The sequence below is a fragment of the Canis lupus genome, chromosome 3 (genome assembly GCF_048164855.1).
Source record: "Canis lupus baileyi chromosome 3, mCanLup2.hap1, whole genome shotgun sequence".
NCBI lineage: Eukaryota > Metazoa > Chordata > Mammalia > Carnivora > Canidae > Canis > Canis lupus.
The window spans coordinates 14,951,685-15,240,042 of NC_132840.1; the positions used below are offsets into that span (position 1 = coordinate 14,951,685).

Genomic DNA, 288,358 nt, shown 5'->3' on the forward strand with positions numbered 1-288,358 from the left:
ATTTTTTTCTCCTTTCCCCTTTATTCCCTTTCACTATTTTTTATATTCCCCAAATGAATGAGACCATATAATGTTTTTCCTTCTCCAATTGACTTATTTCACTCAGCATAATACCCTCCAGTTCCATCCACGTCGAAGCAAATGGTGGGTATTTGTCATTTCTAATGGCTGAGGAATATTCCATTGTATATATATACCACATCTTGTTTATCCATTCATCTTTCGATGGACACTGAGGCTCCTTCCACAGTTTGGCTATTGTGGACATTGCTGCTAGAAACATCGGGGTGCAGGTGTCCCGGCATTTCACTGCATCTGTATCTTTGGAGTAAATCCCCAAGCAGTGCAATTGCTGGGTCATAGGGCAGATCTATTTCTAACTCTTTGAGGAACCTCCACACAGTTTTCCAGAGTGGCTGCACCAGTTCACATTCCCACCAACAGTGCAAGAGGGTTCCCCTTTCTCCACATCCTCTCCACCAATTTACTCTTGAGAGTATAAAGTATTGCAACCAATTTGGAAAATGTTCAATGATTTATTAAGTTAATGATACAATTATCATATGATAAACAGATTACAACCTAAGTATTTATATAAAAAATGAAAACATAAGCCAAGCCATCTATTAAAAACCAAGAGACTTGTCATAAATGTATGTAATAGCCTTATAGATAATGGCCAAGATCCTGGAAAATAAACATTTTCCACCAGTAATTGAACAAATTTTGGTTTATTCATACAATGTAATAGCCACCAAGAAAGAAAATGAATTACCAGTATAGGCAACATGGATGAATTTTATAAGCTTTGTCCCGAGAGGAAGAAACCATTTATCAAAGAGATTACACTAAAGTATTCTGTTTACATTGAATTTGAGAATATGCAAAATTAATCTATAGTTACAGATATTAAGTCAATATTTGTCTGAATCTAGCCTAAGAGAATGATTAGGTCCAAAGGGATTTGAGAGATTTGGAGTATTTTTCTGTATCTTGATTGAGGTCTTGTTACATAGTGTGTTTATTCATAAAAATTCTTTAGAACATGTGATTGAAATGTGCAAGGTGCATTGTGTATCCATTTGCCTTATAAATTTGATTAAATTGATAACCATTTTATTACTTCTTGTGATTCCCAGGTTTGGCTAGGTGAAGCTTCCTCTCCATGTGACACTATCTGGGGGCTACAGTTAACTGCTTATGGAAATAGACTGGAACATCCATTTGCCACTGCCCATGAGTTCATATATTATTATAAGCTGGATTGTGTACCCAAAATTCATATGTTGAAGTCCTAGTCCTAGTACTTCAGAATGTTACTGTAGTTAGAAAGAGGGTATTTATTTAAAAAAAATTTTTTTAAATTTTAAGTAGGCTCCATGCCCATCGTGGGGCTCAAACTCATGACCCTGGAATCAAGAGTCAGACACACTACCACTGAGCCAGACAGAGAGACGGTCTTTAAAGGAATAATTAAGGTAAAATGAGGCCACAGGGGTGGGCCTTAATCCAATATTGCTGGCATCCTTATAAAAAGAGATTAGGACACTGACACACACAGAAGAAAGACCATGAGAAGACACAGCTTGTAGACAGCCATCTACAAGCCAAAAAGACAAGTCTCAGAAGAAACTCAGAAGAATGATTCCCAGCTTGATCTTGAACTTTTAGCCTCCATAGTTGTGAAAAAGTAAATTTCTGTTGTTTAAACCACCCAGTCTGTGGTATTTTGTTACAGTAGTCCTAGAAAACTAATACAGGTATCTTTTAACTTCAGGTCATTTCTTTTTCCACAGAAACAATATGACTAGGAGCATGTTCTTATACTCTCTTTATTAGGAGAATTTTTCCTTCCCTTCTTTTTTTTCAAAATCACCCTTGACTTGGCATATCATATAGTAGCCATCCATTTCCACCTTATTTCAACATATCAAGCCAAACCATCTATTAATCTATATTTGTCTTTGTCCATCAGGGAGTCAAGAGTTGTGTGTAAAGAAAAAGGCTTGATGTGGGTAGTGCTGATAGGGAGAAGGGAAGATGAAGAAGCTCACCAAATAGAAAGGGCAAAAACAAAGACAAGGGACAAAGGAAAGACAACAAGGATTGAGAAAAGGAGAAGAAAAAATGAAGAGGGAGAGGGAGCAATAGCTCCTTGCTGAAAGAACAGCTGGTGGGTCACTCATGATAGAATTACCTTCTGCCTTGTAGATATCAAGATCCCTTCTTTCTCCTTCTAGCTGTACATTCCCATATTCCACATTACATCTATTCAATTTTAACTTGTTATTCAAAGACAGGGTAAAGACAGTAACAAAGATAACTGTGCTCACAAAGACAGAAGTCAAACTTGGAGGGTCTGCACACTGTGTTCCCTCTGTAGTTTGAGTGAATCCAGTCCTAGGGCTTCAGTATACCCCGGGCAAGAAAGCAAATCAGCCATAGATGGGCAGTCATGGGAGCACAAAGAGAAACAATAACTATGTTTCTGGTCTATTGGCCAAAAGCAAGGGTTCCATGCAAGGGGTCAAAGAAGACAACTCACCCTAGATGAGGTATTTTTGGCTGGAAAATATCCACTCATGAAATGTGACCATGGTATTTTTTCCTCATCAGATGTGTAGGTAAATTGAAATGCCTCCTCAGAGGAGACTTGATCATCTGCAGAGAAAAGAGGAAAAATGGTATGGCACTCAGGAATGTGTGTGGGTGCTACAGTGTTGATGTTTGACTGGGACCTGTCAGACACAGACACATTCAGTCAGAGTAGGATGGAGAATCTTCTGCTCTCATGGGGTGATACGTATGAAGAGGAGTTGGTAGTGTTAACCTGGTAATGTGATTTTATAGACCTGCATTCTCCTGATGAAATGCCCAGGCCCTAGAATAAAGCAGTATTGTTTGGGAGATTGAAAAATTGTGCATGTTTAGGTATTCAAGATTTCACTTGTGTGTCTCCAGCCAAGTCTTAAAGACAAAAAGTGCAGCCCCACTGCACCCATGTCCATGATCCCCCACTCAACCACCATATCAAGAATTCTCACCCCTTATGACCAAATGGTGAAATTCCATAGCAAGGGACTCTTCATTCTTAACAGACTCACCAAGTTCTAAGAAAAGAATCCAGTGGTATAATAGTGCATAAGCGCAGACTTGCCAGCATGGCCAAGATAGCCAGAAGGATACAGAAACCACCAGGAAGGTGGGAGCCAGGTGGGAGCCTGAAGGATTTAGGACAAGACTTTCATACAGTTCTTCTGTCTTTACTGAGGTAGCATTATAATATTACAGAATGTGGATAAATAATATTAGAGCCTTGTAATAGGTATTCCTTTAATCATCATGAGAAACATAAAGGTTAACTTAATGGTACCTAGACTCAAGGTACTTGGGTTAAAATCCAAATTGCATTAATTTCTGGCTGTAGGACTTCAGAGCAGCTCATCTCCTCAGACTCCTCAACTGTGAAATGTGATAATTACAGAACTTCTCTTATAGGACCACTGCCAAGATTAAATATTTAAGACATGGAATATGCTTGAAGTATTACCTGATACCAAGTAAGCACTCAATAAATTTCAACTTGTATACTCTATGGTTAGTAGTTATTATTACTAACATTAGCAATAATGACCACTACTTTAATAAATAAGGATCTACCTCTTTTAAACCTCACCATACTCATAAAAATATAGATTTATTCCCTGAGTTTTGAGCTATTTCCTCATTCCCAATTGTAGTAGTAAATTCAATTCTACTATAAAGGCAAAAAGTAATGATGTATCACAGCTGTCCCAGTTTCATATAGATTAAAAAGGAACAACAAAAGATTCACCAGGCTAGTATTAATCATGGTTATAGTATTATGTTAATTCAGATTAACAACGTACTGAAATCATCCACACTTCCTAAAGGGAAACTAGTATTTTCAAGGAGAAAGCCAACATACTTACCATTACTTCTTTGACCCTGGAAAGGTCCTGAGATATGAAAGAATTCTATAGGATGTCACAAAATTTCTCAGAGATTAGTTCCTATAATCATTTCCCCCATTATCCTTCAAAGTTGGCCATAAATTTTCTTGTACATAGCCATGCCCCTGCATCCTCATCCACACTGACCACTCAACAGGGAGGCCATGACCATTAGGCCATGACCTAATCTCTTCCTCTCCTCTGCAAATTCCCAAGTCCAGGAAGATATGTAACTAGATCTTACTTGTACATCGGAGGCCTACAGCCATGCCTCTGATATACAACATGCAGTCTTTTTCAGGCTATGATTTTAACCAATACCTAGGCTTTTGCTTCAGGAGAAAGTCACAAATAGGTCAAGGATCGGTTGCTTTTCTCCATGCCCTATTAGGGCCTCTTAAGTGTCATCCATGAATTCATCCAAAACCTTGCATAAGCAAGGGGGGGAAAGGCTACATTGTATCCTGTGATGAGGCTTAGTCAGAGATATGAATACAGTATGAATTCACATCTATTTTAATATATATTCAGATACACAGATGCATAAATTATTATAGATACGGTTATATACAAAGATTAGCATATATAGTATATATATACATATATAGATACATATTTATATTATTTATAAAATTTGTTTGTTTCCTGACTGTCTCCTGAGCAGACCTAGAAGCGCTGACATCCTGATAGCAATGAGAACACCTAATGCCCAGATCTTGGTTTCTAAACACCATTATCCAATACAAGAACTCAGGGCCCTTTGGAAAAGGGCTGAATACAGGGCTGGGGCAGTTAAAACACAAGATGATCCCATGTGTGTTAAAAGGACACATGGATCAATATGAAAGAACTCTCAATGGCCATGGCCGAAACAATTTTCCAAGCAAAATATACAATTTCTAGGAAATTTTTCCTAGAAAAATAAATATATAGAATTAAATTATAGCTCAAAAAATAAAATTAATATCCATAATTCTATACCAATATTAATAAAATATTTAATAAATAAATAGGGAGTAGGAGCAAATCTTCCTTATAGAAGAATTCCAAATAGCATTGTAGATTTCTGCCTTCTAGGAGGTGGGAAATTAATTTCCTTTCTCTTAAGTATGAGAAGGACTTACCATATCCCAGATAATAGAATATGGAAAAGAGAAACTAGTGATTTTATAATAGATAAACACTGAAGAATTCATCTTAACCAAGTGATCAAGGCTAATATCAGCACAGATCATTTAGAGTAGCATCATATACCCCCTGATATGATGCAATAAAAAACATACTCCACCCCTGAGTATATTTAAAAATATTATTCCCTTTTAAAAGTGAAATTTACTTAAATATGTAACATACTGCATTGTATTTAAGTCATAATTCCTTTCTAAACATCTGTTATACTAAATTTGTATCAAGGAACCTATAACCACTAACTTTAAAATAATGCAACAAAATTAAATACTGACCATACAGTATTGTCCTCATTTTTTTTTGTTGGATTTTGTCACCTAGGACCCACTAATACAATGCAAACAATCTCAAAATGGGACTACTGGCATATAGGGCTCTTGCTTTCTGGTCTTCCAGGATATTTGCTGAGAATGTGACTCAGATTGGCTACTTCCCTATGCGATAACGAATTCATGTTGCTGATGATGGAAGATGGAGATATTCTAGCCTTTAAGATGTTTAGCACATATATGTTGAAAAATAGTATACTTGATGATCTCCAGATCTTGTTTGTTTCAAACTTCTCTCTTTCACATATACTGAGTTCAGTTTTTGGTTTTGCAAGCTGAGCAGAATTTGGGAGTCTCTGCAACATTTGGTGGATACCACCATAGCTTATCAGGGAAGTGAGTTGGCAAACAAATGATTGGGATCAGACAGTTTGCACTAATTTAAGTAAGTGATCTGTGTGTTACTTAACTCATGCTCTTGACACCAAATTTTTGTGCAGACATAACTATCCCTTGTTTCCACGTGTGGTTCTGTATTTAGGTTTTAGAAATGCCTAATATTAAAGTTGAAATTTTTTAGTGAATTTTCTCCTGAAGTTCAGCAGTTTGTTTTTATAAGAATTACTTCATGATCTTGACCCTAAATATTTCATCTAAGGGAAAACAGAAAATAACAAGATTAACATCCCTAAGCCTATGAATGTGTTTATGTTGCAACACCGAATAATACCAATCCCAGCACCAGATATGGAGGCTACTTTGAAGGGTTATGAAGGGTGACCTTCTAGGGCTCTGGTGATTAGTTAGATGCTCTCCTTTAAAGATCTTTACAAATAAAATAATCATCCATTAAGGAAATGATTAAATCAGGACTGAGGGACCTTCAGAGCCTGTTGTAGGTTGAGACGTAACAAGCCAGTACATTAGATTATAAGTGATAGAAAACTAGCTCAAAGTCACTTACACATAAGAGGTGGGATTTATGAGCTCTCATAATTGGGAAATACAGAACTGCCCCCCCCTGGCTTCAGGTCTGGCTTGATGCAAAGACTCAGAACCTTTATGACTCTTGGTCTATCTCTCTACCTCACAGCTCTGCTTGTCTCTTCTGGCATCCTTCCTCAGACAGGCTCCCATCTGCCAGCTCAGCAACCTCACCAAAAATAACCAGCTTTTTAATCTTCTCCGGCATCAAAATTTCCAAGAATTCTCACTGAGTCATGTGCCCTTCACTGACCAATCTGTATGGCCTGGGCTGGTGTACTCTGACTGGACTGGCTTGGCTCAAGCTTTCCACTCTTGTGACCAGGGAAGGATGGTGATGACTAAAAGAGCCATGTGGGTGAGGGAGAAGTTCCTGAGAGAGAAAGAGGAGCAACACTTCCTTAACTCCCTTTTAAATGAGCGCCTTAGCATTGGTTTCTCTTACATTCAACCCAGAATCCTAACTACCAAAGCGAGTTGTAGGAAATGGGATGATGAGTAGGGAGACTGTTTTCTAGGCACAGGACTATGACACTGTACACCATGTCTCTGACAACAGCCCCAGGGGTGCTGGTACAGAGCTGTTGCTCACCATCCTGAGTGTCCAGCTATACTGCCAGAGAAACACAATCACATTGAAAAATTGAGTGATGTTTTGCCTGCAGGGGGCGAAGAAGATGGTCTTGAACTGGTCCCTGGCAGCAGCTGGGATGTGTAATCTAAACACTCCACTCCCCTAAAGAGAGTCATGCAACCAGGAGCCAGTGGGACAGTCCTAGCTGAAAATATTCTGCTAGCATCAGCCTAGGTATTGTCACAATGCCACCCTCCTGAAGAATTGATTAATGGTCATACTTACCCAAGGTAGAACAGCTAAAACTGTTTGCCAGATCCAATAATGAGAAGATTCCAACACATGTTGCAGCAAGAGAACAGTAACTTCATTTGATTCCACAAAGCTCCAACAATGCTAACGCCATATTGTTCACTACATGCAGTATGAATATATGGAAAGATATAATCCTGAGCATTTTTCTGATTGTAGGAACCTGAACACATTACTTGAATTTTCTGGGCATCAGTGTACTTCTTAGTAACAAAATGTTTCATATCCATCACTTAGTAGAGTTAATATGAAGACTCTCATTTGCCCATGAAAAGTGGTTAGTACAGTGCCTAGCACATAGTATATTCTAACAAATATCAGCTCTTATTATTACTTCCAAAAGTATAAGGCTGCCTCCACCAACCTAATTTAAGAGGCAGATGGACTCTTTCCTTATCCAAAAATGTTATATACACCACTCTGGCTATTACAGATTAATCACTTTGGATTAACAAATAATCTCTATGGTAATGCAGAAAATTCTAGTAGGAAACATAAAATATCACATGCAAGACTTTCATAAATAGTTTTCAATGTATTTATTTCCTCCCAATGGGTTTTAGTGAAGAAAAGGGTGAGAGGAAGCACAAGACCCTTAAGATAGGTACAGATTTGGATTAGTGACATAGAAGTGGGACGGGCTATTAGAGGTGGCCTGAAGTGGGCTGAGAAGAAAAGGTTTTGATGGGGAATTTTCTGATATCACAATGATCACAGATGAGCTGGTCTCAAAAACTCTCTTCAAGTTCCATGATCTTTGGAGCAGATATCAAAAACATGGATTTTTCTGCCATCTACTGGTCATTTTTGAGAAGGACAACAATCTTTATGTGAACAAAGATGGGGTCTTTGAGGGCCTCTCTTCTTTGTTGATCTACCTGAGGACTTACCCATAAATCTCCCTGGAATTGTGGGTTGTGGAACTGGGTTTGTGAAATAGGTGATGAGGCTTTTGAGATTAATGGTGGTGTATGGAGACATTGATAGGCATGCGTGGGGTCAGTGATTAGTGTCTGTGGGCTCAGTAGCAAATTTCTCTAGGTCTGTGAGTGGGACTGAGGGCTGAATCATTAAAAGGTTTTGGAATCAGAAATGGATTTTTTCTGGAGTTAGCCATGGGGTCTCTAGAAATAATGTCTAGAATTGGAGATTGAAATATCTGAGATGTGGAATCTATTTTGTCTATGGTAGAGTCTGCAGGATAAATGAAGTTTAGACAGAGCGGTCTATGATGTAGAATCTGGAGGCCCAAGAATGTGGAACCTTGTTAGTTGAATGATAAAAAAAAAAAATGTCTGAAAGTTGAGTATATATTAGGTAAGCTTGATGAATTGATGTAAATTTCTTGGCTATGTATAAAAATATCCTAGTTCTTAGGAGATGCAGGTATTCAGAGGTGAAATATCTTGATGTCTGCAATTTACCTTCAAAGTGGTTTAGCAATAAAATGTGCATGTAATTTTCAAAAATATTAAAAACCATCAATAAATAAGTTCCAAAGTATATATGAAATATAAACATTCTCAAAAGACATAAAATTAACTCGAATGAATGGAAAGACACATTGTGTCTAAGGTTCTCTAAAATCAGATGCCTCACTCCATCCAAAGCAAAACAAAGCCTACAGAATGGAATAGACCCAGAGAAGCCTAGGGTCACACTCCAGCCAACACACCTTGAAACTTCCCTACATGATTTGCTGAACCAAGAAATCATTAGATGAGAAAAGAGAGAAGAATCTCATTCCCCTAGCACAACACCTTTAACTTTTAAAACTAACACAAAAAAAGACTATCTTTTAGGACTGCAAGATACAAAATGTGAAGGCTATTATTAATCAATCTTACTACTTTAAAATAAAACATGTTTTCCAAAATAAAATCAAATACCATAAACTCTGTAAAATGAAAACTCTGCAAGATGCAGACCCAGGTTGAAATTGTAGAGAATTTACAGAATAAATGAGGTCTGAACAATGAATGTTTTTGGTGATTGAATTTCTCCCCTTAACATAATTCATCAACTTCAAACTTGTCCAGATTCCTTCCACAACAGTGTCTTCCCTATTTTTTATCCTACTCCATTTTTAAAGTTTAGAATAAATTTAGATCTGCAGAAAAGTTTCAAAGACGGTACCTAGAATTTTTTCCATACTCCTCACCTAACTCTTGCCCTTATGAGAACACCTTACATCACCAGGGGACATTGGTCAGAACTAAAAAGTCAACATGGGCACAATACTATTAACTCAGTGACAGTCTCTATACCCAGATTTCATTAATTTCTCCACTAAATCAAATGTTTTTCTGTGCCAGAATCTAATCTAGATCACCACAGCCCTCAATCACCACATCTTCAATCTCTGATCTATTTCTCAGTCCTTGGTTTTCCATTAACTTAGAAAACATGATGGAGTCCTCATCACCTATCTTATGCAATGTCTCTCGATTTTTGTTAGTCTCCTATATTCTCATTATTAAATTGAGATTATGGTTTTTATGGAGAAAGCTACCACAAAGAAGTGCCCTTCTCATCGAGTCATATCAGGGGTGCACTATATGTACATATCATCTCCAGTGATGTTACCCTTGATCACTTGGTTAAAGTGGCTACTACTAGGTCTCACCACTGTAAACCCACTTTTCATGTTCCACATCCATATCCTTTCATTGGGAAGTGAGTCACTAAATCCAGCCCACATTCCTGGGAGGGAAAGTAATTGGAATTAATTCAAATTGCTCTGTGAGGAGATTTATCCCTTTGCCCCATCTATTTATTGATTCAATTATTCACTGATATTATTATGGGCTCCTAGATATTTATTTTGTTTGGGGGGTTATAATCCAGTCCTAATATTATTTATGTATTTGCTCAAATTGTTCCAGCTTTGCCTATTGGGAGCAATTTCAGGTTGGCTTCTATACCCATTTACAAAGCCCATATTTTCTAAATCAGAGAATGGTCTTTAAAAACCAATAACTAGAGGAGTAATGTCATCAGAATGGCAGAGTAGGCAGCTCCAAGCTCTCATCCCCTCAGAGACACATCAAAAAAAACAAGCAGAAAATGTCAGAACCAATTTTATCAGAACACCACAAAACAATCAACCGCTGACAGCAACCAAGCTAATGCTGAATCAAGAAAAAAAACATGACTTCAAAACAGTAGAAGAGTTCCATGGTGATCTTGTTTGCCTTTATTTCACTCAACCCCAGCTATGCAGCGGCTTTAAAGCAATAGCAGCCCACATTCCCAGAGAGGTACCCTCCTCTTCCCTGAACCAAGAAGGATCAGAGTAGACCTTAATGGCAAATTAGTGTGCGTGTGTGTGTGTGTGTGTGTGTGTGTGTGTGTGTTCAGACCTGTCTTGGGATTTTCCTGAAGGACTGGCAGAGGTGGTTCATCTCTGTTTCATCTAACTTGGAAGTCAACACAAGACAGTAGGTCAGAAAAGGAATAGGCATGGCTCAAAACACTACCAGGTGCTAGAAAACTACTTGGTCTTCCACAATTTATCCACTCGAATGTGCCTACTCCTGCTGTCTGCCATAGCAATTCTGGTGCTTCTCCATCTAGCGCTTTCATGATTCCACATGAATCATGAAATCATCCCTAGGAGCCATCTTAGAAATGTGTTCACCCCACCTACTGCAATTCCTGCTGTAGTGTGAAGTCCTGTATCCAATTTTAATCTTCCATACTGTTTGGCCACCAATCACAGATTCTGGTCCCATGGCTACCCCCTGGCTCTTGTCAGTACATGACAGCTAGATACCACTATTCTATTAAGATATTGCCCCTGTTTTACTAGCAGGCTCATCACGTCCTTGGCTAGGATATAGTATGACTTTCTCCTAGTTATTGACTTCATGGAAACCCCTTGGGAGGCTTTCAGTTAGGAATATGGTAGGATATGATAAGAATGCACGACCCTGGAGAAACAGCTGATTCCAGAGCCGAAGAATGGAAAATACACAGGAACCCTGGAGCTCCATAAATCAAAGACCTATCTTTTCCAGTTCCATTAAGATACAACTGATAAAAATTATATACATTTAAGGTATATAATGTAACAATTTGACATATGTATACATTATGAAATGATTAGCAGAGTCAAGCTCAATTAACACATCTATCGCCTCACATAATGACTGTGTGTGTGGTAAGAACACCTAATATCTACTCTCTTAGCATAGTTTAAGTATACAATACAGTATTGTTAACCACAGTCACCATGTTGTACATTTGATCCCTGGAATTTGTCCATCTTATTGAAAGTTTGTGCCTTTTTAAAAAATTTTTTTTAAAGATTTTATTTATTTATTCATGAGGCACACACACACAGAGAGGCAAAAACACAGGCAGAGGGAGAAGCAGGCTCCATGCAGGGAGCCCCACATGGGACTCGATCCCAGGTCTCCAGGATCACACCCTGGGCTGAAGGCAGCGCTAAACCGCTGAGCCACTGGGGCTGCCTGAAAGTTTATACCTTTTGACCAATCTTTCCCATTTTCTCCAGCCCTGGTAACCATGGCCTAGAAGGTTGTACAGTTTTTAAATAAGTAAATAAAAGTTACAGTTATACCAAAAGGACACAAGAGTCCATCTAAAGGAGCTCACAATGGCTGAAACTAGAGCAATTTGCCCAAAATATATGTTGGTAGTATAGTCTCATACCCCCAAAAGAATAAAGTGAATATCTATGACCACATGGTTATAAGTGTAAGGTTGAATAAAGAAATAAATGAAAAGGCAAGTCTTTCTTACAAAATAATCCCGAATAAGATAAGCAGATAATTCTGCGAACTTCACATCCCTCTTCTTTGAGTGCAGGCTACATTTAGTGACTCAATCACTTCCAAATAAAGTATTAAAAGGTAAAAATAGTGACTTTATAGTGGAAATCTGGCAGACACCTTCTTAATCAGGGGAATATAAACAGGGATAATTCATATTGATATCATGTATCACCTGATGTGATGGAGTGAGAAGGGTAATCCATTTCTGTGGTATATTCTGCTCAAAAATCTGTAATCCAAACCTAACCAAGAGAAAACATACAAACCAACAATGAGAGACATTTTACAAAATACCTGACTGGTCCTCTTCAAAATTATCCAAATCATGAAAAACTAGGAGAGATTGAAAGTTATCACATATTGTAGAAGGCTAAAGGCACAAGAAGACTCCTGGATCTGATCAGAGAAGTGAAAAGGAATATGGGTTGGGTATCAGGATTACTTAAACAAGAATAAAGTTTATAGTTTAGCTCATAGTATTGCACCAGTGTTAATTTCATTGCTTTGACAAATGCACTGTGCTTATGTAAGATATTACCCCTGAAGAAACTGGATGAAAGCCATATAGGAAATATCCATACTGAATTTCCAGCTTTTCCATAAGTTTAAAATTATTCCAAACTAAAAGTTCATTTATTTTATTAAAAGATTTTATTATTAAGTAATCTCTACACCCAGCAGGGAGCTCAAACTTACAACCCCAAGATAAAGAGTAGCATGCTCTACCAACAAGCCAGCTAGGTGCCCCTAAAAGTCCATTTTAAAAAAGCCAGGCTTTAAAAACAACATTGTAAAAAAGAATAATAAAAAATAAAAATAAATAAAAACAACATTGTCAAAGTGCCTAAAAAGAATAAGCAAAATAAAATAAAGGAGTCCAAGGGCAGGTGGATGGAGTTGGTGACAAATACAGAGAAACCTTAGAAGAATTATTCCAGTTGACTTGTGAACCCATCATTAGCCTCTATTTCCCTCATGGTTATGCCACAAAAGATGAAAATGAAGTGCAGTTAACTGTACATCCTCCAAGAAGCTTGAGGGCCTTGCAGAAACTTGATGGAATGTCTCAGCCAAGACGGTCAAAGGGGAAATTCTTTATGAGTGACCTAGACCAGGTGCATCCAGTCTATAGATTCCAGGGGCAGATACCTTTGTGCTTAAGCCATTATGAATCTGTTGATCTTTTTAAATGTACACATTAATAATTTCCCTTAAATTTGAGGAACTTTCAGCCATTATATTTTTATGACTCTTCTCATTCTGGAATGAGCATTACATATTTAATGCAGTATGTTTAATGGTTTCCCAAGGGTATCTTAAGATTTGTTCATTTTTCTTCATTCTTTTATCTTTCTGTCCATCAACTGGACAGTATCTATTGCAACTCTTTGTTCTGCAGACTCTTCCTTCTGTTAGCTGAAATCTGCTGTGGAATCTCTCCAGTGAATTACCCATATCCTGATAATCTTATTGGTTCATATGTATAATCTCAACTTTTTTATTCATATTATCTATTTTATGAGCCATATAATTGTGTTTGCTTTAATTCTTCATATATACTTTCTTTTCATTTTAAATACATATTTATGATACCTGTTTTGAAGTCCTTTATTGCTAAGTCCAACATCTCAGCCCCCTCGGAGTATGTCTACTGACAAATTTTTTTTTCCTGTGAAGAAGATTTCCTATTTCTTTACATGCATTATTGAAAAATCAGCAATTTAGATAGTGCATTGTATCAACTTTGGATTCTGTTCTTGCCTTGTGAGTGGTGGTGGTTGCTAGATTTTTGTTTGTTTGTTTAGTGACTTGCCTAGACTAATTCTATAAAGTCTGTTTCCTCCACAGTGTACTCGTGACTGTTGTCATCTTGTTTCCTACAGCTTGGAATTCCATCCCTACATCCTTGTTACTTCCCCTCAATAATAAAATGGCACATATCCCAGCTAGAGAATATAGACATTGTTTATGGAAATGATGTAGCCAGAGAAGGGGATTCACTAAATTTGTATACAATATCCTGGCAAACTCCTAAGAGATGCATGTATGAAAATGACCAGACTGACAGCAAAATATCTGAGACATGAACTGTGGGATAGAATACTGAGCATGTTTCACAATTGGCCTCTGAGTAGCACATAAGTAAGAGAAACCAAATCTTACTGTAAAGACTTGGTAAGCTAAATTCATAGCTGAGCTACAGCCCATAGCAGTAGGCCAGAGTGGCATATTCCAAAACCAGACAGGGGAGCACTTACTAAAATGGAAGATTTCAAAAAGAACCATGTCAAATAATACTCAAAGTGTTCAAGATACGGTCTAAAATAGCATAGTTGCATTCTCTCTTGTAGATCTATGGTTTGCCTTGTTACTTCTCCCAACTAGAAATCTGAGTAATTCCTGCTGCTTGTCTTCTAATTTCTTATGATTTGGAAGGACTCGTGGGAACAGAAGTCATTGCCTGGAGGTGACCTCAGTGCATGCAGATATCCACAGAAAAGAACACACTGTGGTCCACAAATAGTCTATTCCAGAGGCTCAGGGGCCTGGGGCAGATGGAGAATGGGGCATGGTTCACCAGCCGCAGGAGTGCAGTGTCCTGGCTGCCTCATGAAGAATGATGTGACCTTTTGTCCTGGGAAGATGGGGGTCTCCACTTTTGAGGAACACATGCCAAGGGTTAGGGGTAAGAGTCTGGAGGCTAATCAATTAACCCTAGATGAGGAATTTCTCCCAAGGTGCCCACTTTTAAATGTAAACACTGTTATCCTTAGAAGTCATATAAATGAACTCAGCTACCTCTTCAGTTGCCTTGATCACTTGTAACAAAGGGTAGGAGTGTGGCATGGGTTTGAGGAGTATAGGAGTGTTTTGGTCAACTCAGACTTCTATGATAAAATAGCATAGACAAGGACACTTAAACAGCAGAAATTTTTTTCTCACGGTTCTGCAGGATGGGAAGTTCAAAATCAAGGTGGCAACAGACTTGGTATCTGGTGAGAACCCACTTCCTGGTTTGCAGACCACTACCTTCTTGCTTATCCTCACATGGTGGAGAGAGAAAGCAAGCTCTCTGGTCTCTTCTCAACAGGCCATTAATCCCATCATGAGAACCCTTTCTCATGACCCTCTAAACCTACTTACTTCCCAATAGCCCTGTATCCAAATAGCATCACACTGGGGGTTAGGGCTTCACCATATGAATTGTGGGGGCATAATTCAATGCATAGAAGGTAGGCAGAATAATGGCCCTCCCAAAAACATGCATGTCCTAGTCCTGAGAATTTGTGAATATGTTACCTTACATAGTAAAGGGGATTTTGCTGGTGTGGTTAAATTTAAGGACACTGAGATGGGGAAATTATTTTGGATTATCTGGTGTGCTCAATTTAGTTGCCTGAATCTTAAAAAGTAAAGAGCCTTTCCTGATTCTCAGAAAAGTAAACATGACCACAACAGAACAGTTAGAGACGCAGCATAGTTCCCGGGTCCTAGACCGGGCCAATCATATGCAACATTAATGGCCTCACTCCCATCCTAAGAATGTCCAATACCTGTCAGGCCTTCACTGGAAGGTCACACACAGGTCAGTGATCAATGATTATGGCTCTTATTCCAAACTACAGGATTGGCCATGCCCAAGTCATTAGCAAGGCCAGTCCATGCCTCTTCATGGGATGGACAGAGAAGCAGGCTTCCTTTTATCCAAGTCTTCAAGGCCTTAATCAGTTTAGCTGGCCTGCACTATAGCTTGTTGGTTTCCTAAAAATCTTATGTCCCCTTGACCACTGAAAACCCTTTGTGAGGAGGTCATAGGAGAGCACAAGTCAAGCAAGGAACTGTCCTTTGGAGTACTTAATGAGTGGGCAATTACAGGTCAGAAAGCAGTCACAATGCCTTCATAAATGCTAGATCCATATCAATCTGTAGCCAGATCTTCAGCTTTTTCCCTGTTCTAGGAAGTCCCAAAGATAAGCAGGTATGTGGCTCAAGGACATAGGCAGGTCAGACACCAATGGCCCTATTGCCCTCCAGGAACCTACACTTGGATTGTGACCCCAGCCCATAACCATTCCCCAAGGTCATAGGGAATGGTCCTTCTCTGCACACAGCAGGAGATCAAGCATATCAGAAATAAATCCATTTGATTAGGTGTACCGTTGGGCCTCTTAAAGTCCCCAGAGTATTTTGGAGGAGGTAGGTTTGGTTGTCTGGGCCTTGACTAGTTCACCTAGTCTGCCATGGTAACTCCTGAGCACCCAAGATATGTGCTTCCTGCCTCAAGCAGTATACTTCCTCCAAAGGCTCCCTGAGATCAGAAGACCAGGAAGAAGGATATTGGGCCTTTGAGATTCAGGGGAAAATCAAAACTAGACAAGAGGAAGTCACAAGCAACAAAGGCAGCTTTCTCTGTGCATCATGCCCCTTCCACAGGCCTGTCTACTACCTCATGAACCATAGCCCTGTTCCTGCCTTAGACTGGGAGGTAGGCTTAGGCTTATCAGAGTAAAAGGGTCAAGCTGTCAATGGCATCCATGAAGCATGGCTCTACTCCTTAAACTAAACTCACATCTAAAGCCTATCTCCTGTGTTTAACCAAGATCTTATAGGGATCAGGGATCAGACTTAGCACTCAACCCTCCAAATAGGCTAAGTGTCTTCCCTGACTCCCTACCCGAGATGATTCATGGCTTCCAGTATTTGAGGGAGCTTCACAAGAAGTTTCATAAGTTTTCTTACCCTAGAGCACTCTGGATCTGGCACCTTCTCTATCTCCAGGTTTATCCTTTCAATAGGACAAGGACACAAACTGTACCTGAGCTTGAAAAAAATGGAGTCAAGGGTGTGACTTGGGGAGGAAGGAGGACACAAAGTGCTAAGATGAAATGGAATGAAGAAGCAGAGAGGAAATTTGTCAATTTTTTTATTTATTACATTATATTATGCATAAACTGAATGACAAAATGTGTGAACATGGTGTGTGTACAGCTTTGTGAGTTGTAACAAAGTCTACACATCCGTCTCACTAGGATGCAGATCAAGAAGCAGAACAGAATAAGTGCCCAAGCACAGATCTGAAATCATGTACTTGGTGAGTATTAGGGTTTGGAGGGGGTTGAGGGAAAAAGAGAATAGAGTGTTTTGGATGACTGGGGCACCTGGTAGCCTTATGGTGTTTGGGAGCATGGATGGTCCTGGGGGGATGTTGAGCATAGGGATTAAGACAGCTCATCAGTTGGGTGGGATGAGTGAATTGCAAGAAGCTCTTGTTTATATAGATCTAGTCACAGTGACAGGGTGGCAGGGGGAGCAGGAGCTGGTCAAGGAAAAGAGAATGAACTCAGTATTTTCAGGCCGCTGTGCCCATGGACAGGACAGGACTCAGGAAAGCAGCCACTCCCATTAGTTTTGCAGTGGGTCTCCAGGGATCAGTGTCCAGCAGCATCAGTTCCCCTCTGCTCCGTTACCGTAGGCTACCCCAGTTAGAGAGAAGTGAATGGGGGCTTGTGAGAGAAAGAAATGGGCTATGGTGAAGCCACAGAGCAGAGATGGGGACAGGCTGAGGGAGGCAGAAAGCAAGCAGAGAAGGAGCAGAGGATGGAGGTGCCCAGCAGAGGGGTAATGGAATAGCAGAGTAAGAGGCCAGGGAACAAGGTGAAGGAGCTCACAACAGTAGGGGATTCTGGGAAGAGGAGAGAGTGCAGGGCCCAGGAGGGGATGCAGGGACCAAGGAGCGCAGGGAAGCAACAGGGGACAAGGAGAGAAGTCAGCCATAGTCCCCAGAGCTGCAGGCGCAGTTTAAGAAACTGCTCATGGTAAAGTTTAATCCTATCTCTAGGAAGCTTTGGTTTTGCCCAGAAAGGAGCACCTTCCAGGAACCCATGTGGCAAATATTAAAGTTCTCTGTTATTCAGATAACTTTGAGGGACTGCATGGAACATTAGAGCCTAAATAGTGCGTCTAGGTAGCCCCATGGAAGAGCACATCATGGTTCACAGGAGTCTGTCCCAGAGGCAGGTACAGGACCCACAAGGACTTCCTGTTCTTCTCCAGTGTTCTGGGAACAGCTCAGAGGCCAGAATGCCTGACATGAGGTATTCTGTGTTACCTGATATATGAATGAGCACTAACCCATGGAATTCGTTCAGGACAACATGATTGGCATGAGTTGATGATTCCACATGAGGAAACCTTTGAGGGGGATCCTAGCTTCATTGGTGGCCCCCACGCACAATCACTGACCTGTGTGTATCCATGAAAGTGTGTCATCAGCTGACCTTGCTGACATCACCATCACCACCGGCATGACATCAGTATGGATGAAACACAGATACTGGAGACTTGCTTCTTCTAGGGCAGAAACTACATAACAAAATATGTGCACATCATAAATGTTCGTGTCTACACATCTTGACAGAGGTTTCACAGCCCTCACTGAAGTACTTAGATTGAAAAACAATCCTTGACAAACATCCTGAAGAGGCAATAATTAAAACACTTGGAGTGGTTCATTGACTTAATGAGAGTCATGTTCTTCATGAGTCTCATGGTCTTCGGGTAGATATTTGGAAATGCAAGAGATGGCATGCCATGGGAGAGATAGAGGCATAGGTTAGATGGCCTCACTTATACATTTCCGTCTGCAGGCAAGAGGAGATACAGGGTGTAGGCACTGGTGCTGCAGACGTGTGACAGCTCCACGGAGCTGAGGCAAGATTGGTACCATCAGCACATGTGGAGTAAACATTGACAGATCTTTCATTCTCAGACTGTATCTGGAGAGAGGTCACAGCAACACTCATCACTTTCCCTCCCAGGACTCAGCTCCATCTCATTACCACAAGTGTGGCAGGGGCCGGAGAGCAGAAAGTAGACCAAAAGGCACAGAGACGGGGAAGTTTCAAGTTGTGGGAGCAAGTAGCAAAGACAAGAAGCAGATGATAACAAGAAATAATCAACAATTCCTGGGCTGCAGGAAGGGCTGAGAGGATTACTCACAGTGCAGTTACATCTGCCTCTTAGTATCCATGAAGGCATTGTTTCTGGTATTTGCTGACATTCTCCCAGGACATCATATCACCCTTTCTCACATTTAGTTGATTTTTTTTTTATTAATCAGAGGATCTGGGCAGCCCAGGTGGCTCAGCGGTTTAGCGCTGCCTTTGGCCCAGGGCATGATCCTGGAGACCTGGGATTGAGTCCCACATCAGGCTCCTTGCATGGAGCCTGCTTCTCTTTCTGCCTGTGTCTGTGTTTCTGTCTCTGTCTCTGCCTCTCTCTCTCTCTCTCTCTCTCTCTCTCTCAAATAAATAAATAAATAAATAAATAAATAAATAAATAAATAAAACCTTTTTAAAAATCAGAGGATCTGAAAGGAGCAGATCCTGTAACAAAAGGATCAGCACAGTATGTCCAGATGTCCATAGACAAGAATACATACATTTTGACCCATAGATTTCAGATTTAGAATTTCATGACACCCAAAGGAAGGTATAAACAGGACAGCCAGGTCAGAGGACAGAGTATCTTTTGGAACACTCTGTGAGGAGAGAGTCAGGAGTGGAAGTGACCATGTTGCCATCCTCACAAATGTGGCTCATGTCAAAGAGTCCATGCAGGGGAGGGAGATAAGTGGACATGGGTCTTGGGTTAGGTCACCTATATGAGAAACTCTTCATTGGGAAATATATTCATAGACATGTTATCACATGATGGCTTAGTCTATATTCAAAAATTTCAAAGGGCACAGTACCTTTGACCATCTGTAAGAAGAAAGTGGAAGAGTGTTAAAGGATAGAGAAGCTCTTATGAGACAGTGGGCCATGGTCTTGCTGCATCACCAGGACCTACTCACCTTCCTCACCTCCTCGCTGCAGTAAGGTCTAGGGGGTGGTGTGTCTGTGGGGAGATGAGTTTGGGGAGGAGCAGAATGATTCACCTAGGTGATGATGAAATCATGAAACAGCTGGCTTGTGAGTAATGTGGATGACTCTCCAGTCTTTACCAACAAAGAAGAAAATATTCAATAAAAACTCTACCCCTCCTCATGTTTAGAGATTCAAGTTTCTCTTCATTCACCTATATTCAAGCCTCCAAATGATAGAATTTATGGAAATCAGTGAGTTTCCCTGGCCAGCAACCTTTTGGAGGAGGAGATTTTTTTCAACCTTCAGTAACCTCTGGTGAGAATCCCCATGAGACTCATGGTGGTGGCCCTTCTTATGTTCACCAAGCACACCAATGTTTAAGTTGAAATAAATAGTTCGGGGTTTATGCTGGAAGCAATTATAATCAGATACAGCAAAGATGACAAACAGGGACAACACCACAGTAGAGGGAAGCAGGAGGGTATGTTTCATGGTGAGGGTCTAACAAAGCACAAGGGAGAGGTAAATTGCAACTGTCTCACAGCAAAACTTAATCTACCCACTCAAATCTGAAATAGGATGGATTCTGTAAAATATCTACCATCTTTGATCTCTGCGGCCCTGGGGGAAACAGAATGTCTCCCCAGGGACTAATGGCAGAGAACACATGGAGTTCCTACCTGCTTTTGCCAGTTTGGAAGGTCCTGCAGGAAGCCAGAGTTTAAGAGTAGATTGTCAATCTCAGGATAGCCTGTGAGTCACACCCCCCACCTTTTAATCTGAAGATCAAGCCTCTGGCCATCTACCAGAGTAGGAAATAGGAAATGGGTGAAAGTAGCTGGGACTCATCAGACTGAAATCATCTTCTTTTATTAGCTACCTCCAAAAGGATCACCTGGATCACTATTCATGTTTCCTATGGGCACCATTATCGGCATGGGCTCCCACACCATGCCTTGGGAAGTCTGGTTAGAAATAGGAAAATATCAAATCCCATGTCAGCCACTTGCAAAGCAAAGGAAAGGAAATTTGACGGGTTTAGTGATGACAGTAAACCCTAGCCATATCATGGATTAATATACAGCAAACACAGATATTCTGTGTCTTCCTTCAGGCAAAAAACTTGAGGCAGGTCGGGCAGGTAGGGAGCTGGAATCAAGCCTGAGGACAGAGGCAACCATCATTCATTTACTCAGGACCAGGGATTATGTTTCTTTCTAAACTTTTTCCTGTTTAATTTTACTTAAATTCTTAGCCTGTTTTATAGGAAAACCAGATGCAAATTGAAGATAACTGAATCTTCTATGAGCATTTGGTGTGCATGCCAGTCATCTTCAGCTTCTGCGTCTGGATCTACTTTGTGTGACCCTGCTGACATCAGCACCACCAGAGCATCAGTATAATATTGATAGAACATGGAAACACATAGTTGAGATTCCTCAAAAGTTTTCCTTTAATCATCCTGTGAAAAATAATGTTTAAATGAATCAAGCCAGCCTCAAACTATCCTAGGATCAAATCCAAGATGTATTTCATTTAGGTATGACATCTCAGAGCAGGATATTTTTCTGCTCCTCAAAATACAGTGTCAAAATCAACAGTAAAGCACATAGAGAAGTACGTGGCACACATTAACAACTCAATATTTATTGCTGGTTTTTTTTTTTTTAGAAATCTTCAAAATGATTCTGTATTAGCTCCTCTTACTGCTGTTAGATGGCACCACAACCTTTGCAGTTTAAAACAACATAAATATATTATCTTACAGTTCTGTAAGTCAGAAGTCCAAAACAGGTCTTACCAAGCTAAAACCAATGTGTCAACAGGGTTGCTTTCCCTCTGGAGATCCCGGGGAAGAATCTGTTTCCTTGTTTGGGGGGATTCTATAGGACACTGTCATTTCTTGGCTTTTGGACCACTTCATCTTCGAAGCAAGCAACAGAGCATCTCTCTCATGTCCTTCTTCCATTGATTCTTTTAGGAGTTATTTATTTATTTTAGAGAGAGAGAAAGAGATAACAAGCAGGAGGGGCAGAGAGAATCTCAAACAGACTCTGAGCTGAGCACAGAGCCCAACGTGGGGCCTGACCTCACTACCCTGAAATCAGGCCCTGAGCCAAAACCAAGAGTCAGAGGCCGAACTGACCGTGCCACCTAGGCACCCCTCCTTTTTCCATTAAACCTCCTTCTTCCATTAAACCTAATTTTGAGCACAGCCATGAAAGATTATTTTTTTAAAAAAACTCATATTTTATTTAGGATTGGATCAACCTGCGTAGTCCAGAAAAATTCCGTCTTCTAAAGATCCCCAAACTTAATCACATTGCAGAGTCCCTTCTGCCATGTAAGATAACACTGACAGGTTTCAGAAGTAAGAAGTAGGGATTATTGTTCTTCTTATTTCTACATATTTCTTTCATTATGATTTATTAGGAATAAAATTGCAACAGTAATGAACACTGCCTTCCAAATGAAATTCTTACTCATTTCTATTTATTTATTTTTTGTTTTTTTTTTAATTTCAACTTAGCTAACATATAGTATATTATTACTTTTAGAGGTAGAGTTCAGTTATTCATCAGTTGCATATAACACCTAGTGCTCATTACATCACATGCCCTCCTTAGTGCCCATCACCAAGTTACCCCATCTCCCAACCCCTCCCCTCCAGCAATCCTCAGTTTCTTCCTTAGAGTTAAGAGTTTCTTATGGTTTGCCTCTCTCTCTCTCTCTCTGTTTTTATCTTATTTTATTTTTCCTTCCCTTCTCCTGAGTTCATCTGTTTTGCTTCTTAAATTCCATACATGAGTGAAATCATATAGTATTTTTCCTTTTTGACTGACCCATTTTGCTTAGCATAATACACTCTAGTTCTATCCACATCATTGCAAATGGCAAGATATCATTCTTTTTGATGGCCAAGTAATATTCCATTGTGTGCGTGTATACACTATGTATTGTCTAATCCTAGTTTACAAGAACATCTATATTTTTAAAGCACATCTATATTTTTAATTGCAATTATATAAATAAAAAGAATGAGGTGGGAAGAGGAATTGAATGAAGGTATAGATACTATCTGTCAAAATGATGAGATTTTTACATTCTTTGTAGCTTATTAATATTTGAACTTCCTTGAGTTTGTTGATGCATAATCCAGATAAAGAGTTGTGTACGCATTTACACATTTCAACAAACCACCTCTCATTTATTGCAGCACTCAGACCAAGAGAAAGTCATGAAGAACACCCATACAGATAATATTTGAATGCTTCAGGTGGCTCATGGACTACGTGATTAAGTGCTCTCTGGGAGTGTCATAGTCTTAGACCATGCCATGAGATGGCATGACATGAAGGAACTGGAAGATACATTCAGGCCTGATACCAGAAGATGCAAGTGCTGCTCTCTTCCACGTGTGGGGAGGGGTACAGCAAGTCATCAGAGAGGACAAAGGTGCCCAGCACCATTACAGTATGATGCTGACCGAAGTCATGTAAGTGCTATAATAATCTGGGGAGGGGGGAAACCTCAGCAAACCTAACCCCCAACCCTCCTTCCCTGAGTCCTACTCCATTCAAAATAGAGAGATGGGATGAGTGCAAGAGCACAGAGCCAGGCAAGAGCAGAAAGAAGGAGCATTGTTCCAGGTAAGGGAGCAAAAAATAGAGGAAAGAAACAGAAGATAGGAAGTAAAACTAGCACCAGGACCTGGCTGCAGAAACTGGAGAGCCTACTCAACCTAGAGCTACTCAAACTAGAAGATGTAACTCTCTCTCTTCTCTCACAATCTTCTTTCTCATCTTTGTTGACCTCTCTGCAAGAAATCATATTATACTTGGTCAAAAATAATTTATTACTATCCAAATCGCCACACAGGAACAGATGCTATAGCAAAAGGGTCAGCACAGTGTGTACAGATGTCCACTGACAGGCACACACTGCTTGGAGGTCATAGGTGGTCAATCCTGGAGGCTCAGAAGCCCTGAAGCAGGTGCAGAAATAGCCAAGAGCTGCCAGATCTGTGAATACAGCTATCAGGGGGTGACTCAGTGGGCGGGATGCCTGGAGTGAGGGGCATTCTGGGTGACCTGGTGCATGCATGGGGTCCAAGATTCAGGAGTCCATTTTGTGAGATAATAAGACAAAGAAACCTGGCAGAGGTCAACATACCCCATGTGAGGAAATCTCTGTTGGAAAGGCAACCTCACTGTTCTTATAATACGGAATCACTGACCTAGCTAATTTGAAGATATCATTTGTCCCTCAGGCCTTTTGATCATCTGTAAGGAGAACGTGTGTGGAAAAGAAAGAAAGGAAAATCTTTGGTGAAGGAGGGAAAAAGAACCCTGCTGTTTCACTAGGACCTTTTGGGTGCCTGGAACACCCCGCCCCCCGCAGCACAGCTGCCACAGCAGCTGAAGAGCGGGGTTGTGCAGGGAATGAGGATGGAAAAGTGTCGATAGCATTATCTTCCTGTTGTTAAACTCCTGAAGCTGCATTTTTTCACCCATTTTCTGACATCAGTATTTATTGATCTATTGACACCAGCAGTGTATCAATATAATATGGACAAAATATAGATACTAGATACTTGTAGCAAGTTTCTGTTTAATCACCCTGGGAGAAACAGTGGAGACAAGAATGGAACCAGGCTTCAAACGACCCCAGGACTAAAATTAGGCTATGTTCTTCCTGGCTCTCTTTCCTCAGGACAGGACATTCATCCCCTCTGTCCCTCTTTAATGTGATATGAGAATAATTTTTCTTCCATGATCATTGTATTCTCAATGTATTCTCAAATAACTTGAAAAGCACATGGAACACAGAGAGCTGTGTCTGGTACATGTTAATCCCTCAGTGTATGTTGCTGTTATGACTGTTTTGTGCATTTCTTAATATTATTACGTATTAGCTCACTTATGTATATAACATAACACCACAGGCTTAGCCACGTATTTAATATCTTAATTCAGATTTGATCTCTTGCATTTCTGTATGTCAGAACTTCAACCAGACTATAATCAACATATTAGCAATACTATTTTCCCTTCTGGAGGGTCTACGGGAGTATCTGTGCCTTGCTTTGTGAAATTTCAGAAGCTGACAGCATTGGCCTCCTGTGTTCATATTCAAACCAACCATGTAGAATCTCTCTGACGCATTCCATTTTCATAACTATTTATGATTCAATTTGGGAAATGTTCTCTGTTTTTAAGGACTCATATCATAACACTGAGCCACTGGATAAGCCAGGATAAATCTCCTCAACTCAAGTACCTTAATCTAAGCACATCTGCAAAGCTCCATTTACCATATAGGCCATAGATTCACAGGTTAAGGGGTTTGAGATTGAGATGTAGGTATTTTTAGTGAGCCATTATTCTGAATACTAAACATTAGTATCAATTTTACCATATTTATTAGGAATAAAATTACAGTGATGGGGCACCTAGGTGGCTCAGTTGGTTAAGCATCCGACTCTTGATTTTGGCTCAGGTCATGATCTCAGGGTCCTGAGATTGATCCTGCGTCACACCGGTGGTAGAGTCTGCTTGAGATTCTCCCTCTCCCTCTCCCCTGTTCCCTACCCCCCTCTCTAAAATAAATACATCTTTTTTAGAAAGGAATAAAATTGCAGTGACAAATAACAAGGCTTTACAAATGAGGTTCTACCCCCATTTAAGCCAAAAGAAAGAAAGAAGAAGAGAAAGGGGGAAAAAAGAGAAGAGAAGAGATGGAGAAAGAACGAATGAACAAACTCTCCTCCAGAGTAGGAGAACAATCTCTGGAGAACAGTCTATGGACCCAAGCAGGCCCTCCTCTCAGGGCTGGGCAGACACTCAGTAGATGGTCTGCCCCAGGTTCTTCCCACACAGTACACATCCAGGACTAGTCATGAGACTGCAACAGATCAGTGATTGTGTCTATTCACCCCACCCAACCCCAGGATGGCCACACAGTGGCCTTACCCTGGGTTGAGCCATGACCTTTTATGGGAAAGGACTCTGAGTTTTGAAATTGTCTATGCAAGGGGGTTTGCTTTCTTCTGAGCTGTGTGCCCTGCACTATCAGTCTCTGCATTCTTTATCACAGATCAACCTCTTCACCCTACAACCAGGGTCAAACAGATTGAGGAATGTCACAGGCATGTTGGGGAAAAATATCACCACAGTTCTGATAGCGACACTTGGCCTGACCCTGGCCCTCAGGCTCCAGTCACTTGTCAGATCCAATTCTTCAGGGCTGTGTATCCTCTGTGGAGACAGAGCACTCAACCTAGGACCAGGCCCACCACAAATCCAGAGTCTTCTCCCTGGACCCACAGAGGTTTTGGCATTTGAAACCTAAATTACTGTAACACTGTATGCCAACCATACTTCATTCAAAAAAGAAAGAAAGAATGCCAAGCAATGTTCATGCCATGCCTGTTGTGGTCTTAGACTGTCTGTATCTCATACTCTCTTTACTCCCAGTGTCTGGTTGCTCCCAGTGGGAAGAGATGGCGTGCCTCCAAGCAAGAAGGAACGGACACAGGGATGTGGTTCTTAGATAAAAGAGAAACCAAAGATATCAACAAGGAATTGAATGAATTGAGGAATTTTATTAAGTTTACACTCCCTCCCACCAGCACCCAGAGCAAGAGATAGTCCAAATAGAGGACCTCAAAACTGACAGCACCTAATGGTGTTGGGAAGATGGCATGGTTTAGAAAGGCTGTTGACATCCATAATCTGGCAGGATTGTGGGGGCTGCTATACGGGCAGTTTTCTGTGCTGGGGAGAGTTGCTTGTTTGGAGAAATCAGTGGCTTTGAGAAATTGGACAGTTCATATTTTAGGGAAGTTTGAATGTGCTGATCTGAGGAAGAGAGAAGATTGAAAGTGATGGTGGGATTTCAATGGACTTAGAGATTTGGGCTTTATGGAGGATACGGGATTAGGGAAACAAGGATGGGTATTTGGAGACTTAAAGAAATTAGCCATTTGAGGTTTGAGAAATTCAGTGGATTGGTTTAGGGCTTGATACACTTGGAAGTTATGTGACTGGTGGCTTGGGGGAGCTGAGAAAGGGATTTGAACCTCATGGAAAAGGCAGGACTTGAAGAGCTTGGAAGGTTTGGAGATATTGATGCCTTGTGAGAGGATAGAGGTTTGAAGGGTTTGATGTGTTTGAATAAATGGGTATATTCAGGCAGTATGGTGTGTTTAGGAAGTTTGCAAGTTTGGAGAGGCTGAATAGCATAAGGATATGGTGGGTTTGATGGGCATGGGACATTGTTGGGGCAATTGATGGGCATGGACATCGGACATTGTTGGGCTTGAGGAGGTTGATGGGCATGAAATGTTGTTGACCTTGGGGAAGTTGAGGTTTTAGTGTATTTGGTATTGAAGACTAGCGTTTTCGGAAGGTTGCTGATTTGTGGAAATTGGCAGCTTTAGGGATGTGGGTAGATTAATGGATCATGGGGTGTGTGGAATGATTAGGTGCTTTGGACATTTTCCAAACTCTTCCATTTGAAGAGTGAGAGTTTTAGGAACACTGGTGAGTGTGGTAAAGATGGGGCTTGGGGTGAAGACAGCATTTGGGGATGTTTTGGGATTGGAGACATTGGATGTTTTATGGAGGTCGATGACTTAAGGAGTGTTTAAGGGCTTGGTTAAATTAGTAGGTTTGGGTATTTAGAAATTTGAAGAAATTGGTTGGCTTATGGAGGATAGTAAACTTGGAAATGGGGCTAGACGTCTGTCAGGTGAAATAGAGAAGGCTATGAATTTTTTTGTTCCATTTACATTGGTTAGTTACATAGGGTAGGCTAAACTTGTTCAATCTTCGCACTTGATGGATGCAGGGTAGGGGTGTTCCATTCAAAACTGTGTATTTAGGAAAGCACCCAACCCTTTCCTCATGGAAGAATGTGGTACATGTAGCTAAGATCATCATTCCTCTTCTCCCTAGTCCTTTTCCCAACCCAGTTTGAGGGCGATAATAAGATCAAGGGATCCAAAGCAAGGAGAGTGACAAGGTAGAGAAAGAAGAGGCAAAGAACTAGGGGAGGGAGCGAGGACCAAGGAAACACAGCAGGGAACAGTGAGTAGGAGCGGGGAGCAGTGATACCAATCGGAGAAGAGAGCTTGGAACAAAGTGAGAGGGGCAGAGAAAAGAGAGAATTAGCAAGGAACAGAAGAGGGACAGGTAGTAGTGAAATCGAGGTCACAGATGTTCCTGCACAGTGCATACAAGTGACAGCACAAGTACACGACAAGTTGCCTTGTTTCTTCTCACAGCTGTGTTCCTCCCACTCCAATGTCCACCCATATATTCAAGTTCAATTTCCTAGCTTTCAGGAAGTCTAGAGAGACAAGAACCCGTGGGCAGGAGGCGCATCACAACGTGTCCAGATGGGCACAGGCAGGTTCCTCGTGTGCTTTACGCATTGTCAGTTTCAGAGGCGCTGTGCATCCTGGGGGCAAGGAGAGAAGCAGGCACGGTTGTGCACACCTGGGGACAATGTTCTAGTGACCTCATGAAAAAAAAAAAAGAAAGTCCTTAGAAAGGACAGGCCTTCCTGGGCTTGTGGGTGGAGCCCAGTACGGAAGTGTTTGTGCGAAGAATGAGATGGCAAAGGGCATGAGATTGATCAACTCGACCCAAATGCAGAAGTCCCCACTGGAGACGCCCACTCTGGGATGTGAGCACACTTAGTCTCCTTAGCAGCCCTATAAACAAACCCAAATACCCTTCAGTTCCTTCGGGCCTCTGTAATGAGGATGGAAAAGTATTTGCGTGAGTCCAGGGTCTGGCTTCGTCCCGGGATTCACTGGACTCCAGAAGCTTAGTCCCGTGGGCAGAGCTGAGTTTTCGCGCCTCGCATCTCGCCGGGCACACGATGGGGGCGGAGTCGGTTCGTTCACCCGGTGACGTCGCCTCGGGCGCTTTCTGGGCTGGCGCGGGCCCTCCGTGGGCGCGGGGGCGGCGGCGGGGGCGGCGGGGGGGGCGTCGCGCTGCCCCTCGCCCGCCCAGGGTGCACGCCGAGGCTGGGGCGCATTTCCCCCGACACCAGGGCTCCTGGGCTTTTCGGAGCCCGCACCCCGGAACCGCATAGCTCCGCCCACAGAGCTGTTTCCTAAGTGAGGTCCGCGGGCCTTTGGCAGATCTGGGCAACCCGCGAGCAGCCCGCACGCTGCCTCGTGAGCCCGCCCCGCCCTCTCCACGAGCACGTCCACGGCCCGCGCTACCTTTTCCAGAGGCCGTCGAGCCCTTTGCCCGGACGACCCCAGAGAGACACACGAGCACTTCCTACTTCTGAGAAGCCCGCCTCTCGCTTCTGAGCAGCCGGGCCCCATAGGCTGGCCAGTCTGCGCACAGCCCTCCTATTGGAAGCGGCGGCTGTCCGTCAAGCACTTCCTCTCTGCACCGCCCACTCCACCTCGCCCGCTCGCCTTCTCCGCCTCAGTTCCGGGGGAGCACGCCTATTGGCCGCGCCCCGGAGTCCACCCCGACCGCGGCTGCGGAAGTCCCCGCGTGAGGAGAGAAATCGGCCCGAGCCTCCGATTGGGCGCGGGGGTTTGTCAGTCAAGATTGGGCGGGGGCAATCGCAGCGCAGCGCGCTGTATTGGTGGAGATCCGGCGCGGCCGGAGAGGGGGCGGAACCGGTGGGGCAGAGCAGGCTTCTTCTGATTGGGCCACAAAGGGAGGCGGTGCCGCCCTCCGGCTCCGGATTGGCTGAGCGTGAGCCGCGCCCCCGTCACGCCGCCAGCCGGCTGTAGGAGAGGCGGCCCCGCTCGCCTGAGAGCCGTGCGAGCCGGTGCGGCGGAAGGGCGCACAGGCGGCTCGTCGGGTCCCCGACCAGACGACGTAAACCCGGGAGAGGCACGCGTCGTCTCAACGGTGAGGGGACGCCAGTGGGCGGCGGGAGCCCGGGCTCCGGCGCGGCGCCGAGCGAATCCAGCTCCGCAACCGGAAGTGCCTCCGGCGCGGCGCGCCCCGGGAAGTGTGGCCGGACGGAGCCGCACCCGGAAGTGGGATGCTCGGCTGCTCGGGAAGGGATGGCACCCAGCCAGCTGGGATACGGGGTTAAAACAGGTGTTTCTCTCTCTTTGTCTGCTGGAGCTCATTGGAACCTCCCTTTTCGGGAAATGTTGGAGGGTGCAAGTATTTGGCCATGTTTTTGCTTGTCTCATCCTGTTGAAACCCGAGGGGAAACGAGCACTAGGGTTGTGTCCAAGGGCCGGGCTCAGCAGAGGCTTTTAAGAAGTTTCTTTTGCTGTCACCCTCAATTCCCTTACCCCACAGGGATGTGCAGATGGAGGCTGGAGGAGACACTGCTGCCCCGGCCCCTGGGGACGCGGAGGACCTGGAGGACACGCGGTTCCCCAGTGAGGAGGCTGGAGACGGTGGAGGGGTTCACGAGGACCCGCCGGATCCTGGAGACGGGGACCTGGAGAAAACAGGTATGCCCTCCCCTCACGAGGGTCTCGGAAGGAATACCGAGAGGGTGTCACTGTTGCGGGAGGAGTGGGGGGCCAGCGAGGAGCCTTCTGGACTCAGAAAAGTAGTCCAAACCATAGCGGGATCAGTAGGAGGCCACTGTGGACACAGAGTGTAATTTAAATCACCAAGCAATGAACAGGAAATCAGTGGGTGTCAGTGGATGTTCACTGGGGACTTGGTGTGAGTTCAGGTCTTTGAAGAATCAGAAAGGGATCAGCGGGGGTCAATGAGGGGCAATGGGGATTTAGGATGTTTAGGTCAATGAACGAATGACCGGAAGAAAGTTAATACAGCCGAAGGGAAACTATTCAGAAGTCAGTGTCTTTTGGGGGTAGGGTGTTGTTTAAGTCATTGAGGTGGGAAGGGGAATCAGGGGCAACCAATGCACACTCAGTGTTTATGAGGGCTCAGTGGTGGGTTGTTGGCGGCAATCTTTAAGGAACCAGAAATTAGCAGGTGTTAATGGTGATCATTGGTGAGGGGGCAGTGGACATCAGTGAGATTATTTGGAGAGTCGGAGGACCAGTAGGAGGGTTTTGAAGACCTAGGTGGTTGTGTAAAGGTATTTGGTGGAGACTCAATGGGAGTCATTGGGAATCAGTGCTCATTGACCACATCAGAATGAGTGGATGTTAGCAGCGGCGTCAGGAAGGATGAGTGGGCATCACTGAGGATAAGTGGGGGGAGGGGGGGGATCGTGGTCTTAGCGAATTTGGGAATTATTGGCAAGTAGTGGTAGGTACTGGGAGGCATAGGGATCATTGGGAACATGGGAATCAGTGAATGTCAATCAGAGAATGAGGAAATATGAGGTCATTGGGATTTTATGGGAAAATTGTTGATACAATGGTTGTCACTGGGAGATCGGTGGACATTGACTGGAAATGGGAAGAGTGTCAAGGGAAGTCGTGGGTTTCATTGCTGATTGTTAATGATGGCCATGAGGAAGGGTGGTGGAGATCATTATTATAGTCCTGTGTGTTAGTGTATCTTATGGTGGGTATTATAAGGAGGGGAGTGGATTATCAATCAGAATAAAAGGAGATCAGGGAAGTCAGAGGAGGTCACTGAAGTCCTGGATGTTAGTGGAGATTACCAGTAGTCATTGGGGAAGGAAGAATGAAATACAAGAGGGTCGGGGGAGGTCATCAAAGTCTTGGATGTTAGTAGAGGTTAATGGTAGTCATAGTGGGGATGGAATGCACACGGGGTAAAATAGATTGTGTGTCAGGGAAGTCACTGGAGGTCATTTAAGACCGGGTATTAGTGATGTTAATGCAGGGTCATTGGAATGTTAGTGAACAGCAGTGGGAGTAAATAGGGTGTTAGGGTGCTAGTAGATATTCATGGCTGTCATTGGGAGAATTAGTGGTTATCACCAAAAATATACATGGGTGACCAGAAGAGTCAATGAGGTCATTAGGGATCAGTGAACATCCATGAGAATAAATAAGGGATTAAGAAGGGGTGGGGCAGGGGAAAGGATTGGAATGAGAGAATGTAGAGATATTAGTGGATGTCATGGTGGCCAATGAGGTGAGTAGATACTAGGAGAATACATGAGGGGTCAGAGATGTTTATAGGGGATCACTGAAGATGAAGATATTAATAATGTTCATTCAGAAGCAATATGGTGCTTTGAAGACTTGGAAGTGGCAGTTCCTGAAAGGAGACTAAATAGTCTCTAGGGACATAGAGGGTTCAGTAATGACAGTGAGAGATTGGATTGTTGGGGCTTTAGGGGGACCATGTGGAGGTCATTGAAGGGTGGAGGACACACCTGGAGGTCTGTGTCAGCATCAGGGGTCTTTGGGGGGGACTAGTAGAGATTTGGTAGTCCTTGGGCACATGGGGTGAATGGGAGTCCACAGCCAGATGACCCACCAGGAGTTCCCTTTCAGAATCCGAGACGAAGGATCAGCCACCTGGCCTGCTGTCACCACTGCCCCAGTCAGAGGCCCCATCATGCACCTGTGGGCTTTGGGATCCTGCAGCCTCCGAGAATAGTCCCATGGGGGCCCCTGAGAGTGGCTCTGGGGGCCAGGGTGGGGACCCCAGTGATGAGGACTGGCGCAGCAAGCGAAAGCACGTGTTTGTGCTGAGCGAGGCAGGCAAGCCCATCTACTCAAGATACGGTAGTGTGGAGGCTCTGTCGACGACCATGGGTGTGATGACAGCCCTCGTGTCCTTCGTGCAGAGTGCAGGAGATGCCATCCGCGCCATCTATGCTGGTGAGCAAAGGAGGAGGAGATAGAGCAGGGGATGGTGACTGGGAAAATGACTGGCTGGCCGGTTGGCTGCCTGGGAGACTATCCAGGCAGCCAGGGGTGAGTCCCTGTATGTGGATGGCTGGCCAGGCAACTGTCTGTTGTCTGTCTGTTTGGCCTGCTTGGTTCTGAGTGATTAACTCACCTGGATTTGACTCACTGGCTGGGTACTTCCTTGTTTATCTGCAAGCGTGACTTTGAGGGCTCTGTGGCTGAGTTGGGTGCCTCTGGGTTCTGTGTCAGTCCTTGCTCTGTCTTCCCCTGATCCATGCTGTGTGTCTAAGCTGATTCCTTGACCATCCCATCATGTCTCTACAAACATCCAAACTCTGCCAAGTTGTCCTTATCCTAGTCCAAGTGTACCATAGAGTGACCATGTGAGCTTGGGCCAGGAGTGTGTGTGTTCAGGGAAAGAGGAGAAGAGCCCCGCCTGACCCCTCCAGTCACTGCTCACCCATCTCTACCCCTTCGCCTCCCTTACCTCCCCCAGAGGACCACAAGCTGGTGTTCCTGCAGCAGGGCCCACTGCTGCTGGTGGCCGTGTCAAGGACTCCTCAGTCAGCAGCCCAGCTGCGGGGGGAGCTGCTAGCTGTGCACGCACAGATCGTGAGCACGTTGACACGTGCGAGTGTGGCCCGCATCTTCGCACGCAAGCAGAACTACGACCTCCGCCGCCTGCTGGCCGGTTCAGAGCGCACACTAGACCGGCTTCTGGACAGTGTGGAACGGGACCCTGGTGCCCTGCTCCTGGGCGCCGTGCGTTGTGTGCCTCTGGCTCGCCCTCTGAGGGATGCACTGGGTGCACTGCTACGACGGTGCACAGCACCTGGCCTGGCACTGTCAGTGCTGGCGATTGGAGGTCGACTGGTGACGGCAGCCCAGGAGCGGACTGTGTTAGCCGAGTGCCGGCTGGACCCCGCTGACCTGCAGCTGCTGCTCGACTGGGTGGGTGCCCCGGCCTTTGCGGCAGGGGAGGCATGGGCACCTGTGTGCCTGCCCCGCTTCAACCCTGACGGTTTCTTCTACGCCTACGTGGCTCGCCTGGATGCCATGCCGGTCTGCCTGCTGCTACTCGGCACTGACCCTGAGGCCTTCCATGACATGGCCACCTGCCGGCGCCTGGTTGAAGAGGGCATGCACACCCTTGGTGCCATGCGTGCCCTTGGGGAGGCGGCCAGCTTCTCAAATTTCCCATCAACCAATGCTCCTGCCTACAGTGTGCAGGCTGTGGGGGCACCTGGCCTCCGACACTTCCTCTATAAGCCGCTGGATATCCCCGACCATCACCGCCAGCTGCCCCAGTTTACCAGGTAGGCCCTGACCCTGTGGGCAGTTGGCTAGGCAGGAAAGATTCAGCATCTCATAGACTTGAGGCAGGAGAGAGCCAGGCATTCTCTAGAAGGATGGAATAGAATGGGTGTCTGTCTGATGGGGGAGGCTCAACCACCAACCTCAAGGAATCATTTATTCTGGTGAAGAGGGCCCCAGTACTCCAGGAACCCCCTCGTTTGCTGGGGAAGCTGGGCCTCCAACCACTGAGAAACCTCAAGTCTAATGGGGGAGGCTCAGCTCCCTCCTTTAATTGAACTCCCTAGACTAAGGGGAGACAGGCCAGCCAAGAAAGCCTCCCACTGACCTTGGCCTCCCCTCCCTCCACCACTGCAGCCCCGAGCTGGAGGCCCCATACAGCAGGGAGGAGGAGCGGCAGCGCCTGTCGGACCTGTACCACCGTCTGCACGCACGCCTCCACAGCTCCTCCAGACCCTTGCGCCTCATTTACCATGTGGCCGAGAGGGAGACACTGCTGGCCTGGGTGAGTCCAAGAGGGGTCTGAAAGACTTTATTCCTGACTTCAAGCCTCCTTTTCCTCCACTCTGTCCCCTCTGACCATGACAGGCACCATGAGTCACAGTATGCCTTCGCTTGGGCTATGCCTTGGCCGGCAGCGCTGTTCCTATCATTACACGTGTGTCTTTGAAACACATGAGAATTGCACACTCTACAAGCCTCCTGTACCACTCTTCCTTTCATTGTTACCCCATTAGCAACCAGTACAGTGTCTTCGACTTTGAAGAGGTCCCATAAACCACCATCAGTGTGCCCACTGCTTTCCCATAAGCCCTGCCTGTGCATGAGCCCTACTATTTATTTAGTTATCCCTCTGGGAGTCCCAGCACTCGTGAACACTACAGGCTTGGTCCCAGGCTGTGCCTTCTACCTGTGTGTCCTCCCCTGAGGTCCTCAGGGCTCCTCTCCTCACTTCCCATGTTGAGGGTCAGCTATTCAGAGAGTTTGGCCAAGGTGACCCCATTGGAAACGGTACCTTCCCCAGGCTCTGCCATTTAGCACACATGTATTAAATCACTTATTGTATGCTTATTGGGTATCAGGCATTGTTCTAACTGCAGGATTTTATTATTTTTAAATTTTCATAACTTTCATTTTCAAGCAATTTTAGACTTGCAAAGATGCTGCAAAATGATACAAATAATTACTATAAGTAGGTCTTTCACCTAGTTTCTCCAGACACTAACCATGGGAGCTTATTAAAATCAGGAAATTCACATCAATACAACAACTAATCCACAGACTTAATTCAGATCTCACCAGTTGCCCCACTAATGTCCTTTCACTGGTCCAGAAGCCAGCCCAGGATCATAGGTTGGTTTATCTATTGTTATCTCCTTAGTCTTGTTTATTCTAGAATCCTCTCTCATCTCTTTTTTTTTTTTTTTTTTTTTTTTTTCTGGCATGTGCTTGGCACTTTTGAAAAGTACCAGCTAACTAGTTTGTACGATGTCCCTCAACTTAGGTTTTTCTAGTATTTTATCTTGACTGAATTAAGGTCATGCATTTTTTGGCAAGAATATCCGAGGAGTGAATGATGTGCTCTTCTCTGCATCTGATCAGGAGATCCACATTGTCAGTTTGTCCCATTGTTGATATAACCTAGATCACTTGGTTAAGGTGGGATCTTCCAGATTTCTCTAGTATAAAGTTAGTGTTTTCCCCCTTTATAATTAGTAAATATCTTGTGATTTTTGTTAGGTTTCTCTTTTACATCATACCTTCATGCACTCATTTTAATATCCATGATTCTTGTCTGCAATAGTTACTACTCTGGTGTTTGCCAGGTAGTGACTTTTGAACTCCATCATCCATTCTAGGCATATTGGTTGAGATTCTACTACTATACAGAAGAACTTTTCCTCCCTCTATTTGTTGAATTTTTAATTTTATATCAGTATAGCCTCATGGATTTTTCTTTAACTCATTTGTTCATATAAAAGCCTTTTCTGTCATTTACTTTGGTACATGACAAAAGTATCTCGAGTTAGCCAGCTGGCCCCTGTGTCTTTTTGATACATCTCCATCACTATATGAGCATTCCAATTTTCTGGCACAAGATATTCCAGGCTCATCAAGTGCTTTCTCTATGCTAGTCCTGGAATCAGCCATTTGTCCAAGGAGCCCTTGTAGTGAAGAATGGCATTTCAAAACCAAAATATGGTAGGCCTAGGATTTTAAATTGAGTTGTCAGGGGATGATTCCCTGAAGAGATGGTATCTAAGGGAGAGGTGGCAGGCCATGTGGGTGTCTAGAGCGAGAGTACACCTGGCAGAGGGAAAGGACTGAGCAGATGCTGTGAGGTGAGACAGAACCTGGCTATCTTTGAGGAATAGCAAGGAGAGGTTAGAGTGCTGGAGGAGAGTGAGCAAGGGGGAGAGCAATGACAAGTGATACAGAAAGGTATAGTGACCTGGTCAAGTTAGGTCTCTCTGGTTCGTATATTAAATTGAATTAATCCTCAGATTATGCCCAGGCTACAAAAAATGGTAACAGGTATGGGGAGCTTAAAACCTTATATACAACAACTGCTCAGTAAATGTTAACCATTGTTGTTATACCTGGTCCACAGAGGAGCAAACTGAGATCCAGGGAGTACACACACACACACACACACACACACAGCCAGCATTATCCAGTTGAAGTCACTAGATCCAGCAAATTCCTTGGCCTAGCTGAAAACCCCTAGCCCACCATGACAAAATATTAGTTTACCTATTAGACCAGTGACCAGGTAGCACAAGGTGGGAACCCTTGCCAGATGTGTTTTCCAAACCAGAGACAGGCATGGGGCTTGGGTGGGGTGGACAGGACTGGGCATGGCCAGCTCTGGCCCAACTGACTGACTCTTCTAAACCTGCAGGTGACTTCCAAATTTGAACTCTATACCTGCCTCAGCCCCCTGGTGACAAAGGCAGGTGCCATCTTGGTAGTGACCAAACTCCTGCGCTGGGTGAAGAAAGAAGAGGATCGACTCTTCATTCGTTACCCACCCAAGTACTCCACACCCCCACCAGCCCCAGCTGCTTCCACAGACCAGCCTTCCCATAATGGCTTATTCACTGGACCTTGAGAGGCAGAGTTCTCAGGTTGGGCAATGCTGAGAACTACTACCTTAGGCTTTTACCTTCTGTCTCCACCCTGGAAATGGGGCAGGAGGCACAGAGGACAGTCTGTTTCCACAGCTCCGTCATGCTCTACCACCTCTGGGACAGTCCTTAGTCCTTCCTCTGCCTTCCTCTCCCTCTGCCTCACCTCCTCCACTTGGATGATGTTCGCCTCTGTCAGGGGCTATCTCCTCCGGTCCTGGTACCACATCCCCTGTCCTGCATCAGGAGTCTGTCTCCTTGATGGGCTCTCAGCCCTGAGTGTCCAGGGCTGGCCAGGGTCCCGTTGAGTGGTCCACAGGGGCTCTGGAACTGGGAATGCATGGCCGGCCTGTGACTGGAACCAGCTTGGAGAGAGTTTCAGAAAGAAACAGTACATAAAAGACCTAAATTCAGTTCCTACAAGGACATTCCTTTGCCCTTCACATACTCCATCTTAACCCTGTCAGAAGTGGCCCCCATCAGTGTAACCTGCTGCTGACACCAGTGAGCACGTGGCCTCCAGGGCCTCCCTCCAGGACAGAGCACCTGACTTCACACGTGGCTGAGATCAGACTTTCTGTGGGGAAGGTGCACTCGGCTTTGAAGGCTCTTTGAACTCAACCGTGAAGTGCAGAAAACCTCGCAGTGGCGGTTATGCTAGGATTTGTGAACGAAAGGGGACTCGAACTCTGGGTACCACCGCAAAGCACATGTGCATTTGTCCCAGACTTCCACAACCTGCACCACACAGCACCCTAGAAAAAGGCCTCCCCAGAGTTTGTATGCGCGTGCGCAGCGCTCCCTCCTCGACCCATTTGTGCCCTGTTTTCCCTGCACTGGAGCTGGTGGGCCTGGGGGGTGTACGCATGCGCGCTGCCCCGGCTCAGGGCCGCGGGGCCGCTCGGCTGGAGCTGAAGCCTTGCTCCGGCGCTGGCCAACCGACCGGCGGGCGCGCAGTGCACGCATGCGCACCGCGCAGCCTGGGGGGGCGGGGGCTCGCACAGCGGGTTTGGTTGGTTGGTTGGGGTTTTTTTTTGTTTTGTTTTTTTAGCAGTAGTCATCCAAGGCGCACGCCAGCTCAGGCCCCGCGTTGGAAAATGGCGGGCAAGTTGGAGTCCTTGAGAATGGAGCCCCCCGAAGTCGTGGAGGAGGCTGAGGAGGCTGAAGGTAGTGAGGGCGAGCCGGCCTCTTCCCGGCCAGAGCAGGAGGGAGGGAGCCTGTGGCCCGTTACAGTTATGAGATGTAAAAGAGCAGTACTAAGAAATAAGAATTTAAGCTTTTTATTAAAAAAAAACAAAACAAAACTTCACCAAAGGGGAGGCAAATAACGTGCATATTCTCATCATTCAGATCAACTCCACTTTATCAGGCACATTGGTTTAAGTGTTTCGAAGAAACAACTAGACATTTCAGTATGCATTTCTTCAAACAAAAAGGGGGCGGGACGTTGTCACAAAAATCGCCCTGCTCCTGCCACACCGAGGAAACGCAGCAGTAATTCCCCCAGGATCACTTCACACCCAGCTCATATCACATTTTGCGTGGACTCTAAGTCCACGAGACTTAAGAATCGAGAATGGCCTCTCCCACGGACGGCTTCTTTTCTATGGGGCCCTTTGTCCAGAATGACATCCCACAGCCTATTGCCCTAAAGATGATTAGAGATTACTGCGTAGCTTGAAGAAGAAACCTTCCCAATTCGGTGATCCACTGCTATGCCACTAACTTTTTTTTAATTGTAGACATTTTTGGAATGTACCAAAGTACAGCATGGTGAAGGCCCATGTACCCATCACTCTTGTTTCAGCAGCTCTGGACTGTGCCCTCCTTTGATCTATCTTTGTACCCCCTTCCTGCACACTCTTTAAACTACTGTATTAATAATAATATTTGGACTGCATCTTTCCAGATCTACCTATGCAGACATCAACAATAATTATGATTGTTCACTTGTTTATTGTTACTTCCCCAGCACTTAAAACAATGCCTGCTTGGCATGTAGTAGGTGCTCAGTATTTTTTTTTTTTTTTTTTTGGTATGAATAATAAGTGTCACACAACAAGCTCTCTTAGGTTAGGGTTACCCATCAAGGGCCAGCTTCCAACGAAGGATAGGCAGGAAGAAGACAGATGCAAATAGATCTCATTTATTGAGCACTTCCTATAGCACTTAAGATAGTCGCAACTATGCTAAAAACCATTTTAGTGTCAAGCTTTCAAATTAGTCAAAATTGAAGTTATGATTAACTTCACCAGCAATGGAGAACATTGAAAAGTATATAAATTACCATTTCTAGCCCCTTGGAAATGGCTTTAAAAAGAGAGGGATAAATCTAGTATTGATTACTCTGTAGGGAAGCAGACTCTCTTGCCTCACTCAGAACTGACCAGTAAAGGCTTTGCTAGAAGCAGTTTGGCAGAATATTTTTAGTGTCTAAAACGCTATTCCATATCTTTAGTCACCATGCTTGGTAATCATAGGATATGCAGATGTGTGGACCATGAAGGATCACTGGAGTGTTGTTAGAAGCAAAACACAAGGAGCAATCGGAAATGTCTAGATTTAGATATACCCATGCCCACTGTGGAATGCCTGGTGGACACTTTTTTAAGCAGTTGGAAAAATATAAGATAAAAATTTTTTAAAGAGTAAGATCGTGGTTTATTGACAAAGAATGAGCTTCAAAAATGATCATACTTTTATGAGAGAAAAGCAAGTTGGGATTTAAAGTAAAAGAGGGGCAGTGTCAACTAGAGCCCCAGATATATTGCACAGAACAATGTCTAAAGGCCTAACCAATCACTCACCACAAGGGACTACTTATATTTTTAGGAGCGTGCAAAGGTGGAGGCATTTTTGTGATTTTTTAAAAGATTTTTTCTTTCAGGAAAATGTAGTGCTATATAATGTTTAATAGAGAAAGTGAAATTTTGAAAGGCATCTGAGGATCATATATTAATATTTATCGATATTAACATCCCAATTTTGATGGTTATACTGTGGTTACCTGGTAGGGCCCCCTTGTATATAAGAAATATACACTGGAATATTAAGGAATAATGGGCCATGATGTCTGCAATTTATGGTACAGAAATGCTCACAGATGAGAAATCCAATACGCAGGCAAATAGCACTGTGGCCTTTTTCTACCACTTTTATGTACATCTGGAATTATTTCAAAATAAAATGTTAAAAGGGATTCATGCTGTACAGGCTGTTTTGTAATATGGATTTCTCAAAAAAAATTTATCAAGATGTCAGTTGGGTTATTTAAGATTTACTGATCACTCATGATGACTAGGACTAGAAATGGAGAGGAAAAACACAGATAGATAGAGCTTTTGCAGAAATAGTTACAAAAGCTAGCTGTAAAAGCCGTGGGGACTCGAGATCACGATCCAAGCCGAAATCACATTGGGCACTGGATGATATTACATGATGATTGTTAATCTTGTCAGTGTGATTACAGGATTGGAGACATCTAAGAAAATGTCCTCAAGTAGTTGAGACTCTAAATGAGATAGTTGGGCATGAAATGACATAAAGCATAGGGCTTGCTTGAAAATAGCTCAGCACGGGCAAAACAGCTGAAGCAAATATGCGTGAATATTAATAGTCGTCAGATCTTAGCCATGCATAATCAAAGTTCATCATGGTGTCCTCTCTACTTTCATGTGTGTTTGAAAATTTTCATATGAAATATAAGAAAACAAATAATTACAAATACTTCCCCTTGTTAATAAAGTAGCTTTAATTGTTTTGTTTCATTTCCAAATATTATGAGTATTATAAAAATTAAAAAGTCTCAAGAAGTACAGAACCTATTATTAGTGATTTTATTGGAAAAAGGCAGTAAGATTTAGGGCCAAGGAGAGAAGGGGAAGTTTCATTTCTAACTTCACATATTTCTGTAGTGTTTGAATGTTTTTTGGGTAAGAAAGTAAAAACAGGAATACATGAAATACACTTTACTAAAAGGTCTGAGTATGTTCATCAAACTGTTGACAGTATTTACCTCTGGGGAGGGGAGCAGCTTATTGAAGAAGGGGCTGTTGCTGAGAAGAAGCTTTTACTTTTTAGTCCATGTTTTTCTACATTTGTTTATTCTGGAATTAAAAATTCAAATGAAAATCAAATTAATGCATACTAACTTACAGATGATTTCAAACAAGACATGTAAAGAAAGTAAATATAGCACCAAACATTTTAACAAAACTTAATAAGCTTAGGTTAAAAACCCCTGACCTACAACATGGTTTTTTTTTTAAGACGTATTTATTTACTTGAGAGAGAGTGAGAGCAGGTGTGGGAAGGAGAGGAAGATGGAGAGAAAGTCTCAAGGAGGCTCTGCGCCAAGTGTGGACCTGAGATCATGACCCAAGCCAAAACCAAGAGTCAGACACTTAACAAACTGCACCACCCAGGTGCCCCTATAACATGATTTTTAGTGGCTGCAAAAAAATTTCATTCTATAAATGTGCTGTAGTTACTAAAATATCTTTAGGTTGCTTCCTTTTTTAAGATTAGAAACAATGAACAACTTCCCCACCATTACTTATTTCCTTGAGATAGATTCCTAAATATGGAATTTATCATCTAGAGGATTTAAATAATTTTTTGATATTTATTACCAAAAAGCTTGAAATGTAATCATGATTTTGCCTATCAGATTGGCAAATGAGGGCGTTAGCATATGTGGCTGCTAAGGATACGAGGAAGGAATCTTTTGTGGGCCTCCTTGAAACAGGTGGAAAACAAGTTCATAAATCTAGTCAAATTTAGTAGTACACATGCTCTTTAATCCAGCTGGTGGCCTAGGAGAAGTTTGTGGGTTTTTTTTTTAGTTGTTATAATTTTAAAAGTAATGCAGGTTCATGTTAAATACATACGGAAGTATATATGGTGAAAAGTGTCTTTGAGTCAGGATCTGATAAGGTCTTCTCCTTACAGTTGAATGATAGATGTGTCAAGTCCTTTTGATTTACTAGTTTCCCCCTCCCTCTTTTTTTTTTTTTCTTTGCAATCTATTTATTGAAGAAACCAAATTGTCCTGTGGAGTTTCCCAGCATCTGCATCCCCATGGTATCATTTAACATGTTTCTTTTTCTCCCCCTTTTATTTCTTCTGAATTGGTATTTAGGTCAAGAAACCTGGTAAGATTCCTGGACTGTTTTGTTTTGTTTTGGTTTGATTTTTGGCAAGAATCCTTCATAAGTGGTATTGTCTTCTTCCATGAGGAGGCTCATAACATCTGGTTGTCTCTTTTTGATGCTAGCAACAACCATTTCCTACACCCATCAGTTCTTTAAGAATTTGCAAATTGTGGCCTGTCATGATTTTTTAAAAATTCATATGCAATCTTTCTGCCCTACCGCATCACTTAGAACTTCATATTGATTTTAAACAGCAGCAGCAGCAGCAAAAGTGCATCCCCTCCTTTCACCCTGAATTTCATTTCACTAAGGGGATGCCTGTGGTGTTCTCTGACTTCTTAGGAGAAGTTGACCCTTAGTTCTGACTCATCCAGCACACATCATAAACCTCAGGGGCAAGGGACGAGGTCTTACAGCAACCCTGCTCTGGCTGGAAACCTGGCCCCCCAGCCTGTCCTCAGTTCCAGCTCAGGGGCTCCCCAGAACTCACTGTGCCTTTTCTTCCTCCCTTCCCAGATAGGCCTGGACCTTTCCTCCATCCTATAATTCTGGTTTTCATCTCTGCAGGGCAGACCAAGTCTTTGAAGATGACTGAAGACTTGCTGGCAATGGTGAAAAAACTGCAGAAAGGTCATGCATCTCTTTGTGTCTGAGGCTCAGTGTGGGGCTTTGAGGCAGGCACATGTGGTTCAAACTGAGTCCCCTTAACTCACGACCTGAGAAATTATCCCATTGTGCATTCTCCCCCTTATACAGTTTAATTCTTTGAACCAAAAGTACAGCTTCAAAATTCAAGAAGTATTAAGGAGACAGAAAAGCCTACTGTCTTACACATACACTTGCCATCCGTGTCCTTGGCCCAAGGGATAGCAGCAACTATTTTTAAAGTCTTAGTTTTTTTTTTCCAGAGATTAGAACACATACATATTGTCCTCCCTTTTTATATACAAACAGCAAATGTCAATGCAAATGATTGCACTTGCTTCGCTTGTTGAGGGGGCCTAGGAGCCAGCCTACATCCGGGTGGGGGCAGAGTGCTGGCTAGGTTTGAGGTTTGGCCCCCAGCCCAGCCCATCTGCAACTTAAAATACTATGATCCATTGGTCTGTTTGATCTGTTCCAAATAAAAGAGAACCCTCTTCCTCCAGCCCTGCACACTCATGACTACCTGGAGGAGTGCATTGGGGCTACTGCCTAGGCTAAAATTAGGTAGAGAAATTACAGGACTGGAAATGCAGAGTGACCATGACATTCTCGAGTAAAATGAAGACCCTCAGGAGTGTAAGTCATAATCAGCACCTTGGAGAGCATTCACTCTCCTAGCAGTCTCAGGAGATAGAGTTGGTGGCCTCAGAAAATCAAGGGCTTGAGTTTATTAACTCCAGAACTCCAGTCAGAGTTGGTAGTGAGACCCAGCAAGGGTTGGGAAGCTTTTGCCCCAAATCTGTGCTGCTGACCTTGAAGCCAAAGAGAGATGAGGAGGAAGTCTTCTCCATAACAGAGCCCAAAAATTGGGACTGTAAGAAGCTAGAGATTGTTCCCTAAAGAGAGCATGATCTCTCTGTCACTGGAAAGCTTTAAAGTTGCCACCCACAAGATGAAAACAGCATTGTCCCCATTTCTCAAATGAGGCCAATACCAGAGTCAGATGGGCAGTGACTGCCAGGCTTTTAACAGGGTGGAGATCACTGTCTCCCACTTCACTCAAAATTACATCTAGAAGCCTCCACCATGTCATGTCCCAGGAGGCCCTTTGTGATCTGTCAACCCCACTTTCCCCTACCTTGCCTCCTGGTACTTTCACCTTACTCATTAAACTCACATCAGCCCTTCTCCCCCCACCACCAGCCCCTTAGCCATTACTTTGGGCATGTGCGTTACTCAGTCCCACTGCTGGGGCTTTGTACTTGTCCCTCTGCCTGGCAGGGTCTCCCTACTCCCCACGCGACAAAACTGCAGGTTTTCAGGTAGGGCCCTTCCATATCAAGCACCTCTATCCTTTCACCCTTGAACCCCTTGCTTCACTTTATTTCCATCTGCAGCAGTTATCGCCACCCACATTGATAGCAAATATCTTTGCTCAATGTCTATCCCACCAGTGCAAAATGGAAGCCCTTGCAAGGGCTCCTTACAGAGCCCAGCACACAGCAGGCACTCAATAAATGAGTTTTGATTGCTAGTATCAGAGACACTGTGCCAACACTCACCCATCTCTATCTGCCTTAGACAGCCAGGCATCTGTCTTCTCTGGCTCAATCTTTCTTTCATGCTGCAGAGGGAAGCCTGGAACCACAAATTGAAGACCTGATTAACCGGATTAATGAGCTTCAGCAAGGTAAACTCCAGGACCTACACTTCCTAGCTAGCCAGGAAGTACCTGGACTTTGAATGCCTCCACTGCCTCATCTATAAAGTCCAGGCACCTTCACATTGATGAAAGAGGAGTGTGCAGTGTCATAGTGTGCAAGAGAATAGCAAAGTTAGAAGCTGCACTCACACAAAGTCTTCTTCTCTGCTTTTGCCCAGCAAAGAAGAAATCCAGCGAGGAACTGGGAGAAGCCCAAGCTCTCTGGGAGACCCTGCATAGGGAATTGGACTCCTGTAAGTGGGACCAAAAAAGGGACCCACAGATCTTATGAGCACCGTCAGTGTTCTCTGTACACCTCAGAGCTTTGCATCGGCTCTTCCCTCCATCTGCAATGCTCTTATCTGTATGATACCGATTGTCTCTTTGCTATCGCAAGTCACATTTCAGCTCTTAGCCCAAACTTTATTCTAACAGATCTACCTTGACCACCCCATCTAAATATGGATTACCACCTTCCCTCTGTCACTCCCACTCCCCGGCGTGATTTGTTTCTTCAGAGCCTTTATTTCCACTTGACATAGTGTATTTATTTCTAGGCATCTCTCCCATTATAAACCCCTGTGCATTCTGCAAGGGCTTCACTCCTTTGTCATCTACAGAGAATGTGGACACGGAGATGTGCATCAAGATGGTCCCCAATGGGAGATGGTTGAGGGTGGCAAGAAAAAATACCTCCCCTGCCCTGGCACTGTACCATACGTTCTGTAACTTTGATATGCCTTTGCATGAAGTTGCAATGGGGGCACAGAATGTGACCTCTGGAGGCTCAAAGTGTCACTGTGTTTTCCAGTGAATGAAGAGAAAGTGCATCTAGAGGAGGTCTTGAACAAAAAGCAAGGTATTTATCAGCTGCTCTGTCTTCATTGTTCTACCCCCATTCTACCCACAAGAGACCACATTTCCCAGAACAGCTAGAGGAGTCCCACTGAAACCTGAGTCAGGGTGTTTCACTCTCTGCTCAGACCTCTCCCTTGGCTGCCACCTGACTCAAAGACACTAACGGCCCCCAAGTGCCCTCCAATGTGTGATACAATGTGGGGCCCATTACCTCCACCCAGTCTTGACTCCCCAAGAGTTCACACAGGCTACCTTGATTCCTCTTCCTACAGAGGCACTGAGTATCCTCCAGTTGTACTGCCAAAGGAAGGAAAGTGGAGCTCATAGGTAAGAGGTCCTGCTCAATTTTTCCTCAACCTGAAGGAGGAGGGAGCAAGAGCTAGGGAAAATATACCCTGGACACACACTTTTCATTTTTTCTTTCCATAAAATAGAGTAGCTAGACAAGAGACTTCTCTGCTCATCTTTGATATCAGATGATGGTGTTGAGGTTAAGTCACTCATTTGATCATTCATTGTTCATTTCTTTATTAAATAAATTTCACTCACTGGTATTATTCTAAATCATTTTCTGTTGATTATTCATCTTTTCTACCATCCATTCATTTGTTTATTTATCTACCCATTTAGGCCCCCAGTCATCCACTTACTCACCTGTCCACCCATTCACCCATTCATCCACACATCTATGTAATCATTTTCCAGACAGCCATTATGTCTCCAGCTTTCCAACCAATCTTCCATCCATCCAATCATCCACTCATCCTCTCTCCATCTTTCCAACCACCCATTCATCTAGCTGATCATTTTTTCACCCAGTCATCCATCCAGACATCTATCCATCCTTCCAGCAATTCATTTCTTTGTCCAGCCATCATCCCTCCACTCATCATTTCTCCAACCAGCCGTTGTCTCTTCAGCCAGTCATTCACCCATCAGTTATTGTCCATCCAACCACCTATCCATCCATCTCTCCATCCTTCGAACCTTTCCTTAACACGTACTTGTAACCAGAGGTCTCACACCCTGGTGTACCATGATTTTAACTATGTGGGAAAACCTGATGATAAAGTAGGTGTATGCTTAACTACACTACACCACACAGACTGTCTGATGAGCAGTTTATGTCCATTTTTCTACCTAATCCTCACATTAATTACAGGAGTTAAGGACTACTGTTACCCTCCCACCACTATCACCATTTTACATATGAGGAAACAGATCCAGACTTGCTAAGTAACTTGTCCAGGGTCAGAGTGGAATAGCAGATCTAGGACTCAAGCTGAGACTTCAGAATCTATTAAGCTAAACTACTATACCCCTCACAGAGGTTTCTCGGGAAGGCATAGTTTGATGAGGGACAGGATGGACAGGGTAATCATCTCAATAGAGGCCCATAAAGTTGCACATCCAGTCACAGGAGAAAGGACAATGATGAAAGTTGTGAACAGACCACTGCCATTTCCCAATCCTGCTGAAGGAAGTGAGGGCTTATTCAGAGATATGACTAAGAGTTGTCTTTCTCCTTCCAGGAAGAACATGTTGCAGGACTGCACAGAGCAAATTTCTATCCATAACTCTCAGGTCGCAGAGAATTGCAGACAGAGGAAGCTGGGGTAACTGCTGGGGTAACCCTGGTCTATGGCCCAGCGTGGTGCTGGTTGAACATGGGAGTGGGGCTTGCATCAGGGAGTCTGTTGGAAGAGGAGCTATTGGAACCAAGGCGTGGAGGAAGAAGCCCATAAAGGGGATCCTAGGAGAGGGAGCACAGGGCAAAGATCCAGAGGCCTCCCACAGGACTCCCCAGACTGGGCCAGGCTGGCTGTCAGTCCTACCATATATCCTCTCATTCCTCGGTATTTGCCTGTAGGTTGCATGTTGAAGAACAGCTGGAGAATTTGATGGGCCAGCACAAGGAACTCTGGGAATTCCACGTGAGCCATCCTCATTGCCTCCAACCACAGCCCTTCCTCTCCTGGTTTCAGTATCTCCACTGACTGACTTACTGTCCACCCACTGCTCACCACAACTCCATGGGATAGTCCTTGACTCCTCTTCCTCTTACCCACCTACTAAGCTTTTCAGGTTTTACCTTAAATCTAGCCACCTCTTACCATGTCCCGTTGCCATGCCTGGCATCTTTGCCCAGATTGTTGCTAAGCATCCTGCTTCCTTCCTACTCACCTCGAGTTTGCTCCCTTTGCAATGGCAAATGGGAACCTTGAAGGCCATGGTCTGATCATTCCTTCATTCAACTAATGAATAAAGGAAGAGACAGTGAGGAGATAAAGGGGTCAACTATTTGCTGTCCCCAGGATGGCTGGGGGCAGGGAAGGCATACTCAGACTCTAAACAAAAAGATAAGTGGATCATGTAATGTCAGGGGAAGGTCTCTGAGCAGGTGACATCTGAATGCAGACATAAAGGAGGAAAACATGCAGGTATCTTGGTGCAGATGTTCCTGTTAGAAGGAGAGGCCAATGCCAAGGCCTTGAGGCTGAAGCGTGCCCGGGTTATTTGTAGGAGAGCAAGGGGAAGCCGGTGGAGGATGAGGGAAATGAGAAGAGATTTGCGAGGCACCCTGGGACGTGGAGAGCTTCTGGAGAGGAAATGCGTCCCCATCACCACCAGGCCACAGCTGGAACTGCACATCGAGTTAATAGTTGAATGAATGAATGACATAATTCGGGTAAGGGGACAGACGGACGGACAGGTCTCCTCTCTCGCAGATGCTGAAGCAGCGACTGGCCTGGGAGATCCGTGCTCTGCAGAGCAGCAGGGAGCAGTTGCTCACCGAAGGTGGGACGCCGGGCCGGGGGTGGGGGGACCGGTGGGGGCCGGGGGGGGGGCGCCTAGCCCGCGGGAGCCGCCGGGGACCTGACGCCCCGGCCGCCCGCAGAGAGCCGGGCCCTGGCCAAGCTGGAGGACGTGGAGCGGCGGCTGAGCTCGGCGCCCGAGGCCGGGGGCGTCCAGGCGGTGGACGACGGGTGAGAGCGGCCGGGAGCCGGGGCCGAAGCAAGGAGCCAGGGGGCGGGGAATGGGCCGGCCCTGCCCCCCGCAAGGACCCGGCCCGGGACGGGGTCCGCGGGGCCTCTGGGGCGGCGCTGCTCGTCTGAGGTCCCCGGCGGGTCCTCCCCGCGCCGCCCCACCTGGTCCTCTTCTTCCTCCCCGCGCCCGCCGCTCTCCAGGCTGAAGGCGGAGCTCGAGGAATTCGGGGGGCAGGGTCCTGCCCAAGCCCACTGCGCCCCAAAGCACGGAGCCTGCGAAGGAGCGGTAGGGAGCCTGGCGATGGCGGCGAGGGGTGCCCCCGGAGCCCCCCGGGAGAGCGTCAGTGGGGAGCGGGGCGCCCCGCGGGGCACGGGGCACGGGGGAGGCAGCGGCCGCCGGCGCCCTGACTCGCGGCCCCCGCAGGCTGGCTCGGGCCCCGGCGCCCCCCGCGACGACCTGCAGCCGCGCCCAGAGCAGTAGGACCCGCCCGGAGCCCCGCGCCCCGCGCCCCGCGCCCGCCCGGCGGCCGAGAAATAAAGGCAAGGATTCGGGCTTCCTCCCCTCCCGCCTGAGTCTGTGCGCGGCGCGGGGCGGGGCGGGGCCTCGGCCGGCTCGGGAAGCTCGGGGCGCCGCCGCAGCACCCCGCCTCCGCCGCCCCGCTCCGCCTCCTGTCTGTCCGCCGACAGGCGCCAGAGGGAGCGGGGCAAGACCCCACGTAGGGTCCTGTCTGTGCCCCGTGGTCCGGAGGCCATCCCAGCCTCTCCGGAGCCGAGCGCCGGCTGCCCCCGACCCCCTCTGACCTCCCAGCCGTCCCCTGCTCCCCCCCACACTCCCACTGACCTCCCAGCCGTCCCCACCCCCGACCCCCTCTGACCTCCCAGCCGTCCCCTGCCCCCCTCCCACTGACCTCTCAGCCGTCCCGATCCCCGACTCCCACTGACCTCTCAGCTGCACCCTGCTCCCCCCCGACCCCCTCTGACCTCCCAGCCGTCCCCTGCTCCCCCCCACACTCCCACTGACCTCTCAGCCGTCCCCATCCCCGACTCCCACTGACCTCTCAGCCGTCCCCATCCCCGACTCCCACTGACCTCTCAGCTGCACCCTGCTCCCCCCCATTCCCACTGACCCCTCAGCCACCCCTGCCCCCCCATTCCCACTGACCCTCAGCCGCCCCTGCTCCCCCCATTCCCACTGACCCCTCAGCCACCCCTGCTCCCCCATTCCCACTGACCCTCAGCCGCCCCTGCTCCCCCCATTCCCACTGACCCCTCAGCCGCCCCTGCCCCCCCATTCCCACTGACCCTCAGCCGCCCCTGCTCCCCCCATTCCCACTGACCCCTCAGCCACCCCTGCTCCCCCATTCCCACTGACCCCTCAGCCGCCCCTGCTCCCCCATTCCCACTGACCCCTCAGCCGCCCCTGCTCCCCCATTCCCACTGACCCTCAGCCGCCCCTGCTCCCCCCATTCCCACTGACCCCTCAGCCGCCCCTGCCCCCCCATTCCCACTGACCCTCAGCCGCCCCTGCTCCCCCCATTCCCACTGACCCCTCAGCCACCCCTGCTCCCCCATTCCCACTGACCCTCAGCCGCCCCTGCTCCCCCATTCCCACTGACCCCTCAGCCGCCCCTGCTCCCCCCATTCCCACTGACCCCTCAGCCGCCCCTGCTCCCCCATTCCCACTGACCCCTCAGCCACCCCTGCTCCCCCCATTCCCACTGACCCCTCAGCCGCCCCTGCTCCCCCCATTCCCACTGACCCCTCAGCCGCCCCTGCTCCCCCCATTCCCACTGACCCCTCAGCCGCCCCTGCCCCCCCACCCCCACACACCGCACCTTCGCCTTTGGCACCCTGGCGGAGCACTGTTTCCTCTCCGAGCCTTTGCCCTGCCCTGTCCTCCTGTGGGGCCCCCTTCCCCTAGGCCTCTAACAACTGCAAGTCTGTGAAGTCTGTCGACTTCCTTGAAGGCTGGCCTGGGGGACCCTATTTCAAGAGGCACCTTGCGCCAGGGTGTTGGCCATTTACTGAACACTCTTCACAAAATGCCGGTGCTGATCGTCTGCTGCGTGCCAGGCAGCAGCATAACCTGTGAATTTAAATGGCGTGGTTAGCGTCTCACTGAGGGAGGCAGTGGTGCCAGAGCAGGGGGGTGAGGGGTGCAAGGGAGGAAGGGAGCCCTTCGGGCATCTGGGGAAAGGTGCCCCCGGCAGGGAGCATGGCTCGTGTAACGGCTGTGGGGTGGGATCGAGCTTTGTTCTGTTTGAGAAACATCTGGAGGGAGATAGTGTGCTGGAGCACAGTGAGGTAAAGGGTGTGTGGGGGGGGCGGTTAATACTGGAGAATTGCTGGGGACCCAGCCACGTCTGGCCCTGTCTGTCTAGTCTGTGTGCGGGGTTCTTGGAAGGGGCTGACACACAGCAAACCCTCAGTATATGCTAGTTATCACCCGGATCCGCAGGCCTGCTGTCCACCTGCCTTAGGCCAGCCTCCAGGCATCTTTAGGGGACCTTTGGTGTCTCTGTGTCACACAGATGGCACAGCCTGGATATTATGCCAATTTATTATTTTCCTCCTAGATTCAAATCCTGGCTTCCCTGCTCACTGGCAGAGGTTACTCACAGTAACCTCAGCAAATTGATTAATGTCTCCCAAACACAACTGCCAGATTTGCAAAATGGTGATACCAACCTCGCAGAAATTACTATAAACCTAGCTGACTCCTTGCTCCTCTAGTGCGATTGCCTCCTGTGGGTACAGGATAAGGAGATGGTCGATTGCCTCCCAGGCTGAACTCTGAAGAGTGGAGACTGACCAGCCCTACTGTGCCTCCCTGGGTTCCAGTAAAAGGCCTGAAAGCAACCCAGCCTGAAAACAGATGCCCCTTTCAGCCATCGCCTGGATATTTTTGTACATGCATGGAATCCACTGAACTTCCTTACATCTGAAGGCTACTGATGATTAATTTTTCATTGTTTCCATGTGCCCGTAGTTCTTATTCTTAACCATTTTTCTTCTCTCTCATATAAAATAAACACTGGCTTATTCCATATTCCTGGAGTTCCCCAAAAGTTCATACTTGGAGTGGTTGCTTCTTCACTCTCACACACTTCCCTTTGTCCTCTGCTTGTAGGTTAAGGGCAGTTGTCAAATTATTCCCCTCCACCCCCTCCCTGGGAAGGAAAGGATCAAACGGTGTTCCAGTCAGGGAATTCTTTTAGTCTTTTCATCTTTATTCTGTTGGGGTTGTGGGCTTGGAATGGGAGACTAAAAGGACAGGAGACCGATATTTGGGACTGTGGAACAGCAGTGTGAGAAGTGAGCCTTTAAAAGATGGAGTCGTAGATGGGAGCTGCACTGCCCAGCGTGACAGCTCCAGGCCGGCCATGTGGGGCTTCTGAGCACTTAGAGTGGCATTAGCTGGTCCAAACTGAGGCATGGCCCAAGTACAAAATGCCTGCCAAATTTCAAAATCCTGGAAGAAGGAAAAAAATTAAAATGCATCATTAACAATTCTTATGTTGATTACATATGTAAATGATACTATTTTGTGAGTAGGTGTAGTCATAATATTTAATGACCATACTGGCTTACATAAAATGTTAAGGTTAATTTCACCTTGTTTTTTCTTAATTTTTTTTAATGTGGCTAGAACATTCTAAATTACATGTTAAGTGACACCATATGATTGTCTTTCTCTAATTGACTTATTTCACTCAGCATAATACCCTCTAGTGTCATCCACATATATGTAAATGGTAAGTATTGGTCCTTTTTGATGGCTAATATCCCATTGTGTGTATATATATATATATATATATATATATATATATATATATACCACATCTTTATCTATTCATCTGTCAATGAACATCTTGACTCCCCGGTTTGGCCATGTGGAACATTGCTGCTATGAACATTGGGGTGCCCGTGCCCCTTCGCATCACTACCTTTGTATCTTTGGGGTAAATACCCAGTAGTGCAATTGCTGGGTCATAGGGTAGCTGTATCTTTAACTTCTTGCAGAACCTCCAAATTGTTGTCCAGAGTGGCTGCATCAGCCTGCATTCCCACCAACAGTGCAAGAGGGTCCCCTCTCTCCGCATCCTTGCCAACATTTGTTGTTTCCTGTTAATTTTAGCCATTCTGACCCGTGTGAGGTGGTATCTCACTATGGTTTTGATTTGTATTTACCTGATGCTAAGTGATGTGGAGCATTTTTTCATGTGTCTGTTGGCCATGTGTAGGTCTTCTTTGGAGAAATGTCTGTTCATGTCTTCTACCCATTTCTTGACTAGACTTGTTTATTTATTTATTTATTTATTTATTTATTTATTTATTTATTTATTTATTTTGAGTGTTGAGTTTGGTAAATTCTTTACTGATCTTGAATACTATCCCTTAATCTGATGTGTCATTTGCAAACATCTCCCATTCCATAGGATGCCTTTTAGTTTGGCCCGTTGGCTTTTGATTTGCTATTTGTTCTCTTGGCTCAGCTAACCTCCCTCTGCCCCCTGCTTACTGCCTCTGTCTGCAGGGCTTGTATTCATTTCCTGTCATTTTTTTCTCAGAACTTTGCTCCTTTGTCTTTCAAGTTCACATGTGAATGGCCCCGGGGCAGCTCAGCATTTGCAAAAGCTGAAGAGCATGCCTCAGGGAACCTGAGGTAGACTGGAGCCAACTGTGGGAAGCCGGCGAGGAGCCAGAGGGACTGGACGGGTTCCCACAGAGGGGTGGGTGAGGGAGAGTCCCAGCGACCTCAGTAGACATTCTGGGGTATTGCATCCTCTGCCCAGGCCATGGGGCAGGCTGGGCGACTGACCTGTGGGCTCCTGGGGCCAGACTGCTGGGCCATACACCTGCTCTGTGACTTCACCGGGTTGTTTAGCTTCTCTGAGCCCCAGGTTCCTCCCCTGTAAAGCACAGCGTTGTTGTGAGAGTTAAGGAAACAGATAATATAGAGAAAGTGCCTAAGACAAGACTTGGCACAGCAGGAGCACTCTGTTGGAGACAGCTACCATCATTACAAAGAATTTTCATATTTGCTTTGCGTCACCACTTGAGCAGTCCCCACAGCAATCCTAATCAACACCATAGGTTTCTGTCAGGAAAGGAAAACTGATGATCGCTTAACAACCAGGATAGAGGGGCACCAGGGTGGCTCAGTGACTGAGCTTCTCCCTTTGGCTCCCCATGATCCTGGGGTTCTGGGATCGAGTCCCACATTGGGCTCTCTGCATGGAGCCTGCTTCTCCTCCCTCTGCCTATGTTTCTGCCTCTCTCTCTGTCTCTCATGAATAAATAAAATCTTTAAAAAAACAACATAGAAAAACCAGGATAGAGCTACTATTCAAGCCCGGGGCTTCCTAAATGGAGTCTAGAATTCTTGTTCTGTATGCCACAGCATGCTGCATTCTTTCCTATTCCATCCAGGTTGGTCTGGCTTTTTTTTTTTTTTTTAATTCAATCAATCAACATAAAATGTATTATTGGTTTCAGAAGTAGAGGTCAGTGACTCATCTGTCTTATATAATACCCCCCCCCTTTTTTGCTTCACTTTTTAAGAAAACAATTCAACTGAATAAAATTTAAAGATCTTACTGGCTTTCTTCAATGATTCATTATTGAGGCAGCATCCAATCTGGCAGATAGAAAGTTGCCCTGAGGAGCTGTACAAAGTGAAAGACTTCTAGGTTAAAGGGGAGCAGGAACGAGGAAGTTAGACCAGGCTAAAAAGAGTTGGTTATTGCAAAGTCACTTTATTTTAGGAGACGGTAGGGGTCTCTCAAAAAATGACCTAACTAGCACTGCTTTGCAACTGTCTTTTTGGTAGGTGCATAAGTTTTTCTTTTTTTTTTTTTTATTTTATTTATTCATGATAGTCACAGAGAGAGAGAGAGAGAAAAAGGCAGGCAGAGACACAGGCAGAGGGAGAAGCAGGCTCCATGCAGGGAGCCCGATGTGGGATTCGATCCCTGGTCTCCAGGATCGCACCCTGGGCCAAAGGCAGGCGCTAAACCACTGCACCACCTAGGGATCCCCTGCATAAGCTTTTTTACCAAGTTACTACTTTAGTGATTTGTTGATTTTATTTTTTTTGTTTTTTGGACTTTTGATGCCAGCTTAGGCCAGTTTTCCCAGGATCCCATCTGCAGGCTCTGTAAGGAGTGGGGTGTCCCTGGGCTCTCATCCTTGAAAAATTGTAAAGGATGAAAAATAACTTTCCCTCTTCCCTTTATGGTGAGTGCTTGCCTGAGACCCCTTTTTCTCTAGGGCAGCTTCTAAATGGATAAGCTTATCTAGGTTAAAAGTTCTCCACTGAGGCCACCCTAATTCAGGATTCTCTTTGATATGTTTAACCTGCTTGTTCACCCTTAAAATTTCATTCACCTGAGGCCTCTGGCTGGCTCCACTCCAGCTTGAGTCAGACCCTGCTCTAGCCCGGTCCGGTTCCGGTTCTGATCCCTCTGAAGTGCTCGTAGGTCCCGCAGCCTCCTCACGACCCGAGAGGGCCCGCCCGGCTCCGTGGGCCTCAGAGCAGGAGCCCCTGGGGCCCCGCGGGTGCCGTGGCCGGTTGCTCTGGCTCCTGGGGGAGGCCGGGGCTCTCCTGGGCTACCGTCTCCGACCCAGAACCATCGAAGGATGAGCTGAGACACACTAACAGTCTTTAAGAGGTTATTTGTGCAAAAGTCCTTGGCGTCGCCCAGCATCCCAGTGGGGGACGGCAGGTGCTGGGCGTCGAGCTGGAAGGCTCTCAGCGCGGCCGGGCCTCCCTCGGGGCCTGCACGGGGCTGGCGCTCGCTGGCCCAGACGCAAAGCCCGGGAGGCATCGGACCCGTGGGATCCTCTCCCTTGCTGGCTTGGAGGCTCCAGGGCCCAGGTGACCAGCAAGGTGCGGCTTCTGTGAGCCCGGGGTCCGCCAGCTGTCAGCCAGCAGGGACGGCTTTCAGGCCCCTTGGCGTTGTGAGTACTTCCCATCAGCTCAGGAGCGTGTTGGGAAAGGGCCTGCGAGCTCGAGCGTAGGTCAGGTTTGCAGCCGCATCCAGTCACGGTCCCCGATTTTCTCTAATCCTTTCATATTTTAAAATGTAACAAGGGCGGGATCCTTGGGTGGCGCAGCGGTTTGGCGCCTGCCTTTGGCCCAGGGCGCGATCCTGGAGACCCGGGATCGAATCCCACGTCGGGCTCCCGGTGCATGGAGCCTGCTTCTCCCTCTGCCTGTGTCTCTGCCTCTCTCTCTCTCTCTCCTCTGTGACTATCATGAATAAATAAATAAAATCTTTAAAAAAAATAAAAATAAAAAAAAATAAAATGTAACAAGGGCTTAGATTAAGGACCGAAAAACAGGGGTGAACTTGTTGGCCAGCTGCTGGTCTAGAGAATCAACAAAACAATACAAGGAAGCTGAATTGCCAATGTCTGCCGTGTAAATCCACCCCCCGTGGCTGATCTCATGCCGCCAACGTGAAGTTTCTCCTCTCGGAGAACACGCAATAGCATATCCTGTGATAAGCGCGGGCGTGAACAATGGGAGTAAAAAACCAACTGTAAGAGCACAGACGATAGTAAAATACACGATTTGGAAGGTGCCCTTGTTTTTAATATAAATTGTGAGTTTCTGTGATTGAATTTTTAATAAAAGCTGTGTTTAACAACCAACTCACGTGACAGCTGGCCCTGGGCCCCCAAGGACAGCCCTGCCTGTGCCCTCCAGACAGAGGGGTGTGTTCCCTGCTAGGAGTCACTCCCTTCAGCTGACTCGGGGCTACCTCCCTCCTGCAGACCAGGGGCCCAGGGGAGAACAGTAAGAAAGGAGGAGCCTGAGTCCTTGGCCCTTAGAGCTGCCACACCAGGGCCACCTCTTAGGACCCTTGTCCAGGCAGAGGGGAAATCAGCTGCCGCCTTGCTCAGGCTCCCCCTGTTTGGGGTCTTGTTAGGACTCTTGGCTCTGTATTCTGATGCAGGCGGGGAACTCCTGGTTTGAGTGAGGAAGCCTAATTCCTCAGAGAGGTCACTTACCTTCCCAGCATCATGGGGCTTAGCACTTTAGACCACATCTGCCTCCAAGCGCCTTGTGATTTGTTACATCCTGTGGCAGCTCCAATCACTGTCCTTAATCAGCGCAGGCATCCAGCTCAGCTCAGGCATGTGTGGAGGCGCCAGACTGCTCGGCCTGGTGAGCGGTCTCCTCTCTGGCGGGTTAACGGGGAAGTGCATGATGTAGTCTGGGGAAGGTAAACCACGAAGGGTGGGAAGGGGCTCCCTGGGGGTCGGGGAGGAGGACGGGACTGGGACGGAAGGAACAGAGGTGACAGCAAGGCCTTCCTGTATCTGAAACCACGTTGAACACAAAGGAGCTCGTTGCTGTGCTACAAGCCATGGGAATTAGACACCTACAGAGGGAAAGTAATCTGATCGCCAAATATTTGCATATCCCACATGTATCAGCGTTAATGTCCTCCTATTAATATGCTTCAGGACCATTTTTGATGATCATAATCTTACAAGAGCACATGGGCTCCACGACCTAATTCATTCATAACTCAGAGACTGACCTGCAGACTCACTTGGTAATCCTTTTCCAATTGAGGTTCCCTAAGTTCTTGTAACACATGCATATTAATTAAAATATCAATAGTATTATTCAGTTAAACAGGTAAATACTGTGGCAGCTCATTTAGCATGACTTTTCCTTGAATGGATGCTCTTTCATTGTTGTATGTGTAGGAATATGTTTATATGTCAAAGGTGATAGCGTACTTTTCCCCCAAAATAACTACTTTCAAGCTTTGGAAATGTCTTGTGTTCTCTATGTTTTATCTTAGGCCTGGCCAGCCTAACCTCAGTCCTTAATCTGAGGGGGTAGATTGACTCAATTTTCACTGTTACTTCTCTGTACCGACACCAGCTGAGGACAAATGGTTTGGACGTTGCCATTATTAAATATTTTGATTTTATTCTGCTCGCTCTGTTGGGAGGACAGGTGGCTATATATTCCAGTAACATAAATTCTGGGGTACTGCAGCTTTCTATTTCTAGTTGTATAGAATGATTTTTTCAGGATGTTTTACTGTGCTGACACTTTGATTGTATCTCCTCATGTTAAATGTGTAAGGATCACATGTTTCTTGGTCTCGTTGTGTCTTGAGCTTTGACTACTTGTTTATGGAGTGAGTCTCTGCTTTGGCTGCCACCTCCAAATTGTGGCCTCTGAGACATCACCTACTAGTAGCATGGGCTCTCTTCAGCCCCCAAGGTGAGTGCTGGCATCTGGAAGGACTCCTATGTCACCACTGGATGAGAGACCCAGAAGCTACAGCAAGCAGTTCTGACTTGATGGATCCACCAAGGCTCTGTTTGCTCCCACTACTTCTGGGCAAGAAGGAAGTGGTGCCATATGGTACAGCAGAGTGTGCCTTATGGCTTTACCAGTAAACGTCTGAAATGCTCAGATGACAAGAGCTGGAAATGTTAACTCCTAGTAGGGAAAATTTTGACCAGTGAAAGATGGGACATGGAAGGAGCTGGAGATACTCGCTCAGCCTTTGTCCTCTGATGCCTTGGTCTGAGGTAGGGAGTTGCTGTACGCCGTCCAGCGATGTCCTGTGTGGCTGAGTGACCAGCTGTTTCTCTTTGCAATGCAGCAGCCTCCTGAGTAATTGAGTAATTTTGTTGGGAAATCACTTCTGAGTTTTCCATGTGAACATGACACACATGGAAAATAAGGATCTAATCCTTACATGATTATATTTCAATTCGTAGCATATTGGCATTTCTGATAGGTTGGAATCCACATAGATTAATAGAATTAAATTAGTAGCAATAAAATTAAGCAGCAAAGTAAATGAAATTAGTAGAAGTAAAAATGCAAGCAAGAATTAAGAGATAATCTAATAAAATGAATCCCATGTATTACATAACACAACCTGGGAGTCAAGTTGCCCTATGCCAGTATTTGTAAAGGTGGATAAGGAGTACAGCATATATGCTGAGACAGGGGACTAATTATTATATAGGCCCACGTTACTGAAAAGAATCAGCCCCCGAAACCAGGAATAGCAGGATTTGTGGTTCTGCGTAGGGAACAGTCACATCGCAATCTCTTCAAGTGCCAATCAAGCGGGAACGTTGCTTCTGGCTCCCCTGTGGAAATAAGTGCCAGCCACCTGGACGAGCACAGGCAGGAGCTACTTGCTCAGAGTTACTCCTCCAGGGAGTCCGCTACCCTCTCGCACGTTTGGCAGATTCTCCAAGGCAGACAGAGAAGAAAAGCTTCATGGTGCAAACAGCCCACGATGCCAGCGGCCCTGGCTGGAGGCTGTGGGCTCGGGGAGGCTGTGGTGGGGGCTGCCCTGAGGAGCCCCTGTGTGGGTGGGGAGGGCTGCTTTCTGCTGGTGCGTTGGCTACGCCTCTGTTGTGTGGGTCCTAAGTTGGAAGTGAGGGCCAAAACGAGGAAAACGGTCAGTTATTAATCAAGTCCCAGGAGTTTGGGGACGGTTGCCAGAGGCGCTGCTGTTCGGCTTCCCGGCCTGGCTGCCGAGGCCCGCGGGGGGGGGGCCGGTTGGCTTCCTGCAGGTGGCCCCTGGGGCAGGTGGACCTGTCCTCCCGTGCGCTGGCTGGGGTCTCTGGGCCCCAAGGACCATAAAGTAGACAGCCAAGGAAGAAGCGGTGTTGTGTTTAAGTGCTGGATGAAAGGACCGATTCTAAATGTTAAATTTGGGGCTGTAACTTATTCTTAACTGTTTTTCTCTGGAGAATTAGGTCCTAGATATTTGCTAACATGGGTTTAGGAAAAGGTCATCTTGATAGGATTGTAAATAAAAGGGAAGGGATGGGCATGGTTGGAGAAGCCGGGTGAAAAGAGGGGCAGGTCGCCAGGATAATCCACCTGATGTAGTATATCGGCTCCATGACCGACACGACGAAGGACAGACTCAGTCTAAGAAGGACAGATGGAGGACTCGGGCTCGTGTGGGCTGAGGGGCAGTTGTTCTGCCTTGAGATCCTGGAAATCTTCAAAGAAGGTACTGTTATCTTCTCTTTCTCAGCCTCCAGGAAAGTTTCTGTTCATGGAGGCGGTCTGTTGGGTTCAGAAGGTTAGAGACCGGTGGAACACTGGAACTTTCTCCAGGGGTTTGGTTCGATAAAAAGGCGGTGAGTGTATTCAGTGGTTCGGTCCAACAGGTAATCTGCTAAACGTGCATAAACCTGATTTTTGCCCTCCATGAGTTTGCAACTCAATTATTTTGAAAAAGGAAGAGCATTTAAATACAACTATTAAGAAAAATCAAGGTCAGGAGAGGAATTTAGAAAGAGAACCGGCCATAACATTAGCTATTCTGTTTGCAGTTGCGAATGGAAATAGGGAGTTAATCTAAACACTGTAAATGATTCTGATATCTCAAAGATTCCAGATTCAGCACAGAACAATTCACATTATTACATAGATCAAGAGACCCTAGAATCAATGGCCATTTGGCTTCATGAAGAAAATGGTTTTCGTTAGTAACTAAACATCCTTTTCTATAAGTGATGGTGCTCTAGCTTCCCAGGGCACTGTAACAAAATACCCCAAATGGGGTGGCTTAAAGCATCAGAAATGGATTCGTTCACAGTTTTGGGGACAAGAAGTCTGAAATCAAGGCATTGGCAGGGTCAGGTCTTCTGGGGGCTCTGAGGGAGAAGCTGCCCCACCCTTCCCTCCTTGCTTCTGGTGGTTGTAGCGAATCCTTGATGTGTGTTGGTTTGTGGGCAAAGCCTCCCATCTCCTCCTCCCATCTCTTTCACATGGCCTTCCTTCCTGTGCTCCTGGGCATACTTTTATACGTCTTCTGAGGACACTCTCACTGGATTTAGAACCCATCCTAATCCAGTATGGTCTTATTTTAATTCTTAACTAATTTTGCCAAGATCCTATATCTAAATAAAATCACACTGAGATATTCTGAGTAGACCTGAATTTGGAGCAACACTACTGAACCCACTACAGATGGACTCTCTAAATTAATTATCTTAGAAAAAGAGCCGACCAAGGCACAGTAAGGTTTATAGTTTGATATCTGGCCTGTTGCCTAATTGGAAATATGACCTTAATCAAACTTGGAAAATGCTATGTCTAGACTTATTCATCTGTAAAATGAATAATATTGATCTATCAAAAAGTGTAGCTCTGAGTGAACTACTAATTATAAAAGTTGGTAGCTTGGTTTCTTTGTTCTCACTTTTAAATTGGTTTGTAATTTTAGAGCACTTGATTTTTAAAGACTTAAGCCTATCTTCAAATCTGTAGGGCTTGTGTAAGCATTGCTGGGGATCATTGAAGTAGATGATAATTTATTTTTGTTAGAAATATTGTAAAGAAATAAGTATCAGCAAGTTTCTCAATTCATCAAATATCTTGGTGGCTTTAAGTCCGCATTCAAAAGCTTATTTAGGAATAGTGAAGTATTCTCATCCATCCTCCATAGAGGTAGTAAAACATACATACATTCTAGATATCCAAGTTTAATCCTAAATCATAATATTCTACTTTAGGATGATTCAGAGTTTATTACATCCCATACAAAATACCAGCAAGACATCAGGATGTCCACGATAGAAACAAACAAACTGGGTAGTCCGAGTGGCTCAGCGGTTTAGCACCACCTTTGGCCCAGGGACTGATCCTGGAGACCCAGGATGGAGTTCCAAGTCAGGCTCCCTGCTTGGAGCCCGCTTCTCCCTCTACCTGTGTCTCTGCCTCTCTCTCTCTCTATCTCCTCTCTCTCTCCTCTCTCCTCTCTCTGTGTGTGTCTCATGAATAAAATCTTAAAAAAAAAAAAAAAAAAACCAGGGAAAAGATTTCTGTAAAGTAAGGCAAACAGAAAAAATGTTAATTCCCAAAATGATAGCTTCTTGTATTTTACTTTATTTGAAGGAGAGAGAGCACACAAGGTCGGAGGGACAGAGCGAGAGGAAGAAGTAGGCTCCTTACTGAGCAGGGAGCCCAACACAGGGCTTGATCCCCTCGACCCTGAGGTCATGAACAGAGCTGAAGGGGGACTCTTAACCGACTGAGCCACTTAGGCACCCATTATTTCTTCCTTTTTTTTTTTTTTAAGATTATAAAGTTTATGTATGCATGTGTTTTAGTGCACAATAATGGCTGTGTGCATGCCCAGGTGAAGGGTCGTCACAAACAGGGCAGGGAAGACAAGGATAAGAAGAGTTTCATGCTGAGTACAGAATGAAGGAGATGGGAAAGCAAAAGGACAATGAGAGGACAGAAAAATGAGGCTACTAGGCTGGTCCAATCACTTTTGCTCTGTGACTTTGCGGTTGTTTATTGTCTTTTCTGTGTGGTTTAATAAAAATCTGAAACCTCTCCATTCTCTGCAGCACAGTTGGGACGGATGTTTAGCTGGCACCTTCACACTCTCATTTCTTTCAAAGAGACATTCTCTAAGTGTTCTTTCCATTTCAGTTTCTGGAAATTGCTTTATTTCAGACTGGTGGCTCTCTTCCATCCTAGACTCGGTGATGGCACGTTATTGCCCTGCATGTCCGCCCAAGGTCTCTGTGGTGTGTCCCATCCTGGAGATGGCTTTCACTTCATTTCCTAAAATGTACTTTAGATAGGCGGATCATTTGGGTGAATGATAACACAAAAACTCTGTAAAACTGAATTAAAATGTTTGCTCAGGAATGCAGGGTGAAATTTTATGAAGGATTAGTAGCAAAAGATGGTGTTTGATTGATGAGCTATTTGTTCATTTTTTTCTAAAGTATTCCTGAATTCCCTCCGTGCTCTAAGCACACCACATTATGCTTGGTTATAAGGCAGGGGGAGGAAGACCATTGCCCTGGGAACTCAAATCTCCCTCCTTATTGAGGGAGTCAATAAGTAAGTGAACAAGGAAAAATTTAAATTTTATATTATAATACAATTACATTTGAGTGCTATGATAGAGAATAACTTAGTTGGGCTTCTATTCAGAATTGTAGTTATGGAAAGTACCTCAAGGAATTCATATTTAAACCAAGACTCAGGGCAGCCTGGTTGGCTCAGCGGTTTAGCGCCGCCTTCAGCCCAGGGCCTGATCCTGGAGGCCCAGGATCGAGCCCCATGTCGGGCTCCCTGTGTTGAGCCTGCTTCTCCCTCTGCCTGTGTCTCTGCCTCTCTCTCTCTAGTCTCTTAAAAATAAACCAAGACTCAGTGATGACCAGTCTTCCATGTGAAAAATGAAAGGAAGTAATATGAGAAGATTGTCAATGGTCAAAGTTTTGAATATTTGAGAAATGGAAAGGGAGCCAGGGTGCTGAGAGGGAGGCAGAATTGAAGTTAGGGGAGATGTGGTTTAGATTATTTAGGGCTTTGTAAATCAAATAGAGGCCAAAATGGGTCAGGATGTAATGCCATTCCTTCTTTACTAACTGATATTACTTCTTTTATTCAATGTAAGTTACTGATTAAAATACTATTATCCTCTAAACATTAATAGGCACCTACTTTAATGATGAACACAAACCATCCCAGACCACCCAATGGAAAAGAACAGGCATTATGACAGGGTCAACATGCTGAAGGGAATGACAGTAACTTTGAAGTGACACAGACTGAGATGAAGTGGTAGAAGCAGATTCAGATCTCAGTTTATGTTTAATATTTAACATGATTCTGTTGAGTTTCAATGGATTGGAAAATAAATCCTGGGTTTGTTGATATGTTAGGATATAATATGGCCCAATATTCTATATGAGAAGATGGTATGTCAAGCAGGATTCAGGAATAGACCATGTGATGGAGATGGAATGGTTTTTCAGTCTGGATGTCTGTACTTTCAAAAGAAGATGGAAATGAGTAGAAACTTAAAATTTTGTGAAGTTCATGCGGTTTAACCCATGTAGATGTCAAGAAGGTTGCCAGTTAGTAGAGCATTTGCTTCACTAGAGAGTTTGGGGGAAAGGCATGCAGGCAATACAGTCAATGTGGTGGATAGAGCTGTCCTCAAAAAGATATTTCTGTAATTATTTGTCTTACCTTCAGCCTCAAAACGTATTTTTCCCTTTGCCTTCATGTCTTCCTGTTGCCTGGGCCCTTCCCTGTGTGTGAGTCCTTCCGACAGCTTGCTGTGTCAATATATCTCCCTTCACACAGTAATGCACTGTTTTCTGCAATCGGTGGAATACCTGCCATGCTGGACATAGAGGAAAGAAGACCCTGTCCTTCCTCACACAATGTTGAAACTAGATTAGTGGGAAGAAATGCTTAGATTAATAATTACAATGTAGGGGGAAGGTTATAGTTGGTGTAAGAGACATTTGAAACCTTATTCAGAAGAGAGTAACATTGGGTTAAGAGGGGATGTTGAACACCTTTATGGAGGCAGCGGCATTTGAAATAATACTTGAAGAATGGGCATTATCTCACAGGCTGGGAAAGAGGTCCAGAGGTGGAATATGGTGAGCAGAGGAGAGGCACGATGCTCTAATCTTGGGGAGAATGGAATGATGGCTACAGACTGAGTGTTTTGACACAAGCAGATATTACCCAGCTCCCGTGCATGCTCTTTATTCATCCTATTGGCACCAAGGACTCCTGGTTATCATCAGATATAAAGCCGACCTAGTAAGATAATGATACTTGTTCTGATATGGCTTGTTCATGTCTTACTGAGAGTACCAGGTTCCCAGTGACTCACACCTTTTTGCAGTTTACTCCCACTTGGGCCAGGGTTGGTGTCTGGGACCAGTCTAATACAGATGAGAGGATAGTGTGTCTCTTCTGAGATGAAGTTATAAATAACTGCTGCTTGGTTGTGTACTTGCTCTCTTGGATTGCTCACTCAAGGGAAAAGTCAGCTGCCACGTTATGAATAGCTCTAGGGAGGAGCATACATAGGAATTGAGGCCTCCAGCCAATAGTCACATGAATGGCCTTAGTAGGAGATCCTAAAAGCCCAGGGGAACCTTCTGATGACCAACGTCCTGGCTGCCATCTTGATGCCCATCCCATGGGAGACCCTGAGTCAGAACGCCCAGGGACACTGCTCTTGGATTCCTGATCTTCAGAAACTGTTAGTGTTTTCTTTTTCACCTCCTGAGTTTGGGGGTTATTTTGTTAAGTACCAATACCTAACTTATGAAATTTCCAACACCTAGAATAATGCCTGATATATTTAGATGATTCTCAGTAAAGGTTTAAAATACTTAAATGAATGAATGGACTGTTCACTAACTTTTTATACTACAGACTATTTACAAAAATTTTAGACCTAAATATATAAGCCTCTGTATAGAAATCAGAGGCTTCAATCAATTTGAAGATTTTTAAAAATAATAATTTGCAATCATTGAATGCAGTATTTACTTGTTTGCTCTCCAGGTTATCTGCTGACATTCAAATATCACCGTTGGCTATAGGCTAAGACTGAATTTTAAGCAGCTGCTCCATCCCAATATAAAAGGCTAGGATTCTATTTTTATCACATATGACTTTTATTTTACTCTCTAGAAGCAAATTAAGAAAAAAAATTGGTTCACGAGAGTATTAATTCTTAAATGCAAAGTTCCTAGATAAACATAGCGACATAATCAGGAACCTTAATTTAAAAATTCTCTGTTTTTCATTGTATTTAAAGCCCCTTATGAGGATCCCTGATTTAAGAGCTTGACATTGTAAAAAAAAAAAAAAAAAAAAAAAAAAGAACTTGACATTGTATAGGATCACTGGGAAATGGGGACAGGAAATATTATCCTACACATACCTCGCTCAGTCCTTTAGTGTTTTAAAAGAAACAGTATTTCTTTAGTTTTCTTTAGTGTTTTTATTTTTTAAAAGATTTTATTTATTCATGAGAGACACACACAGAGAAGTAGAGACACAGAGGAAGCAGGCTCCTCGCAGGGAGCCCGATGTGGAACTTGATCCTGGGACCCAGATCATGCCCTGAGCCAAAGGCAGATGCTCAACTGCTGAACGACCCAGGTGTCCCTTCAAAGAAATTATTTTAGAGAATGTGAAGTTTCATAGTAAAATTGAGGGGAAGGTATAGATATTTCCCATATACTCCCTACCCCACACATGCAGGGCTTCCCCCTTGTTGACATCCTCCTAGAATGGTACGTATGTTATAACTGATGGACCTATTCTGCATATTATAATTATTCAAGGTAGGAAGATGACATGAGGATTCATTCCTGATGTTGGCCATTCTGTGAATTTGGACAAAGGTATAATGACCTATATCCTTCATCATGATATCATACAGAGTATTTATCTCCCCTGAGAATCCTCTATGCTCCACTTAGTCTTCCCACCTCACCCTTGGCAACCACTGATCTGATTGTCTGCATAGTTTCAACTTCTCCAGAATGCCTTATACTTAGAGTCCTAGAGTATGCAACCTTTTCAGATGGGTTTATTTTACTTAGAAATACTCATTAATACAACCCCTGATGTTCCTCTCTGTCTCTACGTGGCTTGGTAGCTCATGTCTTTTTGGTGCTGAGTAATATGCCATGGTCTGGATGGACCATAGTTTGTTTATCTGCACCTGCTGAAGGACATCGTGGTTACTTACAAGATTAGGCAATTAGGGATAAAGCCACCACCACATCCATGTTTTCATATGGACATACATTTTCCACTTCTTTGGGGGAAATTCCAAGGAGCGGAATTGCTGGATCATATTCTCAGAGTAGGTTTAGTTTTGTTTTCCCAAGTGGCCGCCTTATTCTCCCTCCTGCACCCCCATCCTAGTGATGGCTGCCCCCTCCTGTTGCTCTACGACCTTGCCAGCATTTCCTGTTGTCCGTGTTCTGGATTGTTGCCATTCTAACAGCTGTGTGGTTATAGCTTGTAATTTTAATTTGCATTTCCCTGATGAAAAATCAAGGGAGTGTTTTCCAGATACTTACTTTACATCTGTATATATTCTTTGGTGAGGTGTCTCTTAAGGTCTTTGGTGCATTTTTTAATCACATTGAATTTTAAGAGTTCTATGTATGTTTTAGCAGACAGTCCTTTGTCAGCTGTGTCTTTGGTCAGTATTCCAGTTTGTGGCTCATCTTGTTGTTTGGGCATTGTCTCAGAGCAGAAGTTTTTAATTTTAATGAAATCTAGCTTATCAGTCATTTCTTTGAACCCTTTAATTTCAGGTGCTGAGATAGTGGATATAAATGTGTTTTAATAGGTTGTCCATTTAACTTGCAGCAGACAGACCCTAAAGTGATCCCCAGTCCCTGATGTTTCTGCCTTTGTGCAGGGCCCCCTCCTCGATTGTAGGCAGGGCCTGTGCTGGGCTTCTGAGAAGACATAGTGGGATGTCATTCCTGAGATTACATTAGCTTGTAGAAGACTCTGTTAGAGCCGACTGGAGCTAGAGCCTCCCCTCGTGAACCTGATGAAGTAAGTAGCCATGTGTGTGAGAAGCCCCTGAGGTGAGGAACTACAGGAGGTTTCTAGGACTGGTAGGCAGCCCCTAAGACCTCGAGGCCGCCTCCAGCCACCATCCCGCAGAGACCTGGGCAGTCAGGCAGCTGCAAGGTGTTGCATTCTAACCACAACCCGAATGAGCACAAAGCACATTCTTCCCAGTGAGGCCTCCAAATGAGAACGTAGGTCCACAGATGCCTTGTTTGCAGCTCTGTGAGACCGGGAGCAGAGGACCAGCTCAGCTGTGGCTGGACTTCTGACCCATGGAAACTGAGAGAAAATAAATATGTGCTGTTTTAAGCAGCTAAGTTGATGCTAATTTGGTACACAGCTAGAGAAAACGCAGATGCTTTGTGATTGAAGTTTGTTACTCATGTTCCTAATCTTATTAAACCCATTTGTGTCTTTGAAAATTACAAATAGAGGGGCACCTGGGTGGCCCAGTGGTTGAATGTCTGCCTTTGATTCAGGGCGTGATCTTGGGGCCCTGGGATTGAGTCCTGTATTGGGCTCCCTGCAGGGAACCTGCTTCTCCCTCTGCCTCTCTCTCTCTCTCTCTCTGTTGCCTCTCATGAATAAATAAACAAATTAAATCTTAAAAAAATAGATATTGACTAGATCAAAATAAATTAAAATTACTTACAAATAAATAATTACAATAGCAAATCTAACAAATATTTTACATCTGAGGAGCACATTTCCTCCTGGGTGTTTTTTATAACCCTCTGTGGGGAAGGGGTGTGTTGATGAATTTTTCCTTCCCTGACGCTAAATGGCAATCACCTGTATAACACATAGGCACCTGTTTGATTATTTTATATATGCAGGAAAACGATAGGAAAATGGGCAGGCAGGGCCATTTACTGTTGATCCTTCATGCATTTTATTGCTGACAGATGTGCTCCGTGCTGGCGATGTCACCCCTGTGTGGAGTGAGTGGGATCCATTTCAACCTGGTAGAGCCAGCTGGCTCCTGTGCTGTGGGAAGGGCTGACCGGCATCCGTAGATCAGTTTCCTCCTCCCTTAGCTGCTGTCTCCACGTGCGGGTGTACACAGAATGGCCGCACTTCACAGAATCAAGTCACTGTGATGGCCAGTATGCGACCCTCACCTTTTTCCTGTCCCCTACCATGTCATGCACAGACTTGCCATGGCAAAGGTAAACAAGAAACCACCTCAGATGTTAGAATCCACATGCTCTGCCTTTGTGAAATGTCCAACATACACTTATCTTGAATGGATAAACTTTGGGCAAGTTTGAAAATAAATAGAAATGAAGTCAGAATATGGGGAAAAGTCACTGAACATTTCTCTCCTTGAACGTCAACACCCTGGCCTTAATCTCCCCCTGCCTGAACCCAGCCCCGTCTCCACCCCAGATATGCTCATTTGCTTGAGTTGTTAAGATGACTAAAATAGCTGAGCTAAAAACACAGTTCCCAACTGATTAGATGAAATCCCCAAAGTTGCCCTCAGTCTTCTGGGTCGTTTCATTTTAGCTAGGTACATGCATGGTACCTGTGAGCCTTAAGTACCTGCAACTTGAGGGTAGGATCCATGAAGAATTTATATTTGCATTTATCAGGGTGTCCCATCCCCCCTCCCCCCCAGCACAGACCACTAAATGTAGCATGTTCTTGGTAAGTACCTGTGGACTAGTCGTGAGGTGGGGGTGGGGGAGGGGAACTGCACGGAAATAGATTGGTGGTTACTTCTTGATGAGAGAGGGAAGGAGAGTGTTGAGAGCCCAGTTGGGACCCGAACCCAAGACATCTGGGTTGTATACCTTTCATCCTATGGTCAGGAGCAGCCATCGGAAGTTTCCTTGAGCAGCAGACTGGTCGTGAGCAGAGTCCCTCTGAAAAATTAAATGGAGCAGGAGATTGAGGTTGGAAGGATGATGTTGGAGTCTAGTGTAATAGTTGAGGAGGCGGTGGCAGGGGCCTACCCCAGGCAGTAGGAAGAGGAAGAATGAGAGGATAATGTTCAGGTCTAAGGCGTAAGGGATATTGGTTCAATTCTAATTCCTTCTTTGAGCAGCTGTAAAGTATGAAAACCAAGTGAGTCATTTTGTTATTCTCCAAAAGGAACATCCCGTTACTTTCTTTTGGTGGCACCTGTGTTGAGTTGGGGTGTTTTGGTACAGACGTCATCCATGCTGTGTAGCCTCTCCCTGCGCCTGCTGGGGACTCCTGTTTGGGCAGAGAGCCGTGAACAGAGAGGGGTGCTCGCATGCTGGTCCGACGGCCCGGGCTCCAATCCATGCCTTCCCACCTGGGGGACCCTCCCTGATCTCCCTGCTTCAAGCCTCTGGGTGGTTCGTGGTGGTAGGAGCATAGCACAGCCACCGTGGGGATCGAGGACCCGACCCCCAGCAAGTGCCATGCTCGGTAACCTGAACACCTGAACTGTTGTTGCCAAGGCATGTGTTTGTGAAGTTCTGATCACCGCATTCAGTGAGCAAGCCAGCCAGCACGTTGCCTCCCTGATTATGGTCTACCTCTGTGCTTCATGTTCGAAAATATTGGCCTTGCGATGATCTGGACAATGGGGTCTATTAAACTTATTTTCTTAGCAGTAGATTGCCATGCGTTTCCTACTATTTTCAGTGAACAAACTAGAAGATTCACTTTCTTTCTTTTGAATAAGAGGAAAATTTCCATGCAATAAATTTAAGTGTAAGAATACCCTTGGGTATTTACAATAGCTAGCAGACTCTGTTCCTCATCTTCCTGGAGGTGTGAAATTATAGTTAATTGCTTTGTTCTCAATTTTAAAGAGCAAAGAGTTCATAAATAATAAGCTTGAGTGGCAGTCTGCAAAGGCTCTAAAATCCTTCAATCTGTTTTTCATTGCCAAAGATGTAATGCTTCTGAGTGTTGATTATTCCCATGAATTTTAAAGTATTTTAAAATACTCTACAGGGACTAAACAGAGGAAAATTATCTCTGAATTCCTTTAGAATAGAACTCGATGTATCACAAGAAGCATACAACCTTTGGTTTCCTGTGACACATGCATCCCGTATGTAGTTACAATATTTCTTAAAAATATAATGTAGGGTATGGAATGAAATATAAATAATGAAATTACTACTTCCTGACTACATAATAATAAGAGGATTTTTTGAGAATTTTTTTTAATTTGGGTTACCTGCTGTATGTGTGTGTGTGTAGACAGTCTATTTTTTTTTCATATCTGGCAGCTATTTGCCATTGAAAATATCAACCTTTAAGAGACTGTACTATCTACTCAATCCTAAATCCTGTGCTACAAATTTCACAAACATTTAAAAATACTTACAGTATTACAACTTAACTACCCTTAAAGATGCAATGAATATAGGTATGAAGATTTGTTATGCTAAAGTTACCAAGAATTCCATTTTCCTCTGGGTTCTTCAAATCCCATTGTCTCTCACACAATCATTTGGAAGTCAGGCTTGAAAGAAAGCACACCTCAGAGAGATCAATCAGTAAATTGCTAAATTTGTTTCTGAACTTTAATACAGTTTAATCTTATGTTCTGTCTTTGGAGAAATACACAGGGAAAATCTGTTTTAGGTGACATTAAACATTGCAGTATTTGTGTCACAAGAATCAGGATTTTGCGGTGGGAAGTGTCCAGTACTCAGGTTGGGAACATGGTGTTGGAGTTCCAACTTGGCCATGAAAAAATTTACCTTGAAGTGCTGCCCTGTTTTCATTAGGTTTCCTAGATGAGTCAAATGCTTGAGAAAATGGCCAGTAAACATAAAGATGAACCACTAGTTTTCCTTTTTCCCTAATTTCAGACTCTTCGAGGAGCTACCTTGTCAGTTCAACCCAAGTGTGATCCATGGTCATTTGAGGTTTAAACATCATGTCAGTACTGCAATTAATAATAGCACCATTGGTGTGGGTGTGAAACACGGCACTTCCGTCCAAGAGCACAAGTGTTTGAGTGCACAAGTGTGTGTCCCTATTTGGGGAGATTCTTTTTAGGAATCGGGCTTAGAAACTGCTGGTTTTCTGTTCCCTGTGATTCCGTGTCTGGTTTAGGCTGAGCGATCACTCAGAGGAGACCCTGTAGAGTATCGTGAGGCTCAAAAGATGGTTGTACTACGTGATCCCTAAAATCTCTGTGAAAGAAAGCCCTTGGTGACGGAGTATCTCCCACAGGGGGGTGGCGGCTCCAGAGTGACCAGCTGTTGTGACCGCATGACAATTAATTTTATAAACCAGAACCATGTTGTATCCTCTCTCTTCCTCCACTTGGATCATCTGACATTTCTGCCTCCAGAATAATTGTAAAGTTCGCCCCGTGTGCTTTCAGGGGATGGGTGGCTGGAATGGGAGCTGTGCTCCTTTTGTCAGATTCTCAGCCAAAAACCTTTACTTGACCCCGTTCTCTATCTGTAGTGCTCCCATCATCCGAAACAAAAATACCAACTACTTAAAGGAAGACTGCATCTTTTTTTTTTTTTTTTTTTTTTTTGGAAAACTTCATCTTTTAAAGCTTATTAGCCTTCCCCGCATCCACGACTATCCCATTTCCCCGGGGTACCCGAGCCTTCCCACAGGTGCGTGGCCGTCTAGGCCCTCGGAGGAGGAAGGCATCGTGGAGCCCACAGGCCCCCGCCTGACTTCCCAGAACCTAGAGGACGGTTGGCACAGTCGGGCTCGGTCCCGCGTCCCCTCCTCCCCGGGCCCTCCGGCCCAGGGCGGCGCTGGCGGCAGCAGGAGCCTGGAGCGGCTTCTCCCGAGGGCCCGGGGCTCGCCGGGGCTGGGCCTGCACTTGCACCAGGTGGGGCTGCGGGATCTCTTCCTGCCCTCGGCTGTCAGGCTCCTGTGGCACCACTGAGGACGCAGGGAGGTTAGAAGCTTTCAAATCAACTGGGGTTTAACACGTGTTTCATACATAGCTGTTCATTTATCCGTGTTTTATATAAAATCAGAGGAGAAGGAATTCTGTTTTAGTAGCTGGGCTTCCCCTGCGGGGATCATGTATTCATTCCCTCTCAAAGCAGTAGCGTCCTCTCTCTCTCTCTCTGTCTCCGTCTCTAGCTTGCTGGGGTTAAAAGCACACACGACATCTTGATCGGGTCGTCTCTAAGCTGCTGGACCAGTGGTTTAGCACCGCCTTCAGCCCAGGGCCTGATCCTGGAGACCCAGGATAGAGTCCTGCATGGAGCCTGCTTCTCCCTCTGCCCGGGTCTCTGCCTCTCTCTCTGTGTCTCTCATGAATAAATAAATAAAATCTTAAAAAAAAATAAGTTTAAGCTGCTGGACCAGATCCCAGCCTGCAGGGCACCAGCCCCGGCGCTGCTTCTCTGAGCTCCGCGCCCGAGGCTGTCTGGGCTTCCTTCTCAGTTAGGCCACTGTGGGCCCAGGTGGACCCCATCCTTACCGTGATGCCCGGTGCGCTGAGGGGCGTATTTTCCGACATCACGATCATTCACGGGAGTGGTTGGCTCGCAGCTGGGGTGGCCAGCCTCTCGCTGACCTCTTCAAAGACCTTGATGCCTTCTGTCTCTCTGCTCCGGCTCCTGCTTTTCAGCTCCCTTCATATGTCGCCTGCTGGCTGCAGAGATTCCAGGCATCGCGTAGTAAAGGTGGTGATGAGCCAAGAGGAAAGGAATAGCCTCCCTTGAATCTTTACAGTTAGGTTTAAATGACTTCTGCTCCCCCCCCCCCCATGGCAGGGGGCACCCTAGAGACACTTGCTTTGTCAGGGCATCTGCCATCCCTCACTGAGCAAAGCGCTTCCAGAATTTCCAACAGTTTTTACTGTCCACCGTGGCCGCCTCTGCCTGCCTGCCTGTCCGAATGCTAAGACTTAGGTCCACAGAAGGAAATGTGTTTTTGTTAGTTAGTAATCTGGCAACAAAGTCATATAGCTATGGGAAACCTATTTTTCCCATCATCACTGTTATTATTATTTTTAACTTCGGAGACAAGTTGCAAATATCATGGTTATAATAATTTTGAGAAATACTCTTTCTGTCGTAGGCAAGATTGACGGATGGATGTTGAAGTTAGGAGTGGTCTCTGATCCTGAGATGGTGTTTTTTAGTACAGTTTGCATGTTTTACATGGCTTATGAAGGCCTCTTAAATGTCTCCAGTTTCCCCTCTCCATTCCCTGAACATTCCAAATCTTGCAACACGTTTCTTTCACCCTTAGCTGCTCGACACTCTCCCTCCTTGGGGTACATTTTTGACTATGGATGGACCATGTTCTCCCCATCTCTTATGTCACCAACCTCTGTAGTTCTTCAGATCTCAGCTGAGAGGTCACTGCCTCCTGGATGCTTTCCCAGATTCCTCTAAGGTTATGTCCTCTTGCTCATAATGGAACAGTCACTTGCTCTACTCCCCTTACCTACTTCTCATACACAGTAACTTCCCTTCACCCCTATTATTTCTAAATAGTTTTAAATACATATATCAGAATTCTTAACCCTCAGAATCCTAAATTCCTAATGAAAACTGAGAAGTAAGCAATGCTGGTCTGTTACACTTGTATTCTGTGATTAGCAAATTTATAAATACATTTCACAATTTCCAGAAGCATATTCTTCCTCACGGTAGATTTGTCAAGGTGGTGCAAACATGTTTAGATCCCAATATATTTAGTGTCTGTGTAAAAAAAAAACGGGGAGGGGGGGAGGAAAAAATGGAAAACTCCATATTCAGCAATCAGTGTTTCAGTATTTTTCTTTATTTGGAAATGACCTAGGTAACCCGGAATGCCCATAATCTATCTCAGTATGACTTTAAGGTTTCTAGTTAACACAAAATTTGGAAAGTATTTATAAGTAGACTTACCCTAAAGCCTACTTATGGTAGAAAAGTTCATTTGCAAACTTTGGTTATGTCTATGTAACTCACTTATTCTTAACTATTATGTTTAGATAGGTTAGGAAGGTTCACAAGTCATTCAATAGCTACCCATCATCTTAAATGATCCTTGCTGACGGATTCTGTAACAGAGATATGAGCTTATTTGACTTTTAGTAAATGAGTAAAAGTACTGTATTTAATGCTGATAACTCTAAGAACATGCTAGTTTAAATTAAACCAACAAACTTAAACTAGCTTCTATTTACCAGAGGTTATCCAAAATCACATGAAATTTGGGTTAGTTTTGATTTCTGAGCATATACATGATTTATATAACACTTGTTTGTCCTTAATTAAAAAGAGCACTTTACAAATTAATTATGGCAATACCATTTGGAGTAGAAAAAAAATCACACTTTCATAATATACACACACAGACATACCTAAACATACAGACAAGTGTAAACAGATTTTCTAGCTCCTATTTGAAAACTTTAGCTATGAGACACAAATGATAATGCAAAACTCACTCATTTATAAAAGAAAGGTTGGATACAAATTGTGTTTCTGGCAGATGGGATGCTAAGGTTACCTACTGGATGGCTAAGGCTTGTTACTAATATTTGTGGAACAGAAACTTAAGAGTTTTTATTCATCTAATTTCCAAATAGCCCTCCCCTTTTTTTCCCTTTTGATAAAAAATTATCTCTTTGAAGTTTGCATTTGGAAGAGGTGGCCTGGATAAGAATTTTTGGAGAAGACCGTAGGACCTTTATATCTCAATAACACAGAGAAATAATGCAGCTTCCTCTAGGAAGGAACTTCTGTTTCTTAAAGCCATCATTTTTACAATATCTACAAACTTTTTGAGGCGATGGGGAGGTTTTGGGATTGATAAGAAGGATAGGTAGATTTTGGTTTGCTCTTAGAGCTGTATTTTTGTTCTTGTAAATAGTAAGACAAAGACAGTTTAATTTATCAAATAATCGGGTTGCCGTATGAATGATTTCAAAAGGGCTGATCTAGTGATCCAATTGCATTATGTTCAGTTGGCTTCTTTATATCAGAAGATATTCAAAATGAAAATGAAAAGATTCCTATGTTCTAGATTTTGAGCTTTGTCTTTGGAGTGTTTTTCTTTCTCTCTAGGTACATTTAGATTGGGGGAGAATGCCTCATAAAAAATTCAAATCAGGTTCTGCATACCAGCTTCCAGTTTGGCCAATTTTGAACTATAGAGCTTCTTAAATCCTTTCAAATATTTTATCGGGCTTCAGTTGGGACAGCCAGTAAAAATATTCCTGGGAGTATTGAACAACCCCACAGACCCAAGAGACATCCTCAAAAAGGAGTGCAAAAGAAACTCCCTCCTAAGATCCAGAGTCACACCCAGAGATAGTCACCCAAAAGACAGTTCCCCTGAAAGCTAGCAAATGGTAGGTTTCCAATCACAAATGGATTACAACTCATTTCTGTCCAGCCATTTTTGGGGGCCCTCCACCTTCGTGGTTGCCTGCCAAGGTATGTTCTTAGGACACAAAATGAGACCTACCAGAGAGCAGTAGCTGTCCCTGGGAAAAGAAGGACCAATAACCAACGGGAAGGGATGATGTGAAATTTTATGTTCCTCTCTCAACTGGATATCACAGACAGAGATCCAGAAGAAGTGACTTGTAAAAATTCTCACCCTTGGCCAGCTTCTGCAATATTCTGAGAATCCCTTGTTCAGGCTCCAGAACAACTGGGCTTTAGAGTGTAGTTCCAATATTTAGCAGAATTTGACAAGTTTTCCATTAATTTTAGTTTCCCCTTGGCTATTTAAGGGAATAACTGCTAACTGCTAATAGGAGAATCCTTTTGAGTTCCATCAACCCTTAGAGGTAAATATTGGGCCTGTAGGGGGGCCCTCCTTCCGGGGTAAATATCAGATCACCTGTATGGCTGCTGCTAATTTGGTGGATTTTTTTTTTTTTACCAGTCTTGTAATTTCTTCAAAGTGGAAAGGCAATTCAAATAGAGGATTAGTAGACTGAGTACACAGGTAAAGGGTAAGAAGGGGGGGTAGTAGGAATCCTGTCAGTCTTTTGTTTCAGGGACATTTTGTCTTTAATTTTTCATTGACCTTTTGCATTTAATTCTTCAATAAAGCCATTTCAGAATCTTTTTTTAAAAAGAATTCATTTATTTATTCATGAGAGACCAGCAGAGACACAGGCAGGAGAAGCAGGCTCCATGCAGGGAGCCTGACATGGGACTCAATCCCAGGTCTCCAGGTTTACACCCTGGGCTGAAGGCGGCGCTAAACTGCTTAGCGACCCAGGCTGCCTGCCATTTTGGGATATTGAAGACTTTTGGAGGCTTCTGCTTTTGAGTTTGGTATCCTATTCTGTTTGTTTAATTTCCAAGAGCCCTTGTTTTCAAGTGTACTTCTTAGATGAGCTTGTCAATTTGGAATGTTTGCCATAGTGGCCATCGTATTTTTAATAGTTTGGTGGCAATTATGGGATGTCTTAGTAAGTAAGATTGTCTTAGTAAGTAAGGCTGTCTTAGTAAGATTTTGCCATTTTTATAGATATCTATAGCTTCTGAGATCAGAGTTCTTGGATATAGAAATAGGTATGCCAGAAGGTGGAGCGCTCAACGCTTTGAAACTTGAGGATTCCATTTCTCTAAGTGTTAGCTTTTGGGAGTCAAATTAATATATAAGAGGGATAAGCCACTGGCTAGGAGATTATGTGGTGTTTTACAGTGTACTTCCTGCATGGAAATTTTGAGATCGATAGGTTACCAGGTGTCCCTCTAACTTTTTATGTAACCAATTTATCATTGTATAAGATTCTTACAATCAGATGGCAAATGCTCTAGCAGCTTTGAAGTGTTTAACCTGTGCCCATTAATTTGATGGCTGTGGATTCTGAGATTTCCATTTATAACAGATCTCTTGTTCCTTTATGCCATATGCATATTAATAGAGACCAAGAATAACCAAGATAATAGAACTGTGGATACCAGCAGTAAGCAAAGAGATAGTACCATGGACTGGCTAAGAGAAGGCTTTAGGTGTACAGGACCAGCAGCTCCTAAAATGGAACCAGAGATTGAACAGCAGATCTCAACAAATGGGGCTGTGGAATGAATCAAGGGCTATGGACTTGGGCTCCAGGGAGAAGCATCTGCTGGTTCAAGGTGACCCACTAAGCCCTGGACTGAGCAGGGGCTGAGAGCTGGAGCTCTGTGAGAGCCTCCTGCCAATCTAGACTAATCTGTTAACCCTAGACTAGAAAACCAATTCAAGTTGGAGCTTATCGCAAAGATGGCAGAGTTAGAATCAAGAACTTACTTACCCATGGCTTGGAAACAGTGAGGCAGACTCAAAAGGCTCATGGGTACCAACACCTGCATTTCTCATTGTCCCTGAAGTCATCAGAAGATCCTATCATTGCCACCAAACTATTAAAAAACACAATTTTCCAGGGGCGCCTGGGTGGCTTGGCAGTTGAGCATCTGCCTTTGGCTCAGGGTGTGATCCTGGAGTCCCGGATCGAGTCCCGCATCAGGCTCTCTGCATGAAGCCTGCTTCTCCTCCTTCTTCCTGTGTCTCTGCCTCTCTCTCTGTTTCTCTCATGAATAAATAAAATCTCTTTTAAAAAGCCCACAATTTACTGAATAAATGTGAAATCTCTTATTGGCTTTTATGCCATAATTCATGAATTGGGCAGCATCCAATCTAGCAGGTAGAAAGGAGCTCCAAGGCGCTGTATCAAGTGAAAGGCTTTTAGAGACAGAAGGAGGGGAATAAGGAAGTTATATGAGGCAAAAAAGCTGGTTAGTTATTGCAAGCTCACTTTCCTGTAGAGAATAGCAGGGGCCCATCAGGAAGATGAGCCAACTAGTGCTGTTTAAGTGATTCCTGATGGACTAATTTAAGATTCCAGCTTTGGGAGAACCAGAAATGTAAATGAAATTTCATTTTGATGACGTTAGCATACGCGACTCCATTTAGGTCCTGCTGGCTCTTTAACAGTTTTGTAGTGAGTAAAGGTCACAATCCATCTGACTTCATTTTTCCAAGTTCAGTGATTCAACTTGCATTTATTGACTATGCCATGTCCTTGGCGCTTTGAGAAAATAACAGAAAATGTATTAGTTATAAGTTCTGTTCTAGAGGAGCCGATCAACTGATCGCAGGGAGAAAAGACTTGCACCATACACGATAACAAACATGAAACACTGTGTTCATGTGAGAAAGGAAAAATAAACTTCCCTCAACCTTTCTAGGCTGAGACACCTCCACCTTGTAATAAAATGACAGATTAACAGGAGAAAACAGAAGTTTACTAAAATATATACCTCCTGTGTATGTGGAAGATACCCAGAAAAAAAAACTGAGTAATTCCTATTTAAGGCCACCACCTTAAATAGCATCTCTAGAGAAAGACAAAAGTAGGGGATAGGAGGGAGAGGCCAGTTAGGGGAAGTTACTGGGAGCACAGCAAACCAGAGCAAGGCTGTTATGTAAGTTTGTGGGTTTTTTTATTTTTATTTATTTTTTTATTCATGAGAGACCCAGAGACATAGGCAGAGGGAGAAGCAGGCTCCATGCAGGGAATTCATTGTGGGACTCATCCCAGGATCACACCCTGGGTCAAAGACAGACCCTCAACCACTGAGCCACCCAGGCATCCCTGTTATGTAAGCTTGAATCCCTGCCTTCATTCTTGGTAAGTTAGAGTCCTCCTCTTCCTGGTACAGAGAGACACCCTTCCCCAGAGAGATTTCCCTTATAAATGTAAATGTTACATTTACATCACAAAGGATAAGTTACCTTAGGTAACTTCTACTCATTTGTCTGAGTTTCTCCTGTGTGTGCCTTTTCTTCAAAACAAACCGAGCTCAAAATAATATGCCAAAGAGGCATATTTTATGGTGACATATTCTCGTCCCCTTCGGCCATAAATGGCAGTGGGGCCAATAGAAAGAGCAGCTGGCTAGGAATCAGGTGCTTCCTTTTCTGACTCAGCCCTGGTTCACTGTGCCATCTTGCTGGGAAAATGTAACTAAAAATCTGCAGCCAATCCAGAAAACCTCTCTGCACAAAGTAGAAGACAGTTTCGTTTTTGAACAAGCATTAAACGCGAATGTGATGCATATCCCAAGCAATCCACTAAAGAACAAAGAAAACCTGTCCTTTTGTATAGCCACGCGTATCCCACGAGTCGGATGCGGGACTCCATCCCAGGACTCTGGGGTCAGGCCTCCGAGCCAAAGGCAGATCCTTAACCACTGAGCCACCAGGTGCCTCCACATCCTAATGATGTTATTCTCCTTTCAAACATGTTCAAAATCGTTAAATATGCTTTTAAAAAGTTTTTGGTTTTGATATAAAATTCATCCCTGAAACTTCTGATGCCCCCCTCTCCTTTCAATAACACCTTTGGCCAGCAACTCTTTTTTTTTTTTTTTATAGAACTTAATGTGTTGAGCACTGGGTGTTATTCTGTATGTTGGCAAATTGAACACCAGTAAAAAATAAATTTATTATAAAAAAACTTAATGTATTTGTTAAGCTTTCCTTCTATTTTTGCATTTTCCTTCTAAAGACAGCTGGTGATATTTTCACATGATAATACCGAAAAGGTACTTTTAAATAAGTTTAAGTACAAAAAGAATCCGTTTATCTAAAGAAATATTTAAAATGAAATGAGTGGGTTCCACACAGTTCTGACCAGTGAGGACATGCACCAAAGGCAGTAAATACGTTTCCTATTTCAAGGATGGCAAACAGAAACCGAAGCCTTAAACCGTCCCCATCAGAGGGAGAGGAGGATGAGTATACGAGAGTGCTTGAACCCCTGCCATGGCACAAATGTGATTTCTATGTTGCTGAAGGACCAGCTCAACCGCTGAGCCACCCAGGCGTCCCATGTTTTTGCATCTTTATTTATTTATTTTTTGTTTTGGCATCTTTAAACACATTGATGCAACTCTAGTGCTGAGAGCAAGGAGATCATGGTTCTGTTGTTTTAGCTTTGCTCACAGCATTTCATGAAACTTGAGTAAACTCAGTTTGAGGTGGAATTAATACAATGAAGCACATCCAGTGGGGAGAGTATGATAAAGATTTTGAAATCTATGTCATGAGAGCTCAGACTGAAGAATCTAAGGATATTTTTTCCTGGGGCACCTGGATGGCTCAGTTGGTTAAGCATTCAACTCTTGGTTTTGGCTCAGGTCATGTTCTCCGGTCTGGAGATCAAGCCTGGAATTAGGATCCCTGCTCAGTGGGAAGTCTGCTTTTCCCTTTCCCTCTTCCCCTGCTTGTGCACGTGCACACACACGTATTCTCTCTCTCTCTGAAATCTTAAAATATATTTTTTTCTGATGAACTGAGAGCTGATACTGAAATCATTTGTTCATAGGAATATTTTCTCTGTAATAAAGAACCATCAAGACAAGGATTTGTAACAAATACCACTGTCCCAACAGTAGAGTCAGCAGCCACATCGGGTAGTGAGAGGTCTGTCAGCAGAGGTAATCAGACAGGTTGGGCAGCAGCTGACGACTGTGCAGTCACAGTTGTGTGCAGTGGTTGAGGCAGTAGGGTAAGAGGCCTGTTTGGGGTGTGGTGTGTTGGGGTGGGGGTTAGAAAGGAGTTCATATGTGAAAAGTACCTGCTAGGTTACAGTCTATTTACTAGTACTTTGGATCACCTGTTTCAGGGTATGAACAAATTGTAAAGCTTACTTTCTGATAAAGTCGCTTCATTCTCACCCCCAACAAAATCGTCCTATAACAACGATGTTGCAGAATTATTCCTCTTACAGAGAGTCTTCAAAGCCCAGGGGAAAAAACAAAAACAAAAACAAAAAAAAACTAAGCAGACACTGGTTTTCAAAGTGCCACAGCAGAGACTAGTGTAGGGGAGGATGGGTGCAGAGTATGTTTGGAAGTAATCGTGGGCTCTGCTGGCAGCCAGCTGGTTTTCCTTTATGTTTTCGTGCCTTCCCAAGGCGGAGTCTGGGGGTTCTGGTGAGAAAGGCCCCTTCCTGCTGACAGCAGTGAACAATCCGACACTTGCTACATGTGCGTCTGACCAGGAGATGGCGGCATGTGCTCAGAGATGTGTCAGCCACCCCGCCGGCTCCCAGCGCTGGGCATATATTTAAGGAACACAAGAGGGCTCCAAGAACCGGCTGGTTCAGAGGATCTCCTTTCCTAGTTTCCACCTTGCAACTACTCACCCATCCACACACACACACTCTCACTCCTATGCCTATTCACAGGAGGGCCCTTGTCTACACAGGTAATGGTTACACGCAGGCTCTCATGCACACATGATTCCTATGCTGAGACAGGGCCAATGAACTACCAAATCTCAAGGTGCCATTTCTCCTTTACCTACTGTTGTACATTTTGGCAATCACAAGAAATGTCCTGTGCTAAATACATGTTTCAGTGGCAGGACTTGTTGGTAGACTCCCAGGTCAACCAGGGTACCGGATGGACAGAGGTTGTATCCAGTAGGAAACAACAGCAAATGAACTAAGACCAAATGTGTGCATCTCTCTGCTCGGCTCGGGGATCAGGGATGTATCTATCAAATGAAATTGTATGCACATAATATATATTAATATATATGTATAAAGATATATATGGTTTAATTTTTCTTTTAAAGATTTTATTTATTTATTCATGAAAAACAGAGAGAGAGGCAGAGACACAGGCAGAGGGAGAAGCAGGCTCCATGCAGGGAGCCCGACGTGGGACTCGATCCTGGGGCTCCAGGATCACGTCCTGTGCTGAAGGTGGCACTAAACCGCTGAGCCACCCAGGCTTATATGGCTTAATTTTTTAAAAGATTTTATTTATTCATGAGAGACACAGAGAGGCAGAGACAGAGGGAGAAGCAGGCTCCATGCAGGGAGCCTGATGTGGGACTCGATCCTGGGGCTCCTGGATCACACCCTGGGCTGAAGCCAGATGCTCAACCGCTGAGCCACCCAGGTGTTCCTATATGGCTTAATTTTGCAAGAGAAGTAACTTCATCCCCCCTCTGTACATTTTACTGTCCCTTCTTAGTCACCTCTCTAACATCATAAACTACTGAGCAGTAGGAAAGAGATTCAATCCTGAATTTATCTGCTTCCAAACACTCTCTCCTTTGTATAGCCTCTAACTGCTTCTCCTACAACATGGGGATAACAAGGAATAATCAGTCCTCTGGAAGGAAGTTAGTGCCACTTGTAATTGTTTTTCCTTTTCCAAATAGAATACAGGTGAATTAAACAAAAACTTTTGCCAAGTGCTACATAGAAACTTTTCTACCAAAGGCAAGTTCTAAGTTAAATGGAATGTAGGATGGAATTCTGGCTCAGGGTGGATTTGCAGGAGCACTGCATAAAACACAATTTTCTCTAATCACGATAGCACCTGAAAAGCCCAGTGACCGTATCAATTTGAAAACAAGGCTAAGTGGAAATTGCTGTGCTTGTTCTCTAGAATGTTCTTAAATAAAATCAAGTGCATATTCTCAGGTCAAGGTGAGACTGGAACGAACATGGCCCAGATGCCTCTTTCACACGGGCTGCTGCTGGCAGCAAGGCCACCGGGACCTGGATCGTGCATCTCTCCAGTAAAGCTGTATGAGCATGATGTGGCATTAAGAACAGAATAAAGTTCTAAACAATGACCATGATCATTTTCCTCTACTCTGCTGTGGCCAGACCCCTCCTGGCGATGCCAAGTTCTTGCTGCAACATTTTGGCAAGAGAAAAACCTGTCGGGAGGAGAAAGACCAGAGGGGCAGGTACTAAGTGCCTCTGGCTAGACCTCCCCAGTGCCCTCCGCTGTTTCTTACACTGTGGACATATGTGATACTACGTGAGTCATCAAGATGCTTTGAAAGGTCTTCTTTTGTCCTCTGGAAATGCTGTGACCACCAGATAAAGAAGACTGTCTTTCCTACTGAAAGACATAAGATTACAAAGAGCCCTGTATGATCAAATCCTGCTGAAAAATCCCTGTATGATCAAATGCAGTTCAGCGAGAGAACATTTCCCTCAATGAGTTAGATGATGTGTTTTTTTTTTGAAAGATTGTTTATTCATGAGAGACAGAGAGAGAGAGGCAGAGACATAGGCAGAGGAGCCCGATGCAGGACTCAATCCTAGGACCCTGGGATCACACCCTTGGCCAAAGGCAGACACTCAACTACTGAGCCACCCAGGTGATGAGTTTTGTTTTTATATACCTGAAGTGTCATTCCACAGATGCTGCATAAAGTTGCCTTGGAATTATTTCATTCCTTGGATTTGGTCAAAACGCCAATTATTGGCACTTGTTGTGTCCCCCAGTTTGGTTATCTCTGAGAGTCCTACTTCCTTGCTTTGGTCATGTTACCTCACCAGGAGTAGGGGAGATGTACTGTTCTCCTAGCTGGCTGCCAAAGACCCACCTGGCTTCATTGTGGATGCTGACACCAGTGACTCTGAGGCCCATGAGGAAAGCATGTGGACTTTAGCTCTGAGGGCAGAAGCTGTCTAAGCCAACACGCATCTACTGCCACCTGGATTGCCACAGGAGATTTATTTTTTCTCCTGTGGATTTGTCTTCAGTTGGTAAGGAAAAGATGTTTTATTGCCGAATGGCTAGTGCGGGGAAGAAATGAACAGCAATCAACTTTTTGGCAAAGCCAGGAGAGAGGTGACTTAGATCAACGAAGGTCATATGATAGCCAAATGACCTAAGCCACTGGGGAAGGATAGCAAACATTTCCGCACATGTTTGGTTATTCTGTGGGCAGGAACAGAGCATGATTTAAAATTAAAATGCAAACTCTCTCCTTTGAGCAAATCCTTCTGTCATTTTGAGGCAGTCTGGCAACCACGTAGCCTTTAGTTCAGAAAGTCTTTTGAAAATCAAGTGGAGGCACATTCTCGAAGCAATAGCAAGTATAACAAGTGTCTTCCGCTTCCTAAGCATACCTCTTTGTTCCTTGAAAGCCAAGGAGCATCTGTAGAAATACAAACCAAGCATCCAACAATTCTTTATAGTTACCAGTTGGAATTTACGTTGTTCGGCCAACCTTAATGCTGGCAAAACTCCTCCTTTGTTTTGCTTTGGGGAGAAGCAGAGTCTCTTTAGAGGTGGCAGAAATAGAGACCTGTTGATTCCACGCATTTTGTGTTTGATTAGCTAGATTCTGTAAAATGACATGCCTCTGAATCTCAGGTTGCCTCTGTTTTGCTAAGATAGGAAGGATTCCCTCAGGGACAGACAGGCCTGGGGCTAATTATGCTGTAGGGTGAATTCATCACTAAATCTTTTTCACTAACAAAGACGAATTACCTCATACGTTTTACAAGGCCCTAAAAAATTAGGTGAGTGAATCTAACATCCAGCCAACACACGAACACAGAGTCAGCAAATGGCAGCCTGCCAGAGAGATGACTCCTTGTTCGTTTACATAGACGAAGGTGAGGCTAGGTGACCGTCACTGAGTGTATAGATTATGAGGTCTCTCAGGTACCATGATCTTCGCTGCAGTCGTTGAGAAGCAGGCATTATCATTACCTTAATTTGCAAATGAGGAAACTGTGTCCGGATACAATTAGAAGAGGTTGGGTTCTAGAGAAGCACAGCTCTTAGCTCCACTTACTTGCCATGGGACATTTGGCAGACTTTTAAATCTCTTTGACACTCCTGTCTCCTCTTTGTGATGGGCAGGATACTACTTATGTCATAGGCCTGTGACAGCAGAGGAGAATTCATTCGCTCTTACACAATATATGCACCTCCAGGTTGTTAAGCGGTTAACCACCTGTGTTCAGACTCTGCAACCTGACAAAGGTCATGAATTGAAGAACTAGTTTCACTTCTCTTTGCCACATTTCCTTATTTACAAAATGTGGACAATAATCAGAGTTGCCCCAGTGGTTTGTTGGGAAGCTTAAAGTTGATCGTGGAAGATAAAGCCAATAATAAGCACTTTGATGATGATGGTGATGATGACAGTAGGGAGTGTTATCTCTCCGGTGATTTGCCCAGGGTCAAACAGCATGTAAGGTCCTGAGCTAGGGCACAATCCCAGGCCCAACTTAAAGTTTTAAGGTTTTCCGTTGTGAGACAGGAACACAGAATTAAGGGCAGAGATGGGAAACAATCTGAAATCCCAAGAGATGGGATTTCTGTGATGGCACAAAAGCTTGAGTAACACAGAAGAGACCAATAGAAGTGTGGGCAGGCTGGGCTAATGCTTTCCTTCTGGCCGGAATGGGACATCTTAGGCTGTATGTCTTCTCTAGTCTGCACAAACTGTTGGTCATGGGACTGAGTCACAGACCTGTTGCACCTGGGGTTGATCTTCAGCTCTAGTTTGAGAACAGGATCTCTGCCATGGTCATAGGGAAACCATACTCCTTTATTATTCCTCCTATTTCTTTTTTAAAAAATATTTTATTTATTTACTCATGAGAGACACACACAGAGAGAGGTGGAGTTCTAGGCAGAGTGAGAAGCAGGCTGCCTAAGGAGACACTGATGTGGGACTCAATCCCAAGACTCCAGGATCAGGACCTGAGCCAAAGGCAGATGCTCAACCACTGAGTTACCCAGGCGTCCCTTCCTCCTTCTATTTCCATGGCTGTTGCTTTTCAGGGAAGTATCCAAGAGTAGTTTAAATCCATAGTAGTATCTTACCCTATATCATTTATCCAATCATTCATTTGTCTTCCATGTGCTACTACTTGCCCCAGGCCAACCAGCTGGTATGTTAAGTTTCCACATTCTTATCTGAAAAGCTAGTAATAAGAGTCCCTATCTCTTAGGATTTTAATCAAGATCATATACAATAATGTAGGTAAAATATTTTGCTATTTTTATTAGTCACTGCCAAACTACTTGCTGGTAACTCTCTTGGAAACACATTGGGGATAGAGCAACAAGAAAGGGATTTGGTCCTTTGGCTATTGTCTGAAGGTCTAGTTTTTTTTTTTTTTTTTTTTTTGAGTCCTGGTTCTGCCCACTGATGACTAGTGTGACCTAAGGAAAGTCATTTTTCTCTGACACTCTTTTTTCTCATCTGTAAAATTAGGATATGGGAAAGGTCAACACTTAAAGGTTATTCTCCAAGAAATATTAGTTTCATGAAATTGGCCTTAGAGTGAACAGGGCTTCAGTGGATATGTAAGTCTGGCAAAGTTTCTATCTTGCATTCCTCTTCTAGAACACCCTACTATACATACCCATAGTGAGGACTCTGCATAAAGAAGCCTTGTAGTAAGGAAACCTCTTTAATTTGGATTCATGTTTCCTAAACCGTTTGACCACAGGACTTTCCCCTCCATCATAAATCACCCTCCCATGGATTATTCTTTGAGACATTCTGGTCTAAGTGATCTCCTAGGAGCCTTCTCAACTTGGGCAATCTTTTCTGTCTACCACCATCACCTATATTCCACATTTGTTTCTATAATTTCAACATCAGGTACAAGGGGAGATGCTTTCCTGTTGTTGGCCCCATCTGTCCATCACAAACCATGTGGCACAGGCAACTGACAGATCTATATTTATACCGAGCCACATGGGTAAAATACACACTCATCAGTGCATGCACACAGAAGATAATAATATGCACAATCTAAAAATGCATTTCACAACATTCTCGTTGCTGCCAAAACTGGTTTTTAGATTTTTCCACTGTTCCCTGGGTAACTTTTTCTTTCGGAATTGTGTCCCATTTTTCTCACCCAAATGGAAAGAAAAACTTGGAACCAGAAGCCTTTCATTGTCTTCTGAGGAGCTAAGCCAAATGAGGGGTCTGGAAACCAGAAAGTTTGGATGGTAATTCTATGTGCCTTGACCTTGATTTGGAGCAAGTCACCTGTCCAATCAAATCCTGCATTTTCCCACCTAGAAGGTGAGGGAGTTGAGCTAGCCTAGTCTCGGTAGTCTTTCCTAGCATGAAATGTGGTTTCTTTTAGGTAAACGGCATCCAAAGGCTACTTTCAAGGCAGCAAAGGCATACGGCAGCTTCAATAGCAACAGCCTGATACTGTGTGGTTTCCATTAGCGTCTCTGCACCAACAAGCCATGGCAGGAGGGGTACAACTCAAGCCCATCTGGCTCTCTCAGAAGGGGCTGCAGTTCACACCCCACATGCTGATGCCCACGCCAATGTCACCCTCATTCTCTGAGAAGATGCTCTATTGAGACAGTGTGTGTCCACCAGACCAATGGCCTGGACTGCAGGGATTTGGGTGGTTTTCTTTCTTTTTTTATATTATAACAAAAGAAATATCAACACAAACCCTAATTTCAGTTATGTGAAGGATTTTGCTTAAATCCGCAAAAGCAATGAGAACCAGACCTGAGCTTACAAGTAGGGCCAGACACAATGGCTTAGATTAAGGCACAGGGATCAGCTTCAGTGTTGAGGTTAAAGATTGTTCTTTCTTTTGTGGCTCTGTCAGACCCTTAACATCACTTAAACATAATTGATTCAGGGGAACTAAATGCTGTGAATGTGTACATTGGCTTCTGTTTCCCCAAAGTCATGCTTTAAAGGAGCTCCAATTCCCTGGACTATTGAGCATGGTCTGCAGTGAAAGCCTCAAATATTGGTCCTGAGGTTAACTGCACCCTTCTCACTCTGTAGGCAATCTGCTGAGTAAGACCTGTTTCCAGATCACCTTGAGAACTGCCTGAAAGTTACCTATACTTACAGGTAGAGCAGCACCAGACACCTGGCTCTAGCTTGGGGGTGGGGGTGTTGGTGACTTTACAACTCTGTGACCTTGGGCCAGGCATTTAACCCATGTGGGCCCCAGCTGGCATCCTTTTCTGTACAGCAGGGCAGAGAATCTCTGCCCAAGCCCTTCATGGAGCAGCTTTGCTGGGGTGCCTCTGCCCTCTTCCCCAGTTTGCTCTATAATAGCTTTAGAACATCTTAACTTTGCTCTCTGGTGTGTCTCAGACACAGCAAGGGCTGCTGCCTCTTCTGGCAACAACCTGCCTCTTTTGCTGGGTGAACATGTACTCATTCTTGTAGACTCAAATCAAGTGTTTCCTCCCCAGGTGGTAGTTCTTGACATTCCAGGCTAGGTGCCCCTGCTCTGTGCTGCTCTCTGACATTTGTCCTAGCACTTAGGAAACCCATAGTCCCCAGCATCAAAGATGCTCACAGGCTTGTAACAGATGTGTCCCACTCTCCCACAGCTGTGTGTTTCCAGGATCCCATCCCCCTCGTGACAGTTAATGCTATTCTCGGCATATCACAGTTGGTGAATGAAAGCGAAGAATGTGTCTTCTTTTTACACACCAATGGTCCTACTGATGAGCTGAGTGAAGGGGGAAAAAAAGTCTTGGTGATGGTCTACTTATAAGCCAGGATACTGTATGTATTCCACCTCATTTAAGCTGTTCAAATTCTGATGGTGTAGGTGGTCGCAATAGGATTGGGAAGATAAAGAAGTTGGATCTCAGAGTTCAATAACTTAATCTGTTATATCATTTGGGGGTGACTCTCAGATGGGTTTAGGAGTCCAAATGGATCATTCTGTGGGAGGGGCCCCAGTGGGAGGTTGGAAGCTAAAAGAGGGAGGAGACAATGCTGGGGGGAAATCCTCATACTGTAGTGTGGATCTGGCACTTATCAAATAAACAGGGGTGGGGGTGGAGGTGGGAGAGGGACGTGGGATGTGGCATGGAGGGCTACAGACCATGACACAGATTTGATGCAGTATTGATCAATTCAGCCAGGACCTCCAGAGTAAAGATTGCCCATTAGAGATGTCCCACGTTGAGCAGAAATGGCTGTCCTCCAGTATCCCCGCTGTATGCCGAGCTGAGGTTTGAAAGGAAGGTGGTTCAGCTGGAAACTCTCAGCTAACTGGAAGCCTTGCCATTTCAACTTAGATGTTCCAACGGTGTCATGATTTGAAAGTGGGTCAGTCTGACCCTAAGGTCCATTTTCACTACACTACACTTTTGAAACTTAGGGGGGGTTCCTGTTACATATCTTGAAATAGCTTCAAAGACCAGCGGATGAACTATATCAGCATAATAACAATATGAATATGACATTCAAGGTTAAGCTCCTATGTAAAACAAGATACAAGGTGGCCTTCTTGTTCTCAGTCTTGCTTCCATTACTCTGTTTTCTCTCTCTTGAAACTGTGTTTTGGCAGGACCTACAGAGATCATAGAATATACTGAATGATTAAGTTATTAAAATCCCAGATGATTGAACCTACTGATTAAGCAACTGTGTGGACATCCAAATCACTTAACAGGGCTCTGATGGTCGCCAAGTGTTGTAACCCTGGGCTGGAAAGGCAAAGGATTTATACAAGCTGGACTGCTTCTCATGCTTCCTCTACCAGGGTTTGGTCTGAGCCAAGTCTTGATTAACCATTACCTCATCTACATCATAGATATCCTGGGACTGCAAACTTCAGACCACCGCCATCCATGGCCACTTGAGAGCCATCAGAGGGGGATGGCATGGGATCTAGTGCTACATCAACTCTCTGGAGTATTCAGAAAACCACACATCAATACAAAGCCTCTTCTTTCAATCCGATGCTTTAAAATAGCTGCAAAATAAGATGTCAAGTAGACAGATTGAGATGTAGTCATCTTTCTCTCAAGTGATTCTGTTACTTAATTTGGTAAGGCCAGGTCTAGAAATGGTAAGTGTAAAGTCTCTATTCCTCTACTTCTCAGACCCCAACCTAGAGTTTGTATCTCTGAGGTTATTACTTTATTACTAATCTATGTGAGCTTATCTCAAGAGGATGAGTAGGCTAGTGGCAGACACTAGAATCTTGAACCCTATCCAATCTGCCTGATCTTAAAAGTTCTAGTCCTAAGGCTACCAGTTCTTCAGTGGGAGAGACAAATCTAAAGCCCAGTCCAGTGGCCCATTAAAATTATAGGGAGCCAAACAGCTTTTCAAATCAGCATGTTGGGGACTGGCTCAACTGGTGGTGAGTTCCCCATCCCTAGAGATATTTAAGCAGAGAGAGCAAGGTCATCTGTCAAGTAGGCTCTGAATGAGAGGGAAGGAGGTAGGAATCTATAAATTCTCTTGCAACTCAAAATCATTCTTTAATAAAGGTAGACAAGTAATCCAGTGTAAAAAAAAACCCTATAATTTATGCTTAATATTATATCTGCTAACTCCTTCCTCAGCTCATGCTCTAGTGTCTAGGTGTGTATTTCCTAACTCACACATCCAATTGCATCACTTCCTTACTAAAATCAGCAAGAATCCACTTTAATACTTCTTTGTGGTCCACTCTATGAAACCTTTCCAATTTGATCTTCTTCCTTCCCTTTAGACCTCATCCCTTATTATTCCCTTTCTTACCTCAGAGCATGACATAAACTTGGATGCCACCTGTATCAGCAATCTATTGCAGCATAACAAATGATCCCCAAACACGGTGGCTTACAACAATAAGGACGTACTGTCTCCTAGGAATTCAGAAATGGTTAGGTCCGTGGTTCTGACTTGGGGTGTCTCATGAGGTTGCAGGAAAGATGTCAGATGGGTCTCCATTACCTGAACACTTGGCTGAGCTAGGGAATCTGCTTCTAGGATGGCTCTCACTTGGCTCTGGTTGCCCTTAGGAGACCTCAGTTCCTCTTCTGGGAGGTTCTCCATGGGCTGCTTGAGCATCATTACAACATGGAGACTGACCACCCCACAGTGTAAATCCAAGAGAGCACAATACCAAACAGTATTTTTATGGTCTTGCTTTGGAAACCACACACCGTTATTCTGGCAAAAAAAAAAAAAAAAAAAAAGTTGGCTTTTTTCAGTATTAGAGGGGACCATACAAGACTAAGCATGAATACCAGGAGGCAGATGTCACTGGGGACTTTCTTGCAGGCTTGCTGTTTCTTTTATCTCAGCTGCCCTTGCCTCTCTTCTATCTGGTTCAGATAGATCTGGTTCTATCTGGACAGGAGTGTCCATCCTTCTAGAATCTCCTCAAATGCCACTGCTTTTGTGGAGTGTTCTCTGAATCCATTAGACAGAATTATTAATTTTCTGCTTTTCCACAGCACGCTGTATGTAATTCTATGCTATCTCATAAAGAAGATGCATTTCATTGTACAATTTTATCTCTACAAAGTGACATATAAGAGAAAGGGCCATATCTGGCATTTCTAATATTGACTTAAAATTTGGCAAATAATGGATACTTAAAGAATAGATCAATGAACTATCTTTTCCTTTCTTTCCCTTCATCAACCCTAACCTACTTTTAGGGGCCAAAATCAATGCTAATGAAATAAAGTACAAAATAGCACCTGAGATAAAGTAGAAGGCAGCACGTGTTATTTTTTTTTTATTATTTAACACTAAATCTAAGTTCACTTTTTATAGGAAACAACTTTTTGTGGGAGAAGGCTGAGATAAAATAGAAATTGTAGCTATTAGGGCAGGAAAAAGCCTTAAAAGTTACATTGCCCAAATTATTCCTTTTGGAAATGGGGGGAAAATCCAAGTTCAATTTTAACACCCTTTTTTTTTTTTTAATGGAAGGAACTAGAAGAGAATTAGATCACTTGAGTAAATTTGGTTTTTATTCTTCTATACCTTTCATAATCCAAAATGTCTAATGTCATCCCCATAAATCTTGCTGGAAGAAAAGCCATATAGATTGAATTGATTGAATGAGTCAAAAGGGACAGAGAAAACAGATATTAACACCACAGCATTAAGAGGAGGTTCAGGCATCTGGTGCCAGACAGAGGTAGAGAAAAGCTCTTTAATAAAAGAGAAAACTTGGAGGAGACCCCATTCACCTCTGCTTTGGGTTCCGGCATTCTCTTCTTTTAATGCAGAGCCCTAACTTCCATAGTGAGGTGGTTTTTCTCTGGAAAAGGGAAAATAGATACAGTGGATCAGGCTCGCTAAGCAAGTACTGAAGATCAATATTCAACACTAAAAATTCCTTTTAGGAGTAGGAAATCAAGGCAGTTGGAAAGAGAGAAAACTAATTTTTGCAAATGTAAGCTTGAATTTAAGCTATTTTTCCCCTGGGCACATCAGGGCTCATTTATGCCCCTGTCCCATTTCCTTTGTGACTGTCACCATCCAAAAGGTACAAGTAGTTGCCACTCCAGAGTTAGACCAATATCAGTGTGAGTTTTCAGATGTTATTGGGGGGAAGAGAAGGAAAATCGTTTGTGAAACCAGAGAAGTCAAGCACCCCATTGTACCAAATCCATCAATATAGCATCATAGCAACAGTGATCTACATATAAAAAAGTTTTCATTTGAGTTTTCCAACAAGTTCCCCAAGGACCACTTCCCGCATCCTCATTGTGTCCCATGTCACTGCGGGAACTAACACTCGGCACAGATGTTTTTAATCTTTGCTTGTTGAACCCACCCAGGGCAGATAGATAAATTGCTTTAACAATTGTACTTTCAGGCAACTTACACAATAGGCTGAAGTCATTCTTAGATTTTCAGTGAGAATGGAAACCATCGTAAAATTATGGAAGATTCAAGGGCTTGGAAGAGCCCTGACATGACTCATCTACCATGTTGTTAGAATTAAATCACTGGTTCCCAGCCCTGCTGAATGTAAGAATAACGTGAGGGGACCGTATAGCTCTATCCCAAATCAATAGAATCAGGAACTCTGGAGGTGGGGCATGGGCACAAAATTGTTTACATTCTCTCCAGGTTATTACAATGTACATTTAGGGTTGAGAATCACAAGATCCAGTGATCTCCTGGGCTCAGGGAGGTTATGTGAAAAAATCAAGTTTATCCAGGGGATTAACGTAGAGCAAAGTCTAAAGCCCAGGTTTTCTGGTTTCCAACGTGGTCTTCTTTCCAATGTACTTAGTAAGTAATGCACTTAGTAATGTCTACTTAATCAATTCTGGGAAGAGAGACAGTAAATCTTAAGATCTCTTTCATTAAGTAATGAAACTCAGGCAGCCAGGATCCTTGGTCACCAGAATATTGGCTTCCATTAATTGTTGTTGAGAATTGGGCTGAATCTATTATTTTTAAGGGGCAGCAGAGCTTGTAGAAAGCATGTCCGGTAAAACTGGGCTCTGGTATCAGCTTTGCCATAGACTAGCCATGCGACTTAGATTGAGTACATTCAGTCTAGGGCTGTGATTCTTTGTCCTGGCTGCATGCCAGAAACACCTCCATGAGCATAAGAGATACAAAAGCTCTGAGTTACTCCCAAGTATTTTGTTACCTGAAACAGACCTGTATTCTAAACCCCGTAACATCAGGTTTTACCGTGTGACCTTAAATGAATTATTTCCTTTTACTGAACCTCGTTTCCTTATCCTTAAAGGGAGGAAATGATAACGAGGGATTTGATAGGAGAATTAAGGGGAGCGTGCACACGAAGTGCCCAGGACAGCACCTGGCACACCATCGGGGCTGAGTAAGTATCAGCTCCCTTCTCTCTGTGTAGCAGTAAACACTTTGGAAAGGAATGGAACGAGCTGCTGACTATTTGGCTAGTGCATTTGAAGGCAGTAAAACCAACATCTGAATTATCGGGGTTGATAAGATTATCTAGATCACTGCTAAATCTCCCTGCCACTTTGTCCTGGGGGATACTGAGACACCTAACTCCCAAACATAATCTTCCAAAAGCAGTCCTTTATAGGGTAACTCTGAAAGACTCTTTGTGTTAGCAAACAATACCCAGAGTGTGCCTTCCAGATAGACAATATGGTAAAGCAGCATGTTAATCTTCCCCCCAAATCCTATTTCATGTCTTCCGGACCTTGCAGAGGGGAGATGGGTGGAAACAATCAATCCATTGAGAATCACAGGCTGACCTCCAATTCAGACCTCTACCTGGGTGAGTAAATTTGGATGCGGAACAAGTGAGTTGGCCCCAGCAAAAGGTGGTTTCCTGCTCCCTGACTGAGGCTGGCTGCAGTTCAGTTATGAACTCGGCTAGTAAGACTGCCCCTGGAAAGAACGTTAAAAGTGCCCACCCAGTCAGGATTTAATTAATAGTCACACAGGAACCAACTTCCTCCCACTTGGGGAAAAGGAGTTTGGCAGCTGGCCGTTCCCAGGCTGCCAGCTCTCAATCCTTGGAGGACACCAGCCATGCACCTGTGCCAGGAGGCTGGCAGCTGGGGGTCAGCTGGTCCAGGGCCTTGAGAAATGTCAGCCCCAAATGAGCCTGCTTCTGAAGGCAGTTCCCGAAAAGCTGCAAAATCCTAAAACTCATCTTCTACCCTTCAAATCTCCTTTGCTGTCACAAGAGCATCTGCTGCCTTCTTCACCATTCTGGGTTCTTCTCTTGATTGTCATTTTTATAGTTACCATGTGTCGAGTATTGCCATGTGCCAGGCGCTCCCGTTGAGGGCACAATACCTTACTGAACATTCAGAAAATTCTAGTTACTATAGTTACTCCTGACTCGGGTGATCACTCGGGAATGAATGACATACTGGGCCAGTGTCTGCACAGGGTTGAGCGGGGGATTAAATTTCCAGGCACTTGTGCTTGCAGGCAAGGTGGGGGCTGGCAGTGAGAGCAGAACCTTGGTAAAGGATGCACAGGTACACAGACTGGTGTGCAAGAAAATGACTAAAGGTTCCAAGTGTGAATGGACTGAACGGTATACAGCTTCCAGTATGATCATATACCTTTTCTGCTTAACCCTTATCATGGTTGAAACTTTGTGTTTGTCTGAAATGACTGGATTAATGGTGCTCCATGGGCATGGATCATAAGCCCAATGTTGGTAGAACCCTGTTTCTCTCCAACCGTGTAACATCCAGCACAGTGGTGCTTTCGTTGAATGATTACAGTCATGTTCCTAGATGAAGAAATTAAGGCTTAAAGAGATGAAGCACCACTGCTTCTGACCGGGTGGATTCCTTGGGGGTACCTGGGAGATGGACTTGAAGATCATGTGGTTGCAGATTCTTGGTTCTTTACAGTGTGGGGTTTCTGTAATCTAATGCCATCATATAAAATGCATGTGAGCCTTGGTTCACATGCAAACTTAGGAGACATAATAATTTATTTCACATGTTGTTTTAAGAGTCAGAAAATTCAGACTAATACAGGGAAAATCCCTTGCACATAGCAGATGTGCATTGATATCAGCCATCATGACATCATTATCGCCTCTCCCTGCTCTTCCCATTCCTCTTGCTAGTCTTTGGGAATTCTAGTATCTTACTACATTGTTGTTACTGGTTTTCCAAGTAGGTCCTAGGAAAATTTTACAGAAATAAACAAAACATTTAAATTTCATTAGATGACTCTTAAAGCAGATTTTTAAAAATATATATCTTTCAGAGACTCCACCAGATGTTAAAGAACACTGTGTCCAAAACACCTTCCTCTAGGTGTGCCTCTTTTTCTCTTTTAATGTGTGGAGTAGAAAGAAGGGAGTAGTATAAGATTAGTTTTTCTTTCCCTCCGCCCTCTGCAGCCCCAACCTCATCGTAGATACTTTTTTCTCCTGGGAGGGAGGTGGTTACAAAGGCAGAAGGAGCAGCACCTGCTGTGCTCTTGAGCGTAGGCTGAATGAGTAAGGTATAGTGCCAGTGGTAGGGCCCGATCCTCCTGTTTTCTGCAACTAGAATTCAGAACCTCAGAAGTGTTTCCAGCAGAAACAGGCATGCTCCCGACAAGGTCCTTATCCCTCAGTGACGACATAATGAAAATGAAGAGTTTACTTCCAATTTGGTTTATTTCCCCTTACGATCCAGTCAGGGGCAGGAGGATTTAATTATCATAGTTTCAACTCTGTTATTGTCCTTTGTTTCTGAACAAACCTAGTAAATCAAACTACTCTTTTAACTGGGCATATATAGCTGGTTTTAAAGCATACGGATTCGTGACATCATTTGGGTCAAAAAACACGCTTACTATCTGCGGCCTAAACGTTAATACCGGGAATGCTTCTCCATTTGAAAAGAGTATAGGGAACCAATTTAGAAAACTTTTAAGACAAATGCTAAGGTTTAGATTGTCTTTTTCATCTCAATCATCAAATAGTCACAAGAAAGAACTTTAGAAACCGTCTCACATAGTGTTCTTTTTCCAGTCCCACAAAAATCCTCTTTCATAGAGGATTTCAATTGTTTTGAAAATGCTACTTAATTTTCTGAATCCCTTGCTAGGCTATAAATTTGAAGAGGCAGAGAGTATGTCTGTCTTGTTTCTCTGTGTATCATCCGTTCAAAAAATTCTAGGTAGTGATACCAAAAAATTCCCTGCCTTTATGGACCTTAAATTCTAATCGCATCTTCAGTACCAAGGACAATGGTTGAAAATGATCATTCTATGGTTATTTGTTCAGTGAAATAGCAAATGGGTGAATAAAGTTGCCCCTTCAGCAACAAACATTTTTTTTTTTTTGGAGTTCTATGTTGCCCCAAGTAAATATCTCCAGTGGTGTGGGAACAATACAGGAAAAATTGATGCTTCCCAGAAAAGCTCCTGTGTGACTCTAAGTGGAGCATAGATGGTCATCATTTTAAGCATATTATTTTTTTTATTGAAGTGTAGTTGACATATTAGTTTCAGGTGTACAACATGGTGATTCAACATTTATATAGATTATGAAGTGATCACCATGGTGAATCTAGCTACCGTCTGTCACCATACAAAATTGTTACACTACTGTTAACTATATTCCCTTTGCTGTGTATTACATCCCTGTGGTTTATTTATCTTATAACAGAAAGTTTGTAATTTTTAATCCTCTTCCCCTATTTCTCCCATCCCACAACCTCCCTCCCCTCTGGCAACCACCAGATTGTTCTCTGTATCTATGAGTCTGTTTCTGTTTTGTTTGGTTTGGTTGTTTTGGCTTTTAGATTCCACATTTAAGTAAAATCATATGGTATTTGTCTTCCTCTTACTTATTTTGCTTAGTATAATGCTCTTTAGGTCCATCCATTTTTGTCCCAAGTGGCAAGATTTCATTCTCTTTTTATAGTTGACTGATATTCCATTGTGTGTGTATATATATGCATAATACATGTACACATAACGTTATGCATATATGCACACACGCAATATACATATTATGCATATTTGTACAATATAATGCATTATACATATTATGTATAATATATTGTATGTATATATTATATAGTATGTATATATCATACATAGTGTACATGTATATGTAATATGTATATTATACACATGTATCATGTATATATTGTACACACATGCATAATGTATATTATATGCACAATACATATATATACATATAAATGTGTATATGTACATATGTGTATACATATGTAACATACACCGTACATATTATATTGTATATATATGCACACACATACTTCTTTATCCATGCAGGTTTCTACTGACACTTAGATTGCTGCCGTATTTTAGCTATTGTAAATAATGTTGCAATGAGCCTAGAGGTGGATATATCTTTTTATATTAGTGTTTTCATTTACTTTGGATAAATACCTGGAAGTGGAATTGCAACATCATGTGGTACTTTTAGATTTAATTTTTTTTTTTGAGGAGCCTCATACTGTTTTCCATAGAGGCTGCACCAATTTATATTCCCACCAATGGGTGCATGAGGGTTCCCTTCTCCATATCCTCGCCAACACTTGTTATTTCTTGTTTTTTTGATACTAGCCATTCTGATGGGTGTGAGATAATTTCTCATGGTGGTTTTAATCTGCACTTTCCCAATGATTAGTGATATTGAGCATCTTTTCATGTCTGTTTGCCATCGGTATGTCTTCTTTGGAGAAATGTCTATTTTACTCCTCTATTTTGTAATCAGAATATTTGTATTTTGTGGGCACCTCGCTCAGTGGTTGAGCGTCTGCCTTTGGCTCGGGTCATGGTCCTGGGGTCCTGGGATTGAGTCCTGCATCAGGCTCCCTGCGGGGAGCCTGTCTCTCTCTCTCTGCCTATGTCACTGCCCCCCTCTCTGTGTCTTTCATGAATAAATAACAAATTTTTTAAAAGAATATTTGTATTTTTTATATTGAGTTGTGTGAGTTTTTAATATATTTTGGACATCAGGCTCTTATCAATTATATCATTTACAAATATCCTCTCCCATTCATTGGATTGCCTTTTTGTTTTGTTGATGGTTTCCTTCACTGTGCAAAAAAATTTTTTTAGAAAGCCTGAGATTTAGTGATTTTTATTGAAGCTGAGAAACATGAAACAAACATTAAAAATCCTAAAATTCCATGCAAAAGCTTTCTAATTTGGCATAGGTCGTTTGTTAATTTTTGCTTCTGTTGCCTTTGACTGAGGAGACAGATCCAAAAAAATACTACTAAGACTAGCGTCAAATTACTTAATGCCAGTGCTCTCTTCTAGGAGTTTTATGGTTTCTGGCCTGATATTTAAGCCTTTAATCCATTTTGAGTTTATTTTTGTGAATGGTGTAAGATATTGGTCCGTTTTCATTCTTTGGCATATAGCCATTCAGTTTTCCCAACACTATTTGTTGGAGAGACTTTTCCCCCATTGTATGTTCTTGCCTGCTTTGTCAAGGAATAATCGAATATATAAGTGTGGGTGTATTTATGGGTATTTTTTCCTTCTTGATGAAATTATAAATGAGATTGCTTTCTTAATTTCTTTTTCTGATACTTCACTGTAGGGTATAAAAATACAACATATTTATGCATATGAATTTTGTATTCTTCAATTTTCTGAATTCATCTATTCAAATAGTGTTTTGGTGGAGTCTTCAGGGTTTTCTATATATAGTATCACATCAGTCGCAAATAGTGACAGTTTTACTTCTTTTCCAATTTGGATGCATTTTATTTCTTTCTTCTGTCTGATTGCTAGGGCTAGGATTTCTAATACAGTGTTGAATAAAAGTCGTGAGAGTGGACGTCCTTGTCTTCTCTCTGATCTTATCGGAAAAGCTTTCAGCTTTTACCATTGAGTGATGTTAGCTGTGGCCTTTGTTGTGTTGAGATATGTAATCTCTATACTCACTTTGTTGAGAGTTTTTTTTTTTTATCATAAGTGGATGTTGAATTTTATTAAATGCTTTTTCTATATCTTTTGAGATGATCATATGATTTTTGCCTCTTTTGTTGTTAATATGGTATATCATGTTGATTGATTTGTGGATATTGAAACATTCTTGTATCTCTGGAATAAATCTCACTTGGTCAGTATATGATTATTTTTATTGTTGAATTTGGTTTGCTAATATTTTGAGAAGTTTGCAACTATGTTCATCAAGAATATTGATCTTTAATGTTATTTTTTTGTGGTGTCTTTGGGTTTTGGCCCCATAGAATGAGTTTGTAAGTGTGCTTTTCAATTCTTTGGGCTAGTTTGAGAGGGATAGGCATTAACTTATCTTTAAATGTTTGGTAGAATTCACCTGTGAAGCTAACTGATCTTGGACTTTTGTTTGTTGAGAGGTTTTAAATTGCCAATTCAGTTTTATTACTAGTAAGTGGTATGTTCAGATTTTATTCCTTTCTGATTCAATCTTGGAAAATTGTGTTTCTATTAATTTACCCATTTCTTCTAGGGTGTCCTAATATGTTGGCATATAATTATTTTTCATAGTCGCTTGTGATCCTTTGTATTTCTGTGCTATCAGTTATAACTTTCATTTCTGATTTGATTTTCTTGAGCCTTCTTTTTTTCTTGAGGAACCTGGCTAAAGGTATATCCATTTTATATTTTCAAAGAAACAGTTCTTAGTTTCATTGATCTATTTTTTTTCAGGATTTTAAAAAAATTTTATTTATTTTTGAGAGAGAGAGGGAGAGCACTGAGGGAGAGGGAGCAGACTCCCCTGCTCTGTAGGGAGTCCCATATGGGACTTGATCCCCAGGACCCTGAGATTATGACCTTAGCCTAAGGCAGATGCTTAACCAACTGAACCACCAAGGCACCCCCTAATGGTTTAGTCTTTATTTATTTCCACTTGGATCTTTATTATTTCCTCCCTTATACTAACTTGGGGTTTTATTTGTTCTTCTTTTTCTATTTCCTTTAGGTTAGAGTGTTTGAAATTTTTCTTGTTCCTGAGGTAGACCTGTATCATTATATATTTCCCTCTTAGAACTGCTTTTGCTGCAGCTCATAGGTTATGGACTGTTGTGTTTCCTTTTTTATTTATCTGGAGGTATTTTTTGATTTCCTATTTGACTCTTTTCTACCCATTTGTTGTTTAGTAGCATGTTGTTTAGTTTCCATGTGTTTGTGTTTTTTTTTCCAGTTTTCTTATAATTGATTTGTAGTTTTATATCATTGTGGTTGGAAAAGATGCTTGGTATGATTTTAATCTTCTTAAATTTATTGAGACTTGTTTTGTGGCTTAACATATGATCTATCCTGGAGAATGTTCCATGTGTACTTGAAAAACAATGTATATTCTTCTGTTTTTGACAGAGCGCTCTGTATATATCTATTAAGTCCATCTGGTCTAATATGTCATTTTAGGCCAAGACCTTATTGATTTTTCTTATCCACTGATAAGTTGTGTGTTAAAGTCCCCTACTAATAATATATGGTCAATTTCTCCCTTCATTTATGTTAATTTTTGCTTTATGTATTTGAGTGCTCCATGTTGGATGTATCAATATTTACAAGTGTTATATCCTCTTATTGGATTGATTCCTTTATCATGACATAATTCCCTTGTTTCTTGTTATAGTTTTAGTTTTAAAGTCTGTTTCATCTAATAAAAGTATTGCTACCCCAGTTTTCATTTCCATTTGCGTAGAATATCTTTTTCCATTTCTTCACTTTGTCTGTATGTGTCTTTGGATCCAAAATTAGTTTCTTGTAGGCAGTACATGGGTGTTATCCATTCAACCACCCTATGTCTTTTGGTTTGAGCATTGGGTCCATTTAAATTGAAAATAATTATTGAAAAATATGTATTTATTGCCATTTCATTGATTTTTGTTTGTTTTGGTAGTTCTTCTCTGCCTCTTTCTTCTCTTGCTCTCTTCCATTGTGATTTGGTCATCTTCCTTAGTGTTTTTACTCCTTTCCCTCTATTTTTTGAATGCCTATTTTAGGTATTTGGTTTCTGGTTACCTTGAGGTTCATGTATAAACTCCTACATATATAATATCCTGTTTTAAGTTGATGGTTACTAAAGTTCAAATGCACTCTCAAAGCAATACATTTTTGCACACTCCCTATATTTTGTGTTTTTGTCTTCATATTTTACATCTTCTTATTTTGTGTATTCTTTGACTATTGTAGGTCTAAATGATTTTACTACTTTAGTCTTTTAGCCTTCATACTAGCTATATAGGTAGTTGATCCACTGCATTTATCATATGCTTACTTTACCATAAGTGAGATTTTTTTCTTTCTTAATTATTTCTAGTTATTGCCATTTATTTTCAGTTTAAAGAAGTTCCTTTAACAGTTCTTGTTAGGCCAGTTTGGTGGTGATGAACTCCTTTAACATTTGCTTGTCTGGGAAATTCCTTATCTCTTCAATTCTGAGTGATGACCTTGCTGGTCAAATATTATTGGTTGTAAGTTTTTTTTTTCTCCCTTTCAGCACTCAGAATATATCGTGGTACTCCCCTCTGGCTTGTAAATTTTCTGCTGAACAACCAGCTAATAGTCTTATAAGGGTTCCCTTGTATGGATCTAGTGTTTTCCTCCTGCTGCTTTTAAGATTCTCTATCTTTAACTGTTGACACTTTGGTTATAATGTGTCTCATTGTGAGTCTCTTTGAGTCCTCTTATTTGGAGACTCTCTGGTTCCTGGTCTTGGATGTCTGTTTCCTTTGCCAGGTTAAGGAAATTTTCAGCCATTATTTCTTTTTTTTTTTTTTAATTTTTTTTTAAATTTTTATTTATTTATGATAGTCATCAGAGAGAGAGAGAGAGGCAGAGACACAGGCAGAGGGAGAAGCAGGCTCCATGCACCGGGAGCCCGACGTGGGATTCGATCCCGGGTCTCCAGGATCGCGCCCTGGGCCAAAGGCAGGCGCCAAACCGCTGCGCCACCCAGGGATCCCAATTTCTTCAAATAAGTTTTCTGTCCCTTTCTCTCTGCTCATTCTGGAACCCCAATAATGCAAATATTCGCTTGCTTGATGTTGTCCAGAGCTCCTTAAACTATATCCCCATAAAAATTTCTCTTTATTGGGGCACCTGGGTGGCTCAGTGGTTGAGCATCTGCCTTTGGCTCAGGTCATGATCCTGGGTCCTGGGATCAAGTCCCACATCATGCTCCCTGTGGGGAACCTACTTCTCTCTCTGCCTGTGTCTCTGCCTCTCTCTCTGTGTCTCTCATGAATAAATAAATAAAAGCTTTTTAAAAATTCTCTTTCATTTTGCTCTTCTGATTGGCTGATATACAGTACCTTGTCCTCAGGGTCACCAATCCATTCTTCTTCATCATCTAATTTGCTGTTCATTCTATGTATTTTTCATGTCAGTTACAGTATTCTGCAGCTCTGATTGGTTGTTTTATACATTTTCCACCTCTGTGTTGAAGTTCTTGCTGTGTTCATCTATTCTTAAATTCAGTGAGCATCTTTATGACCATGACTTTGAACTCTTTATTTGGTAGATTGCTTATCTCCATTTCATGTAGTTCTTTTTCTGAGGTTCTGTCTTGTTCTTTCATTTGGAACATATTCCTCTGTCTCCTCATTTTGTCTAGTCTGTGTTTTCTCTATGTATTGGGTAGATCAGTTATGTCTCCCAGTCTTGAAGGAGTGGCTTTATCTAGAAGGTGTCCTGTGGGGCCCAGTAGCACAGTCTCCCTTGTCACTTGAGCCAAGTGTCCCCTGTGTGTGCTCATGTATCCTTCTATGGTGGTTGGCCCATGATTGATGCAGACTCCCTGGTGTGTGGGAGACGTGGCTATCTATGAGGCCTGGACTTGACTGAACAAGGTTGGCTCCTGGGGTGGAGGCTGCATGGTGGGGGAACATCAATGCTTGCTGAGGCTGCTCACTATGTGTGGCAGTGCAGGGGGACTGTTTGGGAGGGGCTTGGGGGTAGGTGAGGTTGCCTGCTGTGTATGGCATCATGGGAGCTGCCTGGGAGTGGCGCTATCCAGAGCAGGCCAGTTGGGTGGGGCAAGTACTGCTTTTGCAGTAGAAGTATCAGGAAAGTGTAAGAAATGGGCCCAGCTAGTAGAAGGGGAATGAACAAAAACTAGTGCCCACGATCACTTCTACCCCTGGTGAGCATTCCAATGGATCCCTCTGGCACATGCCCTCCAATTAGCCAGTTGTGCTCCTTCATGTGTAACCCAGGTGCTTTTCAAACTGATGCCTCTGCACTTGAACTAGGCAGGAGTAAGATGGTGGAGATGCTCTTGGAGAGAGAGCAGTGTGCCCTCTGGCTCTCCCTGACGTGAGCCCTGCTGGTTTTCAAAGCAGACATAATGGTGGCTCAACTTCCCTTTGCAGGTTCCCTGGGCTTGGGAGCCAGATGTGAGGCTCAGATTCCTTGTTCCTTACGGAGGGGCTCTGCAGTTGGGATATCCCTCCTGCTTGTGGGTTGCTGTGCCAGGGGCGTGTGCACTGACTATAGCGGGTCTCTGCCCTCCCTGCCTGTCTTTATATCTATGATCTGTTCGGCTGGTCTTCAGTTTGTTCTAAGAGACAGTTGTTCTATGTGTATAGTTTTGGTGTGTCTGTAAGAGGTGAGCTCAGGATCTTCCTAGTTCACCGTCTTGAGCCCACATTGCATACTTTTTAATTTAAACAGCTTTATTGAGATGTAAATTACATGCCATAAAATCTTCCCATGTTAAGTGTCCAGTGGTTTTTAGTATATCTATAGAGTTTGTGACCTTTGATTTCGCTCTTTTGAAAAAATTATTTATTTATTTATTCATGAAGACATGGGGCGGGGGGCAGGCTCCATGCCGGGAGCCCGACGTGGGACTCGATCCCCGGTCTCCAGGATCACGCCCTGGGCTGAAGGTGGTGCTAAACCGCTGAGCCACCAGGGCTGCCCAATATCGCTCTTAATTCCAGGCTCAAAGCAAAGCAATAGCTCGGTTCCTTGGGATACCAGACAATTGGAAAGGGAAGGGGTCAGAGGTTTTTAATAATTGGTACTTTCATGAGATCACCTTTGCCCTACATAGAGGAAATATGACAAAATTTGTTATGCTTCTTATGGTACCAGAGTATGTATTTCTTTTGAGGGCAGGGAATTTTAAGGTAGTAGCATAGATGGCACATGAAATCAGCAATGTTACTAGGTTTCTATTTGAAACTTACTACTCATTAAGATTGTCCTTAAATGTAATAAAAATGTTTGCCTGTCAAGTAAGAAAAATCAGTAAATATTTTATAATACAGTGAAAATATACTTGCATGAAAATTGTTACAACTGGCCTTATATCTAGACTTACCAGTGACTCATTATGTAATTTTAGGAAAGGCCTTCAAATATTTCTCTGTCTACATCTGTGATGGAGAGAGAGCGAAATAACAAAATCCTCTTCAATTTCTTAATTTCTATACAATGACTTGTAAGTGGGCCATTCTGCTTAATGCTGTAATTTTGTGACTTTACTAATTTTGAAGGGGAAAAGAAGTCTGCAGTCTGCATGATAGTGATTTGCAGATATGTGATCTCATCATATCCTATGTGACAGTAATACAAGCCTAAAAAACACATGATCAAATATATACTAGGGTGAATGTGACAGTGAGGAATTAAAAGGAAACCTCAGGACTATATGACCTTGGTCCATTGCTTGACTGGATGTGCATCCCATATTTTCATAACCTATTTTTTTTTAAAAGATTTTATTTATTTATTCATGATAGTCACAGAGAGAGAGAGAGGCAGAGACACAGGCAGAGGGAGAAGCATATTTTCAAATACCAATCCCCTTGGATCAGGAACAAGATCTGTTTCTGTGTTTGGACTTCACAGTGCAGTTGGTGCTCAATAAATGCTGGCTGCAAAGAACGAATGTATTTTGGTTAGCAAGAATGCAAAAAAAAAGTTAGTGTAGCAGAGCTCAAAAAAGGGTGAGCGTTACTCTGTCAGAGAGACTTTTAGCATGAAAGTAAATGCTAACCTCTAAGAAAATGTGAATTGTTTGCTCCCTTGGCAGACCTATCTGCAAGTAATAAAGGCCCTAGACAATGTGGGCATCCTCACAAAGGGGAGAAAATTGCTGAGTACAATAACAATTATGCCTTTATTGGTTTAGGACCATGCAGATACATAAATAGACAGACATGTTCACGTTAAGTATGTGGGGCCAATGTATTAAAAAAAAAAACAACCTGTAAATTAAGGAAATGAGCCACTGAATGAGAAAAATCAGAGTCCCAGAACAGCGCAATTGTAGGGAACATGACATTACCTTGTTTATACTTTAGTGCGGCCAAAAACATCATTCTAGCTGCTCTTCCCTATCTTTTCAAAGGCTTTGTTTCTTTTTCTTCTGTCATACAAAAGCTGAAGTTACAATTCTCATTGACTCGAGTCAGCCAATGCATTTCTGGCAATTTGTAAGCAAGTGACAGTTGGCCTGATTCATACGAGTGATTAATTCACCTCTTGGCACCCAGTGTCCTGGCAGGAAATAGGATGGAAGCCTTCATTCTGCCTTGACTCTGGATCTCAGGAACACAACTGTTTCTTTCAAGCGCTGGGGTGTCTCCACGCACACACAAGGACCTGGAGTAATTTGCCAAAAGCCACTTTCCAATGGGGATTTCATTGGCTTCTCTATTGTGTGTCCTTAAAAAGAACAAAACAAAGAAACAAAAAACAATACAGTGTACTAGTTCTTGCATGTGGGTGCTTGCCTGAGAGAAATGGCCAACTTCCCTCCATCCGGCTCTTCTACTGCCTGCCCATCCAACCCTGCTGTCGACTACCGACCTGTTTGGAAATAAGAAATCGAGACAAAGATGGCCAGGGAACTGGTCCTTGACTGTGAGTCTTTTTCTTGACCCACTATTTACAGCCCTGAGGGTCTCCCGGTGAAATCCACACAGAGGATGACAACAGGATGGCAAAGCCCCCTTCATTACTGGCCAGGTTTAGCTCAGACCCCTGCGGAGCTGTAGCAGAGGGCATGGTGCCAAGGGAACTCCTTTGCCTACACAAGGAAGACCGACTCGAGGTGCTTTCCTTTATCTATCCTAGACAAGTGATTCCAAAATGAGTTTTTCCTCAGAGAAACTTGCATGCCTTTTAAAATATAAATTCCCAGGCCCTACTCCCAGAATTAATTAATTGTTTCTGGAATGGGGCCCAGGAATATATAAAATATCCCTAAGTGATAGTTAGTGCAGCTAATTATTTAGAAACTGTTGTCCTGAGACTTACTCTAGATCCAACCTGGCTCTCAAAAAGGATGGGGCAGGGGAGAAAGAACCTTCTTTCCAAGGAAGGGGAGATATTCAGCCTCATGGTACATGACATGGGGCTGCCGAAACAGAGGAGCACACTAAGGAACAGTAGAGCTGGCTTGGCCTTCTGACAAGGAGGGGGGCGGGGGGCTGCTGGTCCTTCCTGTGCTCCAGCCACATAAAAGGAAAGAAAGGAGAGGGAGTCAGCGGGAGAGACATGTCTGGGCCTCGCCTCCAGCAGGAAGAGCCGCTGGCCCTGGTTCACCTTCAAAGACCATCTCTCAAGGGCTCTGTTAACTTTATACAGTGAAAGTGCCCCTCTGTACTGCACACTTGGTTTAGAAAGTCCATTAGCTGTCAGATGGAAGGTTGAGGAGTACCAAGTGTTCATCCCGTCTTTTCTAACGTGTGGGATGGGCATAGGGTGCAGCGCTAGGTAGCGTCAGGTGATGGCCTAACCTCTATGGGGCAGAGGCAGCCTGAATGGGGAGGCCAAGGCGATGCAGGGAAGAGGGGAAGAGGGGGTGGGAATAAACAGGAGTATTGGGGAGACATGGCCTAAGGGTTTCATTTTCCTAGCCATTAGTGCCTCTTTCTCATCCAAGTTAGGATGCTAGGAAAAATCTCTGAACCTCTTCGTTCATTAAATAATTAACAATTATATAACTTGCTTGTTATTAAATGACCTGATTATGAACTCAACTATGTCCCTTACTAAAAATAGCTTAGGAAAACAACTGTACCCAGCACGTATGTCTTCATAACATTCAAATAGGATGGTGGTGGTGTGCAGGGGTAAGGCAATTAGGCATGAGTTTACAGAAGCAAAGGAGGATACGTTCTGGATATGGCTCCTGCTGGCTTCTCTATACAGAGCAATTGGAACCAAAGTCACTTACATCATTATTCTCAATGTCTATCCAGAAAGGTACATTTAAATAGATCCCATTTTCCTTTCTATGCACAAATGTAACTTAGGATTAAAGATAAAACTCATCTTACAGAAAATTCCTTCTTTATCTTAAACTTAGTGATGTGAAACTGAATATTCCTGAGGAGCTCTGAACAGCTCCCCTATTCTCGCTGAGGAAATTCTTTTTATAGATAGGAATTTTGTAAACCAATTAGTGACTATTTTAACTAAAATGAACTGAAATGTTTATATTATTTATGGAGCTCACTTTTATGGCTACCTTGGATGAAATATGTGATATCTCTGGATCCCAGAGTCCTCATCTACAAAGGGGAAAAAGTAGTATCTTTCTAACTAGAGTCTTGTGAGGATTAAAAGAGGTAACATATACAAAGAGCTTGGCACACTCCCTGGCACCCATTAAACAATAAATATGTGGTTGCTTTCATTAATATTTTATCACCAAAAGTCACAAGGATATCTTCTCTTTTCTATTTTATGTGCCATCTATTGTTTTTCATTCTTAACCAGTTTTGTTTGCCAAATAGCAATAATTCATATAAAAATCTTAAATATATTTTAAAGATTTGCATGCATAAATGATACACATATACACACATACATTCACATATGTATGACATATTCATATTTATAGATAGATAGATATCACATAGAGAAGAATATTATATACTCAGGTCAACTGGACTGACTTTGCCCAGACTTTTTATTCTCCATTGGTCTGATGATTACAAATTTGGAAAACCTGAAATAATTGCTTTTTAATTTGTTTTTCCTTCCTCCTTCTCTATTTTTTGCAAGAGGATTTCACCAGAATGCTGTTCAAATGGAAAAAAATAAAGGAGAAAACCAACTACACTTAGGGTAGATTTATCTAACCTGGATGATTTCCATAAATGTTGACAAAGCATTACAGCAGGAAAAAATACTCTGTATCTCCATAAGATGCTAAATATGTCTTCCATTTCACCCCCAACTTTTGGTGGTTTCTAATTTTCTTAGACACAAGCAAGAAAAATCAATGAGTGCTTTATCTTCCCGATTTCTCATTGAGCAATTACTGAGTTTCCCAATCAGTATTTATACAGTTAAATGATCTTGGAAGTAGCTGACTTCTCGTTTATTCAAGAACTTAACAAATTTCAAAGGTAAGGAAACAGAACACTTTATTATAAAACTTATAAAATAATTAAATATTACACATATATTTCGACTTTTCTCTATAACCCATTGTTTTTTATTCAACAGTTTTCCTCAGAATTAATACCACTTACTCAGAGAAGCAAGTGAGAACACATAAGAATAGGCTATTAATAAATTAATTTTTCCATAAAATAATAAAATGATCATTATATAAAGAAACAAATAACTTGCAATTTTTCAGAGGGCAAGGGTGGTGTTATGGAACTGTGTGTTTCTGATGATAAAGTGGCCACAACCCTAGGCCAAGCCAAGTGGATTGAGAGACTATGCTAATCATTTTTTTTCTCTGAGATTCAAGAACGCATGATTTTAATTAGAACGGGAACAAAGGATGCTCTAAATTTAACAAACCACTGTCTAGTTGGTTGTGCTGAGCTGGCAAATCCCTGTTTGAATTGAGACTTTATAAAGCAGTAAAACTGGGTTACATTCATCAAAGAAATTGAGGAATAGAGTAGAATTATATAAATATGCCCTTTTTAACCACATCTCAAAAACTTACAGAAGGACTCAGCCTTGTAAGTTACTTTGGTTTTGGCAAAATAGTGTGGTATTTTCCAATTGAGAACAATTTTAAGCTCATTAGTGCCTATCAACAGCTGGCTTCTGGTGACTAAAAACATCATCTGAAAGATTATAAAATATTCTTATTCACTGAAGGATCTTGGCTTATTATGATTTATTAATGTTAACATAGCAAGAAGACAGATGGGGTTTTCTATTGCCACTCTTTTTTCTTGTTAACTAAATCTCAGGGAAAATTTAAACATGACAGTTGGTAGAAAAAAAACAAGTGGTCTTTAATTTTCCAAGCAGCTCTGATATTATGTAGGGAGCCTTATAAATGACGGTCTACTCTCCTTCAAAACACTGCTGTTTTGCTCTTTAGCTCCTCCTAGATTTTTACCAGAAATTAAAATCTCCCCAGTTCTGATTCCCAAAGAGCAGACTAGAGGCTTCCGTGTACTTGTTCCACTAGCACCAAAAGTTATGAGGTTGATATACTGCATAGGACATCAACATTTGCCTTTTATGTGAGTTTGTGGGCTTTTTGTTTTGTTTTTTTGAGTGTGAACTTCAATTAAATGGAGATCTTAAATAGTCCATGTTGCCCTGTTTTCAGAATATTCCTTGGAATACTTTTCAAGTTGTAAATTTTAGTCTTGGAGACTCTCTAAGCAGAATATCCTCTAAACAAAATTATAAAAACAACACACGCACACGAGATAAACGTAACATGAAGCTTGCTAGTCCAGCAGCAAGCACAGTTATGAGCACCATTTGGCTTCCTGTGTGACTCCGAGCTTGGGCTGTCCACAGTGCCAATCAAACTGTGAGCTCCAGGTAACAGTTAGGCAATGTGTTCCATCCAGACTTGATTGCTCCAAGCCTCAGTCTTTGACCTGAAGTCTTCAAGGACCTTTGCAAAACGGAGGTCTTGCCGTGGAACCCTCTGAAGTTCAAAGGGAGCAATCTCTCCCAGCATTGACCAGATTCTCACTTTGTCAGAATTAAAATGTGACGTAGCTCAGTGTGATCCATCACTTCTTTCGTGTAACAGTGCAAATCAAAGTTCTTTTGTCCTTTCTTTTGCAAGTCAGATTTGTCCTCGCTTCCCACGTTCAAGTGCTTCGGAGTACCATGTGCTTTGGGGAAGTGAATGGGGAGCCTGTCTGTTCTTGAGAGTCAGCTCCACAGATGCTGCAGCAGCAAACAGGTGGCCTGCAGTGACCAGCCTTCGATGTGAAACGTGGCCGGTCTCTCCAGAGGCGAGAGGTAAGATCTTGGCCCTCAGGTGTCAGGGAGGGCATGGAGATCAGCTCTTCCTCGTGCATGACTTGCAGCACTGTTGACCGTAAAATTTGTGGTTGCAGACGCCGTGCTGAGGAACTAGGTGACACCAGCTGAAGAAATCCACACAGGATGGATCCTCTGCAATGAGAAAAAGTATTTAACCCCTTAGGAGAAACCTTAGCCTTTTTCTTAAGGTGAGAGCCTACAGGTCAAAGACCTTGGATCTGCCAGCCTCATGCCTCTGAGTGGTTCTGCTCATTATACACTAGGACTTCGCTGGGAGGGTGGGGGAAGCAGTATTAAGACATCAGAAGGGACTAAATGTTGACAGGAGGGGGAAAGTGGATGTTAAAAATGTTCTATCCAGCCAGAGATTCATGTCTGACCCCAGTAGCCTGGAGCTACCATTCTGCATCCCTAGCACAGCACGTGAGGAATCCCCTGGGGATGTTGTTAAGCCACTGCTTCTGATTCAGAGGGTGTGGGGTGAGAGCTAAGGGGCTCTATATCTAATAAGCACCCAGGGCATGCTGCTGCTACTTGGTCCACAGACCTTACTTTGGGGAACAAGAGGCCTAATGTATCAGGAGTCATCACACCTGGGTTTGAGGCCCAGCTGCAGTACTCCACATCAATTTAAATCTCATAGCCAGTCTGCAACTAAGTGAATTTAAGTCAACACCGGTCCTAACTTCTTTTATTAACAGATGTGATTATGGACCGTGGAAGCAGGACATTGTACATCAGGGATTTTCACCCAGAAGGCCCTCCCTAGATACAGAATGCGTGTGAAGCTGTATGTAAGATTTTCTTTATATAAACCTCCGTGCACATTGGGTCTTAGCTGTTTTACTGGATACTCAAAGAATTTTCACTTCAGAAGTGCTTATGGAAAAAAAAAGAGTGCTTATGGCCTACCTTGTACATAAATAAATGTCCTCATTCACGGTTGGAAGGGTTTTCCCCTTCATCTACGCAAGGCTTAGAAGTCACTTTACCTTCACCTTGCCCAACACCCCCTACTATTCATAGGCATCCACCTACATCCCTTCCAAAATGATCCTTCAAGTGCCCCTCTCAGTATTATACTATATGTTGGCAAATCAAACTCCAATAAAAAAATACAAAAAATAAAAAATTTTAAATGGGAAAAATGGAAACAAGAGCAATAAAATTATGATAAAGGTCACATTAAATAAAACATCAAAATAGGAAATAGGCAAAATTACATATAACAAAAGATGTGCTAAAAAACATGTTGGTAATGAAGATAAGAAAATTATGTCATAAGTAGGCAAACATTTCAAGTTACATAAAATCCTTTTGCATGAAAAAAAATTATCCTTAAGTAGCTCTGCTCTGTGCCCTTGGACATGGCTGCAAGGCTCTCGGCTCTCCGGTTTCTTTTCCTGCTGCTCCCGATCTGTCTCCTGCTCTCTCTGATTCAGAACTGCCTGTAGTTCTTTCCCCATGCCTTTGTCTTTCTGCTAAAATACACCTCTCCCATCTCATAGTAGTCCTGCTGATCCTCTCAAGATAAGACAGTTCATGTCATGTCTCAGCCCCAAACTCTTCCTTTGGCCCCTCCATCCACCTAGAATGAAAGGGTTAGTCCTTACAACGGCTGACGTGGCCCAAGGATCTGGTTCCCCCACTACTGCTTGACTCATCTTCTTCCTCTTGTCCCCTCCCCGACATGGGCCACCTGCCTGATGCCATAACGTGCCAGGCATCCTGATCCAGGCATCCAGATCCTTTCTTTTCCCTTTAGTTTCTACTCAAAGGCCACTGACAGTAGGGCCTTCCCAGACTCCCCCATACAAGCAATGTGCTCCCTGGCCTCCCAGAAAGCACTCCCTCCTCCCTACCTTGCTTTATTTTTCTACCCTGGGTCTATCAGCCCTCATCCTATTATGTGTTGCCTTATTGTCTGGCTCCTTTCTGGAACGTAAAATCCTTGAGAGCAGAGTTCGCCGACTATTTTCATTACTTTATTCCCAATGCTTAGCGCCTGTCACAGAGTAGCTGCTCAAGAAAATGTTTGTTAAAAAAAAATAGCTTTCCTCTAACTATCATGGCTGAAACAACCAATGTGAAACCCACAAAGTCTCAACTTGGGTATAATGGTGAAGGAAGAGAATTTTTCTTCTTTTCGGGAAGTCCTGGATATGGCGTCTAGAGAATTTTCTGACAGGCTGGTAAAGATATAAGAGAAAAAAGGAGGAAAATAGGCTTTTTGTTCTGAGCATCTAGAAGAGGGAATACTGACCTGGACCATCACAGGGATTAGGGGTGGGGCCCCAGGAGAAGGGTGTGGGATCTGTATTCAATTATTTTTAATATATACTTGTACAGTATCTTCTATCCCAATCAACTAGCACATAGCCTAGTCCACCAGAATGTACATCTGAGTCAGTTTCTATTTAAATCATAGAGATTATCCTATTGAGGCAGTGGAAATACTGCATCAGGATAAAAACAGACCATTAAAATGATGGTCCTAACTGCACTGTTGTATCAACACCTCAGAGTTAAATCTGAAGTCCTTACAATGGCTGACCAGGCCTCCAGGACCAACTTCAGCTAATCACCTAACGCCTGCCTACTTTATACATCCTCCTCCAGGTGTCTGGCTGTTCCTTGATCATATTCACACATTCCCACCTCAGGGCCTTTGCATGTGCTGTTCCAACTGGCAGGAACACTCTCCTTCTACATATGCACATAGCTTGTGTTCCTTTAGGCGACCTAAAGGTGACCCTAAAGGAAGGTGAGCTATGTGTGTATCTAGAAGGATGTTGCCAGGCACCTGGGTGGCTGAGAGGTTGAGCATCTGCCTTTGGCTCAGGTCATGATCCCAGGGTCCTGGGATCGAGTTCCGTGTCAAGCTCCCTGCATGGAGCCTGCTTCTCCACTTCTGTCTCTGTGTTTCCCTCATGAATAAACAAATAAAATCTTTAAAAAAAGAAGAGGATGTTGCCTTGTTCTTTTATCCCTAGAAGAATGGTAGGGATATGTGGCAGGTGCTCTGTGACCTGGCTTTGAATGAAAATAGAGAACCTCACAGTACTTTACAAACAATCTTGCACTTCACACATGTTGAACACCTATGCTGTGACAGGCGTGGTGCTGGATGAACAAAATAACACCAATGGCCTCCCTCCCCATCTTGGATCTAACACGTGTCTTGGCTCTCCCCCCACCACGTACTCCCGCCCAGCAGCTTTCATGATTGGCCACTGTCCGTTAGCCTGTCTCAAAGTACCTAGGGGGCATCCACTGATTCTTGGCATGTGTGGGTTTGTCCGGGGTCATCTGACTAACAAGGGGAAAGGGAAGTCACCAATAGGGAAAAAAGGAGGAAAGAATTTACAAGTTCATGACCACTTGCTCAGAATGTGGGTTTCTTCCCCCATAAACTTTGTGCTGAGAAAGGCTGCAGGTTTGTAGAATTCTAGTATCACCTTGGACGTGGCGTGGCTCGGAGAAGCTGCTACATTACTAGTTTTCTGGTCTCATGCAAACCTCAGATAGGGAAGGAGAGAGGACAGAGGGGGGCAAATTGATGCCCTGGGCCTGGAACCAAGGCTCTAAGATGTAGATAAACAAGGATAACGATTTAGAAATGTGAAGTGAGAGGACAAGGGAGAGTGACAGTCCTGAATCTGATTCACCATCAATTGGGAAGCACGGGCTAAGAAATTTAGTCTTGGAAAAGCTGTCATTGGAAGAAAGGAAATTCAGCAGGTACATGGTGGAACGTAATTTAGCACAAGGAAATCGGATTAGGGGAAAGAGACCTTTCCTGGTGTGTTTGTCAGGTGACTTTAAAGAAAGTTGGGCGAGTGGAAAGCAGTATAGTTCACGCAGATGATTCAGTTGCCCATTTTCTCAGCAGCACGCACTGCGCTTCGTTGGAAGGACGGTAGCCACGCACACACGGAAGCTGTTGTCTGGGCTAACTCACGGCTCAAGTTCCCCCGAGGACGACTCCCACTCCCCCCTGTGTTCCTACTCGTGAGCGTAATCTCTGGTGCACGGTGGTTACTTTTTCACTTGCTTATTCAATTAAAACGGTGTTAAAAAAAAATGGGACTTGCAAGATTACCATTTCCCCCTTTCCAAGTAAGAATTAATGGCTAAAGAGTCGTATCATAGAACTAAGTGTTCCCTGCCCATGTGTGTGTACAAGATCATTCTGAGCAGGAGCTGCCCTGGATTTGTGCCCTGTACACCTGTGGGGAGCCTCGTTCACACTGACCGCACTGGGAGAGGCCCCTAGACTTGTGCCAGGAATAAACTGCACAACCAGATAGGATGGGTGAGACTAGTAAAGTTGACTCGGGTGTGGGGCCCTTTACCTCGCTTTTCAGGAGCTGGGCAGAAGTTTGTGTTACAGGCTCGTAGCACTGGAGGTTTCTGACGGAGCAGACAGCTTGAGGAAGGCCGGCCCTGCTGAGCACAGCGGACCAGGCGAGTCTGGACACCCCCTCCACAGGTCACCGTGCACTGCAGAAGAGGGGAAGAGGGAGGAGTCAGCGACACCCAGCTGGAAGGTGTCCCTTCAGAGGTCAGCAGTGTCAGAGAAGCCTCTGTGACATGACCAGGGTGCCTGCTGATGAAGCAGGGGTTGGCCGGAGCCCGGCACGCAGGCCCATGGCCACAGTTAATACACGGGAGCCTTGTGATCTGGTTAGAAGGGGATCTTAGGCAGATGCATCTATCTCAGCCCAGAGAGTGTGTCTCCAGTTAAGTGGCTCGTAAAGGAGAGAGCTTCCAGAAATACAGAAGCTGCCATAGAATGCAGAACAAATCCTCACAGTATTTAAAGAATTCCAGATAATCTCTGCGGATCCAATAGGGGGGTGGTTCAGCATTAGGACAGTGAATGAATAATACTTCGTCCGAGGCAGTGTTGGAATCCTGCCCTCTTTGCCCAGCCAAACTCTGAGTTGGCACAGTGGGTGTGGTGTTTCCTAGATAGAAGTCAAGGGTTTCCCCGTTCAATTAAAATAAAATAAAAAATAGATGACTAACAAGGACTATAAACTTTATTTTTTCCAGACACATAATAGAAAGATATTTTATAACTAAGGAATAAAGTATCAGGAAAAAAGCCCTTTGCATTGATTATTTTTTGTTTTGCTTTTTAAAAAATTTACTACATATTTTCTTATTTTCAGATTTCTTATTTGCAGATATGGTTAAGTGTTCATTTTGAACAAGCATCATTATATGGACCGGTATTTGGGAAAAAATAAGTGGGAGCAGAAAGCATAGGAGTTGTGGATTTAGCGCCAAGTTCACGTATAGCCCTATGAGTTGGGCTCATCATCTAAATCAGGAGTTGGCAAACTTTTTCGATAAAGGTCAAGATAGTAAATATTGTCAGCTTTGTGGGCCATGTTGTCTTTGTTGCAACCATTCAAGTCCGCCTTTGAAGCACAGAAACAGCCGGGGACAGACGATATGTAAACAAAAGAGCACGGCTGTGGTTTTTTGTTTTTTGTTTTTTATGGCTGAGTTCTAATAAAACTTTATTTACAAAAAAAAAATAGGCAGAGATTGGGGGCACAGATTTGGCCTGTTGGCAATTGTGTGCTGACATCTGATCTAAATAATCTTAAAATAATCAATTTCCAAATCTCTTAAATAAGATAGTGATAAAAAATTTGAAAAAGCCCACAGCCATCTAAATAGTGCCTAGCATGATGTCCAGCTGATTAGAGATACACAATCGCACTAGTTTCCTTTCCTTTTCTCTGTAGTTTAGTTCTCAGATCTTCCCCAATACACACAGGCTCTCACACACACACACGCACACTATATATACACGTATGGATGAAGGTGAACTTACATAGACACAACTTTATAGACCTCCATTTGTGCTCACACATCCCCCCACCTAGCCCCTGTGTTTAATGATGGGGTGGGCGGCCCCTCTCAAGCCGGCGAGTCCTTGAAAGAGCTGGGACATCTGTTGGTTGGGAAGTGTGAGGACCACCACGCGGCCCCTCTCCCAGACTCTGCTTCACACACCAATCCCAGCCAATCAGAACCGAACTACCTCAAGCAAAATTTCATCCGAGTCTTCTGAGAAAAAGGGTCCCTCTAACATCTGATGATTTTTAAGAGCTGGTGTCCTTGCCTGAGTTGACCAACTCTGAGCTTTTCTTGCCTCCTCTACAAAACAGGGACAAAAATACGCCTGAACAGGCTGTTACAACAAATGTCCGCTGTTACATAATTCAGAAACATGCCATAAAAACCAAAGGAGTCAAGATTATGAGCAAGGTTTCCAGAATACAGAAGACTCTAGTGGGGATTTTAAAAACAGCAGCAACCGTGACCTTTCAGCACCATGTGACCAGCCTGGTATAAGTGCTTTGTATTATCTTCGGCGCTCATGAAAAAAATCCGCTCTTCAGGACATTATCGTCTTGATTTTCTAGCTGTGGAAGCCGAAGCTTACGGATTGTGGAACCGGCCCAGGGCCACACGGGGTGGAGCTGGCCAAGATCTCCAGTTGTTCGGCCTCCAGAACTAGAGCTTCTCCTCTTTACATTTGGACGGGGGTGGGGAGGGGGGGTGGGGGGCTAACAGCAGCCTTTGCTGGGCCTCCTTCTGGGGAACGCAGCCGAAATCTGCACAAGCTCACCTGCTGCCACGGCGACGAGTACCACGCAGCCGCCACGCTGAACCCAGGATGGGCAGGACAAGCCCCTCTCTGGCAGGGTTCTTCCAAGTCGAGGTTTGGCTTCTTAATATTGCGGCACCTTCGCTCGGGGAAAGTTAGCAGCTTTCCCTGGAAGGGCTTCTCGCTGCATTTCATCTCCCTCTTCCTCACGCCCAAGCCACAGGTCCTCGAACACTAGGAGCCAAGAGAGGAGGCATTAGGGGTGCAAGGCTCCGCGGTCAGGTGAGCTGAGCAGAGCATCGTCCACGTGGACTTCTAGGAATGGGATCGCAGCGGGTCAACCACGTGTGCTCGAGGATCCTGAAGATGCGGCAGCCGCGTCCCTCATGCCGCTGCAAAGGAACCCAAGCCTAGGGAATTCGGAGGCCCCAGGTGGGCGCCGTCCAGCAGCCCCAAGAGGCCCGTGTGGGCGCGACACGGCCCCTGGACAGTCGGGCAGGCGGGGGATGGGCGCAGGGCATCGTGCAGCCTCACGTGGCCGATCACCTGTGGCCTCTGGCTCTGAGGAGCTGCGCGTGCAACGGGCGAGCGGGGCACGGGGGGGCCACGTGGGAAGGAGCCACCAAGTCACAACTTGTCCCCTACCCTGCGTCTCACTGGGCGGAGCCACCACCCAAAGCTGTGTGACAGCAGGAAAAAGGGCAGGCTGGAGGCTGAGGAAGTATGTGAGAACTTAAGTACTTTAAATGGCATCGCGGGGTGAGATGGGGAATGGGTAAGGCCCCGCGGCCTCCTAACTGCCCTGTAACCGAGCGGAGCCTGGTGCCCAGAGGGGAGCGCTGAGCTCACGGCAGCTCCCCGCGTGGGGAGGAAGCGGGGCTGCGGGGCAAGTGGGCAGCTCCAGGTCGCACAGGAGGGAGGAAAGGCTGCAGGGAAAAGGGGGCGTCTCATTTGCAGGTGCATTTAGCCCTGCGGCTAGAACCCCAAGGGAATGGGGTGCGGGGCACGCACTGCTGGGTATGGGGCTTCTTGTTCAGACTGAACAAAGGACACCAGCGGCCACTACCAGGGGCTGCGGGGCTGGAGGCCCTGCCTCTGCTGGCCGCCTGGTCCCCTCCGGAGCGGACACCTTGCCATCAGGACCGGGTGCAGCCCCCAGGCCTCCTCTGCTCAGGGCTCCTGCGTCTATATGCATGCACTGCAGTTTCCCACGCCACAAAGCCCAGGGACATCTTCACGGGCCCTGTCCCCGCCCCCCCCCCCCCACCACCACCACCTAGGCCGGAACGAGGCATGGCCTCCTCGGGGGCTCAAGAAGATCTCCACTCCTGAAACACCCTCTTTCTTCCCAGCCACGGCCACCTCCCCGAAGCGCCCTGCCCGCCTCCAGGCTGCGCTCTCCGTGCTCAGTGCCAAGTGGCCCCCACCCCGGCCCTGAGGAGGCCTCAGCTTGCACCACGCCCTCCTGCCACTGCTCCCGTTGGCTTCTCTCTCTGCGCCCTCGTATGGCGCACACCTTCCTTCTGGAAGGATCTTCCCTCAATCCCCCCCTTGCCCAGTTCTTGCTCATCCTTCAGACTCACACTCCCTGGAACATCTCTCCTGGCAAAGACTCTTCCTGGTGGCAGGGCTGGGGGACCCCAAGGTCTCCCGTGGCATTACAGACTCCCCAGTGCAGCAGCATTCTGCGTGCCCCAGCCGCGGCGCATTCCATGCACGGGGTGGAGACCTGCACCTCCACTGCCCACGCACGGGCCCGCTCAGTGCGATGGAGGCTTCGGCAGGGTCCCATGAAGAGGCAGGAGGAAGAATGGACGAGTAGTAGGCACCTGCTCCATGTGTGGAGCAGGAAGGAGGTGTGAGCATCTGGGTGCTGGTGAGCGAGCGGAGCATTCCAAGACACGACCCAGCGGTACAGACTCTCACTCCTACCTCACTCCAGGAGGAGACAACCCACTGCAGCCGGTTATTCTTGGGGCATCGTCCTAGCACGCAGCCCTCCTGTGACTCTGGCCTTGGGATGCTGGAGCACAGGGCCTCGGGGACCTCCTCTGCCGTTGGGGAGCTTTTGCACAGGACGTCGCGCTTCCTCACCCCTCGCCCGCACGTCTTGGAACACTGGAGATGGGGGGAAAAGGTCATTTGCATGCTGGGAACAAATTAATGAGGTATTCACAAAAGTAACATTAAGCTTTAGAACCAAATGCCCAATATAATCCCTGGCAGCCAGCAGGAGAAATCTTTCCTCCCTCCAGAGGCCTTAAATGCAGGTTGGCATTCACCTTCACCAGCGAATGCCCGGGGCCGAGGCTTTCTCTGCGCAACAAGCATGATTTACTGGGAGAACGGTACGTGGCCTGCTCCCGGCCCTAACTGTGGCTCGCTCCCTGGCACAGGGCAAAATTGGTCTGGGCACTTGGCTAAGGAGGATTATCGTGCTCCTGACAGGAAGTAGAACAGAAATACATGTACACATGTAGCAGCAACGGATCATGGCGTTGATAGAAATGGGTTGAGGGGTCCAATTCTTCTCCCTACCCACCTGCTGCCTCTGGGGTGGGCTCTGTGCTAACTCTAGGGGAAGAAATAAGTAAGCATCGGCGGATGTCCGTGAATGGGCCTGTCCCTCCTGCACCAGCACATTCTTGTCCTTTCCAAGGACTCTGTGAGAAAGTGGGGAGTAATCTCCTCACTTTCAGATGAACAGTTAAAAACTTGTCAGGGTCACTTAGGAGGTGTTGGCTCCAGGTCTGGGTCTGCCCTCAAGGGACATGTCCCATCCCTGGCCCTGTTTTCTGATCAGAAGGGCCGTATGAAATGTGCCCCTTGGGCCTTGGCTCTTTGTCAATATGCGAACATCTGGACATGATTCCAAGCCTCTTCAGAGGATCAACATGACTCCTGGCTCTTCACGTCCTTAAGGAAGAGGGGTGACGAGGACGATAGTATCATACTCTGCAAACCACAGCAGCAGAGAACGTTTATTTAATGCCTTCCATGTGATGATGCACGTTCACCTATTATCACACAACCTTCTACCAAGCCTCTGAGATACTGCTCTTGTCCCGTTCTCCAGAAGGGTCATCTGAGACTCAGAGCTTAGAGAACTTGACCAGGATCAAACAGCTGTCACGTGGCAGCGACAGGCAGACAGATTTGTGGGGCATCAGATGGGGAGATGTACCATTAAGCAAATCATCATTCATTCACTTTCAAAATTGCAAAATGGTTGATCCTTACTCAATAGAATTCTTATGTTTTCATTGTTTTTTTTTTATTTTTTTTATTTAAGAATGATGAGACAACTTAAAATTGCATCCCAGAGGAAGGATTTCAGAGACATGGTCTCCAGAGAACAGATTACAGTAACAAATTTTGAGGGACTTTCAAATTCATCATGAAGATGTTCTCAAAAGGACACATTTGGTCTTAGTAAATACCAACCAACCAACCAATTAAGGGCATAAAACACTCTCTCAAAATATTTCCATTTGGGGCAAACTCTGAACGAAAGCTTTTCATGATGTCTCATTTGGAACTGCTTGGTCCTCCATTTCTTTTCTCCATGCCTACCCACACACATTTAGCTAAAACAGCCCTCTGAATTCTCCTCTTGTAAAAAAAATGTGCCTCCTTACTTGCAGAGAAAGAGACCAGACACGACACCATACCCTTATTTAGATGGACCTTCTGCTATAAATGAATATATTCCTTCATTTTGAAGCATACCGATACATGTCAAAGATACTCTTTCCCCCTGCTGTCACCTTAATCCCCTAACAGAGTTTTAACATTAAAAAAAAAAAAGATCCCATGATCCATAATTGAAACAAAAGCCTTAATCTGAACTCTGTTGCTACAACTCTGGATGTAGCAGTACATGGCTATATTTAATCAGAAATCAGTGCTCTGGGATAATGTTCCCTAAAGGAAAGCATAGTAGAAATGTGATCATGGGCTTCTCCCTGGCTTCCCAGTTCAGGTGATGGAACCCTGCATCTTTCTGATTATTCCATAAAATTTGCCTGACATCCAGGCTACCACAGAGCAGAATTTTCACCGTCAGCACATCTGGGACCAGATCAATCTTTGTTTCAGGTGGCTGTCCTGACACTGGAGGATGTTTATCTCTACCACCTGGATGCCCAAGACATCTTACCCCCAAGTTGGGACAGTCAAAAATGCCTCTAGACACTGCGCCTGAGAGGACCTTTGACAAACTCGGGCCCCGCTAAGCACCTCCGAGCTGTGAATGGCAGGTAGGTCTATGACTATTATGACTTTATAGATTTCTACCTTTCCCTGAGAATTTGTGATGATGGGAAACTTTATGCCTGACTCCCCCTCTGTATTTCTCGAACCCCCATGGCTCTTTCCCCTGAAGTAAGAGTTCAATACCCTTCCTACAGCACCACCTTTGTATTTGTGTTTTCCATTTGCTTTGGAGAATTCAGGAGCCATTCCATCTGCCAATCACTGACACTCAAATCCCTTCTAGCTGTGCTCACTGGTCTAGCCTCAATGGCCCTCATACTCCACTTTCTAGACTTCTAAGGAAGACTCTCAGCTATTGTGCAGGGGTTCCCAAAGTTCAGGTTGCATAAAAATCACACACACAAAAAAAACCTGTGAATTAAAATGCCTTGTCACATTAACTCCATGTGATTCCTGGGAAAGCATTAAATGGGTGAGTGCCTCGTGGGGAGCAAAGACATCACCCCTATTTTTGCCACCTTTGTCCAGAAGAAACAAGACTCATGATTCCTAAGTCTTGCCCAGTTACCTGAGACCACGGCCCAAGGCTCCATTCCGGAGGGCAGGCATGGCTGTTGCAGACTTGAACCTGAGTGGGTGTGCTCACTGGGCAGAGAGAATGCAACACTGCTTCCTCCTTCTGGAAGGGCTTCTTCTGGACACACTGGATCTTTCTGCTCTGCTGGCCCCCCGCACATGACCTGCTGCACACACTCCATTCGCCTGGCTTCCAGCTTGCAGTGAAAAACAAAATTACTTCCAGTGAAGCTGAGGCTTTGGAGCATCCCTTCCAAAGCAGTTACTGCCTAAGCGTTAACCACCCGATGGAAGCCGTCGGTCAATTTTAGAACCAATAAGATATATACCTACATATTCACAGTCTCACACACACACACATACACACACACATTTACACATATGCTAGACCAGTGGTCCTCAAAGTGTGGTCCCCAAGCTATTAGCACAGCATCACTTGAGAACCTGGTAAAATTCAAATTTGCAGGCCCCACCCAAAACCTGCATAATCAGAAACTCTGGGGATGCAGCCCAGCAACCTGTGTTTAATGTTTGTGTGAATCATATACTAAAGTTCAAGAATCACTAGCTACACCATAACCTCCAGAGATTGGTTTAATTGGTCTGGAAATAGAGATGAGCACAGACATTTACCTGCCCCAGGAAAATGCAGCCAGAATTGAGAGTAACTGATCTATATCTGTTCCTTCCACTTACAACCAAGAACACTGAGTCTAGTGAGAATAAATGATATTTCCAAGTTTAAAAAAAAAAAAAGAACCAAATCCTAGTAATTATTCTTCTCTGGGCTTTGAAGCTTATGCTAATGTGATAGGATTATATTTAAGGGAGTGATAGGGAGTCATATTTAATCACCACACAGTTCTGGGCAAAAACACATTCCTGTTCTCTGCTAGGGAAGAAACGTGTGCCATTTGGAAACCTGAGCAATTCATTCATTCAGCCAAATCTACTGGGATCTTCGCTTTGTGCCAGGGACTCTCCTAGGCATCAGGGTTGGAAAAATGAACAGGGCAATGTTCTTTCCATTAAGGAGTCTACACCACAGTGATGAGGTGGATATGTGAATAAGGACAATACTATGGGATAATTGCTGTAATAGATGTTAATACAAAGTACAGTAATGAGACAGAGGGAAGAGTGATCCAAGGGGGGCAGGGGAGTAGCGGGGAGGGATGCCTGCAGGAGACAGAGGCGCATTCACCTGTGGTCTTATAGGAATTATTTCTAAGGAGACAGTTCCCCCAACTATCCTGGTTACTCTTAAACTTTATGGATGGGTTAGAGACACAACCTCATGTTCTTTATTGAAAGATTGCCAGACCACATTTTTCATGGTGATCTGAGGCTTGGAGTGTATCTGAATGAAAGGTGATGCCGTGAAACCTACTAATCCTTCCCAACAACTACAGTTGATTAATTGATAATCTAGGATTGGAAGGCCTAGCATAAACAAGATCCCCCAGAGGCGACCTTCTGCATTTCAGTCATAGGAGCGATGTCTAAAACTGACCTTGGCTTACCAGAGAAAAGAGACTTATTATTATGAGATTATTAGTTTCAACATTTTCCTATAAAGATGGCATTTCTGTCTACCCAATTCAAGTTTTTCCTTCATGTGATAAATATGAGGAGTCCGTGAAAGTAGGGAAAGAGCACAACACAGGCAGACTTTTTGCATGCCAGACATGGTCCTGCCCCCATGGGCTCCAGGCTCACTCCCCATCTAACCTCAGTTCCTACTGACCCCACCTCCGAGCCCAGCTCCTATACTGTCCATTTTCTCCTCCTTGCTCTTTTACACATGACCTCTTCCTAGCACATCTTTCACTGCCTCTCAATTATTTACTTACACACCCGTCTCTTCCCTTTGATTGTAAGCTCACTGGTGGCAGGAATACAAGTTCTCCAGACCCCCACTGTCAGCCCAAGGCTGGCACCAAGTAGGTGCATATGACATGGCTGTTGTATGGGAAGGTAACTGTTAGATCACATGAACTCCTTTGTTCCTGTAACTCGAATAGTCTAAGACCTTATTTCCAATATATATCTGGGGAACAACAGTCCCTGAAGGTCCCATTATTCCAACAGAAAATACCAACATATAAATGATACGTGGAGAAGAAAGGAAAGAAAGGGAAGGAAGGGATCCTGCCTGTTTTACCACACCAACCCTGCAGTCACTATACGAGCCTGTTCTGCTTTCAAATCGCCAGTAATGGGCAGCCCAGGTGGTTCAGCAGTTTAGCTCTGCCTTCAGCCCACTGTGTGATCCTGGGGACCTGGGATCAAGTCCCACGTCAGGCTCCCTGCATGGAGCCTACATCTCCCTCTGCCTCTGTCTGTGCCTCTCTCTCTCTCTGTGTTTCTCATGAATAAATAAATAAAAATCTTTTAAAAATCACCAGTAAGTGGTTACTGCAGAGCATCATTTCTACACATGGTCATCATGGAAGTTCTAAAAGTCAGGTACAAGCTAGGCCCTCTCTCTTTTCATGGATGGACATATGAGTAGGGTCCCGTTCTTTGCTTAGCAGAAATAACCAACAATAGGAAGGAGGCTTAAAATCACAAAATATCAGCTTGCCATTCAAGCAGACTCACAGGTCCTACACACACACACACACACACACACACACACACGTTTGTAAAGAAGATATTACTCTAAAAGTGTCAATAACACTGTCTGGTAACCATATCTTAGAGCCACTGGATATTTTCTTAGAACCAGATAATTCTTAGCAAAACGGGAAAATCTATGGAAGCTCACCAAATTTTTGTCTACTCTTTGTGTTCAGGACACAGCTGGTTCCACATTCTTGGAGAAAAACTAGGTGGACAACTGGGCACACAGGATTGGTGAATAGCTGAAGCCCCAAACAATTATGATAAATGTACTATTATAAGGAAAAAATATATGTATGTGTATAAAAATATTGTGCAATATAATTGCATCACCACAAAGTAAATACTGCTTATTAAGATGGTCTGAAACATTAGCGAACACAACACTGCTTTAGAAGAAACTGTCAATTCTATATAAATACATTTGGCAGATGATAAATCACACAAAAGACTCCATTCGGCTGGGAAGATTACTTAAAATTAGTGTTCAAACAATAGTGTGGCTAAAATCTATCCCAAAACAAACCCACCCAGCTCCCCAAAGAGTGCCATCATCAGAAGTGGATTACCACTTGGCCTCTACCTCTTTTTATTTTGTGTCCTGCTACTGTGTAATTTGCATTTGGGGTTTCATTGAAGGTCTGCATAGTATTATGATTTTTAGATTCTTGGATGACTATATGAAAGTTAAGCACACAACCACACGTAAATTTAACTAATATAAGATTTTGTGTTATTTAAATATCTGTGTGATTTAGTTCAGAGGAGGTTCTATATAAGATTAAAAAAAGAGAGAGAGAGAGAGACACCTTTAAATCCTGTGGTTAGGTTTGGACAGCTGGCATCAAATGAAAGTCTAAAGCAAATCTGTGTTTTTCTAGTTATATATTTTCACCTCAATTGTCTTCTTTTCTCTGTTGCTTTTTTTGGGCATTCTATCTCTCTCTGGGTCACTTTTGAGCAGACACACCGGCAGTGGGTTTTAATTTTCTCATATCAACAAGAAGAGCATACAAGTACAAATATAACCAGAAAGACATTTCCAGATGACTTACTAAGCAGGGCAGGAGAAAGCATTGCATATTTTGGGTTCAGTTGTTGGCTTGGTTCTCGCATTGCAGAACGAGGAACTGACTTGAGTGTTTTGATCTCGTAAGCAAATGGCCTTTATGCTTATGTAACCTAATAAGACATCAAGAGTTACAAAGTGAAAATTACAGATAACCAGATTCAACTTCGTTTCCAAGTGCAGCTTCTGACTTAGCAGGCCTCTGATGTTTTACTTAAGGTACCGAATCCAAATACTGTGTGGAGAACACCTCCTTTTGATAAAATCTGCAACTAATTTGAATCCCATTCCCCCCCTCCCCAAGATCATAGTTTTCATATTTTAATAGTTTTAATGTGTAGCTTCTTAGTTTTCAAGACCGCTGCAGATTCTTGAACCACGAAGTGACAAATACAACCTTCTGAAAACAGGGTGGCTGGAAAGGGGGAACTCCTCAAAAACTTTAACTCGCGCTGTATCCATCTATTGGGAAATGTTCTTCAAAGAAAAACTGTTGGTTAATTATGTGTGGAAACTCTACTATCCTGCTTTTTCCCTGAAGCATCTTCTACTTCCATAAGAAGTGGATAGAAACAAAAAGTTGAACTCTCTGAATATGTATTCAAACCTGTCAGCTATTCTTGTTTTGTTGTTTTGGTTCAGAGGCACCTATTGCCTGACTTGCAATGTTTGTCCCCGGACTTCTCATCAGAGGCACATATTTTTTGTGTGTGAATAATTTTGTCTGTCAGTTCCCCAAATAGGAATGCTGCTTCCTCTCTGAATTCTGATTGTTTATATTTTTCCTTAAAATGGAATCTGAGAAACAATGAAAAGTCACTCCTGTAATAATGATTAGGTCAAAGTAGGTCTGCTTGGAGGAGGCATTTACCGAACACTAGGATTCCCTTACGTTAATCGTTTACTTCCAGAGCATTAATTCATTTGGACTCTCCTTCTCACATGCCTCGGACACACTACAGTCTGTAAGTCATGTGGAGGGATTGCTAAATCAAGGCAAGGGAGAATCCCATAATGCACTTCTCCAGCATCCTCCCTCCGCTTGGACTTATTCCCCATAAATGGAAAATGGATGGACTCTCTCTCCTTCCCAAGGAACTGTGCTCTCCCGGAAATACCAGGAAGTTAGTGCAAATGATCTCAAAGAGCATTTGGCACATGAAAAACTGCTCATCGTTCAAGACCAAGTGCAAAAAAGCTGAGTATAATGTATCGATAGCATGGTTTCTGTGCAGTGAAAAAAGAATATGATCTGTGTGGTGTATGTCTGAGAACATCTAACACCCCTGTTTTTATACTTGCATAAGAAAACAATAGAGTAAAAAAAAAATAAAAAATAAAAAATAAAAAAAAGAAAACAATAGAGTGACACAGACAAAAGTATTAACATTGGCTTTTGCTGATTAAAGGATTAGGGAAAATTATTTTCTTCTGCCTAGCATGTTGCCTTTAAAACGTGTATTACTAAAAATGTATTACTTTTGGTCATTTTACATTTTCTTCTCTTCTCTAAGTATAACACACAGTGTTGTATTACTGTCAGGTGCACAACATACTGATTCAACAATGCTATGCATTGCTCATTGCCCATCATGATACATGGGCTCTGAATCCCCTTCATCTATTTCTATAAAAATGTATTACCTTTCAAGTATTTAATATATTTAAAAAGAAGTATTTCCTCGTATTTTATTAATTAGCACAAACACCCGAAGCAGCCTCATAGACTGAAGAACTTCTTCATTTTCTGTATTTCTGCTCTGTGTCGGGTTCAAGATGCCCCACTGTGCTTAGGGGGCGGACACGGTTGGGAGACCCACCATCACCAGATGCTCTGATAATGAGAGAATGAGTGACCAAACCTTCATGCTTCAGTTTTATGGGTCCATTTAGAGACTTTCATTCTTCTCAAAGGGGAAAGCATAGTGAAAAGACTGCCTTACACACAAAAATATGAGTGTTTTGGATCAAAATAAAAACGGTTGCCTTCTACTCACTGAGAGGATGGTTGTTGTTTCCCCTCCCTTAGGAGAGGGATTTCTCAGATTGAACACACTTCCCTCCCAATAGAGATTTTGCTGGCCTCATCCCAGAGGGGATGCAGTGATATGACACCCGTGTTTCAGACAGAGGCCTTATGTTTGCCTTGCCTGTGTTCTCTCTGGTTCTGACCCTACCTTCCACAAGCTTCAGTGGAGGTTCTTACTGACAGAAAAGTCAGTATAGGGAGAAACTAAACTGTTGGCTGAAAAGAAAAATATAAATAAAGGGGTCTTTTGTAGATTTCTCCCCCAAAATTCAGATATATAACTTTTGAGTCCTGCTTCTGAATGACTCGGATTTTGGGAGACTTGGTTCCTTCTCTGTAGGAATATCCTCAAAGAGTATAATAATATTTGCTTTTTATAGGGATGGTTTCCACAAAACACAGTTCTTTTGTTGCTTAGTTAAATCATACAATTTAAAGAGGTCTGAGATCAAAGAACCTGTTTTGAGAGGAGACTTGGAAGGTAGAATTGGGAAATCCACTACCTCCACCACAGGAGACGGAGCATTCGGACTGCACTGTACTCCAGGCGTGGCTGTGCCTTTTTGAGGCTGGCTGAGTTCCATTCGCGACCTTGGGAAGTGCATACTTCCAAGCTATCCCCGGATTTTTGCCTTGCATCAGGACCTGGACAGCATAAGATACAAACCAGAGATTGAGAGACAGGTCAGACCCTGGCATTCCAGAAATCTCACCAAACGTTTTAAAGATATTTGTACGACATTTTGACCTTCACGTTGGGTCACACCATTGTTCCCAAGTATGTTTTATGTTGATTTCAGGTTTTCCCTTGATACTTTAAAATGTGTATTTCCATGTCATCAAAGCTGTGATTTAGATAGATGCTCAATAGGGAAATATGGCTTGACATTTGCTATATGCCCACAACCTTCAACTCTATGAAGATCCATTAATAAAGCAAAAAAAAAACCTTTTTTTTTTTACAGTATATTGAAGGAAGTAAGGTTATATTATGAGGTCCAATCTTCCCATTTAACCTGAAAGCATGACACAGTACTAACACACAGCGGTGCCTCACAGATAATGGTGGAAACTGAAAAAAATATATTTATATTTATATATTTGTGTATTTATTCATATATTTATATACCCTGGGCCACAATTTAAAGTTTCCTGGGTGCCATGAGAAGCTGGACACAAGGGAGGTACTCCAAAAACTGCAGACTACCCCTATCATCCACTTGAGAATCCAAGCAGGCTTTAGTAGGATTTCCAAAGAGAATCTGTCCAAAGAAAACGTGTCTGTTGATTTTGTACCAGGATGAATGGATAAGACAAAAATAAATAGGATCAGAAGTAGGGGTTGGTAATGTATATACAGGAATGGATTTAATCTCTAATATCAAATGGACTTAGGATACAAGAAAAGATGCTCAACATCACTGATCACCAAGGAAGGACAAATGAAAACTACAATGAGATATCACCTCACACCAGCCAGAATGGCTAAAATCAACAACACAAGAAAGAGCAGGTGTTGGCAAGGATGCGGAGAAAGAGAGTTCCTCCTGCACTGCTGGTGGGAATGCCAACTGGAGCACTACTGTGGAAAACAGTATGGCGGTTCCTCAAAAAGCTAAAAATAGAACTACCCTATGATCCAGCAATTACATGAAGATTTACTCAAAGAATACAAAAATACAAATTCAAAGGGATACATGCACTCCAATGTTTATAGCAGCATCATCTACAATAGCCAAATTATGGAATAGCCCAAGCGTCCATTGGTTGATGGATAAAGAAGAGGTGGTATTATATACAATGGAGTATTACTCAGCTATAAAAAAATAACGAAATCTTGCTATTTGCAATGAAATGGTTGGAGCTAGAGAGTATGATGTTAAGTGAAATAAGTCAGAGAAAGGCAAATACCATATGAGCTCACTCATATGTAGAATTTAAGAAACAAATGAGCACAGGGGGCAGGGGAGAATGAGAGAGAGTGGCAGACCAAGAAGAAGAGCCTTTCTTTAAAAGATTTCATTTATTTATTTGGGAGAGAGAGAGCCCAAGCAGGGGGATCAGGAGAAGAAGAAGCAGGCTCCCCACTGAGCATGGAGCCCAGCAAGGGACTTGATCTCAGGACCCTGGGATCATGACCTGAGCTGAAGGCAGACGCCCAACTGACTGAGCCACCCACATGCCCAAGAAACAGAGTCTTAACTCTAGAGAACACACTGAAGGTTACCAGAGCGGGGTGGGGGGGGGGACGAAACAGGTGATGGGGATTAAGGAGTGCACTTGTCCTGATAAGCACCAGGTGATGTATGAAAGTGCTGAATCAATATATTATAAACCTGAAACTAAGATTGCATTGTATATTAACTAGAATTTGAATTTTAAAAAAAGGACAAGGATTTAGGATAAATCTGATCCTATAAGGTCTGGCCACTAAAATAAGAGCAATCATTGACTGGCAGATCCTACTTGTTAGGCCCTTTGCTGGGCATTTTCTATGCATTATCTCAAAACATTCCTATAATAGCTCTACAATATAGCTGCTTATTTTTTCATTGGAAAAAAAACTGACAAGAAAGAACTTGTACAGAATCACACAGATGACCAGTGAATAAACTTAAAATAGAATGGGACCACCAACAAAATGTGCCTAAATACTGAAATTTATCACCTTGCTTTTGGTGTAGGCAAACATTATTTGCCTCCCTTTCTGATGCTCTCTTTTCTTAAATATTGCTTTTCTTTTTTTTTTTTTCCTTCTTTTAATTTCCAACATGAGTATAAATAGCTGTTTCTCTCCCACCCCAGGAGTCTTGTGGAAAATACTTTACCACTAGGACTGGGCATTCATGCCCAAAGAGCAAAGCAGATTTCCAGCTAAAAATAGGAAGCCCTGGCTCTATCTCTGTCTGGTGGGATCCCACTTCAGTTAAAGCTGGGTGGGTGGCAGCTGCTCAAGGACCTTCATTATACCAGACCACTGCTCAGGATGCTACAAAGTGGTTTCCACTTTGCTATTAGTTTCAATGTCTCCAGGAATATTATGGCTTACTCTGAAGATTCCATGGTGTGAACATCATTTGTTGTACAACAAAATGAATCTTGGTGCCTTCCAGAAACAACCAACATGCTGACAGATGGGTCTTTGTTCCCGTCGCCCCCATCCAAACCCAAACCAACACACAGCAGGTAATAATACCATTAAAACAGACAAATGCCAAATTCTCATTAGTCACCAATGAAAACGTCAAAATCAAGGTCCTAGAAGTCTTATTTTTGAGGATCTTTCTAGTTTTTTTCTTCTTTTTATAGCTCTGTCATACAACTGTTCTTGATATTAAGTAACAACTTAGAGTTTTATTTGCAAACTAGAATTTTGAGAGAGGTTTTACATTCCGAAAATAATCTTGATGCTCATTGACATTTCAACTCAATTTCTCCTTCAATTAAAGTAGTATCTTGTATGTAACACTTTGGGTTTGTTTTCTCTGTGCCATATCTCTACGCAAAATCTCTTTGTACAGAGATCTCATAGGAGAGAGTAATACAGTGCACCTGCCCATGTGTAGCAGTAAAATGTAGGTGAAGCACATAGGAGATATAGTGAGCACTAAAGCCCATGGGGCAGGATGATTTTTACAATCCATGGAGTTGTATCACACACAGGCGTAGGGGAGACATGTTCATGTGTTAAGCATGACAGAGAAAAGAAATCCACTCACTTATCTCCACTTCCTAAGACCATCCCATTCTCTTCCATTCAAACTAGATTCTGACTTTGACTACTATAGGGCAAAAGGGTGCCCAATGGAAATGCGAGAAAAATTAAAAATATTAGTTCTTGCCTTTTGAGTTTAAAAGACTTACGTTGTGGTGATTTCAAAGGGGTTTAACACACTTTCAGTGGGCATTGAAAATATATTCTACTTTCATCTTTTAGACAGACTCTAGAACCTAAGCCATATGTGTCCTGTGGTTTCACTGTAAAACATTTTAAAATGTTGCTGTGAACAGTAGGATGTAGTTTAAGAAAAAAAATTACGCAGCAAGTGTCATTATTATTAAACAAAACCAATCAAGATGTTAAGTTTCTCTCAGCCTCCAGGAAAGCTACCCAGGAAAGAGAATTATCAATGCTACCAACAAGAAGAATTTACACCATCTCCCCTGTCAAACTTGTTTCTGCATCTGTACTCATACTCTAGCTCTCCTTCCTTAACCCAGGATGCCCTACTCTAGCTCCTGTTTGGTCCAGGTTCTCCACCACCCTCCAGATTCCATCTTCCCGCATCTATATAATGACACCACTACTATAGTTGCCCACTCCCCTTATCTTGAGATTTACTGAAATTTGCCTATTAGATCTTTTCCATCAGCATCAAGCATGCTATCATCTCTCTCATCTTAATAATACTCCACATAAGTGGGTGGGATAGATCTCTACTTAATCTCTCCAGCTCATGTCCCATTTCACTGATTCCCTTTACAGCAAAAATCCCTCAAAGAGTTGTCTTCACTCTCTGTCTCCATAGCTTTTCTCATTCACACATGATCCTTCTGGATCAAGCACCCCTCCCCCGCACATCACTGAAACTGTTCTTTCAAGGGCACCCTGCCATATCCAATAGTTGATGGGCCCCATCTTACTGGACACACTGATCACTTCCTCATTGCTTTGCTACCAGAAGCTCATTCTCTCAGTTCTTTTCCTGCCTCACAGAACTTCCTTCCTAGTTTCTTTGCTTGAATCCTCCTTATCTTCTAACTATTTATTATCAAAGTGACCTCCAACTTCTTTACCTCTCGTTTGTCTACATACGTTCCTTTTTTTAAATAGTAAATTTATTTTTTATTGGTGTTCAATTTGCCAACATACAGAATAACACCCAGTGCTCATCCCGTCAAGTGCCCCCCTCAGTGCCCGTCACCCATTCACCCCCACCCCCGCCCTCCTCCCCTTCCACCACCCCTAGTTCGTTTCCCAGAGTTAGGAGTCTTCATGTTCTGTCTCCCTTTCTACATACATTCCTGTAGGTGATTTCATGTGATTTCTGATTTTAAGTACAGTTCATATGCTGACTACTCCCAAATCACAACTCCCCACATTTTCCAAGAGAACATTCTACAGTGATGATAGGGTACTATAATCCCATGTTGCTTCACATGGTAGCCACAAGCCACATGTGGCCACTGAGCTCTGGCATACTACTATGACTAAATAAACTTTACATTTAATTTACATCTAAACTTAAATAACCGTATGTGGATAGAGGCTCCCCTGTTAGGCAGCAGAGCTGGAGATGAAACCCATCCTCTGAGGTTCAGATTCACACATTCAGCTGCCTAGGGAGTAGCTCTACTTGAATGTTAAAAAGGCCTATCATCATACAATATGGAACTCATGGCTCTCCTCTCTGTAACCTACTCTTCTCAATCCCATGTAATGGCAATTGTTCTTTCCAATTGTTCGGGCCAAAATTAAAAAGTTGGAAGCATCCTGATCTCCTTTTTCTCCCACTCTGCATCTGGTCAATCAGGACACGGTTGTTCCGTGTACCTCCAATCTGATCATGTCTCACTTTGTCTATCACTACTATTACTTCTCTGGTCTGAGCTACCATCATCACCTCTTCTGATTTCCATGGTGAAGGTGCTCTAGGGCTGAGGAGGAGCCATATTCTCCAAATAGAGGAGATAAGGCTGTACCATTCAGTATTATAAAAATTGCTTGCTGACAGTTACTTAAGGGATTACAAACAAAGGGCCTTAGAACCTGTGAAGGAACATCAAATGCTACTGTGAAATTTGGGGTGGGGGCAGGGGGGACGGATCACATGACTAACTGAAGAAGCTTTGTAAGCTGTCATTTCATTAATAAACTATCTTGGTGATGATTTCCACAAAGAAGCCACAAAACAACAGATAATTTTTTCTTTGAGGATTTCTATCCCCTTATGAGGGGCAAACCTTTATACTGAGTTTCCCATTTTTCTTGCCTCACAGTTTAAACAAAAATATCTAAGGATCCTCTGAAGGGTAAAACTTTAATTTTAAAAAATTATTTAAATTCTGGTTAGTTAACATACAGTATAATATTAGTTTGAGGTGTACAATATAGTGACTCCGCGCCTCCATACAGCACACAAGCGCACTCCTTCATCCCCATCACCTATTTCACCCCCCTCCGGCCACGCATCCATCTCTCTTCTGGTAACGCTCAGTTTGTTCTCTATTTAAGACTCCATTTCTTAGTTTGTTCCCTGCCCCTGACCCTCCTTGCTCATTTGTTTTGTATCTTAAATTACACTTATGAGTGAAATCATGTGGTATTTGTCTTTCTCAGACTGACTTATTTTGCTTAGCATAAGACTTTCTAGCTCCATCCATGTCATTGCAAATAGCGAGATTTCATTCTTTTTGATGGCTGAGTAATATTCCTTTGTATGTATATGCCACATTTTTACCAATTCACTTGGACACTTGGGCTGTTTTCATAATTTGGCTATTGTAGATAATGCTGCTACAAATATTAGGGTTCACATTTCCCTTTGAATTAGTATTTTTGTATTCTTTTGGTAAATGGTCCTGCAATTGCTGGATTGTAGGGTAGTTCTATTTTTAACTTTTTGAGAAACCTCCATACTGCTTTCCAGAGAGGCTGCACCAGTTTGTATTCCCACCAACAGTTGATTTTAGCCATTCTGACAGGTGTGAAGTGACATCTTATTGTAGTTTTGATCTGTATTTTCCTGATGATTGGTGACATTGTGCATCTTTTCATATGTCTATTGGCCATCTATATATTTTCTTTGGAGAAATGTCTGTTCATGTCTTCTGTTTTTTTTTTATGTTTTCTGTTTTTTAATTGGATTATTTGGTTTTAGGGAGTTGAGTTTTATGAGTTTTTAAAATATGTTTTAGATTCTAACTCTTAATTCAATATGTCATTTTCAAATAACATTTTCAAATATTTCCCATTCAGGAGGTCTTTTAGTTTTGTTGATAGTTTCCTTTGCTGTGCAGAAGTTTTATATTTTGATGTAGTCCCAATGGTTTATTTTTGTTTTTGTTTCTCTTGCTTCAGGAGACATATCTAGAAAGCAGTTGCTATGGCTAACATTAAAGAAGTTACTGCCTGTGTTCTCTTCTAGGATTTTTATGGTTTCAGGTCTTCTCACATTTAGGTCTTTAATCCATTTTGAATTGATTTTTGGGTATCGTATAAGGAAGCAGTACAGTTTCATTTTTTTGCATGTTGTATCCAGTTTTCCCAACACCGTTTGTTGAAGAGATGGTCTTTTTCCTCTTGGATATTCTTTCCGACTTCGCCAAAGATTAATTCACCATGTAATTGTGGATTCATTTCTGTTTTTTTTTTAATTTTATTGGAGTTCAATTTGCCAACATATAGCATAACACCCAGTGCTCAACCCATCAAGTGCCCCCCTCAGTGCCTGTCACCCAGTCACCCCAACCCCTCGCCCACCTCCCCTTCCACCACCCCTTGTTTGTTTCCCAGAGTTAGGAGTCTCTCATGCTCTGTCACCCTCACTGATATTTTCACTCATTTTCTCTCCTTTCCCCTTTATTCCCTTTCACTATTTTTTATATTCCCCAAATGAATGAGACCATATAACGTTTGCCCTTCTCCGATTGACTTACTTCATTCAGCATGATACCTATTCTGCTCCATTCATCTACATGTCTATTTCTGTGCCAGTACAGAATTTTGTTTGTTATAGTTTTATAATATAATTTGAAGTCCAGAATTGTGATGCTTCCAGCTTTGCTTTTTTCAAGATTGCTTTGGCTATTCGGGGTCTTTCCATACAAATTTGTACATTCCGTACACTTTTTAGGATTGTTTAATCAAGCTCTGTGAAAAATGCTGTTGGTATTTTAGCAAAGATTGCTTTAAATGTGTGGATTGCTTTGGGTAGTATAGACATTTAAACAATATTCTTCCAATCTACGAGCAGGGAATGTCTTTCCACTTCTTTCTGTCATCTTCAATTTCTTTCATCAGTGCTTTAATAGTTTTTGGAGTATAGTCCTCTTTGGTTAGGTTTATTTCTTATTATTTTTGGTACAATTATAAATGGAACTGATTGCTTAATTTCTCTTTCTACTGCTTCATTATTGGTATATAGAAATGCAACAGATTTCTGTATATTGGTTCCATATCTTGTGACTTTACTGAATTCATTTATCAGTTCCAGCAGTTTTTTTGGTGGATTCTTTAGGGTTTTCTATATAGAGTGTCATGTCACCTGCGAATAGTGAAAGTTTTACTTCTTTCTTGTTGGTGTAGGAGCCTTTTAATTCTTTTTGTTGTCTGATTGCTGTGGCTAGGACTTGCAGTACTATGCTGAATAACAGTGGTGAGAGTGGACATCCCTGTCTTGTCTAGACCATAGAGGAAAAGCTCTGTTCTTCCCTCACTGAGGATATTAGCTGTGGGTTTTTCAAATATGGCTAATTAGTATGTTGAGTCATGTTCCCTCTAAACCTACTTTGTTGAAGGTTTTTACCATGAATAGATGTTGTACTTTGTCAAATGCTTTTCAATGTCTGTTGAAATTATCTGATGGTTCTTATCCTTTCTCTTATTAATGTGATGTATCATGTTGATTGATTTGCAAATATTGAACCACTCTTGCAACCCAGGAATAGATCCCACTTGATCATGGCAAATGATTTTTTAAATGTATTGTTGGATTTGATTTGCTAGTTTTGTGGAGGATTTTTGTATCTACCTATCAGAGACAGTGGCCTATAGTTTTCTATTTTAGTGGGATCTTTATCTAGTTTTGGTACCATGGTAATGCTGGCCTCATAGAATGAATTTGGAAGTTTTCCTGCCTTTTCACTTTTTTTGAAATAGATTGAGAAGGATAAGTATTAACCTGAAGAGTAACATTCTTGAGCTAAAACTAAAAACAGCAGCAAAGATTTGATTCCAAGAGGGCTACTAATCCACTTTATATTATCAAAGTACTAAGTTTATTCAGCCAGCCAAAGCAAGAAGAGAAATAACTTACACAATTCATTACAAATATGCACAACATTATATGAATGTATTCATATAATATATGGCACACAGGACACATCATTTATATTTTGTTTGCGGAACACATTAATGCATTCAGTGAATGCATAAATTAATAAAAGATTCTCAGCACTAAAAGTCAAATGACTTAAGGCTTGAGTAAATTGTCTATGTTGCTGTTAATTCACATGCAGAGTCGTGTGTGCCATCACGTAGACTGAAAGACAATATTTGTATAAACCAGCAAAGTTGACTTAAGTGTCTAACATCAGCTTATAAAGGCCTCTGAAAGACAGTAATTATTTAAATAAATAGATATCAAGGCCAAGTATATAAAAGATGAGTACTTGCCAATTATATTATTTGCTTCTCAATGATAATTAAGGTATTCTCTGCCTTTTTCTTTATCCTGTATTGAGAAGAAAAATGACCAAGAACAGACTACATAGCAATCATCTTGCCTCTCACTATTTGATGCGGCAAATAGTCAATCCTTTGGTATATGTGCTGCCGAAATGAGCACAATAGTCAATCCTTTGGTAACAGTGTGTCTGCCTAGCTAATAGAATCTCTATTAGTCACTCTTTCATCCTATTCTCAAAAGAGAGGACTGTCTTTAAAAAACAAAAAAATCAATCCTAAAGAATGGCTACAGAAATTGTAGGGCCTGATACAAAGTGAAAACGCAAGACCTCTTGTTTAAGAAACATTATTGGGGTACCTGAGTGGCTTAATTGATTAAAGGTCTGGTTTCGGCTCTGGTCATGATCCCGGGGTCCTGGGATGGAGCCCCTCATCAGGCTCCCTGCCTGGCAGGAGTCTGCTTCTCCCTCTGCCCCTCCCCCTCTCTCCAATAAAGTATTTTTAAAAATTATTAAGACTTTTAAGTTAGTGACAGCAGAGCAGTAAACCAAACAGAGTCCTTCTGAGCATGAGGCTTTGTGGACTTTGCCGGTCCCACATCCACAAGGCCAGCTTCGTCTGATCTCTAAGGTTGTCACCTGTACCAGTTTTAAGACACAGTTTTAGATTTTCCAAGTTCTGAAGTTCTAAATGACCCTGTGGTCTAACCTTGATGTCACCCATCCTTCCCATATGGGGACTATAGCCTCTGGTGAGGTGGGCTTGCACCTAAGTGCCTCAGTGTGACCCTGGCCGTCCCTTTGATCACAGGCTGTCCCACCCAAACCTGGAGAGCACGAGCATCATGTGCAATAACCACACAGCAAAGACTCCAGCTTCCCCCATGAATGCTGGGCAGCACGTCTGGAAACATCCAGAATAAGGGGTGATTTAGAACATGATAGTCCCTGCCACTCACATCTATTTTAAAGCATTTTCAGCAACCTTGTCAAAAGCAGTCAATAACTGTTCTCAGCACTAGTGGAGAACGCAGATGCCCTCCAGGTCACGGGAATGCCCCCCACCCTCCGTCAGTGGCAGAAATTCACAATAACTGTTTCAGAGCCACCCCACACTGCATGTCAGACTGTACGGCGAGCTGGTAAATGCACAAATTTAGAAAGACCGCCAGTGATTCAGTCTACTTAACTGGACTTAGTCCAGAGAATTTTCCAGCCAACTGGCACTGGGTCTCTAATTTACAGCTGGCAAGCAACCTCCTTAACTACTTCCAGGTCCTCAGTAGAACTGTTTAATGTCTACCTTTAACACACGAACCACCTGACTTCAGACACAACATTCAGCAGCTTTGACCGCAGGGTGCAGAGTTATAAAATTTACAGCTTCTTAAGTTGGAAAACCACAGACGGGCTGGACTCTACCAACTGCCCTCTGAGGGAAGGGGGTTTGGTTTCTGCCTAGGGCATAGGAAGTTAAAACAAAGGACACATTGAGTAATCTTGGTAAACATCTTTCTTTTGCTCCCACTTTTAATATTTAATGTTAAAACTATGAATGCCTTCAACCAGTGCTGCATTTTCTTCATTTAAGGCCTTTTATTATTTTAATTTTAATTTTTTAAAGATTAATTTATTTTTTTGAGAGAGAGCATGTGCACACGGGCGTGGCGGAGAGGGGCAAAGGGAGAGGATCCCAAGCAGATTCCGAGCTGCATGTGGAGCCCCATGTGGGGCTCAATCTCATCACCTGAGCAGAAATTAAGAGTTCCATGCTCAATGGACTAAGCCACCCAGGGGGCCCCCTCATTTAAGGCGCTTTGAAAAAAAAAAAAAAAGTCCTAATTCTCCCATGTAAATCAGAGTTATAGGGAGGCTTTAAAGACTGGCTTTTTAATTAATACAAGCTAGAAAGCTTGTTTCTTGTCCTCAATAATTCATTTGACTTCTTTGAAACAACAGCAATGCTTATTGCGCTTATTGCATGCCAAAGTACTGTATGTGCATCGTCTCACTTAAAGTTGGTAACAATACCATGTATCATGAGGAAGGCTGAGTGCTGCTCATACCCCAGTCCTGTAGCTGAACAGACCAATTCCAGGGGCACGGGCCCAGTTAAGTGGCAACACTGGGACTCAGGTCTCTGACACTGACTCCAACTTGACATCTTCTCTCTTACAACACTCTTCCCCAAACTCTGAAACACAATGTCCGGGACCGCACTTTAAAATTCTGAACACTGGGACTCCTGGGTGACTCAGTGGTTGAGCATCCGCCTTCGGCTCGGGTCGTGATCCCGGGGTCCTGGGTTCGGGTCCCGCATCAGGCTCCCCGCAGGGAGCCTGCTTCTCCCTCTGCCTGTGTCTCTGCCTCTCTCTGTGTATGTGTGTCTCTCATGAATAAATAAATAAAATCTCTTTTAAAAATCAAACAGAAGCTCTGAACCCTGTACGAGCCGCTGGAAAGACTGTCTCCCAGGGATTCAGCGGCTCTCTGGAGCATGTGCCTGCTGCTTTGGGCTCACACCTGGAACCTGTATTTCCCGAATGGGCCAAGGGCTGGGTTGAGCCTCCACGACTTCTCATCCCCTCAGTCCGTCTTCTCCTGTGTTCGTTTGGATGTTTTACCCAGTTGCTCTCGTGATGACTGAGATCCGACCCGCTTTGTAGGTTGGCCCTTCTGGATAAACTGAGACTCGCACCGCACGTTACAGGCCGGGCGACGCTCAGGGAAGGGACAGCCTTGGGCAGCGTGCTGTCACCTTTTGCTAAGGCCCTGCGATTCCTGGAAGCCCCCGTGATGTCGCAGCTCCGCCAGTGATCTTTGTCTTCTCAATTGCTTCCAGGCTGGAAGAACACGACCAGGTGTCACCAGGCCTCTGGTGCGACAGGAGGCAGCACGGACTCCGCTGGGGACGGGCCGTGCACCTATTAGGCGCCTTCAAAGGTGTGGGCGGACACGCGAGCCTGGCTCCACTTCTCGCTCACCCGCCGGCCTGCCTCCCAGTCTAATGATCAGAAATAAATAGTGTGCTCCGGCCGTCATGGAAGCATTTGCCATGAATTAACCGGAGGCCACGCTTCAAATAGCGAATGGCAGCCTCTAGACGAATGATGTGGCATCAAAAAAGCGCCTCTGAATCGTCCTCTGGAGTCTGAGGTTCGCATCATCTGTTCTGAATTACTTCCCCATTACTGCTTTGCCTCTTGTGTTTTGGGTCCTCGCTCAGTCCAGTGACTTGGCTGTACACCACCCCCCCCGCCCTGGTCCGGGCGCATCTGGACCCACGGCGACCCCAGGGCCCAGCAAGAGCCAGAGGGGGAGCTCGCCGGGCGCAGGCCACCGTGTCCCTGATCGTGCGCCCGCCGCCTGCTCCCCGCCGCCCCCATCATCTCCTTGGGCCCAAGTGCGGACCAAGCTGTTTATTGCAGTTTTCCTTAGAGGTCTCTCTCTGCCCTGGCTTGTGGCGAAGCGACTTCTCACGCACTGGCATTGCCAAGGCTGCTGCCCTGCCGTCGGGGGCAGGACACTGTGAAATGCAGGAGGGCTTCCAAAGAGTTAAACACTCCCACGCTGCCTAACAGGGAGGAGGAAGTCCTCAACATAAAAGAGAGCTTTTCTTTTGAAGACGTCTTAAAAAAAGGAATGAATGCTGTAAAAACATAGGGGATCATATTTCGGTCTCTGAATGGCAACCTGTGGTATCCTGTCATCCTGAATCCTGTTTATCAGCCAGAGATGAAGTGACTTTACAATGAAACACCGGTGATGAATTTCCTCACCTTCCCTCTGACGGTATGCTGGTTTGACACAGAGTGTGAGTCAGTTGTTTGGGGTGTCAGAGACAGAGACACAGAGAGACAGAAGGATGGAGAAAGAGAAAATGAGAGAGACAGAGAAGAAGTGGAAGAAAGAGCCAGAAGGGAGGAGAGGAATAAGGGGGAGGGGAGAGGATGACAAGGGGAGAATGCATCAACTATCAAGTAGCAAAAAAGCTCACCTTCAGCTGCTTCTAAAAACTGTGTCATCTCTAAGGAGATTCCTTATCATGAAAAATAAATTCTGCGTGTTTATAAAAGATTAATTTGTTTGTTTTGGGAGGAGAGAGAGAGAGAGAATGAGTGCAGAGGGGAGGGGCAGAGGGAGAAGGAAACAGAGAATTCAAGCAGACTCCATGCTGAGCGGACCCCGATTCAGGGCTCCGATCCCACGACCCTGAGGCCATGACCTGAGCCAAAACCAAGAGCTGGACGCTTAACCAACGGAGCCCTCCAGGTGCCCCGATTTTTTTTTTTAATTCTTGTCAAGGTCTCTTAAAACTGTACGTTAAACAGGCCTTTTACCCTGTGCTTGAACAAAGTACAAAGGGCATGACCTTACGTTACCTATATCTCAACCTCAACATGGAAAAATATTAAGTTTTCAGCTATTCTCAAAAAGCCCAACATATACCTGTGTATACTTCAGATTAAATGACCATTTTTTGATGAAAGCATGTGTAAATTTCAACTCTGATGATCAGTTTTCACATTTCTGCCAGTTCAAAATCTAAATTCTTACATAACACACACACACACACACACACACACACACACACACACAATCTAGCTACGTGGGTATAGAAGTAACACATTTAGCTTCTCTCATGTTCCCAAACTCAATAAAAAATACATCAGGTGGTGAGGTCCATACATAATATCCTAAAGACTTAACATACAAGCTGACTTTTCAATCCTTCTGATGACTAATGAGCGTACTGGTTCAATGATAAATTCTATAGATTTTATGCCAGATTTATGTTGTGGGGAATATGTTGAATAGAAGAAATATGTGGAAATTATCTAGTTTATAATAACTGTCTCTGTAGTGATCTCAGAAAGCATATGATTGCCAAATCAATATTGATTTTTTTTTTTTTATTGCTGGGGTACGTATGTGTATGAATAGTTTTTCCCTGGGTGATGCAGAAATGTAATACAGGGTCCTGAAAATTAGCTCCTTTTCTTCAAGTCATTTACATGTATATGTACAAATGTACTTCAAAATAAAAACTTGATTGATGGACTTAAATAATGCCTTAAAAATTTAAGGCCTAAGACAATCATATAAATCCTTGATTACTCTTAGGAATTTCCCTTGGCCACCAAGGAAATCAATGCAGCCAGCTCTGTTTAAATTGACATCCACCTGTTGCAAATGTTGAAACATGTAGAGTCAAGGTTCCAAGAAGAATGAATGTTTGTAACAGAGACTGCATTTTAAATTGGGTGACTCAGTGATAGAAGTGAAGGTCTGTTTTCCATTTAGTTTAAACTGAGCTTCCCTATAAAGACATTCTATAAGGTTTTGACATGTAAAAAGAACCAGACGCAGAAGGCACTTCTTTTTGGTGTCAGGCCACAAGTTAACTGACAGCAGTCAATTATTCCCAGGATTGCATTACCCTTGCCTTGCACTAGGCTACACCGGGGGGGGGGGGGGGGGGGGGGGAGGGGGGCGGGGGGAGTGAAAAGATCTGATAAAATCTACCACCCTGGGAGGGCAAGTTGCTACTCTCCCAAATTAAACTAAATCTGCTCTGAACAAACTGGTCAGCAACTTCTTATGTGCAAATTATTCACTTTGGGAAAGGCAAGGATTTTAGGAAGCATATTGATTCCTCAAATGCAATTTAGGAGCTCAAATTTCATTCCTTTAAATGCTATTCACTCTACTGAACTTTCAACCATATACTTTGAGAACTAGTCCTAAGAGATGATGCAATCCAGTGGTTTTTAAAATGTGTATCACGGAAGTTCAGACCTCTTCAGAGGACTTTGGATTATGACCGTGGTTTGGGACTGAAGGGCTGGGATGTGAAAAGGAGAAGGCTGGCCTCTCGGCTTGTCACTCCTGACTTTGGTCAGAAGCTCTCCTTTCATTTGCTTTATTAATACTATTATTACTTGAGTAGTTGACACACAGGGTTATATTTGTTTCAGATGTACAACGTAATGATTCAATAAATTTTGGAGGCTACAAAGATGAGTACGTCCTCTTTCTGCAATTATGGGGTTTGGGATGCTATAAAAGCACCTCAGGGTGCTGCCGTAGGATAGAGTGGAAGACATTAGTTTAGCCTCAAATGAGAAGATTGGGACCCAGAGATTTTAAGTGACTCATGCAAAGTGACATAGGGAATAGCAGAGCCAACCATTTGTATAGATGTTCCTTGTTCTAATCTATGTTGCTTCTAACAAGAATGGGATTCACATATAAAATTCACTCTTTACAGACTATAATGTTTTGGCAACATGATTTATGTCTTACCCACTTGTGCATCTCCAATGCCTCATACACAACTGGGCAAAAAATTCGGTGCCCAATGAACGTTTGTTTAATTTTATTTTTACCAGACATGGAAGTGAACGGGGAAAACTGCTTTGAAAGTAGCTATCTAGATCAAAACATACCACGGTGGTTGAAGATGGGACCTAGCTAAGATATTGGGAGGATCTGATTAATACATATGAAGGAGAGAAACATTATCTCCCCAATGCCATCCCCATGTGTTTTGACAAACATACCCTTCTGCTGAATTTTACACTATAATAAGAACTTAGCGAACATTCAGAAATTTTAAGAGGCCAAGAGAGAAAGTGCTTTCTTTCACAGACTTATACTTTCTGTGGATGGAATAGCATTTTTCACTTTGGTAGGTTCCCACACTTTGATTCCAGCATCCCACAGGGCTATTAAAACACATTCAACATTTTTATATTGGAGTGAACATATTTTTGGCTCCCAAAGTATTCATTTTGGTTCAATCCATAGTTGTATGGAAAGGCACGTGAACTTTATTTAACTTCCTTTAAAGAATATAGCCATGGATTACTTGGATACTGATATATAGTTTCATTTTAGAAAATGTACATTATTGCTTATTGTGATTTTAAGTTTTAAAAATCACCCTGTTCTACCGATGTTGGAAAGGTATGAACATGTGATAAAAACTGAGCAGGAATTTGATGACGTCCTCCTCAGAGCAATAAAGTACAATTTATATATTAAAGTCATTAACCCAAATTCTTTTAAAAGATAAAACAGACATAATGCTAGGTTACTAGATTTGATTTTTCTTTTTTCTTTTTTTTATCTCCTAACATGGTTGCAACTTTTGAATGAAACTGTAACTCCTTTAAAAATACAAGCAAGGCATGTCCAACTAATCATACAAGTCTCCCTCTAGATTGTTTTCAGACAGGTCACATTCCTAAGATGTTAATTTAAGCTTTCATTCAACCTGTAGGTAGAAAGAGTCCATAAAGTACAATTCTGTACAACATTTAAGCAAATGTGACCTTAATCCATTGTGGCAAAACTATGACCTTGTATTAGTAGATATTATTACAGTTCTTATTTTAGTCATATAGTAGTAAGAAACTGTTAAAAAAATACATATCCGGTTGAACCCAGGGAAGACTTTATGTTTTTATAATTTTATTTGGATTTAGCCAAATAGTTCTCCTTAAATTTTGACCTATTTTCAAGGAGGTGTCTGTATTTGCAAGGAGACAGATGGTGGACCTGGCCAATTTTGGAGAACTCCATCACTAACTGAGGTCCTCCTTCCATTTCAACTAATATTCGATAAAGGAGGAAAGACTATCCATTGGAAGAAAGACAGTCTCTTCAATAAATGGTGCTGGGAAAATTGGACATCCACATGCAGAAGAATGAAACTAGACCATTCTCTTACACCATTTCTTAAAAATAGCTCCATCAGGAAAAATTTAGGACCTGGTGAGCACTCTAAAGATTTAGTGTCAGTCAGGGCTACAAAATATGGATGAATGAGATAAGGATTTATGTTTAAATTAAGCAAAGCATAAAGAAAAATTCTTAGCTCCAGGCTGGTATAATGTTCAGTGACAATGTGTCAATTATCTGGTTAATTCGATCAACGCAATGCCAGGGGGTATTTCAGGTCCTCAAGATGAAAGTAAGAGAGAACTCTGTTATTCTGCTCTGCTCTTTCCATCATTTCTTGTCTTTTTGTTGTGGTTTTCCTGCAGATAATATATGTTTAATGGCAAACCTGAAATTACAGACAGCATTGTGAAAATCTACTAGAAAAACTTTGTGTTTATGACCAAAACCAGAGCGAGAAACAACAAAAAGAGATTGCTTGTCATGAAGTAGTAGAAAACCTATTTCTCCCCGGGAATGATTTGCACTTTGCTCTGACTGCCCGTGGCACAAGCCACGAGAGGCACCTAGCCCCACTTCCTGACTTAGGTTGTTCGGCAGCCACAGAACTCAGTTTGTGTACATTTGCTCAGAGATGGATCAAAGACCTCTTGGCAGAACTAATGAAGCGTTGTTGCTCTAAAACGGATACCTTGCAAGCTAAATATACCCCTTGAAAGAAAATATGACATTCCTAAAGAGAAGGAAAAGATGTTTCCTGCTCAGATGCTTCATAGAAAAGAAATAGAACATCTGAAAAAAAAAAGTTTGAAAAATATCCAGAAATCTTGAATCAGAATTCCATTCCTGTGCGTTAGGTTTAATGAAGTAATTTCAGGGGCTGGATCCATGGAGCTCCCAATCACCCTTAGTCCAGTTGCTCTCTTTTAATGCTTTTATGTATTTGAGAGGGAGAGAGAGAGAATGAGCAGAGGGGTGGGGGAGAGGGAGAAGCAAACTCCCCGCTGAGCAGGGAGCCCAGCTCAGGGCTCGATCCCAGGACCCTGGAATCATGACCTGAGCCAAAAGCAGACACTTAACTGACTGAGCCCCCAGGCGCTCCTTTAGTTCAATTCAATTTGTAGTCCCTGCTCTCATCTCTGAAATGAAAGAGTTGAGACAGTTGGGAGAATCTTTCCTACCTACAGCTTCTCTCTGAGTAAGTGATGTGAGATATCTGAGTGACCTCCCACCACACAGACAGAGGTGACGGGACCTAATACCTCAAGTGACGAGACAATAGGAATGTAAATGAATTTAAACCATGGTCACCATCTAGAACTAAGGTTGCAAACTGAGATGTCTACTGGGGCTAGAAGTTCCCTGCTCTTAGGAAATGTCCAAATCTCTATTTTTGTTTAAGTAGGCTCCACATGCCCCACATGGAGCCCAATGTGGGGCTTGAACTTATGACCCCGAGACCAAGATCTGAGCTGAGATCAAGAGTCGGATGCATAACCCACTGAGCCACCCAAGTGCCCTTTGCCAAGGTTTTAAAAAATATATACGGGGCAAGTGCAGAAGGCAAAGTGATAAGAATGGTTATACGTTAGGTACCGAGTACTTTGCAAGCATTGAATTTGCCTTAAATTCTCCCTAGGATAACCTGAACACTTAGCTGGTGCCATCCACCACCCATTTTACAAATGTGGACATTAAGGGACATGGATGTTAAGGAACTTAACCAGATAGCTTGTTCAAGTTGCTTAGTTAGGAATCTGTCATCTTATTCACCCAAGGTGGACAACGTCTGACTTAGAATCCAAAGTGACATGTGACCATTTTTTTTCCAATGTTCTTCTACTCATCTTTCTTAGTAAATGTTTAAAGGCAGTGCCTTAAATAATAATAGTTAAATTAAGCTAATGTTTCCTTTATTTGAGAAGAGAGCAGCATGGACTAAGTATAGACATCCTACTTATGGATGGAGAGGTGCCTGGGTGGCTCAGTGGGTTAAGTGTCTGACTCTTGATTTCAGCTCAGGTCATGATCTCAGGGTCATGGCTATCAAGCCCCACATCAGGCTGCACCCTGAGCGAGGAGAATGCTTGGGATTGTCTCTCTTCCTCTGCCCCTCCCCAACCAGGCTGTCTTAAACACTTGTAGATGGAAAACATCCAGAGTCCTGTTCAGTTCTGCTTTTCCCCTAGCTGTGAGTTAGGCCAGCCTCTGAACGCTTCTCTCCATTTCATTGCTTATTTTTCTGGCAAGCCAGTGAGGTAGGCTTTCTATCCCAATTCTGTAGGTGAGAAACTGAAATTCAGGAAGACCGCCTTGAGTGTCTGGTAATCTCAGCCCTCCGCAAGTTGTAGCCAGCGTGGCTTCTACGCAGCCTGAAGCAAATCAACCACCTCTACAAGCAGACATCGGCCCTACTTTACAAACAAGGAAAATGAATGCATGATAATAGTTTGGCAGAGTCATCTGCAGATACACTGGCTGGTTATTATCCGTTCATTTTTCTCATTTCGAAGGAAACAACAACCTGAACAAGTAAGGTGGATTGCTCTGATTAAAACTTTCTTGGCATTCAGGCAAGTGTTCTTTCTACTTTATCAGTCGATGTCCTGGGCCAGGTGACCCACGTGGTGAAGAGCCACTGTGGACCAGCCCAACAGCAGATGCAGACTATATGGAATTATCTAAAAATCAGTCCTACTCCATCCCTTAGTGTCATGGCAGTCAAGTGCCATGCTGAGAGGCTGGCATCCAAATGTAAAGATCAGGGCATTCTCTTGGAGACCCAGTGGACTCCTGCCCTCTTCTCCCAAATGTAGATGCTGTCTCTTCCTCTTTGCACTTTGCAATTTTGCTTATTAGGAGACAAAGATGAATCAGAGGATAGGCGTTCTTCAAGCTAGCTCAAAGTGGGGCCATTGCTATAAACACAGCAAGACGCAGCGAGCACTCAACAAATGGAAGGGGCTCACCTCAAAGACCAGTGTCTCGTTGGTGGGTCCTGGTGCATACAGACGTTCTGGGTGGTTGAAGGCCCGCTGGTATTCAAACACGGTCCCAGCAAAGGGGAACTCCCCAGGCCAGTCGATGCTCCAGCCCCCTGTGAGGTAATACTTCTTCCCCAGAGTTCTGACTGCAAGGTAACTGGAAGAGAGCTGTAGCTCCTGGATCTCGATGCTTCGGGCCCCCGCTGGAACGGTGACTACTGGATAATATTCTAAACAGGAAGGAGAGAAGGGTGCTGTTTACCATGTTGTACGCTGCGAAACGGGGCTGAGGACTCAGAGACATGGTGATGTCCATGTTTATTGGGGGGTGGGGGGTTGTTGAATAACCAATGGACATTAATTCCTACTCTATGAAGTGCAAATGATCAATTGTTTCATGTTCCCAGTGGAAGGAACACCAGAGAGAAAAGGTGTGTTCCTTTCCCAAGCACGTGTGTGTGTGTGTGTGTGTGTGTGTAGAGGAGATACACTCTTCTCCTTCCCAGGACAATCAAGGCCACGCTACTCAAGAACGCTCTTTATCTTTAATCTACTTGGAGGAAACTCAGCACCATGGACCTCTATGGTGATAGTCATGAAACAGGGCTCCAGGTTTCCTTTTACTCAGGATTCTTTTAGATACTTGCTTCGGATATTCACCTAACACTGTGAGCATGAACTGTGATTCATGTCCTAAACGGTGGATTTCAAAATCAGTTCTTCGTTTAATGAAGGTGTGTGGGATACGGGACAAACCGTGAAGTAGAAAGGTGTTTGTGTGACACGTCTCAGAGCGGTAGGTGTTGACAGAACTCGTCACACTGAGAAATCGCCCAGCCTTCCTTGTTCTTGCGAGGTGACAAAGCCACTGTCCTGTGTGTGTCAGGTGAGCCTGGAAACCCACTCGGCCATCTCCAGCTTGACTGACTCAAAATCACTCAGCAGCAAAGCCAGAGCAATGAAAGGGCAGGCATTTCTTACCATTTGCTTTATGCTGGTTCAGGTACAGGCCTTTATAAAACTTGCAAGTCGAATTGTCCCCTTGGCAAACACCACACGCATCCAAAGCTGCTTTAGAGCCAAGTTCATGATCACATCCCACTGGCTGTGACAAAAATTTAGAAAAATAATAAGGTGAAAAAGATCAGAAAAGCCAGTGGCAAAGAATAACTAACTGGGCTTTAGTCTTCAGAACATTAGGAAGATAGTACAGCGCTAGAGTTAAAAGCAGAGTCTCAAGTTTGACTCAGGGTTCAAATCCCTGCTCTGCCTTTAGCAGATGCAAGACTAGGGAAGTTACAGACCTCGTCTAAAGCTTGCTGTCTTTGTCTGGAAAACTGCTTCTACTAATGGCAGGTGAGCTTATTTGGGCCAGCTCTATGGCTGAAATATAAAAATGGGGAGCCTCCGATGCCCCCTGCCCCCTATGAGAGCTCACATGGAATTAAAATGAATACTAATTGGCGGTAAATAGGACTATTTCAAAACACAACTGTGAGGCTCTGACCACAGAGTGAACATCCTTAGCAAACATGCAGAAGTTTACCACTACTCTTCACATTCTTATTTGATTTTTGCAACTAGTGCACATAGTAGAGACATCATCCTCTCCATTGCATACATGTGGAGATGGGTGAAGAGGAACTAAGACTATCAGACAGGGCCTTGCAGAAAATCAGAGGGGATGGTGGACAGTGTGCACATGCAATTTGCAAACACTGGCCTTTTCCCCTACACCGCCTTTTCTCCAGACACAGAATCTCTCGTACCATTTCTCATGGTACACATTTGACCTGAGGAAACCCGAGTGTGACCACACATCCCAAAGCAGAAATGTTTTCTTACTTCACATATCCCATCAATACAAACATCGTGTTTGTTTGGGGAGCAAGGAGTTCCGTCTTTCACTTTGCCGGACATTGCAAAAAAAAATTCAAAGTTCTCAGCCTTGCAGTACAGTTTACATCGATCTGCCTCTAGAAGCAAAGAGACCAAGATAGCACGTGATCAGGAGGAAATAACAGGAAAATGACACGATGTCCAAAAGGTTGAACTAAATTTATTTAGAAAGCTGTCATGTCTAAAATGGGAAATGTTGCAGTTTTGTATGTGGGTGTGCATGCATGAATGCATATATGTGCTTTTAAAAATAGGAATCGCATTTGCAATTCATATAAAACTGTTTTAACATGCAAAAATTTTATTTTTCTAATCCTCAGTAATAGCCTCAATACATAAGATTGGTGGGTTATATAGCTACTCTCCTTGGTTAGCAAATATTTTAGGCTTTACAGGACTTATGGCCTACTATTGACAATATATAGATGAAGGAGTGCTTCTGTGTTCCAATAAAACTTTACAAAAACAAACAAAAAACTGGTCAGATTTGGCACCAAGGCCATGGATTGGTGACAATGATTTAAGACATGGATCACTTTAGATCTTTTTGCAGTTAAGAGAAAAAAATTCTAGGCACTTTGGAGAAGAAAGGGGGGCATATGGCTCATGTTTATAAAACATATAGAGAATACTCATGTCATGAAAAGGAAGAGAAAAAAAATAAAGCTAAAGGCTAAAAAAATGTAACTTATTGACCATAAAGTCCCTGAGAAGTTTCGGGTATCATAGGCAAAAGGAAAAAAATACTGCATTTCTATAGAGCTCTTGTTATCAGAAAGGAGTTATGCCAATTTCCCAAATACAGAGCATTCTTCTTGGCCAGCAGCTCCAGATGACATTTCTCATGGGAGACCGTGCGTGGGCGACACCGTGCAAAAGCCCTGACAACAGTTGTACAACAAACGTGTAAACAGTTTGCAAATTGCTGTGCTTCATGAAACCTCTCGATAGAAGACAGAGTCAAAACTTAAATGTGAAAGAAGTTAGATTATAATCCCAATATGCAGATGTGTCAATGGATTGAAAGTTTCTCCTTTACCTAGAAATTTCTTTTCACAGCTTTTCTAACACCTCCTAATTTTTGCATAGTAGATTATGGAAGACATAGCTATACCCTTTCTTTTCTCCATCACATCCGGGAATTAACAAGTTCTAAAAAGGCTCCTGAGCAAGGTTCTTAACTAGTCTGTTGGAAACACAGAAGGGAAAAAAAAAATCTCACTGCTGTAAGACAAAGACTGTCTACATTTATACAAGAGTCTTCTCTTGTTCATCTCAAACTGCATGAAGATCATTAGACCTTAAAATCATGAAGGTCTGTATTTGCTGATTCCAGGTACATATCAGAAGAAGAGGGAGAGACAAAAGGCCTTAATCTGTCTGTCTCTTGTGCTAGGACGTGAGCTCCCCAGGCCAGGTCTCTGATTTACTCATTGTAGTTCCCTCCATATCTAGCAGAATGGCTCCACGCACTAAAGGCTCAGTAAACACTTGTTGAGCTAATCAATAAAGTGGCATGCTCTCTACTTAGTAAGTCTGCAGTTAAATTAGTGAAAAACTTGTGAAACCAAAAGACATTTTACCAGTTACAGTATTTATTTGCTTCACTTTCTCCTTAGGTACTCCACACAGAACCTATTTTAAGGGTGATAACAAAACATATTCCGTAGACACTGTATTTGAATGAAATCTGTAATCTGAGAAAGACCAAGGAATATCCAAGAAGACAGAAGGGGAAGTGAAAAAGGAAGGATGATAGGATCTGGGGGAAAGAGCCATACATAAGAAACATGGGATTACGGGAGTATTCGACCAAGAGAAAATAAACCTTCAAATGCTGGACTTGAAAGCACCTGCAGGTATTCTAATTGTCCATGGGAACCTGCTGTGCAGTGCCCTTCCTAGATAACTGCTCAGTTCCTCATAGAATGCTTCCAGTGATGGGGAGTGGACAACTCATAAAAGTCCATTATGGACAGTTGATACTTATTCACCCATTCAGTCTGAAAATTATAAATATGTGTCAAGTGCTGTTCTCAGATGCTGGAGGTCCAAGCATGCTCAACATGGACAAAGGCTTCATCCCATGGAACATAAAGCCTTAGGGGGAGAAAGATAATGAATAGGTGACTATATGATATAAAGTCATGCGTGGATAAGAGCTCTGAAGAATGAAGCAGGTTAAGGATTCAGAGCATGACATGAAGGAAGGATATTCTGGGCAGGCTGGCAAGGGAGGCCTCCCTGAGGAGGTGCTATGGCTAGAAGTTCATAGCCCTTGAATTAATCTTGTCTTCTGGAGTGATTTCAAATAAATCTAAATCCTTTTCTAGTTACTATCACTGAATTTTTGTAGGTAACTGGTTTCTTTTCTCTTTTCCTTGGTAAGTTTCCAAATGATTCTACTGGAGAATTTTTTTTTAATGAATATATTCCCAGCTTTATCACTGAAGTCCAAAAGGCCCTTAGACAAGTTGTCTTTGCAAGAACACATTTGTTCCATAAAGCAAGAAAGAGGTGTACCATTGTGTATTACTTTTAAAAAACTGTTAAAAATTCATTAGTAAACATCGTATATATTACCTCTTAGTGCAATTTGAAACACTGCAAATAATAAAGTGCTGAGTGTCTATGTAAAAAAAGAAACACACACACACAAAGAAACACATATAAGTAGACATTTATAGATTGATTGCTCATTGCTTCTTCCTAAGACATAGATTGCAGAATTTCTATGCCTGTCTCCCTCTGTGCTTTTGGACAAGTCATGACCCAGCACCATACAGTGTTCCTGCAATGAATGACTGGGCAAAGCAGCACTATCATTTCCCTTGTTACTTGTTGTGTGTTGTCTCTAACTCTGGTAACTTCTCTATGGTAACTGATAACACAGGTTCATTTGGAGCTTTTGCACAGCACAGCTCAGTCTTATTTCCATGAACTGTCACTAAATTCAGTGTCTTCCCATTCTACATGTGTGCCCTTGGGGTTCAGAGCTACCCTTTCCCAAGGGAGGATGGCTGTGGTTTGATTAAGCAAGGGAATGGAAATAATAAAAGGCAAACAGGGATCCCTGGGTGGCACAGTGGTTTGGCGCCTGCCTTTGGCCCAGGGCGCGATCCTGGAGACCCAGGATCGAATCCCACGTCGGGCTCCCGGTGCATGGAGCCTGCTTTTCCCTCTGCCTATGTCTCTGCCTCTCTCTCTCAATCTCTCTCTCTCTCTGTGACTATCATAAATAAATAAAAATTAAAAAAAAAAAGGCAAACAACCCCACCGTGACAGCTTAGTCTGAGGAGGTAATAGAAAGTGAATTAAATTTGTACATTGTAAGTAAAATAAATGTTTTGAGACTTCAGTAAGGTCACAATTCAATTTAAAAAGTAAAATACAGGCTATAACTTTAAGTAATAGTAAGTACTAAGAAGCCAGTATAGAGACATTTTGAAATACATGGCTCTGTGTGTGTGTGTGTGTGTGTGTGTGTGTGTAATACCCTGCAAATAGGCCTTCCCATGTGCGCAATCATCTAACATGTCAATTGCTGAATATGGCGTCTCTATGGGGCATATATGGTTTCACGAGTTCTTGGTCTGGACAATGCATACCAATTTCAATTAACATCCCTGGGAGATTTAATTGCTGAAATGTCAAAGGTAAGTTTGGAAACATAAGTACATTCCAAACACATGAACCCTTTGGCTTACAGATGTGGGGGACAAGGGGTGTCTTGTGGACAAAAAAAGTATGGAAAAGTAAACAAAATCTATGGATGTGAATGAAAAACTGGGGCAGGACAGGTCTAGGGGATGACGTCAACATCTAAATTCTTTTATGTAGGCAGCATTTTCTCCTGTGTGTTTGTTCCCATTACTGGGCACATAGACTCATATTTCTTGGAGGCTTATAGAGACCAAATTACCTTCCACTTTTGTATAGGGCTTCCACTGGTAGAACCATCCACGGAAAGGTTTGCTGTTATATTCTGCACACTGCTGGGCTCGGAAATCCAAGCTATTTTCATTACAAGGGTTAACATTGCACAGCTGATATATACGGCTAGAACCTGGACAGAACTTGCCACCATATTGAGGCCTGAAAATAAAATTAAAGAACTTTAGTGCCAGCAAACAAAGGGCTTATGATTAGTGACAAGCAGTAATACGAGGAGCAACAATCAAGATGAATATTGTCACAAAGTATGCAGTGTATACAGTCTATCACAAGATGGAAATAATGTGGTATACAACATGCCACGTCCCTCCTTGTATCCATGGCAGGCATGACCCATCAACCAGGGGCTTGTTTTTTCTTTCTTTTCTCAACATAGTCCTTGGGTAGGCACTACCACTGCTCAGCAACTGGAAATGCCATATTAGGTAAAACTTACTTGTCATCTCTAATCCCAGTTTTATATTCTGGCAATTTCTTTAAAGAATGATGAAACCATATTCTTGGCCCTCATCCCTGTATTAGGGAAATTGGTAAATGCACCTAAATGTTCTAACGCACATGTGTGTCTGTGTGCTACACGCATGAACACCCCACACACACACACACACACATACACTCACACTGGCATCAAAGCTCTTCAAATGTGGACCCAACCTATTCCCCAGCTTTCCCCCCATTTCTAAACACACCCAGCTTCCTACAGCAGGCTACCCACCTGATGCTGTGGAGAAGATCAGGACACTGAAAAGAAGGGCAGAAAGCCCCATTTGCCATGTTCTCCAACTCAGCTGTGTCAATCACTGAGCTGATGTTCTGATTATTGTCTGACTAGTGTATGTTTTATTCTAGTTGATCCTAAACTGTGAACAAAAATTCCCCTGTTTTCATCTGCATAATCACTCTTTAACGTTGTAGGTGGCCTACTCCTCTCCTGCCAAGCACAATGGGAAATGGATTTCCAGAGTAGGGAATCCCATTAGAACATAAATAATTATGATCTAATGGCAGGCTCTTTAAGCTCTTGGTAGGTAGACTGCAAAAACCAGAAAGCAATATAAGGAAAAAAAAAAAGGAGCATAAACCAAACTGAAAATTACCAATAACAGCTTATCCAGCTTCTTCCAGGCACAGAGCAATTGTTTTCTTTCTCATTCCCACTTTTTTGTATTTTTCTTCAAAGGTTAAAACCCAACTATGGATCATCTCATACAAAAGCTCAATGCAAACATGTAACATGAAAGAACGCTCGAGGTTAATAAATTTATGTGATTAAAATTCCTTGTCTCTTTAGGAAGCACAAGAATGCTATAAAACACCCCTGGATTTGCTTCAGCATATTTTATCAAATCCTCGTGCAACTGCATGCTAAGATGGATTCAACAGAAACGGGAAGTGTCATGCTGCCAGAAAGAGATTTTTTTGCTATTTCAAAACACTTTGGAGCAACTACTTAAACATTCAGCAGCCATTGTGCGAGATCAAATCCCTGAAGACTTCTTAAATCATTATCTTAAAAGCACTTAGAGAAACCTTAAAGTGCCATCTGATAGCCTTACTATTCCTGGTCATCTTCACAAGGCATAGTTAAAACTTTCTTAGTTTAAGACATTCCATCTGAGAGTTTACAAATAACCTTCATTTAGACAACTCAGATTCAATAAAGCAAGGACCACATGTTACTTCTTCAACTCAGAAACCATAACATGGAAAAGATCTTGAAACTTCAATAGCACCCCTTCAGTTTGTAGATGAGGCGAATGAAATGAAGGAGGCTCATGAAATTTGCTGAATGAAGATCACAGAGCCAGCAAGAGACAGTGCACAGCTAAGCCCCCCGCCTTTGACTCCCCCAGGATCCCTACCCTACTCACTCTGCCTGCATTTAGCTGAGTTAGGGAGCAGGGGCCGGGCGCTGAAGAGAAGACAGTCATGCACAACGGTTAGGGGGTTGGTCTTTTATAATGAGGCAGATCTAGATTTAAATATTCTCTGTCTCTTCCCAGCTTATCTTTAGGCAATTTCATTCCACCTCCTGATCTGTAAAATGGGGGCAGCTGGGATGGTTAACTGAGATAAGTGTCGTAAAAAAATTTAGGGCTGATAAAGTACGGAAGCAGCCCAAGTTGCCATTGGTAGATGAATGGAAAGAAGAGGTGGTATGTATATACCATAGAATATTACTCAGCCATAAAAAAGAATGAAATCTTGCCATTTGCAACAACATGGATGGAGCTAGAGAGTATTATGCTAAGCGAAAGGAGTAAGTCAGAGAAAAAAAATACCGTGTGATCTCACTCACATTTGGAATTTAAGAAACAAAACAAATGATCATAGGGGGAAAGAGAGAGAGACAAACCAAGAAAGACTCTTAACTCTAGAGAACAAACTGATGGTCACCAGAGGGGAGGTGTTTGGGGGGTTGGGGGAATAGAGGGTGGGGATTAAAGACTACACTTACCATCATGAAAAAATTTAAATAAAATGATAAAAAAGGTTGTAAAAATAAATGGGATACAATGTTAAAAAAAAAGAATTTAGGGCTGAGTCTGAGGCAGAGTTAGCACAAATCAATCATAACTATTTTAAAATGTTTTCTGCTTTAACAACTGGCAAGAATTTGTACTTTTTCATCAAATGCTCCAAAGCAGGTACATTTTTCTGCAGCTGTAAACAGGAGTGTTAGGATAAACTAACAGAAAATCCTACCATGATATTACTTGGTGTAATAAGATTAAAAACCAAAATATGAACAGTCAGAAAACAAATGTCTGGGAACATGATTTTGTCCTTCTATTAGACCATTATAAAGTATGTTCATTTTTACTTCTGCATAATTTATCATGTCCTGGCTACAAATAGTTATACTATTGGTTGACTAATCAATAGAATCAGTGGAGGAGCTCTGTTAAAAAAAGATACACACCCACACAGACAGATCACTCACTCCTGGGTCCCTCCAGACTTTCACAATATGAATATATGATAGGAAGACAGAGAAAAATCAGTGTTTTTTTAAAGAACATTTGGTGATTTTGATAATCAACTGAGCCTGGAAATTACTGGTGGAAGAATGGGCCAGAGATTTGATTCAATTATCATTCCAGAGCTATGACTGTAGTGGCATATTATTTTTTTCTCAAATTGACCTGCATTTTAGGAAAGTTCTAGAATGCCTTTGCATGTTTGATATTCGCTACTTCAATTTTTGCGATTAATTTTTTTGAACAGACTTTACAGAAATTCCACTAGGCTCTTTTAGAGTGTAATAATTGAATAGCCAGGGAACCGGAAAGAATGTCAGAGGATTAAAACTGTGGGCTCTTGGTCTGACTCTACTACTACCAGCTTGGTGACCCGGGCAAAGATTGCCACTCTGGGACCCTCCGCCTCCCCTGGTTACTCATTTGTCAAGTAACTGGATTAAATAACAGGTTGCAACTCATGCATCTGTTCTAGGTAGATTGGGAGCAAAGGCCTGGGAAAATGTTATGAGGTTCCTGAAGCACAGTACAGCTCAGTAGAAAACAGAGCTTCTAATCCATTAAAAAATCTGTACCTCAAGGGCGCCTGGTTGGCTCAGTTGGTAAAGTGTCCAACTCTTGGTTTCGGTTCAGATCATGACCTCAGGGTTGCGAGATCAGGCCCCGCCCTGGCTCCATGCTGAGCACGGAGCCTGCTTGAGATTCTCTCCCTCTCCACCTGCCCCCGCCCCCACTTGCACGCATGCTCTCACTAAAAATAAACAAAAATGTCCACCTTAGACATGGGGAAAAATAAGGGCCACATGTGTGTGGTACCGGTTATTCCAGAACCAGATAACCTTTAAACACTTTTGAAGCTGAAAAGTTGGAGGAGTCTACAAATCAGCCAGGAATAGTTCATTTTTATGAAACAAAATATGTTCTGGGAAAATCATCATTATGTGAAATCAAAGCTCCTACTGCTTCTCACATGAGAAAATGAAACTGGTTAGGTGGAGTGATGTGAACAGACCCGATGTTTAAACTGAAGCAAAAAAAGGAATCAGTAATTTAAAATGGAGCGGGGGGTGGGGGGGGAACCAGTTTTACTACAACAAAGTGAAATAAGAACAGAGAACAACTAATTCAATTGCCTTAGGACAGCCGCTCATGTACTTGTTTTATTTGTGATGCATAATTAAACAGTATCCCGAGGAGCCTTAATCTTGTTGAAAATGATAAAACAGCACCAAATGGAACTACATTAGTGATTCTTTTATTAGGCATTTCTAAAATTACAATATGATATTTCCATGAACAATGCCCTATTATAATGAGAGTTCTCAATCCCACAGATATGAGAGGTTTTAATTTAAATCTCAGGGGTGTCATTCACACACTTTACCAGCAGAGCTATTAAATTAGGTAATCTATTTCTTTCTTGGGAAAATACTGAGCTGTAAAATGTTGTGATGTATGAAAACCAGACCCACAAAATAGGCTGAAAAAATGAAAAGTAATATAATGATTTTAAGAATTCTATCCAAGATATGGGCTACATGCAAAGTATGAGGAGGGTGGTTTTAATAATCTGGTATAAGCTGGAAATGCATCACAAGCTTGTCTACCATCACACCTAGTTATAGGATCTGAATAAACCAATGAGTTTCAACTGGGGATGGCTTTACCCTCTACAGGACATTTGATAGTCCCAGGGGACATTTTTGGTTATCTATCACACGGCTGTCAGGGAGAGAGCGTCATCCTACTGGCATCTAGTGGGGAGAGGCCAGGGCTGCTGCTAAACATCCTGCCATGTACTGTGAAAACCCCATAATAAAAATTTCCAGTCTCAAATGTCAATAGTGCCAAAGTTGAAAAATACAATTAGCCTGATATCCCAAAGAGCATCTAGGAAACCATGGTCAAAGTATCTTCTGACCCTCTATTTTGGAACAAACTGGCCTCTTGATCCAGCTCAGGCTGCTGACTCAGATGAAATGCCATGTCTTTTTAAAATTTTCCATCTGCTCCAGTTTCGTTATTTATTTTAATTCACAACCTACCAAACATTTATGGGATGCTTATAACACGCCAGGCGCTTTGTAAATATTAACTCAGTTGACACGGGCACTCTTCTCATCCCATTTTTACCACTGAGGCATCTAGGGAAGGGAGAGAAAGTTGTCTGTGGCCACATAGCTGGAGAGAGCCAGGGCCAGGAGGCACACCTAGGGTTCCAGGATTGGGAGCCTATGTTCTTGACCCTCACATCACGCCACCACTCAAGCAGTGCTGTAAAGTGAAATCCCTATTTTCCAAGGACCCATCTCATTCTTCTCTCTCTACCACATTCTCCAAAGTCCAGCTTCATCAGTAAGGCCTCTCTCTCTCTCTCTCTCTCTCTCTCTCCTCCCACTTCTAATCCCCCCAAATCTACAGGAGACATTATTATCTCTGTTACACACATAAACCAAATTCAGAGTTCAAGTGAACTTCCCAAAGTCACACAGCTAATAGGCAGCAGACCCAGGATTTTGTAGTCTAATCTCTCTCTCTCTCTCTCTCTCTAACCTGGCCTCTGTCTCCATCACTGTGCCAGTCAGGAAGTGTACATCTCATGCATGTTGCACGTGGGAATTAGAGCAGATAAAAGGAACATAAAACCATCTTCGTTTTCAAAGAACACAGACGGCGGTTCAGAATCCCGGGCTACCCCGGGCCAGAGGGTGCCTGCAGGTGACCACAGGCCAATCTCAATCTGTAGACATTGTCATTAGTCCTCACTGTGTTGTGTTCAAAGAAAATTGAATTTGCGGTCAATGTCTTAACCGTTGGGAAATTTCCCACATGTTTTTTTGGATTTCTGGTTTCTCTTGAAAAGTCAGGCAGATCTGTCAACACGTGTTGATGTACATTCCTGCAAGGCAAAAATTAGCATACTTTCTCCAGTTCATCAGTTTGAGACACACACACACATTCCACTGGCCTAGCTCCTCTGCTCTACAACACAGGCATCTGATTGTGTGACTGGGTGGCTCTAGTTGAGGTTGAGAAAGCAGCTCAGACTAGCCCTGGAGCCCCTGATCACCGTACTCACTCACACACAGAGCAACTAACTCCTTTGTGGCTTTTAGGTTTCTGACCACCAAACCCCTGCACCCCCGCACCCCCCAGGGCATGCAGCCTTTATAGCAAACAGTAAAGCCTTTCTGGAGGTTCCTTTCTGGAGGGAAAGAAACTGCAGTAAAAAGCAGTATGTAAGCAAATCGAACCAGTCGCCTCCGCATGCTGACTGGGTGGCGCGGCCTTACTTGGGGTTATTGCAGTGTCTCTCCTGGAACTTGACGCCGCCGCCGCACGTCCGCGAACACTCGGACCACTTGGCCCAGGCGGACCACTGGCCGTGGACGGGCCGGGGGCCGAGCTCCCCGAACTTCACACACTGGCCTTGCCGACACCACTGTGGAAAGAACGTGCGACATGTCTCCCGTCAGAGTCCACCTGGGGAAGGCGAGGAGATGCAGACACCTGCCCATTGGCAGCAAACACAGGTATGTGGGCAAATGGGGGGCCGTGACCCCCCGCCCGCCGCGCCTCCCGGCCCCGGCCCCCCACGTTTCCTGCGAGCGGGGCGAAGAGCTGGCACCCAGGGAAGGGCCGTGTGTCACCCGCAGGCACGGCTCACGCGCTTCGTGAGCTGCCGAGGCCAAAGGTTCAGAGAACGTTCCACCCCACGCCCAGGGCGCCCGTGGGGCCGCCGGCACCTGAGCCTCCCCGAGCCCCACGAGCGAAGCCGCTTCAGGGACAGCCTGGGTCGCTCATTCGCTTCAGGAGGACCAGCTGTCGCACGAGGTACGGACACAGAAGTCGTCAGGCTGACGACCTCCTCGTGCGGACACTCCTGCTCGTCCCAACGGCCCCTGCGCAGCGCTTCTCGCCAAACCCGACAGCTCCCGCCCGAGAACTGTGCTTGCAGAAAGCGCCCTTTGACCTTCGGTCTGCAGGAAAGGTCCCTAACCCCAGGCCTCTGGTGACCTGGAGCCCGGGCCTTGCCTCTGCCAAGGCGCCCACCAAGCCGGGGCTGCGCCAACCTCCGTTTGTTTCCTTTGCGATCCGTCCCAGGCTCCGCGGCCGTCTCTGTCCCTGGGGCTCGCCTTCGCCCCGCCAGTGGTTTTATTCCTGCGGTGCTTTATTATGAGCGAGTTCTGCATGGCTTGGTGTAACTGCACACTCTCCTAAGAGCCTCTGCAGTGGGATCCAACGGGCTGGGCTTTGGACCTGCCAGGTTCTGCCAAGGAGTGGGGCTTCGGTGACGGAATCGGGGGAGGATGTTGGACTTCCAAGCCTTCGCCTTTCCCCTGTGATACATTTGGCTCCTTGGCTGTTTATTGTTTCTGGTGCACTTTGCCCAGGTCAAGGCATTGCTTCCTCTCTTCCAGTTCTTGCCGTGCACCGATTCCTCCCTGTGTTTTTCATTTCTCTTTTCCCTGGCTTAATTGGCGTCTCAGAGTTTGCATGAACTCATAGAACACCGTTGAGCACTTTTAGGGGGAAAGCAGTTGGTCGTTAAAGGATTTTGTCCACCACGAGCAGGAATCCGAATCTTCCGGACCAGGAATCCCCAGGACTCTCCCGGCTGAGCTCAGTGGCGGAGACAAAATAACAACAGCCAACACCAACAGAGGCTACGCTTTATGAAGTCGCTTCCAGGTGCCAGAAATGGTGCAGGCAGGGAGAGAGGGAGGGCTTCCCATGCACTTTCTAACATAATCCTCCCAAAGCGCTAAGGAGTTAATAACTATTTTCTGGATGAGAAATTTAGCAAAGAAATACTAACACCACTACCCAAGCAGCCGCACAACTAGCTGGGGCTCGATTTAAACTCAGTAACCAAAGCTTCTGAACAGGATATGTAAACTTCTCGCCTCACAGGCAAAGGGCCCACTGATATATCTTAAACCTAATTTCCTTCCTTCTTTCTTCTTTCTTTCTCTTTCTTTCTTTCTTTCTTTCTTTCTTTCTTTCTTTCTTTCTTTCTTCTTTCTTTCTTTTTTCTTTCTTCTTTCTTTTCTTTTCTATCTCTTCTTTCTTTTCTTTCTTTCTTTTTTTTTTTTTTAGAAATAAGGTTTTTAAATCTGTTTCCAATCTTCAATTAATTTAACTTTCTTTTCTTTCAGGATTCATCCTAGTATTGGCTTAGGTTGCTAACAGATGGTCTCCTCTGGCTTTTTCATTCAGTATAGAAATCAGAAATAAATACGTGAATACACACACACACATACACACAGACATCCCTCTTTGGCTCTAATTGCAGAGGCTTTTAGGAAAGTGTGAAGTTATGCTAAGTCATGTAGACCTCGTTCATAATATACATATCCTATATACACACATATATGTGAATACACACATGCATAATCCACATTAATAAAATTCTGCATATAAAGCTGGATCTATTCATATATATATATATACTTCTCATTTCAAATTGAATGGCTGTAACCAGGCAGACAGCTTTTACAACAGAGAGTGAGCACAAGCCTTTCTTTCCTCACATGTGTAACTCGATAAAACTATGTGGCTTTCACAACCTCACGTGTTTACTGAGCATTCATGGTACGAATATCACCGAATGGCCAGGGCCACGAGAGAGACAGGAAGGACTCAGTGAGCGCCCAGTTACAAGGGGACAAATGAACAAACATGGAGTAGCTGCTCTGTAGGACTCTTGAGATAAAAGCGTGAGATGCGGCCCTGGCCTCACGGCGTTTCCAGTCCAGGGGAGAGCCAGTCCCATGCCCTAGCGGAGGAAGAGTCAGAGAACCGTGCATATGGGGGCACTAACAATCACACTGGGGTGACGATGGGTGACACTCTTCTTAGGGCTTTCTGCTGAGCAGGGGGGCTTCTATCATTCGGTCAAGGGGCGCTCCCCCAGTATTTAGAACTGCAGTCTGGTCTTTTAAAATAATGAGGTGCAGGAGGGGCGTTAGGACATCTGTTTTCTAACTCCTGGCCTGATTTGTCTCAGGTTACGGTAACTAAAGTCTAATCCAGGGGCATTTTCATCCCCGTGGAACTACCCCCCTGGCATATGTAATGTAAGACAAACGTTAGCCCTATGCCATTTGGCACTTACTTTCCTTGCTTATTAGAGCAATCTTTTCTTGTACATCTCTCTTACGTTTAATGCTGCTGCTTTCATAATGAAAAGATCTGGCTTCTGCACAGGTTTCCCCATGGTCACTAACCCTTGAGTTGCAAGTCCTGAATTTTGATGTTTTAAAAATAAAAAATGATGGGGGACACCTGGGTGGCTTAGTGGGTTGAGCGTCTGCCTTCAGCTCAGGTCATGATCCCAGGGTCCTGAGATCAAGCTACTCTGGGCTCCCAGATCACTGGGGAGTCTGCTTCTCCCTTTCCTTCTGCCCCTCCCCCCACCCTGGTGCTCTTTCTCTCCCCCTCTAATAGACCAATAAAATCTTTTTAAAAATTTTAAAAATAAAATAAATAAGATGCCTTGAGCAGTACTTACATGTTCAATTAATTATTTCACTCTTTCGCTTAATCACACCTAAAACATTCCATGCACATTTTCAAGGAGAGACTTTATTGGAATTTCCTAAGACAGGGACTGCTGATGGAAAGTTGCACATTAACACCTCAATTTTTAAAAAATGTTTTTTTTCTTTAGAACCAAAGAGTTAAAAATGCAAATCTTTTAAAACATGTTGAATAAATGACTCCACAAATATTAGAAAGTGTTTTCTGGACACTTGCTAATTTTTGTGGGCCTGTATCTTTGCCCGTGTCATTAATCTCTCATTGAAAATCTCTCTCCCACCCAGCTGAGGAACATACATCTTGGGGTCCCCACTCACTGGACTTTATTTTATTTTTATTTTTTAAAGATTCTATTTATTTATTCATGAGAGACACAGAGAGAAAGGCAGAGACATAGGAAGAGGGAGAAGCAGGCTCCCTGCGGGGAGCCCGATGTGGGACTCAATCCCAGGATCCCGGGATCATGCCCTGAGCCAAAGCCAGACACTCAACCACTGAGCCACCCAGGCATCTCTGTACTTCATCCTAAGTGCACACCTAATTCCAAGCATTGACAGCAACGAGGGATTCAAGATCTGTTTACAAAGAAAGACAGAGTTACTGGCTTCTGCACAGGTTTCCCCACTGGACTGTGAGTTCTTGAAGAGATAAAACTGAATTTTATTCATCTTCATATCCCCAGAGCCTCTTGTCTCTGATACCCAGCAGTTGATAAATTATTGTGCAATTGAATTCATTTGAAATGACCGAGGCTTCTATGCAGGCTCGTGCCGCCTCGAGAGAGCCAAAAGCAGAGATCAAAGAACCTGGAGCATCTCCATGCTCCCCTCTCTCACAGCTCCTCGATCATGATCTCTCAAAGGAATGTCCCCAATCTGGGTCATTTATTGCTGCCTCAAGTGCACCTCTTCCTCCAGATGCTACTAGGAAAGGAGAAAAATACCCAGAAACTAATATATGAATGTTCTTCATTCAAAACACAGAAACTTCCCATATCAGAGCTGGTTCTTAGGGTTGACTGGCCAATGGCTTTCTGGTACAACCTAGACAGAGATGCGGCTTATCCTTTGCTAGAGTCCCTCTAAGTGACAGGACTCCCGAGCACGTCAGAGGCTCAGTGGCAGGTCCTGTGAGGTGAGCAGCAGGGGCTTTGTATGGGAGGACAGTCCTTCCTTTGCTACCAAAGGGGACATTTGCTCCCTGAAGCTTTTCTATACTGAATCAAGTTTAAAAGGCAAACAGTATACAGTGAAACCTTCCAGCTTATTGAAATAGAAATATTTCATCTAAAAATAGAAACCAAAGGCAGAAAAAAATTCTAAACAATTGAGCCAATTGGTTTATATTAACATTGAGTTTTTTTTATAATAGCTGCTAAATAATGCAGGTTAATTTAAAGACAAGTCAGAAAATGTATGTGCCCAAGGCATTCCATTCTGAGGTCTCAGTTCAAATAGTTTGTACAACGGCTTGTTTCTATGCATTGTCATGTTTCCAGCACTAAAAACTAACAAGTATGCAGTTTACCATACTCAAGCCACAAACGGTCCCTTCTGCTGCAGGCATAAACTTGGTCTCACACCTGTGGCCCACTCGATGGCACCAAAGTGACTTGCAAATGTCCTGAAAGGTAAGAAGAAGCGAGTAAGGGTGTTGATACGATAAAAATGAAAATATCCAAAGCTTTGGTACACAATATTATATTTTGAGGCAGCTGGAATGAGACATTATCCAGGAAGTAGAGGCAAGTGAAGTTGGTAGCTGCAAGGTAACCAGTAATAACATGTTCTAGCAAATGTATAAGCAGGAAGTTTCTATGCTACCTGCATACGTGTTTAGTAATGACAGGGAGGTAATTGTAGTTCTCTCTCAGAAACTAAGAGACCTGGGTTGTAATAACCACCAGCAACACTGCCACCAGTGAAGCAGAAGAGGCCAAGTCTGGAATTGAGCACATCTGACTCCAATCCTTGCCCTAGAATTCCAGGTGGTTCTGCACCCTACAGACACATTATAGAAGTCTCTGATGTGCAGTTTTCTTACCTGTGCAAACTGTGCTAAACATAGCTCTTGCCTCTATGTTGGTTCTCAAGGATAAACGGGGCCAATGATCACCATCATCACCTTCCTCCTCTTTATAGTAACTTTCAAGTATTTCGACAATTCTCACACTAGACCATGAAGTGGTTGGACTCTCATGCTACACTGTGGTAGGCAGAACACTGTCCCACCCAAAACGACCATGTCCACATCACTGGCACCTGTGACTTCATGAACTTACATAGCAAAGGAGAATTTAAGTTGCAGATGTGATTAAGGTTGTTAATCAGTTGGCCCTGAGATGGGGAAACTCTTCATTTTCCAGATGGGTCCAAGATAATCATGAGGGGTCTTCAACAGGGCAGAGGGGGTTGGAAGGGAGCCAGAGGGAGGGCAGTGTGAGGAGGATTAAGGAGGATGTTGCTGCTTTGAAGATGGGGGCAGAGGCCATGAGCCTGGGAATGCTGGAGGCTTCTAGAAGCTGGAGAAGGCAAAGAAAAAAAAAAAGCCTTCCCTTCTGGAATATCCAGGAGGGACACAACCCTGCCAACATTTGAGTTCAGCCCAGTGAGACTCATTCCAGATGTCTACCTCCAGAACTACAAGAAAATAAATTTGTGTTAAGTCACCAAGTTCGTGGAAAGTTATTAGAGCAGCCATAGAAAGAAAACTAATACTGTTACTAACACCATTTAATGGTAGACACTCAACTAACTCCCCATATAAACTAATTTAGATGACGAGACTGAGCAAGTTATTGACACTTTCAATGCCGCCAAGTCACACAGCTGGTAAGTGGCAAATGCAGGACTCAAACTGGCCTGATTCCAGCCAGAGTCCTTGACCACTGCTCTGGACCTGGTTTTGCCATTAATGGGACTTGGAAAGCTCTCAACTTCTCTGGGGCCTCAGTAACCTATCTCTAAAGAAAGGGGACTGGACCAGATTCCTTCCAGCTCAAACAGCTAAAGTTGCTATTCAGAATTATGTCATTAATAGGATGTCAAAATCATGAAATGTCAAAATGATTCCATTTTGTTTGCCACATTCTATTTACTAGGATAGACGTGTGAACGAATATAATTTGGGGGAAAATATTAACAACCAGGGAGGAAACAAAATGAACGAACTTTTGTGGTCACTTGGTGTAGCCCTGAAAATTCAATTAACCAGGCACCCAATTCCCTAAGCATTCCGGTTCATGTAGATTTCACGGTGAGAAAATATGGCAAGAACGTGCTTGGAGGTTATTTCACAAAAAAAGTTTTCCACGGAACCAAGAAAAGGAAACACAGGGAAACCAGAGATATGTGCTGTGAGCCTGATCTTATAGACCATAAAGTCTTTACCCCCAACAGAGCATGGAAGGATATTCAGTACACTCCTTGGAAACACCACCCACCCATGGCCCCAGACGTGTGCCACACAAAACCATTTCAAATCTCAAAATAAGTCATAAGACACAATATGTCAATGTTTCCCATAAAAGTGGACCTGCCACTGACATTAGTAGAAAGCATAAGGCAGCCTTCCAGCAGGTGAATCAGCTTCATCATCTCTGTGCTCCTCCATGTGTTACCCTGGGCCTGAGGGGAACAATTTAATGTGGAAAAAGATAGTCTACATCAAGATGGAGAAATGAGAGGTAACCATTGAAACCCAGCCATGGTTAGAAAGGCTTTCAGCATTAAACTGTTTTCCTCCTTACAGCCAGCAGGAAGCCATAACCCACACCCCTAGCCTATGTGGCAGCCACCGAAATGACCCCGGGGCAGACCAAAGCAAAGGAGACATGGATTCCACAGCCAATGCCAAGCCACAGGGCTAAGGGGAAGGGACAGTTGGAGAAGACCGGGAAAGTAAAGCAAAACACAAAAACACAGGAATCCAGAGTGAAATCAGACAGTCTGTATGAACATATTATTTCTTTTGTGGTGAGGTACATAAGTCAAACGTAATTATAGCCAACTACATGCTTTGACGACCAGGAGAGTCCTCTGAGAAAGCTCCCTTTCAAAGTAAACAGAAATGGGAGTTTGCACTTTTTTTTGCTTGCTCTTCCCTCTTTTTCCCCGCACATGTGACTAACTTTTCCTTATCTATAATTCCCTAGACTTAAGTAATAATTTCAGGAAAAAAGCAATGACCACAGGGACTCCAAGGTCTCGTGTAGCCTGGATGTGACTTCTAAGGGGAGTCTCAACATTATGCATGACTCTGTCCTGTCACTTGTTAACCGTGTTGTCCCACTGCATCCTAAGGATTCTGAAGGATGCCCCTATACAAGTGAAACTGGCTGTGCTAAAAATGTGAATGGTCTCTGCAGGTCAAAGTTTATAAAGCGCTGAACCCATCCAAGACTAAATTCCCCATTTGTCCCCCTCAAATCTGTTCAGACTCTTCCAGCTCCTGTTATGAGACCTCTGTGATTCTGGTGGCTCAATCCAGAAATCCTAGAGTCATCCCTGACTTCTCTCTTTCTCCCAGAGAAGTCAGTCCCTTCTGCTCCCTTGAGGAAGGATGAGAAGGGGACAGAGGCAAAATCCTCCACTCTATGAAAATGGGAGTGCTAAAGAAATGTTAGCTTTAGTTACCACTGTAAATTCAGTAAATGAGTCCTGGGTATCTAGCTGCCAACATGGCAGGTACACGCTACGTATCTGCCATCCACTGAGACAAGACACACATGTACTCAGTTATAATACAGTATCACAAGTTTATAGGGTGCAGATTGAGCCTGGGGGCAAGGAATGTTTAAATCTCCTTGGGGAAAATAGGAGGCAACACTCACTTGTGCTGCATCTTTTTTTTTTTTTTTAATTTTTATTTATTGATGATAGTCACACAGAGAGAGAGAGAGAGGCAGAGACACAGGCAGAGGGAGAAGCAGGCTCCATGCACCGGGAGCCCGACGTGGGATTCGATCCCGGGTCTCCAGGATCGCGCCCTGGGCCGAAGGCAGGCGCCAAACCGCTGCGCCACCCAGGGATCCCCTGTGCTGCATCTTTGATGACCGTAGAAGATGATTAGGTATTTGTCACATGGGTGGTCATGCAGCATTCTAAGCTGGGAGGCATATATGCAAAGACTTGTAGACATGAAAGAAGGGATGGTTTGAGAAAATACAAGGACATCAACATCAACTTATGTTGGGACACAAGTCCAAGGGGGAAGTTAGTAAAAGCTGAAACCTGATGTAACAAATTTAGTAAGTTGCAAAGTAGGTACGATTTACTGATTATATTTAAATTTAAATACCAGGAAGTTTCTCTCTGGTCTCCACTTTTTTCTCTCCATGTCAAGTTCTTTTTTGAAAATAATTTTTAAAATAAAAGTTTAAAATAATTTAAAAAAAATAATTTTTAAAATAAATTTTTAAAATAATTTTTTAAAAATAATTTTTAAAACTGAGGTATAACCGACAGGTAGCACTATATTAGTTTCAGGTGTACAACACAATGATCCGATGTTTGTATGTATTACAAAAGATCACCACAATAGATCCAGTTAACATCTGTCCCCATGCATTATTGCATTATTTTTCTTGTGATGAGGACTATTAGGATCTACTCTCTCAGCAACTTTCCAATGTGCCATAAAGCATTATCTACAGTCACCATGCTGTACATTGCATCTCCCTGAGCTATTTTCTAGATCTTTGTACCCTTTGATGTCCTTTATGCATTACAATGTCAGATTCTCAAAAGAAGAAATATATGCCCATCCTACTCTTTTTGACATGCCTTTTCTTTCAAAGGAAATGTTCTCCGAGGTGATGAGCGTGAAAATATTCACTAGAATTCAAATACCTTCCCCATAATTCCTATTCTGCTTCAAACCCTCTTGGTGCATCTGTAAGCATGAGCATTTACAGAGCTTCTGCTATGTGACAGTCACTGCTGGCTGCTGAGGTACAGAGCCCAAGCTGCTCATTGCTAACTTAGTAAAATAAGCAGCATGCATGGGAAGCACTGGCCAGAGTCTCTTCCAGCACTTGGGGCATTCCGCAGACAGCACCAATTCCCGTACTGCCAGGCAGCAGGATACATGTGTAGCAACCAAAGGCATGTTTTTCCCCATTGCTGTGGATGTGACCCTCCTTCACATCTGTCCAGATAATGTGGACCCATCAGAGGTCAACTCATTTTCTTGAACTCTTTGAAAGGGAAGAGAGATCAAGCTTGACATACTGAAGACAGAAAACCTGTGGCTGGGAGAGGAGGGAAGGTGAGACAGGGATGAAGGATGGCCAGCCTAGGCCTCAGACAAGGAGGTCACTGGGAGAAAGGAGGCTGCAAGAAAGTGCAGCTGCTGGAGGCAGGAGGAGGAGGGCAGGGAGCATACCCTGGCGATATGCTGAGGGGTGCCGCCATCCCAAGAGATTCATCCTCACGGTTACCAGGGAAGAGTTGTGCTTATCCTCACCTTAGAAATGTGGACACAAAAGCTGAGGGAGGTTCAGCCATTTGCTCAGGGTTCTAGGATGTGGTGAAATAAGATTTTAAAGCCAGGTCTACCGAAGTCCAAAATTTGGTGGTGTGTGTGTGTGTAAAACTGAAGACTGCTTAATTCAGTAGTTCTCAACCCTGAGCAGGCATCAGAATCACCAGAATCACCTGTTCAAGCACTGATTGCCAAGCCCTACCCAGAAACCTCCTTCTTTAGGACCTGGATGAGACCTGAGCATGTGCATTTCTAACCAGTTCCAGGGGATATTGACAATTGCATCGCTGGCTTCAGTGACACTGGAGCATTCTTTTCTTTTTCCTTTCCTTTCCTTTCCTTCCTTCCCTTCCCTTCCCTTCCCTTTCCTTCCCTTTCCTTTTTCTTTCCCTTTCCCTTTCCCTTTTCTTTTTCCTTTCCTTTCCTTCCTTCTAACTATTATGCAAAACTGCCTTTCCAGGAGGCATAAAGTTAAAAAAAAATAGTCAGTGAGGAGAACAGGTGTGTAAAGCAAAGCAATGACACATCTGAGGACTCTGAAAACAAACACCATCCGTTATCTGTGCCCCTGAGATGGGTCCACACTGCCCAGACCAGCAGGGCCATTAGGAGGTTTGTTTGTTTGGGAAACCCCTCCCATGTAGTGCCAGGCGGGAACTACCTATGAGTCTCAGAGGTCATGCCATGGTTCGTTATAAGCAGGTATTTCTGCCCCTGGCTGGGGGGCTGGTGGTGGGAAATTTCACATTCAGAGTCCACTACCTTCCCTGTCCTACCTCATAGTCATCTCAAATCCCTCCGTGAAGCCAATCTCCCTGTCCCCCAGGTTCCCGTCTGTGCCTGCCTCATTCTATCCAGCCTTTTAGTCTACCATTCCCACTTCCCTTTGCTCTGCTCCTCAAGGAAGGCCATCACGCTGAGGTGCTGTCTCTCCAAAATATGGTATGGTTCCAGAAAAATATCTGTCACTGAAGAATGGCTGTGTGAGCCCTGACACCATCAACACCCCACAAACGTGTGTTGAATGTCTAATCCTGAAGGAATGAGAGTAATTTTTAAAATTTCCTTTATGTTTCTAAAGAAAATCAAACTTATTACCAATTGTGCATTTGCTGCATAGTAAGTGCTTAATAAATGTTTCATTAATGGATGCGTAAACTAGTGAAACCTTTAAGAATGAAGCGAACAAGAGAGAATTAGGACAAACTGTCGACAAAGTGAATGTCTACTGACTTCTGCCAAACACATCAACTTAACAGGCAATTAGAAACAGTTGTAAATTTATTAGTGTATCCATGATACTCCAGCATTTGCCAAAGTGATGTCCATGCACCATGGAGGAGACACCAAAAAAATTGTGGATGGTGGGTGGATACACATTTCTAATAATTATACATTTAAAGAGCATTAGAAAAATATGTGATCCCAAATCAAACCTGTGATTTGGTGGTTATTTATTAGGCCTGGACTTACATATTTTTAAGTGAGCTGATTTATTGGAAAAGCAACAAGTGAATCACAATACAGAGATAGAGCACAATGAATGAAGGTAGTTGTCAGGAACTGGATGTTGAGGTTAGTGACTGAAGCTTAGGAAACACTCATATTAACTGCAGAGAAGGAAGTTTTAACATCAATGTGATTGATAGGTTTTGTTTAAAAGTTTTGAGGCTTTGGGCAAATGGAATACACATTCTCTGAACTCCATGTAAAAAATGATAACTCTCATTTCAAAAGGTCTTTGTGAAGATTGTGGAAAAGTAAAATAAGTCTCTAAGAAGGTGCCTGATGTGGAGCAGAGGCTCGCATGGCAACTGCTGGACATGGGGGTGGTGGTGGAAGAGGCAGTGCTAGCCACAACGATGCTGGCGGTGGTGGTGGTGCTGGTTGCAGAAGAAGGAAAGGAAAAGACAAGGGACAGAAAGGAGGAAGAATAGGAAGAGAACAGGGAAACAGAGCTATAAAACTGTGTCATTTCCCTGTTTCTAGATACCTAGGATTTCCATGTTTCTCTCTGAATACTAGGGAAGAAAAACTCGAAACTGATCCCACTGTATTGATGTTGAGATGGTCATTGATGGATTTCTTGGCCAATTTGTTTGATGTTTCTCCCATGTCTATCGCTTGGACTTTTTTGCTTTTCCCATCCATGTTCCTCATAATATTGAAGGAAAGACTTAACACACAAAGAAGTTGGCTGCCAACGGTTTTCATATTCCATAAAGGCATATGAATATATTTTGAGGTGGTGATGATTTTCAATGTATCACATTAAAAAGAAATATGAATACAACAATGATAGAATGATAAGAAGAAGGTAAACGTGACTGTACTCAGATTTACTGCTTGTGATGAAATCCTCATCCACACAGGAGGGATTTTCTTCCAAGGATGCAGTCAGATGGTATTTAAACCAGGCATGGCCTATGGGGGATAAGCCTGGATAATTCATTGACAGTAAAATTGCCACTTAATTATCATGCCAAACAACTGACATTTTAGAGATAACCCAGACTCTAACCCTTGGCCTTAGCAAACCAAATGTTTATATTTCTGTTAGGGACACAGACACATTGCAGAATCTTAATGTAAGTTTGAAATCACAAGCAAACATACCTTCACAAAACCAAGGCTGCATAACTTGGCTTTTGCTCCAAATTGCCACTTGCACTGTGTGTCAGCATCATAAATCTGTCCTGGTAGTTTGTCTGGATATTTATACTGTCCTGTTTGCTTGGGCTCATCCACCAGACACCCAGCCTGAGGTGTGCTGCCGTGAAAACACATCGTTGTTAATTCCTACGTTTATCCGTGATCTTTCCATGTAAAACAGTACACCTCTGAATGCACTCATGCAAAGAAAAATATAGCATGGTGAAAGATATAGGTAATACTTAAAATTAAAATGTATATATTTTTTTCCCAGAGAGTGAATCCTAGCCTATCTAAGAGGGTGAAATGTACACAGCTATGGAAGATTTTACCTGGTATGAGAAGTTAGAGCTATCCAAGTAGTTTGATTTGGTCTGCTGGATGGGAAAAGTCAATATATTTGGAAACCCCCCAACAATCTCATTTGACAATATTCAACAAATTTGTATTGGGTGCCTACTGTGTGGTAAGCATCAGGCTAAGTGCTAAAGATACAAAATAAGCTAGCCAGACACAGTACCCGTCTTCATGGAGTTGAAAGTCATGCTGTATTTTTTTAATAAATAATGGGACAGTGGTCAAAGATGTGCTTTACCTCAAATAATCTTTATAAGCAAAAAATAAACAAGGCTTTTGAAAGCATCAGGAGAAAGGATGCATTGGGGCAATAAGCAGGATAACTTCCCAAAGTCTGCTCAACTGGGATGTGTTAAGAAAAAAATCAGTCTTGATGGTGGATATTGTTAAAAGCACCTTCCAGGGATCCCTGGGTGTCTCAGCGGTTGAGCGCCTGCCTTCAGCCCAGGGCGTGATCTTGGAGTCCCGGGATCGAGTACCGTGTTGGGCTCCCTGCATGGAGCCTGCTTCTCCCTCTGCCTGTATCTCTGCCCTTCTGTGTATGTCTCTCTCATGAATGAATAAATAAATCTTAAAAAAAAAAGGCACCTTCCCTCCGTTTAACTTACATAGTTAAACTATGGTACCAATGAGAGGCAAAATAGCACGGTGATTAGGGATGATTTTGGAGGCAGACAGATGGGAATCTGAGTCAATCATGAGACCAAGAACAACGCTAATATTCCTTATTATGGACAATAACTTCCAACAAGAGTTTAACAGATCCAATAAGAAAAGGCATATTAAGCATTCAAAGTCAACTGTTGTTATCATCATCCCAAAACATTTAACTGTATCATATTAATGATGGAAATTCAATCTGATTAAGGTGACCTTGATTTATAATATTTATTGAGTCCATTATCACATGAGATAGAAAAGATAATTTCAAGCCCCGATCATAAATTTAGAACTATTAAGACAACCTTCTAATTTTTTTAAAAGATTTTATTTATTTGAGAGAGAGAGCACACTAGAGAGTGAGAGAGCATGCATGAGTGGGGTAAGGGCAGAGGGAGAGGGAGAAGCAGACTCTTTGCTGAGCAGGGAGCCCCCCAGGTGTGGGGCTTGATCCCAGAACTCTGGCATCACGACCTGAAGCAAAGGCAGATGCTTAACTGACTGAGCCACCCAGGTGCCCCAAGATAATTTTCTATTTGATGAAACATAGTTAACAAAAGGTTTGTCGATTTTTTACTGTTCTTTGGGACATTGTTTGGTTAAACATCTTTACATTTAATCAGCTTTTCCTGTATTACTAATTCTGTAAACATCTGCAAATAATATGCAATAGTACAGGTTAAAAAAAGGTATCAATATTATGAATTCCCAAAGAAATTTTGTTAGTTGCCCTAACATTTGGTCAAAGGGAAATGGTATTAGAACCTAAGTGTTCTTCTGAGTCAACACAGCATGGTGAGATACCTAATAACAACTAGAGTGCTATTATAATTACAATGGTCAAATATATATGGTTGCTAAATAAAATTAGAGGAAACTTCAAAGAGTTCAACTTTGGGCTCATCATTTAATATGAATCACATATTAATATGAATTTAATATTCATAATTAACATTTAATAACATAATAACATAATCATAAATAACATTTAATATGAATCACACTACCTTCCTAACTTCCATTTTACTAATACCATATAGGTGTTTTGAGTTACCAAAGAGATTTTATATACTTATCATCCCCGTTGGATGTGTTCTGGACACACAGATAGCTCATGGTCATTTCAAACAAAATAGCTAAGCAAGACAATATTCTGTTCATTATAGAACATGTGTACCATGTTAGCATTTTTAATACTCTTATGACTGAATTGATTGATCAGATTAAAATTAGTCACAGTAAAAAGTATATCTAGCAGCGTCTGGAGGTCATAAAGGGGAGATAGTTATAAGCATAAATCTTGGGAACAGAAGCACACCTAACTCTGAGTCTTATGGCTACACCTTAGCAGCTGTAGGATATTAAGCAACACACTTAACCTCCCTATGACTCGGCTTCCTCAACTGGAGAATAAGGATCATAATAGGATTGCCATGAGGATTGAATGAGGCAACATGTGCAGAGCATTTAGTACAGTATTAGACTTTCAATGTATTTTTTCAATAGCAATAATGATGACAATATCATTGTCACCACCACCACCACCACCATCATCATCATCACCATCACCAATCCCTTGAGTATTTATTTTAAACGTCTGTTGAGCATGGTTTGCTGTCACCACTCCAACCCTCAGAATACTCCTGGCTTTATTTTGTCTCACCTAAGGAATTTCTTGAGATATTGCCGGCTGCATGAAGACCAGGAAAATACCCCGTTGTTTCCTGTCAGTGTGGGGGACATGATATTGCCTTCAGCCTTCCTGCAGGGATTGCCTTCCCCATCGTGAATCATGCCAAAGCTGAAATAGAAAGATGAAAACAGAAATCTTCCTGTGAACCCATTTTCCAAATTATAATCAAAGGAAGAAGATGCATTGACAATCAATGAACCCAAGTGAGAGACAGATTTATCAAATTTGTAAGAAAAAAGACAGACAAAAATGAGTTACTATATACAACCCACCTTTGAACAACACAGGGGTAAGGGCTCTGACCCTCCCCACCTGCAGTTGAAAATTCAAGTATAACTTTTATCTCCCTCAAAACTTCTACTAATAGCCTACTGCTGACTGGAAGCCTTACCAATAACCTAAAGTTAATTAACACATGTTTTGTATGTTACATGTTACATATCTTACAATCAAGTAAGCTAGAGAAAAAAAATGTTAATAAAATCATAAGGAAAATACATTTAAAGTACTATATTGTATTTATATTTTAAAAAATCTACATGTAAGTGGACCTGCACAGAGTTCAAACCAATGCTGTTCAAAGGTCAACTATAGGGGAGCCTGGGTGGCTTGTCAATTAAGTATCTGAGTCTTGATTTCAGCTCAGATCGTGATCTCAAGGACCTGGGATCAAGCCTTGTGTTGGGTTCTGTGTACTCAGTGCATAGTCTGCTTGAAGTTCTTTATCTCCCTCTCCTCTGCCCCTCCCCCTTGCTTACACGCTCCTTCTCTTTAAAATAAATAAATGAATCTTTAAAAAAAAGTCAACCATAGTACTGTAAAATTTATGTAGAAAATTCTAAAGAATGCTAAGGGCTTTGTTCTACTGTCTTGGCCACAAAAATCAAACGATATGTCTGCTTTATTTTTTAAGGATGAGAAACTTTTGGTTAAGATATCTAAGTTAAATTAAAATGATGGGATAGTCAAACTCTTTTATTTCAAGTACCAATTTTTTTTTCTTACTAATCTCAATTGTGAGACTGTGATAAGGAAGTTCAGGGTCAGGAGGTGATAGGTACAAAAATAAATTTAGATATATGTTTGACATTCGTATTTCTTTCCTGCTCTGTACAAAGGGGCCTTGTACCTAATAGGAATTTTTGTACCACTGTTCACAATAAAATTGGTTCATTTGTACCTTACTAAGAAAGTGGTTGTGTACATACACAGGATTCAAATTTCCTGAATATAATATGCTCATAATATTTAAAATACAAAATATTCAAATATAAATTATAGTTGTGGAGATGATTTTGCTTTTATTTTTAAGTCAGAGATCAATCAGATGCCCTGAAAATGAGCATTTAATATACATGCTGAATATGAGACACACACATAAACACTCCTAAACTCATATATCCAAAGAACTTGTCCTTTGAAAAGGTCATTTTGTAAAGCAGTGTGCTTATTTCAATATGAATGCTACTATTCAAGGACCGTTTGAAAATCCTCTCCAGAACTGCCTCAGCACCAGATAACATGCTTTATAAATTCAACTCATTACTCTTAGGTTTCTCATTCCTCATTTCAAACTCTATTCTCAGAAAGATTTACTAACACCACTGACAACAATACTAAGTACACTCAATGACACCAACTACCAAGAATATCCAGTGTGTGCACTGAAAGTCTTTGAACAATTAACATATCACTACATTCTGGAAATTTACACATCTGCATGATTATTTCCTTGGCATAATGAACTAAAAAAGAATCTTCACTGCAGCACAGCATGGAAGACATTCCTAAAAGACCAGAGGGTCCATTAGATGACTCACAGTCCATCTGTAATTCTGTACAGCTATGAAACATTGTTGTTTGTTTTGTTTTTTTTAAATAAAAAACAACATTAGTCACAATGACTGGCCTTTATCAACCCTTCTTATAGTCAGGTATTATTCTAAGCTTTACCCAAGATCTAGCCTATCTATTCTAACTAGATCAACAATAATCATTAGAGGGACACCAATGAATCACCCAACCAATTTCATGTAAAGTAGTGAATCCAGGGGTCACTCACTTGTGCCCTGACTCATGAGCGATGGTGAAGGCCAGGCCAAGCCCTGTATCCTCATTGATGGTACAACTGCGGTACTTACTGCACATTCCACTGATGGGGGCAAATCCTATTGAGAGAGCAATTTCAAATGTTAGGCTAAAGGGCACATATACTGATACCTGATTATTTCTTATGGCTTCAAAATGTTCTGTAGAGTTTTAGTTTAACTGATTCACATAATTAGTTTTAGTTTGATTAATGTACTTAATATTTTTGCAGAAAAGCATTATAGGCATATGATTATTTGTCCTGCCCTGATAGATAAACACAATATTTAACATTTCTTGCCTTTTAAAAAATATTGTCATCAACAGATCCTCCTTACAGCCCTGAGAACTCAGTATGAGTATTGTAATTTCCATTTTGCATATAGAATAAGAAGCTGCAGGACATTTATAGGCCTCATCTAAGTTAAACTGATGCAAAATGTCCACTTAACAGTGTTGGTAGCATCAAAACTCAAGGTATATTTCCTAAGAGAACATACATCCTGGTCTTTTCCTGATGCAGACAACATGAAAAGGCCTGAACAATGTGAACAGATTAAGTGCATTTTTCTCATATTCACTATAATGTGATAAATGCTTCTGTTTTCATAAACCACATCATTGGGCAGGCCAGGTGGCTCTGTGGTTTAGTGCCGCCTTCAGCCCAGGGCCTGATCTTGGAGACCAGAGATTGAGTCCCACATCAGGCTCCCTGCATGGAGCCTGCTTCTCCTTCTCCCTCTGCCTGTGTCTCTCTGCCTCTCTCTCTGTGTGTCTCTCATGAATAAATAAATAAATAAAAATCTTAAAAACAAAACAAAACAAAAAAACCCCAAAACCACATCCTTCAAAGAGCAGCTATCAAATCATCTCAGCCAGTACTTGATTCTATCTTGAATCACATGATAGTGGTACAGGTCTTTCTTCCCAGTTTTGGGTCCTCATGTGCAGAACAAGGATATGGACCCAGTTAGTATAAAATGCACATTTGTGGACTGACTGAATCCATTTTGCTGCTATGAGGTCCACGGGATGATCTGAGAAACTTAATGTATTGGCACATATCATCAGTGACACCATCATTACCACCACTGCCATCATCACCACTGATCTAGATGATCATTAATTCACCAAAAAAAAAATTTCTTGAGTTCCTAATGTATGCAATGGAATATACTAGAAAACATAGTATAAATGTAGAAGATATAGTCCTTACTCAGTGTCTTAGGTAAATATAGAACAGCTGAGTCCCTTAAAAGTCAAGTAACCTTCTAACGGATGCACTGCTATGCTACCTAGGGGCACAGTTATACAGCATGGTGATCAGTCTAATTCTCTTCAGCTACCCAGCTGCATTCATGCTTATGGAACAAACCACAATTTTTCCGGTTAAACAATTTACCTCAATGATCATCCCATAGAGTTCATAAAGAAACACCCAAAACAAATAAAGGAAATGAAGCTCACCATTCTACCTTGACTTTGGTTAAATAGAACAATATTCACCACAGGGCTGAGTGAAGATACTACCCCACAATTTAAATATGATGTTTCTTCTTATTAAGGGTCCTAAGGGCCACCCACCCAGTTGAAAGTTTCCATACTGTGTTTTCACAGGCGTGAGAGAAGCCTCCCTTCATACCATACCTAGAGTGTCGCACGGTTCATTCTTCCAGGAACAGATGTCAAATCCTGTGAGTAGGATGGCATGGTCGTGCCTCTTGCCATTCTTCCCAACGAGAGCTGACTGCCATTGACAAAAACTATGCAGAGACTGGTCTGCATGATGGTTGATCAATAATCCTCCCTATGGGAAACCCACAGAAACCAGAGGGTGAATTTGTCAGGAGTGAGAACGTTGAATCATTCCATTTGTACAGGCAAACACAGAAACCTCATGTTTCTAGGGAGAAAGGTCTGTGGAGGAAAACACTTGGGCTAAGGTTGGAGACAACTGATAAAAAAAAAAAACCTAAAAATATTTCAGGTAAATGCTCACAATATTTCAAGTAACTATAGAGTTTTGGCAGTATATTGTATGATTAGTTCTATTTTATAAAAAAAAATAAATAACCTGACATCAGTTGGAATATCTGTGTCCATCTCATGTTGTTACCACCTTTATAAAACTGATAGCTTTTAGAACCTAATTATAAGTTATTGTTGATAAAGTTCAATGCCTTCTTCAATATAGTACAAGCAAGGTAGTGACCACAGCTTATTTACTCCTATGCCAAAATTTCCAGCAAAGGGCTTGGCACATCATCAATCCATCCATCAATCAATAAAATGAAAGCTCACTGAATGGATGTAGAAACAAATAATTATAAGATTCTGAGAGGGTAAGATAGGACCTAGCCTTAAGATAATTATTTACCAAAAATCTTTGCTTAAAACTATTGACTTGGATCAAGTTGAGGGTTTTTAGACTAGGTCTTTAATTATCCATGAATTAGGATGCCTCTGGCTTCAATGACCTTGGGCAAAGTATAAGTGGTAGGTTAAAGACAGAAGTGTCTCCCAATGACACACATCCTCCTTTCTACCCTTCTAAAATTCCAAGAACAATCTGACAGGTTGTTAACCTCTGTTGCTCTACACACCTGGACAATTAATTTTTGTCTTGTCTCTGACTCCTTGCTTTGTACGTTAATTACTGGGGTTGCAGATGAAGAGGAGAAGCCACAGGGGACTTAAAAACCTGTGGTAGTCTCCACTTCAGAAAAATACAGTTTCAGCATCAAAACACTACAAAGCAGCGGGTGCCATGCAATTAACACTTTATTATATGTTCTGGTTTTATAATTTACTCTGTGCCTGTGACCTATACTTCAAGGTAATCGATTCAAGGGCAGTTAAATATTCCTTATTTATTCTCTGCAGTACTAAGATGGTATTGGGGAAACAGTAGGTTTACTACAAGAATCTTCTGATAACTTATTTTCTGTATATTTTCAAAATATCCTTTTGCATCTACCTGCAAATTACCCAGGATATCCAACATGCAAAATTCAACTAACCCTTAAATCTGATATCAAAGGCACCTTCCCTGTAAAGCCTACATAATATTTGTATTTTTATATAGAATGTAACATTTATACTATATATGCATATATATGTCATTGTGTGTCATATATACATGCACATATATGTAATTATTTTGTGATGTTTTCATTGTTTGAATACACAACCCTATTACATTATACTTTCTTTGAGGATAGGATCAGCATATTTTTAAGTTGGAATTTCTAATGACTAGTTCATGGATCAATACATAGTAGGTATTCAATAAGTGGATCCTGAATGGTAGAATGAATTAAGAGATAAGTGAAGTATGGCACGTACAGGTTCTTGTTCCAGAAGAATGAGGCTCACCACAACAATGTTTATATCACTTCCAATGGTCCCATCTTTAAATAGGCTAGAAACCTGTCAGAACAATTGAAATCAAGCAAAAATAAAGTAAATCTTAAATTTCCAAAACTCTGTGTATCAATCAGACATATTTATAAGTACACAGGCCTCCACTTCACCAAATATATGTACATATGAAGCCAATCTCCTCAAAATTCATTTTTTCCAATAAAATAATGTGGCTATATCTGCTATTCAATCCACACAAGGAAATACCTTTAATTTTTTTAAACCATTCCATTTTTAAAAAAGATTTTATTTATTTATTCATGAGACAGAGAGAGAGGCAGAGACACAGGCAGAGAGAGAAGCAGGCTCCATGCAGGGAGCCTGATACGGGACCCGATCTTGGGACCCCGGGGCCACACCCTGGGCCGAAGGCAGACACTCAACCGCTGAGCCACCCAGGCATCCCGATACTCTTAATTTTTAGCTATTCTGGAGGACGAGTAGCATCAGAGTCCTGGCAAACTCCCTTACCATGTTCATGACTGTGAGAATGTAGGTGGTGACATTTGCCTTGCCATGCTTTTCCACCATTTTCTTGTCTGCTACCACAAGAGTTTCCACATTTAAGCCCTTTTGTGATTTTCCAGCTGATCTTCTGGGTCGCCCTGCACTCCCATATTCATCAAACCTGAGATAGGTATCCTCCGTGGGAGGCTTAGGGGCATCTACAACGAACATAAGAGCATTTGGAAGGGATTACCAGTGGAGAACAGCTGAGTGAGATAGAAAGAAATCTACACAAGGCAGGGAGAGAGTCTGTAACCAACACTTCACTGATCTACTGATAAATGATGCTTTCAGTGCTTGTCCTGGGGCTTTGTACCTAGTTTGTGGTTGAGAAAGATTCATTCAAACAAGTTGGTAGGTGAATAGACAATAACTCAAAAATACTCTAATGAGTAAACACACACACACAACCAAACTACAAATCTAGTTGGTATAGCAGGTCGACAAAAATCAATTTTGCTGGAATAGTCTTTAAAAACAGAAAATGTTCATTTTATTTTATTCTAAATAAAATAAAACACTGCAGAAGTAGACATTACCCTTTGCCTCTGAATTCATGATGACACTTTATATATTATTTTCTAAATAAAATTTAGAAATATACGTCCTACAGAATGAACACTGTCCATGTCTAATATCCTTGTTTCATCAACACAAGCTAGAATATAGCACAAAATAAGTGGTCAATAAGGACTCTTTGACCTAATATTGAACTCGTTTGGGGGGAAATAGCATAGTCAGCGCTGATATTTAAAATATGAAATATTTCATAATAGGTAAGGTGCAGGCACCACCTTAACAGAATGGATATTGGCCATGGCCTTTAGGAAGAGACTTGGAAGTCTCAGGATGTTGGGCCCCAGGCATAATCCCTTCAGTTAATGGAGAGGGACAAGTCCAAGGATTGCTGGGGGGCAATAGGGCATTTGGAAATGTGATACTAACACAGAGTTATTTTAATACTTCAACAACTAGTAGAGTCATAATAGTGAAGTCAGATAGCTCTCCAAAGAGTAAAATTAAAAGATCAAATTATATAGTTTAGATATAAAGCCTCAAGTTGGCCACTTTCATAAGTGACCTAAGTCTCAGTTTCTCAATGGAAGGAGTCTAATATCCATAATACCAATCTGAACCCTGCTTTAAATATTAGCTTTGATATCTCCTATCAAATATATATCACTGTCACTATGAATATCACTATTTTTATAAATCCATGCCAAATAGATGTTCCTTAAAGAGGAAATTTTTGTTAACACCCCAAATCCCCAAAGACCAATTAAAATGCTAGAAACATGGCATTTCACTGTTGCTCCCAATCAACTGCTCAGGGATATCCATTCCCCTTCTCCTTGGGTAGAACCACCATTTGGCTGCTCTGTCCAACCAGGCATTCACCTGCCCTTATGGCTACTGAGCCTTTAAAATGTGGCTGGTGCCACTGAAGAGACTGAATTTTTTATTTTAATTTTAATTAATTTTGATTTAAAGTAAGAAAGCAATACTTGCTGCACTTATTGGAAAACAAGGGAGTTTGGGAGAACCTGAATATGTAAATCTATACTTCCAACCTTCATTTCATGAAACTCAAATACAAATTAATTATTTCTGATGAAAATTTGTTGTCTAAATTAAAATTGTGATCTAATTGTCAAACAAATACTATATTTCCAAAACTTAATATAAAATACCTGATTCATAATTTGGTATAGTGTTGGCATGTTGAGATATTTTGTAATATATCAGGTTAAATATATTATTAAAATTAATTTCCTATCTTTAATTTTTTTAAAAAATGCGGCCAGTAGAACATTTAAAACTATTTGTGGGGCTGACATTTATTTCTCTTAGATACCACTGGTCTACGAAGTGCAGAATGCCATGGCTGGGTCACAAATCATGCCCAAGGGGCCCTGTATCTATCTCAGTGTCACCTCCATGTAGGTGCCAATGTTCTCATTTCCTGTTAAGTTCTCCTTCAAGAGCTCAAAAGGAACAAACATCCAACCACACCTGAGGATCCACCTCTGATTTCTCTCATCATTGGAAGACTCAGTACAGAAGCATGAGCACAGAAACCAAGATAATATGGGGATCCAAGACTAAAACATAGGAGATGCTAAATGAAAACCAACAAAAGCATATCAAAATCTTTCCTAGTTTAACCTAGAAGAATTGAGAATTGGTCACCCAGTTTTTGCCTGACAGGGATGAATATTGGTCCATCTCCAAGACTGATTTCAAGGGATTCCCAGTGTAGCCCCAATTTTAACCTGCAAAGTCCAGCACACCCAATTACACTCAAGAAAGCCTACGGAGGGCCCCGCATGAGAACAGAATAAGAAAAAGTTTCCTTACATACATTTCTTGCGTCGTCCACAAAAATGCTGCTTTTGCAACCTTGGGTGGTGATGCTCTCTTTCTTGACTCCAAGATGTGCGGGGAGTGTGAGTTGGGGAGTGACCGGAAGAACGTCCGCTGGAGTCCAGGTAGCCATGGCAACGGTGGACCTTCTCCTCTGCCGTCCTTTTGTACAGTACGTGAGGATGGTGTCCTGCAGGTGCACTGTAGTTATGCTCCTGGGCCAGCAGCTGAGGTAACGGTGAGATGAGGAATTCGTTTTTTTGCGTCCTTATTAGACCTGACTAAAAAGCCAAACACACAGAAAACATGAATGATTCCAGGCCTCCTCTTATGTGGTGATTTTCAACAACTGTTTACTGGCCACTTCCTGGGTGCGGGCACTGCGCTAAGTAATTGATGGGTATTTTCTATGTACCATTAGCATTAACATGTTTTATCCCCATTTTACGGAGGACAAGACAGAGGCTAAGGTAGGAAGTAGGAAAGTGAGCGCTGACATCGTAGGGAAGGAAAAAATTTTCCCTTTATCCTTCTAGGTTCTTGGCTCAGACCCCATTGTAATAAAAGATTAACAAGAGAAAAACAAACAGAGGTATAATAACATGTATATCTTTCGTAGAGATGGGAGTCATCCAGGAAAACTGAGTAACTCCCCAAAAGGGACCAAGACACCACCTTATAAATACTGTCTCCAGCTAAAGATGTGAGAAGATGTTGAAGGCGATGGGGGTGGGAGAAGGGCAGTCACGCAAGCTACCAGGAAAAGCACAGAAAAAAGAGATATGGTTGATGTGCGGATTTAAGTCCTGGCCTTCTGCCCAGACAAGTTGCCAGAGATTTGATCACCCTCCTGGTCCTGGCACAGAGAGGGAGGCACCCCCAAAATGGAGATTTCCCTCATGAATGTAAAATGGTAACTTCTACTTGGTTTTCAGAGAGTTTCTCATGTCTGCTGTTTTTTTTTTTTTAAGATTTTATTTATTTATTCATGAGATACACACAGAGAGAGAGAGAGGCAGAGACACAGGCAGAGGGAGAAGCACGCTCCCTGCAGGGAGCCCAACGTAGGACTCAATCCCGGGACCCCGGGGTCATGCCCTGAAGCAAAGGCAGGTGCTCAACTGCTGAGCCACCCAGGCGTCCCACCCACTGGCTCTTCAGCCTGAGTTAAGAAATAAGCTGGGAAGAAGAATTTCATCAATTAGAACACACAGACTGAGGTCAAAGCGGAGGTAGTAGAGTCCCTGTTCGCTCTCTCTCCTCCACTTAGCAGATCTGTCTCTCGATGGTGCAGCCCGGGACCCATGGAGATGACCATGACTCAGCCAGCCATCCAATCACAATTTCGCTTTCCAAGTTTGTGGCATAAAGTGTATATATTTGGACCTGATATTTCAGCTGGAGCACACCCCACTCTCCCTTCCACATCTCCATCCTCTCTCTTTCTGCGTTCGGTTCCGAAGTTTCTGGACATCCAGGCCCCGGGATAGCAAGTGTGGTCTGTTGGTGTGCAGCTTCAGCCCACCCAGGAGCTTGTCAGAGATGCAGACTCAGGTCTCACCCCAGATCTGTGGCATCAGAGGCTGCATTTTATTTAGATCCCCACACGATTCATATGTCTGTGAAGGCCTGGGAAGCACTTACGTGGGCCAGCAACTCTTAAACTTTGCCGAACATCAGAAACACGCAGGGATCCAAGAGGCACACAGACTCCCTCACTCCCAAGCAGAACTGCATACCATCAAAATCCAGATCTTTTTCCTCATGATTCATGCATCAGAACTTTTGTTCTGAACTGCTCCAAGGACTATCAATGCACAAAGGGCTTCATGAGCCCGTCTTCTAGGCCTCCCCTTCTTCATGAGCAAAAGGGGAGGAATCCTTCCCTCCCTGACTACTTTATAAGGGGAGATCGAATAACCATTGTAGGAGCCCTTTATACACTCTCACCTACAGCAGTCTGGGTGGGTGAGGATGATGCACCGATTGAATCGACACTCACTGGGTATCAGGTGCAAGGCACACAACTGTGTAGGAGTTACACAAACAGAGGATGTGCTGTGCTGGGGAGCCAGACACCTAAAAATTTAAGGATGGTACCAAACGCCAAGGGGGTGTCAGGCTGAGAGCAGATTACTATGGGAACATGGAGGCGCTGGCACCTAACCCACCCAGTGGAGTGGAGGGGTTGCAGCAGACGGGCTCTGTGCTCAGGCCTAATTTGGGCCATATGTTAGGATTCAGCTTCTCATTCCTAAAATAAGTCCCAGAATATGTGGTTTGCCCTTGACTTTCCTTCCCCTTCAGAAGGATGCTGCCTTCTGAAAGACTGTCTTGTTGACTTATAGCATTGACCTATTATCTAGAACCGGGGAACAGACAGATACTTTGCTTGGCTCGGTGAACTCACACTGAGCACCTCAATAGCAGCCCTTGTCTAGGAGTTGGCATAAAGAACAGAGGCACACCACATGTCAACAGAACAGTTCACATTCATGTTCTCCTGGAGATTACAGAAGAGAAATTGATTGGCAAGATAAACATTCAGTTGAGTAAAATCCCACAATCTAGGAATCCTGTCCATCATATCTTCAGGCTGGATCTCAGAGTAACCTGCCCTTCCCACCCAGCCCAGAGCCATGCTGGTAGGGTTTCCCTTCCTCATTTGGACACTTTCTGTTTAGTCTCCCCAAGCCATCTCCTATGTGAGCCTCCTCACATATAGTCTCTTTGTCCAACATAATCAACTCATTCCATGCACTCGGGTATTGATCTCAAATCCAAGCCCCTTCTCCTTGGCCCACAGATCCCTGCATAACCTGCCCCAGGTGGAGCTGGGCGGTTTAACCATCCCCTCTCCCTCTCTCCTCACCATTCAAAACAAGACATTTCACTTCTTAGATCTACTATGTGCTCTTACTTGAAGGTGAGCAGAATTTGCCACCCCAAAATATGCCTCTTTGGCACAAGGATTATCTTAAGCTGGTTATTTTTAAGACTAAGCCCATACAGGAGAAGCTCTGAAAGCCTAGGGAAGTTACCCCCCCTCCTTTTTTTTAAAGACTTACTTACTTAAGAGAGAGAGAGCGAGCACGCAGGTGCGCGCGCACAAATAGGCAGAGTGGCAGGCAGAGGGAAAGAGAGAAGCAGGGTCGCTGTGGGGCAAGAAGCCCAATAATGTAGGGCTGGATCCCAGGACTCTGGGATCATGACCTGAGCTGAAAGCAGAGGCTTAACCAACTGGGCCACCCAGATGCCCCGAGAAGTTATCTTTCTGTAGGAGACAGTTATGTTTATAAAGGAAATCTCCATTTATAAGAGTGTCTCCCTCTGTGTACCAGGAGTAGGGGGATGACCAAAGGTCTGGAGACACTACTCAACAGAGGTGTGGACTTAACTCTGCATAACAATCACACTCTTGCTGACTGCACTGGGCCCGATTAGTTCCCATAACTGTCCCTCTCAACATCTTATCTAGATCATATTTAGGGTGGTGTCTTGTGCCCTTTTGGAGAAATACCAAAGTTCTCCTGGGTCCCTCCCATGTTATTAATCATCTTTGTTTTTTCCTGTTGATCTGTCTTCTATTACAGGGGGGTGAGCCAAGAACTTAGTAGGGTAGAGGGAAAATTATTTTTCCCTCCCCCACAAACTCTTGCACACTGTTTCTTTGACCTATGATCTCCTGCTCCCATAGACTTGCTTGGCTTTCTGGTGCTCACCACTTTGTCACCTTCCCCTCAAAGAAAATTCACTCATGGCCCCGCTTCCCCCTACCCCCCACTTCCAAATTCTCTGAGGCCACAGTTCCTTGCTCATGTCTCTCTACAACGACAGAAGCAAACAAAATGCCATCCTCTCCCCACCACCAGGGACATGTAATTTTAACATAATTCTCTGTGACAGCAGAAGCCACACTGGCATCCCTGCTGTGTGTCACATGTTATCAGCCAATCAACATTTGTTTATTAGTCTATAAATGTTTGTGGAGTGAGTGAATGAAAGAATCTCTGACCGGAGGCATGCGGGGATGTGCCAGCACCCACTCCCTCCATAGCGGAGGACACTGGAGGTGGGAAGCGACAGGTTCCAATACATAAAATCCAGGCACTCTTTCTGAAGTCGAGCTGTGAAGCCTGGAACACTCGATGGGATGCTTTATTTAAACTTCATGACCACCCTGTGAAGAAATCTCAGTTGGAAGCACAGGAAGATCTGGGTCCCTCCTAGGTAAACCCTGGCCTTCCAGTGCCCCCACCTCTTCTACATGCCTGAAGACAAAGGACACCATTTACAGTCCCCAGCAGAGTGAACAGTTAAGGTGGGGGGTGGGGGTGGGAGCAATGATTTATCCATGAAAGCCCTCCTGCCTTACTAACTTCCTAACTTGGTTAAACTAATATCAAAGGCTTAAGCCACTTAAGTGTCTTAACTGGACCAACCGGTTGGGAAGCTTTTTCTCTATTCTCCCTGTTTCCTGAGCACCTTAAGGCAACTCAAAGGCACAGTGAAAGCTTCTGTGTTGAGAAAGCACTAAAAAAATAAGAATTGTCTTCCCATATTGGGACAAACACAGAGGCCACATGATCCTCTCTTTTTCAGTTCAAGAGTGACAAGGACAAAAATCTAGAATAATTCTTCAAAATGAAACAAGAATTTTGCAGCACTAGCTATTAAGGAAGAAATATATTCTTTTTTTGGATTGGGTTTGACAGAAAACATTGGAGTCTGACCAAATAAATACATTTTATGGTTTAAAAATCCAAACCCAGCACCTCCAAAAGGAGCCATCTGTTTATTTGCGGAATGTGTGAAGCATCTTGAGTTGCTGAACACACGCAATGTTCTGACTCCAACAGTGGTGAGCAAGATGGAGCCGTGGTCTCATGGGACTTCCAGTTAAATGGGGGAGCGGGGATAAGACAAGATCACAAATGGGTATGAAATATTCCTTTGGGCAAAATATGAAGAAAAAAAGGGTTCTAGGAGAGAAAACAAGATGAGGGAAAGGGCAAGGAGTGTGGGAGAACATGGGAGGCTTTCCTGAGGATGGGCATTTCCGGGAGATCAGAGCCCTTTCCTGGCTCATGCAGGAAATGAGGGTAGACAGGAGGGAACAGAGACCCAGTGGCCTACCAGAAGGGAATGGAGCCTGAGGATGCACTGAGGCATCCTCTAGGTCTGGGAAGGACAGGAAAGGCCTCAAGTCCCTGGGGAGGCTAGTGTGACACACTCAGAGCTGCCCCCAACTCCCTAAACTAGGGACTCCTCTCTCTCAGAAGACAGAAGAAGCCAGAGATAAAGGCCCGGCGGTGTTCCCTTTTGGACTGAATATTGTTCCCACATTACATGTCAACCTTTTCTAGTTTCAAAGATCTAGAAACCCAGTTACAAATTTAACTGCTAGGGATAAAGACCAAGAGTCAATATTCTATGCAGTGATAGTTGGCCACTTTATACTTTTAGAATGGAGATACTATAAGACAATATATTTTGTTAGCAGTTGTTTCCTACTTTGGATGTCAGTGGCCAAATAATACACTAAGGATTCAGGTAGGGTATAAATCATACTTCAGGAAATTGCTCTTTAAAACACCCACTCCTCTAGGTCATATTTAAGTTCTATCAAAGGCTTTAAACTTAATGAAAAAAGGGAGACTGCAGATTCGAGAAAAGACAAGGTCCTTGTCTTAAGTGACCTGTATCCCAGCACTGGTACCTATTAAATAATCAAAAATGGATTCAATGGATTAATGATGTTTGCTAAAAGTGAGATGATCTATCTTAAAGAAAGGTCCTGAAGTAATAATAAAAAAAGAACCCCCATGGGCGGTCTTAACATTCTATTGCTCTTCTTAGGGAAGGCTAATAAAACAACAAAGTAGCCCCCATGAGGCTGGCTGGGAAAATATTGGCAAAGATATATATTTGTGATTACGAAAAATCAACTTATTTTTCATTTTAAAATTTTTAACCCATTGTTAACAATAGTGACCTAAAAAATACTGAAACTTCAGTCAAGCTGTCACATTCTTTTTAAAAAAAAAAACAACTATTTTGTCCAAACAACGGGACTAAAGGATAACTAACTCATTTGTTGCCCAGCATGTATGAGGATGCCCCGAAAGGAAATATCAGTTTAGAGTGAGCAAAAAGCTTAAGGAAGCAGAGTCAATATGAAACAGGAGTCCACGGTCCAGGGGCTGGAGGAGGAGAGAAAGGGACCATCAAAGAAGCAAAGGACTAGGGATTTAGAATTGTGTGAAGAAGTGACAAGAATTAAGCTAAAATGGAATGGCACAAAGATAATGAAATAAAGGAAATGCTCAACATACAGACAACAGTTTAGGGGTGCCTGAGTGCTCAGTCGGTTGACCATCTGACTCCTGATTTCAGCTCAGCTCAGCTCATGATCTTGGGGTCATGGGATTGAGCCCCACCTATGGGCTCTGTGCTCAGCAGGGAGTCTGCTTGAGATTCTCTCTCTCTCTCCCCCTTTGCTCTTCCCCTATTCTCTCTAAAATAAATTTAAAAATCTTTTAAAAAACAGACAAACAAAAAGTAAACATTTTACAGGTACACTTGAAGCTCCATTGCTCACTTGCTGGGCTTAAGCATTCTGAACTTCTGGTTGCCTTTTTACACCATCTGTGAAGTGGGAATAAAAGTATCTCTAACTTGGGTTTTCTCACTGGTCAAATAAGTGAATATTTATTTATCAAGCACTGTGCTAAGTTGTCAACTGCTCAGTAAATCTAAACATAAAACACAGCGCCATAGTGACTTTAAAAAAGGAAGTAAGAATCTTGAGATTAAAGACAAATGATTCACCAGGTTCCAGATGAGAACAAGTAGACTATCTGGATCAGTGGTCAGGCTGAGGAGACAAAATATGGAATCATGCCGAGAGCGTACAGATGCTGGTAACATCTTCAGTTCTCCACAAAGCACACAATTCTAAGACACTGACATAGAATTTTTTACCATCTGCATCTATACATGTAGAAGTGGTTTAACAGACAACTTGGACAGGCCCTCACACGTGGACATGCCTTTTGGGGAAAAAAAACATTTGGGATGCCCTATTACTGTCAAGGGGAAGAAAATCTTCCATTTTGGGAGAAAAAAACAAAAATACACATGTCAACAAAAATCTGGTATTTCCCATCCATTCATTGATAGCAATATTATCATCAACTAGACTCACAATACAAATATGATGTAGAAGGGCATTTAGGCTTTCCAGATTTATATACATAGTAATCTTCCTTCAAGAAAACTGAAAAGCCCACTCAGTGCAAATTTCTTCAGATACTACCAGTATCTCCAAATTGCCTGGCAAGAGAAGGGGGCCAAGATGCAGAGCCACAGAATTTTCACATTCTGTATTGGTTAAGTGACTCGTTCTTCCTTTCCCTTAGCCCTGAAGAAATTTACAAAACTCTCAGATACTCCAGTCCCTGATTTGTAAAGTAGGAATAATAATAATAGCACTTCCCTTAGAGGATTTTTAGAGGATTAGATGAGTTAATGCTTCTGAAGTGCTAAGAAGAGCACTTGGCACTGAGAAACATCCAGTAATGTTTATTGTTATCATTATTCCGTTTGATTATTTGAGGGGACAAAGCAGAGAAGTCATCCTGCTTTCTAGTAATATGTTGATATTATAATCTTCCCCTTCAATTGGACCTGAAATTCTGGGGACCAGAATCTGGTGTCCTAAGTATTGTGTTTATTGAGAAAATAGTCGGAAGACTACACAAGGCTTTAAGAGGTGATGAGACACATTAATGATATTCTCACAAATATAACTGAAGTTATTTAAAGACAGAGGAGAAATCATGAGTTTTTCTACCTTGGAGATCTGTTTAACCCAAAGGTTTCAGGTTTTAGTTTTAACTTGTTTGTTGTTTTCTTTTGTTGGGGATGGGAAAGACAAATGACACATAGAGGGGGAATTGCTAGGCTGCTCCTCTTCAATGACACTTTTTGGACCTATTAACTTCTCATCTGCATGTTCACAGGTTAAATGTGAAACCCAGACTTGGTCCATTCTGAAGACCTACTCTTATCCACCTGCCCTCTACTGAAGAAGAAGAAAAAAAAAAAAAAAAAGCAGCATCATGGGGAAAAGGATACTTTGATGGGAATAAATGGAAGGTTACTGCAGGGAGAAAAAAAGTGGAGCTGACTTCCTGGAGATTATGGTAGATTATTACAGATGCTCACCAAGCATCCCACCTGCGGCACACACTGGTGCATCACTGGGCAAAGCCCAGTTCTCCTGGTGACCCCTGACCTCCACTAGGCAAGTAGAGTCTCCAGGTACTGTCAGTCTCTATGGTTTTCTGAGTCATACTGATAAGGATAGATTAGAAAAACAGTCTAAAAAAAATCTTTCTTCAGAACTTCTTAAAATGGCCTGGCTTTTTTCCTCCTCCCTAGCCTGGGATGTTGGGCTACTTCTTCCTATACTCCAGTAGGCGGAAAATGAATTATCCTTTGCTTTCACTTACACTAACCAAATTTGGCTCCGAGACAATATTAACTAACATGGCTTTGACCATGTGCAATGGTTTAAGCTACTGACACGAAGATAAATCGACTCTTTCCTCAGAGTGCTTGAAGTATAACCGTCTGTACTGGTATAAAAGATGCAATACTAGCAGCTCTTCAAAGATATTAAGAACATATTGATGAAACCTATTTATTTGACTAATTAAAAATATGTCTGTTGAAATAAACACTTAATGACTTCAACAGCCCAAACCTCATGAGACCAGAGTATAGCAGTTCCTGATGCAACATGAGGTTGAGAGATATAAACCCATTCTGTTCCAATTTATGCCTGTGCCCATTCTCAGAAGGGCACAGACCTCCAAAAAGCTCTTTTTTTTTCCAAACACTGTATTAATACCAAAATGGTTGTCAGTTTACCATGACCTATTGTCTAAATTTTAGTATTAATTTCAAAAAATTAAATGCACACATACTCCTAAATGCACACAATTTTTAGAAGCAGTCTTATACAGCATCTATGTTTCAACATTTATTTTTTTTTTGTTTCAACATTTATTAATTAATCCAAGTGGTTAATTACAATCAATAGATGTTGAGGAATTTTTTTCTTAATTTATTTGTTTTTATCGAAGTTTGATTTGCCAACATATAACACCCAGTATTCATCCCATCAAGTGCCCTCCTCAGTGCCCGTCACCCAGTCACCCCAACCCCCCGCCCACCTCCCCTTTCCACCACCCCTTGTTCATTTCCCAGAGTTAGGAGTCTATCTCATGGTTTGTCTCCCTCTCTAATTTTTCTCACTCAGTTCCCCTCCTTTTCCTTATAATCCTTTACATTATTTCTTTTATTCTCCATATAAGTGAAACCATATGATGATTGTCCTCCTCTGATTGACTTACTTCACTCAGCATAATACCCTCCAGTTCCATCCACGTTGAAGCAAATGGTGGGGATTCATCCTTTCTGATGGCTGAGTAGTATTCCATTGTATGTATGAATATGTATACATATACATACATACATACAGGTAGAGGAATTTCTTTCCTTCTCTCCCTCTCCCCCTTCTTTTGTTGCTCCACCTGGAGGAATAATTCCTCGTTTCCTATGTACCAGATACTGTACAAGGCAATCTGTCTGCAAAATCCCACCTGTCAGCTCAGTTTGATGGGTACTTTTATTAACCTCTCTGTATCTCAGGGATCTCTGACCACACAGCTTCTGCTCACTCTTAAACACACACCTTTTTAGGATTCAGGGAAAGTTCCAGAAACACTGTATTGTTTAACTGAAATCTACAAAGAGGGCGCCCTGGGTGGCTCAGCAGTTTAGCGCCACCTTCGTCCCAGGGTGTGATCCTGGAGACCCGGGATCGAGTCCCACGTTGGGCTCCCTGCATGGAGCCTGCTTCTCCCTCTGCCAGTGTCTCTGCCTCTCTCTCTTTCTGTGTCTCTCATGAATAAATAAATAATAAAATCTTAAAAAAAAAAAGAAATCTACAAAGAGTAGAGCTCAAATGTTTTCACAAAAATGAATGTATATGTGAGGTGTTTGATATGTTAACTAACTCAGTGGGAGGGACAGTATATGTGTATCAAATCATCATGTTATATGCTTCAAATAACTTACAATTTTATTTATTATACCTCAATAAAGTTGGAAAAAAGAAAGGTTCCAGAGAGGACATGACTTTTTGGGGGAAAAGGGTAGCAGCCCAAATAACAGAGTTATTTAGTTCCTGAGGAACTAATACTTCTGAGTTGGCTTCATGTAGGTCCTAACCTCCTGGCAACGACCTTTTGCTGCCACGCTGATAGATCCAAAGGACATAGAGGAATACCCATGAACTCAGATCTCCAGAAATGAAGGCTGAGTTCAAGTGGCACTAAAATCAGTCATCCTTTTGGCTTCCCCTTTGGCTTCACACCAAAGGGGTAGCAGGGGTGGACGTTCAATAGTCACTGAAAAAGCTTCTCCGTGGATCTAGAGGTAACCAGCTCAACCGCTCTCTGGATGCGGCCTTACTGGACATTACTAATCTGCTTCAGATTTCATTCTGCAGTGCTCTGGTTTCCTCCCTTCTAGTGTATTGTGCGTACTTTCAGGGCAGGGCTGGGACACTCTGCTTTGTAACCACCACAGCATGTCCTGCATGTCAGGGGCACTTCACACATCTTTGGGAGAGATATACACAGAATAATAAGGGAAGAGAAAAACCACATCTTCTCAGCTCCTCAGAAAGCTAAATATGCCTCCACAATCAACAAGAACAGATATCAGAGCTCCATGACCCTTATAGGCAGTTTGGTCATAAAGACTTTCTCATCTGGGGAAGACTAAGGAGGGAGCCATTTGACAGCCTTGTGTCGCATGATCCTCTTTGCTCCAGTCTCTTGAGAATCAGATCATTTCAAAGGAAGCTTAAGGAAGGATGTCATTTGGAAAACACATGACTACCATAATGGCTGTTGGCTAATTGTGAGGGACCAAGTGGAGATAGCTGGCAGGTCTGGATTTAATAGAAACCAGACTCTGCCTATTTTGCAGGGGACCGTGCAGCCAGCCTCTCCCTCTAGATCATTCCAGCCTTTGGTGCTGTGTCTGCTAATAAACAGTCTTCCTTCTCCACATGTCATGTCAGCATCCTCTGGAGGGAGGGGCATGCTAAATGTCTGAGAGGAAATGGTCATAACTCATATCCAATGAAGTTGTGTTTTTTATGTCAATTTCAGAATCCAAACTTATGCTTCCAACCTCCAATCCTCATTTCCTCCAACAACGTCCTATGGAATGTAACATTATGTGGTTAACAATGTTGACAAATCTCAACACATAGTTGATCTCTTGAGCTCCTAACCCTGTCCGGCCCTATACTCTCTTTTCAGTTTGGCCACATATCACCGAGGGCCTAGAATAAAGCAGGGGGCCTCCTATCTTGTCTCCTTGTTGGCAAGCTCTATCCTCTCTCGTTCCAAAGTTATTTTTCTAAAGTATCACTTAAAAACAGGTCACATTTATGCTCTATTATTACAAGATGAGTGCCAAACCAAGAAATATGAATTTCAAACCACTTTTCAGTCCAGTCTAATCCAATTCTAGCCCCCAGTAGCCTTTCTAACCATCTTCAACCCTTTGTGGCTAAACTCTAGGTACACTGGCTCCATCAACAGGACAGACAAGCTCCCATCCTGGACTTTTGTGATTACTGTTTCCTGCATCTAGATGGCTGTGTCCCCAGATGCCTCGCTTTGTTTTGCCCAAAGGTTACCTTTTCAAGCCACCCTATGAAACAAAGCAAATATTGTCATCCTCCATCTCAGTCAGCTTAATTTTTCTGTAGAGCCCTTATTGTTACTTGATGGTCTATCCTGTAGTTGTTTGCTTTGTGTTTATTGTCTGTTGCTTCTATTAGCTCCATAAAGCCTGGTGCTTGTGTTTCTCTTGCTCATCTCTGGCACATGGTAGGTGCTCAGTAAATATTTTTAGAATTAATTAAGGAGGAATAAGGCAACATGCCTGGTACTAAGAGAGATCTAAAAATAGGCGAGACGTTGATGCTTGTACTTAAGCATGCTTCTTTTTTGGGAGACAAACACATAAACAATCAGATATATTATATTCTTTCCTGATTCATCATTATGATTTACAAGCTTCTCTTATAGGCTTCTTTATCATCATGTACATTACCACAGTGCTTATCAAAGGGAGCTATATAACTTTTTTGTAATGTAAAATCCCTGCAAGTACAGATACTGTATTTTGACTTTATGCTCTTGGAACTCAGATGGCATTGGCATGACAGTCAATCATGTTGAAGGAATGGAGGAATATACAAAATTCCATGGGAGTGTAAAGTCAGACCACCTCTGAGGATGGTATCAAACTCTTGTACAGTGAGAAACAGCTGAGGGTTTTGAAGGCCAAGCCAGAAGAATCCATCTATGTTATATAAAAATGGCTGGACCCAAGTTGTAAGGACTCTGCCTCCTGTAACAGTGAAGGATATGCTAATTTGACACTATATAATCTGCCTGCCATTTTTGAAATATGCCAAAAACTTAGACTAGAAAATTTAAACATTACATATTAGGTAACATCCAGTTTTTCAACTTGTTATACTATCATTGCTTCAGATTGCTATCTCAAAGAGCCTAAGCATTCCAGCTATAGGTATTCAGGTATTGAAACCTACACTCTCAATATCAAATTAATCCAGATAAATATTTTCATAAAAGTACTATATCCAAACTCTAACCCCTGGCTACCTGAAAATCAATAATCAAAAGATTATTGGTATCTCCCACTGCTTAAATTCTCACTATCCAATTTTACTTGGTTCTGAGTTTAGAGAGTAGGAAATATGGTAGCTGATGTCTAATACATGTTTGCCGAAAGTAGTGATTTTCCTAGAAGGAACAATTGACATGGGCCCCGTGACTCAGCTGGAGCAGCACAAATAGTGTCTGCTGTATTTGCACGATAGTGCAAATCGCTTTTTTGGAATAAATGATGCTGCTCCATTCCCAAGGCTGCTGCCCACGGATGCACGGCATCAGGAAGACATATGTTTTTACTTGTTTCTGCAGTGGTGATGGGTTATGTCAAGCTCTCCACCCCACCTTGCCCTGCCTCCCTTGGAACTGACAACATTCATTTGTTTCACAGACAGCTGGAGCTGGAAGCCAAGCCAGTAACCAGCTGTCAGAGATGTGATGAAGTATGCCACGTGGCATCTACTCATTGGGTAGCTGCACCGAGTGGCTGGGTGGCTCACTGGACTTCCCGAGCTCTCCCAGGGGTAGTGTGGAAGAGCTAGAGATGAACACCATGTTGAAACGGCTGGTCCCAATTTTCTTCAGTTATTTATCTTCTCCTGCCCTTCCTCACCCCCTGCCTTAAGGTAAAACCAAGGAAAATAATTGTAGGATTATGGGATGTTAGCAATTGTGTACTTCATCCTCCGATTTTACAGAGAAAGGAGATGGGATCCAGAGAGAACAAAGGCATTGCCCAAAGCCTTGCAACCAATCAGCAGCGGATCATTTCTGCCTCCTGTTCAGTTTTCTCATCTACTTAACAAAGAGGTTAGACTCGATCATTTAAGGCCCTTTCCACATCTGGAATTCTATTCTTTTTATCAATTGGGATGATATGTAGGTAACTTACTGTGATGCAACGTACAAACTCTGTACAGGCAGCAACCTATTTGAAAGCCTAGTACACGTGTAGCAACAAAAATGTTTGTTGATGGCGCTTTGTAGCATCAGAGCCCAGTTACAGGCATTAGAGCCTGTCTTTGACCAATCTGAACACCAAGCTTAAGGATGCAGCTCCCCCCTCGGACCCTCAGAGTTCAGATTTGAAAACCAATCTTCTAGAACAGATACTAGAAACTGAAGTCCACAGACCCTGCCTGGCTCTTGGTGGGGTTTTTTGCAGCTGTACTGAGGTATAATTGACAAATAAAAATTATATATATATTTAAGCTGTATAATGTAATATTTTAACAGACATACATTGTGAAACGATTGCCACAATCAAACTAATTAACATATCCATCCCCTCGCAAAGTTATCTATTTTGTATGTGTGTTGAAAACTGTAAGGTCTACTCCCTTAGCAAATTTCAAGTATACAACACAGTACTATCAGCTACAGTTGTCATGTAATACATTAGATCTCCGGAACGTACTCATCTCGCATAACTGAAAGTTTGAACCCTTTTACCAACATCTCTCCATTTCCTCCACCCTTAGTCCAGGGCAATCACCCTTCTACTCTCTGATTCTACAGGTCAACTTTTGTAGATTCCACACATAGGAAGTATTTGTCTCCCTCTGTCTGGCTTGTTTCACTTAGCATAATGTCCACCCAGTTCACCCATGTTGTTACAAATGACAGCCTTTTTTAGGCTGAGTAATGTTCTATTGTACATGTATACCACATTTTATCTGCTCATCTACTGATGGGCACTTAGGTTGGTCTCATATCTTGGCTATTGTGAATAATGCTGCAATTAATATGGGAGTGCAGATATCTCCTTGAGATCTTAATTTCACTCCCTTTAGGTATATATCCAGAAGTAGAATTGCTGGATCATATGATAGTTTTATTTTTGTTTAAGAGACCTCCATCCTGTTTTCCATAATGACTATATATTCTCACTAACAGTACAAGGGTTCTTTTCTCCATGTCTTTGCCAATACCAGATATCTTGTCTTTTTGATAACTTCCATTCTAATAGGTGTGAGGTGATATCTCATTGTAGTTTTGATCTGCATTTTTACATATACCAGTTGGCCATCTGCCTGTCTGCTCAGGTCATTTGCCTTTGCCTATTTTTTAAATCTGGATATTTGTTTTCTTGCTATTGGGTCACTGGAATTCCTTATATATTTTGGATATTAACCACTTACCAGATATACAGATATACATTGCAAATTTTTTCTCATTCCAAAAGTTGTCTCTATACTTTGTTTATGGTTTCCGTTGTTGCACGGAAGCTTTTCAGTTTGATGCAATTCTATTAGCCTATATTTGTTTTTGTTGTCTGCATCTTTGGGGTCATATCCAAAGATTCATTTGTCAGACCAATGTCAAAAAGCATTTTCCCTACATTCTCTTCCAGTAGTTGTTAAGAAAGAGACAATAGGCCCCCAAATAGAATCACTTATGCTAAACCCCATGTCCCCAAACCCAGACCTAATACTTAATTACAGTTTCTGTCTCTTCAGGAATGAAACCCTAAACGAGTCATTCAGAAATTACCTACTCAGTACCAAGGACATAATCTTCCTGAAAGACCCCTGCTTTCCCCTCAAGGATGGTGGTCTTGCCACAATCAATCCACATTTTGCCAATATAACTTTCTTATCCTACTTCCTTCTGCCTATAAAACTCTTCCATTTTGCACAGCTTCTTGGAGCTCCTTTCTATCCACTAGATGGGTTGCTGCCTTAATTCCCAAATCATGGAACAAAGCCAAGAAGATCTTTAGAATTTGTTCAGTTGAATTTTTGTGTTCTAACAGAGTTTTACAGTTTCCAGTCTTATTCTTAAGCCTTTAATTCATTTAGCTGCACTATCGTAAAGGCATTTTTTTTTTTTTTGTAAAGGCATTTTCATGCATGGCCAGTTATTCAAACTGATGCTTCTACAAGGGGACAAGCACTGGAAACTTGTCCACCTTCTTGCTGATGTAACCCCCTCCTCAGTTAGGCTGGGTTTTCAACTCTGTGTTAATGTCATTTCACCCAATTTTTCAAGAGAAGTCAGGAATTCTGTTTTTCATATAGGGCTATTGGACAGCAGCTAAGAAGTGGCTAATCCCCTAAGCATGTTGGATATGCTCTCACAGTCTGCATCCTTCCCCACTGTCCCACGTCCCTCATTACATGACCAGTCTTGTGCCTGTGGACGTTTGGCTTAGAGACCTCTGCCTTAATTCAGCCCTATCTTTGATGCGCTGCTTATGTAAGAATCATGTCTCATCATCCAAGGCATTTGTCCTTTTTTTGTAACTGCCAGATCATCCAGCACAATGCCAACTCTACATATGTGTCGCACACAGAAGTAATTGTTAAGGAAAAAGGATCTGATTATGAATGGAGAGTCTATAGTGAGCAAAGGGAAAAAAAAGAAAAACTGGGAGTTTGAGTCTGGATGTAGATTCAAGTTCTGAATCCACACCTTAAAATCTTTGCAACTTTGCACCATTTGCATTCCCTACCTTTGCCTCAGTTTCCTGAACTGTACAAATGAGAATAACACAGAATTCTATTTTTGTATAGCATCACTTGGGATTCTATCAGGAAACGGTTGAAGAAGTACACTGGTTGGTGACAGTAACCAAGAGATCAACGAGTGGCGCTGTTTGCATGAGGCAGGTAGATAAACACAGCTTCCTTGGAAGGTTGGAAAAGCAGCATAGTTTATTTACCTTGTGAAGTCTGGGAGTTTGCAAATACTTGGTGCCTCCATGCAGAAACAAACTACAGAAGCCTGCAATGGGTAAACATTTCTGCTCTGTGAACCAAACTTGCCTTCTGTAGTATCCAGATTACTACTCCAAACAGATGCTGGGGATGGAGGAGGGGAGCCTGGAGGCAAAAATAGCAAATGACCTTTTGCATTAAATTAAACTAATACCCTCCATCCAGATTTGGCTTCAGAAAGACACAAATAAGACAGGATGTTAGACAAACACATATGCTGTTAACTCGTTAACATAAAACTGAGGGATTAATTGAATGTGTGCAGTGATTTCCAAGGTTTTCTTTATGCTCGCATAGATTTCCTTGGCTCATCCAACTGTTGTGCAAGTTCTCTTCCTGTTACAAGCACAGTGTGGCAGGAAGATGAGAAGTAGCTTTCTTGCCAAACATTGGGTCACTTCCATCTGATATCAACAGTTACATATTAGTCTGTCATGGGTCATGGATCAGTTTACGAAGTTGTTCACAGTGTCAGATGGCTCGAGCCACCCTTGTCCTAGGATAAGTTGTATTTCAATAAACCAAGTCTGTGTAGGCTTCCAGATTACTAATAAAAATCGACAGCTAGTTCTTGGAAGCAATCTTAAAATGCACTCTTCAAGAGTTTAGACACAAAGGTAGCTCTGGGGATCCCTGGGTGGCGCAGTGGTTTGGCGCCTGCCTTTGGCCCAGGGCGCGATCCTGGAGACCCGGGATCGAATCCCACGTCAGGCTCCCGATGCATGGAGCCTGCTTCTCCCTCTGCCTGTGTGTCTCTGCCTCTCTCTCTCTCTGTGACTATCATAAATAAATTAAAAAAAAAAACAAAAAAAACAAAAAAAACAAAGGTAGCTCTGTCACAACCCAGCTGCTGGGGCCACATACCCACTCTTTTAAATAAAGCATTTTGGAGTGAACTGTTTCTGTCGTCCTGTCTCTCCTTTAAGTAGAGATTGCACGCTGCGTATCAGTGGTTTACCATGATCACACTGAGAAAATCAACAGCAAGATGTTGAGTTCTTTAACTTCTGCCAAAAAAAGGTTTCATTTGGTTCTCTGACCATTGCTAAGATAACATGTGAACTGAGAAGACAGCCAGTATCTTACTTTTATCCATCAACAACCAAGACTATGAGTAAAATGGTACGTTTTCTATCCAGTAGTTGATGTACTTGATGACTTCGGCCCTCATTTGGGTGCCGTGGATTCACCTACCCAGCAGGAATGAGAAAGAAAGTGCCTGACTGGCTCTTCTAGTCTCTCTGGCTTTTTCTCTCCTCATGACCCCTACCCCCCACTCCCTACCCTTTCCACACTTCCTAAGCAGGGCTGGTCTTCCTGCAGTTCTTTCAACTTGCCAAACCTGTTTCTGACTTTCTCCAGGAGGAGAAACCCCCAGCTCTCAGCAAGGCTGGATTTACCTTCTCAGGAAACTCTTCCCTGACCATATAATCAAAAACACTGTGGGCCACAGTCTGATCATGCCACAGCCTGAACCCAAATGCTTGCATTCAATTTTGGCCGCTGCTACTTCTAAGACTTGTGACCTTGGCTGAGTTCCTTGACCCTCTGGGCCTCAGTTTCCTGAGGATAAATGAAGGTTATAGGCTTGCTCTGAGCATTAAAGACACTAATATATATAAACCACTTAAAATAGTGTCTGACACATAGTGAGTGCCTGGCTGGCCTATTTCATTTGCTGCTTCACTGCCTGAAAGTATCATATTTCTCAACTGACTGGTTGTTTATCTTTTTCCACTAGTAGGTGGGGTAGTAGAGAGAAAAGACCTTGTATGTGCTTGTCCCATTTTTTAAATCCCTAGCTTCCGGGCACCAAGAGTGGTGTCTGATGCATGACAGATTCTGAATAAGTATTTGTGGATTGAATGAATGATGTCCAAGAGATGCTTTTGTGACAAGACAGCAGCCACGAATGAAGCTGGCAATAGTCAACTAAGCAAAGAAGTCATTAGTTGGAGGATTGAGGACACGATTTAATAATGAATAAAAGCAAGAGTATCTCAATCTTTGCATTAGCTAGTTCCACAAAACGTATATAAGATGACAGTCCTGTTATGAGGAGTTTGGTTTTATTTTGCTTGTAACTTTTTTTTTTTTTTGGAGGAGAGAGGAGGTGAGGGTGGCTTTGTAAAATTCCCCACATGACAGTATATGACTATTAGATGAATTCATTCAACAAATATTTTGTATCTATAACAGGTTCGGCTCTGACCTAGGCCCTAGGGACAAGGAATCAGACTGTGCTGGCCCCTGAAATATTTCTTGAAAGAGGGGCTATCTAAGCTTAGTCTTTAATGAGGATTGTGTCAGCCAGGTGAACAGGGCGGGGGAGGGAGCTAGCAAGGCAGGTGGGGTGGGGAGGGATATCCAGGTGAGGGAGCAAAGGTGAAAGGCTCAGTTGCCTGAAGCTGTTTGACTTGCCAAGCATATTATGGTTTCGTGCACTGGCACGTATGTGCTTTGGCAGGTGGAAAGAAGTAGATTTTTTAAAAGCCCTAAATATAAAAAGATAATGTGGAACCCCTATGTAATTAGGAATAAAAATAACATTATCAGTAAAACTCACAATCAGCTTGACATTGACACAGCCAGAATTTCACAACTTAAGAGAAAACCAAAGAAGCCATTACGTTCATTAAAGCTGGCAACTTTGAACTTTGTCCTGAGAAAACTAGAGAGTCTTCAGGGATGTTAATCCAGAGGAGAGTCAGTGTGGCTAAAATGTGGATGATGATTGAAAGGAAGCCAAGAACCCGAGACTAAGAAATGTAAAGCAGAGGCTTTGCCTGGGTTTCTGCAAGACAAAATGACAATAGAAACCCAGCAATGATGGTAAAGAAGAAGTAAACACATTTTTAAAAATTCAGAATGAAGACTTAGGAGGGTTTAGTTATTGGAAATGGGTTAAGGAAGTTACTCAGATCCTTTCTGTAGATGCAGAGGCTGGTTCAAAGACAAAGAATCATTCAGCCTTGCTTACTTTCTGGAGATAACTCCTTGAACTCATCAAATTTATACTGTTAATACAATAGTCACTAGCTACAGGTGGCTATTTATATTTAAATTTAATACATTCAACCCAAATAAAACTAAAAGTGCAGCTCCTGAGTCACCCTAGCCACAGTTTGAGGGCTCATTCACCACATGCGGCTAGCAGCTACCATATTGGACAGTGTAGACAGTTCTATTGGACACACCATGCCACCATCCTTCCATCAACCGTATCCAATAAATTGGATAAATGATTTTATACATTTATGTTTTGCTTTCCTTTGAAGTCTGAAAGATGTCGGGCTACTGGTACATATAGGAACCCTCATCTACCTACGAGCATGAATTAAATGTTCCTATATACATGCATTTGGAAGAGAAGTGTGGTAAGAGTAGAGATCAGCCTTACATGATTTCTCAGTCTCAGCTGAATATAACAGAGGCTTGCTGCAAACAAGCAGGAAGCTGGCAATGTCAGATAACAATGATTTGTGTGTTCCTGATACAGTATGGACAGCCATGATGAGAGGAAGGGTCAACCATAAGGTTCTATCAATATCCTCTCCCTTTCCCTCTCTATCCATCCATCCATATATCTATCAATCAGTTAATCAATCATCTTTCAAGTAGGCTCCATGCCCAGTGAGGAGCCCAACACAGGGCTTGAACTCACAACCCTGAGATCCAAGACCCTGAACTGAGACCAAGAGTCAGACGCTTAACCGACTGAGCCATCCAGTTACTCTCTCAATTTCTCTTTAAATATCTGCAAGGAGCTTTATGAACAATCTATAATCTGCTGGGGTTAGAAATAATGGGAATTATAATACCCAAAAACAGTAACAAAAACTACTACAACTGTATTTCGTTTCAAATTGAACAGAAGGAAAACTTGTTTTCCTCACATGGAGGGCAGGCAAGGGGGACTCAGGGGTTCATCTCAAATCAACAGACACCTCACTTTCTGAGTTTGGAAAGAGTTTCACAAAGGGATAAAGTGGCCTGCTAGATTTGACGGAAGTGACTCAACTTTGAAAAATATAACTCATACAGCTATTAATAAAATATGTTCATTGATTACCTATGTTCATAGAAGCTTCAGTACCAGAAAAAGCCCCTCTCACACATGGGCTAATCATGGTACAGGAAATTGAACAAAAGTGATACAAATCATTTAATCAAATTGATGAGTCACATACTATGTGCCAGGCACTACTGGTAATGTTGGGATCACGCTACCCATGGCTAGTGAGGGTCTGAATCATCTTCCTTCATCAGTAGAGCTTCAGGATAATCTTCTAGTCCAAGTAGGTCTGAGGAAGTACCGAGTGAGCCATGGCATGAGAGGAGACATAAGAAGGCTTCTGAAATTTGCCTTTAGGGAAGCTAGAAACCATACTTATTTCATCTTCCCAACTCAATCATTAGTTAGCAAATGTGATGTGAGATGAGATTAGAGGTGAGTAGGAAGAGTGTTTATGGGGGAAGCCAAAGTTCTCTGAAAGTCCAATAATGCCCATAGGGTCAGGCCCTTGCCTACCTCTGCAGACTCACCAACGACCTGCTACAACAGTTGCCCAACCAGTGTGGCTCCACCATGTGGCCTCATTGGTTCTTCATGCTACCTCCTCCTACAAAACACATGTGAAAACCATTCCCTCCTTCTAGATAAGATGTCCTTCTCTTACTTCTCAGTTTAAACTCTGTTTACTTTAGGGCTATCTCTTCTCAATTCCCCTCTACCAAGCAGGTCTTCAGTGTACCACACACCTTTCTTTTGAAGCACTTACCAATGTAATTGTGTATCTCTAGGATTCATTAATGGACATATCCATTCTAGCAAAGGTCATAAGCTACAAATTCCACAAGGGCAGGAATATTCCTTTCAAAAAGTCTATCTAGCGCGTCCCAAAGGCCCTGGCCTTGAGGAGTTAAAAAAAATAACAAAAGTGGGGCACCTGGGTGACTAAGTGGTTGAGCATCTGCCTTTGGCTCAGGTCGTGATCCCCAGGGTCCTAGGATGCAGTCCCTCATCAAGCTCCCAGAAGGGAGCCTCCTTCTCCTTCTGCCTATGTCTCTGCTTATCTCTCTGTGTGTCTCTCATGAATAAACAAACAAAATCTTTTTTAAAAAGTAACAAAAGGATGGAGTGGACTACGGCAAACAAGAGTCTGGAGAAATCTGAATTTGGAAAAGCCTTTTGGCAATTTTAGAGGCACTCTCAAAAAAGGTGATAGATAGGATTACTGCTATTATTACTACCATTGTTACTACGAGTACTGTGACTGCAAGCCCTAGGGTTAGTAGCGGTACTCTCGTACGGTTAGGAAGCACCTACCACTATGAACCAGGCAGGATGCCAGGCCACTTAACTACCCTAATAGCACTCTAGGGTAAGAAAAATTCCATTAATATTTTGCAGACGAGGAAACCAAGCCTCAGGAAAAGTTAAGCAACTTGCCCAAGGCCACCCAGCTGGTATGAGAAAGCCAGAATTTCTACCAGCCACCTGAGTACCAAGCCCAAGCCCTAGGCCGCGACAGTCTATAGCTTTCTACCATATTCCACCCAAGTCTCAACTGAGAATCAAAGAATTTTTAATCTTGAGACATTTGAATTGGGTAAATAAAGCTATTGCCCCTTAACAGTGATGGAAGGCAAGAGGTTAATCGACTTACTGTGTTTGCTACAAAGGGAAATTTGAAATATCAGCAGAAAAAAAAAATCAATATGGCTTCAAACTGCCACAAATTAAAAACAGATCGCAGCCTTTTTACAAAAATATGACTACACTTCAGCATAAAGTCATTTAAAAATAACTGTTTCCAGACGCCATATGGGTTATGTACCAGTTTCACATGATTAGTATAATTTTTGAAGGAAGTTGTTATCAGAACCACAAAGTTGAAAAACCATTTTCAACCAAACCGCAGGAAATATCGGAAGGTAAAAATCTTAATGACAAAACAAATGTTGAAGGTAAGACAACTGGTCAAGAGGAAACCTGCAAAGAGCAAGTTCTAAATTCTGGCACCCAGAGCAAATCTAGATTTTAAGAAAGCTTGTAAGAAGTGGAGATTGGTTTGTTTTGTAAACCAAAGTCACAGATCAGGTACATTCCCAAAACATTATTGTTTGCAGAGAGTTGCCCCTTAACAGCTCTCCCAGCTTTGTCTTCTCAATTTGTACCAATCTGCATGGCCACTTAAGACACTCCTATTGTTCCAACTCTAATACCGCTAATTCCACAAGTGGAATAAAGATGAAAAAAGAGTTTTAGGATCTGTTTTAGACAGTGAAAAGAAGAAAAATCAACCATGTGAAAAGAACTCTGTGCATTTATGTATCTCTAGGTGGTGAAAGAGAAATGAGCAGGATCCTCATTTTTTTTCCAATTTCCCCCCAAAATAAAAAATCCCCAGGAAATTCTGGTATTTGAGGTAGAGGTGGCTACATACTCATGACACAAACATGGGTTCTGTTTTGTCTACACAGAGCTTCCCACAAAAGTGTTAAATAAGTTGTCTACATTAAACATGGGAAGAGTCACATCCAGGATGCATGGCTTGTCTAGAGAACCGAGAGAAGCTGGTGGCATGAGGCCCCTACCCCTGTTTGCCACAGGCTCCTCTGTGCCCTCCTTTTTGCATAATGCATCCAGATTGTGTTACTTTTTTGCATATCCTGCCCCCGGTTCCAGGATTTGCATTTGGGACACCAGGTATAAAGAACAATAATGGTAAGAACTAGGAAGAAGCAGGAAACCTATGGGTGGTGTATCACATATTCCAAGGAAATGGAGGATCCATCACCATAATTGTCAAATATGTTTAAAAGGTTAGATAATCTAAGGGCAGAGAGCCATGTACCAGTTTCAGCAACAAGGAGGATGTGAGAACTAACTTTGGTCACAACAGTTTTAAGGCATTTATCTAAGCTTGGTTTCTCAGCCTCTGCACTTTAGATATTCTGGGCAAGTCTGTGGTTGGGTCCCTCCTGGGCATTATAGGATGTCTGGCAGCCACCCTGGCTGAGCCATCCTCAGCCCACTCCATGCCAGCCGCATCCTCCTCCTCCCAGACACGGGACAACCGTAAATGTCTCCGACATTGCCAAATGTCCCATGGGGGGCAAAATCATTCATGGCTCAGAACCCCCGTTCTAGGTAGAAAACGGATGGAAAGGGACCAAGAAGTGACAGTTTAAGACCTGAAGAGAGGATGAATTGAAAATCTGTATCTAGAAGTTTGGGTTTGATGAGTAAAAAAGTCATAGGATGACTGAGTCATAGGATGATGCTGCAGGAAGATGCTGAGCGTGTAAGAAGGGCCTATATGTTTATGTTCGTGTATGAAAACAGAGATGCTGTGAACCCACGGAGCAGCCACCTGCATTCTGACCTGGCCAGCAGCTCTTCCAGGCCAGAAGCCACCACCCTTGGTGGGAAAGCATCTTCTGCTTCATTTTTACTGCATGGGGGGCCGGTGTTACCTGGACCTGCCGCTGGCTCTGGGGCTGTCACTCTGCTTGGGTTTGGCAATGAGGCCACGTCCCTGCAGACCATGAGAGCCAGCCCTGTGCCCTCAGCTGGAGCTCACGCGAACAAGTCTGGCCTCCATGTGAGGTTGCTAAACTGGGGGAAGAGTAGCCCCTTCCTGTGGCTATCCTTGACGCCACTTAGGGAGATGGAGACACACCAAGTCCTGAGGACCCCGTTTAGCAGCCGAATCTAGCAAAGCCCTAGATAGACTTTCCTGTTTCACTTAAATCAGGAGAGTCAAGCTTTTCACTCTTGAAAAGAGAGCTTCAGGGGTGACAGAGTCTTAAGTCTTTATATGTTTTCTCCCCCAAAGGAAGATAAAATGAAGTGATATCTGTTGTTTCCTCTAATTCTCAGTAAGAGACTCTACTCCCTGCTGGTGCTCGGATGCTGGGAAGTTGCTTAATCTCTCTGACCTTGCGTTGCTTCAATCATGAAATGGGGCAGATGGTATCATATACTCAGAGAGCCATCCAGGGCTGAAAGTAAGATGACGTTGTCAGGCCCAAAGCATAGTTCCTGGGTTATACCAAGCACTTCATACCATAATTACTATTCAGTATGTAACCAGGACTTAATGACCACCACCACCACTAATTACAACTGTAATCAGCCTGAGTAATACTGTCACTCATAGAAATCACAGATTACTTTGTGTCTACAATCTAGAATCCTACATGCATCTACCTCTAGGAAGACAGTGCCAGCTAATCTATCTTTAAAATAAACAAAAAGACTTTCTTATACCAAGAAGTACCTGGCGGCACTGGTTAGAGTGAAGCGATGCCCACGGATCTCTCCAATAAACTGATAAACTTTAAAATGGAACTTCCGACTCTGTGGTTCAGGTCCTCATACAAGACTTCTGTGGTGCCTTGCATCACATTCCCGACAGCCCCTTCTGATTCCAGCCCCAACTGCAATGAGCAGATCAAGGGGGCTTCACATATATATCCAGCTGGCCACATCCCACCTCAAGCCAGCACTGTCTTTGCCTACCTGCTATGTGGCCGTCTTCTATGTCGGAGCCCACCCAGCTTCTAGCACTGAGGCTGGAGTGAGTTAAGACCCCAGGACAACCCTCAACTAATAAAGGACGGGACTCCATGAAGGTCACTCTTCAGGGGGAATTCCAAAAGGTACTCCTATGCTTCTTGAGAAAATAACTTCACTATGCTCCCAGAAGAATCTTCTAGAAAGCACCCCAATACTGCTGTTTTTCCTTCTTTATCACATTCTCCCTGTTCTCTCACTTCTGCTTCCTGGGATCACCTTCCAAATTAACCACCTACACCTAAGTCCTTGTCTCAGTTTCTGCTTTGGGAAAAACCAAATGAAGACAGAACTGAGGCCCAATAATCCTTGATAACAATAGCACCCATGTTTACTATGTACCAGATGACATATCCAGAGCTTTACTTAAATTCATTCATCAGTTCTTTAAAGTAGGTGATATTATTGATCCTGCCCGAGAGGTGTGGAAATCGAAGCATAGAGCGTTCAAGTAAATGGCCATCAAATGGTGGCTCCAGTCTGGCTCCAGAGCTTTAATCACTGTGCATATTGTCCTCATCAGACACTAGAACTCACAAGCTCTGCCTATTTCCAGAACAAGTGGAGAAAAAAAAAACAACAGGTATAGAAGAACTTCAGTCAAATGATGACATATTCAACCTCCTAAATTTCCTGTTAGAGCACAAAAAATCACCCACTACTTGCTTCCCACCCAAAGAAAGGGCTATTCATGGGGAGATGCCTGGTCCCCTACCTCTGATCACTCTTGCCTTCTTCCTGGACACAGCCCGAGGCACCAGCAGTCAGTGTTCATTATCCTACAGTTCTGGGGGCACCTTTCCAAACACAGAGACTAACCCAGAGGAGGCTCTTCCAGGTTCCTACGGATCCCCTGTGCGTCTAGAAGCACTGGAGTGTGGGGAGCAAGAATGGAGCCCACTTTTGAGTGCCGGCTGAATTACTGCTGGGCCTTTAAACTCTTGAGAGTACATTTTAAGTCCCAGATTTAAGCAGGATGTAAACAACTCTAAAAATCAACTTTAAGTAGGGGAATGTTTATATGCCTTCCTATCCCCTTGATATACGAATCTGCATTTGATCAACATGGATAATCAATCCAAAGACTAACAATAGAAAATGCATTTTTACAAAACAAAGAAAGTCAGGCTGGATTAGCGCTATTGGCCCCCCCAGAAAACGAAGGTTTGAGTTTCCAGTTCTTACTCTTACAAAATCATCCTAACTCTCTGCAGTTTTGAGATGCCTGGCTCAAGACCAAAAACTCCAGCCATAGTTGAATGCCCTGAATTCTTTACCTCTTCATCTGGCTTTTGCGTGGGAAATGCCCCACGATGTCACAAAAACACAAACTTTTATCAAGTACACAGGAAGTAATCACTGGGCCGCAATCACATGCCCACATGCACAATTAATAATTATTATTTTCGGCATCACCATTATTATAAGTTATAACAAAGCTACTATGTAACTACTTCTCATGTACCAAGCATTGCTTACACCTCTCTTTGTGCGTTAGTCCAATTTTAATTTCTACAGGATGATGAAAGAGGTGATAATAGCGTCAACTTTATACTTAAGACAATTGAGGCACCAAGAGGCTACGTAACTCGCCCAAGATCATATAGATGGTAAGAGGAGAGCACAGTAATTTGTCATTAAGAAGATGCTGGTGCCATTAAGAGTTACACTAATAAAAGGAAGTCCCTGGGCTAAGATGTGCCATTACTGTCAATGATAATGGAAAGCATTTATTGAGAATGCTTTCCAAAAAAAAAGAGAATGCTTTCCTTGAGTCACTTCATTTAATCCATATACTGATACTTGGACATAGAGAGTATTTTATTCCCATTTAGAAATGACGGCTTTAGCAATTTTACCAATGTCACAATGCTATTAAATGGCAGAGACAGGATTTGAATTTAAGATTGTCTACGCTCGGAGCCTATGCTTTCAACCCACTACCTCACACTGCGGTATGACCAGGGAGGCTGGGAAATCGGGGTGGTCTTGATGGGAGGTCTCAGGGACCCATGTGGTTAGAAGTCAACACTCCCCCTGTTTCCGGGTATCTAGGTTCTCCAGCATGGAATACAGCCTGCTGCTGTCTGAGTTAGTGTCTGAACAAAGTGTAAATGCTCTTCATGTCTCAGCAGGAGAGACAGAGTCATTCATTCCATTCAAAATATAGATGGGGGTAGGTACTTTCAGGTCAGATACTGTGAGCAAAATCAGACACAGTTCTTAAGGTCTAGTGGAAGAGATAAACAATGCCCACACAATCACACAATGAAGTGCACAGTCACCAATAGGGAGACATAATCTGTTAGGAAGAGACAGTGCTGTGAAAGTAAAACAGAGACACACAAATGAACCTAACTTGAGAAGAAGGCTTTCCTAAGAGTGTGACCTTGACACAAAGATCTGAGGGACAACAGGAATCACATTTCCAGCAAGCTTTCCTTAGGGTGGGGCCTCTGAAAATTCCTCAGATGTGGTTCTTGTGAATCAAGAGCCCTGAGCTTTAAGAATACAGCAGCCCCTTCTTATCTGTGGGGAGAACCTTTCAAGACCCCCAATGAAAGCCTGAACCCATGGACAGTACCGAACCCAGTACAGATCACAGTTTTTCCAGTACGTTCATACCTATGATAAAGTTTAATTTATAAATGACTCATACTAAGAGATTAACAATAAATAATAATAAAATAGAACAACTGTAACAATATACTGTAATAACGGTGATGTGAATGTAGTCTCTTGTGATGTCAGAGGGAGAACCATGTGCTTCCTGAGCACAGGTAACTGAAACCCTGGAAAGTAAAACTGCCAATAAGGGGAGGGGGTGGGGGACAACTAAACCGTGTCTCCTAGCAGGAAGAGGAAGCAAATTCATTCATTGTGAATGAATGAATCAAAAGCGTGAATTGATTCTGCACTTGTGCTACAATGATCATACAGTTCCATGAGACAATGGATGCATGCTGGTGACCAAAGGGAAGGGGGTGCTTCTCGGAGAGACAAGAAAATAGAATTGAGGGACAACTTCTCGGGACCGCATAAACCTAGTTTTCAGAGGAAATGGAATTTGAGCCTCAGCCTCCGCTCCATCCTTTTCTATTAACATATGGACTCTGGCCTTCTCTGTCAGTTAATAACCTAATCAGTGACTGTAATAAATTACAAGAAAAAATAAAATCATGGGAAATTCACTGTAAACTCCATGGCTAAATCTTGTTTAAAAATCCACATGGAAAATAGTAAACATACTTTGACTCTCAAATACTTGGTAGATGGGTTAGTTAATAACGCTCTTGGTTTTTGTTTGTTTGTTCTATTTGTATAACCAAAGGCTGCAAATTCTCAAAGCCCAGTCCAGGTCATCAAGCCGATCTACTTTTCTGAAGTATTTCTTATGCAGTCCACTCTGTGATTCTTCGTATCTAATGTGACTCATTCCATGCCAGGTTCTGAAACTGTGAAGATTATGATCTGATTTCTTTCTTCAAGGAGTTACCTATCTCATGAGGATGATGGCCAAAAAAATAGGTGATTGCAACACTGCATGATGACAAAGGTTAAGTCCCGGGAGCACAGAGCAGGAGCTCTTCACCCAGTGTGGGAGCATCAGAGATTTCTCAGTGCAAAGGATATTTGAACAAAGTCTTCACAAAAGAACAAGGCCAGAGCCTCCGGAAAAATATTTTTTGCGCTGCTGTTAATTACCCCAGCCATTGGTAAAGAAAAAATTTCAAGTGATTTCGAGCCGGTCAGCTCTGAGCAAAAGTGACACTGAAATCCAGACAAGGGAAATGCAAGAGACTTCACTTAAGACTTTGTTTTGAAGCAACATTTGGCCACCCCTGTGCCGGGACTGGGGGAGAAAATCTAGACACCTTCAGTGGTGTGTTGACAGCTAAGTCCAAATTCATGTCCAGACAAGCAGCCCTTGGTCAAATACATCCCGTATTTTTCAATCCTGAATAAAAATCAGACTGAAACAATAGAATACTTTTCACTACCTTGAGCACCTCTCCAAACCACGAGGGAGAACATCCTGTAATGTCTAATTCAGAGTCCAACACAGCCCTGATTTTACTCGTCAACAGAACAGATTTGAGGCTCTCCAGTCAGGCTCCATCTAAGGTTGAAGAACACTGCTTAAGAAATGAGCTCTTCCAGGGTGTCTTAAGCACTGCTTTTCATAAGCAAGAATCCAGTATTACTTCTACACAGGTTCTTCCTCTGCCTCACCAGATGAGAGACCTTGACTGCTTAACCTCCCGAACTGGTCTGCTAGGACTGAGATAATGAAATACCACAGACCCAATGGGTGGCTTAAACAACAGAAATGTATTTTCTCACAGTTCTGGAGGCTGGGAGTCTGAGATCATGGTGTCAGTGAATGCACCTCCTGGTCAGAGGGCTCTTCCTGGCTTGCAGAGAGCTGGCTTTTTGCTGTGTCCTCACATGGAGGACAGACTTCTAGTGTCTTTTCCTCTTCTTATAAAGGCATCATATCAGACGGGAGCCCTACTCTTACGATTTTGTTTAACCTTTATTACCCCTGGCAGGCCTGACCTCCAAATACATTCTCATTGGGGTTTAGGGCTCCGACATATGAATTCAGGGAAGTGGTAGGGGAATATTCAGTCCATAATATCTCTTTAAAAGTTTCTTCTTCTGGCAGCAATGTCCAAAATAGTCAAACTGTGGAAGGAGCCATGATATCCTTCGACAGATGAATGGATAAAGAAGAAATGATCTATATATACACAATGGAATATTCCTCAGCCATCAGAAGAGAGGAATGCCCACCATTTGCCTTGATGGAACTGGAAGGTATTATGCTGAGTGAAGTAAGTCAATTGGAGAAGGACAAACATTATATGGTTTCACTCGTGTGTAGAATATAAGAAATAGTGAAAGGGATTATAAGGGAAAGGAGGGGAACCAAGTGGGAAAAATTAGAAAGAGAGACAAACCGAACACTGGGAAACAAAGGGTTGTGGAAGGGGAGGTTTGTGGGGGGATGGGATAACTGGGTGACAGGCAACAAGGAAGGCAGTTGATGGGATGAGCACTGGGTGTTATACTATATGTGGCAAATTGAATTTAAATAAAAAAAAAACATTTAAAAAGTTTCTTTTTCTGGGGGCACCTGAAGGGCTCAGCCAGTGAGGTATCTGCCTTTGGCTCAGGTCATTACCATTGGGTCCTAGAATTCAGCCCCACGTCCCACTCTCTGCTCAGTGGGGAGCCTCCTTCTCCCTCTCCCTCTGCTGCTTACCCTGCTGTGCTCCCCTCTCTCCCTCTCTGTGTCAAATAAATAAAATCTTTAAAAAATTATTTTCCTTCTATAAAATGGTGATAATAATGTACCTCTGTAATGTGTTTATTATAAGACTTAAATGAATATCAAAGTAAAGCACTTGGAACATATTTTTAAAAAGAAATAAACACTTTTGTTATCAAATGAAAGGGAGTATAGTATAGTGGTTACATTCTTAGGCCCTGGATCAAACCTAACTAGGTATATGCAGAAGGAATTCTGATAAGGGGATGGAGTATTCCACTACCTTCTTCAGTACAATCCTTCATAAAAAATAAAGTGGCATTACAAGCAAAATGATTATGTCTCTTTATCAATATCCATGTGGCTTCTTTGTATCAGAGTTCTTCACAGTACTGGCCACAAAACAAGTGTACAGTTTATGTTAGCTGCTCCCATCATTCCAAAATTTTTCTTTTCTCTCTTTTCCAGAGCCCTCAATAACTCAACAGTGTAATAATAAAGACATAAATCAAGATCTTGCCAGTGGACCATTCTTTCCATTAAGAACAACTAGATACATTTTGTAAGATTTCTACTCCCCGCTCTCCCCCTCAAAATCTGTTTGATGATATTAAATAACTATCTAGACATTCAGGACCAAAAGAGTTGAGATCCTAGAGTGAAGGAAACCCAATCAGGTGATCTGAGCATCTGACATTATCGTTTCCTCATGTTCGATGAAGAGGCTGAAAAGCCCAATTTAAAGCAACTGCAAAACCCCCCCGGCCCCCCAGATACCTCAGTGTGATTCTTTTGATACAAAAAACGAAGAAAGGAAGAAACTTGTGTTTACAGCTATCAGATTACCTAAGATTAGAAAGGCCAACATCTCATAGAGAAGAGAAGCAGAGAAGTGAGGTCAAGAGTCTGAAATTCTTCTCTCTTTAAGGAATCTGCTACTTCAGAAATGGTGCTGATCCAGAGAAGCCAAGCAGAGAGGGACAACCCCAAATGTGGAGAAGCCAAACTGCAGTCTTGACAGTTTCAAGGGGGGATAAAAAGAAAACTGACCAAGGAAGAAGAGAAACTGGTGAATACCCTCCAGGCTGCACCTACGAACCCCGGAAGACTATATTCTAGAAGTAAAGGAAAATTAGAAGGAGACTAAAGTTCAACCTCAAAAAACTGATTGGATTAAACTGATCTACCTGATGGAATCTATTCTCACCTAACTGCATCAGGAAGCCTAAAGGCTTATCTAGAATCTAATTTTTCATCCATAATGTTCATCATTTAATTAAAATCACAAGACCTAACAAGAAACAGGACCAAAGAGGGATGATGCAAATATTGGTGATATTGACTTTAAGTAATTATGGTTAACATGTTCAAGAAAATAAGTAACAAGTGAGAAAATTCATTAGGAATTGAGACAGTGGGAAATTTCACTAGAAAATCAAAATTTATTTTAACATTCATGTTTTAGAATGGAAGTTATAATAACTGAAATTAAGAATTTAGGGGATCCCTGGGTGGCGCAGCGGTTTGGCGCCTTTGGCCCAGGGCGTGATCCTGGAGACCCGGGATCGAACCCACGTCACGCTCCTGGTGCATGGAGCCTGCTTCTCCCTCTGCCTGTGTCTCTGCCTCTCTCTCTCTCACTGTGTGCCTATCATAAATAAATAATAAAAAAAATTTTTTAATAAAATAAAATAAAATAAATAAAAAAGAATTTAAATGAATTTCAGACACAGCTAAAGGGGGAATAGATATCTCCGAAAACAAGTAAGTAGAAAATGTATAACATACCTGTGATTGGTTATCTAAAAATATGTGTGTAACACATATGCAGTTGGAATCTTAGAAGACATGAGACAGCCTAAGACAGATGAACTATCTGAAAAAATAATGGCCACAAGAACTTCCCAAGACTTTTCAAGCCACACACCTAAGAAGCTTTACAAGCCCCAAGAAGTTTATGTATTGATTTATTTTTAAGTAGGCTCTATGCCCAGAGTACAACCTGATGCAGGGACTGGACTCAAAACCTTAAGATCAAGAGTTGGACACTCAACTGACTGAGCCACTCAGGTGCCTCCCAAGAAGTTTAAATAAAAAAGAAAAATATACCTAGGCACATCGTAGTACTAGCATTGAAAATCAAAGGTGTTAAAAACTCTTTAAAAATCCAATGGGAGTTTTTACTTTTTATTTTTTATTTTAATTTTTAATAAATTTATTCATGAGAAACACACAGAGAGGCAGAGACATAGGCAGAGGGAGAAGCAGGCTCGCTCCTTGGAGCCTGATGCTGGATTCAATCCCAAGACCCAGGGATCAAGACCTGAGCCAAAGGCAGACTCTATGCTCAACCACTGAGCTACCCAGGCATCCCAGAAGGGAGGTTTTTTGTTTTGTTTTGTTTTTGTTTTTGTTTTTGTTTTTTTAAAGTTGTATTACCTTCAAAGGAACAAGAGCAAAAATGGCAATGGGCTGCCTGACAGAAACAGTAGAAGCCTGGAGGCAAGAATGATCATCTTTAAGGAGCTAGAGGTCAACTTAGAATTCCAGACCTAGTGAAGAGGGGAAAAAAAAAAAATTAAGGCTATGTCCAGACAAATGAACACTGAGAGAGAAGTGTCTGCCACTATCAGATATATAAGGAAATAAATACGAGATTTCTTCAGGTTGAATATGGATAAATGAATGCACATTCCCATCCACCCACCCACCTACACACTTACTGACTCCCAGATGGAAGAATGAAAATGAAAGGGAATGAATAACAATGAAGGGAAAATGGGTAAATCTAAATAAAATGGAATTCTATAAGCAATAGTGATATCTTGGATTTAAATATAAAGTTCAACTACATGGCAATAATAATGCCAAAACCTTTAAGTAATCATATTAAGAGTATGTGGATAAAATACTCCATTTCAAATGCAAAGATTCAAAGCACGGATTTTCAAAACTCTACTATGTGCTGTTTACAAATGACTTACCTTAAAAATAAAGACAAAGAGTTGCAAGTGAAAACATGGAACAAAGTTACACCATAAAAACATCAACCAAGATGACACTGTTACTGCAGTAATCAAAGCCGACTTGAGGGCAGGAAGCATTACTAGAGGTATAGCAAGACACTGCATATTTTAAAAGCAGATAATTGACCAGGAAGAGATCATGAAACTAACAACAACAACAACAACAAAAATAGACAACTTTACAATCATAATGGGATACTTTATATCTCTCAAAAGCTAATGGATCAAGCAGACAGAAAAATCACTAAAGACAGAAATAGTCTGAACAGCACAATTAATGTACTTGACAAAATTGATGTATAGAATACTGTGCACACAAGGACTCAATTCACCTTCATTTCAAGGGCTTATGGAATATTTATCCTTACCCTAAATATGATCACATTCTAGGCCATGAAGCAAGACTCAACACATTTCAAAGGGCTGAAAAGTGGATGGATATTCTCTCACCACTGTGAAATTAAGCTAGAAATCAAAACCAAAAAGATAATGGCTGCAAATTAATCAAATCACTTCTAACTAATCCTGAGTTTAAAAAGATATCCAATGGGAAATCACAAAATGTTTCGCATAAATGGCAATAAACATTTCACATAGTAAAACTTGTGATATGCGGCTAAAGTAATGTTTATATGGACATGTTTAGACTTAAAAGCATATGTATCAGAAGAGACAAAAGGATGAAAAGCAATGAGCTAAGATTCTATATAAAAAATAAATAACAAACCCAGGGGAAGTGGCAGAAAAAAAAGTTTTAAATTAATTTTATGAAGCTAGCCTAACTTCAATACCCACACTTGATAAGGATGTAATAAGAGTTTAAAATTACAAATCAATTTTTTCTTACAAACACGCATGGGTAAATCTAAGCAAATATTTGCAAATCAAACCCAGCAATAACTAAAAGTGACAGTACATCATTGCCAAATAAAGTTTATTCCAGAAAGACAAGGTTGGCTTAACATTTGAAAAAAAGTCAGTTAATAAGCTTAATGGAAAAAAAAAAAAAAGTAGAAAAATCATATGCCCTCAATAGATGAAGAAGTTTTAATAAAATCTATTAGCAAACTACAAATATAAGGGAATGTTATCAATCTGATGAACTATATCTGCAAAGAAACCTACAGCTAACATCATACTTAATGGTAAAAGAGTAAAATGTTGCCCCCCAAGTTCAGGACTGAAACGAAGTTGTTTAGTATTATGTCTATTCATCACCATACTTAAGGTCTTTGACTTTGCAAAGGTCCAAAAAAAATTAACAAAGATTAAGGGGAAAAACTGTCACTATTCGCAGAAGATATGACTATATATAAGGGGTATCAAAAGAATTTATAACTAAATTTCTAAAGTTGATAATGAAGAATTTCCAGATGAAAGTTTATATACAAAATCAATTTCATTTCCTCATAACAGTAGCAAAAATTTAGAAAATAAGGACAATTACTTCATTTTAAGTAGCATCAAAAACATCAGTCAAGAAAAGCCATAAAGGATAAGCAAGATCTCTAAAATGAAACTACAAAACAGGAAAGAATTTAAAGACTTACAAAGGAGATAAACCATATTCATGTATCAAAAAATCCTATTATAAAGATTAACCCATAAATGCAATGAAATCCAAGTAAATATCTCAGTAGCACTTTGGTAGGAATTAGCAAACTGATCCTAAAATGCATATGAAAAGGTATACCCAGTATAGCCAAGACAATTTGAATTACAAAAATGACTTCTACTACTTGCTATCAATAGCTATGACAAAGCTATTGGTAATTAATAAAGTGTGGTATTAGAACAAAGACAATTTTTAAAGTGTAATAAAATGGACAAATCAGGAACAGACCAACACATATACCATCACCTGTTTCATGACAAAGATAATACGGCAATGCAGTGTGTTTAAAAGAATCATCTTTTAAATAAATGGTGTAGTGTCCATTGGATATTCACTTGGAGAAAAAAGTTACCTTGACGAACTCTTAACATCATTCACAAAAATGCATTCCAAGTAGATTGTAGGCTACACATGAAGGTACATAAATCAATAAAGCTTCTAGAATTCTACACAGAAAAAATATCTTTATGGTCTTGGGTATAGGAAAAGGTTTTGATATAGGATGCCAAAGACTGATGAGCTGGGAGACATTAAAGTGTCCAGTAAACATATGGACAATCCCTCAACCTCTTTAGCCATTAGGGGAATGCAAAAACCTCAGTAGTAGACTATGTACACTCCATATTTGTTAAAAAGAAGATAAAAAATTCCAAGTGTTGGCAAAGATGAGGAACAAGTGAAACTGCTTGTAAAAACGTAGATTGGTTAGAAGTACTTTGAAAACAAATTGGTAGAACCAATTTTCACATTCCTTATGACCCAGACTCCACTCCTAGAAACCCTACAGAAATGAGTACACCTTTGAACCAAAAGACCTGCAAAAAAATCCACAGTAGCATTATCTGGAACTGCCCAAAGCCAAGAACAGTCAAATGTCCATCAACAATAGAAGGGATAAAGTGCAGCTCTTTATGCAATGGGATGCTTTAAAGCAATAAAAATGAATCGACCATAGCTATGTTCAAACATGCTACTGAACAGAGGCAGCTGGTCAACTAAGAGCGTTCTGTGGATTGCACTGATGCAAAGTTCAAAAACAGGCAAAACTAATCTTTAGTGATTGAAGCCATGATAATGGTTACGTTTGGGAGTAAGGCATTTAAGAACTGAGAGGAAGCACAAGCAGGGCTCCGGGGGTGCAGGAGACGGTCTAAATTTGGATCTACTCCGCGGTGACACAAATGTGGCCACTTTGTAAAAAATAAATGAGCTCTCTATACTCATCATTCCTCCTGCATCTTTCTGTATTTATGCTATCTCGATTAATTTTTTAAAATATTTTATTTATTTATTCATGAGACACACAGAGAGAGGCAGAGACACAGGCAGAGGGAGAAGCAGGCTCCCTGTGTGCAGCCCGATGCGGGACTCGATCCCAGAACACCGGGATCATGACCTGAGCCAAAGGCAGACGCTCAACCACTGAGCCACTCAGGTGCCCCTTGACTTATTTTTTTTTTTTTTTAAGCAGAAATTGCAACACTCTCGAAGGGAGAAGGGTGGTATGCAAGACTTCAGAAGCACCCTGGGAACTGGGTGGCCATGTGTTAGTTAGAAACTCTGGACCAAAGTTCCATTCGTTGCCTGTAGCCCCGTCCTACTGAAGCAGACACTGAAGAAAGCAGAGATAAGAAACTATGTTAGAGTCAAAAGTAGCATTTAACGGGGGACTGGCTTATTCCACAGAGAGTAACAAAAAACCGTTGACCTAAGCTGATATGACAGGATAAATAGTCCCACAGACATTCCGCTCTCAGTAGCTGACTCAACAGAGGAGGTTGACAGATTTACAATGGGGAGCTGAATCCTCAGATCAAAAACCATGTGCTCTGTTTGGGGCTTGACGACCCACGGTATACACTGAAACCCTTAAATCAACAGGTTATGGCATTTATGGTGAAGCACTCTGACAGGCCTGCTTCGTCAAACAAGCCTTGTCTTGAATCTGGGCTCAGCTAAATGCTGGTCTATCAGAGGCAGGCATTTGCTAACATGGGAGGAAAAATGCTCCATTTCTGTTCAAATACTTAATGGAAATCTTTCTTGTGCTTTTGGGATAAAGGGGAAAAAAACCAGCACAAAGGTATAGAGATGTACATAAGCTTTAAGACCTACCAGTACTAGAAAAGATTTATTCATTCAATGACTCTAGGGCTCCTGGTAACGTCACCACAGTCCAGTTCTCAGTGTTTGTCTGGGTTGGCTCTCAGTGGCTCGCACAATACAACTTTTTTGAGGGACGACTGCACAGACCACATTGCACATCCATTAAATATGGGTGCCCTACGACAGTATCTCCTAAATCACCTTCACTACAAGCCATGTCCCAAACATGAGCATACACACCTCCACACATTTTATGACGTGGCTCAGTAAACACAAATGTACACACCCACACTGCAAAATTTCACAAAATACTTTTCCTAGATGATAATCTGGCATTGTCTAGACTCCTTTATTTTATGCTTCTGTATTTTCCCTCTTACCGATGCTCATTGCGACTAAGTTGATTCATGACCCCCTGATCAGTTAGAACCCCAAGTCTGAAGAGGACATCTTTTATAAGGAAGTAGAGTTTTGTTTTTTTTCAAATGTGGGAATCAGGCTTTTATTTTTTAATTTCATAGATTCTCAAAATTTGATGAACATAGGAATTACTCAAATGCAGATTCTGGGCCGCCTAGGTGGCTCGGTTGGTGGGGTGTCGGACTCTTGGTTTTGGCTCACAGGTCATGATCTCATGGTTTTGAGGTCGAGCCCTGTCTGGGGCTCTGAACCAGCATGGAGTCTGCTTGAGGCTCTCTTCTTCTTCCTCTGCCCCTCCCCCTGCTAATGCATTCTCCCTTAATAAATAAATAAATAAATAAATAAATAAATAAATAAATAAAATCTTTTTTTTAAGTGCAGATTCCAAGGGTCTCAGTCCCAGAGATTATGAGAGTTGAAATGGGTCCTAGGCATCTGAATTTCTATCAAGCACTCCAAACAATGCCTCTGCAAGTAGACACAGAATGGTAGTTTGATAAATGCTTCTCTAATCCCATCTTTTCATTTTCAGAGGAAACTGAGGCCCAGATATGTACCAGGTTACAGAGTAGCTTGTAAGAGCTTCGGGACTAGAACCAAACCTCCAGAGTCCCAGACTACCTCAGCGGGTAGTCAACGACCTTTCCCCCTGTTCTAACCTCTGTTGAGAAAATGCACAATAAAGCTGAGCCTTAGTAGGGAAGAAGACTAAGTCAAGAGGACCTTTGCAGAAATTAGCTAGAACCAAACCCAGGACTGAATATACTTAACTGACAACCCTGTCTCCCTTCTAATCAATATGGCAACACAATGTGCTCAGTACAGTGAATCTTTCCAAACCTTCCTTTTTATCCTCAAGCCTCAGAGTGGGGGAAGGAATATAACATTCTGGCCTTTCAGATACTCCCTGTTTAGCCAGCTGTTTTACAAGACCTTCACATCATTTTAAACTGGTTCATTTTTTCCAGCTGAAACCCTGATTTTCCTGTAAAGTGCCAATGAGGCGTAAATACCTACCGCCTACCTATTTTAGGTGATGAACTGAAGGGAGCTTATGGCAGCAATGATTTACTGTGACGGTAGGTGCTCCTTGAATATTTGAGCTTCCTAGAGCATACTGGCCATTCCCCCCCACCCACCCTAAGGCATTCACATTCACTGACTTTCCTTCCGGGGTGCTCTTCCCCAGCATAGCCACACCAGGGGTCCATCCTGGGGTCTTTGCACAACTGTCAGTTTACCAGTGAGACCTTTCCTGAGCACCCAACAGGGAACAGCAAAAGCCCCCTCCCCAGCCTTCCCTCACTAGCAGGTGTGCCTTACCCCTCCACCCACCGCAGAGCACTTTGACCTTCTGACATACTTTATATTCACTCATTTGTATGTCTATTGTCTCTCCAAGGCATTGTGATCTGAAGAATATAAGACCACAACCATAAGAGATCGGTGATCTTATCTGTATGTCACTGGCAAGGAAAAGGAGAAACACAGAGAGTTTAAGGTTGCTCCGAGTTTGTCAAGCACAGGTGTCATGGGAAGCAGGAGGATGCTAACATCCTTCTTTAGTACTGCCAGGCTAGAGGCCTCCTGGATACGTCCTGCCACAGTACACACTTGATAAGTGAGGAAATTCTCTTGAAGAAACAATATTATTTCATTATGTTAATATATAATGTGGAGATGCATATTTGTATATGTATATTTCCATTTATATATTTCAAGAGAGAGTGTGAATGAGTGAGTGCCAGGTGCTATGACAGACGCTTGAAATACAATGATGAGGGAAAAAAAATTTTAAAGGCACGGTTCACATCCTTGTGACACTTGTCGTCTAGTGTAGGAGACAGGCATTATTGGAACAATCACATTATTACACGGAAAAGCACAACTGGAGCACAGTAGGAGAAAAAGAGATGCAAAACCGACTGTGCCCAAGGATGGCAAAAAGACTCTGTAAGGCCTAAGTTTATGTGTCAAGTTGACTGGGCCCAAATATTTGGTTAAACAGTACTCTGAGTGTGTCTTTCTGGGTGTTTCTTATTAAGATTCACACTGAATCAGCAGACTGAATAAAGCAGGTTTCCTTCCCCAGTGGGGGTGGGCATTGCCCATTTACTAATGTCCTGAACAGAACAAAAATGTGGAGGAAATGGTCCTCAAACTGGGACATTGGTCTTTTCCTGCCTTCAGACTCAGACTGGGACTATATCAGCTCTCTTGGCTCTCCAGCTTGCCAACTGCAGGTCTTGAGACTTCTCAGCTTTTCATAATATAATATGTAAGTCATTCCCATATACATATTTATATCTATACACACATAAGTAAATTGGTACATATAAATTTATGTGTATAAATATAAACATACATATGTATATATAAATATATACATTATGTTTTTATTAATCACAAACATAATATCTAATATAATATTGATATATAGTAATACTACATATGTATAATATATAGAATTCACACACACTTGCCTCTGTTTCTCCAGAGAACCCTAACACAGCCCCATGCATGCCCAGTCTACCACCAAGAATGGAGAAGGGAAGGTGCTCCCCTGAAAAGCATGCACTGCCATTTCCCTGGACTTAGAAAGTCTCCTTCCTTTCTGTAGAATAAAAGCCACCTGCTCCTCATTTCAAGTGTTCCTGAGAAAACTCTCCTCTACTCTTCTGGCCTAAGGAAGGCAGGGCTCAGCAAAAGATTGTCTTGCTGAAACCACAGTCAGGCAGCTCTACCTGGCTGACGGGGAAGGGCATGGAGACATCCATCCACCTATTGGTTGATTTCTCCTGTCTGTGGAGTTGCCAGCTTCAGCTAGCACAGCCACCAGCCAGGAAAATTTGCTCAGGTATCACCATTTGAGCAAAAATATAATAAGATAACTAAATTTTCTGATACATTAAATGTGATCCTAAGCCAGATATAATATATTTTTGACTATTCATTTATCTGCGTTATTTTTGCCACTGAACCCTTCCATTAGAGAGGGAAATTTATAATATAGTGTGACATTACCTCTTAATGTCCTGACCTGACCATGGATTTTCTTAAACTCTATTTTGCTCTGGTTTCTACATATGTTAATTACCAGAACTGTAAAGGTTATTATGAAAATCCAAAAAAATGAGACCTAATAAAGAGGCTTCCACTTAAAAAAAAAAAAGCAGAGGTTATTAAACTAGCAAGTCTTGATCAAATATAATTAGAAGAAAATCCATGGGTAAATTTTTATTTAACATGTGTAAATTAAAAAATGTTTCAAAACCTAATACCTCCAGTTATCTTCAACATTTCACTTTTTTTTACATCTGATTTCCACCATCAAATTGTCTATGGAACTGTATAGTGGCAAAGTGCCTCTAAACCCAAACATCAACCTGTCCACAACTGAAGAGTATTCAAAAGAAAACTAAAGACACTGTGGGAGTATTATTTGGAAGATATGCAATTTTAGCAAATTAGATAAAAAGAGAATCTTTCTTTTCTGCCCATTTACTTTCACTATAAAAGTCCCAGGACTTCCAGATAGGAGAAGGCTAGAACTATCCTGTCCAGTATGGGTGAGGTCATGAGCACTTGGAATGTGGCTGGTCTGAACCAAATGTGCAGTAATTGCAAAGTGCACACTGGATTTGGAAGACTTGCATGTAAAACAAAAGCAAACTATGTCATTTTTTATTACATTTTGAAAGAACATTTTCAATACTTTAGATTAACAAAATCTACCAATACAAATTTTGTCTCTTCCTTTTTAATTAAAAAAAAATAAGACTACTAGAAAATTTTAAATGACATATGTTGGTTTGTATTACATTCTACTGGACAGCACTGTGCCACAGCAAAGAGGAGATGGAATTCCATACATCACAAAAAAGAAACAGAGCATGGGGGAAGGAAAAAAAAAAACACACTTCTGTTGTCATTATTTAAAAATAAAAACCCACTGCTTACTAAAATTAGACTCGTTAAAATAAATATCTTCAAAGACGCAAATGAACTGCATATGAACATTGGGCAATGTAATCCATCAATAAGCATTCTTGGTTCACAACATTCCCCCACATGTCATCGTCCAAACAAATCAAAGAAATCAATTAAAAGTGGTTATGGAGTGTGAAGTCATCCTCTAAGCCAACCATGGAGAGCGGTCTCTCTCCAACTGCTCACTGACAGGCATAGAACGTACTCACTTGTATTTGTTGTGTTAAATCCATCTGCAGTTATTGTTGGCAGACATGGAGAGGTGTGTAATAACAAGACAACTGACAAAGTAGCGAATCAAGAAGACAGATAATCCATCCAAGATGCGCTGTCAAGAACAAATATTGACAATGGTATATGCCGTCACACTCCGTGCAGTGGGCTCTGTACCCACTAAATGTCAGTTCACAAAACGCAGGCAAGGTGTCACTGCATTTATTTGTTGATCAATGTATGCTGAATGCCCTTGCTGCATTATGCTTGCATGCTTCCTCTGTGAGACTAGAAGGTTCTTTGCAGAAACTACCCAGGACTTCTACGTTCCTATCACAGTTAGGACTTTCACTTCAAAGTGACGGAAACCTAAGTTAAACCAGGCTAACAAGAAAAGGGGATATGTTTCATGCAAATGAAAAGCCTGAAGTACTTTAATGTCCAGTATCAAGACTGGGATGACAATTCTCAGGGGATATAAAGGTGGCTGGCAACTCAGGACTTACGTTTTTTCCTTTTTGCTACCCCTAGATGTCCCAGGATTTTATTTCATTGGCTCTGGTCCTATTGTATGTGAATCCCTACCAATCACTGTAGTCAAGGACGTCTGAGATTCCGACTGGTCTCCTACATGGAGAACGTAGGTCCCCAAGGAAAACTGCAACGTTTTTTTACCAAAAGACTAGGGAAAAAGATGCTGGGCAGACAAGAAATTATAGGTGACCACTACTCTGAATCCCCATATCTAACCTGCATATAAAGAGACCTATTGATGAGTTTCTACAGTGAATGAACGTATGCATGGATGCACAAGAAAAATCCAATTCATGATGCATGCCAAACAGAAATGATGTATTTCTAAATTACAGGATGTTAATTACATACCTTCGTATAACAAATATTTATTGAGTGCCTACTATTTGCCAGGGTCTATTCTTGCCACTGGAGACACAGCTATGAACAGCAGAGATGAAGTCCAGCCCCCATCAAGCTGCTATTCAAGTGCAGAGGGCAGTACATGCAAATTCACAAAGTGTTGATCACACGAGTGATAAGTAAGAAGAAAAGAAAGCTAGGTAAGGCAATGAGGGCGTGACAGGTGCAGGGAAGAACTTTCTGCAATGATGACATTTACAGAGAACCGAAATGCACAGGACATGAAGAGAGGATCCAGGTGAATACTGGGGGTGGGGGTGGGGGAATGATCATCCAAAGAGCAAAGTCAATGGAATAGGGGCAGTGGGGGACTTGAAAGGTGTAAGAGTCCAGAAGGGCTGGGGGTGGGGGGGGGGTGGGAAGTATATGATGGTATAAAAGACAGGAAATTCAATCAAAGGAGCCCAATCACATACGGCCTTGCCTGTCACGGTCAGGAATTTGGATTATAAACTAGGAGTAATGGAAAGCCATTAGCTGCCAGGGAAAAAAGATGAAATAACTTGGCAGCTGTGAGAAGCACAGATTATAAGGACACAAGAGGGGAAGGAGAACCATCAGACTGGAAGCTGTTACAAAAATCCAGGTGAGAGAGGAGAGTGCCATGTATCACAGTGGTAGCAGGAGAGGGGATAACGAGTGGTCAGAATTGGGTATATTTTCAAAATACCCAACTCAACTGACTGTGAGCAATGAAATGTACAAGGGGGGGAGGTGTATATGATCACCTGCTATTTATGCATTTTCATTCAACCTGCTTTCCCACCATATTAAAAATCAGTCATTCAACACTTGTGTTCTCATAGTGCCTTAAACGAGACATTATAAAGTTAATTTTGTTGCGCTGTCCTTCTGTGTTTTTATCACTGTCACCATCATTCTCCACTTTGACACTGGACTATCTTAGAAATTAGGAATCATATTATCATTTTTATATTTCCACAGTCTCTCACACTATAAAGCACATAATAGAAATGTGCTGGAAATAAATGCTTTGGATTAGAAGGATGGGTGGGTGGAGGGTTGGATGGGTGTAGAGATGGGTGGGTGGTAGGCAGGAAGGAAGGAACAGAGGGAATAGAAATGTCAAGCAATTAGCCAGGCGTACAAACACCCCAGATGACCTTAACTTTGCTAACCTATTACATTTATAAAGAAGTTGGGTAATTTAGAGGATGTTGCTATTATACAGGTACCAGGTACCAATATACCACATCCTCTCAAAAGATGGTCTAGTCAAGGAAGTGACGAAGGAGACAGGTTCAACAATCAGGTCAGCTGATGAGTCTATGCATATGAAAGAATTAGCTCCCTTCTCCTGCACCCCAATTAAAACAGAGCTCCTTGCCTCTTCAGGTACTGTGAACTTCCAGTATGCCCAACTAATACAGTAGATAGAAAAATCCGTATACCTTGTCAAGATTCTCAGGCTTGAGCATACATTCATAAAAACCCAGAGAACATTCTCGATCTCATTCCAGAGCTGCCCATTGTTCCCACTGTTATAGATCCACAGGACAGAGAGGATGTTTAACTTTTCCATAAGGTTGGCAGCAGACCCAGAAATGGAATCCACATCTCTAATCTATATCCACATGGATAGACTCCCTCCCTCATAAGAATGCAAGGGTAAATTTTATTATAAACATATCTGTTTCTTCAGAGATCCATTTATTTTCAGCAGTCTGGGTTGGCATGCTGTGCAATTCAAAAGCAAATACACATCCTTAAAAAGATTTCCAGACAGTTTTTTTTGCTGCCTTCCAATCCACCCCGGTCCCTAGGCACCAGTCATACACAGTCTTCCGAGGTATGTGTCTCAAAAGTAAAAATCATTATTGAATCATCATGGTCAGTGAAATTATTTTAATGACAACAGCAAGTATGCTCTGGAAAAAAAATGCTTACATAAATGCATTTTATTAAAGAAGCCAGCTATCAGTGATTCTCAGCTGGTGACAAACATACCCCCAGGTACACTTGGCCATATCTGGAAACATTTTGTCCTAACTGTGGGACGCTCCTGGAATCTGCTGGGCAATAGTCAAGCATCCTTGAATGCACAGGACAGTTCTCACAAGCATCTATCCATGTGAGTAGTGCCCTGCTAAGAAACCTGGTGCTAAATTGTATAATAATTTCCGAAGCAGTCTTCAATAGGGAATATCTACGGATACTTGCTGTTTCTCCTTGAAGCCACGGACGGTCTCGCGTGCTCCATGAGGAAGCATGAGTGGTTGGTGGAAGATGTAAGAGGACCATGATTCTGGAAACAGAAGGGACTTACTATGTGACCCACCTGCTGCAGGTCAGCACTCTAGAAATTTTCCGTGTTAGGTTTTTATTGCTGCATTACAAGTCACCAGATATTTAACAGCTTAAAAATAACACCCATTTGTTAGCTCGCCGTTTTGCAAGTGAGAAGTCCGGGCACAGTGTGACTAGGTTCTCTGCTCTGGGTTTCCCAAGGCCTCAGTCAGGGTGTCAGCCAGGGCTGCATTCCTTGCTGGACGCTCTGGGAAAGAATCCACTTCTAAGTTCATTCAGGTTGTTTGCAGAATTCAGCTCCCTCCAGCTGTAGGACTGAGGTCCCCATTTCTTGGGGCTGCCAGCTAGAGGCCACTCTCGGCTGCTAGGGGCCACCTGTGCTTGATATCCAAAGCCAGCAACGAGACGCTCACATGTCCAATCCCTCTAGCTATGAATCTCTTTGACTTTTCCTGATTCTGTACGATCATAGGACTATCAGGTTGGACCTACCTGGAAAATCTCCCTATCTTAAGGTCAACTTATTTGAAGCCTTGACAACATCTGCAAAATTCTCTTCCCAGCAATACATGCATAATGACTGGATAACTGGAGAGCCATGTCTGGACACCAAGAGCTACAGTTTGTACATGGCACCATCAATGTCACTTCCCTCTCAAAGCAGTCCATCAATAGGGCTTCCTTCCACCCCCAACTCCACTTTACAGGTAAGGAAACTAGATTCCCAGAGAGGTGATAATTTCCCAAAGCTGAGTGAAGAATAGATGGGAACTCTCTGTATTATTTTCGCAACTTCTTGGGAGGCTAAAAGTATTTCAAAATAAAAAGTCTTCAAAAAGAGTAATTTCGCAGAGATCTCATAACAATTAAAAACCACGGGCTTCTAAAATCTCATGCATTTTAACATGCCAACCTGCCCTCTTAAACTATTGCACAGGCATTTCTAAGGTGACAGCACCTCTGAAGCCACTGGCATTTATCTGGACCAGGGATTCTCAATTTTGACTGTGCATTAGAACCAGCTGGGGAGCCACTAAAAACTACACATGCCAGGGCTCCATCCCCAGATACTCAGCTTCAATTGGTCTGGGGCAGGATCTAAGCATACATGCTTCTTTTTAAAGCTCTCTATGCTAAGAATTACTGATTTAGACATGATTTAATCATTATTACATAAGCAGGAATAAACAGAAATTAGTATTTGCTTTACACACAAAAAGAGTCCTTTTAAAAGCATGGAATTCATTTTGCTTCAATGCGTCTTACTGAAAAACAGTGGCTGTAAACCCCTGAGATAAGACTAAGATATAGGAAAGTATAGGAAACACATGTATATATAAGATATACGTGTGTGTGCGTGTGTATGAAGAGCAAGAGCGCATTTAAGTAGAAATTTCTCTCCACCACATTTCTGTGTTGCCTGAAACAGCTCTACACTAAATAAAGGTAGGGGATCAATTATGTTCATCGTTATCAACAGAGAAATTAATCTTGGGTAACCATTTGTCTCCTGGAAGTGGCAAAGTACCATATGAAAGGGAGATGAGGAATCATAAAACCACAGAATGAACCCACAGACGCTACAAAGCAGTCTGCTGTCAGAGAACTCGGGAAATCCCTGGAGAGATAATCTCCTTTTACTAGATCATGCCCATCTCTTTTAAGTGCCTTCTCTCAAATAAGGGTAGCCGACTTCCAGTAAATTAGTGGTGTGCGTTATATAATTTATATTAGGAAGCATGCCCCCTTGACTCATACTGGTAATAAAGGCAGATAAAATATTCCGGACTCAGTGGCATGAATAAGCAATCAAAAGAATTCAGCTGCAAATAAAATCCTTCGATACATCAAAGGCATCCCTTCAGGAGAGGTGAGCACGCCATCCAGATAGAACACTCTCACCAGACTTGTATTATGGTATTTGAGCAGAGTCTGCCCTGTAATTGGATAGAGAAACCATGGGAACAGGCTTTCATGGAAATAACTTGATATAACTGAAAGGGACGTCCTGGGTTTGTGGACAGAGCTGGGTGGGAAGCCCAGGCAAATTGTTTTGGTCATTGGGCAGTGCTTAGTGGGCAGTGCTCCCTGGGCCTCATTACGTTTGGACTTTAGGAATTAATCAGTACCACTTTCTCTTAAATTGTTTATTGTCGATGGTGGGAAATCATGCAATTTTACCAGCACATCTACTCCACTGGAGAGAACCATTCTCCCAAGTGACTTCCTTAGGCTCACGGAAAACAAAGGTGAAATGAGTTCACAGTAACTTTGCATGATTTACCACCACGGTAATAGCCAGTGATGCTGGGTGGCTAATGTTTATATCAGCAAGGAAATTTCTGGCCAGAGCTGATGTCCAGTATGTGTTTGGCGCCTCAGCTTTTCATGAAGTGGGTCTCTTGGTCTCTCTTTCTCTCTTGTGGAATATAGAATTGCATGCAACTAAGAAGACATATATATGCATGTTCTCTTCAGCAATAGCAAAAAACTGGAAACAAATATATTAACCAGATGGAATGATTAAATATGTAGCGGTTAAAAGAATAAGATAGATGTACATGTACTGATAAGCAGGAAAGCCAAGATATACATTATTTTCAAGCACTCCCCCTTCCCATCAAACAAAATGCTTCAGGTATTGGCTAATACCATCTATGTACATTTTAAATGTCCACACATGCATGCACATGTATGTGTGCACACATTGCACACACACACACACACACACAGATGTAATAAACTCTGGTTTCAAAAGGAGCTTCAAAGCAATAACTGGAATCGTTGGCTTGCTGTGCCTCATCCCTGACTTCCTTCCATGCATTAATTCACTTATCAATACTTAAGTGAAGACATAATTTGGTCTTGTTCAGATATACAGATGAATTGAGTGTGGTCATCTGAGGATCTGAGGCTTACAGAGAGCAAATAAAGTCCAGGGCTCCATACACTTATTCTCATATAGGATATAGGCTGTGTATGTATGTGTGTATATATTATATATATATATATAATATATATAGGATATAGGTTATAACTGTGGTGTCATTGCTGAGTAAAGGCACATGAGACACAGGCACCTAAGGAAATGTTGGATTCCCCTCTGGAACTCAGAAGGTCCTCCATGCAGAAGGAAAACCAGCAAGGTCAAAAAGCTGAGTCAGAGAAAGACAACAGTGATGATGTCACTGGGTACCTTGGATCCAGCCTTGCTCAAAGCTAGCCATCCTAAGACAAGGAAGGAGGGAGGGGTGGAGGCGGGAAGCATGAATTAGAATTATCTCAGAGCCAATAAATATATTTTCTTATGCCTCACCTAGTTTGAGATGGAGTTCTACTTGCCAGTGAAACTTCTAGGGCATACAAACAAGAACAATCTGCACTTCGATTACATAAGCCACCTGCCTGACCCTTTTAGTATACGTATTGGCTGATGTGAGTTAGAGCACAGACAGTCGCACTTATATGTCATGATGCATTCCATAAAGCAAAAAATAATTGTCCCAAAGAGGTTTCAGCAATCCCGTTTCCCCTGAGAAGATTCTTTGTAGATACGTTTAGGACACTGATTCAGTCAACAGTGCCACCTGGGTTGGGATCATCTGTGAATTTTTTTCTGAATCCCCAAATGGATACCTAGGCTCTACCCAGGACCCATGGAATTCTCTGAGAGAGAGCCTAAGTGTAGGATGCTGGGGGTTTGTTTTTGACATGTCTAGGTCTTTCAGCATTTCAGCATGGAGGAAAAAATGCCACTTTAGACCTTGAATAAGCACAAGCTCACTGGAAGTTACAGGTTATGAAGGGCTTGGTCTGTGTCTTAGCTGAATTCTCCTTTCCACGGCCAGTTTTAATAACTCAGGAAGTGCTCAATAAATAGAAACTATTATTATTATCTTGGCTAAAACTTTCCCGCCTGTGGGTGGTAAGGAGGGTTGGCATTAGCCAGCTTTGGAAGCTCTGTTATGGAAGGAGGCTTGCAATAATGATGATTATTCCTCTCTCGTTACCACTACCAACATTATTACTATGTGCGTAGGCTCTGTTTTAAGCATTGCATATAGACTATTTTTCTTCCAGTTCACCATCCATAAGCCCTGTTATCCTCAGCTTACCAATGAAGAAATTAAACAGAGAGGATCAGTAATTTGAGCTGAGTTGTGCAGTTAGTAGAGTCCAGAACTGGGACTTCCAAGTCTGAGCTCAAAGCCAGTACACTACATTGCTGTACTGTGCGTGCACCAATCCAAACCTTTATGTGTTTGTTGATCCTTCCTCTTTGATTCTTTATCTTTCTCTCGTTTCCTTTCTTCATGGTAGATAATGCAGTGGTTACATTCCCCCACAGAATCTCCAAACAGCCTAGCAGGATGTTACCACCACCCAGGTGCCCTTTCCCTGTTCTGGCAGGCTTGATGAAGCTCCAGAATTGGAGCCATTTCCTTCCCAGAACCCTTCCCAGTCCAAAGTCAAAAGCAGTCAAAGGACAGAGCACCCAGTGCATGTTGGGCTAAGCACTCCTCATGCATCGCCACAGTCTTCCGGAGAGAGGAAGAGTTATCATCCACATCACAGATGAGAAAACAAGTGTAGAGCCATGCAGAAAGCACAGTACTCACAATGCTGGAACCCCAGGGTGTGAGCTCCTCCAGTGGCCACCTTCTAACAGGCAGGGAGTGCAGGGGAAGGGTCAGCTCTCCGCCCTCCCATGTGAGCACCCTTCAAATCAGCCTTGGGATCCTGCTCTCTGGCAAGAATCTTGGCTATGTTTTCAAAAAAGAGATTGGCTGGCATTCTGCTTAAAGTATTGCTACAAGCAAATAATTGTCTTCACAAATCACCTCTGAAGAGTGGCCAAAAAAACAAAAACAAAAAAAAAAAAAAAAAAGAAAACCCCTTTTTACCCTTAATGAATCAATAACCTAAGAAAACATCTCTGGTTTGGGTCAGCCTGTATCCAAAACTTAGCAATACAGCCCGGTCTAATCCTTAATTTCACATGATCCTCTCAAGGATCTGTAAAGTTACAAGGGGGTGTATGTGATTCAGCAAACCCCTGCCTGGCTAACGAGGCCCCACAAAGCACGAGAGCCCAGTCTCTTTCTGCCTGTCTGGACTAAGGTCATTTAACTTCAACCCTTTTATGAATGGAAACCAGCTTTCTAAAGGCTGCTGGGCAGGCAGTGGCCAGCAGCAGACAACTCAATGGCTGAGCCTTCTGAGTCATAAAATACTTCTGAAAAGGAGAGATCAAAGCTTCCCTACCGCCTATTGAAACCCAACTGTTTCCAAAGCTCCTCGCAGGGACCCAGGCTCTCCAGAGGATGGGTCCCCGCAGTCACGGTCTAAAGAGGCTACCACTAAGAAAGACATGAGGACACTGGGGCAGCCAGCCATGCAGGAGAAACACCACTTATAGTTTAATTGTTGGGGACAAAGAAAAAAGAAACGAAAGAAAAACTAAAAGACAAAATTAGGTTGGTGTGTCAGGAAGGGAGGCTGGAGGGATCTCCTGCAGCCTTGATCATGGCACAGTTTCCACTGAGGCCCTGACACAGTGCTGAGGCTGGGGCCTGATCAGAGAAGACAGAAGATGCCCTCAGAGCACTCCTCCACTCTTGCCCACTGGGCATTTGCTGAGGTTATTCATCAAAGGTAAAGGACCAAGTACCCTTAGTACAGACCTGGGCAGGAAAGCAAGACGGTGGCAGTTTCTGCATGCTTGGTCGCTTGCTCTTCACATTGTGAATGGAGCTTGGTGTCAGAGTTTATTAAGCAAGGGGTGCATTTCCCTGACAGGAGCACCTGGTAATCAGGTTTATCAGGTCCCAATAAAGTCCAGTTAATCGTAGATCTAGCAATTGCTCTTTTATGGTTTATGCAGAAACCTGGACAAGTTGTTGATGAAAGCATGCCTTAAAGAGAGGGGAGTAGTCCAATTAGTATACAATTCCACCTCTTAGAGCTTCACAATACACATTAGCATATTAAAAGGTGTGAAATGTGTCACACAGAAGACTGTCTAATTGCATGTAAACCTCACGTTTTCCTCACTCTATGGGAATACATGGCCATGAAACCACTTATATGGTCATGAAATCCTTTTATCCCTGGAGCATCTCTCACTAGTTAGAAATCAATACAGAACTATCTTTTTTGGGGAATCATTGCTTTGATTTTCCTGTCACTACCAGACTGTAAAGAGACACTACTTGGGGAAAAAAAAAAGCTTCCATGACCAAAGTTATGAAAGTTCTAGGTTTAAACAAAGGTCTGTAATGTAGGGCATTTCTAAGTTGTTAATATGCTAATGTGCATGGTAAAGCTCTAAGAGGTAGCCTTAGCACTAAGCTTGACTATGCTTCCTCCCATTTTTAAAATTTTACTCCATGAACTTTTTCTATAAACTCGATTATGGCATCCAACTTGTTTGCAACTTTATCCACTGTGCCCTGAATGGAAGCTCATCAATAGTTGTTGAATAAAGTAGTTACTCAATGTGTCTTTCCAGTCAGCTCTTAAAACAGGACATTTCCATTAAGTTTCAGAAATGGGGTCAAACCAATAGCATTTTCTTCAGGCAGCAATTATTAACACAATTTGTGTATATGTTCATTGTCTCGATCCAATGGTTCTTCAACGTTAGTATGCGTTAGGAACCATTTGGAGAATTAAAAACACATTCCTGACCTTAGCCTCTTTGACCTTCTGCTGTGGGTTAAGAAATTCACATTTTCAACACCTCAGGCAAAGTTAAGGCAGCTGATCCAGCACTCTGAAAAACACTGTCCTAATAAAAAAGAGCTCTAGGGTGAAAGATTTTTGAGCAGAAAGGCCTTTTGGATCTCTCAGTCTGTAGGAAGATAGACACAAGTCCGTTCTATCCTCTCAGAAGACAGAATTAAGAAATACAGGTGAAAGTCATGAGAAGGTAGGTTGTAGTTCAACATCAAGAAGAGTCTCCCAACAACGGTGAGGGCTTCCTGGATGTCATCCCATTCTCCTCACTGTGGTAGCCAAGGAGAGGCTGGATAAGGTAGAAGGGATGGCAGATGGTGATTAGATTAATTGTGACGCCAAGATTCTGCAACAAAGGCTGCAAACCCAGATACCTTCCCATAGTGCAAGGCAGTCAGATGTAGGGGCAGTGGTGAGCTGGAGGGCACGTGCTCCTGTGTAAAGGCATTCAAAAATTTTTAAAATAATCCTGCCTGGACATCACGGTGGGCAGGACTCACTCAGGGAAGTTTGCATCTTCTGTTTTTTCCATTATCCTAAGTAAATACCTGCTCAACTCCTGAATAAACTGAACCCTGTCAGTTGTGGGGAAGGGAGTGTATTTTAAGAAAATATTTTAAGCACAGTTTAATTCTGAATTATTGAGGAAAATTCTCTGCAGGAGAAATCCTCACTGGATACGTACATATACAGGTAGGCATGCATGTACTGACGCATATATTTTACTATTATAGTCCTCCCATGCTTTCTCATTCTCTCCTGGGGCTTCCTTGGCAATTAGGATCATAGTTAGTTTTCCCCTTGGTACTCTATTATTGAATGGTGACCTACTGTCCTTTTACACACTGCATGCTTTCCAGGAGGTTGCTGTATTATAGAATGCACTAAAGGCATTCTGATGCCAGCCATCCACCTCCACCATTGCAGAAAACCTGATGTAGAGACTTCAAGTGGAAGAGGCTCTACCTATCAGTCCCTTTCACCTCCTGGCAGCTTCTGTATCAAGGCAAGAAGAGTTGCTTGTCTCCTGAGTCGTCTCTCCACGAAGCATTTAGAGGTCTGTCCCTCTCCTGAACTCTTAAAAATCATTCACTGTTCTGAATCTGTCACAGTAGTTGTTAATTAACTTTAGCAAAGGTATGAACCCTTTGTTTGGCCAAAGAAGCAAGGCAATTTCAATGTGTTCCAGGTGGCTAGAAGGATGAAGAAATGTTCCTCCCACCATGATTATTGCTCTCCATCACCATCTCTCAATGTTCCTCGTGAAGTGTCCCCTGCCTGAGCTCACATGATTTCAGTGTTCACTACTGCTATTTGCTAGTGTTTCACAAGCAGATCAATGCATTGTTGGAGATTCAGAGCCATAATAAGAGAGATACTAAGCCAGCAAAGCAGTGTTTTTGCTCAGAACTCTCTTTTTCTATTTACAGAGAAAAGGAAAAAACACCACGGTGTAGGCTGGAAACATTTATACTATCTGTCCATACGATATGGATAGATCACAAAAGAGAATATACAAATGGCCGATCCGCATAAGAATTAGAACTCAACTTCAGCAACCATTAAGACAACACAAACTAAACCCATATAACTTGGTACCACGTCACGCGCATCGATTCAGTAGCAAAAATGGAAAACACAGACAATAGTAAGTGTTGGTGAGGATGTGGAGTGACTGGAATTCCCATACACTCTGATGGCAGTGCAATTAGTACAACCAGGACCAACAACTCAAAAGAATGTGTCCATCTGCTCACGAAGAGGCATATATAAGAATGCTCAGCAGTACTCCACGACAGCCCACAGCAGGGACAACTTAAATGCCCATCAACAATTAAATGGAAACATTGTGAAATAGTCGTAGGAAGGAATACTGTATAATTTTACTTATGTGAAATAAGTAAAAAAGGCAAAGTTAAGCTAAATTAGAAGTTAGGATAGTGATTACCTCTGGAGGCAAGTGACTGGGGAGGGGACACAGCTGGGCCTTTTGGGACACTGGTAATGTTTCATCTTGGTGGTGGTTACACGGGTGTAAACATTGTGTAAATTCATTAGGCTGCACTCTATGGTTTTTGTATTTTTCTGTATATACTTTTGCACTTTTCTGTATACATTATACTTCAACACAAGGTTACATAAAGTATTCAGAGTGGCATCCAGTTTCTCAGTTTCTCAGTTGTGTTTCTATTCTCTTGCATGTTTTTTTTTCTTTTTTTTTTTTTTTTTTTTTTTAAATTGAGTGTGGGTGTATGTGCTTATGTTTCACAGTTGTTTGGCAGGGTCATGGAGAGGTGGGTAATGCACCGAGGACAAGCGTGATTCTCACTCTACCCCATAGCAAGTGGATCTGGCCAGGGTCAACAAATTAGAGTCAGATGCCTAGAGTGGCACTGGCCTGAGAAATCATTTTACGTGATTCAGGAGAGGAAATTGAGACCTAGAGAAGTAAAGTTATTTAACTAAGTACGTGCAGCTGGTTTGTTGAGCAGTGGAGACAGAATTTGAATTTCATGATTCCAATTCACCTCAGCCTCAGACACAGGCAGACGTAGTTGTCAATTCTTTCACATCCATCCCAATTTTTACATCACAATGGAAAATTTTTAATTTCCTATGTGTTTAGTGATCATTTGCTCCCTGTAAATCTCCAACTTAGAGAAATAACCAGATATCTATTAATAGGAGACAACTAATCAGATTTCCTATCATTCACAGAGATTGGAATTCCAAGAGAGCTAAATACGAGGTGGCTAACTACGTTTTGCTGGAACTAGAATAGCTATAGGGCAATGATTCTCTGCCAGGAACTGCTAAGGCATTTTCCTAGGAAGAAGTCATTTAATCCCCACAGCCCTATGATGTAAACCTTCTTGTTATTCCATTTTAGAGATGAAGACACTAAGACACATAGAGGTTAGTACTTTGCCCAAGGTCCTACCAGTGAGTGCTGGTGTCCTGGACAGTCTACTCTTAACCACTATGTTATGTGGAATGGGATAGTTTACGCTGCTATGGTGAGAGGCCTAACCTCCTGAAAATGTTAGGATACTGGAACAGATAGGAGAGGGGGAAATATGGAGAATGCTCAGAAATGAGAAGACTCATCACATTCAAGCTAAACAAGAAATCCCAGGATTCGTGTGTGTGCGAGCGCACGCACGCAATCATGTTAGAATATATAGGTCATTAGTAAGTCTTATTGATCATTTAAATAGATCAAGCTTAGTTGGAAATTGTTAAATCCTCGCTTTGCTCTATGCTTCAAAGAGTATACCAAAGAGTATCAAAACTCCGCGATGAGAGGTGTTTGCTAAAGTTCAGGCCACGATGTGAAAAAGAAGTTAAATAATAAAGTTTTGACTAGCGAAGGACATGGGGGTTTTCATTCACCAGCACCTACTTCAACCCCTCTTGCTCTGTGTCCTGCTGTGCTGTGTGCATTACTAACTACATCCTCAAACGGGCTTTCTCACTTTCTTCTTCCAGCCATTCCAGAGCACGACCACGATGCGTCTCAACAGACACAGACTCTGATGTCAGTTCAAGACACTTCTCAATTGCAATGCGAACCCAGAACCCATTTACTGCCTCACAGATTTGACTGAATCCTGAAACAAGTATCCTTTACTCCAATATCCTTGGCCTAGAGCACAACTGCTGAAGATTACACAGAGAGGAAATAACACTTGTCCCAGATACTTTAAGTGCTCTGCATCCCTGGATGCCACATGCAATCCTGCCAGCCCTCAAGCACCCCATACCACATTCTAAAAGGATGTCTTATGTGAGCAGGACACGAAAAGATTAGTTAAAAGAAAACAAAAGGCCTCCCTTCTACAGTGAAGGTTGGGCTTCCCGGGGCTGCTGAACACAACTTTGCATTGAAATACAGTTTTCCCATTTCAAAGCAATGTAGAGGCATGCGGCTTGTTAGATTTATATAATGCCTGGGTCTCCCAAGACTTTACAAAGCGAATGGCATCCATCAAATTAATTTCCTTGGGGATCGTCTCAAACATGGAGAATAAAGAGGCCCAGACCATTAAACATCAAAAGAATGCTCTAAATGGTAATTAAAGTTCTATTATATTTTCTTTTTCTGGGAGCAGATTAGATTAATTCAATTGAGAATATTATAAGTATCAAAGCTGACAGTGTGAATGTGTCGAGTTGGCTGGAAGAACACTTAATATTGCAGACATCTGTTCATTCAAGTTACACAAAACACACGAAAAGAGGGAGTCGACCCAGAGGGTGGGGTACTTACCAAGCCAGCACAGGTAGACACAGCGACGGAGGAGGAGCTGTCATTTCTGATAAATCCCTGATAGAAACATCGCTGCACTGTGGGTTCCCGAGTCTCTGAAGCACCATCTTTTCCAAGTACCTGGACAATAAAGTGACTGCTCAAAATCGCCGAGGGCTTAAGTTCTAAATGTAGCTCCTGTCCAAATGCTGAAAATCGGTAATGCAGGGAGCTGCTGGCACTCTGCGCCGATCGCTTTTTCCTGCCGTTGTGCAAAATGTCGTGTGAAATATATGACCCGCCCGAGTCCACTTCTACCGGCGTGACAAAGACGTAATCTGCAACGGGAAAGGTTTAGCTGTCAGCACCCAGAACTCACAGTGCCGAAGGGTCACTTTTCCAATGGGCTGGCAAAGCGCAGCGTACGGCTCGCAGGTGTCTTTGTTCCTATCGCCACGCACCTAGATTAACAGCAATTCAGAGCAGCTCATGAAGGGAACACTGTGGCCTTTGCAATGCGCGCCGTGACAGTAATTCCTACAAAAACTAAAAGTCAAGCACAATCTTCATGAATCTCAAGAATGTTTGTGGAAAATGCCACAACTTTCTCTCATGGTCTGGAGGGAGACAGATGGACTTAGTATGTGAGTCAGAGCCATCCATACATAAAAAGTGATATTTGGAGACAAAATATCTGCAAAACCACAAGAGTAGAGAAAAGAACAGTTTTTTTTTTTTTCCTCAAGGAGATTAATATCTTCGTGCTTCAACTGAATTGGGAGCATTTGGGGAGGCCGAGTTTAAATTTCAAATGATAACACAATGCTGAGTAACTTGAGATGACATCCCAGATAAGGAGCAAGTACCAGCGGTTTCATATTTCCGATATTAAGTATATATGATAATAAAACCCCAGCACTTGTAGCGCTCTGAACATTTTACTCTGAGCTTTCACAGGGACAATCCCCTTTCATTGTAAACATAAAATATAGTGGATGCATAAAAATGTCTCAAAATTGTCAGAACTTTCCTATAGAGTCTGATGTTTAAAATTGCTCAGACATGTTGGTGGGGGAGTGTCAGTCAGGGGACACCTGGAAAGGCATGTTTAAAAATACTTTCCCCACTGCTCTCTAGAGCAGCACTAATTGCTGCTTGTTCTCAAGAGGAGGAGCTTAAAAAAAAAACACACACACACACAACTATTTGCTGCTGGAAAATTGAAGCCGGCACACTGTTTTCTATCACAAAATGTTGAAACTGAAAAGTATCATCAAAAAATGATCTGGAGTATGCCTTCCGCGTGTTCAAACACACTCTGCGTTTCCACTTTCTAGGCACAGAATGGGAAACTAATTTGGAAAGTGTTTAGAAAGATTCCGAATAACTAAGAGGCATGTTTGAGTCACTTGGGTCCTTGGTTACTGGAGGAGGAAAAGAAAGAGGAATTTCCCTTTTTCCCAAAATAGTCAACAACCAAATAAGAAAAGCCCAAGAATGAACAGAAGCCCTGTAGCTAACAGGGATCAATGAGTGAGATTCTAATTGAGCCTACGTTTGGGGAAAAAAAAAATATCCCATCAGGATCATAATTTTCAACTGCTTTCTTCAGTATGAACCATCTGTGACTCTTACTGCTTGAGCAACTTTCATTCTCACAATGTACTTTATGTCTCGCTTCTCCCATTTTCTGACTCCTTTAACTAGAAATACTATCTAACTGACACACATGGTAAAAAAAACAACTGGAAAACTTCTTCTCCTCTCTTAACCTTGAAAAAAAAAATGAGCAGGCCACACACTATTTCTCTTTTGAAAATCTGTTGCTTTACAGGTATGCGACTCTTGGTTAAATGCAACTCTTTCTTAGCAAAAAACCACCTCCTTCCTCCCCATACAAAAACCTAAGTGGGAAAACCCTGCCGGCACGTGCTCCAGTCTCGGCAAGAAGATGTTCCGTATACCTCCTAGTCCAAACCCACCTGAAGCTCTGCCTGCTTCTACTTAGGAGGCCATGGGATAGCCTTATCCAGCCGGCCTTCCAGGCAATCAGCCCACAAAGCCCCCATGCAGTGAGCTCCGTGACAGTAATTCCTACAAAAACTAAAAGTCAAGCCCCAGAAACAGCTACTGGTTTGTTTCCAAGCAGAGAATGAGCAGGTGGATGGTAATATTCCAGTCCTCACCAGAAAGGGAGGCAGTCAGAGCCTCCCATAGAGAGTGATCTAACCAGTCAGCTCAGGGGCTCACCAAGGATGAGATCCTTACAGGTGGCGGCTGCAACAGAGGGAACTATATGCGTGCGGAACAATGGGGGGTTGTTTTAAAAACTGCAGCCAGCATCCCTGATTGGAGAAAAAGTGAATTTCTCAAGAGTTAATTCCTAGCTCTCTCCTGTCCCCTCGCTCACCCACATCTTCCCAGTCCTTCCTCCATGACCCTGCCATTGCCCAACACCCCCCCACCCACCGCCCCAATAGGAGATAACCCTGCAAGGCTTAAAAATTCTAGGATCTGAGTTGGATGTCAAGGTCTTGCTAGACGCCTGGATCAGCTGTTCCCCTGAAGCTGGTGGGACAATGGCAACAAGGATTTTCCATTGGGGGCCCCAAGAAGTTAGCGTGTGATAGAGGTGCAGGGTGTTCTGGAGATTTGCAGTTGGGAACCTCAGAAGATATAAAGGTCCCAGAGATCTCCAGCTACCTGCTTTCTTCTAATACAGTTTCGGGGAATCCCTGACACAAGGGCAGGGGACAAGGGAAGGAAGATGAGGAGCACAAGCGGACAGGAGAGTGAGAAGGAAAGATGGGGGGAGGGGGAGGGCCCACCAAGAATTAGTTTCCCAGAAGAGGAAAGGAACCAGGGAGGTGCCTTTTGATATCAACCACCTCGTCCACTTCCTAATTTCTCACCGCAGTGAGGTTTTTTCCTTTTTTTTTTTTTTTTTTTTTTTCAAAAAAACAAGCCATCTGTGAACGAAGGAAAGTGCTGTTTTCTCATTTATGGGACTTACAGCTTGCGGCATTGATTCTTTTGATAAGTTCAGAGAGTCCTTGCCACATCCCCAGCAGCCACCCGCCGACTGGAACTCACTCCGGGACGCGCGCACACCTGCCAGGCTGGGGTGGGGGTGGAGGTGGAGGTGGAGGTGGAGGTGGAGGTGGAGCGCGCCCCCCTACTTTTCTGTCTCTGGGGCGGGGGGCGGGGGGGAAGGGGCGAGTGCCCGGAAAGGCCCTTCTGGGGTGGGGAGCAGATACGCACCGACGTCCAGGCCGCCGCCGCCGCTGCTGTCACCCGCGAGGGCTGCGGCGACCGACGCACAGCAGAGGCAGCAGAGCTGGAGCGCCTGCAAGACAAGACGGGACCCCGCGTGAGCGGCGCGCGGGGCCGGGGCCGGGGCCGGCGCAGGGCGCCCCCGCCCCCCCGCCCCCCCCCGCGGCGCGCCCCCGGCGGCACCTGCCTTGGCCACGCGCCGCAGCCCCGCGGGACCCCCCGGCCGGCCCGAGCGGGCGGCGGGGAGCGCGCACGCGAGCAGGAGGGCGCACTCCATGGTCAGGTGCGGGCGCGGCGGCTGCGGGCGGCCGGAGGCGGCGGGCGGAGCGCACGGGCGGCGCGCATTCTCCCCGCCGGCCCGGCGCGCGGCGCTCCAGGTGCGGCGCCAGGTGGGAGCCGCCGCCGCTGCCCTCCCGCGGCCGCCCGCGCGCCCTCCCCGCCGCGGCGCCCGCCCTCCCGGGGCCACGCGGGGCTCCCGCGCTCCGAGCGCAGACGGCCGGGGCTGTGTCCGCGCCCGCCGCCCGCCGCCCGCCCGTGCGTCTGTCTGTCCGCGCGAGCGTCTGAGGCTCCCGGGGAGGGCCGCGCCAGCTGGCTCCCCAGCGCGCCGAGCCGAGCCGAGCGCCCGCCTCTCCCCCGCACGGTGATTGGCGACCAGCGGCTCCCGGGCCCGTCCGAGCCCCCGGGCTGGTGCAAGGGCGTGGGATCCCCGCTCGCGCTCGGCGGGGGGAGGCGGGGGGAGGGAGGGCGGGGGAGGGCGGGGAGCGCCCCGGGTCGGGCTCGGAACACGTAATCCCGGCGCACGGCGGGCAGGGCAGGGGGGCGGGGGGCGGGGGGCGGGCGCAGGTACGCGGCGCGGCTGCTCTGGCCGCCGCACACCGCTCCGGGCCGGGCCGGGCCGGGGTGCCCAGCCTTGGGGCGCCTCCCGAGCGCCAGGTGCGACCCCTCCCCGCTTCAGCTCCTTTACCTCAGGCCCTGTCATGGCAAGGCGGGGGAGCAATCAACCCCTCGACAAAGACTAGGACAGTGGGCTCGGCCCGGCTGCAGAGAGCCCAGCTACACCCCAGGAACCCAGTAGCCGCCCCCCCCCCCCCCCCCGGGCAGCCTGCAGGGCTGGACCGCCAGCCGCGTCGCTGCCTGCAGGGCAAGGCGCGCTGGTGGCGGTGGCCTCGCGGCTGCCGGGCTCTCCCCTCCCTGGGACCACGCCTCCACCTTCCCGAGACCGAGTCCTGGCCCCGAACACCGCAACTCACAGCTCAGCCGCAGCGGCAAACAGCGCTGCCGTCACCGTGGACGGTGGGCGTGCGTCTCACCTGCCGCGCGTGCCTCTTCCTGGACTCAATACATTTAACTCGATCTTTGCATCCCTGCTGTTGGCAGGGGTGAACGAAGACACAGTCTCCAAGGCCAGGGGGGAAGACTCGTCGGATAACTCAGCGCTAGAACCCAAATAATCACAAGTTCCACAAGGGAAGAGAAGTGGCTCCTTCCTAACTTAGAGTACAGCTGCATCTACTTTAGCTGCGGCGGGGATGAGTGTGTATGTAAGGTGTCTCTTCAGAGCTGACATCGCACATAAGACCAAAGAGGGTGTGCTGGTGGTACAAGGGAAGGCGGGTGGCCACCTAAGTGAAGGTCTTCCTGCACAAAAAGTGCTGGCCCTGGAGGGTGAGTTACCGGCCAGAGGGAGGGGCAGAAAGCACATGGCCAAGCCAACGGGACTCTGTAGGCCAGAGGAAGCTGGCCTACAAATCCTATTGAATTTAAGCTGGGAGAGAGCGTGTGTGTGCGTGGAGGACAGCACTATCTCTAGTACAAAGTCTCAGATCATGTGTGGATAGGGACGGGTGGTGCTGAGGTCGGGCCAGAGGAGAGCAAGTAAGCAAATGTGCTAGAATCAGGGTGAATAATGACGGCATCCTGGACCAGGATGGTAGCAGGAGAAGGGAACGTGTACCCTGCGCCAGCCCTAAGAGTACCGACGTGGTTGAGATGAGGTCCTCGTCATAGCTTAGTCTGGGTGACAGCTCAGGGCGCATCATCGGTTTCTCTGGATGCAGCAGTGACAGGGTAACGTCCGGGCTGCCCAAGTGGAGCACTCCTGCGAGGGGAAAGGCCGCACAGTGAGGAAATCCAGGTTGAACAAACCAGGGGGGCTTCCCAACATAATCTCTTTCAGCTCCAGTGGCCTCCACTTTATAATCTGTGAAACAGGAATAAACATGATGTATCAGAAGGATGGCTCAAGGATTGGCTGTATTTTTCTGAACACTTTATATGGGGGCTTTAGAAGCGAGAACAGAGGATACACTGTATTTCTGGTACTTCATACATCCGATGTCAAATTGTAAGGTGCATCAAAGTCACCTTTGATGGTGGAGCTGGCTTACTATGCAGATTCCTGGGCCGTGCACCAAGGAAATTCTGATTCAGTAGATTTTGGTGCAGGGCCCAGATATGCATCTGTAGCAAGCCCCTGTGGGTGCTTCTAATACAGGTGACTTCGCTGCTTTATGTGATCTCAGTAAAGAACTGGACACCAAAGGAGTGAAGGCCTTGAACCTGATGTGAGAGGCTTATTGCCCTCCCCTGGTTTTCCAGCTGTTCTCCCACACTCTACTAAACCTTTGCACTTCGTAGATTCCCCACCCTCCAGTGGTGTGGTACAGAAACCAAAATCCATTTCTCACCTACTCATACCTGGAGAGATCGTAACTTCCAATTCCATCCATTTGCAGATGACTAGGTCCATTTTCTTCTGTAGGGTCAATATATAAACACTGTAAAACCATCCCCAACTTCTGAGATGATTGTATATTTTCAATATTCTCAGAACTAGCCCTGCAATATGTATAAATTGCCTCTAGATGGTGACAGAGAGTCAGGAGCGCAAGGTCCAGCCCTTCCAATGCGGCATTCATCTCTAAGTTATTTGGAAATACAAGTTTTAGCTGATTTTAAAACCATGAATGTAAGGCACTATAATGAATATTGAACGTTCATAGTCATCTGTCTCAGTCTGCTTGGGTTGCTATGAGAGAACACTATAGCAGTGCTGATGTAAACAGCAAACATTGGGGCACCTGAGTGGATCATTCGGTTAGGCATCTGCCTTCAGCTCAAGTCATGCTCTCAGGGTCCTGGGATTGAACCTTGCCGGGTTGGGCTCCCGGCTCAGCGTGGAGTCTGCTTCTCCCTCTTCCCCTGCACCCCCACCTCACTTGTGCTGTCTCTGGAGCTTTCTCTCAAATAAATAAATAAATAAATACATTTAAAAAAATAAAATGAACCACACACATTTATTTCTCACAGTTCTGGAGGCTGGGAAGTCTGAGATCAAGGTGCTGGAAGATTTGATGTCTGGGAGAGGCTGCTTCCTGGTTCACAGAGTGTCTTCTTTTTGCTGTGTCCTCACATGATGGAAACAGCGGGGGAACTCTCTTCCATCTCTTTTGTAAGGGCACTGACTCAATCATCATGGCCTAATCACCTCTCAAAGGTTCCTTCTCCAGATACCATCCGGGGGCATGAGCACAAATATTCAGTTCATCACATAAACCTAAGGGGGAAAAGAAAAAAAAATCGGTGGTTGTGTATTCTGTGGAAGATAGCCCAGAGACTGGCACATAGCAGACATTCAGTAAATATTTTCAAGAAGGAAAAGAGAGAGAGAGGAAGGAAGGAAATGGTGAGAAAGTTAGAGATGGAGGGATCACAGGGTTTCACCCTTAAGTATTTAAAGACTTTCCCCCTTTTTTTTTTTGACTTTCCCCCTTTTATCCCCTTTTTTAATATCAATGATATGATTGTAGGCATTGGTTTTTCTTCTTTCTTCATGGACATAAGTTTAACCTTTTTTCAAAAGAATACACCTTAAGCCATGTACCTTTTTGTGGCCAGAGTAAGAAAAAATGGCAATCCCTGTAATTTATCCAATTTTCCCTTGGTCTCTGCTTCAGGAGGATGCAAGTGTCTCTTTCATGGACAGTAAGAACATTTACCCCTTCTCCCACCACTACTGACTTCTCTGTCTCAGCCAACCCCTTTGTTTCTCCTCCCCCTTTCCATGGAGAGAGCAGAGGGACACTGTCCTCTGGCATTTTAAAGCTGCACTGAATAGTTCCTCTGGTTTTACTGAATAGCTTCCTGTAGAAAGTATTTTCATGTCCAAAGAGAATGAGTTCTGGGGCACCTGGATGGTTCAGTCAGTTAAGCATCTGACTCTTGATTTTCGCTCAGGTCATGATCTCACGGTCATAAGATCAAGCCCTACATGGAACTCCACACTGGCTGTGGAGTCTGCTAAGATTCTTTCTCTTCCTCTCTCTTAAATAAAAAAAAAAGAGAGAGAGAAAAAAAAAGAATGGCAGGTACAAATTTTTTCCATTTTCTTTAGAGATAACCATCCAGAAAGCCAAGGTGTGTGCCACACAAAGAATAAAATTCAAACAAGTGACATGCAGCACGTTTTGTTTTTCATCTGTCAGTGACAATATAGGAAGCAGAACCTCTTAGGCTAACAACTAGCTTTGGAAATAGTTTGTCATCAAGCACCATTTAGGAGTTGTCAACCGTTCTCCCCTCTAGCATTACATTTCAGTCTTTCATTGCCCCTCTTAGGACATGGACCTTGATTTCTTTGCTTTACAACCTGTACGTGTCCTAACTGACCTGTGCGATGAGGCTCCTCCACTCCACTTGCCTCTATTGATCCCGCGCTGGCTACGCATGCTGCTCCCCTGTTCTATCTTTAGTGCTTTCCCAAGACCTGCTATTAAAAGTAGTTTGTTTGCCCGAGGCTCAGGAGGCTGTATTGGAACTAGCCTACTCATTTCCACAAAGGGACTTGGGCCAAGTTCTGAGCTCCCTGCACAGTGGAAGAGCGGAATAGAGACTTTGCAAAAGCTTTGGGAAAAAATCAGGCTAAAAAAGGGAAATGACTCTTGTCTGTGTGACCTGTCTTCATTCCCCACCACCAGGATCTCAGCACGTGCAGGCTCGGACGTCTGTCCCAGTGATTCCCAAGAGCACCCTTCTAAGACCAGCGAGTCCTCCCTCCAGATGAGACGGCCGGGATTGGAAGATACTACCAACCACAGTCCCCTGGGGCGTTGTCAGAACCACTCTTGGGCATCCCTATCAGTATTCCAGTGGGTCTGGGATGAAGTTCAGACATTTTTTAACCAATACCTGGTTATTTCTGATGTAACTAAATGTATCACAAACAGGTAGTCATGGCCCACTGTGCTTACGCCCTCACTTAAACACCAGCACTACTTCTGAGTCAACAGGGTTTAGAGCTGCTGGGATGCCTTTGAGCCACTACTTACCTGGGGAGGAATCAGAGTATAATAGAAATAATAAAGGGCAGGCATGGGATTGGATCCTTGCTGTAGTGATGAGTGGAAAGCACTTTTTGCTTGTTTGATTAGATTTTTGGGGTGGGAGAGGCTACTTTGTCTTCTAAACATTTCCATCCCCCTCTTTCTGGTTTAATCTGTGATTTGGACTTGCCCAAACACATAATAGCACTTTTACGGGGCCAAAGCTACTGACCTAAGAGGCGGGATCTGGACTCCAGCGTGACCTGTTAGAATCGCTCCCTGCTGTTTACACAATTTTGGAGAACGAATCCATCTTCCAGTGGAGGTGGTCATAATGTGTGATTGCAGCCTGGATTTGTCAGCAGCCATCCCCCTGCTCTGCAAAAATGAAACTCCTTGCATAGGAAAGAGGGAGATAAACAGGCTCCAGTCGGAGGCAAGTATTCTTGGACTTTCTTCTCTAATCCTTGAAATCACTACCTGTTAAGCTGTTAGGACACCTCTTTCCAACTCTCTTTCCACCTTTTCATTGATCTGTGTTGGGTTTTCATCAATTTCAACAAAAGCAGTCCTAGTTCTTTTTTGCTCTGTGACCTGGAACACAAAGTCTTAATATGGTCATAATCATTCACGCCGAGAAGATAATCCTTCCTTCACCTATTTTTGCTTTCATGAAGGTTGAAAGGAGCAACATATATAAAATATCTGAGGCAGAACCCAGAACCGCCAGGGCTCAAGAAATGGTAGCTCTTCTCCCTTTCTTGAACTTCCTTTGAACCTTATTCCTGTGGCCATTCCACTTCAATGCTTGCTTAGAGGTGGTGTCATCTGAATATCCCTTCATCCAAACTCCAGACGGAACCCCTAATATTTCCCATCAGATTCCAGGGCTGCAGCTCCCAGAAACAGTGCCTAGGTGTGCATTAGGAAATGATGTTCTCTCGTACAGCCACAGTAGAAAACAGTCCCCTTGCCCACCTTCCCCCACCCCCACAGAACAATGACCAGATGACCCAGCAATTCCACTTCTGGGTGATGTCCCTGAAGAAAACAAAAACACTAAATCAAAAAGATACATATACCCCTGTGTTCACTGTGGCATTATTTACAATGGCCACAATATAGGGACAAGCTATCCATCAATAGATGAATGGATAAAGGTGTGTAGCATATCCAATGGAATACCACTCGGTCATAAAAAAAAAAAAAATGAGACCTTGCCATTCGCACCAAGGATGGACCTAAAGGTATTATGCAAAGTGAAATAAATTGGACAGGAAGTCAAACACTGCATATTTCACTTATGTGTGCAGTCTCAAATACAAAAGCAAACCAAACCCAGACTCAAAGAAACAGATTGGTGGTTGCCACAGGGCAGGGGGACAGATGGAAGCAAAATGGGTGAGGAGAATTATGAGGTACAAACTTCCAGTTATAAAAGAGTCATGGGAAAAAAAAAAAGAAAAAGAAAAAAAAATAAAAGAGTCATGGGGATGTAAGGTACAGGTGAGGTCTGGAGTCAAAAATATTGTATTAAGTTTTGTAAGATGACAGATGGTAACTAGGCTTATTGTGTTGATCATTTCTTAAGGTATACAACTGTGGAATTGCTATGTCATAACACCTGAAACAAATATAATATTGTACGCCAATTATACCTCAATAAAGAAAGAAAGCAGTGCTCCATTCTGCACAGGCAGGCACACCAGAGTGGCCAAAAGTTGGAAGCTATGCAAATTAGGACAGGAGCAGCCCCTCTGGGCTAATGGCAACTTTTGGGGACAGGATTTAGTAGCCTAGGACCCGGTGGATTTCATTTCAATTCAACCCCAGGCAGGACACAACCATTCACGGTGCCCAGCTTGGGGTACAATTTCCTTTTAGGCCTTTTCTTAACTTGGATTGGGAAATTGACTAGAAGCAAAGATTCTTCCCACCTACTGCTATGTACTGCTACTATTTCTAAATCACCAATTTTTTAAAAAGATTTTACTTATTTGAGAGAGAGAGAGCACGAGCCCGGAGGAGAGGCAGAGGGAGCAGCAGACTCCCCAGCTGAGTAGGGTGCTCGATGTGGGGCTGGATCCCAGGACCCTGAGATCATGACCTGAGCCCATGGCAGACGCTTAACTGACTGAGCCCCCCAGAAGCCCCTCTAAATCAGCAATTTTATCATTTCCCGCATTTACCCAGCCTCCTTCCCGTGTGTCATGCTATCGCAAGAAGCCCTTCAAAAGGCTGGGCTCTGCAGTTGAAGGTAAATGCATCATGCTCTTAGTCACTTACCCTCGCTTGTGTCCCAGGTTCCCCAAAACAGTCCCCAAGGTGGCCAGACTCCAAAGGATAATTTTGTAATTGTGGAATGAGAATAAAGCTATTTAAAAATAAATAGAAATATAAAGATGTAGACCTTGCTCCTTCGCTCAGAGAGAACCATTAAAAATGTTCTAGAGAGGGAAAGCGCTTGGCAGTCTTTATCTTTTTAAAATAGTTGTAGCATTTATTTGTTTTGTTTTGTTTTTAAAGATTTTATTTTATTTATTTATTCATGAGAGACAGAGAGGCAGAGACACAAGCAGGCTCCATGCAGGGAGCCCAACGTGGGACTCGATCCCAGGACTCCAGGATCATACCCTGAGCCGAAGGCAGGCGCTAAACCCCTGAGCCACCCAGGGATCCCCAAATTGTAGCATTTGAAACTAATAACCACTGCTTCCGTCTCAAAAAGCATTCACCTCCTCAGCTTCCAGGTCATTACTATGTCCGGGTTTTTTTTTTTTTCCTTAATTTTTACTAATCAATTATTTCCCTTCCCTTTTTGTGTCCCTTAAACATTGGTGCTCCCCAGATTTGCATCCCTGTCTCTTACCTTTTATAATTAGATCATCTCTTGCCCTTGTGTCCTCAGATCCCACCTGAATTGCTAGGACTCCCTGAGCTGTTATTCCAGCCTGAATCTCAGTCCCCAGCTCTAGACACACACATTTCCAACCATTTATGGGGCATGTTTAACTGGATACTTCAGAGTCACCTTAAATTCAACAAGAGACCAAGCAAAAGCCACCAGTTATTCTCCAGCTCCACCATTTGCCCCAAATTCCAAGCTGGGAAGTTTGGGAGCCTCCCAGGATGTGGGAGAGAATGGAGGCTCAGCTGGTCACCAAACCTGCTTTAGAAATGCCACAGGCTCATGGGGCACCTGGGTGGTGCAGTCAGTGGAGCATCTGATTCTTGGTCTCAGCTCAGGGTCGTGAGGTCGAGCCCCACATTGGGCTCCATGCTAACCATGGAGTCTGCTTGAGACTCTCTCTCCCTCTCCCTCTGCCACTCCTACTCATGCTCTCTCTCTCTCTCTCAAATAAATAAATAAATAAATAAATAAATAAATAAATAAATTTTAATATTGTATTTACTTACTTGAGAGAGAGTAAGAGAGAGCACAGAGTAAGAGGGAGAAGCAGACTCCCCACTGAGCAGGGAGCCTGACTCGGGGCTCAATCCCAGGACTCTGGGATCATGACCTGAGCCAAAGGCAGATGCTTCACCAACTGAGCTACCTGGGTGGCCCAATAAATAAATCTTTGAAAAAGTGCTACAGGCACTTTTGTCCTCATTGCAGTCCCTCATGTTCTCATGGCGATTATCTTAGTTCAGGTCCTCAGCATTCGGTGCTCTTTCAGACTACTAAAGAGGGGGGTCCCATCCAGGACAGACTTGCCACATCACCCTGGCTGGCAGGGGGTGGGGAGGCTTGTTGGCTCCATGAGACAAGTGCTATAGAGGCCATGGCTCTGGCTCAACCACAGCTGTCTCCCCAGCTGCCCGGGGCAGAGTACGGCCTGGCCATCTCTGCCTTTTCTGTTTCTAGTACCAAGGGCAGGACTGAGATGTACACATTTGGAAAGACATTGAATGGAGCCTTCATTGCCCAGAAGGAAACTGGTCCAGACCACGGAGACAGGCACTTTCTTTCACCTTGGCAGCCAGCAACACCTGGGGAACCTCACTCCTATGGCCTCCTGCGAAGAACAGGTCCCACACCTGCCTGGGAACTAGTTCCAGCTGTGTTCCCTCCTCCCACATCACCTCCTCCCACCAGCATGGTCCATTTTTATTCCCTCCTTCACTAGTAACACACTGTGGTCTTTTCCTCCTTCCCTTCCTGTGTGTGTTGCTCTAATAAGTCTAAGTGCCTTGATGCTCGCCCTGGTGGTTGAAGCCATACAAGTCCCCACTTTGGCTGATGCTCTCAGCCTGGCTACCCAGTGGTCAGGTCCCTCCAATGCCGAGATTCTGAGTCAATGGGTCTTGAGGGGTATCAGGACTATTGTCGGTGCTCCCGGCTCCAGGTGAATGGGATGTGCGGCCAGTTGAGGCCCAACCATTGTCTTTAGCCTGCACACACAGAGGGCGATCCCCAGACCAGCAGCATCCACATCACTGGGGAGCTCATTAGATATGCAAAGTCTCAGGCCCCCCCAGCCCTGAATCAAAACCTGCATTAGATAGAGATCCCCAAGTGACTGGATGCTCATTAAGCTTCAGAAGGGCTGCAGTAGTGTCAAACAGGCAGGACGGAGACACTAACTGGATGAACTTGGTCTCCTCCCTACTAAAAGCCTCAGTTTACCATCTCCAAGATGGTAGTAGTAACAGTGCCTTCTCATAGGGATGGGGGGAAAGAGGAGATGGATCATCCTAAACATCAGGTTAAGTGCCAGATTAAACACTTGATAAGTAGTCACCTTGTTACAAACACACACACACACACACACACACTCTCTCTCTCTCCCTCTCTCTCTCTCTCTTTTCCTTCATCCCTCTACCCTCTGCAGTAGGGGCAGGCAGAGCAAGAATAATCTTTATTCCCAGGACACTGACTGTGTTAATCTGGGAAGCACAGCCAGTAAGAAGCCTGCAGATGCCACAGTCACATCCAAATTAAACATTTCCAATTTTAAGCATGCAAAGAGGTCACAGCTCCCTTGACTTATCTGCATCATCCAAAACACCACCATGATCTGGCCTTGTAGACACCCTGCCTTCCCTAGTTACACAATCACCATCCTGCTGGGAGTGCTGTATGGAGCCTGCACCCCATTACACAGGCAATTTGTTTCCAGAAGCTGCATAGTGACTTGGCCCCACCGCGCTTGAGGCTGGTGTTTCCACTAGACTGCAAGGCACAATTTCAAGAGGCAGATCATTTAAAACCAATTATTGGAACTCAACCGGCTTTTGCAACGAATTAATTTAAGGAATCCAAGGTGCCAGAGGGATTATAGGAGAAGGGATGAGAGGGGGTATTTCTTATTTTTAAAGCAGTCTGGGATCTATTTAGAGAGGTTCCAAACATCAGGGGTTGTGTTCAGACTGCAACCTAATACTTTATATTGCTCTCTTTCTGTAGAGTTCTCGCATCCCCCGTGATTGGATGGAGCCTCCTTGAAAACCTAACATTAAACTGGGACATAATAACAGCCTCGGGACATCAGAGCCCGCTTGCTCCTGCCCTGCAATACTGGACGTTTTTATGTGCATTACGTTAAGAGCTTCCATCTCTCCGGACAAAGGGGGGAAGCGCTTCCATGGTGGGTGGCCCCAATTAAACCCTGTGCCCGGTGAATTTCCGCCCAGGCTCACTGGAAGGCATCCAGGGCTGATTAGAAAGCAAGTACCTCAAATGGCCCAGCGCTGCCATAATGAAAAGCCCTGGAAAACTGCTAAATGACACGGAGGAAAATCATTACAATTGAAACTCCCCCCACCCCATGCTCCCTCATGCCTAAAAAAAAAAAAAAAAAAATCTTTTCAGAATTGCCTAAATATTGCTTTGTTCAATGAGTTCACTGTACAGTAAATGAAAGATCTCTCACACACACACAGCTTTGAACACACTGCTTTAATTATAAAACACTTCTTTAGTTTCAAAGCACATAAAGAGAATACAGACAAAAACAAAACAAAAACAGCGCCCCCCCCCCCCAACAAAGAAAGCAGATAAATTGCCACATTACATTTTGGAAATGGCAAAGTAGGCCTTCTGCAGAGGGACTGAAGAAATTACTTAATTAAAAAATAGTAATAAGTGCCAGTACAAGCTCTCTTTTGAAAGTCTTGAAAAATACAGAAAAATGAAATGAAAGAATCCGAATAATTCATTATCCGCCCCTCAAAGATGACCACAGATTACAGAGTATCTTCCGGCTATAAGTGCCATTTTATATAGTTGAGATTGTGTTGGATACACTTGTGCACGGCTTTGTTTGACTAGTAGTACATATATCGAATATGTTGCAGGTATTAAGATTCCCTGCACCACCAGTGTGAATGGTTGGGACATAATCCATCCAAGGAATATAACATAACACACTTAGTAAAAATTTAGAATCCCCTTTGTTATGAGAGAGCTGAGGTATAACAAATCATGGCATGAGGCACCTGGGTAGCTCAGTGGGTTAAGCTTCCAACTCTTGATTTCCTCTCAGGTCATGATATCAGGGTTGTGAAATCGAGCAATGGGTTGGGCTCCACGCTCAAAGCAAAGTCTGTTTGCGATTCTCTCTGCCCCTCTCTCCACTGCACATACTCATTCTCTCTCAAGTAAATAAATGAAATCTTAAAAACAGACAAACAAAAAATCCAAATCATGGCAGCAACGGGGACACTTGTATCATTGCCCCTATAATGGGGAAGGGAGGTGGGGAGCCCAGGTGTTGTCTCAGACCACGCAAAAGGTAAGTGCCCAATGAACACAGGTTGCATAAATACATTTATGGATACCATCACTCTCACACCCAGGGAATGCACCCACAAACATTAGATTCACAAGGTTCCATCTTTTCCTAAGAGCCACAATTTAGAGTTCAATCTTGCATATGAAGGATACTATGCTTAATTAATGATGTAGAAACTAGGAAAATAGAAGCACAAGGCATACATATATCTCAGAAAGTCCCACTGTAGCAGAGAGAGACTCCAGTTTGGTTAAGAAATGAATAATCATGACAACAGCGACGGTGAAAGGTACTCCCACTAATTGATTGCTTACTTGGTAGTGAGCCCAGCATCATGAACACTGAAAGAAAATAAGCATCAAAGTACTCTGCAAAATAGTTTCCTAAACTGGAAAATGAAAGTAAGACTATCCAATGAACAAAGAAGTTAGGAAATTACCAGCTGACAAAATTTGAATAAGTGGTGGTGGTGGAAACACAGTCTTTACTGGGGAGCGTAAGGCACTGGTCTCGGGGGTACAACCCAATCCCAATCATGCCAGCAGTAGCTTCAGTTTCAGGGAGTCTTCATGTGGGAAGTGAAAGCCTGGTACTCCTGGAGCCCACCAGATGTCTGGTAGCCAGCCCTGAAGGCTTGACTGGACCACAGCTCAGCTGGGAATGGGCTGCGTTTGGCATTCTTTGCTAACTTTCAGAATTACACCAAAAAGGACCTTCATAATTTACATGGGCTATCCCTGCATGTCAGATTGCTCACCCAGGAAAGTCACAGGTCAGACCCAACATGGCATTTATATACTTAAATGAGAAGGGAAAGGAATTGAGAGAGATAAAAATCAGGCATGTGGGAGGGAGGAGGAAGTTTAGAAGGATAAAAACTAAAAGAACAAAAACCAAAGTCAATAACTATCAAATGGATGTAATATGATGACCAGTAAACAATTAACAGATACAAAGGGAAGGAACAGTATGTGGAAAGGTAGCATCAGACATCAAAAACTGGTATGAATTAGGGGCACCTGGGTGGCTTAGTCAGGTAAGTGTCTGCCTTTGGCTCAGCTCAGGATCCCAGGGTCCTAGGATGGAGTCCCATGTCGGGCTCCTTGCTCTGCAGGGAGCCTGCTTTTCCCTCTCCCTTTGCACCTCCCCCTGCTTGTGCATTCTCTCTCTCTCTCTCTCTCAAATAAATAAATAAATAAATAAATAAATAAATAAATAAATAAATAAAATCTTCTAAAAAATTGATATGCATTAAATTTGTAGAGCTATTTAACTCCTTTGACCCTTAAAACAGCACCCATGAGATCAGTACCATAAATAGCAATTGATAAGCTCTAAGCTAGAACATAGATTACAGTCTTTTTGAACCTTTTAAACTCCATCTTTATGGATGCCGGTTGATGACTGAATTCACCCCGTTCCTTAAAATGTGAACATAAAGAGTGGCCCTAGATCCCTTGTACTATTGGACATCTAGCAACCTTGCCAGAACTTGGGAGACTTCCTAGACATGTTCTTTCTCACATGACCCCTGGCTCCTGCCAAACTCTCCATGTCACCAACTCTCACATCTTCCCCTCTCCTCTCTGTCCTGCCTCGACCAGACAAAGAGCACCATGCCTTGTTTGTCCCAAACCACTCAAGACAGGGCATGGCCATTGTTACTAAAGTATGGAGACTCAGATACTCTTTTTTTTTTTTGTTCTAGTGAAATACCATCTTAGTCCAGAGAAACAAGGCCAATAGGAACTTTGCATGTATATAGGAGCATAGCTCTGAGCAGGGATTGCTTCACCTGATTATGGAGGCTGAGGAGTCCATGGTGTGCTCTCTGCAAGCTGAAGGCCAGTGCTATGGCTGCAGTCCAAGCCCGAAGAAATGAGAATCAGGGGAGCCCCTTGGTGTAGTTCTGGTCTGAATTCAAAGGCCCGAGAATCCAAGTGCCGGAGAAGGTGGGTGTCGCAGCTTAAGTAGGGAGAATGAATTCGCCCTTCCTCTGATGTTTGGCTCTGGTCAGGCCCTCCAAAGATTGCATGATGCCCACCGGCATTGGTAAGGGTGATCTTTATTCAGACTTCCTATCCAGATGCTAATCTGTTCCTTCACAGACACACCCAGAAATAATATTTTACAAGTCATCTGGGCTTCCCCTCAGCCCGGTCAAGTTGACACATAAAATTAACCATCACCAGGACATACGACATAAAGTTTACCTTTTTAACCATTTGAAAGTGTACAATTCAGTGGCATTAAGTGCATCGCCAATATTGCGCAACCATCACCACCATCAAATGGGTTTACAGCAGAGTTTAAACTGATTTAAGGTGGTATCAGATATCCCTTTCTTACAAGTCATCGGGCCACCCACCATGTTGCTGGAGGTCTCCATAAACCCAGACTTTCCCCTCTTCTCCTTTGCCCTGCTTTTTATGCAAACTATCTAGCCTCCACTCCCTGTCCAGACCCAGGCCTATCTTAGCATATCAAATAACTCACCGATGTGCTCTGGAGAAATAACAGTTGTCCATCCCTCACTTCTCTCATCAGTGGAGGAGGGCATCTACCAGAAGCGCAGCTGTTTCAGACTCCTTTTGCCGACCGAGTCTTTTGACCCAGTCAAAAGACACTGAAAAGAGAGTGATTTCCTCAGGCTTTGGAGAGTGCCATGTCCCTTAGAAAGCAGAAATATTAATCTTCAATTTAGGCATAAGGCAAAAAAAGTGTTACTGTTGTTGCTAAACTTTGAAATAAAACTGCCAGGTGCTTGGTGGCTCAGTTGGTTAAGCGTCTGCCTTTGGCTCAGGTCATGATCTTGGGGTCCTGGGATCCAGCCCCTAGTGGGGCTCCCTGCTCCCTAGGGAGTCTGCTTCCCCTTCTGCCCCTCCCCAACCCCCACTCATGCTTTCTCCCTCAAATAAAATCTTAAAAAAGAAAGAAAGAAAGAAAGAAAGAAAGAAAGAAAGAAAGAAAGAAAGAGAGAGAGAGAGAGAGAGGAAGGAAGGAAGGAAGGAAGGAAGGAAGGAAGGAAGGAAGGAAGGAAGGAGAAGAAGAAAGAAAGAAAGAAAGAAAGAAAGAAAGAAAGAAAGAAAGAAAGAAAGAAAGAAAGAAAGAAAGAAAGAAAAGAAAGAAAACAGCCAGTTATATTACCAGCAAAAGTGGGTTTATTTGGGACTAGCAGCCAATGGCAATGAGCAAAAGCTAAGCTAGGCAAAACCAGAGGCAAATCCGGAGCACACAGAGGACCACTTTTACAAAGGAAAGGGGATGTTGGGAAGGCTGTTGTAAACAAAAAGGCCATTGGAGTAAACTGGGCCTTGGAAGTATGGTGGCTTTTCATTGCCTGAATTGTAACACGCTCTCATTGGCTGGGCTGTTGCTAGGGGAGAAGGAAAGTCTTTCTTCCTCCCGCTGGGATAGTAGTGAGGGTAAAGCAGTAACCATCCACCTGCAAGGTCTATCTCTTCTTGTTGGGTCTTCAATTGAGTGCTAGGTAGGAGAGCTCCCCCTGCCGGCCTCCCATCCTCATCCCAAATATGGTTTCCTTTTATTATTTTCACATTGTCCGTTTCTAAAATATTAAAGCTGGAATACACACTCTAACCACAGAGCTAGAAACCAAGCCAGATCTCATCATGAGTTCAGATTGACCTAATGAGTCCATATCATCTGTAAAGGTCAATGTAATAGGCCATAATTGGCATGAGCCTGAGCTTATGGGAAGCAAACTACCCCGGAATCCTCCAAAATGGGCCAATACCTTTCTCTGTGCTCTTCAAACATTCAGTATTTTGTTCTGTCACAGGACATGGAAAATTAAACCTAAAACTGAAATAATCTGGGATAGCTTCCCTACTGGATTTTAAGCTGCTGAGTTTTAGGGGCTATGTTAATTCTACCTTAACTGTTGGTTCTCAACTGGGGACATTCCCTATACCCAAGGGACATTGGCAATGTCTGGAGACATTTTGGTTGTCATAACTTGCATAGGGGTTTTTACTGGCATTTAGTGTGTAGAAACCAAGGATGTTACTAAATGTCCTACACTGCACAGAACAGAACCCCCAAAACAAAGAGTTATCCTGTCCAAAATGTCAATGAGGCTGAGGTTGAGAAGCCTTATCGTAAAGGATGTTCATTTAGCAAATATTTATTTATTTTTAAAGACTTTATTTATTTATTCATGAGAGACAGAGAGAGAGAGGCAGAGACACAGGCAGAGGGAGAAGCAGGCTCCATGCAGGGAGCTTGACGTGGGACTCGATCCTGGGTGTCCAGGATCAGGCCCTGGGCTGAAGGCGGCGCTAAACTGCTGAGCCACCCGGGCAGCCCTAGCAAATATTTATTAAGCCCTGTTTATGTATCACACCATGTGCTAAGGATTGGAATCACCATGTGCTATTTCTTTACCATAACTATTTTTGTAATAATAACACTAAGCACTCAATAGGCCATTAAAGGGTATAGGGCCCTATGCAAACTTTTCACATATATAATATTATCTTCTATAATTTTCACAATAGCTCTGTAATGTCATCATCTCAAATGACAGAATGGAAGCCCAGAGACGCTGATTAAGATTCCTAAGGCAACACAGCATCTGACTTACGTTTCTTGATTCATAACAATTGTACACAATTGCCTGCCAGATAAAAAAGCAATTGGGAAAAATAGTATATATTCATCATAGGATTCATAGGTTATTTATTTCATTTTTTGTACTTAATGACTCCACAAGTAGAGTAGGCTTTCAGGCTAGAACCTGAAGGATGACCTTTCCTATGGTGGGTGGTTTTGAGAAATGCTAGATTGCCATTTGAGGTGGGAGAGAAGAAGAATAAAAAGGGGTCATGAATGTAGGGGATCTTGAATGCCAAAGTATTCTCCTGGGATGATGACCTTTGTTGAAGACCCTCTACAGAACAACTGCGTGCATGTGCGTGTGTTGGGAGAGGCGAACTTAACAGATGGTAGAAAGCAGAGAATCCTGGAAGATGATGTGGATAATGAGGCCCTGGACCAAGGGACAGAAGAAACATCTCCATTTTTTTTGAACCTCAATCCACCCCTTTCAGTGAAAGTCCTGTTTCTTCACCAGGGTGAAGAATAAATACCCTGTGCCCTATCGTTTTACTAGGATCCTCTGCAAAGAAGAAACTGTGAAAGAATATTAGGGGTAATGTCAGTGAGAAGAATGGGAGGAGCCAGTAAGTCTGGCAAACCCATCAGTCTGCGATGAGGGTCTGACCCCAAGTGAAGGAGAGAGGGAATGATGGTTGGGTAGAAGCATCTTAGACTTCCATACAATATTAAGGAGGTTCTAGAAGCCCACTGAAATGACCTGAAGCCAGAGGGAGCCAGCAGAGGAGTTGTGTGTTTCCTAGTGGGGGGAGGGAGTGGGGGGGGGGGAGGTGGAAGGGTATGCCTTAGCATGGCTTCTGCTGTCATACTCCCTGGCTGCTGTGACACAAATGCAGAATTTCCACAGAATTCAGGACAGCAGCTGGGCCCTTGGTCAATTACCTGCCTGAAGCGGAGTGCTTGTGAGGCACTCACATGACCACCACACTAGGTACTTTCAAATGTTTAATAAAACAAGCACAAATCCTCTGCCTCCAATTCAGCTAGACATGCATGTGCTCAAACACATGCCCTTTGGGCAAACAGTATCCTCCCTCTGAATTGCACTTGAGCATCATCCGTGTGTGGTGCCAGTGAGCTCATCTGCTTGCAGGACATGTTATAAATGCCCTTCTCTATGTACAGATGATCTTATGCCACTCCACCCCATCTCCTCCCAGAAAGTCCTATTATTTCGTTTTGTGTCTTATTAAAACCTGTATCTTAGCTTTGATGGTCTGGCCCTCCTGTTTCTTTCTGCAGCCATTAGGCCCAGGATAATAAGCTATAAACACTCTAATCATGTGTAAACAATACCTCTCTGAGGTGAGCTCCAAGCACAGAAGGTGGCCCAATTGTCATTTCTCTCCTGACGGTCCTTCCCATCCTCCCCATGGTGGCACAGATGATGTGATGGGCGAGCCCGAGCCGCTGGACCCCAGCCAGCCAGCTGGGAGTCCTTTGGTGGGACCTGAAACAGTAATCAAGCAGGGCAGATGGAGGTGAGGGGCTTTCAGGATCCTACCTGAGTGCTCCGTAGGTGGCCGCAGGGCACTTGACTCAGATCCAAGAGAGGCACCTGGCTGCAAGCTGGCGTACAGCCAGTTTCAGAGGGTAAGCTTGCTGTGAATGACGGTGTCTGGGCTCAGTTCAGCCTTTATTGTTGTGTGTCTCTTTATAACTAATTCCTCAGTGAAAGATGTTTGAAACCTAAGCCTCCCTGCCCTCCCTCCCCATTTTAGTTTCAGTTGCAGGCACTTGTCCCCATTGAGAATCAGGAGAGCCCTGCTAGTGAGTAAATCCCTGCTGGAAACCGAATCCCTGATGATGCCAGGCATGGCTGTTGCAACATGGGAGACTCTCCGAAGGGCTAGAAATGACAAGGAAGAGCAAACCTGTCCGTTTCCTGTAGCATCCAATAACCATTCCTGTAGGCTGTGCCTAGTGCAATAGATGAAGAAGGGATGATCTCCCAAAACTGTAAGAAGTATATTCCAAAATTTATATGGGCTAGTACAACGGTTTCTCAAAGTCTGGTCCCCAGAACAGCAGCAACAGTTCTCACCAGGGAACTCATCAGAAATGCAAAGATTTGACACAGCCACACCTACTCAATCAGAAAGCTGGGGGTGGGAGCCAGCAGGTTCAGTAAGGTTTCCAGGTGATTCTGATCATTACTAACATTTGAGAATCCCTACTCTAGAGGCAGAGATGGTTTTTTTCACCAATGACCAGAACACCAGATAGTTTGATCATGTAATTATCCTATTGCACCTCATCACAGTGTATTTATTCAAATATGTATTCAACTATTACTATGCTCCAGGCTCTACGCTAGACATAGGAGGGCGTAATGGTAAATATAGAGACATGGTCTTTGTTCTCACCAGCTTATCTTCTAGTAGAGATAACTGATATTAACTGAATAAATGCACAGATAAGTTTGTAGGCACCAATTACTTAAAGTGTTTTGCCTAAAATGTACTGACCTGATCGGTATGGCAAATTAAGAAAAGCTTCAGTGAGGAAGTGGTATCTGAGCTGAGAAATAAAGGAAACAGAGACATGATGGCCATAAACTTTGGGATGGAGGTGGCTTTTCAGGCCATCGGCAGTTTGGCAAGGCTTTGCACGTGGATGAAGGTGGCTCATTTAAGGACCCGACAGAGAATCAGGGTGGCCCAAGTGCAGACATCAAAGGGCAAAGAATCATGAGACAGGATGCATACAAGAGGCTTGGAACCATGTTAGAATATTGGTCTGTTATCAGATCCATGGCATCCCACTGAAAAATTTGAAGATGGGCAGGACAATACCAGCAGACTGGCATTCGGAGAAATCTCACTCTGCCTGATGTGTGGAGAACGGGTTGGAAAGGGACCAGGTAGGAAGAACAATGAGGAGGGCAGTGCCATTTTCTGGGACAGAGATGAGGTAAAAGGATGGGGGTGGTGGACGTGGAGATCTACAGGAATCTATTACAAGTCCCGAGGTGAGGAGGACAAAGGTGTCAAGAGCGAGTGTGGTTTCCAGTTTGCCTGGCCAGAGGGATGGGGATACCATTTAGCGAAGTAGCATCTCTGAAAAGCATCAGGTTTGGGCCAGGGTAGGTGGGGGTGAGACCCAACGAAGTAAGCTTTTAAAGTGTTGAGTCTTAGCTGGCCTTGAGACTTACAGGTGTCAGCCTGGAGTAAGGTCTGAGAGAAAAGACTTGGGCTAGAAATATCAGAATGTGAGGTGATGCCCACATCGGTGACTCAGGGTTGAAGCACACCAGTGAAAGAGTCTAGAATGAGAAGATAGTAGGTCTCAGGATCCATCCTAGAGGGACTCTGTGTGGGACTCGATAGGTGGGGATCCATAATGGTTTGTATAATAACCTGAAGAAGAAAGAAGGGGAAAGGGAGAAAAAATGAGAATATCATAGATTGTACTAGAATAAAACTATGGTGCTGCCATCCAAATGAGTGAGTTACTCATTTCTTGCAAGCTTGTTTCAGTAGGAAAAGCAGTGTGTTCCTCCATCTGTAAAATGGGGGGTGGGGTGGGGAGTGGTCTGTATCTCACATAGGCATTTCCATTCCATGATGTAACATTGTACACACAGCAAACCTTAGCGATCATTGCCCTGTGCAAGGCACTCAAAAGATTCTTAATGTTATTTGTGGAATTATTACACAATGAATGAATGAATCCTTGACTGAATAATGTTCTCCATCTCCTTTCTCATAGAATTTTTTTTTGAAATCCAATGTGTGGTACTGGAATGGGGGGGGGGGAGGCAGGGAATGGAGCGTGTTTGAGTTTTGCGTTCCATCCAGTAAACTTGGGCATCCACTTTGAGCCTCTACCCTTATTAGAGAAACTGGAAAAGACTAGGCATGATTTCATCGTAGCAAAAAAAAAAAAAAAAGACAGATTAAACTATCTTTGTTATGTTGCTTTCCCTAAGGAAGTGTTACCTTGTATTACATATATCAGGATGGATTATGCCAATTGCTTCATCTGACCTTTCTCACTCAAGGTACATACTCACCACTTTTAAAAATGTGTATGTGGAACACCTGGGAGGCTCAGTTGGTTAAGCATCTGACTCTTGGTTTCGGCTCAGGTCATGAACTCAGGGTCATGAGATGGAGCCCAGAATTGGGCTCCACGATCATCGCAGGAGATTATCTCCATCTCTCTTTGCCTTTCCCCTCTGGCCCCCAGCTCCACACTCGCTCACTCTCTCTTTCTCAAAAGAGAGAGAGAGAAAAAAAAAGGTATTATTTTTGGAAAATCTCATCTCTTTTAGAACTATCATCTGTAATGCACTTTTATAATAAAATTAAAAGGCAATTATCAAGAGTTATAAGGCTCCAAAGTGGCTGAACAAATGGGTATGTTTCTAGAAGGTGATGTGGGATCTGCTTTTTAAAAACAAAACCAAACAATAAGCCGGGATTGATACAGGAAGGCAAACTTTTAAAATGATTAAAGGCATTATATTATATCTTTGGTTAGAAATAAATATACTCTAGGATCAACTGAAGGCATTTCACTTTCTCTTTGCTTAGCCCTGAGAACATGGGAACGGGGTGCCATGAGTGCCATGTCCCAACATACGACATGAGGATGATTCCAAAGATGTCCCCAGACAACACCACGATTGGGAGGAAGTCTTGGAAGCAAAGATAGCTCCGGAAATCTCACCAATTACAAGAGGATAATCCTAATGAATGATGCAAATTGGCAAGATATTTATAAGGACTCCAAAAGCTTCACTGGAGCGATTTCACACACCATCCTTCTGAAACACACTTCTCTTCACATTTGAACCATTGTGAAATAAGGTGTTGTGGAATTAGCAGCATCTTAGAAACCTGATAATGATAAGAATAAACAATAACTAGAGCATAGTGGGTACTGCCTGTGTGCTGAGAACCACGCTAAACCGTTGTCTGCGTCGGCCATCGGATCCTCTCAATAATCCTACAAGGAAGGTACAGTTGTTCCCCCTATATTACAGAGAAAGAAACGGAGGCACAGAGAAACCGAATAATTTCCCCAAGACCACTGGATTAGTGAACAATGAAGCTGGGCTTCAGATAAAGGTTTATCTGACTCCAGACTAAGCTCTCTGGACACAAACCAGCAGGCAGCCTTGTAGGTTTCTTTTTCCTTCCCTCCAGCCCATAAAGAATAGCTTCCTCCTTACTCAAAAAAAAAAAAAAAAAAAAGGACAATCAGATAGCTGTACAGACAGATATAGAAGTCGTATGAATTTGAAGGAAAATAAAGCATTAGGTGTCAATATCACTGTTGTTGTTAAGAAAAATGATATAAACAGAAAAACTAGAAATGATAGAGAATTTGGAAACTGAGTCCAAGGGTTTCTTTGCTACCTTGTATTTTTTTTTTCTCCACCTGAACTATTTACTCACATTTATGTAACTTGATTCACTTTACAACTTTTTTATCAAACATGAAAATATTAATTGTTTAAAACATCAAGCTGTAATATTTTTTTAAAGTTCTGTGTGTGCCGCTCCACTGCCCCCCCCCCCCCCCAAGCTTCTGGAGTGCCAGCAAAGGAATGCATTCCCCATGTAGGAGACTCAGGCTACAATCAAGGGGAAGGCAGGAGAGCAGACAAAAGAAAGCAAAACAATGGCCTGGAGACCTGGTGGCTCCAGACCTCTCATCTCCAACCTCTTTTTTCAACTTCCCGAGGAATCCCCATAGGGCACGACTCAGTTGCCTGGGAAACTCTGGTCTGCAGAACCTGACCACATGTCATCCTGTGACATATGGAAGGGCCCGCTAGCCACACCAAGGACCTGTCATAGACATATTATGCAAAGTCTGAGCATTTCATGTACCGTGAGTTCTGAATTTAAACTTCAAAAAGTTACCCAGCAGGAAGAGAAGGTATTGCAGAATAAAATGTGAAATGTTCTAAATTCAACACTGGATTTAAGAATATATCACTGTGGTCTCATGTATACAGGAAAAAAAAAATGCAGCAAAGTCCAAATATTTAGTTACAAAAAAAGGAAACATCTAGTCAGTTCTGCTCCAGTGTCTTCTCTGTGGTCCAATTAATCAAATCAGAATGGATCCAAAGCTGGTAGCCACTTGCCAAGCCTGCAAAAAAAAATGTCTGATTCTGATTATTAAATAAACAACTCCCAAAAAAGGAAGCGTTATGAAGAAAGACAAACATTTTCTTCCCCCGAATTGCAGCGTTTTGAATTCCTCCCACGAGTTGGTGGTAGGAAAAGACTAAACTAGTTAGAAATTGAGGTTGTATCAAATCATATTTTATTCCAAATAGAAGATATCAAAATGTCTAAATTGCCTCTTAAAAATTTAAGTGTAATGGCTTTGTCTTACACTTTAAAGGAAAGAATTATGACACATTCTTGGATGATACAGGTTTAGTTATATATTTCTTTGCAGAGCCCTATAAATTAGTTTTCTCTTAAATGTGCAAGCTTCAAAGCAAATACTAATGAATTCAATTTTGATTTCATGATCTTTTTCATGACTCTTTGTGCCATAAGCCAGAAGTCTGGTTCAAGTAACCTCAAGGAAGCCTTTGTTGAGATAGGAATCAACAGATGTAGAATACTTCCAACCCTAATGGCTACTTGCTACCTGTAGGAGAATGTTCCACTCTGCCTTTCTGATCTTTACAATCATCATACGTAAAGTGATGATACCTCCCGTGATTGTTGAGGACATAAACGAAATAGTGAAGTGGGAGTTCTTTGTGGTTAGGCAAAAACAGAAATTCTGGGAGTTCTCAACCAAGCTCTCCTTTAGGGAATATGTGTGCGTGCAGGTGTGTGTGTTGGGGCTGGGGGTTAATGCGTGGCGTTAGGGAGGACTCCCATTTTGTATTTTACACACTTCCATGCCATTTGAATGTATTATAGATGAATATGCCTCATATATAAATGTCAATGATTAAAAAGACAGAATTAAAATAGCAAGAAGACAAAAGTACCCATGGAAGGGGTTCTTGGTTCTTGATCTGTATCTTGAGTCAAGTGACACCAAGTAGAATTCAATTTCTGAGTCTTTCCCCAGAACTGCTGGCGCTCTGCTGGGTGCTGACTTGATCCCAAGGGGAGTGTGCAGTGGAGTAACAGGAAAGACAGCACCTCAGATATTCTGGTCCATCCAAGCCTCAAGTTGCTACATTGAGCAGCTTGATATCCTTGCTTGAAGAATTTAAGAATACAAAAGAAAAAAAAAACATGTAAGACACTCTGTTTATCATAACTACCATCCCAGTGCTGTTACTATCAATAATTAACATTTATGAAGATTTTGCTGTGATCTTTTGTTTTTAAGTGAACATCCCATTTCTTGTTTGCACAACCATTTGAAAAAGGCATTATTAGGACCTCCGTTTGCAAGGGGGAGAGATGATAGTGGAAAGGTTAGGTCTATGGTCATAGAGCTAGCAAGTTCCAGGGCTGGAAACTAAATCCCAGCCATCTGGAATGCTGCATGAGATTAAAAAACAGGACTTCAGAAGTACTGAAACAGAGAAGTTGGCAAATTGATCCTTTCCAAATATAGTTGAAGTTCATGTGGGCTTGACCTACAGACTCAGAAATTTTAGCGTTGGAAGGGAGGTCTTTGAGCTCAACCACTTTGTGCAGGTCTTTGAGCTCCACCGCTTTCTCAGAAAGAGTTTAAGGAACCTGTTCCATATATCCAGGATGGATGACCTTCTATTCTTTGCTTAAACAGCTCCAGTAAAAGGAAATTCAAGATTCATGTGGGCTAGATGTTTGCACTGTTGGATAATTCTACGCATTAAAACTCCTTCCTTAAAGTAGCAGAGTTGGCTGCTCTAAGAAATTACACCAAATGTGTTTAATTCTTGTATGTGGAAACCCATATGTCTGCTTCCTCTTTTATATGCTAATGCTCGAAATATATGAAGACAATGCTTGTGTTCTCAATAAATTTGGATGGTTTTCCTGGAGGAGAAAGTAGTTTAGGTTTGCGCAACTTATAGTCCCGGACTCAAATTTCAGTTTGGTCCTTTGCTAGTTATTAATCTTTGGACAACTTCCTTAAATTCTGAGCCTTAATCTCATCTATAAATTGATGAACACAGTGTCTATGCCATAGGGCTTTTGGGGAGTAAAATATAAAGTTCCCAGCATAGCATAGTGCCAGGCACAGAGTAAGAATCTGGTACCTGTCCGCTTTCTTTCCCGTTTCATTGTTCTGTTGACCTTTCTCTTGATTTCTCTAAATTTTTAAGATGACCCTCTTGAAACATGAGGTTCATAATAAAACTTATTAATTTTACTGTCAGTCCAGAAAGTAAGACTTCCTGTTTCTTCCTGTTATATCCCACCAGTGAACACTGTTCCCTCCGGTTGATTTCATTGTGTACTTGGTTCTGTTGTCTACACAATGAGCAATCCCTCCCCACATTGTGGCAGCTGAAGATGTGATAAGCATACTTTCAACTCAAGTGGCTGATAAAAAATGACAAACAGGACAGACCCGGGGAGTGATCCCCATGTCACTCTGCTGCAGACCTCCCACCAAGTTGACAAGAAGTCATTAATCAACCTCCTCAGTCACGTATGATCATGCTCAGAGCCCTACAACCCGGTCCCCATGTCATAATCCTGCATACACAACTATCAGGGACACTTCATCAAATGCTTCTCAGAAACCAGGGTGCAAGTGTCCTCTGCTTCTCCATCCTCAAGGTACAGTTGTCAACATAGTGTCTGTGGAGTTATTTTGGCACAAAAATACAAACCACGTTAGTGTCAACACGCATTTGTAAATGCTCATCAATTTAACTTAAAATCGGCATCAGGCTTTTTGGACAAGATTGCTTCTCTTTAAAAAGATTCAGTCACTTCTTTGGTTTTCCCAAAGGGACTTAAATAATCTCCATTTTAGAATATTTGGGCCTGCCTAATCTAATGGCATCCTTCTTATTCTCTAATAAAATTCAAAATTTATAGAAAATGACGCTAATGAGTCGTCAGACCCTAGAATTGTTTTCACAAGCCCTGAAGGGAGATGTCTGCTTTTATACGCCTGATCACTATCTTCTTTCTCTCTAGGAAAGTTTCCGCTTTTCAAAAATTTATTTGATCTTTTCTTTGTTGTTAGAAGACAGAGTGATGGAGCTCCATTTCAGATCAGTAAGAGAGGAATGGACATAAATATAAAATAAATACCTTATAAAAATAAATACCTTAATTTTTTTATCAAACCAATCTTCCTTATGTCAATTCTAGTTTATTTATCTTTTGAATTCAGAAAATTGGTTTACAAAGCTTTAGAAAAAAAATCTTTACATTTCCACAAGCTTTGTGAATGAGTCAATTCAGCCCCATAACTACCAGAAATCAGCTTTTGTCTGTGTGCATGAATATTTTACCTATTTGTAATCACCGATGTGCTTTTCTATTCCCATTTTATGGTATCAAAACATATCCTAGTTTGTGCTATTACCTATTCCATTAACAACATTTAAGCAAAGTGTGTGATATATCAGCTGCCTAGACTGTAATGTGGATCTTACAACACTGAAAGTCTAACCACCACATAATTTTTAAATTTAATTTTTGGGGAAGTATGAAAAAGATCTTGTCTATACAGATGGTCCCTGACTTCCAATGATTCAGCTTAGGATTTTTTGACTTTATGATGCCATGAATGTGATGTGCATTAAGTAGAAACTGTACTTTGAATTTTGAATTTGGATCTGTTCCTGGGCAGGCGACATGTGGTCTGATGCTGCTTATGATGCTGAGAAGTGGCAGCCACAGCTCCCTGTTAGCCACACAACCAATGAGGGTGAACAATACACCGACAGCCATCTGTACCCAAATAGCCTTTCTGTTTTTCACTTTCACAACAACATTCAATACATTACATGAGTTATTCAACATTTTATTATAAAATAGCCTTTGTGTAAGATTATTTTGCCCAACTATAGGCTAATATAAGTGTCCTGAGCCCATTTAACATCTGCAAAGATGAGCTATGATGGTCAGTGGGTTAGGTGTACTAAATAAATTTTTGATTTATGATATTTTCAACCTACAATGGCTTTATCAGGATGTAACCCTATCATACGTTGAGGGAAGATCTGTACTAGTATAGAATTGCTTTTTGTCTATGGGACTTATTTCCTTAACATCAATTCCCATGAGACAGAGAATTGAGTCAAAGTCAATGAGTATTTTCATTACTCTTTTTTTTTTTAAGATTTTATTTATTTGTTCATGAGAGACACACACAGAGAGAGAGGCAGAGACACAGGCAGAGGGGGAAGCAGGCTCCACGCAGGGAGCCCGACGTGGGACTCTATCCTGGCGCCCTGGGACCACACTCTGACCTGAAGGCAGACGCCCAACCACTGAGCCACCCAGGCATCCCTGAGTATTCTCATTACTCTTAATGGATATTACTATTTATGCTTAAAATGATTTATAATGCTCCCACTCATGCACAATATATGTTGTTTAAAACTCCAACCACATTATATGTACTGTTAATTTTTCAAGTGTTCTGTTCTATTAGAGAGTATTCTCTTTTATATTGTTCCATCAAGCTTTACATTAGTGGCTGTAAGTACCTGGACAGTCTACAAATTGTAATACTTGTTATATCAACTTCCCCAGCCGTAAATTAAAAAGAGGCTTATTCTGTTTATTATTCCTCTCCCTTTGAAATAATGCAATTAGATTGTGTGATGTGGCAACTTTACATCATTTTTTCTATAATATCCATCTACTGCATTTATCAGAGTTGCCTCTAATGCTACCCTTATTACAGGTATGCATAAGCCAATAATAGCAGCTCCCAACTTTGTAAAAGTACATGCAAAACATAAAGGTTTTCACAAGATAAATTGGTCTTCCCTAAAAAAAAAATTATTGAGAATATATTTATTTCAAGCATCATAGGTGTTGTGGTACTACGGCAAAGATGAGTAAAACATGATGCTTCTAATTAGAAACATGTAACTGAGGAAAGGTAATAAAAAAATAAAGAAAGCACAGAAGTTGGGGCCAGAATATGGAAAATCAGCGAGTGACAGAGATTGGAGAAATGAATTTGGGATTGAAAATCCCCTGCCTGGGCAGGAGGGGGAGGTGGAGCTCTTATTGATGAAGACTTATCAGAACCCCAAAGAGATGTCTTCTCTGCAGCTCAAATTTTTTTTAAAAAGGTACCAAATAAGACCAATGCCTAGGGAATCAGAAATAAACTCTTCTCCCTAGAGAAGGGTCTTCTCCTATGGTGTGTTTTTTAAAAGCTGAGATTGTGCTGAGCAACGCAACTCTCTGGGAGCTGTGCTGTGGGAGAATGCAGTGTGTTTGGGGCGTGTTTGCTTTTGGGTGGGGCTTTCCCAAGGAGAAGAATTTGGTCTGGGGTCCAGAAGAGCTCTGAGAACTGGGTTGGCTTTTTCACAAGCCTATAAGAGTGGAATGTGACTTGTACACTGAGCCACCACCATGTTTTGTCATCCCTTGTTAGGGACTGTGAAAGACAATTTGTCATTTCGATGTTCATCAGGCAAGTCCAGCAAAGACCAAGCATCTGCAACTTCTTGTTCTCCTTGGCCACCCAGAAATCCCCCTGTGGCCAGCCCTGGATCTGGAGAATGGAATGTCTGCTACCTTACCCAGCAAGAAATGTCGTTTATTGGTCTTACATAATTCTGGGGACCTACATTCCAGGCAGCTTGTCAAAATACTGGTCAAGTTAATATGTCATTTGATTACCCCCTCATGGCTGCCAAAGAATCAATAAATTCGATACATAAGTAAATAAATAATATCTTTTTTTCCTTTTCTTTCTTTTTTTTTTTTTTTTTTTTTTTTTTTTTTGCCATTTACCTTTTCTCCCACTACTGACATGATATTGAATCACTCACTTTGGCTGATTCATCTTGAAATGCATAATACAAATTGTTTCAAAGGGAGGTTGACAGACCTGGATGCAAATCTTGGCCCTGCCACTGTAAGCAAGGGCACTGGCTTCAAGTGTGTGGTTTCCTATGTAGTGAGACTGAATTCTCTCCCAGATTTTTAAATACCTGGTCCTTTCTGATTAGTCAGGTGCCAGTGAACTATCAAGCCCTCAGGGAGGATTCCCCTGATCATTGGACTTAAGTACAGTCTCTCTCCCTCATTCACTCTCCATTCCATTCTGGCATTTCATTTTTGGAATTTTATGTTTATTTTTCATTATAGAACTCGTTGCTATCAAGTATTACCTCATTTATTTGTTTTTTTTTCTGTCTCCTTTAACAAGAAAGTAAGCTAATTCAGTACAACTGGTGTCCTTATAAGAAGAGGAAATCTGTGGCGCCTGGGTGGCTCAGTCGGTTGAGCATCTGCCTTCAGCTCAGGTCATGATCTCAGGGTCCTGGGATTGAGGCCCGAGTCAGGCTCCCTGCTTAGCACAGAGTCTGCTTGAGATCCTCCCTCTCCTTTTGCCCCTCTCCCCCACTCATGCTTGCTTGTGCTCGCTCTCTCTCTCTCTCTCAAATAAATAAAATTAAAAAGAAAATAGAAGAGGAAGTTAGGGCACATGAAGAGACACAACGGAGGAGCAAAGATCATGCATAGAGGCAGTAAGATGGAAGTCATCTGCAAGCCAAAGAGAGAGGCCTCGGAGGAAACCACAGGTATTTTTGATATGGTGAAAGAGAAAACCAGAGTGCTTTGTGATGGCAGCCCTCACAAACTAATACTCCAAAAGTACCTACAGGAACCCAACAAATAATCTGGACTTCAGCAAACTTCAAAACTTTCTGCCTCAAAGGACATTATCAACAAAATGAAAGAAAAAACACCAAACCCTACAAAATGGGGAGAAACATTTGCAAATGACACGATAAAGGTTTAATATCCAGAAAATATATTTTTTAAAAAATCCAAAACTCAACACCAAAAAAGACTAACAATCCAATTTAAAAAATGGCCAAAATACTTGGAGAGACATTTCTCTAAAGACAATATACAGATGGCCAAGAAGCACATAGGAAGATGCTCAGTGTAGTCATCAAGAAAACCAGAAGCACAATGAGAGGGGGCAGCTGGGTGGCTCAGTCAGTTGAGCATCTGCCTTTGGCTCAGGTCATGATCCTGGGGTCCTGGGATCCAGTCCTAAATCAGGCTCCCTGCTCAGCAGGGGTCTGCTTCTCCCTCTGCTCCTCCCCATGCTTGCATGTGCTCGCTCGCTCTCTCCCCCTCCCCCAAATAAATAAATAAATAAAATCTTTTTTAAAAGAAAGCACAATGAGATACCACCTCATACCCATTATGATGGCGATAATAAAACACAGAAATGACAAGTGTTGGTGAGGGTGTAAAGAAACCGGAACCTGCATACACTGGGAATAGGAATGGAAAATGATGCAGCTGCTGCAGGAAACAGTGCGGACATTCCTCAAAAAGCTAAATGTAGAATTGACTTCAGGCAACTCCACTACTAGATATATAAAGAATTGAAAATGGACTCAGGTATTCATATGCTAATGTTTACGGCAGCATTATTCACAAGAGCCAAAGGCGAAATCAACCCAAGATCCACAAACAGATTCAGGGGTAATGAAGGCAGTCTATCCACATAAGCAACCATAAAAAGGAATAGAATTCTGACACGTGTTACAATGTGGATAAATCTGGAAACATCATGCCAAGTGAAATAAGGCAGACACAAAAGGACAGTGTGTGATCCACTTATGAAATATCTAGAATAGGCAAATTCAAAGAGTCAGAATACAAACCTAGAGATCACCAGTGGACAGAGGAAGAAGGGAGATTGGGGAGTTACTGCTTATGGGTTACAGAGTTCCTGCTTGGGGTGATTAAAAAAAACTTCAGAAACAGATCATGGCCATGGTAGCTTGGCACTATGAATGTTAATGTGTACTTAATGTCACTGTACTGTACACTTAAAAACGGTTCAAATGGCAAATGTTACATTTACCACGAAAAGGAAAAAAATGAATAAATGATTTATAACACCACTGTTTTTCTTTGTCCAGATTGGATGTGTCCTATCAATAGTTGGTATAACTGATGCTATATTTAAGTAACTTTTTTTTTTTATATTTAAGTAACTTTTTGGGGGTAGGGGCACATGACTGGCTCAGCCCGTGGAGTATGTGACTCTTGATTTCAGCCCCATGTTTGGTGTAGGGATTACTTAAAAGAAGCATTTTTTCTCCTCGGATTTTATTTCTAACATGACTTTGGAGGTATGCCATTATGATTTTGTAAGTTGGGGATTTCACATATCCTGTACATATTCTTCCTTGGAAGCAAGCTTCAAAACTGGCTTTGGGAATCTTCTCTAAAGCCACAGACTAGGTTCAGCTCCCTGTGCAAGGCACCATCACAGCTTGCTTTTTCTTCATAATGCCCATTATCACTGGTATCCCTGTCACAGTGTGTGGCATATAGTAGGTGCTTAATAGAAACCTATTAATGGATAGAAGTAATAAATGTAGCCAGAGTATGCTAACTCTTCTAGTAAATGTAGCCAGAGTATCCTAACTCTTGCATGATGACAAATCAAAGCAATTTAACTTCATATAGAACATCAAACTTCCATGTTAATATCGTCGATATTAAGCTTTTCTTTTTTTTTTTCAATCTTCAGTAGGCACTCCATCGAAGATATATTTTAAGCTTGAAATCTCCAAAACAGTATGAATTTCTTTGAGTTACTATGTGTAGGAAAGTGCCCAGTATAATTTATTCAAAATTCCTTTAAGGAACCCTAAGTACACTCTTTCTCTCCAATCATGTCTAGTCTTAGGATTACGTGTGTGTTTAAGGAGGATACAAATGTCTTGGAAACATAACATTTCTGTGTTGAAAATGCTCCAGGGGGAGCTTCCACAGAGCCAAAGCATACGTGGCAGGGATGAAGGGCTTTTGGAGGGATGGGGAAGGCAAACTCATCCTGAGAGCAAATCAGTGAAGATTTCAGGAAACGTGATAGAACAAGCCTGATTTAGAAGATTGAGCTCCCTCCTCATAATTGACTCTACAGCTGTAGACATCTTGACCTCTTTGTGCTTCAGAGTCTTTATTGTAAAGTGTAATCATTAGATCTGTATCATTTGATCATGGTAGGGGTTAAAGGAGATGATGAGTAAAACAGCTCCTGTTTCAGGTGCTTAATTAAACTATCCTCATCACCACCACCACCATTGTCTCCCTGATAAAGCAAATGTGACACGCAGAGGACTACTGACCCCATAACCAAGACCCTCATGCCTCATCTTGGAACCTAAACTCATCAATCTGTTGGACGGCCCCTGATCTGGGAGCAACCGCAGTCCTAAAGATCCAGGTCCTTGAATCATGGTTTATAAGTTCATTAACTATCAACAGTGTTCCCTGCAATATCAACACAGTGAACAGTGTCACTTTCTCAAGTGTCCACCAACATACTCAGATATTAAAATTTACTGTTTAATTTTAATTTCTTTAGAAAGAGAGAGAGAGAGAGCAGGGGCAGAGAGTGTGGGAGAGAGACAGAATTTTAAGTAGGCTCCACACCTAGTGTGGAGACCCATGTAGGGCTCAATCCCATGACCCTGAGACCACGACCTGGACTGAAGTCAAGAGTCAGACACTTAACCAACTGAGCCACCCAGGCACCTCTAAAATTTGTTGTTTAAAGAAAAAAAAAAAAAAACAGGTATTTTTCTATCAAACCTCTCCACTTTTACTTTTTACTGTGTGCTAGTATTTTGACCCATGTGGACCTGCTTACGGATGTTTTATGTGGATAGGAATAGCCTGACTTCTGTAGCCATGTCTCAAGAGCTTTATCAGTTCTCAAGAAGCTTGAGTTCTCAAAGTGGGTACAGGAGCAGCTGGTACAATGCCCGGCCTAGTTGCTGAGGTTTCTGTTCTATCATTCTCCAGGAGGCACTGGACAGGGCCAGTGTTGTTCGAAAATAGTTTATTTTTATGGAACACCTGTATAAAGCTTGCACCAAAGCCATTGGTGATAAAGGCACAGGGTCCTGCCCTTTGCAAGAAAATCTCTTTAATGGCCAGGGCCGATTTCAGCCTACCAGGGATTTGACTGTTTAATTGGACTTCTGGTTAGGCATGAGAGAGCCTACATTCCCCATTCCCAACTGCAGAAAATGTGAACCAGGCACCAGTGGTAGTTTTGGAGATGGTTTTCGGAAGCGCATGAACAAAACAACAATGAAATCTCGGGAGCTGAACATTACTGAAAAGGGACTCACTTTCTCACTTGCTGATTACATCAAGAGGAAGTGTTTTGGCTCAGAATGAGTAGGTCTTTAATACTTCTCTATTAAAAAGAGAGATTAGCAAGCATTAAGGAGAAAACAAGCCTGAGGCTAGAACCTTTGGCAGGCAACAGTATCTAATTAGAAGGTAATTGGAAAAAAATACAATGAAAATAATACACTGTTTTAAAATTCTTATTATGGCAAGTGATATAAAGATTCCTTTTTAAGTATTTCTATTGGGAAAAAAATGTGAGTTGGCTTAAAGACAAATATTAAGGAAATATTAGTACACAGGGTCCTCTGAATATGTGCTGAGGGATTCTGATGTTTCTCCTATAATCTCCTTTTTGCTCCTTTACTTGCAACCTGACAGTAGAGAATAAAAATGAGGAATTTTTAATCTCCTGAAAATTCTACATGCAATAGAACAATGGTCTCTTGGCTATTCCCTTCATTTTTAGAGTCAATAGCTTGTTTTAATTAGATAATCTCTAAGGCTTCTTCAGGCTATAACTGCTTACTTTTTAGATGAGACTATTGGGTCGCAGAGAGGTAATGGAATTTGCCCAAAGACACAGGGCTAGTAAGTGGCAGAGCCAATCCAAGGACTCATGGCTCCCTGTTTGCCATCTGCCGGGTAAAGTTGTCCAAGTAGGTTTGAGGCAATATTCCCCCTCTTCGTGGTTCCAAATGTACTTTCTTCCTGCAAACTCTAGCCTGTAGGTATTGGCCAACTGGGACAGGAGGAGCATCAGCTTGCCAACTCCAAGGCACAGACCATCTGGTGTGTGAGAAAGACATGTGTGATGATGACCTCAGGGATGGGATGACACCAGCCCCAAAGCCACTGGAGACTCCGCAGTTCCGTTCTTCCAGAGAGCTTAATGATGGTCTCTTCCTTCCTATGACATGGGAGTCTACCCTGTGTTTATTGTTCCCACAGCCCAGACCCAGGGTGGGCCTTCTGTGATTGCTTCCCAGCCCCACCCTGTCTAAACATGCAGCCCCTACCGAGTTCTCTTCTGACGCCCAGCAGAACTTCCCCAAACCCTACCACTGATAAAAAAAAATCCAAAGCCATCATAGAAAATGCCAGAGGTGCCTGTGTCATTTTGTTTATTAGATTTGGTCCCGCTGATGGTTGAAAACCCATTTACTTTTTAACAAAAAGAATTTCAAAGGGAAAACTGCCATAGGGAAAATCACTTCCTGGCCTCACTTGTCCAAACAGGCACCCATCCACTTAGTGTGACATGCATCCTACTGAATCATTCAGAAACTGAAAAATTGCAAAGTCTGTCCTGTGGCCCCAATTTTTCCCTTTGGGCATCTCTTTTCTCATTCATTTTGTAATTGGGGCAACTGGGAACTCTGTAAAATCAAGTGCTGTGGTGTCGTTGTAGGAAAAGCACACTGATCTACTGGTTTAGCAGGAACCGCATTGGAATTCTGCTAGAGTGACACCTGGGATGCGACAGGGAATCTTTCTGGGAACTTAGGTTACGAAGGTTTGCACCCAGGGTTCACTCTCAGCTATCTTGACCAGCACTTTCTGAACTGTAGCCACCATCAAATGAGGAGTCATTTGGATAATGGGTGAGAAGACAACTTTACAAAAAAAAACTAGAACAGTCTAGTTCCTTTCCTCCTCTGCTCAAAAATGTGGCTGCCATCAGCTCTTTCATCCTTCAGGGAGAAATCTGGATGAAACTGCCTGATACAGAATAAAGGTTCATGCTATGCTGTCAGAGACCAGTCAAAGATCACTTCCTGACGTCACCTGGTGCTCAAGCAGAAGGCCGATAAATGCTCCAGCACAGTGGCAAGACAGCCCAGTGGTCAAGAACATGGTGGGAAAGTCAGGCTGCCTGCATTTGAGAATCTTGCCTCCAACACAAACCAGCTCTGGACTCGAGGCATTTAACTTCTCTGCTCATTTTCCATAGGGAGACTCTAACAAGATCTTCCTCACTGGTTGTGGAAGGATCACCGAAAACCCTGAGAATGTGCCCAGCACTAAGTCTTTATGGCTTCAACATGCATGTGCCAATGACAATAATAATTGGCAGCCTTTGCTCACCCCAAGGTGAAGAAACTAGGGCCCGGAATTCCCTCTCCTGCCCAGTTATATGTGATATATAATGAAGTCTCATCCCTGCCTCCCTACAATTCAGGATCTTGTATTGGGTACGTTGCTTCCTCTCCATATTTACCGGGACTCTTTTAGTTGTAAGTAACAGAAGCTCAATTCAAATCAGTTTAGGCATACGGTAGGATTTACTAGATCATGCAACTGGGAAGTCCAGGCACTGGCTTCTGATCTGGTGAGATCTGCAGATTATGAACGACCAAACTGTGATGACCTCCTTTTTTTCTCTGATGTATCACCCTCCCCCACACTGCCTAGCCCCACTGTACTCCAATTCTTGCCTGTGTCTGCCTTATGTGTCGTCTTGTTCTCTCCTACTGCATACAAGTTCTTTGCATGGTTTGGTAGGTGGCTCCCAGAGAGCTCTGACTCATGCCTTCCTATCCTGTGTCCCAAAAGACAAAACTCCTTTTCTTTTGGCCCCAGATGAACAAAGTCTTGGGGAAGAACCTGGAGTGACCCAGCCTAGGGCCTGGAAGTAAAGGCTGGGCCAGTTGCCATGGCTGGAGTCACATGGCTCCAACGATTGGCTGGGCCTGCGTTAATGCCCAACCAAGTCTCTGCTCAGGAAAGAAACTAAGTATATTAATTTTTAATCTTTATTTTCTCCAATTTGTTGTTGTTAGTAACTCAAGACATTGTATATTTTCCCCAACCAAGAGTTCATTTGTTTGTTTGTTTTCAACGCTGAGACTTGCTGAGCTAGAGTATCGTTCACTATGAGATGGGAGGATGGTGACCGATCCTGGTGAGGTCCCTGTGTCTGCACCCTATGTTTTGACTTAATTCAGACCCTGAAGGAGCAGGAAAGTGGTCTGCAGTGCTCCAATGAGTATTCTGTGCTCCTGTTTTCAAGCCCTCTCCTCCCACCGAGATCCTTTCAAGAGAATGCATAGCACAGGAAAGAATATAAGTAACTATTTTCAAGACACAAACTTGGGATGAGATCTGGGCACTACCACTTAGGAGCTGTGTGAGCTTAGACAAGCTATGATACCTGCCTGCACCTCGCCCTCCTCCCCTGCAAATGAGGGTAGCTTAGTTATTTCAAAGCCTCATTGATAAGGTTAAATAAGATATTGGGAAGCATATCTTCTGCTTCCATGTAAGATAAATTAACAAGATCCACCCTCCCACCTGAAATAAACCAATAAATGAAGAGAGGCAAAATACAGGGAAAAATTATTTTCAAGACACTGTACACCACCAAGCAACAAAAGATTGTGATCCCTGGGAGATGGAGAAAAATGAAGCAAACACTATGATTGCTCCAGCTCACTTCCTTGAAAAGGCTTGCAGTCTGTGGGAGGAACTAGAAGAGACTCTGTGAGTTGAATCACTGAGCTGAGTGTCCAGGGAGACTGGGCAGCTATAATATGTAGACTTCTGTGAACCCGGTACACAGGGCAGAATTTTGGAGACGAGAGAGCTGCATGTGGAGAGAACCCCAAGGATCAGCAAGACGGTCCTCCCTGAATACTCAGCAGAGTAGTGATCAGCACAGGCCTGTGAGGAAACTACTCAAAATAAGGGAAAGATTCATCCAAAAGGACAGAAGAGAACATTGTCTGATACTCTCACAGGACCAGGGATAACGCCGCTCATCCCGGCTAGACCTCTTATTTCATGGGCACTGGGGAGAGTGCGCAGGAAGGCCTTGCTTCGGTAGTAGGGGTTAATTAGCTCTAGACTGAGCATTGCTTCCAACCTGCCCAGCAAATCATACCTAGGAAGATCCAAAATGATGGAGCTGTTGCCAAGAAACGTCACTGCATCTCCAAAAAAATCTCCAAAATGTTTATCAAGGTGAAATTCACGATGGCTAACATCCCAGCGTCAGCACGCATGCAGCGGAACCAGAAAATATGACCCAAATGGTGAATAATGAATAAGCTGAAACTGACCCAGAACTGCCACAGATGTTAAAATTAGCAGGAAAGGACATTAGAACAATTATAACTGTATTCCAGATGGTCAGAAGTTGAGCTTTAATTAAAGATGGCTTTGACTTAAAAAGACATAAAAGAGGTCTTTCTTTCTTTTTTCTTTCTTTCTTTCTTTCTTTCTTTCTTCTTTCTTTTCTCTCTCCTTTCTTTTTCTGTCTTCTTTATTTCTCTCTCTTTTTCTCTCTTTTCTTTCTTCTTTCTTTTTTCTTTCTTTCTTTCTTTCTTTCTTTCTTTCTTCTTTCTTCTTTCTTTTCTCTCTCCTTTCTTTCTTTTTCTGTCTTCTTTATTTCTCTCTTTCTTTTTCTCTCTTTTCTTTCTTCTTTCTTTCTTCTTTCTTTCTTTCTTTCTTTCTTTCTTTCTTTCTTTCCTTCTTTCTTTCTTTCTTTCTTTCTTTTCTTTCTTTCGATTCACATTGAGCTTCTAGACCTGAAATGTATGGTGTGTAAAATGAATAATACACTGTATGAAAAGAGAGGATCAGCGAACCAAAGAGCAATTTCAAGTAGCCTAATATACATGTAATTGTGTTCCATGAAGAAGAGAGTACATGTGGGCAAAAAGAGTATTTGCAGAAATAGTCGATAATCCGCCTAAAAATTTAATAAAAGCTATACGCCTATAGGTCCAAGAAACTCAATGTCTTCCTAGCACAAGAGACATGAAGAAGTCTATCACAATCAAAACCTGCTCAAAATCGTCAAAATCATAATTGCAATATGCTTAAAATCAGTAATAAATAGCAAATCTTAAAAGCAGCCAGAGAAAAAGAGCCATGTATAGAAAAGCTCAGATAAAGATGAAAGCAGCTTTCTTAGTGCGAGCGAGGCAAGGAAGGGGGCAGAGGGGTAGTCTAAAGGAATGAGTAGGCCTTGCCTTCTGTCTTCTTCTGTACCATCTGCAAAGAAGGTGATGGTGGCTTCCCAGTCTGTGGGGAGAACAGAAAATAAGAGAGTTTGCTCTAAGGATGGAAGCTACCTGACTGGGAAAATGCACACGTTACCTCTGTTCACACCCCACACCGGTCAAGGACTTACTGCCAGGGCCACACCTGGCTGCGGGGATGCCTGTAAGCATAGGCTCTGACTTCAGACTGGAGGGAGACAGAGGAACACACACACAGAGTTCCAGGTGATCGCCAGCATTGGCCACATCGCGCTATTGCCACTTAGTCTTTATCTGGCGGCCTCTTTATTTGGCCAATTAGCAAATGTGTGGCTACCTCAGAAGACTTCAGGCTCCATGAGGAAAGAAACCAAGTCAGTCTAGTATATTCCTGTCCAAAACCTGGTTTTGTTGTTGCCGTTTTGTTTTCGTTGCTTTTTCTTTTTTATACTGTTTCTCTATGTTTTTTTAAAAGCAGGCTTATTGAGATATAATTCATGTACCACATAATTCACTCAATTAAAATGTACAGGTCAGCGTATTTGAGTATATTTGCAGGTATATATGCAACCATTCCGTGGCCTCATTTTAGAGCTTCGGGCCACCCGAAAGGAACCTCATACCGATTAGTAGTCACTGGCTTTTCTCTTCCGTTTCAATGCTAAGCAACATGTAATCTAGTTTCTATGTTCCAAACGCACGAAATAGCAACAAATCTGCATTCCTAGCACCTGCCATGTGGTGGGCACTCCATAAATATACACTGGACATAATTAAAATGTTTTGTTGTCAGCATACCTTCTCAAGTTAGATTCCCGCCCCCCCCCCTCAAGGATTTTTCAAAATACATATTGCTACTTGGGTGAATTCTATCATTTTCTCTTGGTGTCCAGAAGAAGCAAATAAAATCACACTATCCGGCAGCTGGTAATGATCTCCTTCTGCCTCCACCATGGACACCCATGAAGGGAACGATCCTAGCTCCCATTTTACAGATGAACACACCTGAGTCTGTCTCCTCTTCACCCTCTGGCCGATTCTGAGAATTGTTGACCCATTTACCCAACACACATTGGAGTCCTCCGCTTCAGCCAAGCCAGAAAACAAAACCCCCAGGCCTGAGAAAATGTTTTAGCAGGACTTCTTTTGGCCCAGGTGTGCAACCTATTCTATAAACAATATTTGTTTTTTTTTAAGATTTATTTATTTATTTATTCATGAGAGAGAGAAAGAGAGAGAGAGAGAGAGAGAGGCAGAGACACAGGCAGAGGGAGAAGCAGGCTCCATGCAGGGAGCCTGAAGTGGGACTCGATCCTGGGACTCCAGGATCACACCCTGGGGTGAAGGCGGCGCTAAACCGCTGAGCCACCTGGGCTGCCCTATAAACAATATTTGTTTTTAAACTGAACCCTTACAACCTGCTGTCTGATGTGCCCGCCAACCACCCTCCTATCAGGCAATCTGCCTGTACCATCACTTTCCCCAGAGTAACATAAATATCCACACCAACACTCAGGAAAACTGGACATCTTCGCAGACAAGAATTTTTTGTTCCTTAAACTGTTTCCCAGCTTGCTCTCAAGCTGCCAAGGTGCCTCTCTTCAATCACTTGATATTCTGACTTTTCTTACAGTAAACTCTACAAACAACCGGGAGCACAGGCGCCCTCTCTGACTGTGTGGGTTCTGGGTATGTGGAAGCAGGAGGGCTGCCGGGGGCCCTGGTTTTCTTCTAGAAGGTCCTCACAGTTTGGATCTCTTGGCTTTGTTTTAATACAGCCACTTAAGGTACCAAAATGAAAACAAAACTTGTTTGAAGTATCTATTTCAGAGCTCCTGGTCCTCGCCCCCAGCCACGGAGTTGCCAAATGCTGCTGTCTGCACCGTCTCTCCTTTCCAACTGGGCCCTTTTCAAGGAAACAGTGGTCTTTCTTTCCAGACACCTTGTGGAAAGGATGGAGGAAACAAAGCAAGGCTGGTGAGGGCGGGGGCTTGGGCTGAGCAGCAGGCTGGTGCCGGCGTCTGGGAGCAGGCCCCCCCGCCCCCGCCCCAGGCCAGCTCCTGCAGGCTTTGATGTTGTGAAGGCCTGTGGACCGCAGCCGGGGAAACTGAGATACACTGACCTGATAATTGATTATTCAGCTGCACCTTGCGAAGACCCAGCCTGGCAGGGGCTGACAGCTATTGCTTCCTTTTGCTGCCTCGGCGGGTGGGCGCCAAGGAAGTCTGGGGCAAAGCTGCAGCCTTTTGCGGGGATGGAGGTAGGAAGTCATCCCGCCCGTGAAGCCCATTTTCAGGTATTCCCAAGCCTCCTTTTTTTCTGATCCAGGGTGAGATGGGCAGGGGCGTGAGGCAGAACTTGATAAGAAGGGAAAGACAGAGCCATTGATGCTTGGGGGGAGAAGAAGGAAAATGAGTGCAGACACTATGGACACACGGAATTTTTGTGGGCTTAATGATTTTTCAATTCTGTGTGGGGTGGATAATATGAATGTACTGGAGTCCAGTGTGGGTACAAGTTGTTTTTTTTTTTTTCCTTAAGATAGTAATACCGATCTACCATGTTTTTGTTTCACTACATGTTGACTTTCACTTATTTTAAAATATATTACTGAAAGAGCTTATGAAATTTTATACCACTGTTCCCCTCAATGCAATTTTCTTGTTACTTTTTGACAGATGAACAAATGTCTATGATAATTTTTGAGTAATAACTTCTAATGGTTGTTTTTCCTGAGCATAATGGGCAAACATTTCTGGGGTGGAAGAGAAAAGTTGGAGGCTGTCTAAGACAGGGATTTGAGCTCGTTGTCTAGGAGTCTTATGGGGAAGGGGAGAAAATGGGAAAGGACACATCAGATTTTCCCAGGAGAAAATTCATGCACACACTTAGAATTATTTTAAAATCATCTCACTAAAAAAATAAAAAAATAAAAATAAATAAATAAAAAAATAAAATCATCTCACTGCTTAGATTTACTGTTGTTCAAATAATTTCACCCATTTTGAAATTTCAAGGGATTGAGCTGTTTATGCTTACTATAAAGGGAGAAATGTTGACTTAGTAACAACCTTTCGTTTCTAGACAGATAAACTGATCTTAGGGTGACTTGCCAAATGCAATCCTGCTAGTGCAAGTGGCAGAGCTAAGAATTGGGACCCATCACTGTGATTCCAAACACAACTCCCTTCTTCTGATACTCTTGGATTTTGTGGCTAGAAGTACCTATTTGGGTATCTGTCCCAATTATCTGCTAAAGAGAGGAAAATGAGGATCCTCTGCATGACAGCTGATATGCTACTAGATATAATGAGTGTTCAATAGGTAGCATTAGTCTGAGCTAATTACTGTGCTAAGCGTTTTATATGTATCATCTCTTTCAAATCTCATAACAATACTATAAGTTGGGTACTACAATACCCCCATTTGTAGGTGAGAAAACTGAAGGAGAGAGAGAGAGAGATTTTGCACAAAGTCACACCATCAGCATATGGCTGACTCTGTATGAGTATTCATGACAGCTGAATACAGAATCATACTCCTAATTGCTGGAGCATACGGATATCTAAGATTTCAGCTATTTGGGTTCTCAAACAATGTGGCTCCAGCTTGACTAGAGTTTGAGTAGAATTTGACCATTATTCCTTCTCCATGTCTGATAATAGCATGGACTGCCTCATTATGTAGTGAGCTGCATGTCATGGAGGGGTATAAAGTAGGTATAGAATATCCACTGAGAGGGGCACCTGGGAGGTTTAGCTGGTCAGCAGCTGACCCTTGGTTTCAGCTCAGGTGATCTCAGGGTCCTGAGATTGAGCCCTGCATTGGGCTCCATGCTCAGTGGATTCTCTTTCCCTCTGCCCCATCCACACTCTCATTCTCTATCTCCCAAATAAATACATAAATCTTTAATTAAAAAAAAACACAAAAATGCCCACTGAGAAAAGATATCTCTGATCCAGGATGAAGCCACTATCTTGAGGTCTTCCCCAATATTGGGAGTCTATGATGCTCATGACTTGCCTCTTAGCTTTGGACCCATGAGTCTTGGCTTTCCCACTCATCTTTCAGGTTGTGGTATGTGTCTGGCACCTTTGCCACAAGCATTTTTGCTCATGTAACTAACTGGCCATAAGGCAATTTTGCCATAAAAGACAAAATCATTAAAGTAGAAGAGGGACATTCATTAAAAAGGAAATGAATGAAACATGAAAAATGAACAAAATTAAAGACTATTGCAAAATGCAAAATATTTAAATACATTCAAAATGTATTGTATATATTCATGGCAGCACTGCAAGTAACTGATTTTATTTTGTGTACTGTATGTAAGCATTTGTCTTCAAAGTCTTCAAAGTCTTTCATTCATGGTATACTTTTTTTTTTTTTGCTTACGGATTCATCTTCTTGTTCAGCATTCCACTTTTTCTTTTTTTGCTAAAATTTCTTTCTTCATTAAGAGAGGTATCAGTTTCCAAATACTACTGCACATTTGTAACTGAGCTTTGTGCTGTGCTGTGGAAGCATCTGTGCTGTTGTCTGTTCTTGGCATACTGTCACGTGTTTGTCAATAGATGTTCCAAAGTTCTATAAGAAATGGTCCACTGTGTGGACCATTACGAGGGCTGAGATTAATAGAATATAAAACTGAAAGTACTCTGTCAATGGAGAAATGAAACCAAACTGTCAACCAGGTTGGTTTTTTTTAAAATTTTTATTTATTTATGATAGTCACACACACAGAGAGAGAGAGAGAGAGGCAGAGACATAGGCAGAGGGAGAAGCAGGCTCCATGCACTGGGAGCCCGACGTGGGATTCGATCCCGAGTCTCCAGGATCGCGCCCTGGGCGAAAGGCAGGTGCTAAACCGCTGCGCCACCCAGGGATCCCCCAGGTTGGTTTTTAAAAAATATCTTTTATAGCAATATTGCCTTACAGCCAAGTAGTTAAGGGGCAAAAGTTCTGTGTCAAAGATGGTTATGGCAAAACTCTCTAGAACATTCTGCTATCCATTGGTGTCACCAAGGTGTATATGGTCCTGACCATACTGCTAAGTTGCATTCACAGTATATGTGAATTCTGGGGAGAAGGATTTCTGAGAGTGCAGTGATGCCTTTTCTCAGCCCAGTAAATCAGGCAATAAACAACACTGAAAGAGTAAGACTTTTGCCTGAGTCCTAGCTAGCATGGCAACAAGCCCCAGGCTTGCTGTAGAATGCTGAAGCCATACCAACCTAACAAATCTTTGCTTGGAAGCTCCTTGCCACACAGACAGACACCTAGCAGCATGCTGGAAGCACAGATTATGTGAACAGGAAAGGACTCTTTTATTAAATAAAAGTCACTTTCATTTTGACATGAGAAAAAAACAGAGCAAGCAAATTGTTCCATGTCACACAGCGAGTTGGTGGTAAAGTCAGCACTGAAACTTTGACTGCAATACCTCCAAGATCTTCCTGAAGGCTCCTTTCATCCATCTATCCATCCATATAACAAACTTCTATTAAAAGTTTTCTTTCCTGTTGTCTATGTAAGATGATGGAGTTTAAAAGATAAAGGCTCCCCATTTCCTGTTTTGGGAGCTAATCGTGCAGCAGGGAGAGAAACACATATCCAACCCTTACAGTAATTTGGTAAGAACTGTAATCAAGACATATGGATTCTATAGAAAGAGAAGAAGGTGGTTGAATTTCCAGGGAAGGCATCCTAGAAGGAGTTATGTTTGAACTAAACTTTGCAGGATGAGTAAGAATGTGTTAGGTGAGAGAGTGGGTAACCAAAAAAAAAAAAAAAAAAAAAAAAGTACGGCAGATGTGTGAGTGGCTATGTGGACATGAGATAGAGACAGAGAACCTTCACCTCACATGAATGCTAAAAACAGAGGTGGGAAAAGCTTTACAAAGTAGAAGCAATGGTTACCTTAGAAAAATCTTTGGGATGTGGGAAACCTCCTACCAAAGGAATCCATAGAAATGTGGCCAGTCTGGAAGAACTGTCTTAAAACAATGTAAAATATCCGAGGACCTATCTAGCTAGCTTGCCTTAACTCATTTCACATCAGTGCAATCTTCTAAGATGGTTGTTGGCATCAAGAAGAAAGTGGGGGAAGACTAGGGAAGCATAGCATTCTTTCAACCATATTCTTCTGTGGAGCCAGCTTATGGTTATGGTCTAAGCCATATATAATTTAGTGACACCAAGAGACACCGTAATCTGAGAGAGACAGTGGGGAAGCCAAGACTAATGTCTCAAAAGCCAAGAGGCAAGCTACAGAAAGCACGTCTCATGAACCATAGTTGTTGGTTCCATAGGTGAGCAATATTAGTAACTCCACCTGATGGTTCAAGAGTCCTTTGGCTGGGTCCACCCTTCTATATGCAAAAGGCTCATTTCAAGGGGGTCCAAGGATTGCTATGAGTGAAAAATATGTTCCGTGTGGTTAGGGTGGTAACAGAATGGATATCTCACTGCCCACTCCGAGAAGGCCCATATCCCTCAAGGAACTGACAAAGCTAAAATGGTCTCTCCATCAAAGCTGTGGCACGGTGCCAATAAAGCCAAAATGAAGAGTTTACAGTTCCAGAAGGGGTCACATGTCTCTTTGAGGAGAGAGTGACTGGATTTTCTTTCTCTTTAGCATGTCTCTGCCTAGACATGCTTCATTTTTTTTTTTTTCCAAAAGATTTGCTTTAGGTCAGCCGGAGAGAGGAGTTTTGCTTAACTCAAGATTTGGCACAGGCAGCTGGAATGGAATAAATTTTGAAAGATCCAAAATGTGGGGTCTGGAATGACCAGCCAAAGTTATTCAGCTTTTTTTTTCCACATAAAGTCAGTGACTACTGAAAAGGTATTAGTAAGTCTACACTGCCTATAATTATTTGACACATACGAAGAGCTACACAGCTCCTATTTTAAATACATATACACTGTGATGGTTAACTTTCTGTGTCAACTTGACCAGGCCACGGTGCCTAGATATTTGATCCCCTATTATTCTGGATGTTTCTGTGAAGGAGTTTATTGGATGATATTGACAATTTATATTGGTAGACTTTGAGCAAAGCAGATGACTCCCATCATGTGGGTGGGCCTCATCCAATCAGTTGAAGGTCTTAATTGAACAAAGATGAACTTCCCCCATGCAAGAAGGAATTCTACCCACTGGCTGCCTCTGAAATGGAAGAGCAATTTTTTCTGGGTGTTCAGCCTACCAACCTACTCTAGATTTTGGATGTACCAAGCTGCCACAATTCCATGAGCCAGTACCTTAAAATAAATCTCCCTTTGATCAATTGATTAATTGATAGATAGATGAGAGAGAGAGAGAGAGAGAGAGAGAGACATCCTGTTGGCTCCGTCTCTCTGGAGAACTATAACACATACACACACGCATATACATACTAAGGACCTTCTACATCAGGTTGTATGCCAGGTTATTTATATCCATTTAATCCTCATCAGCACTTTACAGCATAGCTATTATTACCTCCATTTTGCAGATGAGAGAACTGAGGCTCAGAAAAATCAGATAACTTGAGCAAAGTCTCACAGCTTTTAAGAGACAGAGCTGGCACTTGAACTCAGGTCCATCTGACCACGAGACTGTGCTCAGTTCTCAAAGTGATGACAAGTAACCAGGCAAAATGAAACAAATTAAGAGGCAGAACATGTGAAGGGAGAGGACCCACAAGGGTGGAATCACCTCCCAATAACCATCACCAGCAAAATCATCTGCAATTGGAAGAGACAGGCTGCTGGAAGAGACAGAGCTGCCCTGGCAAAGGTAAGTGCAATCCAGATCCCTCTCACTCTGTGTCTCTGCCCGTTCCCCACACCGCTGTTGTGTGATGGGTTTTTGCTGATTCTGGACGTGTCCTGGACATTCGTGGCAGCCCAAAAGGACGACAATTAGGTTTCACATTAGCTTCCCTCACGACTTCATCACTGACTACTTTTCTCTGTTGAAATATTTTAGAAAATTATCCCAGACATATTTCTGGAACATGTAGCACTTGGACATTTTTTAAATGAAGGACATTCCGGTGAGAGCAAGTCTGATTCTTGACTCATCCGAGGAAGTATATTCTTGGGGTGCTGGAAGCTGAATCCCAGTTGTGTGATTTTAATCTGGGTGGACACAGATATGGGGCAGTACCCCAAGTTTCTCCCCAGCTCCCCAATGTATGGCTTAGTTTAGGGTGGAAGAGGATGATTAGTCAGCCCTACTTCCTCTACTCTTCCTCTGGCTGGCCATACTCTCTAACCTTTCCTCAATACACAGTGCTACTAACATGAACTGGGAAGCCTCCACCCAGCTTTGATTGGGAGCAAATCTTAACTGCTCCTCTGCTTAGAAATAACCAACTCAGAGTGCCCGAGGA

At 42.9% G+C, this 288,358-nt stretch overlaps 4 protein-coding genes and 3 long non-coding RNA genes across 26 annotated transcripts; 3 read left to right on the top strand and 4 right to left on the bottom strand.

Moving 5' to 3' along the window:
• Positions 1 to 3,139: 3,139 nt before the first annotated feature.
• MON1B (MON1 homolog B, secretory trafficking associated) lies at positions 3,140 to 40,363 on the top strand. 8 transcript variants are annotated; one of them, XM_072818971.1, is made up of 9 exons: positions 3,140 to 3,213; positions 3,428 to 3,560; positions 17,131 to 17,192; positions 23,186 to 23,464; positions 30,264 to 30,421; positions 32,363 to 32,692; positions 33,219 to 34,038; positions 34,394 to 34,541; positions 36,939 to 40,363. In XM_072818971.1, exons 4-9 carry the CDS (start codon positions 23,445 to 23,447, stop codon positions 37,146 to 37,148), a joined length of 1,686 nt encoding a protein of 561 aa, XP_072675072.1. In that variant the 5' UTR covers positions 3,140 to 3,213; positions 3,428 to 3,560; positions 17,131 to 17,192; positions 23,186 to 23,444; the 3' UTR covers positions 37,149 to 40,363. The 8 variants fall into 8 exon arrangements, with proteins under 8 accessions (XP_072675072.1, XP_072675059.1, XP_072675069.1 ...); XM_072818968.1 differs by having other exon boundaries at positions 3,147 to 3,271; XM_072818958.1 differs by having other exon boundaries at positions 3,143 to 3,560.
• On the bottom strand, positions 26,553 to 29,591 carry LOC140629632 (uncharacterized). Its single transcript, XR_012027459.1, has 2 exons — positions 28,708 to 29,591; positions 26,553 to 28,431 (listed from the first exon to the last, which is right to left on the bottom strand). It is a non-coding gene; the product is annotated as an uncharacterized lncRNA (long non-coding RNA).
• SYCE1L (synaptonemal complex central element protein 1 like) lies at positions 37,875 to 110,956 on the top strand. Of its 11 annotated transcripts, XM_072819019.1 has the most exons (14): positions 37,875 to 38,331; positions 42,885 to 42,947; positions 44,548 to 44,652; positions 44,844 to 44,918; positions 45,476 to 45,523; positions 45,795 to 45,849; positions 47,055 to 47,138; positions 47,393 to 47,456; positions 48,252 to 48,321; positions 48,422 to 48,509; positions 48,711 to 48,795; positions 109,809 to 109,983; positions 110,082 to 110,195; positions 110,709 to 110,956. In XM_072819019.1, the coding sequence occupies exons 1-13, from the start codon at positions 37,875 to 37,877 to the stop codon at positions 110,099 to 110,101; spliced, it is 1,389 nt and encodes a 462-aa protein (XP_072675120.1). In that variant the 3' UTR covers positions 110,102 to 110,195; positions 110,709 to 110,956. The 11 variants fall into 11 exon arrangements, with proteins under 11 accessions (XP_072675120.1, XP_072675111.1, XP_072675116.1 ...); XM_072819010.1 differs by having other exon boundaries at positions 109,809 to 110,195; XM_072819015.1 differs by having other exon boundaries at positions 44,593 to 44,652; positions 109,809 to 110,195.
• Positions 51,733 to 56,009, bottom strand: LOC140629537 (uncharacterized). The gene is made up of 3 exons (XM_072819057.1): positions 54,900 to 56,009; positions 53,332 to 53,422; positions 51,733 to 51,981 (listed from the first exon to the last, which is right to left on the bottom strand). The coding sequence occupies exons 1-3, from the start codon at positions 55,337 to 55,339 to the stop codon at positions 51,739 to 51,741; spliced, it is 774 nt and encodes a 257-aa protein (XP_072675158.1). The 5' UTR covers positions 55,340 to 56,009; the 3' UTR covers positions 51,733 to 51,738.
• On the bottom strand, positions 85,881 to 94,132 carry LOC140629444 (uncharacterized). Of its 3 annotated transcripts, none has more exons than XR_012027287.1 (4): positions 93,996 to 94,132; positions 91,566 to 91,636; positions 90,313 to 90,531; positions 85,881 to 88,936 (listed from the first exon to the last, which is right to left on the bottom strand). It is a non-coding gene; the product is annotated as an uncharacterized lncRNA (long non-coding RNA). The 3 variants fall into 3 exon arrangements; XR_012027286.1 differs by having other exon boundaries at positions 94,084 to 94,130; XR_012027285.1 differs by having other exon boundaries at positions 93,871 to 94,077.
• On the bottom strand, positions 108,154 to 183,097 carry ADAMTS18 (ADAM metallopeptidase with thrombospondin type 1 motif 18). The gene is made up of 20 exons (XM_072818942.1): positions 182,829 to 183,097; positions 180,435 to 180,628; positions 179,886 to 179,969; positions 178,188 to 178,347; positions 176,515 to 176,620; positions 174,423 to 174,560; positions 171,707 to 171,860; positions 164,135 to 164,230; positions 159,358 to 159,506; positions 153,052 to 153,224; positions 149,076 to 149,206; positions 148,212 to 148,335; positions 147,216 to 147,460; positions 127,656 to 127,797; positions 125,110 to 125,236; positions 121,422 to 121,626; positions 118,571 to 118,756; positions 116,660 to 116,872; positions 114,363 to 114,510; positions 108,154 to 110,139 (listed from the first exon to the last, which is right to left on the bottom strand). The coding sequence occupies exons 1-20, from the start codon at positions 182,965 to 182,967 to the stop codon at positions 110,024 to 110,026; spliced, it is 3,030 nt and encodes a 1,009-aa protein (XP_072675043.1). The 5' UTR covers positions 182,968 to 183,097; the 3' UTR covers positions 108,154 to 110,023.
• LOC140629627 (uncharacterized) lies at positions 118,815 to 123,833 on the top strand. The gene is made up of 3 exons (XR_012027457.1): positions 118,815 to 118,986; positions 120,737 to 120,897; positions 123,521 to 123,833. It is a non-coding gene; the product is annotated as an uncharacterized lncRNA (long non-coding RNA).
• Positions 183,098 to 288,358: the final 105,261 nt, after the last annotated feature.

Bases quoted from the DNA above. Each gene is read 5' to 3' on its own strand.
- MON1B (XM_072818971.1), top strand. From the start codon at position 23,445: ATGATGCTGACCGAAGTCAT. The intron at 23,465-30,263 runs GTAAGTGCTATA...CTTACCCCACAG, and splicing joins ATGATGCTGACCGAAGTCAT to GGATGTGCAGATGGAGGCTG. The intron at 30,422-32,362 runs GTATGCCCTCCC...GTTCCCTTTCAG, and splicing joins CGGGGACCTGGAGAAAACAG to AATCCGAGACGAAGGATCAG.
- SYCE1L (XM_072819010.1), top strand. From the start codon at position 37,875: ATGTGCATTTGTCCCAGACTTCCACAACCTGCACCACACAGCACCCTA. The intron at 42,948-44,547 runs GTCATGCATCTC...TGCCTTAGACAG, and splicing joins GGTGAAAAAACTGCAGAAAG to CCAGGCATCTGTCTTCTCTG. The intron at 48,510-48,710 runs GTGAGAGCGGCC...GCCGCTCTCCAG, and splicing joins GTCCAGGCGGTGGACGACGG to GCTGAAGGCGGAGCTCGAGG.
- LOC140629537 (XM_072819057.1), bottom strand. From the start codon at position 55,339: ATGCCTCCCGGGCTTTGCGTCTGGGCCAGCGAGCGCCAGCCCCGTGCA. The intron at 53,423-54,899 runs GTGAATGAAATT...TGTGCTTTACAG, and splicing joins GAGCCAGCCAGAGGCCTCAG to GGGAGGAACCTGGGGCTCAG. The intron at 51,982-53,331 runs GTCAGTCGCCCA...TCCTTCTTCCAG, and splicing joins CTGGCCCCAGGAGCCCACAG to GATTTTGAAATTTGGCAGGC.
- ADAMTS18 (XM_072818942.1), bottom strand. From the start codon at position 182,967: ATGGCTACCTGGACTCCAGCGGACGTTCTTCCGGTCACTCCCCAACTC. The intron at 180,629-182,828 runs GTAAGGAAACTT...TGTTCGTTGTAG, and splicing joins GGACGACGCAAGAAATGTAT to ATGCCCCTAAGCCTCCCACG. The intron at 118,757-121,421 runs GTAACTGGGCAA...CCCCATCTCCAG, and splicing joins GCCTTGGGCCGTGGTCTCAG to TGTTCCAAGACGTGCGGGCG.